Below are 283,761 nucleotides of genomic sequence, written 5' to 3'. Positions count from 1 at the left end.
TCCAGAAGGCTAAAAATTGTCCCAGTGCCACTTAGTAAATTGCTCATCTTTTTACCATAGGTTCATCATATATTAAATTCCCACATATATTGGGGTGCTTTTCTGGATTTCCTAGTATACTCCACTGGTCTGTCTGTGTCTTTATCATCAGTATCACATCACAGTTTTAATTATTGATGAAGTATATAATATAACTGAATGTCTGTTGGTGCTAATTCCGTCTCTTCATTCTTTTTCAAAATTTAACTGGCTGTTGTATATTTATTTTTCCATAAAACTTTAGCATCAACTTGTATTGATCTTAAAATGACCTACTGGTATTTTTATTATGATCATGTTATATTATAAAATGACTTAGGAAGAATTGACATCTTAATATGTTGAACGTTCCTATTCAAAGAATTTGATTTTCTGTAGTCTTCTCTTGTGTCCTTAGGTTTTTTTTATAAGTCTTATGCATTTCTTGTTAAATTTATTCCTCTGTGTTTTGTATTTTTAATGCTGTTGAAAACGGGAGTCCTTTATTTCATTATATTTCTTACCTGGTATTTTTTTTTTTGTGCACACACACACACACACACATATATATATATAAGTTAATGAGTTAATGATTTCTAATATGCATTTCATAATCTCCTACCCCCGTTAATACTCTTTTTGTTTGTGGTAATTTTACAGTTGATTCTCTATCATTTTCCAGGTATACAGTCATATCCACAAACAGTGGTAATTTCACCTCCTACTTTCTAGTTCTTTCTCCAGTTTCTTTCTCAAGTCTTATTGCATTGGCTAATGTCCCCAGAACAATGTTAAATAATATGTAGTGGGAATAGATGGCATCCTTGTTCTGTTGCTGACTTTACTGGGTAACTTCTATTAAATGCTAGGTTTGGGGCTAAAATAGATATATTTTTATCAGGAACAAACTTTTAATAGATTATAGATCAGACTCTGTGCCATAAAATGGAGATTAAAAAAATAAAATGACTATAACTATACCTGCCTTCAAAGAGTTTGTAGGAAAAGATAGGTACAAAAATTAGTGTGAAAGGTGTCACAGTAAAATTATGTATAGTTCACAACAGGGACACACAAAAAAGGCGATATTCAATCAGCTTGAATCCCATGTCAAGAGAAAATTCTAAAGAACAGTGTACTCAAAACATATTGGCTTAGTTTGCCTTTGAAATGTTTTCATTGAGTTAATTATAGAATGTCCTTGACTTTAAAGTCAGGATATAGGAAAGTCATGTAAATAACCTTTGTTATCCCTGCCCTGCAAATGGGTTCATTATTACCATTTTTCTAGATTTTATATATACATTAATATACAATATTTGTTTTTTTCTTTTTGACTTCACTCAGCATAACAGGCTCTAGATTAATCCACCTCACTAGAACTGACTCAAATTTGTTCCTTTTTATGGCTGAGTTGGAGAAGGCAATGGCACCCCAGTCCAGTACTCTTACCTGGAAACTCCCATGGATGGAGGAGCCTGGTGGGCTGCAGTCCATGGGGTCTCGAAGAGTCAGACACGACTGAGCGACTTCCCTTTCACTTTTCACTTTCATGCATTGGAGAAGGAAATGGCAACCCACTCCAGCGTTCTTGCCTGGAGAATCCCAGGGACAGAGGAGCCTGGTGGGCTGCCGTCTATGGGGTCGCACAGAGTCAGACACGACTGAAGCGACTTAGCAGCAGCAGCAGCAGCATGGCTGAGTAATATTCCATTGTATGTGTGCAGGGCAGTAATAAAGACATATAGATACAGCAGGGGATGGAAAGGGTGAGACAAATTGAGACAGTAACATTGAAACATATACATTATGGTATGTAAAGTAGCAGGAAGTTGCTATATACACAGGGAGCTCATGACAGCCTAGAAGGGTGGAATGAGGTGAGGGGTGGAAGGGAGGTTCAAGAGGGAGGGGATATATGTATACTTCTGGATGATTCACATCATTGTACAGCAGAAACCAACTCAACATTGTAAAGCAATTATCTTCCAATTAAAAGTAAATTAAAAATAAAAAAGAACCTTGTTAGTTCAGTAAGGACATTAGTGAAGATATTTATTGAATGTCTCAAACATTAAATCAGTGCTGGGCTTCCCTGGTGGCTCAGTTGGTAAAGAATCCATCTGCAATGCAGGAGACCCAGGTTCAATCCTTGGGTGGGGAAGATCCTCTGGAGAAGGAAATGGCTACCCACTCTAGTATTCTTGGCTGGAAAATCCCATGGGCAGAGGAGCCTGGCTGGCTATAGTCCATGGGTTGCAAAGAGTCAGACACAACTGAGCGACTGAACCACCACCACCACACACATAGACATGGTCTCTCCTCGTGTGATTATTACAGTGTAGCAGGGAAACACACATCCAAGCAGGCAAATAAAATGCATTCCAGCAGTTGCCATGGCATACATGTATACAATGCAGTGGGTCCTGGAAGAAATAGCAATTAGCATGAACCCAGGAAAGTCAAGGAAAGCTTCCCAAGTGATGCTGTGTTTGAGCTGACTCTGAAGGAAGAGTATGAGCTTCTCAGACTGAGAAGGGTAGTTTTAATTGTAGCATAGGAACAATATATAAAAAGCTTGGCAGCGTGAAGGGTATAGTGTACCTGGGAATGGCATAGATCTTAAGAGTGGGAGGTAGGTAGCTGGAAGGAGATGAGCATACAGAGATTGGCAGAAGTTGGGTCCCAAGGGGTATTAAATCCATTTGTAGAAATATGGACTTTATCAAGGAGGCAGGAAGGAGCACTAAAGAATGTTAAACAGGAGAATCTGGAAAGATCACATACTTCAGGACGGATTGAAGGGTAAAAGATAAAAGGCAAGGAGACCAGTTAGGAAGTTTATTGTATTGGTCCGAATATTCTCTATAATGACATTTAATGCCCTCAGAAGAATTCACATACAGATTCCTCCTAGAAGTTAGCACCAGAAAAATGCTCATTTCATAGTGGGCAAATGTTGCGAGCATTATATAAATTGTTTTTATTTCTCTGTTTTGTTTTGGTTTTTGCCTTGGATTACAGTACAAATGGTGCTCAGTGTAAACCTACAGAAACCATCTCATCTCCATGTAAAATTTCTAATTTCTATTGTAAAATATGTTTCATATATATGTATTTAAAACTACTTTAAAAAGGATGTATGATCATTTTGGAAAATATACACAAATGTAATGAAAAAATATAAATTCCTGACATCATCTATTGCCACAGCTCACCAGCTGTTTCCATCCTAAATCAATGACATTCTACCTCCATCTCAACTGCAAAAAGAACTCGTTACTTTGCAAGGGGGCAAATTCTGTGTTGAGCAGCTTAACCTGGTATTACTCAAAATAGTTTTTTGGTTTTTTTACCAAAACATTAAGATATACTACATTTTACATCTTGACCAGGACTTACCTGGTAACTCAGCTGGTAAAGAATCTGCCTACAATGCAGGACACCCTGGTTCAATTCCTGGGTCAGGAAGATCCCCTGGAGAAGGGATAGGCTACACACTCCAGTATTCTTGGGTTTCCCTGGTGGCTCAGATGGTAAAGAATTGGCCTGTAATGCAGAACACCTGGGTTTGATCCCTGGGTTGGGAAGATCCCCTGGAGGAGGGCATGGCAACTCACTCCAGTATTTTTGCCTGGAGAATCCCCATGGACAGAGGAGACTGGCAGGCTACAGTCCATGGGATCCCAAAGAGTTGTACACGATTGAGCGACTAAACACAGCACATCTTGACCTATACACACCTAGGATTCTGTATATTAATCTCTCTCTATCTGAAACAGAAAAATCAGGTAAGAATTCTTACTACTTGCAATAAGCTCTAATATTTTAAATTCTATTTTGTGTTCTTTAAAATCCTGCTTGTACCCACTAAATTGATTTCACAGCCCACTAATGGACCGAGATAAGCAGTAAAATAACCACCGACTTAAAACTTTCCAAACCTTAGTTTGCTTGCATATAAATATGAAGGCACTAGATCAAGACATCTGAGTTCAAAAAATCCCATCAAGTTCTCATTTTTAAGAAACTGTTCTTCATGTTGAGTTAACATCTGCTTCCTTTGAGTCCTATCCATTGGTCCATTTTGCTTTTCAGAACCACACTGAAACATTTATTCAACAAATATGACTGAGCACCTGTGTGCCAGACGTGCTCTGTGCTAGGGGTGCTGAACAGTCAGCCCTTGTGGAACTTAAGGTTCTAGTGATCAGTCCAGAGGACTCGTCTGCCGGAGCTGCTGGAAGAATAATTCTGCTTCCTCTTCCACGTAATTGTTCTTCAATATTGGAAGACAACTATCATGTTTCCTTTTAATCTTTTCTCCTAGTTTCTAAACTGACATAGTTTCTATTGACAACAGCTGTTGAGTCATAGTGATCAACTGAAACTTCCCATACTAAAGATGGACTTGCCAAGGTAACCTCTAATAGTGATATTGAAGCAAAGATTTGTTTAAAGTTGGGGAACAAGTTATGTGAAGATCTGGGTGAGGAGGGTTCCTGACACAGGGCCTATCAGGAGTGCATTGGCACGTTGGGAAACATCGAGACCATTGAGGCTGGAGCTAGGGGAGGTAGGGGATGGGAGGAAAGGTCTTGCAGTCCTTTTGGATGAGGGTAATGATTTTGGAATTCTTTCTGAAAGAAAACCTCTGGAGGTTTTGAGAAGAGGAATGAGATGACATGACTTGTATTTTAGCAGATCCCTCTGGTAAGAGCAGGGCCAGAAAGAAAGCCAAGGCATTAGTCTGTTTATTCGAGTGTTCTTTTATGATCCTCCTTATAGAGTTTTATCATATGCTTCTTAAACTTCCTGCATATTTCTTAAGATATTTAATTTTAACAATTTTGCGAGAACCTTTCATTGCATTGGATAGCTAGCTACTCATTTTTGTGTGTTCACTTTGTGTGTTTTATAACTGGATATCTTCATATATTCTCTTGTTTCTAGGAGTGTTTTGTTTTTTTTTTTTACTTTATTAAGGTATAATTTACATACAATAAGAGGTATGGTGTTTTAAGTGTACAAGTTCAATGGGTTTTGATATGTATTCATGTGTAACAATCACCAAAAATAAGATAGAACATTTCTATCACCCAGAATTTCCCTCTTATTTCCCCTTGCCCCCAATGCCTTTTATCAGTCTGCTTTCTGTCACTCTACATTAGTCTTGCCCATTTCCAGAATTTCATGTGACTGGAATCACACACTGTTGACTCTTTTGTATCTAGCTTTTTTTGTTGAGGCTAATGCTTTTGAGATTCATTCATGTCATTTTGTGTATCAGAGGTTTGTTCTTTTCTGTTGCTCACTGCTATTCTTTGGTATGGATGTACCACAATTTATCCATTCACCAGTTGATGGACATTTCTTTCTAGATGAGGATGAATGTGAATGAAGCAGCTCTAATTTCTTGTACAAACCTCTTTGTGGACATATATTTTCATTTCTCTAGGGTAAATACTTAGAAGTGGAATTCTTGGGTCCTGGAGTAGGTTTAACTTTACTGGAACTGCTAAACAGTTTTCCAAAGTAATTGTACCATTTTGCATTCCCACCAGTGGTGTGTGAGATCCAGTTTCTCCACATCCTTGTCAACACTTGGTACTGTCAGCCTTTTTAGTTTTAGCCATTACAGTGGGTGTGTAATGACGTTTCATTTTTCATTGTGTATTTCCCTAATGGTTAATGATATTGAACATTTTTTCATGAGCTAATTTGTGTGTCTTTTAGTGAAATATCAGTTCAAATCATTTGCCAATGAGTTGTTTGTCCTCTTAGTAAGTTTTTTGAAGTCTTTATCTATTCTAGATACAAGTCTTTAAAAATATTTATTTATTTATTTATGGCTGTGCTGGATCCTCGTTGCTGTGTGAGGACTTTCTCTAGTTGCGGAGAGTAGGGGCCACTCTCTAGTTGCAGTGCGTGGGCTTCTCATTGTGGTGGTTTCTCTTGTTGTGGAGCATGAGCTTTAGGGTGCGTGGGCTTCAGTAGCCGCTGCACATGGGCTCAGTAGTTGCAGCTCGCAGGCTCCAGAGCACAGGCTCACTAGTTGTGGCTCATGGGCTTAGTTGCCCTGAGGCATCTGGGATCTTCCTGGGCCAGAGATCAAACCCACATCCCATGCATTAACAGGCAGATTCTTAACCACTGGACCACCAGGGAAGTCCTGTCTTTCACTTTAGATTGGACTGATCCTGACATGTCCCAGATCATTTGACCTCTGAAAATGTCAATGAGGAGGCAAAACTCTCAGTTTTCACGGTATTTGTCTCCTACCTTCTAGCATACATTTTTCTTACTAAGGTATCTAAGATACTTGCTACTTTCTTCTTATTATGTTCAATCAGCATTATAATATCGATGTAGTGAACTGTTGTCCCTGATAGGTGAAAACAAACTGCTACTAATCCATATAGAGACAAAATATCTCTCAAGTCAATGGCTGTATTCCAAGGGCCTGGTACCATGTTGATTTGCTTCAATAGAAAGATCACATCTGGAACAACAGCTACAATCAGAATTACCCAGTGACTAAGCATAATGCTTAGTCACTGGGTAATTCTGATTGTACTAATCCCACTCCAGTACTCTTGCCTGGAAAATCCCATGGATGGAGGAGCCTGGTAGGCTGCAGTCCATGGGGTCGCTGAGGGTCGGACACGACTAAGCAACTTCACTTTCACTTTTCACTTTCATGCATTGGAAAAGGAAATGGCAACCCATTCCAGTGTTCTTGCCTGGAGAATCCCAGGGACAGGGGAGCCTGGTGGGCTGCCGTCTACAGGGTCACACAGAGTCAGACACTACTGAAGTGACTTAGCAGTAGCAGCAGTAAGCATACTAATGGAGACGGAAATGGCAACCCATTCTAGTATTCTTGCCCGGAAAATTCCATGGACAGAGGAGCCTGGTGGGCTACAGTTCATGAGGTCACAAAGAATCAGACATGACTGAATGACGAACAAGCATACTAAAATCTACAGTCAGTGCCCAAGACTTGTCCACCTTCTGCAGAGGCCAGAGAGGCAGATTAAATGCAGAAGTGATAGGAATCACTACCCTAACATCTTTGAAGCCTTTGATGGTGACTCTAATCTCTGTATATTTCCAAGGGATTTAGTGTTGGTTTTGGTTTATGCTGGTAGGAAAGGAAAGTTAAGAATTTCTATTTGTTCCAAAGTCTCCGAGTCGTGTCCAACTCTTTGCGACCCCAGGGACTGTAGCCCCCCAGGCTTCTCTGTCCATGGAATTCTCCAGGCAAGAATACTGGAGTGGGTAGCCATTCCCTTCTCAAGGAGATCTTCCCAACCCAGATATTGAACCCTGGTCTCCCACATTGCAAGCGGATTCTTTACTGTCTGAGCCACCAGGGAAACCCAAGAATACTGGAATGGGTAGACTATCCCTTCTCCAGTGGATCTTCCCAACCCAGGAGTCGAACTGGGATTTCCTGCATTGCAGGTGGATTCTTTACCAGCTGAGTTACCAGGGAAGCCCCTTATCATAATAGCTCCCATACCATGATCAGCAAGCTACAGTGGGGTTTTTGCCAGTTGCTAGGTAGGGTTTTTGGAAATGTATTTCAGAAATAGGAAAAATAACCATAGGGTGAGATAAACACAGGCCAGAACTCCATTAATATTGCCTACTTTGATTGGTGGATCACAATGGCGTTTTGGGTACCCTGGAATTAACACACGTTCAGAACCAGTATTTCTCAGTCCCTGAAAAATCTACATAGTTCCTTTCTCCTAGTGTCCAGTCATTCTAGTAAATGGCTTCACTTACGTTCATTTAGTAATGACCTACTAGGACATTATTTCAGGTCCCTTGAGGAAGACTCAGAGGAGATTTTTAATATGTACTTGTGGGAATGTAGTGTCCTTCTTCAATCAAATGTTCTATAAATCCAGTTCTGTAAAGCAGCTTAGGTCTGAGTTATCGATGGCAGGCTATCATACTCCAATATGACAAACCAAATCAGATTCCTAAAAAAAAATCCAAAATACAAATCAGATTCCTGCTCAGTAGACCTAGAGTTTCTGTTTGGTGGTTGGTTGGTTTCTTGTTATATAGACCAAGTTAATACTTTAGTAAGCTGTTTGTTTAGACAGTTCCCAGCAAGATCAGTTAGCCATCACCAAAGATCCATCCCTGCTGTTGTTGTTTAGTCACTAAGTCACGTCCGACTCTTTGTGACCCCATGGACTGCAGCATGCGAGGCTTCTCTGTCCTCCACTATCTCTCAGAGTTTGCTCAGATTTATGTCCATTGAGTCAGTGATACTATCTAACCATCTCATCCTCTTCCAGTCCCTTCTTCTTTTGCCTTCAGTCTTTCCCAGCAAGAAGGCCTTTGCATCAGGTAGCCAAAGTATTGGAGCTTCAGCTTTAGCACCAGTCCTTCCAATGAATATTCAGGGTTGATTTTCTTTAGGATTGACTGGTTTGATCTCCTTGCTGTCCAAGGAACTCTCAAGAGTCTTCTCCAGCACCACAGTTTGAAAGCATCAGTTCTGCAGTGCTCAGCTTTCTTTATGGTCCAACTCTCACATCCATGCATGACTACTGGAAAAACCATGGCTTTGATTATGTGGATCTTTATCAGCAGAGTGATGTCTCTGCTTTTTAATACGATGTTCTAGCTTTTCTTATCATAGCTTTCGTTCCAAGGAGCAAGCGTCTTTTAATTTCATGGCTGCAGTCACCATCCACAGTGATTTTGGAACCCAAGAAAATAAAATCTGCTACTATTTCCACTTTTTCCCTTTCTATTTGCCATGAAATGATGGGACTGGATGCCATGATCTTAGTTTTTTTTAATCTTGAGTTTCAAGCCAACTTTTTCATTCTCGTCTTTCATGCTCATCAAGAGTCTCTTTAGTTTCTCCTCAGTTTCTGCCTAGTATTCTTGCCAGGAGAATTCCTTGGACAGAGGAGGCTGGTGGGCCACAGTCCATGGGGTTGCGAAGAATCGGACATGACTGAGTGACTACACTTTCACTTTTTCAGTTTCTGCCATTAGAGTGATATCCTCTGCATATCTGAGGTTGTTGATATTTCTCCTGGCTTGACTCCAGGAGAGTCTTGACTCATCCAGCCTGGCATTTCACATAATGTACTCTGTATATAAGTTAAATAAGCCAGGGTGACAATATATAGCCTTGATGTATTCTTTTCACACACAAAGGCTATAGTGTAGTAGTGAAGCAAAAGTAGGTGTTTTTCTGGAACTCTTTTGCTTTCTCCATGATCCAATGAATGTTGGCAATTTGATCCCTGCTGTATACTATGGTAATCATATGCACATCGTCACCAGCATTTAACCACTGTCACCTGGCCTTTGCCACTCTGGGATCTTATCATCCCATTTCAGTGAGGACTTTTTCTCCTGTCATCCCCATCCTACAGATGATAACCTCCATATCTAAGTGAAGGAAGTGTCTTCTGGACATTTGGGTTTCTTCCTCTACATTCCAGAATTTTTGGCATCTCAACTTCATTGAATATAGTTCACTCTTGAGTTCAAGTTGTGGTCAGCCAGTGAAACATTTTTAGAGACATTCCTAAGTGCTTTAACTCACTAACAACTCTTCCTGCATGATAATTTTACATTATCCTCCCTGGGAAATACTGGGATCTGACTCTGGCCATGGTCTGGTGGTAGTGCGAAGTGGGGAGGTGTGTCTGGAGGAAAATTGGCATCTCCTTGCAAAGTAGTTGCCTCAGGTGAGTTTCTTCTGTCTTCAGGGAAAGGAAGGCTGGTCTCCTCAGACTAAGAAGGACAGGCAGCTTCCTTGGTGAGGGAGGCTCTTGGGAATTTAGAGGTTCAAGGTTCTCAGAATCTATTCAGATGTTCCCATTCCGCATCTTAGGGTCTCCCTCACCATCAGTGCCTGTCGCATCAGAGACTTGGTCAGGATGTTAAAAAAAACCTGTGTTGTTATTTTGCAACCTACACATTTGGGGTCTAATTTTCAGCTATATGAGCCATGTGATTTCACAGAGAGCTTCGTTTAGGGTCATCATCAAAGTTCTCTGATTCTCTGATGGTGACTTGAGTTTAAAGACTGGAACTTATCATTTCCTCTCTCTAAGTGCTCCAATACAGTCAGAAGCAGATGGTCTCCCAAGTCCTTGTAGTCATCATTACTATCATGATGATCAAATGCAGCAGCCACTTGGTCTCCCAAAGTATTGCCTTTGATAGGACTTCATCCTAAGCAAACATGAGTGATGAGGTAGGTAATCATAATGCCACTACATTTCCATTTTCCATTGACAGTAAGCCCATCACTCTGTTCAAGCTCAAACAGTCAGCAAACCAATCCCCAAACCCTATTTTGGAGGGTCTATTTCCTGGGACCTTTTCTGTTGTTAAGATTGTATGGTAAGAGTCCTATCCAGAAAACGGAAGTCATTCCAGATATTCCAAACAGAGATAATATACTACAGGAAATTGCAAGGGTGTGGGAATGTCTGGAAGAGCACAAATCAGGATGGGGACTGGAGGAACAAAAAAGAAGAAGGAGATGATACTCAGAGACCACAAGGGCTTGAGAGTTCACAAGCCCTTAAAGCGCAAGCCACAAGCGTGTGCTGCCTGCTGCCCTTCTGGAGACACAGTCAGTCTCGGATCTGCTGAAGAGTTGCCACCTCAATCAGAACTTGAATCACCAAAAAGATTCTGTATCTGCCTCAGCTGCTGTCCAGAATCATCTCATCGTGCTAATATTACAACTGTGAGAGCTAGAAGCTGGAAATTTCTCTCTTCCTCCGGTCTTCTGTTTCCATTCTGACCCATTTAGCATAGCTTACAGGAAATTAACTGATGAGAGATCCTGGGTCATGAGATTTCAGACTCTTGGCCCCAGACTCTACTTATCAGAACATAGCGGAATACAAAAGGGCAGTTGTTTGACTTAAATAGGTATGCAATAGGTAAAAATGATCACTTCAGTTCAGCTCAGTCCAGTCGCTCAGTCGTGTCTGACTCTTTGCGACCACATGAACCACAGCATGCCAGGCCTCCCCGTCCATCACCAACTCCCAGAGTCCACCCAAACCCATGTCCATTGAGTCGGTGATGCCATCCAACCATCTCATCCTCTGTCGTCCCCTTCTCCTCCTGCCTTCAATCTTTCCCAGCATCAGGGTCTTTTCAAATGAGTTAGCTCTTCGCAAGCAGGTGGCCAAAGTATTGGAGTTTCAGCTTCAACATCAGTCCTTCCAGTGAACACCCAGGACTGATCTCCTTTAGGATGGACTGGTTGGATCTCCTTGCAGTCCAAGGGACTCTCAAGAGTCTTCTCCAACACCACAGTTCAAAAACACCAATTCTTCAGTGCTCAGCTTTCTTTATGGTCCAACTCTCACATCCATACATGACCACTGGAAAAACCATAGCTTTGACTAGACGGACCTTTGTTGACAAAGTGATGTCTCTGCTTTTTAATATGTTGTCTAGGTTGGTCATAACTTTCCTTCCAAGGAGTAAGCATCTTTTAATTTCATGGCTGCAGTCACCATCTGCAGTGATTTTGGAGCCCAGAAAAATAAAGTCAGCCATTGTTTCCCCATCTATTTGCCATGAAGTGATGGGACTGGATGCCATGACCTTAGTTTACTGAATGTTGAGCTTTAAGCCAACTTTTTCACTCTCCTCTTTCACTTTCATCAAGAGGTTCTTTAGTTTTTCTTCATTTTCTGCCATAAGGGTGGTGTCATCTGCATATCTGAGGTTATTGATATTTCTCCCAGCAATCTTGATCTTTATTCCAGCTTGTGCTTCATCCAGCCCAGCGTTTCTCACGATGTACTCTGCATATAAGTTAAATAAGCAGGGTGAGAATATACAGCCTTGACATACTCCTTTTCCTATTTGGACCCAGTCTGTTGTTCCATGTCCAGTTCTAACTGTTGCTTCCCGACCTGCATATAGGTTTCTCAAGAGGCAGGTCAGGTGGTCTGGTATTCCCATCTCTTTCAGAGTTTTCCACAGTTTATTGTGATCCATACAGTCAAAGGCTTTGGCATAGTAGGTTCAAGCTGGTTTTAGAAAAGGCAGAGGAACCAGAGATCAAATTGCCAGCATCCACTGGATCATCGAAAAAATGATCAGTACAGAAACCAAAATCTGTTGCCTTAGTTACAAAAGCCTGGCAAGAGCAAAGAACAAACTTACTCAACCCTAGATGGGTAGGTTAAGGAAAAACAGCAATTTCTCCTGCTTGTCAGATGCTATAGTCTAGCAATGCAACAGTTTCACCAATACAAATCCAGTGAATATTTATTATCTACTATGGGTGAAGCTCAGTTTATCTTGTGATACTTTAATCTTGTGATTTGAGTGAAAAGTATAAATCAGAGTAGATTAAAAATCAGATAAACATTTTTATATTTAATGACTGTAATTCTACCATATTACCCCATCCTCATCATTTTCACAAATAGTGATATTTACTTAGAGACCAGAGGCATCCGTAATGAGCTCCCTTACTACTCCCTTCTCAGGGAGTACACTTGGTACACTTTGTCACTGTCTCTTCCTATTGCAAAGAGGGAATCCACTCCTCCCATCCCTCACTAATCCTTTCTAATAGTAACCATTTTAATGTGTTCTCAATCTCTTCCTGTTTCATTTGGAAGTTTATTTCTTCAGTTAATCTTTTTTTTTTCTTTACAAAATATTCAAATTCTTCAGCCTTGATCCCATTTTCCCTTACTATCACTTCCTCCCTTATTCTCTTTCCCTTTACAGCAAAACTCTGAAAAGAGTTGTGTGTGCTTCTTTCTCTCATCCTATTCTCCCTTAAACGCACCCTAACACACACATACACACACTCTCTACTGATAAATCCAGTGGTCAACCCTTCGTCCTCATCTTACCAAAACTAACACATTTGATCTACTCTTTCTTCCTTGAAATGCTTTCTTCCCCTCTAGGATATTTCTTTTTATCTTTCTGGCTTTCCTCTCAGGTATCTTTGCTTGGTCCTCTTCATCTCTGCGTTCTCTAAATGTTAAGAGTGCCAAGGACTTGTATCTGTTCTATGTAGTCTCCTCCTTTGTAATCACATCTAATCTCATGACTGTAAATACCATCTATATGCTGATGGTTCCCAATCTTATATCCCCAGCCTGGACCTATTTTCTTAACTCTACTCATGTGCCCAGCTGCCCACTCTTCATCTCTTGTTGGATGAATAACGGGACATGTTAAAGTTAACATGTCCAAAATTGAGCTCCAGGTCCCAGCCCCTACCACCTGGTTCTCACCTCGTCTTTCCCATTTCAACAAATGGCAAGTCCCTTTTGCCAGTACTCAGGCCGTAAAACTTGGAGTCATCCATGATCGTTCTCTCTCTCTTCCTTGCCGTATGTTTGTTACCTAGTTGTGTGTGTGTGAATTACCTCCTTCCTTTATCTATTGGAGTCTTTTCATTAAGCCCCTGGAACTCAGTCTCCATCCTGTCGTGAAAGTATACTTTTCTTTTCAGGACCGGAGTACATAGCTCTAGGAGTTCATCTGCCAACTTGAGGTATTTCACTTTAGGGAAGAGTCATGTGGCTGCCCTTTGACACAGTCTGTTGCTAAAATCATTCCCCAGTTCTCAGCCTTTTCAGAGGTCCTCTGTTCTTTCTTCTGCTTTTCGAAACAGTGTTCAAGTCTCTGCAGTCAGGAGAAGATAATTTTCCACTTTACTTTCACTGTTAACATCCTCCCACTCCCCATCAACTCTCAGTGAGGAGCCTGTTTAAATTTGTACACAGTGACTACTGTTTGCAACTCTTAACAATACTGATGCTCACTTTGAATGTCTACAAATTGCCTGCATAGCAAATTCTTGTTGAAACTTAGACTGAAAAAGAAAATCTGTTTCTCCCCCAAGGAATTAACTTTTATTAAATCTTTTAAAAATAGAATTAGTGTTTATGTAAGACATGTCTGAAAAAGAACTGGCAATGACTTGGTCATCAATTTATCTTTCCTCTGTGAAACTAACTTTGATTCCTTTCAGGATTAAGAATGGATTTTAAAGAATAGTTACACTAATAGTTAGATGAAAGTTAACAAAGAATTCAGAATCTTCAGATATAACATAAGTTGAGATTATTTGGTTACAAGTTAAAAGGAAAACCACCTCAGATTGCCTTAAGGAAAAGGACATTTATTGGCTCAAGTAACTTAAAAGTCCAAGGATCGATATAGCTTAAGGTATGACTGAGCCTAGGGCTGGGGTCAGCGAAAGGAGCCTGTGTCTGGTTTTGTTTGTTTGATTTGGGGCCACATTGCACAGCATGTGGGATCTTAGTTCCGGACCAGAGGTTGAACTGGAGCCCCCTGTGTTATAAATGTGGAGTCTTAACCACTGGACTGCAAAGGAAGTCCCCTGTCTGTGTCTGTTTTTGTAAATAAAGCTTTATTGGCACACAGCCATGCCCATTCCTTCTCATATTGTCTAGATCTTTTTATGCTCTGAGTTGAGCAACATAGTGGTGAAGCTGAATAGTTGTGAAAGAGATCTATGACCCACTATGATTTGTGGGTTTTTCCCCCAAACCTCAAGTCCCACAAGAGTGCCCCTATTTCAGATGCTAATCACAAGTCAGATTGCCCCTATTTCAGATGCTTATCACAAGTCAGATTGTTCCCTATGCTTCTGACCAACTGGCTATAAATCAGAGATTCCCAGGACCCCCTCCTTGCTTAATCTGCGAGAGTGGATCACAGAATTCAGAAAACTGGTTAACTTACCGGTTCATTACAAAGGGTATTAAGCGGTCATGAATCAACAACTGGATAAAGAGAGACATAGGACAAGGTGCTGAAACCAGGAGCTTCTGGCCTGTGGAGTTTGGAGCTGGCAAGTGGGTGAGTTCTGGCTCACTAGCCTGCAAGTTCAGAACCCCATCCTTCTTGGTTTTTATGGAGGCTTCATCACATAGGTGTGGTTGATTAAATCACTGGCCATTGGTAATTGATTGAACCTCCAGCCCCTCTCTCCTCTTCAGAGGTCATGAGGTGGGACTGTTAATCCACTAATTGTTCTCCCTGGCAATCTCCCATTCTTTAGGGGACTTCCAAAAGTTACTTTATTGGGACTTCCCTGGTGGTCTGGTGGTTAAGACCCAGCACTCCCAATGCAGGGGGCTCAAGTTTAATCTCTGGTCAGTGAAGTTGATCCCGAATGCTACAACTAAGATTCAGTGCAGCCAAATAAATAGTCAAAAAAATGTCACCGTATTAACATAAACTCAGTTATGGTTGAAAGGGACTTGTTATAAGTAACAAGATCCCCATTTCACCTTCATGGCTCTGATATGATTTCGAATAATATAACACAAGATGCTCCCATTGCTCTCACCGCTTAGAAAATTCCAGGGGTTTGGAGAACTGTGAGCCAGGAACCATGGACAAAGTCCAAAATACATATTTATTATAAATCACATTTTCACACCCACAAACCCTGAAATATTTCCCATCTGGCCCTTTACAGAAATGAATGACCAGCCTCTGGTCTAGAGAAAAATGATGTCAGTTAGATCTGGTCTGTTTCTCTGCTCTGCTTTCCCCAGTGTTGATCCCTTCTCATGTAGGTTCTCTTATGGTGGCAGAAAATCTGCATAGCTCCAGGCTCACATCCTCATAAGATTGGTCTTCTTTCCTAGTTGTCCAATAAAAAGTGCTAAGACTTGCTTTGATTGAACCTCCTTTTGTGGCCTTGTTTGATATGTCCATCCCCAAACCAATAACTGACCGTGGGAATGCAGTACTCTGATTTGCCAGGTTAAGGTCACAAATTGCCCTCTGGAGTGATGAGTCGAGTAAGTATCTTCCAGACCTGTAAGAACTGAAGGGTTGATCTTCTTAAGAAAAGTTGAGGAGCTATTTCCAGAAGAAGGTATTGTAGGGGGAGTAGTAGGAATAGCATAATGAGTAAACAGAAGGGAAATTACATAACAGGCCAGTAACCAAAAGTGCCCTTTGATACAGTTAGAATAGCAACTTTTAAATAGCTACAGCTTCTTCTGTTAATACGGAAACAAATACTTTCCCTTTTCACCAATTCATTTTTTTTTTTAATATTTATTTATTTGGCTGTGCTGGGTCTTAGTTGTGGCACACGAGATCTTCAGTCTCGGTTGCCACAGGCAGAATATTTAGTTGCAGCATGCAAACTCTTAGTTGCAACATGTGAGATCTAGTTCCCTGACCAAGGATCGAACTCGGGACCCCTGCACTGGGAGCATAGAGTCAACCATTGGACCACTAGGGAAGTCCCTCACTAATTCATTTTAAATCAAGATTTAGGTCAACTAAGTGAAATTACTGTTTTTATTTATTACAGTTTGATATTGGCAATTTCATGCAGTTTATATTAGCTTCCTAGTGTGGGCTACAACAAAGCACCACAAAGTGGGTGGATTAAAACAACTGAAATTTATTCTGTCAGTCTGGAGATTGGAAGTCAGAAACCAAAGTGTCAGCAGGGCCACACTCCCTCCAAAGGCTCCAGGGAGAATCCTTCCAGCTTCTGGTGGTTGCAGGTATTCCTTGACTTGTAGTTGAGTAAGTCCAGTCTCTACCTCTTCACGTGGCTTTCTTCCTTGCGTGTATTTATGCATCCTCTCTTCTTGGTGTAAGGACACCAGCCATTGGACTCAGGGCCCAACCTAATCCAGTACGGGCTTCCCAGGCAGTGCTAGTGGTAAAGAACCCGCCTGCCAATCCAGGAGACATAAGAGACACGGGTTTGATCCCTGGGTCAGGAAGATCCTCTGGAGGAAGGCATGGCAACCCACTCCATTATTCTTGCCTGGAGAATCCCATGGACAGAGGAGCCTGGAGAGCTACAGTCCATGGGGTCACAAAGAGTCGGACATGACTGAAGTGACTTAGAACACATGCTCTAATCCAGTATGAGTTCATCCTAATTATATCTGCAGAGACCTTCTTTCCAATAAGGTTACATCCTGAGGTTCCAGGTAGACATGGATTTTGAAGGGACAGTATTCAACCCACTACTTGGTTTATACATATATTATTGGAGAATTGAAAAAGCACAAGATTTATCTTTTCAGCCTCTAAATAAGTAGAAAAATAAAGACTGGGTTAGTGTGTATTCCGGGGATGCAAAGATGATTCAATATCCAAAAAATCCATTAGTGTAATATATCATTTTAATAGATTGTTAAGGGTTGAATTGTGTTCCTCCTAAAAAGATATATTGAAGTCCGAACCTACAGTACCCTCTTTGAAAATAGGGTTGTTACAGGTGTAATTAATTAAGATGAGGTCATACTGGAGTATGGCTCTTTCATTCAAAATGACTAGGGTCCTTATAAGGAGACATTGTAACTATACAGGAGAGATCTCCCTGTGGAGACACAGAGACACACAGGGAGAAGATAGCCCTGTGAAGATGGAGAAAAGGTTGAGGTTCTGCAGCCACAAGCTGGGGAACACTTGGGGCCACCAGAAGACAGGGAAAAGCAAAGGATTCCTCTCTTAAAGATTTCAGAGGGAGCCTGGCCCTGCTGGCTTTGATTTCAGATCTCTAGACTCCAGACTGTGAGACAGTATGTTTCTGTTGTTTTAAGTCACCCAGTTGATGGTATTTTGTTACAGCAGCCCTAGGGAAACCAATAGCCAGATAAAGAGAAAAAAGCATATAAATACAGAATAAGCATTCAATACAATTTAGCACTCATTTATGATACCAATTTTTAATTAATTAATTTGTTTGTTTACTTTTGGCTGTGCTGGGTCTTTGTTGCTGCTCGGGCTTTTCTGTGGTTGTGATGAGCGGGGGCTTCTCTCCACTGGCAGTGTACGGGCTTCTCACTGTGCTGGCTTCTCTTGTTGTGGAACATGGGATCTGGACTGACGGGCTTCAGGAGTTGCTGCACATGGGCTCAGTCGTTGCAATTCCTTGGCTCCCGAACACAGGCTCAATAGTTGTGCCCAGGCTTAGTTGCTCTATGGCACGTGGAATCCTCCCGGATCAAGGATAAAACCCCTGTCTCCTGTATTGGCAGGTGGATTCTTTTACCAGTGAACCACCAGAGAAGACCCTAAACATTCTTAATGGTAAGATTTTAGCAGCATTTCCACTCAGCCCATGAAGCCTACTAGCCCATTCACTATAGCAATAAAACCTATAAGCAACAGAAATAAATCTAACAAAAAACATTCAAGATCATAAAGAAAATAAGGAAACATTACTGAAGCATATGAAAGAAGACCTAAACGTGTGGTGAATTATACCATATTCATGGATAATAAGACAATATTAGAGGTATTTCCCTGGTGGCCCAGTGATGGACTCCGTGCTTCCATGGCAGGGGGCATAGGTTCAGTCTCTAGTTGGGGAAGTTCCACATGCTATGAAGTGTGGCCAAGAAAAAAAAAGGAATATTTTTAAAGAAAAAGACTCAGTATTGTAAAGATGTATGGTCTCACATAAATTAATCTCTAAATTCAATTCCAGAAATAATCCCTATAGGATATTTTAAAAGTGAAATATGATAAGCTTATCATAATTTTTATATAGAAGAACAAGAGACAATCATGTTTTTTAATGTTATTTGAAGGAGACTTAATGAGGGAGAGTTTTAGTTTTAGTTTTCTAAATTTAGTTTAAATTTGGAGTTTAAATTTAAACTCAATTTAGAGTTTTAGTAATTAAAGCTGTGCAGTATTGGGGGAGAGAAATAGATGAATTGAACCAAAAAAGGAGCTTAGAAATAGACCCATGAATTTATGGAAACTAGATGTATAACAGAAGTAGCATTACAAATTAGCAGGGAAAGGATTTTCTGTTCAATAAATAGTGCCAGAAAGATTGGTATCTTTATGAAATATATTAGAATACCAAATGCAAAATCAATAGTCGGTTAAAACCCTAAAAATGAGAAACAGAACTTTGTTAATTAAAAAAAGAAACTCTATGTCCTTGAGATAGGGATTTCTTAAACAAGATAGAGAAAGCACGTTAACAGACTGATACATTTGACCATATTAACACTAAAAGCTGCTGTTTAATGAAAACTCGACCATTAAGGGAGTTAAAAAGACAGACCACAGATGGGAGAAGATATCTGCAAGACTTATAACTGATAAAGGATTAGTTTGTTGGATATATAAAGGATACCTATAAATCAATAAAAAAAGATAACCCAGTTTAAAAAATAAGAAAGGATATTGTGTAGACAGCATTATTGGCCCCAGTTCATCACCCCCTACCAACATTCACACCCTTTGCTGTATGACTTTGCAGTTCTTCCCACTAACAGACCAGAAGATATTTCTTCTCCTCTGTACTTTAGATTTGGCCATGTGATTTGCTTTAGTCTGTTAGGACGTAGTACATGTAACCCAGTGGCAGCTACAAGCCTCAGCCTTAAGAGACCTCATGTAGTTCCCTTGGGTTTATGTCCTTTAGCCACTGTCGTGAGAAGAAATTGTCCAGGCTGGCCTCCTAGTCCCGGGAGGAAGATGTAAGACCATGTAGTAACAGCCACTTCAGACAAGCTGCCCCATCCAACCCACAAGTGCCTGAGCTAAATAAATACTCAATTATTGTATAACACTGTTTTGGTGGTTAGCTGTTACGCAGTTGTACTTAGCAACATTGTAATGAACAAGGAAATTCACTTAATCAAGGTCAACAAACATTAAAAGTTGTTCAGCCCATTCAAATAAAAACAATAGCATACGATGGTATGCCCATAAGATTGGCAGAACTTAAAAAGTCTGATGATATTAAGTGTTGGCAAAAACTGAGAAGTAGAAATTGATATATACCATTAGTGAAAGTGTGCACCTAAAGACTAGGTGACGTGATTCTAGTCATTGAGTTGCAAGTTCCCTGGAAGTGGCATCTGGAAAACCCTTCCCCCCGCCCCCAATAAAAAAGATAAAAATTGCCTGGTAACTGCCTTTTGTCTTTTCATCTTCTTCCTGCCAGGAATGTGGATGTGAAGCTGCAAATGGGGCACTCATCTTGCAGCATGAGGTGTTTTAATTTCATTACTTACATTTTTCACATGTTCATTTGATTCCTCTTCAAACCTGCCTTTTCTTTTTTCCCCCCATTCTTGTGGATAATAATAATAAAGTAAAAGGAAAATAGCTAGAGTAGTACTTCACCAAGAACTACATTTGTGAAGTACTTACTACATGCCAAACACTGTTTCAAGTGCTGTAGATATTGGGTTGGCCAAAAGGTTCGTTCGGATTTTTGCAGCCAGTGTTGCGGGAAAACCTGAAAGAATTTTTGGCTAACCCAGTCCATCAACTCATTCAATCCTCACAGTAATCCTATGAAATAAATGCTATTTTTGCTTCTGTTTTACAGATAAGGAAACAGCAATACAAAGGTTAAATATTAATACATTGCCCAGGTTCACATAGCTATTAAGTGAAAGAGCTAGAATTTCAGTCAAGCTACCTGGTTCTAGTGTCTGTGTTCACGACTATATGCTAGTGTACGTCACGTTTTATCTTTGATCATTTTAAACATGCTTATTTAATAGCCTATTAGATTTTTATTCTGTTTTACTCAAATTTGGGGGGGTTCTAATTCCCTGCTTGTCATGCCTGCTAATTCTTCTTTATAACGAACAATTTCCTTACATCTTTTAATATTTTGACTCTTTCATTCAACAGCATTGATTAAGCACCTGTTGTGTGCTCAAGTGCTGCACAGGGACCTGGGAATATGAGTAAACAAAACAGGCAAACCCTCTACTCTCGAGGACCTTAAGTTCTAGGAGAAAACAGAGAGTAATCAAATAAGAGGATAAAGAATAGGGGGAGGTGCATAGAATGATAAAGCCTCTCTGATAAGGTGACATTTGAGCAGAGATCAGAAAATGTGAGAATGGGAGCTATGTGTGTATCTGGGGGAAGAATTTCCAAGCAGAGGGAATAGTACCACAAGGCTTCATGGCAGGAACTTGCCTTAAATGTTTGGGAATGAGCTTTGGAGCTGGAATGCCGTGTGTGAGGGCTAGAACAGAGGAGATGCGGGCAGAGGGGTACTTCGAGGGACAGGGCGCAGGTGGGATAGGGCCTCGCAGGTCAAGAGAGGCACTTTGGGGTTGAATGGGGAACTTTGGAGGGTTTCATGCAGAGAAGTGACTTGATTTCATGTTGTAGAAAGGTTGCTCTGGCTGCTGTATTCAGATTAGACACTCCACACGTTCATTCTAGGAGAGAAAAGTGTTGTGTAAGATATGAAGTGCCATTTTAAAAATTGCATCTTAAATATAATTGTTATTTGGGTTGGTTTGTTTGTTTTGAACTTTTTCTTTTGTATTGGGGTATAGAGGATTAACAGTGTTGTGATGGTTTTAGGTGAACAGTGAAGGGATTCAGCCATACCTGTATCTGTGCTCGTGTGCAGGCTTAGTCGCTCAGTCGTGTCCAACTGTTTGCGACCTGATGGACTGTAGCCCGCCAGGCTCCATGGAATTTTCCAGGCAAGAATACTGGAGTGGGTTGCCATTTCCTACTCCAGGCGATCTTCCCAACCCAGCGATCTTCCCAACCCAGTCTCTTGTGTCTACTGCATTGGCAGCCGGATTCTTTACCACTTCACAACCTGGGAACCCTCCATGCTGTGCCATGATAAGTCGCTTCAGACTGTGTGACCCTAGGACTGTAGCCTGAAAGGCTCCTCTGTCCATGGGATTTGGGATTCTCCAGGCAAGAATACCGGAGCACTTTTCATGTCCTCCTCCAGGGGATCTTCCCAGCCCAGAAATTGAACCTGCATCTCCTAAGTCTCCTGCGTTGGCAGGCAGGTTCTTTACCTCCAGGTTCTTTACCTCCATACATGTATCCATTCTCCCCAAAACCCCCTCCCATCCAGGATGTCACATAACATTGAGTAGAGTTCCATGGGCTATACATTAGTAGATCCTGTTGGTTATCCATTTTAAATATAGCAGTATATACATGTCCTTCCCAAACTCCCTAACTGTCCTTTCCCCCCAGCAACCATAATTTCCTTCTATAAGTCTGTGAGTCTCTTTTCTGTTTTGTAAGTTCGTTTGTATCATTTCTTTCTAGATCCCACATATAAGGGATATCATACTGTATTTCTCTTTGTCTGACTGACTTCACTCAGTATGACACCCACTAGGTCCATCCGTGTTGCTGCAAATGGCATTATTTCTTGTTTTTAATAAAAAGAAGGCTGAGTAGTATTCCACTGTATATTTGTACCATATCTTCTTTATCCATTCCTCTGTCCATGGACATTTAGGTTGCTTCTATGTCTTGGCTATTGTAAACAGTGCTGCAATGAACATAGATGTGCGTGTATCCTTTTGGATCATGTTTATCTGTGGATATATGCCCAGGAGTTGGATTGCAGGGTCATTTGGTAGCTCTATTTTTAGTGTTTTTAGGAACCTCCATACTGTTCTCCATAGTGGCTGTACCAATTTACATTCCCACCAACAGTGTAGAAGGGTTCCCTTCTTTCCACAACCTCTCCAGCACTTACTGTTTATGAATTTTTTTATGATAGCCATTCTGAGTGGCTTAAAGAGATGTCTTGTAGTTTCTATTTCTTTAGTAATTAATGATGTTGAACATCTTTTCATGTGCCTATTGGCTATCTGTTTGTCTTCTTTAGCTCAGCTAGTAAAGAATTTGCCTGCAGTGCAAAAGTCCAGTTCAATTCCTGGGTCGGGAAGATCTGCTGGAGAAGGGATAGGTTACCCACTCCAGTATTCTTGGGCTTCCCTTGTGCTTAGCTGGTAAAGAATCCTCCTGCAATGCAGGAGACCTGGGTTCAATCCCTGGGTTGGGAAGATTCCCTGGAGAAGGGAACAGCTACCCACTCCATTATTCTGGCCTGGAGAATTCCATGGATTGTATATTCCATGGCATTGCAAAGAGTTGGACACAACTGAGTGACTTTCACTTTCAGGTCTTCTTTGGAGAAGAGATTATTTAGGTCTTTTACCCGTTTTTTTAAGTGGGCTTTTGTTTTGATGCTATTAAGTGTCGTAAACTGTATGTAAATTTTGGAGACTAATCCCATATCAGTCAAATCACTTGCAAATATTAATATTTTCTCCCAATTCGTCTGTTGTCTTCTCATTTTGTTTATTGTTTCCTTTACTATGCAAAAGGTTTTGAGTTTAAGTAGGTCCCACTTGTTTATTTTTGTTTTTATTTCCATTATTCTGGAAGACAGATCAAAAAAGATATTGCTGTGGTTTATGTCAAAGAGTGTTCTGCCTATGATTTCCTCTAGAAATTTTATATTAAAAGTGTCCAGTCTCACATTTAGGTCTTTAATCCATGGTAATTTTTTAACATGATAATTATGGCATAAGCATAATTTGAGCATTATGCAGCCTGGAGAAAATGTGCACTTTGTGAAGGATGATTCCATGACATCAAGGTTAACTATAAGGAGGACAAGAAGAAAGCAACTTCTTGAAGACAACACTCAACAAGAAAACCTTGAAGATGCTGGTACCCCAGGTCTTTTCAATGTCCAAATGAAGCTGCATGGTCAACAAATGCCTAAATTGGTATTTATGGCACCAGAATTTATATCAGGTTTTCCTTACCTAGCTTAGGAAAACTTCTTGTGCAAAGATGTCCCATGGTTTTTTAAGGATATCTTCATTTTTAAGATTTGGGGATTCTGATTCTTTAAGTAGTTCCTGTTACTAACAAATGACCAATATTTGTTAAATATTTCTTTGTATGTACCAAAAAGTATTTAAAATTCTGCCAATTTCACTTCAAATCAGTTACTTCTACCTATTACTCAGTCCTAACTTGACTACTTATTTATTCATTATTTCAACCAACACATCTTGACCACCTACCATATGCAGTTTGGAGGCTGTTGATAATAGGTGACGGACTGAAGCGGTATCTGCAGTAGTGGACAGAAGTGGTAGGATTTTGGATTTATTTTGAAGGTAAAGCTGACAACACAGAATCAAAGATGACTCTTAATGCTTTGTGTCTAAATAAGTGGGATGAAGTTACCATCTCCTGGGATGGATAAGACCATAGAAAAGGCAGGTTTAAGATGAGGATGAATGAAGAGTATGGTTTGGGATATGTTGAGCTCAGGATGCCTATTAAATATCTAAGTGGTGATGCACATAAATATAAGTCTGGAGCTCAGGGAAGAGGTCGGGGCTAGATGTGTAAATCTGTGAGTTATAAGCTCAAAGATGGTATTTAAAACCATGAGCCTGGATGAGATCACGTAGGGAATGATATAAGTAGAGGAAAGGTCTGAGCCTGAGGCCAAGGACATTCCAGCTATAGAGAAGAAAAAATTTTCCTTGACCTTCTTCCTCGCCTGTGTCTGAAAATTAAAGTGACACATTAAAAAAAAAATTAAAAAAAATAAAATAAAGTGACACATTAGCAGGAGAAATGTATACGAATTTACTCAAAGTTAGTTTTACATGACACAGTAGGCTTCAGAAGGAAATGAAGACCCAAAGAGACAGATCTGTGTGTTTTTTGCTAGGCTTGATGAAGAGTGGACAGTCGTGGGAAAGAATGTGGTAGATAAGGAGTAAGAGGTAAACTCAGTGAACTGGGGACGCTCAGTACAGCCTGTTTGTTCAGATTCTTCTCAGCATCCCTTCATTGCCTGAGATAAGGAGGCTCCTTTCCTCTGTGTCTAGGGAGGACACCTCTCACCTGGGTTTTGTGATCTGATGCAGCAGAGAAGGGAGGGGGTGTCAGAGTGACCTTCCTGCTTCTGCCTATTTACTCAGACTCCTTTGGTTAATAATATTCACTATCAAGTTGCCATATTTGGGGATAGCATGTCCTGCATCTCATAGCACTTAGAGATTAGACAGGAAGAATCAGGAGAGGAGACTGAGGAGTGGGCAATTGAAGAACCATGAAGGAGTGGTATCCTGGCAGCCAAGTAAGTGAAACAAGGGTTTCAGGTTGAAAAGAATGATCCACTGTGTCAGTGAAACGAGGACAAAGAAGTGAGCATTGGATTTGACAACATGGAAGTTACTAATGATGATCTTTCTGAAAAATGGGTTTTGATGGATGGGCATGAAAACCTGATGAGGATAGGAGAAGTGAAGCTAGCAAATGAAAAAAGCCAAGACAAAAACTCTTCCAATGAATTTTGTGTAAGGCAAGTAGAGAAATGGAGTAGAAATCTACTTAGAGTAGAAATCTATTTCTGGCTAGAAATAGATGTGAAATCAATGGGAGTTTATTATGTTTTTGTTATTTTTTTTATTTGGCTATACTGGGTCTTCAGTGCTTTACGTAAACTTTCTGTAGTAGCAACTAGTGGAGTCTACTCTGAGCCGTGCACAGGCTTCTCACTGTGGTGGCCTCTCATTGCGGAGCTCTAGAGCGCGGTGGCTCAGGAGTTGTGGTGCATGGGCTCAGTTGCTCCAAGGCATGTGGAATCTTCCTGGACCTGGGATCAAACCTGTGTCCCCTGCATTGGCAGGTGGATTCTTAACCACTGAACCATCAAGGGGAGTTTTTAAGGTAGGAGATATTAGGCATCATGGTGGTACAATATTGGAAATGAGCCAGCCACTATGTAGTGAAGAGAATGACTTTGAGTTCAGTTTAAGCAGAGCTTATTTTCCACCTGGTTCAGTATCCTTGCCTGGAGAATTCCATGGACAGAGGAACCTGGCAGGCTACAGTCCATGGGGTCCCAAAATCAGACATGACTGAGTGACTAACACTTTCACTTTTTTCGGGTTCTGAGAGCTTCCCTCCTAAGCAGTTTGGCATTTACTTCTGCAAGGTGTCCCCACAGACACCACCAGCCCAAGACTCATTCCCATATAAATTTTTCAGCTTAAGTTTTCCACACCAAACAAGGAAAATAAATCTGGACTCCAGAACTTCACAAAGCACAACCTTGGATTTGATATCTCACCTAGGGACTTTTTTTCCCTCAACCGAGGCCCTGCAAAGAAAAACTTTCTTTGCCTTTTCTCTGGACTTAGGGGCAAAGTTTACTATTCCATTTTCAATAAGGTTGAACCCTTAGGGGGTTCCAATTTCTGTTACTGATGAAAACCAGAGCCCATGTTGCTGCCCCAGCAACTCAGCCGTACCTTTAAAGTTTTGACTGAATTTTAGCCAGCATCTCTAGAGATTTGTGACCAGAAGTTTCAGTACTTTCTAGAGCACCATTTTGCTGGAGTCAGAAATCATCTCCCTTCATTCTTCACCTGGTTAATTCCTAATTGCCTTTGAGGTCTCAACTTAAATGTGACTTCTCAGAGAGGTATTCCCTAACACACTCCATCCCAATCTAAACTAGTTTATACTTTTATACCAAGAGCACCCTCCTTCTGTCTTGCTGCTGCTGCTGCTGCTAAGTCACTTCAGTTGTGTCCGACTCTGTGCGACCCCAGAGATGGCAGCTCACCAGGCTCCCCCGTCCCTGGGATTCTCCAGGCAAGAACACTGGAGTGGGTTGCCATTTCCTTCTCCAACACATGAAAGTGAAAAGTGAAAGTGAAGTCGCTCAGTGGTGTCTGACTCATAGCGACCCCATGGACTGCAGCCCACGAGGCTCCTCCGTCCGTGGGATTTTCCAGGCAAGAGTACTGGAGTGGGGTGCCATTGCCTTCTCTGCCTTCTGTCTTAGCACTTGTCATTTATAACTCCACATGAATGTTTGTTTAATGCTGATACTCCCTTTAGGTTAAAAACTACATAGAAGCAAGAAAGAAGCCTATTTAGTTTACCATATAGCAGAAGGCCTGATGCTCAAGCCAGGTTCTGTGACTGAACAAATAATTGTCTAAAAATCAAACAACTAAGAGTAGAATGAACTACCCTTCCCTGGTGGCTCAGCTGGTAAAGAATCTGCCTGCAATGAGGGAGACCTGGGTTCGATCCCTGGGTTGGGAAGATTCCCCTAGAGAAGAGAACGGCTATCCACTCCAGTATTCTGGCCTGAAGAATTCCATGGACTATATAGTCCATGGGATCGCAAAGAGTCAGAGGACTTTCCGGGTGGCTCAGTGGTAAAGAATCTGCTTGCTAATGCAAGAGATGCAGGAGATGCCAGTTCCATCCCTGGGTCAGGAAGATCCCCTGGAGAAGGAAATGGCAACCCGCTCCAGTATTCTTGCCTGGAAAATCCCATGGACACAGGAACCTGGTGGGCTTCAGTCCATGGAGTCTCAAAGAGTCAGACACGATTGAGCACTCACGCACAAGAGTAGAGTAGGGACTTCGCTGCCTGTCCAGTGGTTAAGACTCTACACTTCCACTGCCAGGGGCATGGCTTCGATCCCTGCTCAGGGAACTAAGTTTCTACATAAAGGAGTATTACATGGTATCCTAAAACCTATTATCTTCTGTGTCTGGGAGATGATATTCTCTAAGGAGAAAGTGTTTTTAATGGAAAGAGGACAGAGGTTTCTGTCATTTTACTTGGCTCATCTTAGAGAAGCAGTGTTACTCCAGTGTTGGTAACCACTGTGTCTTTTCCTCTCTAGAATGGAGATCTCCTCTCATCAGTCTCACCTCCTGCAGCAACTGAATGAGCAGCGCAGGCAGGATGTATTTTGTGACTGCAGTATTCTGGTTGAAGGGAAGGTCTTCAAAGCCCATCGAAATGTCTTATTTGCTAGTAGCGGCTACTTTAAAATGCTTCTTTCTCAGAACTCCAAGGAGACAAGTCAGCCAACCACAGCGACATTTCAGGCCTTCTCTCCTGACACTTTTACAGTTATCCTGGACTTTGTCTATTCCGGCAAGCTCTCTCTCACGGGTCAGAATGTCATAGAAGTGATGTCAGCTGCTAGCTTCCTTCAGATGACTGATGTCATCAGTGTATGTAAGACCTTTATTAAATCTTCGTTAGACATTAGTGAGAAAGAAAAGGATCGCTATTTCAGCCTCTCTGATAAAGATGCCAATTCTAATGGAATAGAACGCTCCTCTTTTTATAGCAGTGGCTGGCAAGATGAAAGCAGTTCTCCTCGTTCTCACCTAAGCCCAGATCAAGGAACAGGTATAATAAGTGGGAAATCTTGGAGTAAGTATAATTACCATCCAGCCTCCCAAAGGAATACTCAACAGCCTCTGACCAAGCATGAACAAAGGAAAGATTCCATTAAAAAGGCCAAACATTTGAGGTTGTCACAGCCTTCTGAAATGACTCATTATAAGTCAAGCAAGCGAGAAGCACGGACATCTGATTCTTCCAGCCACGCTTCCCAGTCTGAAGAACAGGCACAGATGAATGCGGAAATGGACTCTACTCCTGTTAGCTATCAGTATGGTCAAGGATCTGATGTCACGTCAAGAAGTTTTCCAGGTACCCAAATAGAGAATTAGTCCTCTCAATCAGGTTCCAAGACTCCAATGTAAATCAATCCTGTCTCAACATGCCCTTGGTTTTAGGGCAGTTGAACCAAGTATTTTTTTTTTTTTTCTTTTTAAAAGGTCATACTTCTCTAATGAAGAGAAGTACTTCTTCTATACATAAAAGGTAAATTTTTTAAATTAAAATATTGGGTAAATTTAGTAAGTCAAAACAATAGAGTTCTGAGGGTCAGAAACCCATGATTTTCCAGACCTGCTTCTCTGTAGATGATTAGATTACTGTTAGATGTTTAAAGCTCTTTTGTAAATGGCTCAATCCTTAAGAAACGTATTTTTAATTTATTTTTTAAATGGCTCAGTCCTTAAGAAACATATTTTCAATTTATTTTTTAAAGTTTTATATTGGAGTACAGGTGATTAACATAACAATGTTGTGTTAGTCTCAGATGTACAGCAAAGTGATTCAGTTATACATCACACTTTCACTTTAGTTTATTTTTTTTCTGAGTATTCACTCAGGAGGAGAATTTTTATATAGAAAAATTAAATAGAGCAATCATGCATATTGGCAAAGGTTCACAGCCCTAATACCTAAAAGAAATTAAATCTGATTTTATTAAGATATAAATGCATAATTTTAAAAAATATAACATTGGTACTGTAACTCTGTGTGCAACACCATGAGATATCTCATTTCTATGATAGTAAAATGCAGAGAGATTATGTAGGCTGACAGTGTCAAAGTAGAGAACGAGGATTAGAAATGCGTATCATCTAGTCCCCCCAATTAATCGTTAGCAGATTTGCTTAGTAGTTTGAAAATGAAAGTGAAAGTTCCTCAGTCGTGTCCCAGTCTTTGCGATCCTATGGACTATACAGTCCATGGAATTCTCCAGGCCAGAATACTGGAGTGGGTAGCCTTTTCCTTCTCCAGGGGGTCTTCCCAAGACCCTGGAATTGAACCGGGGTCTACTGCATTGCAGGCAGATTCTTTACCAAATGAGCTATTAGGGAAGCCATGCTTACTAGTTTATATGTGAATTTAAAGGAAATTGTGATAAAATTAAACTGCAGAGCATAAGATTTAGACTGTATATTTAAATTTTTTAATTTTAGGAAAGTTCCAAATATATATATATATATATGTACAGAGAATAGTGTAATTAACCCCATGCACCCATTATTACCCAGTCCCATTCATGACCAGTCTTGTACCTCTGCTCCTGACTCTTCCCCCTTTTTATTTTAATAATCTTTTATTGTACATAGGATATTCAGAATACAAACAATTTTTATGTACGTTATTTTAAAACAGCATCCACTGTATGTCTGCTCTGCTCTGTTCAGTCATGTCCAACTCTTTGTGACCCTTTGGACCCACCAAGCTCCTCTGTCCATGGGATTTTTCAGGCAAGAATACTGGAGTTGGTTGCCATTTCCTTCTCCAAGTCTTCCCCTTTTTAAGTAAATCTCAAACATCATATATCTTCATCTGTAAATATTTCAGAATGTGTCCCTAAAATATAAACTTAAAAAAACTACAATACCATTATTATCATATATAAATAAAATTAACAAGTCCTTAATATCACTAAAAGCCAGTCAATATTCACATTTCCCTGGTTGTGATATAAATTATTTCCAAGAAATAATCTTGTTGTAGATAACATATTTAAAGATAATATCCACCCCTATTGACTTTTACTAATCACATTTTCCTGTAGGATGCTAACATGAAAATACTTAAGATTGTATCATATTGCAAAACTTACTGAAAATCCTGAGGAGCTCTACCACTGACCAAGGCAGACAGAAATAACAGAGCAAATATGGGAAATCTTTGTTGTATTTTAAAACAGCAAAAAAGTTATCCTTTCTTGGGCTTTGCCCTTTTATAATTCTAGGTTATTTAAATCTGACTTCAATACGTTGGGGGACCTCCCTGGTGGTCCAGGTGTTCAGACCCTGCAGTTGCAGTGCAAAGAGCACGAGTCCAATCCCTGGCGGTGGAGCTAAGATCCCACGTGCCACACAGCATAGCCAAAAAATACAAAGTAGCAGTAAGAATAAGAAAATAATTTTTTAAAATAAATAATGACAGCTGAATTTAACTATTACTAAATTGATGATATTTGCCTCCAACTACAAGTCACATTTTGAATCCATATGAGTTTTAAAACTAAAGGTTAAAATATCCTTGAAACTTTTTCACCTTTGAAAGAAAAGCAGTACAACTGTATGAAAAGTAAGAGCAGGGGGGATAAATATGTGTAAATAAGTTACTTAAAAACATAAACAGTGAACACTTTAACTTTTGGAGTGTGTCTACAATTTTAAGATCGTAAAGAATCCACCTGCCAATGCAGGAGACACGGGTTCAACTGCTGGGGAGGGAAAAATCCCCTGAAGAAGGAAATGGCAACCCCACTCCAGTATTCTTGCCTGGAAAATCTTACGGACAGAGAAGCCTGGTGGGCTACAGTCCATGGGGTTGTAAAGAGTCGGACACAATTGAACGATTAAACACGCAGCTAACACTTTACTTTTCAGATCTAGCGACTCTAAGACATTAAATAAAAAGATAAGTGGGACAGTGTAAATTACCCAGACTTTGTAAATAAATCAGATCCTGAAGTTATAGCTCTGTACTTAGGATAACATCAACAATCCAGTCTTTGTAAAATGTCTTCCTTCTCCTTTTTGCCTACCTTTCTGAGATTGGACTCGCCAGCCCCTTTTGGATTCTTAATGTTATTAGAATTGCGATGACGAACTTTCTGGTGACTTAAACTGTCTCCTGACAGATGACCTGCCCAGGATGAGGTTCAAGTGCCCGTACTGCACACACGTGGTGAAGCGGAAGGCAGACCTCAAGCGCCACCTTCGTTGTCACACTGGAGAAAGACCCTACCCCTGTCAAGCTTGCGGGAAAAGATTTAGTCGGCTCGACCATCTAAGTAGCCATTTTCGAACAGTATGTATATGGTTTTTCATTGTTTCACTTTTAGGAAATACATGCATTTATCTGCCTTAGGATAATTTAGTTTAGTAGGAAAATCTTCTCATATAACTCTACAGTATCTTTTTAAATTTCTAATTTAATGTTTTTACTTTGCACATGACGCATTGTCTTATTTGTCGATTTTATTTTCTGGCTGCTCGAGATCTTTGTTGCTGCGTGAAGGCTCTCTCCAGTTGCGGCGATCAGGGGCTCCTCTCTAGCTGTGGTGTGCTGGCTGCTTACTGTTGTGGCTTCTCTTGTGGAACACGGGCTCTAGAGGACAGGCTTCAGTAGTTGTGGCTCACAGGCTTAGCTGCCCCCCAACGTGTGGGATCTTCTCGGACCAGGGATTGAAGCCCGTCACCTTTATTCTCAGGGGTGTTCTTAACCACTGGACCACCAGGGAAGTCCCTATATATTTTTAAAAACAGATTTTTTTAGTCTCCTTTGAAACCTTGAAGTAAGGGATGTTCTTTTTTTTAAAGCTGTTATTTATTTTCGGCTGCGCTGAATCTTCGTCGCTGCGAGCAGCCTTTGTCTGGGTGTGAGAGGGGCTACTTCTGTTACGGTGTGTGAGCCTCTCCTTGCGTGGCTTCTCTTGTTGCGGAGCAGGGGCTCTAGAGCACAGATTGGGTAGTTGTGCACAGGCCCAGTCACCCCGTGGCATGTGGAATCTTCCTGGACTAGGGACTGAGCCTGTGCCCTCTGCATTGGTAGGCAGACTCTGGACACTGGACCGCCAGCAAAGTCCAAGTGACATTCTTTTGAATATCCATCTCAATTCACTTAAAATCTAACGTGTTTTTATATCCCAGTCATTTCAGAGCCGAAGACAATGTAAGCTACACAAATGTCTAGGTCAGAATCACCACTACAGATACTCGGCACCCACTAGTGATTTTTGAATCCTTGTCTGGTAGCTGTCAGTCTGGTTCCGCTGTCCGACGTCTCCACACTACACCCTCTCCATCACGCCTCTCCAGTTTCTCTAGTCTCCTCAAGAAAGGGGATAAGAAGGGTTAGAGAGCGACTCTCAGTCAGGGAGTGGGCTGTCAACAGTCAGAAAGATCTCAGGGAATTTTCTGTTCAGTGTTCTGGTGGTTTAATAAGGTAGTGACATAGGATTTATTTCGCTGTTCATCTTGCAGCAAGAATTTTTTTCAAAATCTGTAAAGTATTACTCATACTTTTATTCCATTTATACAAACTCCTTTTAATTTTGAAGGGCATTGGGTCACTTGGTGCGTTACTTTATAGTTATTTATTCAACAAATATATATTGAGCATACTCTGAGCCAGACCCTTTTCTACACACTAGGTATACAGCAGTGAGCAAAACAAACTCTCTGCCTTCCTTAATTTCTAAAGCTAAATTTTTAAAAATTAAAAGAACCTTTTATTACAGAAGCAATAAATATGCATTATAAAAAGTAAGAAAATAAATAGAAGTAAGAATAAGAAAATTAAAATATCCTATTTACCACCTAGATCGTACCATTCTTAGCACTTTATCATGAGGCTTCCCTGGTGGTTCAGTGCCTGAGACACGGGTTTGATCCCTGGCCTGGGAAGATTACTGAGCCAGTTGTTTTACAAAATATCCTGCATCTGGGTTTCTCTGCTTGCTTCTACGTGGTGTCATTTAGCTTGTCTTTCTATCCCCCCTGCATTTTCCAAAAACTAGAAGTTTAGTCTAAAGGCTTGATGGATTCAAGTTGAATACTTTCATCAAGGAAAAAATTGTGTATTTCTTACTGTATCACCTGAGGAGGGGCTTCCCTGGTAGCGCACCTGGCAAAGAATCCACTTGCAATGCAGGAGACCCTGTTTTGATCCCTGGATTGGGAAGATCCCCTGGAGGAAGGCATTGCAACCCACTCCAGTATTCTTGCCTGGAGAAGCCCCATGGACAAGAGAAGCCTGGTGGGCTACAGTCCATGGGGTCGCTATGAGTCAGAAATGACTGAGCAGCTAAGCACGGCACAGCACATTAGGAGACACATAATATCTGGTGGACCCATCATTACATTATGATTGATCTCTGGATTAGGGTGATGATACCATTGTATTATAATTAGAAAAGAATCTCTGTGGAACTGCTTTGGTATTATATGACTATTTCCCCATCAATATTCATTTAATAATATTAATACCAATTGGTAATCTCTGTCTAGATGATTAATTTTACTTGGAGTTGTGAAATGATTTACTGATTTTATCCTTCCTTCTGTATTACTAGCTGGAATTCTATAAAGTAAAGCTTTCCTTCATCACCTGGGGCTACTTGGTTACTTTGACATAGGGTTTCTATAGGAAAAAGCATATAAATGTTTATTTCCCTTTAATTAGCAATTTTCAGAGTAAGGAGTTGATTTAATAGTAACCTCAAACGATGTATGAGTTTCTTCTGGCTTTATTTTTTTTTAATAACATACAGTCTCATGAATTTTCATTGATTCATTGTGTTTGGATCCATAACTGTTATTCTTTTTGATACTCAGATTTTCAAATTTGTGCAGTGGGAATCCTTGAAGCTGGCTCACAACCCATTACATTTTCAAAGTGTCTTAGTTTTCTGGCTCTAAAAGAGCCCTAGGCCCATCTTATACTTCCCCAGACACAAAACTGGAATCAGCCTTTTCTCAAAGGAGCTATAGTACATTTCAGTGGGGGATGAAATTAGAAACCAACATTTGAACACCCAGGGCGCTCACTGTTTTTAGGGCATTCTTTTTATATTCTTTCTGTGCTGGTGGTGGTTCAGTCACTAAGTCATGTCCGACTCTTACAACTCCATGAACTATAGCCCGCCAGGCTCCTGTCTGTGGGATTCTCTAGGCAAGAACACTAGAGTGGATTGCCATTTCCTTCTCCAGGGGATCTTCCCTACCCAGGAATCAAACCCAGGTCTCCTGCATTGCAGGCAGATTCTTTACCAACTGAGCTATGAGGAAAGCCCCTTTCTGAGCTAGAAATGCATATTTTTAAAATAATGAGTTCATGATAATATTTTCAAGTTTAACATTACAGTGTTTCACTTAATTTCTTTGTCTTCTTAATTGTGTTGGATTTGAAGGGGGATGAACATGAATCTGTGTCAGAACTTTGTAACAAGAATAATGCCTCATATGATAACCATAATACTGCTACTGTCTCAGGAAAAATAAAGATACACTTAAATTATGTACTTTCAGCATTTACTGAGTAATATGTCAGTGGTTAAGCAGAAGATAATAAGTGTACTGAGTGTTAGTCCCATACATACTCTTAGCTGTGTTACCAGACTGCATTAGTTTTCTTGGGTTTTTTGATTACTTGTATTTGGTGGTCTACTTCATAGCATTCCAACTTTATCTGAATGAATATGCCATAAACATTAATTTAGCATTATATAGTTAATATTATGTAATAATTTTTAGGTTAGAATCTATAATCTAATGACATTGAAACATGTAAAATATCATGTATGAAACGAGTTGCCAGTCCAGGTTCGGTGCTCGATACTGGATGCTTGGGGCTAGTGCACTGGGACCACCCAGAGGGATGGTATGGGGAGGGAGGAGGGAGGAGGGTTCAGGATGGGGAACACATGTATACCTGTGGCGGATTCATTTTGATATTTGGCAAAACTAATACAATTATGTAAAGTTTAAAAAAAAAAAAAAAGAATCTATAATCTACTACTCTGATAGTTATTGAACAAAGTTATTTATTACTAACTATAATATATAATTATTCATCAATTATAACCTCTTCCCAAAGCATTTCACACATATTAACTCATTTGGTCCACACAACCTGAAGTGTACCCCTATTGGTAATAAGGGAGCAGTTACGAATAATAATAGACCAATATGTAGCAGAACCAGCATCTTGGTTGTTTATAACTAGTATCCATTCTGGTCATCAGGCTTCTATTCTGTTTGCGTGGTACCCATACCTTACCAGTTGTTAAATACTTTGACAGTCATGCTGGAGGCAGGTTTCTGTTTTAAATGACTTGCTTCACTATACATGGTTAATAAATGACAAGATTAGAAAATGACAGAAGCAGAACTAGTTACCTAAGCCTTCCAGTTCCTAGACCAGTCTTCTTTCTACTACATCTTTCACTAATAAAAGTGGCAATAATCCTTACATCAAAAAATATTCTTTTATAAATTTAATTTGGACATTATTTTTTCTTCCTTAAGCAAAATAACAAAATAGTTTTTTCTCCTGAATTAAGATATGTAAAGTCCTTAGAATAGTATATGGTAGATATTAAGTGTTTGCAATTATTATTCTGGGAATATGTCCCATGTTACCTCAGATCTAAAAATACTATTGGATTAAGGGATATGTGAAATTATTAGGTATGTAATATTAACCATGAAAACATAATAGATATAATTTACAGAAAGCTAGTGTTTGATATTTCTGTGACATTACTTTATTACCAAAACCTGTGACCTTTTTCTAATAAACTAGATGTTAATTTAATATTAATGCTTGGCTTTGAACATGTTAAATTTATGAACTGGTTCTTAGAATATCAAACTATTCTGCTTTTGAAAAATGTTTTGTTTTTTTAATCGCTATTTAATTCTCTACACAGATTCACCAGGCATGCAAGCTTATCTGCAGAAAATGCAAGCGCCATGTGACTGACCTAACAGGTCAAGTGGTACAGGAAGGAACCAGGCGCTACAGACTCTGTAATGAGTGCCTCGCCGAAGTTGGCATAGACAGCCTCCCCATTGATCTGGAAGCTGAACAGCATCTTATGTCCCCATCAGATGGAGATAAGGATTCCAGATGGCACATGGGGGAAGATGAGAACAGATCGTACGTGGAGATAGTCGAGGATGGGTCTGCCGATCTGGTCATACAACAGGTGGATGATAGTGAAGAAGAAGAAGAAAAGGAAATAAAGCCCAACATCAGGTAGCTGGAGTGTGAACCAACAGAGCCTGTAGCTTACACTGACGTTCTTGTGTGACTCTCTTTCCACGCCCAGAGTCTAATCAACAAATTATCAGATCAGCTTAAAAGTAATGACCTGACACCACTTGCATGCTTTCTGAACAGGCCATTGTATCCATTCTGAACTTTACCGCCCTAAAATCTGTTGCTGCACTAGAAAGAAAGACCTAGCTTGAGTTGACACGCTGGATGAACAATTAATCCTCTTACTTTTATTGTGTTACAGAAATACCTTTTTTAAAAAAATATTGAAAAATCTACTTAGGGAACTTTTTTCAAAGAAAATATTTTCAATAAATTCACGACAACCAAACTTTATATAAAATAATTTCAAAGTGTTTCAAAAACATGTAAACTACCACTATTGAATTTTCACAGGGAACTAGGTCAGAGCACATTTAAGGGTCTGGAAACCTACCTGACTTAACTAACTAGACTTTCCATTAACTTTGGATCTAAAATGACCCATCATAATTCCAATATCCTAAGTGTTTTAGGATTATGGCAGAAGGCAAGTCTAAATGTTTGAAGTTGTTCATATTTGAAATTTTTGTCATTAAATTAGAAGTTACTCTTATGTAGTCAGTATTTAAAAAAAAAAAAAAAAAAGATGAAGAAGCTGACCAGAAATTATATATAGACATCATTTTCTTAAAGCAGGAACCTAATATTGTCAACGTAGTTTTTGAAGATCGGTCAATATAGCTATCTTCTTCTCTAAAGAAAAAAAAGAAAACAAAAACTGGAGGTTCTTACCAGTTCTTAAGAGTAATTTCCTACATTTATATACTGCTTTATTATTTATAAAGTGCTCTTTCTTGCATTTCCCCACCTAATCAGCAAGGTAGATAGCACTGTCTCCAATGTACAAATAAGGAAATTAAGGTCAGAAAGTGTAAGTGGTGGGACCAGAGATTGGACAGGTTTTGATTTTAAATAGTCCTCTTTCATCTGTCTCTCCTTGAATTGTCAAACCTCACCAATCTGCAATAATTATAAAAGAAGCCTATGAGAATGAGAACGTATGAAAGAAGAGGAATTTAATCATCTTCGACAATGTATAATACCTTGCACTAGAGCTATTCAAGAAGTGTCAAGCAATGTCCCTACAGTATCTATTGACATGTTTTTATGTTATTTATATGTAAAATTTATATATAAAACTATTTGAACAAGTTATTCTCCTAAGTTCTTTAAGCATCTTTGCTTGTTTATGTAATTTTTCAAAACAAACTTTTCTACCAGGATACAAAATGAAGTTTTAACACCTCCCCATATGAATTATAAAACATTCCAAAATTACAGTCAAAGTGAAGAAGCATTATTTTAGTTGTGAAGATTAAATACTAGAAGTAAAGAACTGTCCTTCATAAAAGTCTTGGCAAGTTATCCCAATTAAGCTTCTTTTAATTTAATTTTGATAGAGAGAGGCTCCATGTATCACTCTGTATTTTTAACTGCCATGACATACCTCAAGATAGTTTTTATGTTATTATTTTCTCTTATTCTTTAATTAACGATTGTCCTTAATACCAATTTGTGGGCTAAAGTGGTTAATTTCTTTCATTTTTTTTTATTAATAGGTGATAACCACTTTGTTTTATGGTACTTAATTCTGATATTTTTTTTCAAGATTCTCCTGATGGTAAATTTCCAGTTGCTTCAAGACTGGATAGTGTGCATTGCGTTTGTTGTCTCCCAGTATGACCATTGCTGAATCAGGAGTCTCAACAATTAAACTGTTACACGTGAGAGAGGGAACATAAGTATAATATGATTCTGAACCATTGGAGCCAATAAGAAAAATGACTGATTTGAGCTTTATTTGTAGAAATGAAGTCATGCTTGCATGTGTATACTTTAACGCACTTTAGTCTATGACCTAAATGTTCTTTAATGCTACTATATTCTGCATGCCAACATCAGCATGAATGTCAGCAAAGTCCACGGAACACGGTGCCACCAGCACTTGTAGAGCCTTATCAGAGATACGCTTTCTCATAATTGTTCATAACAAGCATTGAGCAGTCCCCACAAAACAGCTATCAGATTCACCAAATTAGATAGCACATCTGTTCTGTTATTTTAGTATATAAAAGAACATTTGTGACATGTTTGTAAGTTGTAAATAATAGCTACAGTATCATACCATATTTATCTAAGACTTTAGAGACCAATTCTTTTCTAGAGTGAAACTGTCGATTAATGGTTTCTAAGAAAACTGAATTCTTTGGCTCTTAAATGTGGGAAAATGTTACATAGGGGTATAATCTGTTAATATAAACTTTATTTATGCCAAGATTTTTTTTAACATTAGAAAAATAATGGAAGTTGGTTAGACCAAAGTTTGCTCTTACAAGAATGCTGTTTGTCAGCTTCTGAATACCCTTGTAAGTCTATGGTCCTCAAGAGTATCTGGTTGACGGGATGAAGTTTTGCAAAAATAAAGCACCACTGCAGTCATGTCTAGGGTCTGGAGGAAGCAAAATAGACTAAGTCGGTGGTTTAAAAAGGTTTTTTTTAAACTCACGAAACCCTTTCTTCAAATAAATTGTTTCATAGAGAAGTTCAGCATTTAAAGGAAACTAATAACAGAGCTGCTCTGGTTAAAGCTCCTTGCAAGCCTTTCCCCACACACTTCTGCAGAGCTCAGGAGTCCAACGGTGAAAACCCTGGGCTGGATCACTTTTTAAATTCCCTTTGAGCATTACACTCGCTTTATTACTCCTGCTCCTCCCGGCACTTCTAAGCTGGTAACCATAGCATCTCTTAGAGCAGCAAATCACATCTTTACAAGGTTTCTATAGTTACTACATCTTAAGACCTTTTTCAGAACAAATTTTTCAGTATTGTATGTTTGAGTGATGAAATCAAGCATGGTTACTTCTTTTATGTGACCAAGTTACCACTGAATGGATAAAAAGTTTAGTGTTTCAGCTACTTATGAGCTCAGAACTCAATTCATTGAAGTTATTTTGCCAAGTCTGGCTAAGATGTATTGAAATTTCCACTCATACTGGTTATATGTATTTGGAGTCCTAAACTTCATACTATGGAAAAAATCACTAAAAAAAAATATAGCATAAGATGTGTTTAACTGGGAAGCTTGATATTAGTAGGTACTGGAGGACCAAACTTTATAAATGGAAAGTTGTATGTTATTTTATATTAGAGTGGATCAGTATTACTATTTATCATTTATATAGCATTTTATATTTGCAAAGTATTTAATAATTTTTATGTTATTCTTTAAGTATCTATGAAATAGGATGTTTATCACATGAAAGGTAAAGAAATTAAGGCACAGAACAATAAAGCAACCTACCTAAGACAACGCAGTGAAACAATGCAGAAATTGGAATTAGAATGATCAGATTTTCTGAATCTTAGAATATCAGCTTAAATCACTGAGGTGTGTTGTGTATTACTCTATTTTATAAGATGAGTTTATACAAATAACCATTGTTTTAAAGCTGACGTCATTGTATGTGGATAATAAATCCTATACAGAATAAATATTATGTAAAGGATGTGACTTTGGTTACAAGAGTTTCAATGATAAAAGATTCAGATTGTTACGCCAGTGGCATTATTTAGCCAGCTGCTTTATATATTGTAAAGTATAATTAATATTTTATTTTGATACAGGAGTTTCTTAACTATTGACGCTAATTGTGCCATGAAGAGACCAGAAAAATGAAATCCACAGAGAATCTAAAAACTTCATTTTCTAACTTGTCAGCCTTCTCCATAAAGTATTAGTGCCAACAAAAAGTGAAATATATTAATAAGACAGACAGGAGAAGCCAAAGGACTAACTTCTAAAGGCAAATTTGTTGATTTCTTTTTTTTTTTTCCAGTGGAAAGTTTCTTTTACTATATTTTACTTTATTTCGGCCATACTGACCCGCATGCGGAATCTAAGCTCCCCATCCGTGCCCCCTGCAGTGGGAGCGCTGAGTCCTGACGACTGGACTGCCAGAGTGAAAGAAGGTGGAAGTGGTTCAGTCGTGTCCGGCTCTGTGACCCCATGGACACAGTCCATAGAATTCTCCAGGCCAGAATACTGGAGTGGGTAGCCTTTCCCTTCTCCAGGGAATCTTCCCAACCCAGGGATCAAACCCAGGTCTCCCACATTGCAGGTGGACTCTCTACCAACTCAGCTAGCAGGGAAACCCTGGACTGTCAAGGAATTCCCCAAAGGCAAAACATTTTGAAATGTACTTATTTAAAAGCATGATAAACACTTTTCCTCATCTCTTTTTGTTTTCTTCACACCAGCAAAAACCATTGCATATTTCATCACTGTTAGATAGGAAGCCAGTGACCAGGGTAATGCCAGTCATGTCTTTACCTTTGGGCTTGATTTGATTATTTGCAAACATTATTACATTAAAGACAGCTTGTCAAGTACGTCTGAGAACTAATTACACTTTACTTCACTCTTTCAGATTTCTAAATACACAGATCCATTATACAGTTTCTTGATTTGCTCATTGGGAAAATATTTTTAATTCCTTATTGATATTATTTACAACTGTTTAATTCTTTTATTAACTTATTCAGCCCATAAGGGAAAAAATGGAACATTTTTACTAGATCAGTAGTTCTCAACCTTGACTGCACTTTAGAATCACTCCTGGAGCTTTTAAAAATACAGTTGCCTAATTAAAGCAGAATCTCTGGCAGATGGGGCCTGCGTATGTTTTTTTTTTTTTTTTTTAATATTTCTAGTGGTTCTTTTATGTACAAAATAGGTCCCCTAGTCAAAGTTTCCCTTTGTCCTCCCTGATAGATGCTAAGGATGGGCAGTAGAACCATTTCACCTTCCAGTCCACTGGTTCTCAACCCTATAATTAAGGGGGAAGAATTTAAATATGGATGCTGAGTTCAAGAAAACATTTTTTGTGAAGTTTCAAGATACTGTGCATGTTCCCTCATCTAAAGTTTTTATTAGGATCAAATAATATGGACACTAAATTAGTGGGTAGTCTTAAAATAACCCATTTTTACTTTGGGATGTATTTGCATTTTTATTTGATTTTCAGTACCTATTGCAGCCTGGGAATTCACATAGTACTTCAGAGTAATAAAAGAACTATATTAGGAATATCTGACTGAAATACTGTGTCCTGGAATTTTGCAAGCTTTAATGTTTCTTCACTTTTTATAAAGAAACCAGAATACTCTCCAAGCACTGTGAAACTTAATTGTTACACATTTACATTCCATCAATGAATTGAATTAAATCAGTTTTTATTCAAGTTAAATCTCATACCAGAGAAATAGAACTCGAAAGCAAGATGTTTTATTTAAAGAAGGCTTCAGATTAATTTGGAAACAAAAATAAATGTCTCTGCTTTATTTACTTCAAGTATGGGCATTAAACTTTTTTTTTTAAATAACTTGAAACGATTTTTGCTTCGAGCATCATCCTCATTCTCACAGTTGAAGTTGTTTGCAATTCAAACGTGACGAGTGTATCTGTTCAGTAGCAGTGTGCATTGCAGACACCACTGTTTAATCTCTTACCAAAAGAAAAAATTAATCCAATAACAAAGTGGCACTTTCTTGCAGAATTCAAAAAGGTTAAACGCTGAAATAAAAGAGATGGCGTGCCTTTTATTGCATATTTGAGTTGATTTAAAACTTTTTTTTTCCTCTGGGGGGAAAAATTTGCAAGGAATACAGCAGTGGAAAACAGAGCCTATAAGCACTGGCACCAGATGCTTCAGTATTTGGGGGCCCTGTTAAAAAAATGAAAGCCCGTGTTTTTCCTTGACCACCAGCAATACTTATTCATGCTCAGATGGATGGTCATGTGGCTTCATATTCTTATTTTCAGAGAAGACTACACCAGTGGGTAGGATTGAAGAATAAGAATCTTTCTTTTCCTTTTCAGTCCTATTTCCCCTACAACTACTTTTCCTGGAAAGCTATCAGAGAGTCACAGTGAGACCCCCAAAGAGGGCCCCAACCTACTAGACACCCCTAGAGCTAGATTCTGGAAAGCAGGATGGGGAATAGAAAATGCTGTATTGTGCGTAGTGGGCGCCTGATAATGAGCCTCAGTTAGCTGGGTCTTTACTAGATCTAATGCCACTGAGCTAGGCACTTACTCCTCCCAGTTTAAAACAGGAGGAGACTGAAGCTTAAGAACTGACCACAAAGTCATCACAAGTCTAGCCCGCACAGTGGGTTGGCATAGTTCAGTTCAGTTCAGTCATTCTGTCGTGTTCTACTCTTTGCGACCCCATGGACTGCAGCACACCAGGCCTCCCTGTCCATCACCAACTCCCAGAGTTTACTTAAACTCAGGACCATAGAGTCAGTGACATCATCCAACCATCTCATCCTCCGTTGTCCCCTTCTCCTCCTCCCTTCAATCTTTCCCAGCATCAGAGTCTCTTCTAGTGAGTCAGTTCTTCCCACCAGGTGACCAAAGTATTGGAGTTTCAGCCTCAGCATCAGTCCTTCCAATGAATATGCAGGACTGATTTCATTTAGGATAAACTGCTTGGATCTCCTTGCAGTCCAAGGGACTCTCAAGAGTCTCCAACACCAAAAAAAGAAAAAAAGAGTCACCAACACCACAATTCAAAAGCATCAATTCTTTGGCGCTCAGCTTTCTTTATGGTCCAACTCTCACATCCATACATGACTACTGGAAAAACCATAGCTTTGACAAGATGGACCTTTGTCGGCAAAGTAATGTCTCTGCTTTTTAATATGCTGTCTAGGTTGATCATAGCTTTTCTTCCAAGGAGCAAGCATCTTTTAATTTCATGGCTGCAGTCACCATCTGCAGTGATTTTGGAGCCCCCAAAAATAAAGTCTGTCACTGTTTCCATTGTTTCCCCATCTATTTGCCATGAAGTGATGGGATGGATGCCATGATCCTAGTTTTCTGAATGTTGAGTTTTAAGCCAATTTTTTCACTCTCCTCTCACTTTCATTAAGAGGCTCTTTAGTTCTTCTTTGCTCTCTACCATAAGGGTGGTGTTATCTGCATATTTGAGGTTATTGATATTTCTCCCGGAAATCTTGATTCCAGCTTGTGCTTCATCCAGCCCAGCGTTTCTCATGATGTACTCTGCATAGAAGTTAAATAAGCAGGTTGACAACATGCAGCCTTGATATACTCCTTTCCTGATTTGGAACCATTCTGTTGTTCCATGTCCAGTTCTAACTGTTGCTTCTTGACCTGCATAAAGATTTCTCAGGAGGCAGGTCAGGTGGTCTGGTATTCCCATCTCTAGAAGAATTTTCCACAGTTTGTTGTGATCTACACAGTCAACGGCTTTGGCGTAGTCAGTGAAGCGGAAGTAGATATTTTTTTGGAATTCTCTCACTGTTTTGATGACCCAACAGACGCTGGCAATTTGATCTCTGATTCCTCTGCCTTTTCTAAATCCAGCTTGAACATCTGGTAGTTCACAGTTCACATACTGTTGAAGCCTGGCTTGGAGAATTTTGAGCATTACTTTGCTAGCATGTGAGATGAGTCAATTGTGCAATAGTTTGAACATTCTTTGGCATTGCCTTTCTTTGGGATTGAAATGAAAACTGACCTTTTCCAGTCCTATGGCCACTGCTGAGTTTTCCAAATTTGCTGACATATTAAGTGCAGCACTTTCACAGCATCATCTTTTAGGATTTGAAATAGCTCAGTTGGAATTCCATCACTTCCACTAGCTTTGCTTGTAGTGATGCTTCTTACGGCCCATTTGACTTCGAATTCCAGGATATCTGGCTCTTGGTGAGTGATCACACCATCATGGTTATCTAGGTCATGAAAATCTTTTTTGTACAGTTCTTCTGTGTATTCTTGTCACCTCTTAATATCTTCTGCTTCTGTTAGATCCATACCATTTTTGTCCTTTATTGTGCCCATCTTTGGGCACAGCTTCAACAGTATGTGAACTGTGAACTTCCAGATGTTCAAACTGGATTTAGAAAAGACAGAGGAACCAGAGATCAAATTGCCAACATCCACTGGATTATGGGAAAAGTGAGAGTGTTCCAGAAAAACATCTACTTGTACTTCATTGACTACACCAAAGCCTTTGACTGTGTGGATCACAACAAACTGTGGAAAATTCTTCAAGAGATGGGAATAGCAGACCACCTGACCTGCCTCCTGAGAAACCTGTATGCAGGTCAGGAAGCAACAGTTAGAACTGGACATGGAACAACGGACTGGTCCCAAATAGGAAAAGGAGTACGTCAAGGCTATATATTGTCACCCTGCTTATTTAAGTTATATGCAGTGTACATCATGAGAAATGCTGGGCTGGATGAAGCACAAGCTGGAATCAAGATTTCCGGGAGAAATATCAATAACCTCAGATATGCAGATGATACCACCCTTATGGCAGAAAGCGAAGAGGAACTAAAGAGCCTCTTGGTGAAAGTTAAAGAGGAAAATGAAAAAGTTGGCTTAAAACTCAACATTCAGAAAACTAGGATCATAGCATCCATCCCATCACTTCATGGCAAATAGATGGGGAAACAATGGAAACAGTGACCGACTTTATTTTGGGGGGCTCCAAAATCACTGCAGATGGTGACTGCAGCCATGAAATTAAAAGACGCTTGTTTCTTGGAAGAAAAGCTATGATCAATCTAGACAGCATATTAAAAAGGAGAGACATTACTTTGCTGACAAAGGTCCATCTTGTCAAAGCTATGGTTTTTCCAGTAGTCATGTATGGATGTGAGAGTTGGACCATAAAGAAAGCTGAGCACCAAAGAATTGATGCTTTTGAACTGTGGTGTTGGAGAAGACTCTTGAGAGTCCCTTGGACTGCAAGGAGATGCAACCAGTCTATCCTAAAGGACATCAGTCCTGCATATTCATTGGAAGGACTGATGTTGAAGCTGCAACTCCAATACTTTGGCCACCTGATGGGAAGAGCTGACTTATTTGAAAAGACCCTGATGCTCAGAAAGATTGAGGGCAGGAGGAGAAGGGTACAACAGAGGATGAGATGGTTGGAGGCATCACCGACTCGATGGACATAGGTTTGGGTGGGCTCCAGGAGTTGGTGATGGACAGGGAGACCTGGCGTGCTGCAGTCCGTGGGGGTCCCAAAGAATCGGACACTACCGAGTAACTGAACTGAACTGAACTTGCATGAAATGTTTCCTTGGTATCTCTAATTTTCTTGAAGCAATCTCTAGTCTTTCCCATTCTATTGTTTTCCTCTATTTCTTTGCACTGATCACTGGGGAAGGCTTTCTTACGTCTCCTTGCTATTCTTTGGAACTCTGCATTCAGATGGGTATATCTTTCTTTTTCTCCTTTGCCTTTTGCACTCTTCTTTTCTCAGCTATCTGTAAGGCCTCTTCAGACAACCATTTTGCCTTGTTATGTTTCTTTTTCTTGGGGATGGTCTTGATCATTGCCTCCTGTACAATGTCATGAACCTCCTCCCATAGTTCTTCAGGCACTCTGTCTATCAGATCTAATCCCTTGAATCTATTTGTCATTTCTACTGTATAATCGTAAGGGATTTGATTTAGGTCATACCTGAATGGTCTGGTGGTTTTCCCTACTTCCATTTAAGTCTGAGTTTGGCAATAAAGAGTTCATGATCTGAGCCACAGTCAGCTCCCAGTCTTGTTTTTGCTGACCATATAGAGCCATATAGAATATAATCAATCTGATTTTGGTATTGACCTTCTGGTGATGTCCATGTGTAGAGTCATCTCTTGTGTTGTTAAAAGAGGGTATTTGCTATGACCAGTGCATTCTCTTGGCAAAACTCTGTTAGTCTTTGCCCTGCTTCATTTTGTACTCCAAGGCTAATTTGCCTGTTAATCCAGGTATCTCTTGACTTTCTACTTTTACATTCCAGTCCCCTATAATGAAAAGGACATCTTTTTGAGTGGTAGTTCTAGAAGGTCTGTAGGTCTTCATAGTACCGTTCAACCTGAGCTTCTTCAGCATTACTGGCTGGGGATTACTGACTTGGATTACTGTGATATTGAATGGTTTCCCTTGGAAATCAACAGAGATCATTCAGTCGTGTTTAAGCTTAACAAAACGTCGTTTCTGTCGTTTTGGCCCAATACCGCCAGGGGGAGCTAGTGTGCTTTACCCCCACTTTCCGTTCCCTTAATGGGGTCTGTGGATCACAGCCCATCAGTGCCTTGGGCTCCCCTGCCCCTCGCGCGCCCCACCCCACCCCACCCCCACCCCTCCACCCTCCTCTCGCCGGTAGGGGACTGCGTGCTTGGCCTCCCCGCTGGGAGAGGTGGGATCATAACTCTTAAAGAGAAACACTGAGCAACAAATGTTTTAGCCTGACGGCCAGGTGAGGTAGGTTAATATGGTAGATGAAGAAACTGAGGCCTAGAGTGCTGAAAAGTCTTGGCCAAGTTTAGAAAGTTAGGATGTTTCAAGAAGGAAACTGGAAGCAGAGGCCTTGAGTCCTACCTTTAGGTAACTGTGTGTGTTTACTCGGTCACTCAGTCGTGTCTGACCCTTTGCCACCCCATGGACTATAGCCCACCAGGCTCCTCTGTCCATGGAATTTTCCAGGCAAGAATACTGGAGTGGGTTGCCATTTCTTTCTCCAGGAGATCTTCCTGACCCGGGGAACAAACCGGCTTCTCCTGCATTTGCAGGTGGATTCTTTACCACTGAGCTACCTGGGAAGCCATAGATATAAATATCCACATATTGGAAAATGAGGCATTTATAATGACTTTGGGAACCCCTGTCACATGCAAGGGAAAGTCCTGGAGTAACTTTACATTCCAGAGAGACATATATATATATATGGTCAATGATGGTGTGTGGTAGAAAGTGCCAAGTGCCAGAGGTACATCCATTTATTCAACCAATGTCTCAGTATCTGCCATCTGCTGTCTCTTCCAAGCTCTCAGATTCCTAGGTGGAATTCAGACAAAGAATTTAGGCAGGAAGAGTATCACATTTTTAAATTTTGTTTTTACTCAAAAACAAACATAGATAACAAAAATGGTCTTTAACGCCAACATGCAACACTACTTATATTTGAAAGAAAAAAAAAGATGACTTTGAAACTACACTTTAAATAGTGGAAAGAACATCCAATTAGGAAATACAAGGGAAGGACAAGAGAAATGACCTATAACTAAGGAAAACTAGCAAATAGCTGAGCACAGGGGATAGAAATCTAAGAGGAGTTCAAGTAAATGCCAATGTAAGCTGTGGGGGGATAAGGGTACTGCTGATAGAAACAAGAACTTGGAATTTGGATATAAAAACACACTAAAGATCTCTCCCTAAGAAGCATATCACCAACGGCTTTGGAATCAGGAAGAACTGAAAGCATCACTAACTGCTAAGTCACTTCAGTTGTGTCCGACTCTGTGCAACCCCATAGACGGCAGCCCACCAGGCTCCCCCGTCCCTGGGATTCTCCAGGCAAGAACAGTGGAGTGGGTTGCCATTTTCTTCTCCAATGCATGACAGTGAAAAGTGAAAGTGAAGTCGCTCAGTCGTGTCCGACTCTTTGCGACCCCATGGACTGCAGCCTACCAGGCTCCTCCGTCCATGGGATTTTCCAGGCAAGAGTACTGGAGTGGGGTGCCATTGCATCACTAAAACAGACCATTAAAAGCCGGAAGGTACAAAAAAACAGAAGCCAGTTCTCTTGCTCCTTAAGATGCTTGCAACATGAAAAGGGAGTTGACTACTACATATATTAACTGACTTAAGGAACTTTATGACGTTTGTATTCATAGTTTAAAATGTCTGAAGATTTCACTGGGCTTCCCTGGTAGCTCAGTTGGTGAAGAATCCACCCGCAATGCAGGAGACCCCGGTTTGATTCCTGGGTTGGGAAGATCTGTTGGGGAAGGGATAGACCACCCACTCCAGTATTCTTAGGCTTCCCTTGTGGATTAGTTTGTAAAGAATCTCCCACCAATGTGGGACAACTGGGTTGGGAAGATCTCCTGGAGAAGAGAGAGGCTACTCACTCCAGTATTCTGGCCTGGAGAATTCCATGAACTCATAGCCCATGAGGTCGCAAAGAGTCGGACACGACTGAGCCACTTTCACTTTCAGTATTTCACTGGAAATAAGAGGACTCAGAGAGTGGTGATCAAACAGGTGGGATGAGTCCAAATAGCTTCTAAGAGGTGAATTTCCAATTATATTAAAAAAAAAAAAAAAAGGACAAGATTGGTAGGTAAGAATCTGGGCAACAGGTTAGACGGATTTGCAGAACAGAAAGTAGATTACTTGGTGATTGCCTAGGACTGGGAGGGCTGATCTGGGGGGTTACTGCTTAAAAGGTAGCAACTTTCTTTTTAGGGGAAAATGTGCTAAAGTTGATCATGGTGATGGCTGCACAACTGTGACTATACTAAAAGCCACTGAATTGGGTTTAATGGATGAATTGTATGGTATGTGAATATCTTAAAAGTGTATAAAAACAAAGAGAAAAAGAATCTGGACAAGAGTTCAAAGGTAGGAACTGATGAGTTGTGTGGTATGAACTTTGGTGGATAGGCTGCACTGGTTCTGAGAACACTGGGCAGGCCCTTGGGAACATCCATAAAAAAGAAAAGGAAGATACCATGTAATCGATTCATCTTTCTTCTCATTGTGACACAGCCCTTGAAGGGTTAATACTGGAACCTGCAAGGAAATCGGGAAGGGACAATCAATGGAAGGGAGTCCTGTAGAAGGCACCTAGCTTGGCTTAAAGGGACAGGCACAGCTTTTGAAAACAGCTCAACTCAGATATGGAAGAAAGAAAACTAAAAAGCGGAAGAGAGAAGGCAGAAGGAAAGACAGAAGGGAGTGGCTTTGTTTTCCCTTCTGAATTAACAGACTCTGGAACGGCACTGGCTGCCAGAGTTGTCCTTAGGCTGGTCACACCCCCTAACCAAGCACTGTTTGTTTGTTTTTTTCTGTTCTGGACTTCTAAAAAAATTAAGGTGAAAAAGTAAGGGGGCTGTTAGCATTTAAGCTTGTCCCAGTAATAGTACTAGCCCTCACTTAGCATTACTGTGTCAGACACTGTCTTGAGCTTTGTATGTATCAGTTCAGTTCAGTTCAGTTGCTCAGTGGTGTCCGACTCTTTGCGACCCCATGAACCACAGCACGCCAGGCCTCCCTGTCCATCACCAACTCCCGGGGTTGACTCAAACTCATGTCCATTGAGTCGGTGATGCCATCCAACCATCTCATCCTCTGTCGTCCCCTTCTCCTCCCGCCTTCAATCTTTCCCAGCATCAGGGTCTCTTCAAAAAAGTCAGTTCTTCTTTATGTGTATACATTCATTTAATTCTCTCAACAACCCTTCACCAGTTACAGTTTGGAAATTAAAGCACACAGAGGTTCACCAACATGCCCCAAGTTAGACAGTGACCGGAGGAAACAGCACTTCCACCCCTGTGATTTGGCTCCAGTTTGTGCTGTTAACCACTGCACTCCCAAAATCCTCAAAATAAAAATGTTACCACAGCAGTGTTTAAATTCCAGAGCTCCAAGTATAATTCCAAAATGACTCCCCTTCTCTTCTTTTACAGAATAAGATTCTTTTTAAAAAATATTTATTTCTGGCTGTACTGGGTCTTCGCTGCTGAGCAGAATTTTCTCTGGTTGTGGTAAGGGGGGCTACTCTCTAGTTGCCGTTCGTGGGCTTCTCATTGCGGTGGCTTCTCTTGTGGAGCACAGGCTCTAGAGTGGTCAGGCTTCAGTAGCTGTGGCTCATGGGCATAGCTGGCCCACGGCATGTGAAATCTTCCCAGACCAGAGACTGAACCTGTGTCCCCTTCACTGGTAGGTGGATTCTTAACCACTGGACTACCAGCGAAGTCCACAAAACAGGATTCTTCACTATGGTAGCAAAGCTGAGGGCACCTGGCCCATGAGTGGTTACTATCTCCATTTCAGAGTTAAACTGAGCCTCGGAGAGGTTCGAGAAATTTCCCAAAGTCATACAGCTAGCAAGTGACAGGGTTAGGATGTGAACTCGTGACTCTAATGTTAAAGCTTGTATCTGGAGGTAGTTTAAAAAACACACATGCGTGCTAAGTCACTTCATTTGTGTCCAACTCTGCGACCCCACGGACTGTAACCCCACCAGGCTCCTCTGTCCATGGGACTCTCCAGACAAGAATACTGGAATGGGTTGCCATGCCCTTCTCCAGGGGATCTTCCCAAGCCAGAGATAGAACACACAGCGGTGTATTTATTTGGCAGTGTGAAAAAAAAATATAAATCCACTATTTTCTACTGACTTGTTCTGATATTAGATTTCTGTCAAAATATTTTTACTAAATAACATTGGTTTTTGAACTTTTAGAGTACGTGTCAAAGAAAATGAGATAGCCATGATCTATCATCTATTTTTGAGTTCTACCTTACAAGCACTGCCCAAGTGTGAAGTGTTTCCTTATATGTAAAATGTGAGAAGTAAAAGTTATTGTACTAACCTCACAGGGCTATCACCTGGATCACAAGCATAGAACATGAATGTGATTTGTTATATATTAAAGGATATTGTATAATGACAGTGCATAGTGTCTGAAGTCCCCAGTCTGCCTCTACTAGCCAGGGGGTTTAGGTGTCACTAATCTCCTTATTTGTCAAGTGTAGGGCAACTGTACTACACATAGAATTGTTGAAAGGACAAATGGGTAACATACTAAAAGCATCTGGAAAAATGTTTGTACAGAGGAGAACTGGATATGTATTTATGACAAAATAAATATGTTGGCCCTAAGAGGGCCAACAGAAAGTCCTAAGAGGACTTCCTTGCATGTCCAGAATTCAACATTAAGTATTTGTTCATTTCACAGGTAACAAAACACAGAGTGTATTATATGGGAAATATTAATAACTGATCAATTACTACAGTCACTAAGTGCTGAATAAGTTTATTCTGGAAGGAGCTTTCAGAGAGTATCTTTTCCAACTTCCTGATTTTTTAGATGAAGAAACTCAATTCTCAGTCTGTCTGGAATTTCCCAAACCTTCTGAAGCTCAGACTGCAGAAACGGGCAGAATTCTAGTCTCCAAGGGGCACTTCCCCAACTTCCAGGAGGGTATAAACTATTTTCCCACTTTTTCTTCTTGAACATCCTTTGCCAGAGCCCACATGGTAACAGCAAGGTGGAAAGAGAACTGACAGGAGTGGTTGTAGGCACATGCAACCACTTAGCCAAGGCATCAGTGAGAAAAAGTCATGACATCACTACCGTTGCTTTCCTCAAGTTGCTGCTGCCACGTTACACACCACTGTACCATGACAATGGCTGTCTGACTAGTAGCAGACCTAGATGGCGTGATTTGGACCTTTCAGGCAAACAACTGTTCCAGCCATTCCAGGTATCTTCTCTTCCTCAGCTCAGTTGTTTAAAATATATTACTAGATCACAGACATTTAAAACTGGAAAGAAACGGAGGAATCACTAATGCACACCTTTCATACATAGATGAGGACATGGGCTCACGGTCAAGCAGGAGAGCAAAGGCTAGGAATCGAAGCTTGTGACCTGCAGTTCTAGCGTTCTTATGGACGTGCTCAAGCAGCTCATCTTCGGTCTCTGCTAAAAGTGACGGCGCTCTAAGAGACTCAGTCCACTGACCACTGAGTCGTAACGTGTATTATGTGTCATCTAGACTAGTGAACATCAAACAAGTGAAACTGAATAAGCCTGCAAATCTTTCGTTGCTGTTGTTTAGTCGCTAAGTCGTGTCCGACTCTTTTGTGACCTCATTGACTGTAGCCCGCCAGACTCCTCTGGGATTTCCCAGGCAAGAATATTGGAGTGGGTTGCCATTTCCTTCTCCAGGGATCAAACCCAAATTTCCTGCTTCACCTGCAGTGGCAGGCAACTTTTTTTTTTTTAACCACTGAGCCAACTGGGAAGCCTAAATCTTTAAAGCTAAGTAGAGAGGCTTAAGTTCAAAGACCCCTGAACCTTGAGTAGTTAGGGAGGCAGTGTGGAAAAGTGACTTGAGCTAGAATGAACTAAGATCCTGAAAGCCGCTTGGTGACGCCAATCAATCAATAAACATACAAAATGTGCCTGAGACTAAGAAAGGTGAAGGAGTGCTACCTCAGTGATCCTTGAAAAGCTAACTATCCACACCATAGGCTCTCGACCTTGTCTTTGTGCTAAATCCCCGGAGAAAAACAAGGTGGTGCTCAGACAGAACACTTAGAAAGCTCACAGACCATCTTCTTTTAGATCAAGTTCAGCACACTGTAATGATATTTGACACCACCCAGTGGTAATCTTTTCTCACTAACATGTGAATAAATAGCAACTTTGCAAGGAAGAATACCTCAATCCATGAACAGAGAATGGAATAATATTGCAAGTCAAATGAAAGCAGTTTGATTTTTTCAAAGTTATCTACTTCAAAAAGTTCAGATCATTTTAAAGTTGTTTTCCTGGCCTCTTGTCTTCTTAGAAATGAAGAGCTTAGGGAATTTTTAAAAACCAAAGAAACTTTAAAAAATTCTTTTCTCTAACTGTATAAATATACTGGCTTTAATATAAAATTGTATGTTAGAAAGAAAGGCCCATTTGTATATGAATCAGGTTTTATCTTACGGGAAAAAGTGTCAGTATATCAGTGCTAAAAAAAAAAAAGTGAAAGTAAATCAGGACTGTTTCTAGAAAAGCCTTCCAATTGTTCAAATATAATTATTTCATCTAAGAAAACCAACTGGAGTACAGGATTGGGCTCTGTCCCATAGCAATCCAAAACACAACCTCTTTTAATGTACATATAGAAAATATATGTGTTAACCACTTTGGAAGAAAAGCAAAATACTGGCTGTAGGATTTCTCAAATTACGTTTTCTCCAAGGTGCAGTCAGTAAGAGTACAGGGGCTTCAGAGTCTCTCGGGCTGCTCTTATGTCAATGATCGTTCTTGGGACCAGGCTGGAGGACTTGCATTCCGTTGGAAAGGTGTAAAGCACCTGCTGCTACAAAGGGGAATCAACGAAGGAGGAGCCATGCTTGCCACTTAGAGACTTATTTAAAAGTTGACTGTTTGGGTAACAAAGACCAAGGCTGTACCTTGATTTTCCATTTCTGAAAGTCACACTTTAAGTCAAAAATTTCTGTTCTGCAAAACTCCATATATAAATTCTCCATGTAGAGTTTATATCATGGTATCTTGTCAAAAGGAAGAGAAAAAAACAGTTCTTCATAGGAATCTCTCTTTTTTTTTTTGGTATCTTAAATGTCAATGATCACAAAAACTTCTGGCTTCTCTTCATTATAGACTTGCATTGCTGAGTACGTTATTGCTTTGACTTCAGTTCCCTAAAGTTGGGGTTAAAGAAAAAAAAAGACACTGAAATCAGAACCATTAACTCTAGTAACAATTGGCAGAAAGTCAAACTTTTAATGTTATTCTGAAAAACTCATATGAAACAATCAGTTATCAAACGAGTCTAGTATTGCCCACTGAACCAGTACAAATGAGAGACAAATGTGCACAGGAGAAAGCACTGGCCTAGACTCAGGAGATGGAGCACACGATAGTCCTGGCTTGTTTGCACCTGGACCAGAGGCTGTCTCACCCCTCTGGGCACCAGCCTTTACGTTTACCAAATGGGTTGACTCTAAGAACACAAAGCTTTTTTATTGTTTGGGTCAGGGCTCCTTCTTAGGGCTTCCTCTTCTGTACTGTCTAGCCTGGGCCCTGGGAACTCAGCCTATTCCCTTCTCTGAATAGCAGCCATCCTACAGACAAATGCCTACTGTTATCCAATATCTCTATTTAGATATCTAATAGGCATCTTGGAGAAGGCAATGGCACCCCACTCCAGTACTCTTGCCTGGAAAATCCCATGGATGGAGGAGCCTGGTAGGCTGCAGTCCATGGGGTCGCTGGGAGTCGGACACGACTGAGCGACTTCACTTTCACTTTTCACTCTCATGCATTGGAGAAGGAAATGGCAACCCACTCCAGTGTTCTTGCCTGGAGAATCCCAGGGACGGGGGAGCCTGGTGGGCTGCCGTATATGGGGTCACACAGAGTCGGACACGACTGAAGCGACTTGCAGCAGCAGCAGCAGCAGGCATCTTAAACATAATATGTTCAAAAGAAAATGCTACTGTAATTTATATTATAAAAATAACTTGTTTTCAATCCACATGCTCCACCTCTACTGGTTTCTATTCTTCTTAAGTTTCTCTGCCCCGAGGCTCTCTCACGAAGCTTCATTTTATTACATTGAAGAAATGCTACTGCAGCTGCTGGAAGCTACTAAATGATTTCTCAGTCAACCCCAACAAATTTAAGTTTTCTTGGACTAAACACAGGGGTCAGCAAACTACAAATTAAAGGTCAAATTGGCCTCCCACCTATTTTTGTATAGCTCCACACATAAATGTAAGCCCCAATTGTAAGAACAGCTTTTACATTTCTAAATGGTAGTCAGGGGAGGGGAGTGAAAAAAAACACTTTACTGGAACACATTCACATTCATTCATTTAGGTGTTGTCCATGGCTGTTTAGTGCTATATATGAGTAAAGTAGTTGCTCTTCTATTGTTATCAGTCCACAAAGCAGAAAACAGGAAAAAAACAGCCTACCCCGATTCAAAGAGATTTGACTAGTACACAGTGAAGCCAAATACACTGGCAAATACTGAATCTGGAGAAGCACAAAAGAGAACTCCTTTTTCTCAGGCTTTCTAGTATCCAAAACATTGGATGTTTAGAGAACATCCAATCCAACATCTTCATTACAGGGAAAGACATGAAAGCTCAAAAAGGGAAAGGGACTCTTCAGCCCCAAAACACTCTGTAACAAACCTGACCCTATAGCCCGAGGCAGACTCCTAATCTTCCAAATCAGAAACTGCAGGGTTTTAACATAACATGTCCAGACAGGTCATATTAGTCTGGGAAAAATTTAGGAGTTTATACTGACTTATGAGAACTAGTAAGTTAACTGTAACATACACTGACTTTTTTATGGTAAAGGTCAAATAAAATATTTTTAAATGGCTGGATTTTAAAACATACCTGAGGGTGCTTAGACAATGAGAATTCTTCTCCCCACCTTGAGAAGAAGGAGTAAAACGTGATTAAGATTTCCAGGATTCAACATTTATTCTCTCTTTATACGTTTTAAGATAAGCCTTATAAATGTGGTTAAGATACAGACTTCCCGGGTGGCTCAGTGTTAAAGAAACCGGCTGCCGATGCAGGTGATGCAGGAGATGTGGATTCGATCCCTGGGTCAGGAAGATCCCTGGAGGACAAAGTGGCAACCCATCCCAGTAATTTTACATGGAAAATTCCATGGATAGAGGAGCCTGGCAGGCTGCGGACCATGGGATCACAAAGAATCGGGCACAACTGAGCACACACACATAAGATACTAGAAAGCACAAAGGGATGAGGGAGAAAGGAGCTATAAATTTCAGTTTGATGGTCAGCAGATATAGCTACTGAACTTGTACGATATCCCTTTCAACAAGGTTGATGTCATAGTACAGTGTACATAGGTAGATTCTCAATAACATTGTTTAATGAATACTGGTTCATAATAGAGGAGCATGTTCAAAATTTTCACTGTACTCAGGGCTATAGAACTGATTAAATAATATCTTCCATTGTAAAAAGCAGGTCTGAGCACCATAAAGGCAAAATACAAGATTTCATAATACGATCTGAACTTAAGTTTGTATTTTATGACTTCTCAAAAAATGGCCATGGTATGTACCTGGTAGGCCCTAGAAGGCTACTCACGCTCCTAGAACTTGAGATGAGTATCCTCTCTCCCTTCAACACTAAAGTAGCTGAAGTTCACAGTAGTAAAAGCAGTAGCAGTACCAGAAAGAGCACAGTTTTAAAACTCTGTTCAACTATTTATCAGCTAATTACCCTTGGACAACTCTGTTTTCTTACTCATTAAAAAAAAGGGGGGGAGTAGGAGATAATAAAAGATCTCACTTTACAAAAGAGATGTAAAAAATTCAACATAAAATGGAAAAGCTAAGTTTTATATAAAAGTAACCTAAAAGATATCATTAGATGACTGAAGAAACTTGGAAAACACGAAATCCAATCAAAGTGCCCTAATCAAGAGTTTGCAAACTCAGGAAGGAAAAGTATAACTTGTTAATGGAAGGAACTGGTTTGAATGGAGTCTAGGTGTGAGGATCTATAAGAAAGGCTACATCAGCATTTCTCATCACCAAGCTAGGTTGTACGCACATATCTGCGCCATCCATCAGTGATATATTTTTGTGTGTTAAAAATCACAAATTGGGAATTGTTTACCAATCCAAATCACCTGTGTTCTGACAAGTTTCTGGTCCTCCAAAGCTGAGGTGAACCCTTGCTCCTAGGTGGCTCACCAAGCTTAACCTGCAAAGCCCTATAGGGATGCAACTGGTCTCCTGATTTAATGTTTCTGTTTGTCTTCCTGCTCACTGAGTACACTGAAGACTGCAACTTAACATTTTACATGACCTGTGACTTAAAAGGTTTTCAAAACTTACCCAATTGACCGTATTTTGAAATTTCTTTGGTCGATATTAAGTACTTTGACTTCCTAAAGAAGAAAAAGTGTTTTTAATTTTAATAGACGTTCATAATAGACCATCTATTAAAACATGTCAAGGTTATCACTTTTCCAAGATAATAGCATATAACTTCTTTGAAGCAAAGAAAATTAAAATGTTAATAACAAACTATGTATTTTAAGAAAATAAGGCTTTTTCTTACCCATTCAAGGGAGGTATTATTGAAAATGTACAATTTAAAGTATAAGTCACGAGAATTTTTCTGTAAGATACGTAGTGGAGGATGACCTAGGATTTCAATCATTCTGGGGTTTTTTTCAGCTTTATGTATTTAGAGGTGATAAAACGCTCCGCCTATTTTTATATAATATTATAGGCTCTTGAACTCTGTAGGACAAATGACCCAGTTAGAAGAATATATGTAGTGGAGCTGGTAAGGGAGTGAATGGAGGAATTATGGAGCAAGGAAGGCCAGGTGTGTTAGAAACAATAAGGCTGGAGAGGTGTTCCCTTCTAGAGGCTGATGGCAAAAAGTAACCTCCATTAGGCTTTTCCCTTTCCACGTTAAGGAAACCAAAAGCACTATTTTATTCTTCTTCTGGCTGTACCGCACAGCTTGCAGAATCTCAGGGCCATCAGCAGTGAGAGTACAGAGTCCTAACTAGTGGACTGCCAGGGAATTCCCTAAAAGCACCAATGGCTCAGGGGTAAAGATTAGCCTGCAATGCAGGAGACAGGTTTGATCCCTGGGTCAGGAAGATCCCCTGAAAAAGGAAATGGCAACACACTCCAGTATTCTTGCCTGGGAAATCCCATGGACAGAAGAGCTGGCAGGTTACTTTTTCGAGAAAAAAGTCAGACACCACTGAACAACTAAATAACAATAATAACACAGCAGACCTGCTAAATATCAAATGGGACAAGAGGAACTTATGGACGAACATTTAAAAAGCTCAAACTTGAGAGACATAAAACATGCCGACAGAGAAGAGAGTATGTGCATTCTTCTGACTCAAGATACAGTGAGTGACCAGTGTATGAGATCTAAATACAAGACGCACATACATAGGCAAACTCAGGTTAACCAAGAAGAGCCTATGGTCACCATAATTTCTGCATGACATCATCTTACATATCTGAATTGTTTCATTTTACATCATATATTCTATTTTAAATAGAATGTTCTGTTTTAAACCACTAGTTTTACTCTAAAATATGGACTCAAAATGCATTTGTTCAGTAAAAAAGAAAAACTTGCTTACCCGGGGTATGAAGAATTCATCAGCACTGAATTTATAAAGCCACTCATCCAGAAAGTGAAACAGAAGAGATTGTAAGTCATCGCCTACCCAGGGTCAGAAAGAACCATAAAGAACGGTGTTTAATAATTCTCATCTCTGAAAACTTGTTGGAATTTTACAGTGCAATAAATTTCTTAGGCTCCTTGAAAGAACAAGCTCACAATCAACTTTTTGTACCTCCTTAAGTGTATACTGAAATTATATAGCATCTGCATCCTTGTATAACAATTTCTTCCTTGTGAACAAATTGATTACCTTGGGTTTCTACTTCTATTGTTTGCAGGGGCTCCACAGTCCCAGTATCTGTCATGTAACCAAACATAGCCATTGCACATTGTTCAAAAGCTTCCTCCAGAGTGTCTCCCCAAGCATGTAACCTAAAGAAATGCATTCGTGCCTTGTGTAATATGATTCACTGCAAGACAGAAAACTCGACAGCAAAGTAAAATCAACACTGTAAATGCAAAAGCAAAGGCCTCAATCAATTTAATGACACTGAAACCAGGTGCTTTTGAACCACCATTTTCATGTTCTAAAGAAACCAAAACAGAGGAGAAAAATTAAAACTAGGGACTGCAAGATTAAAAGATCAGTCTTCCTGTGTTAGGCACACGATTTCAAAGGCATAAACTCCAGCTCTACTCACTGGACATCGGCTGTATGATCCAAATCTGAGGGAGAGAGGAAAAAACAATAATAAGTAACTAGACTTGATTTGCAAATCACAAGAAAATGACTCTAGATTATTATTAAGAATATCATTCTTGAAGAACAAGAAAATGTAGGTTGACCATCCACCTTCCACCAATCATTTACACAAAAGTTGTCATTGTTAAGGTTTATTTTTAAAAATTTCTAAGCCTTTAGTTATTATTCAATTAATATTAAATGAACTAATATAATAGAATAGTTATATAACATTAGCATATTGATGATAAAGGGTTATTTCTTTTAAAGCCAGGATTTATATTTAAATGAATGATGAGAATTCCCTGGCAGTCCAGTAGTTATTAGGCCTCCACACACAGGTTCAATCTCTGGTTGAGGAACTAAGATCCCACATGCCCTGCAGTCTTCCAGGTGATCTAAAAAGTGCCCAGTCATGTTAGACTCTGCAATTCCATGGACTGTAGCCCACCAGGCTCCTATGTCCATGGAATTTTCCAGGCAAGAATACTGGAGTGGGTTGCCATTTCCTACTTCACTAATACCTCATAGTTTCTCAATAAACAAATGCCATTTCCTGTTATTAGTTACATTCCCCAACAAAACAAATCAATATCTTTCCTAATATCTACTTGTGTGTGTGTTAGTGCTCAGTCATGTCTGACTCTTTCAGTTCATTTCAGTCGCTCAGTCGTGTCCAATTCTTTGCCACCCCATGAACCGCAGCATGCCAGGCCTCCCTGTCTATCACCAACTCCTGGAGTGTACTCGAACCTGTGTCCATTGAGTCGGTGATACCATCCAATCATCTCATCCTCTGTCATCCCCTTCTCCTCCTGCCCTCAATCTTTCTCAGCATCAGGATCTTTTCAAATGAGTCAACTCTTCACATCAGGTGGCCAAAGTATTCAAGTTTCAGCTTCAGCATCAGTCCTTCCAATGAACACCCAGGACTGATCTCCTTTAGGATGGACTGGTTGGATCTCCTTGCAGTCCAAGGGACTCTCAAGAGTCTTCTCTAACACCACAGTTCAAAAGCATCAATTCTTCAGCACTCAGCTTTCTTCACAGTCCAACTCTCACATCCATATATGACTACTGGAAAAACCATAGCCTTGACTAGACAGACCTTTGTTGGCAAAGTAATGTCTCTGCTTTTTAATATGCTGTCTAGGTTGATCATAACTTTCCTTCCAAGGAGCAAGTGTCTTTTAATTTCATGGCTGCAATCACCATCTGCAGTGATTTTGGAGCCCAGAAAAATAAAGTCAGCCATTGTTTCCCCATCTATTTGCCATGAAATGATGGGACCGGATGCCATGATTTTAGTCTGACTCTTTGCAACCCCATAAACTGTAGCCTGCCAGGCTCCTCTGTTCATAAATGACCAAAATTCTAGAAACTACATCATCAAAGATATAAAATTCCAGATTTCCCAGTCTCACCTTTTCATGAACAGCTAGCCAAATCCCAGACAAAACAGGCTTTTATTTTTAACAAGAGTCAAGTTTTATATTTGTTACTTTCTTGCATTTGAAGGAATCCTCATGATATCCTTGGTCAGTAAAATAGTTTTGAAAAGTAAATTCCACAATATGTATTACAAGCTTTTTCCTGATAGTCTCACTGAATCTGTTATTTTAATATTTCAGAGTCTATTCTTCACTCTTAACCCTGACTTCCATCAATTCTTCCTACTTAGGATCATAGAATATTCAAGCTAGAATGAAACCTCAGAGACCATTTAACAGAAATCCTTCAATTAAAGAAGAAACCTGAAATCCTGAGAGATTGTATAACTTGTTCAGGACCATACTGCTGATTAGAGTTGGGACTAGAATTGAGATTTTCTGACTCCCAGTTTAGTGCCCTTTACATCATAACACATCTTCTTCTGGTAACACTCAGGGTTTAAGCTCACCTCTGATTTACTCAAAATACTACTGAGGCCTCAGTACATTTTAGACACTAATGGGCTCAATGACCAGCAGAGATGACAAACAAGTTAAAGGAAAGCAACACATTTTAATGCTAGAGAAATGAAAGCATGTGGCCACAAAAGGACATAGCAGAATGTTCACAGCAACTTTATTCCCCCAAATTAAAAACCCAATGTTCATGAAGAGAATGAATAAATAAACTGAGGATTACTATGCCACACTGCTCAGCAATAAAGCAGCATGAACTAGTGATATGTGCATTAACAAGAGTCTCAAAAACATCAAGTGAAAACTGCAGAACTCTCACACACTTATCTCCATCCAAACCCCTGCACTAAGAGACCTGATCAGCTTTAGTGTGGCTTCTAGCAGCTTAAGCCTGTGTACCTAGGATCATCGTGGCCCCACCGTTACAATGCCTGCCTGAGAAAGCTATACACTGTAGGAGAATTTATCGTTTGTCCCGAGACAACCCCGGACAATAGGTCCTTGTCCTCCCTTTCTCAGAGCATTCACTAAAAAGGGCTTACGACTGTGAATATTTATCTCTTACAACTCAGAAGTATCTTTCCCATTCCTCCGAAATGTAATCATCAGGAAGAACTCCCAGGCTCCGTGGGAGAGAATTCTAACTTGGTAACTGCCAGCTAGCAAACACTGCTACTCCAATGACATTTACACTGACCAAGCTTTTGTAATTTTTCATTTCTAGTCTCTACTGAAACCCCTGCTCTCCCCCATCTCTCATTCTTCTTTTAAAAAGTCCAATCTCCTCTGCACAAATCCAAAGGGATCTCAGCTCTTTCCCCTGCTGTCCATAATTACTGAATAAAGTCCACTCACCACTTTAATGTCTAACATTTATCAGTGATACTCAGTGAAGACACCAGATATAAAAGAATGTGTACTATGTGATTCCATTTATACAAAACTCTCAAACAAACAAAAGTAAACTATAGTGAATGATATCACAGGGTGTGAGGAAAGAGGCATACTCATACAATGCTAGTGAGAGTATAAATTGGTGAAACTTCAACAGACAGTGAGTTTGCAATAATTATTGAAGTTTAAAATGCAGGTATCAAAAAGACTGTATATATAACTGAATCACTTGACTGTGCAGCAGAAAGTAACCAACACTGTGAATCACCTAGGGGCTTTCCACCTGGCACACTGGTAAAGAACCCATCTACCAGTGCAGGAGACCCAAGAGATGTGGGTTTGATCCCTGGGTCAGGAAGGTCACGTGGAGGAGGAAATGGTAACCCACTCCAGTATTCTTGCCTGGAGAATCCCATGGACAGAGGAGCCTAGTGGGCTACATCCCATGGTGTTACAGAGTCAGACATGATTCAGCAACTGAGCAAAGCATCCACAGTACATCAACTATACTCCAATTTTTAAAAATACTGATAAAATGCAGATACCCTTTACCAAAGTAATGTAACTTTTGGAAATTTATTCTACAGATACACTTGCACATGTGCCAAACAATGGATGTACGGCTATATTCACTGCTGCATTATTTCTAATAGCTGCTGCTGCTGCTGCTGCTAAGTCGCTTCAGTCGTGTCCGACTCTGTGCGACCCCATAGATGGCACAAATGTAAATGTCCACCAACTAGAAATTGAGTAAATTAAAGTACATCTTTGCATGTACACATATAAAAATGTTATGACTGGCTGATCTAGAAAGCAAGACCAAGGGGCCTGGGATCAGAGCTGACTTTTCACCGCATACCTGTCATACTTTCTGAATTCTGAATCATAGGTAATTCTTAAAAAACTAAGAGAAAAATGATGGGAATACCAGACCACCTTACCAGCCTCCTGAAAAATCTGTATGCAGGTCAAGAAACAATGATTAGAATCAGACATGGAACAACAGACTGGTTCAAAATTGGGGGAGGAGTACTTCAAGGCTATACGCTGTCACCCTGCTTATTTAACTTATATGCAGAGTACATCATGAGAAATGCCAGTCTGGATGAAGCACAAGCTGGAATCAAGATTGCTGGGAGAAATATCAAAAACCTCAGACAGACACCACCCTATGGCAGAAAGAGAAGAGGAACTAAAGAGCCTCTTGATGAAAGTGAAAGAGTGAAAAAGTTGGCTTAAAACTTAACATTCAAAAAACAAAGATCACAGCACCCTATCCCATCTCTTCCTGGCAACTAGATGGGGAAACAATGGAAACGACAGACTTTATTTTCTTGGGCTCCAAAATTACTGCAGATGGTGACTGCAGCCATGAAATTAAAAGACACTTGCTCCTTGGAAGAAAAGCTATGACCAACCTAGACAGCATATTAAAAAGCAGAGACGTTACTTTGCCAACAAAGGTCCGTCTAGTCAAGGCTATGGTTTTTCTAGTAGTCATGTATGGATGTGAGAGTTGGACTGTGAAGAAAGCTGAGTGCTGAAGAATTGATGCTTTTGAACTGTGGTGTTGGAGAAGACTCTTGAGAGTCCCTTGGACTGCAAGGAGATCCAACCAGTCCATCCTAAAGGAAATCAGTCCTAAATGTTCATTGGAAGGGCTGAGCTGAAGCTGAAACTCGACTACCTGATGTGAAGAATTGAGTCATTTGAAAAGACCCTGATGCTAGGAAAGATTGAAGGCAGGAGGAGAAGGGGACAGAGGATGAGATGGTTGGATGGCATTACCAACTCGATTGACGAGTTTGAGCAAGTTCTGGGAGTTGGTGATGGACAAGGAAACCTGGTGTGCTGCAGTCCATGAGGCCGCAGAGTTGGAACTGAGTGAGTAACTGAATTGACTGAACAGAAAAATGAGCTACGGAGACACACAGGATCTAGAAAGTACAGAGCCTAGTATGCTATGATAAATAGTTGTACTCTACACAGAGGACCTTCCCAGGTGGCTCAGTGATAAGAGAATCTGCCTGCCAAGCAGGAGCCGGTTTTCCCAGACCCGGGCTGGGAAGATCCCCTGGAGAAGGAAATATCAACCCACTCCAGTATTTTTCCTTGGGAAACCCATGGACAAAGAAGCCTGGTGGGCTATAGTCCATGGGGTCACAAAGAGTTAGACAGGACTTAGCAACTAAACAGCAGCATACAGAGAACAATGTGAAATTAAAGAACTTCAGAGGGGAAATAAGAGCCAAATCTGTGCTCTCCAAACCACATCCACCTTTAGGGCTAACAATTTAACATTTATATAGACTAACTTTAGAGTCTGCACTATATTTTTACATTTATTATTATCTCATTTTGCCCTCACAGGAAGGAACAGAATGCAAAAAGAGGTTATGTGATTTGCCTAAAGTCACTAAGCTACAAATGGCAAAACCAGGTCCTTTTACTAACACAGGATACAAGTAAGACATTAGTAGTCCTCTACTTATAACTTTCTGAGTCCTCCACCCTAGCCACATTCTAACTACAGGATTGTTGAAGATAGGTGGGGATGGGGGTGGTTACATGAAACACTTGAAAACACAGCTATCTTCACAATGAACACACCAGTAAAACTCCCTCAAAGGTCTGTGTAGACAAAGCTATAGTTTCTCCAGCAGTCTTTTATGGATGTGGGGCTTCCCTGGTGGCTCAGAACCTGCCTGCAATGTGGGAGACCTGGGTTCGATCTGGGATGGGAAGATCCCCTGGAGGAGGGCATGGCAACCCACTCCAGAACTCTTGCCTGGAGAATCCCCATGGACAGAGGAACGTGGTGTACTACAGTCCATGGGGTTTTAAAGGGTCGACAAGACTGAGCGACTATGGACACACACGGACGGATGTGAGTGCTGGACCATAAAGGCTGAGCGCAGGAGAATTGATGCTTTTGAATTGTGGTGCTGGAGAAGGTCTTGGGAGTCCCTTGGCCTGCAAGGAGATCAAACCAGTCAATTCTAAACGACATTAACCCTGAATATTCATTGGAAGGACTATAGTTGAAGCTGAAGTTCCAATACTTTGGCCACTTGGTGCAAACAGCCAACTCACTGGAAACCACCCTGATGCTTCCTGCTGGTTCAGCTGGTAAAGCTGCATTGAGGGAGACCTGGGTTCCATCCTTGGGTTCTGAAGATTTCCTGGAGAAGTGAAAGGCTACCCACTCCAGTATTCTGGCCAGGAGAACTTCATGGACTGTATAATCCATGGGGTTACAAACAGTCCGACACGACTTAGCGACTTTCACTGATGATGGGAAAATTGAAGGCAAAAGGAAATCGGGGGGTGGGGGCAAAGGATTAGATTGTTCCATAGCATCACCGACTGAATGGACATAAATTTGAACAAATTCCAGGAGATGGGGGGAGGGGGGAAGGGAGCTCTGGACAGCAGCAGTCCTTGAGGTAGCAGAATTTGACAGGACTTAGCAACTAAACAACAAAAATTCCCATAAGATAAATGTGACTAGGCATATACAAGGAGAGTTCAAGATATTATATATGTGGGAGCCCAGGTTTCCCGACTCTCAGACCAGGCGTTTTTATTCTTCAGCGTTTCAGCTTTCCCGGGATTAGTTCAGAAGAGCATTCACACAGGGCGAAACGGGGTAATGCCTGAACCACCCTAAGGCGCAAAGTGGAAGAGGGAGCCAGAGCCCTCCCGCAAGGAGAGAAGTGAGCCACCTACTCACACTCGTACTTCCGACTGACTGGAGGATACTTGGCCTTGATCGCCTTCTGCTCCTCAGTCAAATTGTAATCTCTTACATCTTCCCCTTCCAGCGCCATGATTGCGGGTTTGGACCCAAGCTCAACTTCCGCCCTTCATCAGCCGGACTTCAGCCCGGACTTACAACATCCGCCCAAGACTCCGCCCCTAGACTGACACCCTTAAAGGGCTAGGACGCCGTCCTCGAGGACTTAATCCCCTAAACCTTAATCCCTTACGACTTCCGTTCTAGGTCTCGCCGTTTGGAGTTCTTTAAAAGTCCAAGGACCCATTTTCTGGACGTGCTTCATCAATAGTCCTAAGAAGTAAGGGAACAAATATATTGGAGGATCTAGGAATAGGACAACACTTGAATTAAGATACCTCGAGGTGTGATAAAGGCCTTTCTTGCCAGTTTACCCCTAGCGTGGCCAACTAGACCCGAAAACATCCTAGATTTCTCATTCAAAGCCCTACTTTCAAGGGGTAGCTAGCTGAACGCTCTTCAAGAAAATGGCTGCCCCCCCGGAGCTTGCGGCCTAAACCGCTCACGTGACCTCGGGCGGCTCACTCTCACCAACCCGCGCGCGCGCAAGCGAAGGAAGTCAGCTGGGGTCCGTGTGGGGGCAGGGGCGGAGCGCGCGCCTCGGCCCCGCGGCAAGAGACTCTACGCGTCTGGATAGGTTACGAATGCGACTTCCCCGCCCACTTCGCCGCTCGGCGCACTCCGATTGGCCGGTGTTGGCGCGAAGGTGCGCGAGTCATCCCTCACGCAGGGGCAGCAGGAAACAATAGAGGCCGCGCGCGCAGAGCGAGCGCCCGCAGGCTCCCCGCCCCTCCCGCAACGCTCAACCCCGGGATCCCCGCCGGCTTGCCTACCCGCCATGGCCGACAAGGAAGGTGAGGGTTCCGGGGCGGCCCCAGGAGAGTGGGGGGTGCCGGGGTTGCGTAGCGGCCTCGAAACGGCCTAACAGTGAGGACAGGCCAGACTCAGCTGAGTGTCGTCCCCGCCATCGCAGGCGTGAGGAGAATCGCTCCGCGGGGCGGGTTAACGGCGCTCCAGCTCCTCCAGAGCTGAGGCCCCGGCGCAGCGGCTTGAGGCAGGCATTTGGGTCCCCGGCGGGTGTTTGGTCCTTTTCCGCACGCCCTGTCGGTCTGCTCGCCTCTCTCCGGGTTCTCCCTGCAGTGCTTACTACCCGCAAGGGCCGGTACTCCGGCCTCCAGGCCGGTTCTGTGCTCCTCCCGACGCCGTCGCCCGAGCGGTTAACGGCATTTGGCAGCGATGAGCCCAGCAGTTAAAGCCCCGCGAGGCCGGAGAGCGGCGTTGGTGGCTGTGCCTCGGGGAGATTTAGACAGATCTCCATTTCAGAATCGGGATTTAGGAGTGCCGGTGGCTTTGGAAGTGTTTACTCGGTTTCCATTTGTGGTCGCTAACTTAATTTGTTTTTTATTTTTTAGCAGCCTTTGATGACGCAGTAGAGGAACGTGTGATCAACGAAGAATACAAAATATGGAAAAAGAACACCCCTTTTCTTTACGATTTGGTGATGACCCATGCTCTGGAGTGGCCTAGCCTAACTGCACAGTGGCTTCCAGATGTAACCAGGTGATAAGAATCCGTTGAATGTTATTTTGTTGTGTTCTCAGTGTAGATTTCTCACATTGATTATCCCTGTTTTCCTCTCTCCAGTCACCCGGAGCGGACACGTGATCAGAACCTATTGGGGACATTTTTTTTCTAGGCCAAAAAAGACAAAATGTGAAACTACTTTGCAGTTTACTTGATAAGAGAAAACATGTTGATGTCTTCTTTTTCTGATAACTGAATTGAATAGGCGTATTATAACTGTAGTTGACCAAACAATAATGTAAAATTTGTCAGCTTTCAAAAAGTGATTATGGTAAATGCAGTTCTTTCAACAAAAAAAATTTTGAATCTCACAGTCGTTTATACTATCTGGTTAATGCAGAGATGATTGTGACATGATAACCTGCCACTCAGAACAATCTTTAAAAATTACATGTGTACTGAGTAAGTACGTTTCTTCAAAATTCAGGACTTTTAGAAGTCAGGATATTTGTGAATTGTGGTTATTTGACTATGTTTTTGCTCAAAAACTAACTGACAATTTATGCAAATATTATTAATAACAATATGAGCCTACTATCCTCCGGTTGGCATTTAAAAGGGGGGGATCTGTCCTAAGGATTTTTTTTTTAATTAATTTATTTTTAATTGGAGGATAATTGCTTTACAGTATTATATTAGTTTCTGCCATACATTAGATGAAGTAGCAATAAGTATACTTATGTCCCCTCCCTTTTAAACCTCCCTCCTTGTCCTAAGTATGTTAATTAGGAGTTCCCATATTCAGTTGATTATCAGAATTATTTGAATTCAGGGTAAGAGGAGTTGTTTCTGTTAGTTGTCAGTAGTTCAGACCACTTAGGAACTTGTGGCAGGATACTTAAAAATAGTTTGAGCAGTAATTCTAGATTTACTATAGTCAGGTGGTAAATTGTATTGGACCAAAGGATCCCAAATATTGGCCACCCCGTCCTTACTAAATCATTCTGGAAAAGCTTTCCATGTAATGTGATTAACTAGGTTTGGAAAACACAAGCACTTGCTATGGCTCAGAGGTTAAAGCGTCTGCTTGGAATGCAGGAGACCCGGGTTCGATCCCTGGGTCTGGGAAGATCCCCTGGAGAAAGAAATGGCAACCCTCTCCAGTACTCTTGCCATGGAGAATCTCATGGAGGGAGGAGCCTGGTAGGCTACAGTCCATGGGGTTGCAAAAAGTTGGACACGACTGAGCGACTTCACTTTGACTTAAGACTGAATAACCCAAGGCTGAAATCTGTGTTCTTAGTAGCTTTCTTCTTTACAGATGTAGATGAATAAGCCTTTCTGCAGGATTAGACTTTGGTCCAAATACCCTTCCTTTATTTTGGTATTGTACTTGTATAACAGTGTTATTTATTTTTTTAGGATGGGATTACTTACAACAACTCTCCCTAATGTCTGTTTAATGTGTGTCTGTGTGTTTTGGTGTTTATTTATATTCTGTTTCTTAGAAAGAATGATACGGTTGTAGTTTTATAATACTCTTCTTCACTCCCGCACTTCCTTTAGTTGTTTAACTTTGTAAATACAAGTATCCCCAACTTTATGTTGGCAGCCCTCTTATATTTCCTCTTCTTTTTGCACATAGGATATCTGAAAGTGTGCAGAGGAATTTCTGCTGGTTATCTTTACACCCAGCTTCTGAGCTCTACCTGAATTTCCAGCTGCCTGTTATTATTGGTGTCTTCTCTAGAGTATCTTATTAGCTTTCCCTACATGATGTGGTCCAAACTAAGTGTATTTTTTCTATGGCGATACCAACCCAGCTTTCTTCTATTGTTTCTATTTCTCCTTATCATAGTTGACTTTGGTTTGACATTTCTTAGATCTGTTCCCCCCCTCCCCTCCCCTCAGCCCTTTCTTGACTTGGCAGTCTGTTTATAAGCCCTGATGAATTCTTGTGTAGCATCTTTCCCATCTAGACTGGGGTTCTCAAACTTTTAACAGGCATCATAATCAGCTGAAGGAATCGGAAAACTTTTTTTTTCTTTTTACACTGGCCATGCCCTGAAGCTGCAGAATCTTAGATCACCAACGAGGAATTAAGAAAGCATTGAGTCCTAACCACTGGACTGCCAGGAAATTCCCTGTAGAACAGACTGGTTTTTTTCTTTTTTTTTAAATATTTATTTATTTGGCTGCATAGAGTCTTAGTTGTGGTACGTGGGAACTAGTTCCCTGACCAGGGATGGAACCCAGCCCCCCTGCATCAGGAGCACAGAGTCTTAGCCACTGGACCACCGGGGAATTCCCAGAACAGACTGTTAAGCACTACAAATCACCCCCCCTAAGTTTCTCATTGAGTATGTCTATAGTGGATTTGAGAATTTGCATGTGGGAGTTCACAGATAATGTTGATGCTTTTGTTCCCCATACCACACTTGAAGAATCGCTGCTTTATGCTTTACACTGAATTAATCCTTCTGACATAACTCAAATTATGGTACATCCCTTATAAATTTTCCATGGTTCTTTGTTCCTTTTAGTAGAGAGTTCATATGTTAAGCAACCATTCAGTGCCCTAGGGTCTGATTTCAATCTGCCTTTTGACCTTCTCTCCCACTGTTTTCCCACATTCAAAGTCATTTAGATTCAGTCCTAGTTCTGTTACTTAGTTAATCTTAGGCCACCCCATGGGCTGTGGCCTGCCAGACTCCTCTGTCCATGGAATTCTCCAGGCAAGAATACTGGAGTGGGTAGCCATTCCCTTCTCCAGTTGATCTTCCTGACTCAGTGATTGAACCCAGGTCTCCTGCATTGCAGGCAGATTCTTAACTGTCTGAGCCACCAAGGAAGTCTGTTTTCGCAAACCATCTTTAAATTAGAATATTACTTCATAGTGTTGTAACCTTCATCTTTGCTTACCTCCCTTGGAATACTGTCTTTCAAAGCTCTTGTCCCCCTCTTCTGGGTTTTATCTCATTTTGAGACATTAGCTTACCTGATGTCAGTCCCTTTCCATTTTAATGAAGTAACCAGAAGTGTTCATATACCCAACAATTGGTTTTTTTCTCTCCAGCTACTTGTAAAGGATGAATAATTAATTTTTATTTTATTCTGTCAGACTTTTTCCTCAAAAGTAATTGTAAATATTTGGCCAAGTTAAGAAATAATTACGAAATTAAGTGGTATGTGGTACCTGCCCTCAGCTCTGTGGAAGATATGTTAAAAGTAAGGAAATACGGCTCTTAATGACTTCTTTCTCTCAAAACCTGTTTGTAATAATGCCTTGTATATACATGTATGTCACTGACTTTGTGGTCTCTCTTAGTTTACTAAATTGACTATTGACCATATGTTGCTATTACAGACCAGAAGGGAAAGATTTCAGTATTCATCGACTTGTCCTGGGGACACACACATCAGATGAGCAAAACCACCTTGTGATAGCCAGCGTGCAGCTCCCTAACGATGACGCTCAGTTTGATGCTTCACACTACGACAGTGAAAAAGGAGGTAGGAGTCTTAATTAAAGGTGAAGGGAGGAATGATACTTATTTTGGTTATATTTTTGTATCTCTGAATTATCATTAAAAAGTGTGTACAGTTTGATAAAGTAGCCTCTCAAGAACAAGATATTAAGCTTTGAAAAGCCTGATTTTCAGTATAGATATTAGATGTCAGAAGACATGTAACATGTACTTGGTTCTGTAATTTTTCTATAAACTTCCTTCAACTAAATTTGGTGGTAGGCAAATTTCAAGAAGTTAAAATCCACCATAGATTATTGCCATGCATGCTTGCATTCTCAACATGGAAGATACTGCCCCTGGGGAATTGAAAATTGATTCTCAGAGTGGGGCATGTGTGAAAACAGTCTTATTCTTTGAACTGTTTCAAGCACAGATATACATAGCATGCATAAACAATACACAGATTATCTGTGGTATTAGAATTTCATTAAGGTGTCAAAATATCTTATGGGGCAATAATGGGGGAAAAAAAAGATTGAAAAGCACTGGCTTTAAATTACCCTTTCCGGTGCCGGTGTTGTCTGCGCTCGCGGTGAGAGCGCTCGGTGCCGCGTTTCACGTTCTCCGTCCTACGCCGCTGCAGCCCGGGCCTTGCCTGACGCAGCCATTAAAAATAAATAAATAAATAAATAAATTACCCTTTCCAGGTTTAAATGGTAGAAAGGACTTAACTATGGTATTTGCTGTATAGTATATAAAAATTAAATGAGTGTTTAATTATATCCTATTTTTAGGTGATAACGTTAGGGCTTAACTATTCATGAATTATTTTTTTCCCTTTCAGAAGAGATAGAATTGAGTGGGTTTCCTTTATTATTGTCCTTGAACTCAAATTATTACCGAAGGTAGAAGATAGACTTTCAGTATTGAGATTTGTGGCCCCAAAAAATGAATGTGTAATGTTTCCTTATCTTAGATTTCTGCAGATTAATCGAATCCATTCCATTATTTAAGTTATTTTGGTTTCCAGTTATTTGCCAAGATTGTAATGTGCAGTTATTCTTTTGATCATTCCATATTTAGCTTAGCAGAATGCAAAATAAGTTCTTAGGATAAGGGCCAGCAAACATGATTTTGCTTCACTGACCTGTGTGTGTGAGCTGTAGGGTATGGTTACTGCAGAGATATTCTCTGGGTAGGCATTAGTAGTGATGAAGGGGTCTATGCTTAAACTGCAAGGGGCATAGGTTCAGTCCCTGGTTGGGGAACTAAGATCCCACATGCCGCACAGCCAAAAATAGCAAATTTTTTTGTTGTTAGAAAGAAAAAAAGAATCAGAAGACTAGGGCTTGGGACCCTGTTGTGCTGCTCACTAGCTGTGTAGTTTGAGGATAAATCTTTTAGCCTCCCTGAGCCTGTTTTCTTTTTACTAAGACAAACTGTCTTTAAATAGAATTTTTAGTTATTTCGGTATAAAGCAAATATTCTGATTGGTAATATAATAAATCATCTTTAAAAATTGAAGCAGGGCTTTCCCTGGTGGTCCAGTGGTTAGGACTTCCTGCTTTCAGTGGGTGGTGGGGGGTGGGGGGTGGGGGGCGGGTGCTGTTTGCTCCCTGGTCTGGGAAATAAGATCTCACAAGCCCATGTAGTGCAGACAAAAAAAAAAATTTGAAGCAACTATGTGAACCCCTCGCCACATAAATCTGTCGTTTATGGATCACTGTTAAATTGATAGTTTTCTAAATGATTTATCCCAATTATTGGATCACTCACTCAACAGATACATTAAGTACTAAGGATAGGTAGTTTTTCTTTGTACTGGGAATATAAGATAAAAAATACTTCGCAGCCTCATGTATCCCAGACATCTTTTTTGTTGAGCATATGGGCATGTGCCTCCTTTTGATGCCTGTATACTCTGCTGTGGTTACTCAATTAACATTTAAGTGGTTTCCAATCTTTTGACTTCAAAAATAGTCTTTGTGCATATATCTTGCATAGTTTTGCTGTAGAACAATTACCTAAATTGAATGTTGATTAATTTGCAAGAACATTTCCAAGTATATTGGTACTGCTAAGTTGCCCTCCAAATAAGACTCTCAATTTCACCAGTAGCAGATACATTGATGTCTGTTGCTGCATGCTTTTACCAGCATTGAATGCTGCGCTCTCATTTTACTTTGTTGTTGTTGGAGGGGTGTTTTCTTTCTTGGTTTTGGTTTTCATGTCATTTGGTTTTTAACGGCTGCTCCACGGGGCTTACAGAATCTTAGTTCCCCCACCAGGAATCGCATCAGCACCCTTGACAGCAAAAGTACAGAGTCTTGACCACTGGACCTCCAGGAATTCCCTAACTTGCTTTTTAAGTTATTTGTGATGTTGGACTTACTTTAAAATATTTATCTTTTGTCAGTCTCTTGAACTGCCTATTTATGTGTTTTTCTCATTTTTTCTTTTGAGTTAACTATATATGTAATGTAAGTTATCCCTAATAGGTTATAGATAATTTTTCCCCTGTTTATTTTATAATCTTGAATCCTATTTATTTAAATTTATTTATGACTGTGCTGGATCCTTGCTGCTGGGCAGGCTTTTCTCTAGTTACAGCAAGGAGGGCTTCCTTGTGGTGCAGTGGCTTCTCTCATCGCAGTGGGTTCTCTTGTTGCAGAGCACAGGCTCAATAGTTGTGGCACATGGGCCTAGTTGCTTCGCAGCATGTGGGATCTTCTCAGATCAAGGCTGGAACCCATGTCTCCTGCATTGGCAGGTGGATTCTTGACCACTGAGCCACAGCTATTTAGTTGTGTTCTTTACCACTGAGTTCCCTATTTACTTTAGAAGCTGTGAATTTTTAATTACCCACCTTTCCTTTGGTATCCTTCAGATTTTGTCATTCTTTGAAAGGCCTTTCAAATCACTCCAAGGTTTTAAAATAGTTATCTGTTTTCTGGTACTTCTCTCTTTTGACCATTAAAATTTTAAATAGTTGATTTACAGTGTTGTGTTTCAGATGTTCAACATGATGATTCATTGGGTGTTTTGTTTTTGTTTTTCCCATATTTCATTAAGGCTACCACAGCATTGGGTATAATTCCTTATGTTGTTGTTTAATCGATAAGTCTGCCCCACTCTTTGCATGCCTGTGGACTGCAGCGAACCAGGCTTCCCTGTCCTTCACTATCTCCCGGAGTTTGCTCAAACTCATGTCCATTGAGTCAGTGATGCTCTCTACCCATCTCATCCTCTGCAGCCCCCTTCTCCGTTTGCCTTCAGTCTTTCCCAGCATCTTCATATCTGAAGTTGATGATATTTCTCCCGAAATCTTGATTCCAGCTTGTGATTCATCTAGCTAGGCATTTCACATAATGAACTCTGCATATGAGTTGAATAAGAAAGGTGACCATATACAGCCTTGACGTACTTCTTCCTCAATTTGGAGTCAGTCCACTGTTCCATATCTGGTTCTTTTTTTTTTTTACCGCATACATCCTACTTTAAAAGCTTTTCTTTTATTTACCAGCACTGGAGACAGATTTGATGCCCATTGGTTTAAGGGAAAAAAGCTAGAAATACAGCCACGAGGCCTGTGTCTCCCAAGGAAAATAAAATGTGAGAATTTACCAGAAAATTCTAGACACTGAATTGAAAAAAAATAAAGGAGTTATGCATTCTGATCCTCACTGATCTTCAAAAGCCCAAGTGATTTCCCAAGTGTGATTTAAATTTATGATAATTAAAATGTATTTCTATGCTTTGTATGGACTTTGCCGCTGCTAAGTTGCTTCAGTCATGTCTGACTCTGTGCGACCCCATAGACAGCAGCCCACCAGGATCCCCCGTCCCTGGGATTCTCCAGGCAAGAACACTAGAGTGGGTTGCCATTTCCTTCTCCCATATCTGGTTCTAACTGTTGCTTCTTGACCTGCATACAGGTTTCTCAGACAGATAAGGTGGTCTGGTATTCCCATTTCTTTAAGAATTTTCCACAGTTTGTTGTGCCACACAGTCAAAGGCTTTAGTGTAGTCAGTGAAGCAGAGAATTAAATGGTTTCCTGAAATTCTCTTGCTTTCTCTATGATCCAGCAAATGTTGCCAATTTGATCTCTGGTTCCTCTACCTTTTCTAAACCTAGCTTGTACATCTGGAAGTTCTAAATCCTTGTTGATTATCTATTTTGTTTTTTGAGTGGCATCAAACCAATTTGCTTTTGCTGACTTGCTTTTCTGATGATACCTTTATCCCCCTAATACTTAACACTATAGAAACTATGAAAATAAAAGTAATGTATATGACATGATTGTATGACTGCAATACATCTCCCTATTTAATCCTCACAAGAAAACTGGGTAACTTCCCTAAGGTTACATACCTTCCTTTTCTCTTCCTTTTCCATCTCCTCCTTCCTTCAAATCACTCAGATGGCTGGACAAGCTTGGTGCTTAAAGGAAAGCAGGTGCTCTCTCCATATGGTCTCAACAATGGTGGAAGTAGATACATACCAATGTCTCTTAAAGCTTCTTAAGTGGTTGTTACACATATAGATTCCTAGTCCCTCCTTGCTCTTAGATGAAGTGTCCTAAAGTCTGAGATCGAGCTATTAAAATTGATTACCATCTGCTTAGCTGCATTTGATCTGAGGTACTTGGTGACAGCTTCAAAAGATCATTGAACTTTCAAGATGAAAGAACAAAAAATTGGCTTAGGCTTGTTTTGACATTTAAAAAGAATTTATGTATTTGTATTACATTCAGCCCAGCTATGGTCATATTTGAAGCCCTGAAAATAGGTTTGAAATTTTACTTCAGATTCTGTTACCAAGATCTTGAAATATCGAGTTTATTTTTAGCAACTTATTGGGGAATTGGTTTTGAGGGGGAGTGTTTGTTTTTGAGTTACCTTTAGTCTTCTACTTCAGTTATATGTAATAAACTAGTATTAAGTCATGATGAAGTAATTGGAATATTTGACTCAAGATGTTGCAACTTATTCTTAGTTTCAAAATGTTTATGGACTAAAAAAATGGCAAAGTGGTAGAAATTAGAATGCTGGTTATCTAGTTTGTCCAGCAGTATTAGTTGGGAGGGATACAGAAGTGCCTTCGGGGAGGATGAGAGTGCTAGAGATGTTCCATGTTTTATCGGGTAGTAACTCCCCTGATGTACGCATGTGTAAAAATTCATCAGGCTACACAGTTTAAGCATATTATTATATTTCAGTCTTTTTAAATAGTATTTTACGAGGGAAGCAAACAAAATAGGAGTGTAGTTAGACCTTGATAGTCATTCACTGTATTGTACATTGATACCTCAGTCTTTGTTCCCTACATTAGATTTGGTGTTTTTGCTCTCACGTTAAATTTGAGCAGTCCCTGATTATTTGTTAAATAGATGAATCCTCATCTTCATAAATCTCAGTTGTGAATCCTCTAAGCTGATTTTTTTTTTTAACACATAAACACTGATATAGTTACTCGTTTGTTTATTTCTGGCTGCACTTGTTCTTTATTGCTGCATGCGGGCTTTGTCAGTTGCAGAGAGTGGGGCTGCTTTCTCGTTTGAGAGCACGGGCTCTAGGCGCATGGGCTTTAGTTGCACCACAGGGGCTCATTAGTTGTAGCGTGCAGGCCCTAGAGCGTGCAGGCTTCAGTAGTTGTTGCTCTGTGGCGTGTGGAATCTTCCTGGACCAGGGATTGAATCCAAGTTCTATTGTACTTTAACCGCAGGTAGTGGGGGAGAGGGTGCCTCTGATTAGTAGTATGTTGTTGTTTAGTTGCTAAGTCTTATCTTGACTCTTTTGCAAGCCCATGCACTGTAGCCCACCAGTATCCTCCATCCATGGGATTTCCCTGGCAAGAATACTGGAGTGGGTTTCCATTTTCTTCTTTGGGGGATCTTCCCTATGCAGGGATCGAACCTATGTCTCCTGCATTGGCAGGCAGATTCTTTACCACTGAGGCACCGGGAAAGCCCTAGTAGTAGTATATAGCTGATAAATTGTGTGCTTATCTCCTTGTGTTTGGAATAAAAGTTCTTTGAGATCACATATCCTAATCATGCATTCTTCTTGCATTATAGAAATTTGTGGTCTAGAATTCTGGAGGGAGATTTGTTCAATGTTTTTCTTTGCCCCCTCTTTGAGAATCTGTTTTGAACTGTTTTTAGGCTGTTAGCTTGTTTGAACCACTGCTTTGCAGTGTATAAAATTATTTTGAGGTTGAATGTTATCTGCTAATCATATTACCCAACTTATCAAACCTGTGTCTCCTGCATTGGCAGGTGGATTCTTTACCATTGAGCCACCAGGGAAACCCTTGCCAAGATTTATATAATGACAAATTATATTCTTAAACATTTTATAATGATACTTGGGAGAACTCTGTAAGTGCATACAGTAGTCAAATGTGAATAAAATATGTTTTTGTCTAGTCCTTGCCTACCTGGTTTATTTCAGCCAAGGACTCTGGTTGGCAAGTATAAGTGGGGGGTCAGGAAAATTGAACCAGCTGTTGTGGCTCTGTTTTTCCTCACTAATACGAAGAAAGGTGTCAGTATTTCAGGAAGGTTACCCCAAACTAGAGATTGAAAGGGACTAGAGAGAGTCCCTCAAGAGGAGGGACTCTTTAGTACCTAGCACACTGTGTATGTATTTGAGATTTATTAGGTATATAATTACCAAAATCATTTTAGGCATAGCTGAAAGAGTATCATAGCCGAAAGGGATCAGAAAAATGGGCATTCGTTTTAGGTTCTGCTGTAGTCACGTCACCATGAGCAAATTAATACAGGTCCTCTCAGCTCCTCTTTTTCTCATGTGAAATATTTGGAGATAATTCTTCCCTACTCTGTACAGTTATGGTAAGAAATAATTGAAATAAGGAGTGTGCACTTTATATTGCTAATAAATATTGATACTGCTTCTAGTATTATACCAGTTCATTTATTAAAAGCCTTGCCTGTGTCAAACTTTGAGTAACATAGAGTACTTCTTGCTTTGTCCTCATTTGCAATTAACATCTTATTTACAGAATTTGGAGGTTTTGGCTCGGTTAGTGGAAAAATTGAAATAGAAATCAAGATCAACCATGAAGGAGAGGTAAACAGGGCACGCTATATGCCCCAGAACCCTTGCATCATTGCAACCAAGACTCCATCCAGTGATGTTCTTGTTTTTGACTATACAAAACATCCTTCTAAACCAGGTATCTTCTCTCTTCTATTCAAATACAAATGATGTATCACTACAGGAATACATTGCTTCTCTCAGTTTTAATTGCTAACTTATTCATTGTGTATCTTAACATCTTGTGAATTATGTTGATATGTGTGGGTACTACTCCTTCAACCTTCTTGCCTACATCTGGAAAAAGAAATTGCTTTTTTACATAGAACAGAATGTGCCGCTTTTAAATGTTATCTATTTGGTCATAGTCTGTATTTCTCATAAAAAATAAGAGCTTTAGACCTCTTGATAAAAATTCCATTATGCTAAGTAGGTCCAGCGAGGCAGTGGACTGGATAGTCTTGATGTGTCTGTTACTTTGTAGACCCTTCTGGAGAGTGCAACCCAGACTTGCGTCTCCGTGGACATCAGAAGGAAGGCTATGGGCTTTCTTGGAACCCAAATCTCAGTGGGCACTTACTGAGTGCTTCAGATGACCACGTGCGTATCCTTCCCAGTGTGAAGCACATCTGGGCTAGTTGTATCAGCGTTTTCCTCTGGGGTATATGAGGAAGTGAGACTCTTTCTTTTATATAATAGCTCATTTTTCTCATTTAAGACCATCTGCCTGTGGGACATAAGTGCTGTTCCAAAGGAAGGGAAAGTTGTGGATGCGAAGACCATCTTCACAGGGCACACGGCAGTAGTGGAGGATGTCTCCTGGCATCTGCTCCATGAGTCCCTCTTTGGGTCGGTTGCTGATGATCAGAAACTCATGATGTGAGTTGAATCCATCTTTTTCTCAATATATTATCTAAGTTGTATAATATTTGATTATCCATTTTAAGCTTCTTTTTCCCCCCGGTTTTTTTTCTTTCACTGAAGCTGGGATACTCGTTCAAACAATACTTCCAAACCAAGCCACTCAGTTGATGCTCACACTGCTGAAGTGAACTGCCTTTCTTTCAATCCTTATAGTGAGTTCATTCTTGCCACAGGATCAGCTGACAAGGTTAGTGTGATTTATCTTTACAAAAAGACAAAGGGTGGATTTCTCTGACTTCTTTTGAATGCACGGAGATCTTTTAGTTGTGAATTTTCTTTTTCTCATTAAAAAAATTTTATTGATTACTCTGGCTTTCCTTTTTGTACATAGACTGTTGCCCTGTGGGATCTGAGAAATCTGAAACTTAAGTTGCATTCCTTTGAATCACATAAGGATGAAATATTCCAGGTAGGAGAAACTAATGCTTCTAGTGTTTTTAATCAACTTTATGCCTGACGTGTGTCTCTTCTCTTATTTCCATTTCTTGGTAACTTGCCATATCTATCATAATTTCACAGTTCAGTCCTAAAGTACTGACTCCCAAGTTTTCTGCCTAATCAATTTAATTAAGCTCCTTTCTTAATATGCAGAGCCCTCTGACTCAGTTCAAGAAATATTTGTTACATTATGTTCAAAACTGAATGCAAAGGCACTGTGTGTAATACTGAAAGTACTTGGGTAGATTGTGTGGATGAGCTGTACTTTAGTTTTTAGGTCAGTGTTGGATGACATTTGGCATTTATCTGTTTGTTTTGGCTGCGTCAGGTCGTCACTGCAGGGATCTTTTGTTGCATTGCACAGGCTTCTCTAGGTGTGGCTTGTGGGTTTTTGTTGCCCTGCGGTATTTGGGATCTTAGTTCCTTGATCAGGGATCAAACATTTTTCCCCTACATTGTAGGGTGGATTTTTAAGCAGTGGACCACCAGGAAATTCCCCTCTCCTCAGTTTTCTAATTGATGGAATTTTTTTCTTACATATAGGTTCAGTGGTCGCCTCACAATGAGACTATTTTGGCTTCCAGTGGTACTGATCGTAGACTGAATGTCTGGGATTTAAGGTATGTCTTGTTAAATTAGTTTTTGTGAAGTTCTTTTCTTACACTTTCCAGAATACTCAAGGTAAATTTAACTTAAAAACTTTTTTGTGCTAGTAAAATTGGAGAGGAACAATCCCCAGAAGATGCAGAAGATGGGCCACCAGAGTTGTTGGTATGTTACAGATATTGAGCACAACTGAAATAGTTCATGATTTATTGTCCTCTGTCTGCTTTTCATCTCTGTTTTCCTCCCTCTTTCAGTTTATTCATGGTGGTCACACTGCCAAGATATCTGATTTCTCCTGGAATCCCAACGAACCTTGGGTGATTTGTTCTGTATCAGAAGACAATATCATGCAAGTGTGGCAAATGGTAAGTGTTTAGATAAATGAATCCTAGTATTATTCTGTTTATGTATACTTCAGTACAGCTGGCAGCTCTGTTAGTTTACTCCCACCATGTGACTTACCTGTCCATTGTCAATGTCTACTCTTATCTGGTTGTCCCAGTGTCACAGCATCAGAGAGTACTGTTTCTCCAGGAAACTTGCCTCGATTTCAAAAACATTACCTGCCTTTTTATGCCCTGGTTGAAGGTGATGGCCCTGCTTTGAGTTTTCAGAGCACTTGGGATTTAATAAAAATAATTAACAATGTCTCATGTTGCAATCCAAGAAATGATTGCCTTCTGGACATGGATGGTGGTGATACTTGCACACACAGTATGGATGGACTTAATGCCACTGAACTGTACAGTTAAAAATGGTTACGATGATAAACTGTGTCTTTTACTACAGTTTAAAAAACAATTGCATGACTTTTAAATGACAGTGGCTGAATAAATGAAAATTATTCTAAATAAACCTTTATTATCTCAGAGTAGATCTAGAACCAGGAAGAAGTGCCAGAGGTGAGATTTTGGCTTAGCATGAGGGAAAAACATTTTGATACTCAGAACTTTGATATGGAATAATGCTATTAATCAAAAATAAGTAAGATGGGAATATTTGTGTTTTATGAGATTAACACATGTTCTGCATCCATACTTTGGAATATTACGTATCAAAAAGAAGTACACTAGTTTTGTAAGCTATTCATGATACATTGATAAGCTGGGAAAAAGCAGATTGTAGAATAGCGTGATAGAATTTCCTCATATTAAAATTTGGGTTTCTAGTCTTATGTTTAATTATATGTAACTATTTGATAGAAGGCTATTTGCCAAAATGTGGTTGGTATGTTTAGGGAATGCTTATACTCTTGAGATTTCCTGAGTAGTAGGAGTCTCTCTTGCTATTTATAAGTAGCCCCTTGTGCCCAAACCGGGCCAGAGGGTGGGGGACAAGGTTGTGAGAAAATTTACAGCCAAGTGGGACAAAAGTGCTTGGGTAGCCTGAGCTATCAGGGCTTGACACTGGCCTCTGAAGTCTTGTGGGTGTGAGCCCTTGGTCACAGATTTGCCTCCAGGTGGTCAGCATCAGGATTGAACTGAATTGTTGGACACCCCATTGGTGTCAGGGGAAAAGATACCACACAACTGTTGTCAGACTGCTCACGCAGTTGTATACATTCTTGGTCCCTGTAGTCAGGTTATAAGTTATGTCTATCCCATCCTCTACAGCATCTGTCCTAGTGGTTTGTGCATAGTTCACACTAAGAACAAGAAAGTAGTACATGTAGAGTTTACCTTATGCAAGAACGGTTTCTCTTTTAAAAATATTTATAAATTGAGATTTGATTTTGAAACATGGTTTTGTTGAGGCCTGGGGATTCTTTTTTCCTCCATGTACAATTCAGCAAATTTTAGTATAGTCACAGAATTGTGCAACCATCACTACCGTTAGTTACCCCAGAAACCAACCCCATACCCAGTAGTCATTCCTCCTGTTCACCTCTAGTCCACCCAGTACTAGGCAGCCATCACTCTACTTTTATTTATCCATTCATCAGTTGATGGACATTTGTGTTGTTTTTACTTATTATGATTAGTGTCTGGTTAAAAGATTCAAGGTTAAAAAAAAGATTCAAGGTTGATTATCAAGACAAACAGTAACCATACTTCAGTTTTGGGGGAATATCTTAATGGGGAGGCGGTTGGCATATGGCCAACTGCCTGTTTTTATTAGCCCACAACGATACCCATCCATTTGCAGGTGACTATGTCTGCTTTTAGCAAACTGCTGCAGAGTTGAATAGTTAAAACAGACTATATACCCCACTGTATGTCTTCCTGGCCTCATCTATTTTCAGCCTTAACTTCAAGAAGTAACTTTCCTGTTTACTCAATACCGTTTTCTCTTTGTTTTTGGCAGGCTGAGAACATTTATAATGATGAAGACCCTGAAGGAAGCGTGGATCCAGAAGGACAAGGATCTTAGATCATGTCTGCACTTGTGATTTTTAGACTCCCCTTTTCTTCCTCTCAACTCTGAGATTGATTTAACACTGGTTTTGAGACACAGACTTTGTTTGGTTATCTCTCTATAATAAGTTCTAGCAACAATGTTATTAGTCCAAACAGAAGGTGTTTTCTAAATATTAACTGGGGGCTTCTTGATTCAGCAAAGCCACAGACTTATATTTAAATTTTCTTTAGGAATTTTCTAGTAACAGAGGTCTAAAAGTAGCCACAAAAAGGGGAATATTGTGTGTGGTTATTTTTCTTCTTATGCTATATCCCCAAGTTTTTCAGACTCATTTAAGTAAAGGCTAGAGTGAGTAAGAAATAGAGCTAAGTGAGGTAGGTGTCTGAGCCATGAAGTATAAATACTACAAGATGTTGTTTTTATTCAGGAAATAGGGGAGATTCAAGTCATACAAATTCCTACACGCTGAACTTTCCAGGATGCACATTTCCTTACATAGACCAGTCTCCTCTCAGTTTCTTCAGTTAAGTCAAAACAATGTGTTCCTCCTTCCCCATATATTTTTGCTTGTTAGTGTATTTCTTGAGCTGTTTTCATATTATTTCTTTCCTTTCTGTGAAATGGTTTTTTAAAAAAACTTGGGACCACCAAGTTGTAAAGATGTATGTTTTTACCTGACAGTTATACCACAGGTAGACTGTCCAGTTAAGTTGAGAAGAGTGAACCAATAGCTTGTATTTGTTTTTAAAATTAAATTAATCCTGGATAAGAGTTGCTTTTTTTTTTTTAAGGAGTTAGTCCTTGACCACTAGTTTGATACCATCTCTATTTTGGGTGACCTGTTTCACCAGCAGGCCTGTTACTCTCCTTGACTAACTGTGTTAAGTGCTTATAATGGAATAAATTGCTTTTCTACATAATCCCATGCTGATGGGTTTTATTTAGTGCATAACATTCATCAAACACCAGTCTCTGGCTTCTAGAAAAGTTGTTCAGATGACAGTTATTTTCTGTGGTCTTTGACTACCAACAGCAGAATTAAATATAGTAGACCCAGAGGTATAGAAAAGAGCTTACTCCTTCCCAGGGGAAGTGAAAGACATAAAACCCTGAATCAGGTGTACAGATTAGGCTTTGGTAAAATAACATCTTTTTGAAGTCTTATCTCTAGAGAACCACATGAACTTTTAAGAATGTTAGAGGCAGTGTGGCAGAGAGAATTTAAGGCAAAATTTAAATTCTGAAAAGGTGTTTGACCTTTTCTCATAGAGGTTGAATCTCCCCAGTGTATTTCACTGGGGCCTGTACTTAGAGGTTAAAAAAGTAGGCTCTTGAAAGCCAAGTACCATAACCAGATAAAATGCTTGGTTCTTTGCCAAACACCCAGTCTAACTGAAGAGATCACTCTGACCCAAAATCATTTTCATAAGGTAAGATATTTTGGGAAATCTGGATTGTTTCTTGTTTGTTTGTTTGTTTTTAAGTGAGTAGTTCTTTTAGAGTAAACCTACGTGAATCATCATAGACTTAAAAACTTTGTAAAGGAATTCAATTAAGGTATAACACTCATGGCACAAAAGGATCCAGATTGTAAACCATATACAGTTTACCCTTGAACAACATGGATTTGAAGTGCACAGGTCCACTTACACAGATATTCTTCAATAGTAAATAACAGAATCCACAGAGGTGAAGGAATCTTTGATACCAAGGGCCAACTAAGTTATGTGCAGATTAAGCCCCACATTGTTCAAGGGTCAACTGTAATGATAATAGGGTGCCTTTTTTACTTCACCTGTGTTCCTGAAAAACTTTGTTTTGGGTCAACACAAGGCAAGGTACATTTTTCACTAGAGTGTGTCCATACATTCATCCTTTACTCAGTGTGCCTGTGGAAGGTTGCTGATGGCTGACAGGAGACTCATTTTTCCGTTCCTCAGTGCACTGAGATCAGTACCAGTAACGTATGAAATAGAATACAGCTAAGAGTGGACTGATAGTGTTCTGCCTCCAGCCAGCCCTAGAATCTTTTTAAACAGGTCAGCCAGTATTTGTAACTTTCCCAGAGAGAACTGCTTGCCAAATCCATGACACTCCCTTCTCTGTTTAGAAAAAAGTATGTCCAAAGGGTACTTAGTGATCCTTTGCTAAGAAGTTTTTTTTTGTTTCTTGGTTACAGATTCGGCCGTATGTTTCTAAACAGCCCCTGTAAGGTTGAGAGAAAAAAGGATAAGTTGAAATTTTGCAACTTAAAATAATACAATATATAATACAATTTTTGTGGGTGTTTTTTTTTTTTGTTTTTTTTTTTTGGCTGTGCTGTGTGGCTTGCAATTAAGCCACACAGTTCCCTGACCAAGGATTGACCAGGCCCCAAAGCATTGAGTCCTAACCACTGGACCACGATGGGAATTCCCATTATAAGGTTTTTAACAATGAATTTCTGAAGCTTAGTGCAGATATGTTAGGGAGAGCTTGCTAGAGCGATTGGCATCTAATCAGGGATGACTTTGGTAGGGGCTCACTAAAAATTTCATCTGCCCACGTTAACTTTACAGAGGTATAACAAGGTCTGAAATTCTGTAGTTTTGATTTCTTTGGATTAATCATTGTCTTCTCCCAGTTGTACTTTTCATCTGATCCACACAAAGGTGTTTAGCAGCTCATTTTCTTCAATTACAGCGTTCTAGTGATCTCTCAAACAATAAGCATGGTCTGTTATGCCTAGATAAAACACAGTAGAAGACAATTATAGGATGGGAGTTCCCTGGTGGTCTAGTGGTTAAGATTTGGTGCTTTCACTGCTATGGCAGGGGTTCAATCTCTAGTCGGGGAACTCCTGCAAACTGCGGAGGAGCCAAAAAAAAAAAAACCTAGTAATTCAGGAAAAGCATCAGTTACAATAGTTACTTATGAATTTGTATCCAAGATGTAGGGTTAACTAGGAAATTAATAAAGATTTATAGACTTAATCTAATACCCAATTTCATCTTTTTAAATCCTTAGTGTCTATCCAAGAGAATCTAGGATTTTATAAAGAATGAGAACATTGGAATGTAAAGAAATCACTGGATAGATAGATGTGTTGCTTGTTTCACAAATTAAGCAATAATCAATGTCCTTTGGTCTATAAACAACACCCTCTTCAGCTTTTTAAGTGACTGTTAACAGGTTACTTTAGCCTTCTTGGCCTCCTTAGTCATAGTCTGAATTAGATGTCCTAACTGCCCTCTCTGCTATTCTAAGGAAACTGTTTATGAATAGCAGATAGGGTCAGGTAGGGTGAGGAAAGTAAGAATGCAGAGAGCCTAGATGTTTTATCCTGTTCCAGATTTCCTGGTGACAATCAGGGCGTGTTTTAAGTCCTACTAGAAACTGAAACATTGCAAAGGACGCCTGAATACTTGAACCAGGCAGCTTGGAGGTATGTGTCATCCTGTTAACTCCTAAATGATGTAATTTGTTATTAGACACACAGGTTTTTTTTGAGGCATTAGTCCTGTTAGGAAAGCGGCAACAAGGCAGACACCACTCTTGTAACCGTAAGTATCACCTTGAGACGGTGTCTCGATTCCACCTGCCTCAGAAGTGGGAGCGTTAGCCTGTTCCAGGCTCTTAGGTAGCATAGCCCTTTAAAAAAAAAAAACAAAAACCATTTGCCTTCTGTTCATGGATGAGCACAATTTGAGAGTTTCCCCCCAATTTTTTTTGTCTGCTTTTCACTGTTGAGAAATTTCTCATGAGCAACCATCTGCCCTCCCCACCATCCCCTCAGCCAGAGTTGGTTGAGATTTGGGGAACAGCAAAAACTGACTTGTAAGTTGCGAGCTCTTCGGCAAGGCTGACTCTTAGCTGCTCCATCTCTTTGTTCTTCTGTTGCTGGAGTTGCACCCCGCTTCTTAGCTGCCTCTGTCGTTCTTCCATTTCCTCCAGCTGTTCCTGCATGAGGGCCAAGCACATCTCTAATGAGCCAAACAATAAAAACCTGACGTCTTATTATTATAAACCATTTCTTTACACATTGTTTTATTTCCATAGCAGTGTTGAGATTGAGAAGATGAGATTCAGAGAACGTGTTTTGACAGGGATGTTTTTGAAAATGGTGACCCAAAAGCAGTCTTGCCTGAAGTATTGGGGAGGATTTTGATCACTTAGTTGGTGAACTAAGAATTTTTATAGACCCTTAATGAGCAAGTTTGTTTCCATTAAGATAATCAGTTTTTATACTACCCTATAACTTAACTGAAGTTGAAAGAAACCAAGTCTTTATGTAAGCAGGTATATTTGAATAACTGTATTTGAAGCTCCTTGAAGTCAGACATAGCTTTACTTAGTACTTACCACAACATGACATACAAGCAGATGCTTAATTAATGAGGGTATCATAGTTGTTAATTTCCTATATCCTTCACTTATTATATCAGGGCAATTTGTTCTAAAGTGCTAATTTGGAAAATGAAGGTGCTATGCCCTGGAGGCCCTTGCATCTCAGATAACTTTCCCATTGTGCCAAAACCAGGTAGGATCATTCTACAGATTTTCTCTGTGGATTAATGTTTGTGGAATGATGTAAGAAAGATGTCAGCAAGTCAGTCTGTGGCTTGGCTGCTAGCTGGCATGGATCCTCAGCATGGGGGAGTTGGGAAGGAAAGGGAGTGCTGAAATTGGAAGGCATATTTTTAAGGGGCAACGACTATCTCAGATTTTGAATAATAAACTTGGAATCCAGTTCGGGTGCATACTCTGGATGGTGGTTGCTCAGTTGTGTCCGACTGTTTGCAGTCCCATGGGCTCTAAGCGCACCAGGCTTCTCTGTCCATGGGATTTTCCAGGCAAGAATACTGGAGTGTTGCCATTTCCTTCTCCAAGGGATCTTCCCCATCCAGGTTGAACCTGGGTCTCCTGCATTCCAGGGGGTTTCTTTACCAACTGAGCCAACAGGGAAGCATGTTCTAAATAGAATGATCTAAATAATTTGTTCTCTGAGTCATCCTTGGTATACCTGAGGCATGTCAGTTTGCAGTGTTTGATATTGTAGCTGAATCTCAGCTTTCATCATACATTGTCAAAAGGTCATTTTTTAGTGCCTAGTCAGGTGGCACAGTGGTGAAGAATCCACCTGCCTGTGCAGAAGACTCAGAAACTTGGGTTTGATCCCTGGGTTGGGAAGATCTGGAGTAGGAAATAGCAACTCACTCCAGTATTCTTGCCTGGGAAATCCCATGGACAGAGGAGCTTGGCGGGCTATAGTTCATGGGGTCACTAAGAGTCGAATATGCCTGAGCAACATCAAACACATAACCATGCTTTGACACCATGCAGAAATGTGGCCTTACCATCTAAGAGTGTGTTATCTAAAAGCGTCTGCATACCTCTGTGCCCCAGTTTCCCAAGCCTTGCTATCTAGTAAACCTGTCATTTGCTGGGTATACAAAAGAACATGCTTGTGAAGACAATCTGTACTGATAAGCTCTTGACAGGGAGAAGCTGTCACAGAATGAAGTATTAATACAGTGACAGAAATGAAGGACAATCTCCATTCTTTATCCTATGTAGCATCACTGGGTTAACATTTTAAAAACTGCTTTATCAGGATTTCCCTGGTGGTCTAGTGGTTAAGACTGTGCTTCTACTGCAGCAGGGCACGAGTTTAATCCTTGGTCAGGAAACTAACATCCCACATGGTGCAGCCATGAAAACGTGTTTTATCATTCAGTCTTTGATAGGCTTTCCACTTTGTTTAGTCTGGCATTTAGACTCCTGCTAGTTTGACCCTCCGGAAAAGGCAATGGCACCCCATTCCACTACTCTTGCCTGGAAAATCCATGGACAGAGGAGCCTGGTAGGCTGCAGTCCATGGGGTCGCTAAGAGTCGGGCTCGACTGAGCAACTTCACTTTGACTTTTCACTTTAACGCATTGGAGAAGGAAATGGCAACCCACTCCAGTGTTCTTGCCTGGAGAATCCCAGGGACAGCCTGGTGGGCTGCTGTCTCTGGGGTCGCACAGAGTCGGACACGACTGAAGCAACTTAGCAGCAGCAGCAGTTTGACCCTCACTTCTAACTAGGACCTCCATTACTCCTTTAGTCTACACTGTCCAATATGGAAGTCACTAGCTACATGTGGCTTTTTTGTTCTTGTGGCCACGCGTAGGTTCTTGGATCTTAGTATGTCTGGCACCCTACACATAAAATGCTTATTGATGTGAAGCATGCAGATAGTAAGCATATTCCATCTTTTGGCACTAGAAGTCTTCCAATTTGAAGGTAAAAGCTTGATCATTCTCAGCAAACTCACCCCACCCACTGCAACCAGTCCCCAAATTCTGCTCATTTTCCTTCACATCTCTCTCCTCCCACTAAATGGTCTTTCCAGGTTCTTTCAATCTAGCCTCTACACTGCCACTTAGAGTGCATACTTATGTGCCAGGCACATTATAAGTGCTTTACAGATACTATTAAGAAGTATATTCCTTGCAGCAGACCCATTAATCCCATTTTACATGTGAAGGAGCTGAACCACAGGTTAAGTAAGTTGTCCAAGGTTTCACAGTTAGTGGTAGACCCAGGATTTGCCATTACCTTAGAGCTTATACTCTAACAAATTGCTTTACTGCCTTCACATAAATAGATATAAAAGTAGAGATAACACAGATGCATGGGTGCTAAGTTGCTTCAATAGTGTGCGACCCTATGGATTGTAGCCTGCCAGGTTCCTCTGTCCATGGGATTCTTTTTTTTTTTGTCCATGGGATTCTCCATGCAAGAATACTGGAGTGGGTTGCCAAGCCCTCCTCCAGGGGATTTTCCTGACCCAGGGATTGAACCCATATCTCTTAACATCTACACTGCTAGGCAAATTCTTTACCACTAGCTCCATCTGGGAAGCCCAGATACATATAGATAGGCAGACTTAAATGGTCTTCAAACTGTTTTCCATGAAACCCCAGGAGGAGGCCATGGCTGGAGTGTGCTTTTAAGACTTGGCTCAAAACCTTGTAGCGTGGACCTGAACTGGATTTCCCAGGGTTACATCCCGCCTCACCCCTCCTAGCTGTGTTACCGTGGACAAATGACTTCTCTGACTCACCTGTTTACTTGTTTCTCAAATGGTGACAATAGTTATACCTATCTCAGAGGTAAGAATTAAATGAATTATTACATGTAAAGAACTTCAAGTACACCTGAGCTATTTTTAATCCTTTATGAAATTTCCCCCTTATTTCCCCAAGGGTAATTATACCTGCTTCATCAGTACAATGTTTTATTCCTACAACTATTACATTGTCTATCACATTGAAGCATGTTATTTCATTGATTCTAAAACCACACTTTACATACTTAGACACAGATGTCTTCGATTTTAGGAAGTTTTATCTTGTATCCTTCCTGTACTATAAACTTTTATCATTAATTTTTTTCTTTCTGATTTTTCTGTTTTTTAATTTCTTTTTGTTTATTATTTTTTAATTGAAGTATAAACTTTTTGAGGACAGTGACTGTCCGCCACCCCTACCCCTCACCACAAGTTCTCATCTCTTGCCACCACATAGCTCATTGCCTGGCACAAAAAAAGTAGGCTAAATATTTGTTGAATGAATGGGTGATGGTGATGAAAGCAAATTTAAAGTCACCAGGGTGATGTGTACCCTTGAAAAGTAATCAGATGCCATACATGGCCTTTGGCAAACAGTTTAGGAGAAGTCATTTCAGAAAGAATTCTCTCTTTCAGACCTTTTTTCCTACTTTAATTGTGGTATAGAAATAGACTTTCATCAGGGTTGTTTCTCATAGAGTGATCTTTGGAAAGCTGCACAGATAATCAAATCTGAAACAAATCCAGTATAGTGATGCAAATCACTGGGGAAACAGTTCTAGAATTCTAACACTATATAAGGAAATTCTAATCCCAAGGATTCCCTACTTAGTGCATCACCGTCTGAGTTAGCCTTGTCTGAAATCTTAGCATCCTGACTTCTCACCTCTGCCCCACTCATTCTGTAGTCAAAATTCTTCTACGTTTGTTCTTGCTTCCCTTCCTTTTATTTTGCTACCGTTGTTTCCTCTTACCTGTAGTAGCTTCCTAATCAGTCTGGCTTGCCTCTCGGTCTCTAGCCCATTTTACACACTGCCACCAATAATGTTTCTAAAAGGAGAGCAAGGGGGACTTCTGGTGGTCAAGTAGTTAGGAATCTGCCTGCCGTTGCCCAGGAAGATTCCACATTCTGGGAGTGACTGTCCTCATGGCCACAACTACTGAGCCCCCTGCTCTGGAGCCCAAGAGCCGTGACTACGGAAGCCCTTGTGCCTAGAGCCTGTGCTCCCCAAGGAGAAGCCACCACCAGAATCTAGTGCACTGCAATTTAGAGTAGCCCCTGCTCACTACAACTAGAGAAAGCCTAAGTGCAGCCAAAATACTGCAGCCAAAGACCCAGTGTAGCCAAAAATACATTTTTTAACTGAAAAAAGAGCGAGGATCATGTTAATCCCTCTATTAAATATCTTTAAAGAGCCAACTGACCACTGAATAAAGTCCAAACTCCCTAGGCTGGATTTAAAGTCTAATGGGATCCGCCCTGACCTACCTTCACAGTTCAACTCACCTCAGTTTTTCACCTGCAGCCAAGTTACTAATTATATTTTTATATCTATTGGATTAAATAATATGTTAAGATTACCTTCACCTATTTCTCATAAGTGGCTATTAGAAAATTTAAAATGATATTTGAGGCTTGCATTATATTTTTGTTGGACAGCACTGGTCTAGATCTTGCCTATACTTCAGTACTTAAATAACTCTTCTGTTACAGGTTCTCTGATTTAATCCATGGCTAAAAATAATCTCATTATCCCATAGCACTCTTATATGTACCTCTCTTAAATCACATGTTACTTCCTACCCTGGGTTCCAGTTATTAAAGTAACATCTGATTGAGTATCAGGTGTTAAGAAGTTATTTGTTTATGCAAAAATAATTAGCACCCTTTAAGTAGATTATGACCCAATAAAAAAATAGTGCAGTGGAGGTGGGGGGCAGTGTTGGTGAGTAAATATGTATAGTTTGAAGGCATTCAATACCATGACCCCGAAACCCTATTCTTTTCGTAATATAAGCTATAGAAAGTTTGACAAAATCTTCAGTGAAGTGAATGCAGCCATTTTCAACAGAGGACATCTTCCTTATGGGTAAGTCAAAATCTGGGATTTTTAAGTTCATCCAAAAAATGTGTGTTTCAAAAGACAAAAATACTGCTCTGAAAAGCACCACAGTGTGGGCTTCTCATGGCGCCCAGCAGCACAGAAGTCAGCACTTAACTGATGCAGACTCTGAGCCTGGTGGCAGAGATAAGTAAAACATACTCCCTACCTTCTGAAAGCTCAGTCTGTGGGGGAGAGAGAACTGTTTATGCACTTAGTGTTTAGATCCCATTTTGTTCTAAAAGGGATTAGGACTGGCTCACAATCAGAAATAGCTTGAATACGGTTGAAATGGTGACAAATGCACAAAAAAGGAAAAGGAGGGATAGAGGTTTATAGATTTCATCCCAGCTTTTTAAGACTGGAAAACTTCAAAGCAGAGATCAGATAGGTGGGACATGAGAGTGAATACCGGGGAGGGGAAAGAATGTATTCTATCTGGCCTCATTCCCTCCTGTTCTATCTAAACCCAAGGGCGATTCACTCAGAGTTGGAAAACGGTGCTGTGGAAAGAGCACTGAAATATTTGGGGTTGGTCAGACTAGAATTCAAATTACTCCGACTCACTGGGCCTCAGCTTCCTCATCTAAGAAAAATGATAATAGTTGACTTGGAGGATTAATGGAAGATCACTGGTGTAAAAGTGTCGTGGAAACTAAGAGTGCAGGTTAACTTTCAGCCCTAGCAGGCCTGAATGAATGAAATGGAAAATGGCTTAAAGAAGTGAGTGACTGGCCCATGAAACAAATTGCTTTTCCTACCTATGCTAGCCTGGTGGCTCAGGTGGTAAAGCATCTGCCTGCAACGTGGGAGACAGGTTCGATCCCTGGGTCAGGAAGATCCCTTGGAGAAGGAAATGGCAACCCACTCCAGTACTCTTGCCTGGTGAAGTCCATGGACAGAGGAGCCTTGTAGGCTACAGTCCATGGGGTCGCAAAGAGTCAGACACGACTGAGCAACTTCACTTCACTTCACATATGCTAGCATTCTTCAGTCCAAAGACATTTGGCCAGGTCCCCTTTTCCTCTCTAGACTAAAAGACTGTCCTTCCTCCCACGCCCAGTGGGCCTACCCGGTACTGCTGCACCTCCTCATCCCGCTTTTGCCTCACAAGGGTGATCTGGTCCTCCAGGTTCCTGTTTTGCAGGTGGAGCTTCTGGGCTTCTGCCTGCAGTGGTCTCAGGGCCTCCTTCATCTCCTGGATCTCGGCCTGGGTTTTCTGCAGAGCTTTGGCCGCAGCTTCTTTCCTCTCTAGGAGCCGCAGCAGCTGAGGCTCGTACTCCTCCTCCAGGCCCTGGCGGCTCTCTGCCATGAGGCTCTCGAACTGGGCAGAGAGCCGCCGGCTCTCCTGGAGAAAATGCCCATCCCTCTGACTCTGAGGTGCTTCGAGCTGTTGCCGTAACTGCTCCTTCTGCTTCTGATAGGCCTCCCGGAGCTGGGTTAGTTCCTCTGAGAGCTGGGCCGCCCGGGTGGTCAGCGCTTCCCGGAAATCGGCGAACTGGGCCACGTCCTGCCGGCGGCACTCCAGCTGGTACTGGTAGGCCACGCACTCCTTGGTCACCTTGAACAGCTTCTGCTTGACCAGCCGGATCTCCTCCCTCAGCCCATCCCTCTCGAGCTCTGCCTGGGCGTGCTGTTTGTAGGCAGCCAGGATATCCCGGTGGACCTGCTGCACCTCCTGCAGGGCAGGCTCCCGGAGCAACACAAGCTCATGGATGAGTTGATCCCTCTCCTCTTCCAGCTGGGCCACGGCTTCAATGCACTGCTGGAAACGCCCCTCCAGCAATTCCAGGTCCTCTATGCTCAGGCTCCCCTCTGTGCTGGGACTCGGCCCGGCTTGGAGGCTCTCCTTGGGTTTAGACTTCGCCTCACTCAGGACCCTGTCTCCCCCATGAACTATCTGCTCTGGGCTTGCGGTCTTCACGGGCTCTTCCACATATAACACCCCCTCCAGCTTCACCGGCTCTTCCACATATAAAGCCGCCTCCGGCCTCACTGGCTCCTCCAGGTACAGGGCTTCATCTGGCATCCTGGTTTCCTCAATGTGCAGCGTCTCCTCTGGCGGTTCAGTTTCTTCCACGTACAGAGCCTCATCAAGGTCACCTGTGTCCCCCAGGTAGAGAATGTCCTCTAAGTTCAAGGTCCCCTCCAAAGACAGAGTAACTTCTGGGTTCCAGGTCCCCAGCTCATACAGGGATGCAGAGTTCTCCTCTTGAAGAGGAGAAATGACCTCTGGCCTTGTTGCCCTGCAAGAGAAATGACAAGGTGAGAGGGTGGTCACAGTCCTGGGAGGGTTTGTGACTGCAGCTGCCAGGACACAACCCTAGCCAATAGCAAATTCTCACATCTCGGAGGGCAGTCGTCCGCCCCCTCCCTTCATTAATCACCACAACACAGCCTATGGCTTAGCTCTGACACCATCCCCAGGAGGTAAGTGTTGAGTCTGCTTCCGTACCATCAAAGGACAGGAACCCACACCTGAGCCACTCTGTGTTCCATCATAAGAAAGTTCTAGTGTTGAGGTAAGACCTTCCCCACAGTTTTCACCTGGACTTGATTCTTCTTTCTAGAATCAGATACTCTAATTTCTTTTCCATGTCAGTTCTTTGAACACTTAAAGAGAGCTGATTTAGCCCTACCGTATAGCACAGGGAACTATATTCAATATTCTGTGATAAACTATAGTGGAAAAGAATATGAAAAAATATATATATATGTATAACTGAATCACTTGGCTGTGCAGTAGAAATTAACACAACAATGCAAATCAACTACTCTTCAATAAAACATTTAAAAAACAAAGGGACTACAACCACTGGTGGTCCAGTGGTTAAGAATCCATCTGCCGACGCAGGGGACGACGTGGGTTCAATCCCTGGTCCTAGAACATTCCACATGCCGTGCCACAACTACTGAAACCTGCTGCAAGGAGAAACCCACACACCTCAACTGGAGAGTAGCCCCCGCTTGCCGCAACTAGAGAAAGCCTACACACAGCAGCAAACACCCAGCACAGCCACAAATGAATAAAGAGAACTGATTTATCCTTAACTATTCCATGCCCGCCAAGGTTTCCAGTACCCTCCTCATTTGGGTTACTTCTTACAGGTTCCAAGTTGATTCATTATCTCTTGGGGATACGTATAGGAAGCAGAATCCAGGTGTACTCTGAGCAGTGAATCTCTGGACCCTATATTCCTACTGATGTAGTCAAGATGCCCTTAACATAAAGGGCAGCTCTATCATATTCTTTTTTTGACCACACCATGCAGCATGTGGCATCTTAGTTCCCTGGCCAGGGATCAGACCTGTGCCTCCTGCATTGGAAGTGCAGAATCTTAACCAATGGTCACCAGGGAAGTCCCTCTTATTCTTCATAAATGCTGAGTTTGAGTAAAATCCTTAAGACTGTTTCACAGCAAATGCTTTAAAACCATATCTCTCGTTCCTGTAAAACCTCATCTTAGAACTGGCCCATCCTTCTAGCCTGTCAGATGCTCTTGAATTCAGACTCTGTGCTTCTAACACATGAGCCCCTTAACCCAGCTTCAGCTGCCTGCTAGCTTTCTTGGTTCCTGTTGAGGAATGCGCTGCTGCTGCTTTGGCTCTCAAGTGGCTTTAGGCTTTTCGGTTTCAGTTGGATCTCTGAGCAATTCTTTGAAAATATAAAATACTCTGGAAATAATAATAAATTACACTTTTAAAGGTCCTGTTATATGTGCCAGGCCCTGTTCTAAATGCTTTACATATATTGATTCATTTAATCTTCATAACAATTCTATGAGGTGGTTACATTTATTATTAACATTTTACAGATCAGGAAATGGAGGTTAAAGAGATTAAGTAATTTGTTCAAGGAAACAGATACTCAGAGAGTGCCAGTTATAAAACAGACTAAATTTGAATAAAAAACTTTTTTGGATAGAACGTGTAAATGAAAAGCCTCACATATCAAACAAAGAATTTGATTTGTATTGGAAAGGTTTACTTGTGTCCAGGTTTTAAGCTCTATTTCTTAGCTCCAGGTTCCCAATAAAGACTATTTTTATTCTAAATCATTGTGTCCTCAGTCCTCTCTACACCCCAGGAATCCCTGGCTTCCCCTTTGTAACCCCTGATGGCTCTCGGGAAACCACAAAAGTGTGGCTTCACCAGGCCCCAGACATCACTGGCCTCATTCAACCCCAGTACCTCTGCCAACACCTAAAGCTTGAAGACAACAATCACCTAGTCCATTCACTTCCCTTTACCAGACATGGAGTGTTTTTTTTTTTTTTTTTTCACCTAAAGTGCCAAGCATCAGGTGCCAAGTAACACAGTTACTTGACTCAACTGCCAACAAATTATCCTTCTCTCTGAGCTTGTTACACCTGTATTCTCCAGCTCAGAGAAATATATCACTGTATATCAGGCTGTATATCAGTGTTGTTTTTTTTTTATTGGATATAGTTGATTTACAGTGTTGTGTTACTTTCTGCTGTACAGCACAATGACTCAGTTATACATCTATTTACGTATATACACACATACATATATATATATCCACTTGATTCTTTTCTCATACAGGCCATTACATGCCGGGAGCCAGCATATTGCATATTGAGTGCATATTGCATATTGCATATTGAGTGCAGCACTTTCCACAGCATCATCTTTTAGGATCTGGAATAGCTCAACTGGAATTCTATCACTGCCGGGAGCCAGCGTGAGGAGCTCCACCCATGACAAAGGTCATGAGGAAGGAGGCTCGGCATACGCAAAATCGGGATCGAGCCTCAGGAGTCCCCCTGGAAATTCTCGAGCATTTACACCCAAAACCAGAGTCTGCCTACTTTCTGCTTTGTGCTTTCACCTACACCTCTGACTTTACGGGGGGCTGTCCCCCACTACCTCTCTGAAAAAAGAGATAGCTTACAGCTCCAGTTAATAATTCCTGGGTGTGACAGTGTTTAACCTACAAACTCCTTTGGAAATCCTCTAGCCTGCCTGAATAGGTTTCTCCAGCCACATGTGATTGTTCAGAGCCTCCCAACTGTGAGAGGCAGGAGATGTTCTAAACTGTCTAAACACAGATTCTTTTGAGTAGTTAAAAGATTGATTAGAAATTGTATTGGTGAAGGGTTTTTCACTTACTGGGCCAATGTTTGCTGCTAAGTCTCCATACTCCTTACCTACTGTGTCCTTGGCAGTGTATTGATTGATATAATGGGTGTATAGAAATGTAAGTAGTAGCCTCAATGTTTGTAACCTTGGACCCTTGAGTTAATTCTTTTCTTGATTGAGCCCACCTCACCTTTGCCCTATAGGAATGCAGCTTTGTCCAATGCTTTTTTGGAGGCTGGTGCTTGACTTTGGAATAATCAAAGTTTCTTAAAATGTTAACAGGCCTCCTGGCCAGAAGATGATGTAAATCACCTGAACTTTTGCACATGGAGTTTGAAAGCCTGGCTTCGATTAGGACCAGGAACTGCTGTCCTTGCATGACTCCACCCCTTCCCCCATTATCCTCTATGCATAACTTAAGGTATAAAAACTACTTTGGAAAATAAAGTGCGGGCCTTGTTCACCAAAACTTGGTCTCCCCATGTCGCTCTCTCTCCCAAATTCTGGCTGAGTCTCCATCTGGAGCGCGGAACCCGCCATGCTTGCTAATTATGCCTGGGCTTCTAAGATCCGACCGGAGAGGCCTCAGTGTCTCCTCTCCTTCGGGAGAACGGAAGGACGCCTGCGGCCTACATAAGTGGTGCAAACTTCTTGTCTTGAAGTTTTATTGGTTCCCGCGTAAACCAAGCTACTCAGCCTCTTTTCTTCACTGAATTTTCCTACTGAGCTATCCTTATTTCAGCCGCTTTTCTCCACTGAATTTCCTCACTGAGCTATCCTCATCCTATTACTCTTTATATCTTTGATAAAATATTTAAATAAATAGGTTGCCTATGCCGTCTCTCCTTCAAATACCCTGGATCAGCCGGGGCTGGACCCTGACAATTACAGAGTAGAGTTCCCTGTGCTATACAGTAGGTCCTTCATCAATCCCAATCTTCAATTTATCCCTCCTCTTTCCCTCCCACCGTAACCATAAGTTTGTTTTTTACATCTGTGATTCTATTTCTATTTTGTAAATAAGTTCATTTGTACCATTCTTTTAAGATCCACATATAAGAGATATCATATGATACTTGTCTTTCTCTGTCTGACTTACTTCACTCAGAATGACAACTTCTAGGTCCGTCCATGTTGCTGCAAATGGCGTTGTTTCGTTCTTTTTTAAGGCTGAGTAATATTCCATTGTATAAATGTATCACATCTTCTTTATCCATTCTTCTGTCAATAGACCAGTGGTCTTTAAACAGCCTCCTCACTAAAAACTGATATTTCTATCTCAGAAAGTCTCCAGTCTCCATCCTCCTCTTCAGCCCACTGCCAGGACCCTCATCCAAGTCATCATCCCTCACCTGCACTCTTGTACCAGCCTTCCCATAAGCCTTCTTCTTTCCCATCCCAGTCTAGTTTTGACAGTGGTGCCACTTGCTCTAATATAAAACAAACCATCACGCTCCACTTCACCCATAGATAGTGAACTACTTTGCACAGGTTCCAGGCCCTTCAAGATGTGGCCCCAACATATCTTTTCAGCCTCATCTTTAATTACTCCCTGCCGCCCACCCAATGCTTGACATTCTGGAACACACATTAACTTTATCTATTTATATTTATTTTTATTTATTTGACTACGCTGGGTCTTAGTTGTGTACACAGGGCCTTTTAGTTGTGGCATGTGAACTCTTAGTTACTGCATGTGGGATCTAGTTTCCCGACCAGGGATTGAACCCCAGGGCCCCTGCATTGGGAGTCTTAGCCACTGAACCGCCAGGGAAGTCCCTCAGAACATGTGTTAACTTAAATCTCCCACTCCTATCCCGCAGTGTCTAAAGGGTCCAGCTGGGAACATATAGTTCATTGTATACTGCCTGTCTAGAGATCAGTCCTACACTGCCTGGAGCTCCTCGCACCAAGAAGGATGCACTGCTCAGCCAGCCAGACCCACCCAGATCCTCAACAGAGTCCCTGCTTTGCCAGCAGACCGCCCTCACATCATGTTCCAGCTGAGTCCTCCACCCTAGAATGACGTAATTGCGTTCAAGGCAGTATTCTAAGCATTCTCCATAAATACTCATTTATACAACGCTCACTTGTGTGTGTTAGTCACTTAGTCGTGTCCGACTCTTTGTGACCCCATGGACTGTAGTCCGCCAGGCTCCTCTGTCCTTGGAATTCTCTAGGCAAGAATACTGGAGTGGATTGCCATTTCCTTCTCCAGGGGATCTTCCAGACCCAGGGATCGAACCCCCGGTCTCCTGCATTGCAGGTAGATTCTTTACCATCTGAGCTATAGGGTTTATCCCCAATTTATAGATGAAGAAACCAAAAAGCACCAAGTAAAGAACTCACTCAGAGTTCTACAATTTATACGTGGCAGAGCCTGCTGAAGGCTGGCAGTCTGGCTCTAGAGCCAGGGCTCCTTTTTACCACTCTCGTCTTAGATAGAATAGGTGTTGGGTCTAAAAGACCTAACAGATACAGCAGGTATAACAGAGCTCGGCCCTAGCATTCAAAATATATTTATATCTATTTACTTAACAAATGTCTGCTCATCTTTCAAATCCTGCTGGAACCCCACCTCCTCTGTGAAGCCTGTCCCAGCCAACTCCCATTCTTGTGTTCTCAAGGCACTCTATATGCAGCTCATCTTTGCACTAAGTGCTTTGCGTTCCAGAAGTGCATCTGTCGGTCTCCCCTGATAGTCCGTTTCCAGACGACAAGCACAGTTATTCTTTGTATCCCGGGGTGGGGCTCTGTGGATGTAGGCAGCGGCAACTGGCTGAGCTCCAAGGAGGAAACTTGCCCAAGGTCAAGTGGCAGGACTGGACATGGAGTCCAGTCTCCTGACTTGCAGGCAGTGCTGTTCCCACACACCGTGTTGCCTCTGTCACCTCACGCGCAGTGCCAGGCCTCTGCTAGGTGCTGCCCGCACTCAACTGCCTCTCTCTAAAGAGCTGGGGAAAAGTAGCTTATGGGAGACCTGCCTGGTGGTCTGGTGGTTAAGCGTCTGCCTTGCAATGTTGGGGACCAGGGTTTGATCCCTGGTTGGGGGACTTTGTTGCTGTTTAGTTGCTAAGTTGTGTCCAACTCTTTTGATACCCCATGAACTGTAGCCCGCCGGGCTTCCTGGCCCTTGGGATTTCCCAGGCAAGAATACTGAAGTGGGTTTGACATTTCCTTCTCCAGGGGATCTTCCCGACCCAGAGATTGAGGCCATATCTCCTGCATTGTCACCACTGAGCCAACTGGAAGCCCTGGCTGGGGACTATAGCTCCCCTAATGAAACATGCCATAGAGCACTAAGCCCATGTGCCACAACTAGAGAGCTCCACAACTACGGAGCCCTCATGACACAATGAAGATCCCACACGCTGCGACTAAGACCCAAGGCAGCCCAATAAGTAAATAAATGTGCTTTTTTAAAGTAGCCTACAGGAAGTCTAGGGGCAAGGCAGCCAGCTCGGCTGGGGCCCCTGACCTCAGGCCTCCTTGGGCTCCAAGCAGCCTGCCTCTGCTACTCTGTCCCTGTCCCTATAGGATCCCAGCAGCTCCCAACCCCGGCCATCAGGGCTGCACCTGGGCATGTTTGTGATACCATGCAGCCCTGGGTTGGCGTGTGGCTGGCTCTGTGTGTACAACAGTACAGGTGAGTGCATGTGTAAAACTAGGCTCAGCTTCGTGCGGTGGTGACAGGGAAGAGGTGACAGGTGTGTGTGTGACTGCACTTCTACCTCTTGGTACAAGAGGAAGTCCAGGGCTACAGGCTGACCTGGGGCAGAAGTGCTCCCTACTCGCCCCAAATCCATCAGCCACAGGTCCCTTCCCCCTCCAGGGGGCAAGCTGATAGTGTGGGTGATGGAGAGGGCTTCCCCTCCAAGGCTCCGGACAGCCAAGGCCCTCCTGCTGGTCTGGGATTGGGGACCCTCCCCCCACGCCCTCTTAGGCCCCAGACCAGAGAGAATGAGCTGCCTGAACAGACTCAACTCCAAGCTGGCAGCCGCCCAACCTTGCACCAAGTCTCTTCCACACGGCAAATTCAGCGACTTGGAGGGTTCCATGTCCAGCTGCATTTGGGGTGAGGAAGGAAAGAAAATGGGGAGGGTCTTTTGCCACTATGGGCCATCCGGCATCTGATGGTTGATGCCGGCTAGTGTGAAGCGGTTAATCCTCACATCACCCGTGGGAGGGGGAGGGGGAATTATGAAAAGCCCCCAGACCAGCGGAGGTGTCGGAACCCCGGGCCCCCCCAACCCCCGCCTCGCCCCGGGCCAGACTCCCCTATCACCCTTGGCGGGTGGCTCCACCCTGTGCCCCACCCCCGCCTGGACCACCGCCCCCGTCTGGCGAAAGGCGCTCTTGGGGAGAAGGGATCCGCCTAGCACCCACTCCCCAGGAGGGGGTGGTGACCCGGGCCTGAGAAGGTCCTTTCCTACCTCGCGGCCTGGGCGGAGCCGTTCCCGCCGCGCCGGGGCTCCGGGCTGGCCATGGCTGCGCGACCCGGGCTGGGCGGCCGCGGTATTAATAGTCGGCCCCGCGGGCCGCCCGCGCCCGCCAGCCGCACTGCCAGCTGCAGCCGACACCGGATCCGCCGACCCGGGGCCGGGCGCGCCCACTTGGCCCGGGCTCCGCGGGAGGAGGGAGCGGGCCTCGCGGCCCGGGGGCGGGGAGTGGCCGCCCCTCCCGGGACCAGCGCTGGGGGTGGGGGTGGGTGGATTGTGTGGGAGGGGAGGTCGGCGTCTCTAAAACGCCACCTCGGGGTCTTCCCGAGTCTTCTTTCTCCCCATCCTTCCCTTTCGAGTGTCCCCAGTTGCAGGGCCCGGGGAGGAAGGTGGCTCTGCCTTAGGAGGGCGCTCTTCCTGCCCGGCCGGCCCGGGATGGGGACAGGGTGGGTTGAGGACCTCGGGGCAGTGGGCACCCTGCGCGCCGCCCGCAAGGAGGCCTGGGGTGTCCGCCGCCGCCTGGCGCCCTGCGATAACCCCCTCGCCTGAGCGCTGTGCCCCCGCAGCTGTCGCCCAGGGCTGGGGGGAGGAGGGGGGACAACGCCACACCCCGTGCGTTTGGGGACAGTCCGGAGCCTGGGGCAGGGCGGTGCGAGGACCACGTGGGAGGGTTGAGTCCATATGTAACCCCGCTTCCTGTCCCCCCCTCCCACGCCGCGAGGGTTAAGGGGTCTCTCCGCTTGTTCCACCTGTCATCAACCGCCCCCCTCCCCGCACCCCGCTTCTGTCCACTCCTAGGCGTGACCCCTCCCCCAGGTCCTTAGCCCCTCCAGGGTCAAGCTCAAACTCCACACTAAAGGCTGTCTGGGTCCCTGAGCGGGAAGTGGCCAGGCCCCTTCCCAGACCTGGGCCTCTGGCATGCTCCCTCCTGATGCCTTTTTTTTCCACTTAGCCCCTCTGTCTGGGGAGGTCTTTGACTCAATCGCAGAAGAATGCCAGGCACTATAACAAGCCGAGGGGCTGGATGTGTTTAATCAGAGAGGCCTTGAGCAAGGGTGGGGGTGGGGCAGCCCTGTGGAACCACTTGTGGGGCAGTGTGTTGTGATCTGTGGGCCTGCTGGCTGTGTGCACCCAACATGGTTGTGTGTGCACTGTGTGGAGAGGGAGACTGTAGAACTGTTGTGTCCACATGTGACTCTGATGACTGTGGGGTGCAGTCTGTGAGGGGATATGTGGGTAGGTGACTGTGATCAGGGGGAGGGATTATGCGAGTGGTGATGGTGCTGGTTGTGGAGTGTCTGCGAGGCTGGCTGTCGTGACTGTGTGGTGGGACATCTATATAGTTGTGTGTGTGATTGTATGCCTGCGAGAGACTGGGGGCTGAAGTATGTGGGTGTGGGCGGGGGTGCTCACAGCAGCTGTATGGCGTGTCTTCTGAGTGTGACTAGGGCCCCCGAGTATATGGTCATTAATCCATGTTTCTGAGCGTGCTGCCTGGTGTGGTATATTTATATCTCTGTCTAGTGCAAGGGGGTGGGGGATTAACACCCAGGGCAGCCAAATATACCCTTGTAAGGTATGCACAAGAAAAAGTCAGGTTTTGGAGGCTGCTGGTCATTTTCTGACTTACCTCAAAAATATTCCAGGGGAGGAGGTTGGCAAGGCCTCTGGGGCTGGTCGTTTGACAGCCACTGCCAGTCCGAGGGGAGCTGAGGGAGCCCGGGGAAGGCCTGCCAGCAGCAGTGTTTAGCGTGGTGCTAGGCAACAGGCAGAAAGGGTGGCGCTGAGGGCTGTCCCTTCCCCTCCAGCCCCCGCCCAGGACCTGGCCCCAGGCAGCCCCCGGTACTGATTCCTTAACCTCTCTCAACGCCCCTCTAAGCCCTTCTTCAGACTGAAACACTGAATTCCCTGGGGTCCCAGAAACACCTCTAGCTCTTTGTTTTTGCTGTTCCCTGTGCCTGGAATACCCTTCCAGCTCTTCACATTCACTCATCGTCAGGTCTCAGCTTACATGTCATCGCCTCAGAAAGGCCTTCTCTGATGTGTCCATCCCCCACAGAAATGTCCGTCCACATACCGTGTGTCCCGTCACCCTGTTTATTTTCTAAACACGTGCTGCAGGCTTTAATAACATTGTTCATTTTCCATTCCTGCCTTTTCTGCTTCCCCCACTAGGATGGAAGGCAGGAAGAACACTTCTGTGTCCCCAGGGCCAGCACAGGGCCTGGTATGCATAAAATCTCAAAAACGTATTGAATGAATGAAGGAAAGAAGGATAATCCTCCCTAGGCCAGTTCAGGCAACATTTGATACCTGTTGTGTGCCAGGTCTGGGCCACTCGCCACCAAAGAGTCCCTTTGAACTCAAGGAAACAGATATACACATGTGCCCAGGCTGTGTACACCAAGGCAGAGGGAGGTGGGTGAGGCCGCAGGACTCCATTCACTCAGCAAACATCGGCACTTGTCCTGGGCTGGGCCCTGTGTCAGAGCAAATGGCCTTCTTTGGCCCAGGGCCCTGCCTGCAAAGAGCTCACAGTGAAGAGGATGCTAGAACTGTCCCCTGGGGAGACAAACCCCTACAGAGAATAATGCCAAATCACTAAGCTGAATGATGGGCTAGGCACTGGGAACTGAGGAAACCAGGGATGGGAGAGATTTACTCCAGGCCTGGGAACAGCCTCCTGGTCGAAGTAACTTGGGCCTGGAAGAGGAGAAGGCGTGTTACGGTGTCAGGCTGCTTGGAAAGACAAGCACAGCCCTCTGCCTCTCAGCCCCTCCACAAAGCTGAGTTCACAAAGACAGGAGAAACCTCCTGGCTGCCTACTCTTTGCCTACCCTGAATTCTCTGTGCTTTTGCCCTGTGTCCAGGGGCTGACTCTTGCTGACCTTGGCCTTCTTGCCTTATGGTTTCAGGTGAAGTTTGGCCAGTAGGAGACGTTGCCGGGGGATCAGAGGGAAGGAGGAGAGTGAGACCAGGATATTTATAATACTGTGATTTTTTTTGTTGTTCAATTGCTAAGTTGTGTCCAACACATTGCAACCCCATGGACTGCAGCAGTCCAGGCTTCCCTGTCCTTCACTGTCTCCCGGAGTTTGCTCATGTCCATTGAGTCAGTGATGATATGATTTTGGCAGGTACTATGTTCCTTCAGTAAAAGTCACAGCTCCTGCTGGGTGGCCAGCGACCATGGATATGAGTCCAGCCAGGCTCGTTAGCAAGGCTCCCTCCCTTACCTCTTCAGGCCCTGAGACGTGACTCTGTTCCACTGTTGTGAGCCGCAGGGTGCCTCACTGTTTGTGCGCACACCTCTGTAAATAGTTCCTTCATTAAACCTTCTTCTAAACAACAAAATTCTGTAAAGCAACTATCCTTCAAAAAAAATTAATTAAAAAGAAAACCTTCTTCTGGCAAATGCTTTGAGTGGTCCTCGGCTTCCTGCTGAGACCACTAACGTAAGAACTAAACCTGGGGAAGATAAGTCCTTGGCAGAGAATTTGGGGAGACATTCCTTCTTTCTTAATTTTCTTGGCTGTGCCACATGGCATGTGGGATCCTAGTTCCCCGATCAGTGACCAAACCCAAGCCAGGGAAGTCCTGAGGAGACCCTCTTTTTAAATCACAACTCAAAACTGCAATCAGAAGATGTGGTGAACTATTACAAAGCCACAGTCACCAAAACAGCATGGTACTGGCATAAAAACAGAGACGTAGGTTAATAGAACAGTATAGAGAGCCTAGACATAAACCTACACATTTATAGTCAATTAACGTATAACAAAGGAGGCAAGGGTATACAATGGAAGAAAGAAATCTCTTCAGTAAATAGGAAATAGGAAAAACTGAACAGTTACATGTAAAAGAATGAAATTAGAATATTTTCTCATATCATATGCAAAAATAAACTCAAAATGGATTAAAGACCTAAATGTAAGACTGGAAGCCAGAAAACTCCTTGAAGAAAACATAGGCAGAACACTGTTTGACATAAATCATAGCAATATTATTGTCATTCTGTCTCCTAAAGCAAAGGAAATAAAGGCAGAAATAAACAAATGGAACCTAGTTAGACATAAAAGCTTTTACACAGCAAAGGAAACTATCAACAAAACAGAAAGGCAATCAGCTGAATCAGAGGAAATATTTGCTAATGATATTATCAATAAGAAGTTAATATCCAAAATATATAAATAACCCATACAACTCAACATAAAAAAAAATTGAAAATGGGCAGAAGACCTAAATAGACATTTTTCCAGGGAAGACCTACAGATGGCCAACAAGCATGTGAAAAAGATGCTAAACATCATTAATAACTGGAGAAATGCAAATTAAAACCACAATGAGATATCACTTCACAGCTGTCAGAACAACTACCATCAAAAAGACCACAAGTAGCTCTTTCACGTCTTGAAAGATGGCAGGTGAAAAAGCTGAGAAGCCGATACGAAGGAGGGAAAAGCTGAGACAAAGAAGGCTGATTCTGGTGGCAAAGTTAAAAAGGTTAAGAAGTGCCGCTGAAATCCTGTCCTGGTCAGAGGAGTTGGCAGATACTCCCAACCGGCTATGTATTCCAGAAAGGCCTTGTACAAAAGGAAGTATTCAGCAGCGAAATCCAAGCTGAAAAGAAAAAGAAGCTGAAGGTTCTTGCTACTGTCACAAAACCAGTTGGTGGTGACAAGAATGTGTGTGCATGCTAAATTGCTTCAGGCCTGTCTGCCTCTTTGCGACCCTATGGACTGGGGCCCACCAGGCTCCTCTGTCCATAGGATTCTCCAGGCAAGAATACTGGAATGGGTTGCCATCCCCTTCTCTAGGGGATCTTCCTGCCCCAGGGATTGAACCCACATCTCCTGCATTGCAAGCAGATTCTTTACCATCTGAGACACCAGGGAAGCCCAAGAATGGTGTTTCCCAAGTGATTAAACTTCGCAAAATGCCTAGGTATTATCTTACTGAAGATGGGCCTCGAAAGCTGTTGTCTTGGCAAAAACCCTTCAGTAGCATGTGAGAAAACTGCACACTAGCCTCTCTCCTGGGCCCATTCCGAGTATCCTCACTGAATGCCGCCAAGGTGAGAGGTTGTTTCCCTAAAGCAGGTGAGCACTGGCTTGCTACTTGTGACTCGGTCTTTCCCCTCAATCGAGTTCCTGGGTATAAAACAAAATTTGTCATTGCCACCTCCACCAAAACGGATATCAGGGGTGTGAAGGCCCCAGAACATCTCACTGATGTTTACTTCGAGAAGAAAGGGACTTCCCTGGCTATCTGGTGGTTAGGACTCCACACATCCCCTGCAGGGGGCACTGGTTTGATCCATGGTCAGGAAAGTAAGATCCTGCAAGCCCAGTGGCGTGGCCAAAAAAAAAAAACTACATAAGCCAGGCACCGGGAAGGTGAGATCTTTGATGGGGAGAGAAAGAAGTAAAAAATTACAGAGCAGTGCCAGGGTGATCAGAAAGCTGTGGACTCACGGATTCTGCAAAGAGTCAAAGCTGTTCCTCAGCTCCAGGGCTACCTCCACTCTGTGTCTGCTCTCACAAATAGAATTCATCCTCGCAAAATAGTGTTCTAAACTTCTTTTGAAGAACCTAATTAAATAACTGGTCCGTTAAAAAAAAAAAAAAAGACCGTAAGTAACAAATGTTGGTGAGGATGTAGAAAGAAGGGAACTCTCAGGGAATTCCCTTGGTGGTCCAGTGGTTAGGGCTCCACGCTCTCACTGCCAACAACTCAGTTTTTATCCCTGATCAGGGAACTAAGATCCCACAAGCCACACAGTGTGGCCAAAAAAAAAAAAAAATTAATTAAAAAGAAGGGAATCCTCATATACTGTGAGTGGAAATGTAAATTGGTGCAGCCACTGAGGAAAACAGTGTGGAGGTGTCTTAAAACTCTAAAAATAGAACTGCCATCAGTTCAGTTCAGTCGCTCAGTTGTGTCCGACTCTTTGCAACCCCATGGACTGCAGCACGCCAGGCTTCCCTGTCCATCACCAACTTCCTGAGCTTACTCAAACTCATGTCCATTCAGCTGGTGATGCCATCCAACCATCTCATCCTCTGTCATCCCCTTCTCCTGCTGCCTTCAATCTTTCCCAGCATCAAAGTATTTTCCAATGAGTCAGTTCTTCACATCAGGTGGCCAAACTATTGGAATTTCAGCTTGAGCATCAGTCCTTCCAATGAATATTCAGAACTGATTTCTTCTAGGATGGACTGGTTGGATCTTCCTGCTGTTCAAGGGACTCTCAAGAGTCCTCTCCAATATCATAGTTCAAAAGCATCAATTCTTCAGTGCTCAGCTTTCTTTATAGTCCAACTCTCACATCCATACGTGACTACTGGAAAAGCCAAAGCTTTGACTAGACGGACCTTTGTTGGCAAAATAATGTCTTTGCTTTTTAATATGCTGTCTAGGTTGGTCATAACTTTTCTTCCAAGGAATAAGTGTCTTTAATTCTATGGCTTTAGCCACCATCTGCAGTGATCTTGGAGCCCCCCAAAATAAAGTCTGTCACTATTTCCATTGTTTCCCCATCTATTTACCATGAAGTAATGGGACCAGATGCCATGATCTTCGTTTTCTGAATGTTGAGCTTTAAGCCAACTGTTTCACTCTCCTCTTTCACTTTCATCAAGAGGCTTTTTAGTTCCTCTTCACTTTCTGCCATAAGGGTGGTATCATTTGTATATCTGAGGTTATTGATATTTCTCCCAGCAATCTTGATTCCATCTTGTGCTTCATCCAGCCCAGCATTTCTCATGATGTACTCTGCAGAGAAGTTAAATACACAGGGTGACAATATACAGCCTTGACATACCCCTTTCCCTATTTGGAGCCAGTCTGTTGTTCCATGTCCAGTTCTAACTATTGCTTCCTGACCTGCATACAGATTTCTCAGGAGGCAGGTCAGGTGGTCTGGTATTCCCATCTCTTGAAGAATTTTCCACAGTTTGTTGTGATCCATACACTCAAAGGCTTTGGCATAGTCAATAAAGCAGAAATAGATGTTTTTCTGGCACTCTCTCACTTTTTTGATGGCCCAGTGGATGCTGGCTATTTGATCTCGGTTCCTCTGCCTTTTCTAAATCCAGCTTGAACATCTGGAAGTTCACTGTTCATGTACTGTTGAAGCCTGGCTTGGAGAATTTTGAGCATTACTTTGCTAGCATGTGAGATGAGTGCAATTATGTGGTAGTTTGAGCATTCTTTAGCATTGCCTTTTGAGATTCTTTGGTATTGCTGTGGTGGCTGCGTGGTGATGGAGCAACTTTGAGGAGATACTCCATGTCCAAGGGCAAAGGAGAGGGGCAAAATCACGTTTAGAATCAAACCCATACCCGCCAGAGATGCTCAGAGGGCTCAAACAAACCTGATGTGCACCAGGACCCAGAGACCCCACAGAGACTGAGCCAGAACTGTGTCTGAGTATCTCTTGAGGAGGTACAGATCAGCAGTGGACTGCTGCAGGGGCAGGGGCTCTGGGTGCAGCAGACCTGGGTATGGCATAAGCCCTCTTGGAAGAGGTCACCATTAACACACCATAGAGCCACCAGAACTTACACAGGACTGGGAAACAGACTCTTGGATGGCACAAACAAAACTTTATGTGCACCAGGACCCAGGAGAAAGGAGCAGTGACCCCACAAAGACTGACCCAGGCTTGCCCATGAGTGTTCAGGAGTCTCCGGTGGAGGCGTGGGTTGGCGGTGGCCTGCTGCAAGGTTGGGGGCACTGTGTGCAGCAGTGCGTGCATGGGACCTTTTGAAGGAGGTCGCCATCATCATTACCTCCACCATAGTTTGGCCTCAGGTCAAACAATAGGGAGGGAACACAGCCCTGCCCATCAACAGAAAATTGGATTACAGATTTACTGAGCATGGCCCTGCCCATCAGAACAAGACCCAGTTTCCCCCTCAGTCAGTCTCTCCCATCAGAAAGCTTCCATAAGCCTCTTATCCTTCTCCATCAGAGGGCAGACAGAATGAAAACCACAACCACAATCACAGAACACTAACCAATCTGATCACATGGACCACAGCCTTGTCTAACTCAATGAAACTAAGCCATGCCCTGTGGGGCCACCCAAGACAGGTGGGTCATGGTGGAGAGTTCTGACAAAACGTGGTCCACTGGAGAAGGGAATGGCAAAGCACTTCAGTATTCTTGCCTTGAAAACCCCATGAACAGTATGAAAAGGCAAAAAGATAGGATACTGAAAGATGAACTCCCCAGGTTGGTAGGTGCCCAATATGCTACTGAAGAAGAGTGGAGAAATAGCTCCAGAAAGAATGTTGAGATGGAGCCAAAGCAAAAACAACACCCATTTGTAGATGTGATTGGTGATGGAAGTAAAGTCCAATGCTTTAAAGAGCAATATTGAATACGAACCTGGAATGTCAGGTCCATGAATCAAGGCAAATTGGAAGTGATCAAACAGGAGATGGCAAGAGTGAACATCGATAGTTTAGGAATCAGCGAACTAAAATGGACTGGAATAGGTGAATTTAACTCAGATGACCATTATATCTACTACTGTGGCAAGAATCCCTTAGAAGAAATGGAGTAGCCGTCATAGTCAATAAGAGAGCCCAATATGCAGTACTTGGATGCAATCTCAAAAACGACAGAATGATCTCTGTTCGTTTCCAATGCAAACCATTCAATAGCACAGTAATCCAAGTCTATGCCCCAGCCAGTAATGCTGAAGAAGTTGAAGTTGAATGATTCTATGAAGATCTACAAGACCTTCTAGAACTAACACCCAAAAAAGATATCCTTTTCATTATAGGGGACTGGAATGCAAAAGTAGGAAGTCAAGAAATACCTGGAGTAACAGGCAAGTTTGGCGTACAGAATGAAGCAGGGCAAAGGCTAATAGATTTTTGCCAAGAGAACACACTGGTCATAGCAAACACCCTCTTCCAACAACACAAGAGATGACTCTACACATGGACATCACCAGATGGTCAATACCTAAATCAGATTGATTATATTCTTTGCAGCCAAAGATGGGGAAGCTCTATACAGTTAGCAAAAACAAGACTGGGAGCTGACTGTGGCTCAGATCATGAACTCCTTATTGCCAAATTCAGACTTAAATTGAAGAAAGCAGGGGAAACCACTAGACCATTCAGGTATGACCTAAATCAAACCCTTTATGATTATACAGTGGAAGGGACAAATAGATTCAAGGGATTGGATCTGATAGACAGAGTGCCTGAAGAACTATGCGCGGAGGTTCATGACATTGTACAGGAGGCAGGATGATTGTACAGGATTGTACAGGATGATCAAGACCATCCCCAAGAAAAAGAAATGCAAAAAGGCAAAATGGTTGTCTGAGGAGAACTTACGTTTAAAATAGCTGAGAAAAGAAGAGAAGCAAAAGACAAAGGAGAAAAGGAAAGATATACCCATTTGCATGCAGAGTTCCAAAGAATAGCATGGAGAGATAAGAAAGTCTTCCTCAGTAATCAATGCAAAGAAATAGAGGAAAACAATAGAATGGGAAAGACTAGAGATGTCTTCAAGAAAATTAGAGATAACAAGGGAACATTTCATGCAAAGATGGGCACAATAAAGGACAGAATTGGGAACTTCCCTGGTGGCTCAGACATGCAATCTACCTGCAATAAGGGAGACCTGGGTTCAATCCCTGGGTCAGGAAGATCCCCTGGAGAAGGCAATGGCAGCCCACTCCAGTACTCTTGCCTGGAAAATCCCATGGATGAAGGAGCCTGGTAGGCTACAGTCCATGGGGTCACAAAGAGTCGGACATGACTGAGCAGCTTCACTTTTTTCACTAACAGAAGCAGAAGATATTAAGAAAAGGTGGCAAGAATACACAGAAGAACTATACAAAAAAGGTCTTCACGACCCAGATAATCATGATGGTGTGATCACTCACCTAGAGCCAGACATCCTGGAATGTGAAGTCAAGTGGGCCTTAGGAAGCATCACTACAAACAAAGCTAGTGGAGGTGATGGAATTCCAGTTGAGCTATTTCAAATCCTAAAAGATAATGCTGTGAAAGTGCTGCACTCAATATGCCAGCAAATTTGGAAAACTCAGCAGTGATCACAGGACTGGAAAAGGTCAGTTTTCATTCCAATCTCAAAGAACTACCATATGATGCAACAATTCCACTCCTGGTTATATATCCAAAACATACACACACAAAACTGAAAGCACTAATTCAAAAAGATACATGCACCCCAATGTTCATAGCAGCATTATTTATGATTGCCAAGATATGGAAGTAATCTAAGTGTTCATCACCAGGTGAATGGATGAAGATGTGGTAAATATATACAATGGAGCTTCCCTGCTGGCTCAGATGGTAAAGAATCTGCCTGCAATGTGGGAGACCTGGGTTTGATCCCTGGGTTGGAAAGATCCCCTGGAGAACTCCTTATTGGAGTGGCATGGCTACCCACTCCAGTATTCTTGCCTGGAGAATTCCATGGACAAAGGAGCCTGGTTGGCTATAGTCCATGGGATTGCAAAGAGTCAGACACGACTGAGTGACTAACACACACACACACACACACATACAATGGGATACTACTCATCCATAAAAAAGAATTAAATTCTGTCATTTGCAACAACATGGATGGACTTGGAGGGCATTAGGCTAAGTGAAATAATTAGACAGATAGACATATGGTGGTGGTGGTGATTTAGTCGCTAAGTCGTGTCTGACTCTTGCAAACACATGGACTGTAGCCCGCTAGGCTCCTCTGTCCATGGGATTTCCCAGACAAGAACGCTGGAGTGGGTTGCCATTTCCTTCTCCAGGGGATCTTCCCCACTCAGGAATCAAATCCACGTTTTGTTTCCTGCATTGCAAGTGGATTTTTCACCACTGAGCCACCAGGGAAGCCCGAAGACATATGATATATATGATACTATGTGTGGAATCTAAAAATTAAAACAAACTAGTGACTATAACCTGGAGGAGGGTATGGCAACCTCCTCCAGTATTCTTACCTGGAGAATCCCCATGGACAGAGGAGCCTGGCGAGCTATGGTCCATGGGGTCGCAAAGAGTGGGACACGACTGAGCAACTAAGCATAGCACACAGCACAGTTACTGTAACAAAATGGAAAGAAACTCACAGGGGCAGAGAACAGAATAATGTCAGTGGGAAGAAGGAATGGGGGCGAGGCAAGAGATGGGTAGGGGATTCAGAGATACAAACTGCTATGTATAAAATAAATGAGCTACAAGGATATATTGTACAACACGGGGAATATAGCCAGCATATTAGAATAACTATAAAAGAAGTGTAAGCTTTAAAACTGAATCGATAGGTTGTACACTAGTAACTTACATGATATTGTACATCAACTATATCTCAATTCTAAAAAGATTAAAAAAAACAAACCATTTTCTACTCAGAAAAAAAAAAAGCTGTGAACTGATTAGAATCCCATCCTAGGTGAACAGTGACGTCCTGGCCACCACTCTGAGCAAAGTCCCAATCCAAAAGGTCCATCTTAACTCATCTGACTGGGCTTATGAGAATGGGTCAGGGAGAGGCCAAAAGTGTGTGTGTGTTGGGGGGTGACTGGCAGAGGGATGAGATGGGAAGAGAGGCTCCGGGGAGAGGCAGCAGGGAGGGGCGTGTTGGCAGCAGTCTCCACCCCAGAAGGCAAGCCTGAACCTCAATTCCCTGTCAGTGAAATAGGCGACCAATACCCTCTTTGCAGGATTGTGAAAAGTAAACATGAGGCTCGGCACAGGAGTGACTGGAAGTGAATTTGCTTCTTGGAAGCTCAAAGTAGTACATTTCCCATTATTACTGGTGCTGAGTTTTGATATGCCAAGAGCTCCAGCAAGCCAACTAGACCTGGGAGGAGGATGGTTAGAGATGCCCTAGTAGGTCCCTCCAGCCCACTGTTTCACGGGAGCCAGGTACAAACCCAAGCTTTGGAGGCAGCAGACCCGAGCCTAAAACCTGTTGTTGTTGTTCAGTCACTCGGTTGTGTCCAACTCTTGAGACTCTTGGACTGCAGCATGCCAGGCTTCCCTGTCCATCACCAACTCCTGGAGTTTTCTCAAATTCATGTCCATCGAGTCGGTGATGCCATCCAACCATCTCATCCTTTGTCATCCTCTTCTCCTCCTGCCTTCAATCTTTCCCAGCATCGGGGTCTTTCCCAATGAGTCAGTTCTTCACATCAGGTGGCCAAAGTATTGGAGCTTGAGCTTTAGCATCAGTCCTTCCAATGAATATTCAGGACTGATTTCCTTTAGGATGGACTGGTTTGATCTCCTTGCAGTTCAAGGGACTCTCAAGAGTCTTCTCCAACACCACAGTACAAAAGCATCAATTTTTTGGCACTTAGCTTTCTTTATAGTCCAACTCTCACATCCATACATGACTACTGGAAAACCCATAGCTTTGACTGTATGGACCTTTGTCAGCAAAGTGAGGTCTCTGCTTTTTAATATGCAGTCTTGGTTTGTCATAGCTTTTCTTCCAAGGAGCAAGCATCTTTTAATCTCATGGCTCCAGTCATTGTCCACAGTGATTTTGGAGCCCAAGAAAATGAAATCTGTCACTGTTTTCATTTTTTCCCCATCTATTTGCCATGAAGTGATGGGACCAGATGCTGTGATCTTAGTTTTTTGAATGTTGAGTTCTAAGCCAGCTGTTTCACTCTCCTCTTTCACCTTCATCAAGAGGCTCTTTAGTTTCTCTTAGTTTTCTGCCATTAGGGTGGTGTCATCTGCATATCTGAGGTTATTGGTATTTCTCCCAGAAATCTTGATTCCAGCTTGTGCTTCATCCAGCTTGGCATTTTGCATGATGTGCTCTGCACAGAAGTTAAATAAGGAGGGTGATAGTATACAGCCTTGATGTACTCCTTTCCCAATTTGGAACCAGTCCATTGTTCCATGTCTGGTTCTAACTGTTGCTTGTTGGTCTGCATACAGTTTATCAAGAAACAGGTAAGGTGGTCTGGTATTTCCATCTCTTTAAGAATACTCCACAGTTTGTTGGGATCCACACAAGGCTTTAACGCAATCAATGAAGCAGAAGTAGATGTTTTTCTGGAATTCCCTTGCTTTTTCAGGCATCCCTGGTGACCCAGACAGTAAGGAATCTGCCTGCAATGCAGGAGACGCTGGGTCAATCACTGGGTTGGGAAGATCCCCTGGAGATGGACATGGCTACCCACTCTAGTATTCTTGCCTGGAGAATTCCATCGACAAAGGAGCCTGATGGGCTACAGTCCATGGGATCGCAAAGAGTTGAACATGACTGAGTGGCTAATACACATTTGCTTCTTCTATCATCCAGTGGATATTGGAAATTTGACCTCTGGTTCCTCTGCCTTTTCTAAACCCGGCTTGTACTGGAAGTTCTCAGTTCACGTACTGTTGAAGCCTAGTTTGGAGAATTTTGACCAACACTTAGCTAGCGTGTGAGATGAGTAGAATTGTGTGGTAGTTTGAACATTCTTTGGCATTGCCTTTCTTTGGGATTAGAATGAAAACTGACCTTTTCCAGTCCTGTGACCACTGCTGAGTTTTCCAAATTTGCTGGCATGTTGAGTGCAGCACTTTCAAAGCATCATCTTTTAGGATTTGAAATAGCTCAACTGGAATTCCATCTCCTCCACTAGCTTTGTTTGTAGTGATGCTTCCTAAAGCTCACTTAACTTCGCATTCCAGGATGTCTGGCTCTAGGTGAGTGATCACACCATCGTGGTTATCCAGGTTATTAAGAGCTTTTTTGTACAGTTCTTCTGTGTATTCTTGCTACCTCTTCTTAATATCTTCTGCTTCTGTTAGGTCCATACCGTTTCTGTCCTTTATTGTGCCCATTCTTGCATGAAATGGTCCTTTGATGCCTCTAATTTTCTTGAAGAGATCTCTAGTCTTTCCCATTCTATTGTTTTCCTCTATTTCTTTGCACTGATCACTGAGGAAAGCTTTCTTATCTCTCCTTGCTGTTCTTTGGAACACTGCATTCAGATGGACATATCTTTCCTTTTCTCCTTTGACTTTCACTTTTTTTCTTTTCCCTACTATTTGTAAGCCTTCCTCAGACAACCATTTTGCATTTCTTTTTCTTGAAGACGGTTTTGATCATCACCTTTTGTACAAAGTTATTAACTTCTGTCCGTAGTTCTTCAGGCACTCTCTCTATCAGATCTAATCCTTTTAATCTATTTGTCACTTCCACTGTATAATCATAAGGGATTTGAATTAGGTCATATCTGAATAGCCTAGTGGTTTTCCCTACTTTCGATTTAAGTCTGAATTTTGCATTAAGGAGTTCATTTTATGAGCCACAGTCAACTCCCGGTCTTGTTTTTGCTGACTGTATACAACTTCTCCATCTTTGGCTGCAAAGAATATAATCAATCTGATTTCGGTGTTGACCATCTGGTGATGTCCATGTGTAGAGTCATCTCTTGTGTTGTTGGAAGAGGGTGTTTGCTATGACCAGTGTGTTCTCTTAGCACAACTCTATTAGCCTTTGCCCTGCTTCATTTTGTACTCCAAGGCCAAACTTGCCTGTTACTCCAGGTATTTCTTGACTTCTTACTTTTGCCTTCCAGTCCTCTATGATGAAAAGGACATCTTTTTTGTGTATTAGTTCCAGAAGATCTTGTAGGTCTTCATAGAACTGTTCAGCTTCCTCAGCATTAATGGTTGGACATAGATTACTGTGATGCTGAATGGTTTGCCTTGGAAATAAACTGAGATCATTCTGTCGTTTTGAGATGGCACCCAAGTACTGCATTTCAGACTCTTTTGTTGACTGTGATGGCTATTCCGTTTCTTCTAAGGGATTCTTGCCCATAGTAGTGGATATAATGGTCATCTGAATTGAATTCACCTATTCCCTTCCATTTTAGTTCGCTGATTCCTAAAATGTTGATGTTCATTCTTGCCATCTCCTGTTTGACCACTTCCAATTTGCCTTGATTCATGGCCTAACATTCCAGGTTCCTATGCAATATTGCTCTTTACAGGATCGGACTTAACTTCCATCTCCAGTCACATCCACAACTGGATGTGGATTCTGTCCTTTATTATGCTCAAAACCTGCCTCTGAGCTTACTCATTGGGTTACCTTAGGAAAATCGTTCTTAACTCACAGAGATTATTTTCTTCTTCTCTGTAAAATCAGATGTTACTTTTGATCTCATGAGTTTGCTGTGAGGATGAACTGAGAATACAAAAAGCAAGCATTTAGTCAAGTACCTGACAGTGTAAATGTTCAAGAAATAGCGACAATTATTTAAAAATTTTTTTCTCCCTCTTACTCTTCCTGAAACTGCAACTAAGGACTGACTGACTGCAGTATGTCCATTCCTTCATTCACTCTTTTAATATTTCATTCATTCATTTCAACATTTATTAAGCCAGACAATGTGCTACAGCCTAAGAACACAAGACTAGGAAATCATTAAAACAAGAAAAATACATGTATTTCTCCTTTACTGTATCCCTAGCTGTTAGGCTTTGAATAAATAATGGCCATATGAACAAATAGTATTATCTATTTTCTTGAGCACATGTTACATGCCAGGTGCGAAGGTGTGTTTTTTTTTTTTTTTTTTTTGCCAGTTCCATGATGTTTGAGGGAATCTCAGTTCCCACACCAGGGACTGAACCCAGGGCCTCTGCAGTAAAAGCTTATAATCCTAACCACTGGACTGCCAGGGAATTCCTAAGCTAAGCATTTTGTCTGCATTAGTGCAATGTATCCTCAGAAGAATCCTAGAGCATAAGACCTGTAAAAATCTCATTTGCTGATGTTTATGTAAAACTGAGGCTCAGAGTGGTTAAGCAGTTTAGTTGACCAGAGTCACAAAGGCAGGAAATGGAGACCCTCTAATCAGTATCAGTTTAGTTCAGTCTCTCAGTCGTGTCCAACTCTTTGTGACCCCATGGACTGCAGCACACCAGGCTTCCCTGTCCATCACCAACTCCAAAAGCTTGCTCAAACTCATGTCCATCGAGTTGGTGATGCCATCCGACCATCTCATCCTCTGTCCTCCCCCTCTCCTCCTTCCTTCAATCTTTCCCAGCATCAGGGTCTTTTCCAAAGAGTCAGTTCTTCGCTTCAGGTGGCCAAAGTATTGGAGCTTCAGCTTCCGCATCAATCTTTCCAATGAATATTCAGGGTTGATTTCCTTTAGGATTGACTGGTTTGATCTCCTTGCAGTCCAAGGGACTCTCAAGAGTCTTCTCCTAATGACTGAATTATTTTTTTTTATTATCATTGCTATCATTATACCTGATTTCCAGGGGCTTATACTGAAGGTCAGATGGCCTTTTCCTGCCCGGACTTACCCTATACGGGCTGCTGCTATGGCTACACACTTGGGCAGATTTGGGTTCAATTCCAGTTCATCGCTGGCGAGTTACCTGCCTTCCCAGAACCTCAGCTTCCAGTTCCACTCCTGAGAAATGAGATTGAGTAGGGGTTAAATTTGCCTGGAGTAATGGCAAATTTGGCCTTGGAGTACAGAATGAAACAGGCCAAAGCCTAATAGAGTTTTGCCGAGAGAACACTCTGGTCATAGCAAACACCCTCTTCCAACAACACAAGAGAAGACTCTACACACGGATATCACCAGATGGTCAACACTGAAATCAGATTGATTATATTCTTTGCATCCAAAGATGGAGAATCTCTATATAGTCAGCAAAAACAAGACTGGGAGCTGACTGTGGCTCAGATCAGGAACTCCTTATTGCCAAATTCAGATTTAAATTGAAGAAAGTAGGGAAATCCACTAGGCCATTCAGGTAAGGTATCAAACCCCTTACGATTATACAGTGGAAGGGACAAAGAGATTCAAAGGATTAGATCTGGTAGTGTCTGAAGAACTATGGACGAAGATTCAAGGTTCGTGACATTGTACAGGAGACAGGAATCAAAACCATCCCCAAGAAAAAAGAAATGCAAAAAGGAAAATGGGTGTCTGAAGAGGCCTTACAAATAGCTGTGAAAAAAAGAGAATTGAAAGGCAAAGGAGAAAAGGAAAGATATCCATTTGAATGCAAAGTTCCAAAGAATAGCAAGGAGAGATAAAGCCTTCCTCAGTGATCAGTGCAAAGAAATAGAGGAAAACAATAGAATGGGAAAGACTAGAGATCTCTTCAAGAAAATTAGAGGCATCAAAGGACCATTTCATGCAAGAATGGGCACAATAAAGGACAGAAACGGTATGGACCTAACAGAAGCAGAAGATATTAAAAAGAGGTAGCAAGAATATACAGAAGAACTATACAGAACTATACAAAAAAGATCTTCACGATCCAGATAATCACGATGGTGTGATCGCTCACCTAGAACCAGACATCCTGGAATGCAAAGTCAAGTGGCCTTAGGAAGCAGCACTATGAAAAAAGCTAGTGGAGGAGATGGAATTCCAGTTGAGTTATTTCAAATCCTAAAAGATGATGCTGTGAAAGTGCTGCAGTCAATATGCCAGCAAATTTGGAAAACTCAGCAGTGGTCACAGGACTGGAAAAAGTCAATTTTCATTCCAATCCCAAAGAAAGGCAATGCCAAAGATTGCTCAAACTACTTCATGATTGCACTCATCTCACACACTAGTAAAGTAATGCTCAAAATTCTCCAAGCCAGGCTTTGACAGTATGTGAACTGAGAACTTCCACATGTACTGGAAGCTGGTTTTAGAAAAGGCAGAGGAACCAGAGATCAAATTGCCAACATCTGCTGGATCATCGAAAAAGCAAGAGAGTTCCAGAAAAACATCTACTTCTGCTTAATTGACTACACCAAAGCCTTTGACTGTGTGGATCACAACAAACTGTGGACAATTCTTCAAGAGATGGGAATACCAGACCACCTGACCTGCCTCCTGAGAAATCTGTATGCAGGTCAGGAAGCAACAGTTAGAACTGGACATGGAACAACAGACTGGTTCCAAATAGGGAAAGGGGTATGTCAAGGCTGTATATTGTCACCCTGCTTATTTAACTTATATGCAGGGTACAAACATGCTGGGCTGGATGAAGCTGGAATCAAGATTGCTGGGAGAAATATCAATAACCTCAGATATGCAGATGACACTACGCTTATGGCAGAAAGCAAAGAACTAAAGAGCCTCTTGATGCAAGTGAAAGAGGAGAGTGAAAAAGTTGGCTTAAAACTCAACATTCAGAAAACTAAGATCATGGCATCTGGTCCCATCACTTCATGGCAAATAGATGGGGAAACAGTGAGAGACTTCATTTTGGGGGGGGTTCCAAAATCACTGCTGATGGTGGCTGCAGCCATGAAATTAAAAGACGCTTACTCCTTGGAAGAAAAGTTAAGACCAACCTAGACAGCATATTAAAAAGCATACAGAGACATTACTTTGCCAACTAAGGTCCGTCTAGTCAAAGCTATGGTTTTTCCAGTAGCCATGTATGGATGTGAGAGTTGGACTATAAAGAAAGCTGAGCGCCAAAGAACTGATGGTTTTGAACTGTGGTGTTGGAGAAGACTCTTGAGAGTTCCTTGAACTGCAAGGAGATCCAACTAGTCCATCCTAAAGGAGATCAGTCCTGGGTGTTCATTGGAAGGACTGATGCTGAAGCTGAAACTCCAATACTTTGGCCACATGATGCAAAGAACTGATTCATTGGAAAAGACCCTGATGCTGGGAAAGATTGAAGGCAGGAGGAGAAGGGGACCACAGAGGAAGAGATGGTTGGATGGCATCACCGACTCAATGGATATGAGTTTGAGTAAACTCTGGGAGTTGGTGATGGACAGGGAGGCCTCGTGGGCTGCAGTCCATGGGGTCACAAAGAATCAGACACGACTGAGCGACTGAACTGATAGAGGGGTAAAATGAGAAAATGCCCAGCACCTTGCCCAGTGTACCAGAGTCGCTTGATAAGTGTTATTCCCTTTCTTTCCTCCTTCCTTCCAGCCCTCCAGGACCACTGTCGGTCTGCACACTACGAAGGGTGCAGAGGACGCCGCACTCTTCCGTCGGACTCTGGCGCAATACCGAGCACTGCCTCCAGGGGGTGCCATCACACCGACACCCCCTCCAGGACCCCTCGCCCCAGGGATTGTTGTTCCCACCGTGGCCGCGCGGGGTCGCCTGGGCCTAGAGTTTTCAGGGACCGAGGGAGCGCGGGAGGCGGGGAAGGTGGAGCCCGCGATGATGAATGAAGTTGGTTCTTCGGGTATTACAGTGATAATAATAAACCATAATAATAGTAACAGCACCGGATCCAGCAGTAACCAGCTGTTACCGATTTAAAAGGCGCATTCGCGTGCTGAGAGGCGGTGGGACTCAAGGGAAGGAGCCAGGCTGAGTCTAATCCAGACCGCTCATTCTCGCGTTCCGGGCGCTCTGTAGCCTTGAGCCTCTCTGAGCCTGCTTCATCAGCATTAAAATGGAAACCAAATAATACGGTTCTTGAGAGGAATGCTAAAGCTGAAACTCCAGTACTTTGGCCACCTCAAGCGAAGGGTTGACTCATTGGAAAAGACTGATGCTGGGAGGGATTGGGGGCAGGAGGAGAAGGGGACAACAGAGGATGATGGCATCACCGACTCGATGGACGTGAGTTTGAGTGAACTCCGGGAGTTGGTGATGAACAGGGAGGCCTGGCGTGCTGCGATTCATGGGGTCGCAAAGAGTCGGACACGAATGAGCGACTGAACTGAACTGAGAGGAATAAATGGCGCTCTTGCAGAGCTCAGCGGAAAGCGACTTGAGTAAGTGCATTTACTGTATTGATAGTTCTACCCTCTGCCCTGTGAGGGAGCTATTATTCAATTCCCTTTACTGCTAAGGATACTTGGGAGGCCTTCCCCAGGCTCCCTGGGCTGGGTCTCTCTCCTAGGAGAGCCCAGAGGCTAGTCGAGGAGCTCACCCCCTAAACCCACCGCTCAGCAGCTGTCTCCTCTCTCTGGAAGTGCAGGTTCCCCTTCAGACCCTCAGGTTCCTCTGTATACTGCCTTTCCACCCCTAGGTACAGTACGGCTTCCCTGTTACCTCAGGGGGTAAAGAATCCACCTGCAATGCAAGAGACACGGGTTCGATCCCTGGGTCATGAAAATCAGATCCACTGGAGGAGGGCATGGCAACCCACTCCAGTATTCTTGCCTGAAAGATCCCATGGACAGAGTGGCCTGGTGGGCTACAGTCCAAAGGGTCACAAAGGGTCTGGAGTGACTGACAGGCTCAGGCCAGCCAACTTCCTCTGGCTAGTCTATACCACACCCTCCACCCACTAAACTGAAGCTATGCCTTCTCCTTGTCTACCTGCTGCTGCTGCTGCTAAGTCACTTCAGTCGTGTCCGACTCTGTGCGACCCCATAGACGGCAGCCCACCAGGCTCCCTCGTCCCTGGGATTCTCCAGGCAAGAACACTGGAGTGGGTTGCCATTTCCTTCTCCAATGCATGAAAGTAAAAAGTGAAAGTGAAGTTGCTCAGTCGTGTCCGACTCCCAGCGACCCCATGGACTGCAGCCTACCAGGCTCCTCCCTCCATGGGATTTGCCAGGCAAGAGTACTGGGGTGGGGTGCCATTACCTTCTCTGCTTGTCTACCTACTTATTCCAAAATCTCACCCAGTCACTTCCTCCAGAAAAACCTTTTCTGGGCTCTCTTCCCAGGTCCACACGGCCTTTGCACATGCTGTTCCCTCTAGTTGTTGTTGGGTTTTTTTTTGGTGGGTTTTTTTTTTGTTGTTGTTGTTGTCAGTACCACAGGGCATGTGAGATCTTAGTTTCTGGATCAGGGATTGAACCCATGCCCCCTGGAGTGGAAGCACAGATTCTTAACCACTGGACTGCCAGGGAAGTCCTGTTCCCTCTAATTAGAACAGCCTTTCCCTCAGCTATAAACCCTGATAGGGCACAGCTTAAATATCACCTCTTCCAGGAAGTCCACCTTCCCTATGCACCTGCCGCCCCCTGTGCTTCTAAACAGATGGCAGCACAGGAGATTGCTTTTTCAGTGCTTCATCCACCGCTTTTTTGTAGTGATGCCTCTGAAAGCGGAAACTGCACCTCTTGAAGGCTGCATAGCATCCCTGGGCGGGGCCCAGCAACTGGGACTGGTGAATGTTCAGTGAATGTTCAGTGAATGCATGGCCTTTGAAGAGTGACTAGACACAACTGGGTCCACTCACTGAATGGAAGCACGGCCTCAACTCAGAGGCACATGCCTAATCTCAGAATCAGAGGCAACAGTCACATACGGAGTCACACGCACGCACAGAGTCACAGTCATATGCAAGAGGCACGTGCACAGAGCCGCATTCATCTGTGCTCACTTCTGCTTCTCAGTGTCTGAGGTACCTTTGTGTCCGAGGTATGCAGGCTCTCTCTTCTGTTGTGACTTAAGGTCCTTGAGAACAGTTGTGTCTCCTTTCCCAGCCTGGGAACCCCTAGAGAGGGTGAATTGTCCCCATCAGACTGGGACTCCCAGGGGAAGTGTATGTCTCCCCAAGTAGTTTGCGGGGCTGGGCCAGGGAGTGTCTTCCCTAGCCACCGGAGTGCTCTTGGATTAGGCTGTTTCCCACATCAGACTTGGAACCCTTGGGGCAGGGCCATATCTCCCCCACTAGCTAGTCTTGGCCTCAGGACAGACTGGGTCTGATTAAACAGGAGCAGAGCTGAGCTGGATCTTCCCCATCAGACTGGTGGCTCCCACGGGCATGGCTGTGCCCCCTTGACCCCTCTCCACAACTGTCACCTGCCACCTGCCCACCAGCTGGGCCTTCCTCTCACCATGGTAGTGATCAGGGGCTTTGGAAGCAGCAGCAAAACTAACAGGAAATCTGGGAGTAGCTGGTCCTGTAGGATCCCCCAAGAGGTGACGAGATCAGAGAGGCTTCAGCAGGGGAGACATGGCCCAGCTCTGTGTATCCAACAAGTCCTTCATGTGTCTTCCCTTCATTCACCAAGCCTGTCCTGAGTCCCTGGGCATGACCCTGAAGCCTCCACCTTTATTGTTTAATTCGCTCACCAATCCAATCCTGGGAGGTAGGTGTGACCATCACCCCATTTCTACATGAGGAAACTGAGGCTCAGAGGAGAGCAGTGGCCTGCCTTAAGTCACAGAGCTGGGAAGTAGCAGAGCTGGGATTCCCACGGCACAGGTTGTCTCCTTCCAGCCTAGGTTTGAGGGAAACTGGGAAGGTTGGGTCAACAGGTTGCAGTGACTGTGTGTGTGTTTCTGGCTCGGGCCTGTGCAGCTGGCTAGGAGACAGGACTGCCAGGGGATGGGAGTGCCTGGCAGGGTGATGGGGAACAGTGAGGAGAAGCAGGTTCCGCAGGCAGCCGGCCAGGACCGGTGGAGGTGGGCTGAGCCTGGAACCCAGTCTTCCTGTTCCCAGCACCAGCGTCCCCTCGCCAGCCGGCTCCTAGCACTGGAGTCCTGGTTGCCAGTCCCATTCATCGTCTGAACCATCGCTAGACCTCGCTTTTTGCATCAGAGAAACAAGGGCAGAGACCTGGGTTTGGGGGGGTTGGTTTATAGCCCCGGGGGATTCCTGCTCCTTTAAGCTTTTCTCCATGGAGAGGGTGCGGCCAGCCGCAGGTGAGTGGAGTTGCCACATCAGCAGGGCAAACCCCGCCCCATCCCCTCCCCCAGCTCCGGAGGGAGGCCCCCGAGGCCCCAGAGGATGGTGGGAAGTGGGTGGAGAGAGAGTTCAGCCCGGTTGGCTGGAGGGGGTGGTGGTGGCTGCACCGGTGGGTTGGGGAGACTGTGTGAGTGTACCTGGCCGTGCTATACCTGACCGAACATCCGTGAATGTTCCAGAGTCCTACAGGCGTGTGCATACAAGTGTGTGGCTTTGACTGTGAGAACGTACTCAAATGTGCAAGAATGTGTGTCACTGAGGGTGTCTTGGTGTGCCCCCGTGCACAGTGCACAGATACCTCTCAGTGTGCCAGAGTATCCCTGGGCCTGAGTGCGTTCCTTTTTGTGTCTCTGTGAGTGCACTTGAGTGTGCAAGTGTGTGCCTTTGTGTTTGCCCTTGTACATGTGGATGTTGTCGACAGGAGCTTGTATGAAGGTGTCTGAAGGTGTGGATATAGTTACGCATGGATGAGTGTGTGAATGTCTCTGAGTGTGTGCTTGTGTCTGGGGGTGACTCCGTGAGTGTCCTGAGCATACAGGAGTGTGTGGATGTCCCTGAGCGTGTGCTTGTGTCTGGGGGTGACTCCGTGAATGTCCTGAGCGTACAGGAGTGTGTGAGTGTCCCTGAGTGTGTGCTTGTGTCTGGGGGTGACTCCGTGAATGTCCTGAGCTACAGGAGTGTGTGAATGTCTCTGAGTGTGTTTCCAGTGTGCATTGGTGGGACCAGGTGGACAAGGGCTTGTGTAACTGTGTTGCTAGCAGTCTTCTGAGATCAGGTTTGAACGTTTGTGAGTCCACATTGAGCCACCTCTACCCACTGACCCCTGAGCCTTCAAAAACCCCAGCCTCTGTGTCCCCCTCCCTTCCTGGTGACTCACCTCCCTGCCATCCCTGCCCCTCCCCCACCAGCCTCCTGTCTTGAAGGGCAGTCCCCTCTGTGCAGTTTGCCTTCTTTCCACCCAAACGGAGTCTCTGTCACTTCCTCCAGGTAGCCTTCTGTGATCAGAGAAGGAGCCCTAACATTAGCTCAGCAGTTGTACCTCCAATTGACAAATGAGAATGTGGGCTCAAAGTACCGCAGTGACCACAGCAGTTCCCATGGTAGGCACGTGCATTTGATCCCATGACTTCTACCACTCAGGGTAAGACCCCTGGCCTCCTCCCCATCAGTGGTCCCAGTCCAGGGCTCAGGAAAGGAGGAAGGGCTTGGCTATTCCTGTGTTGTCATTTCATTCACTCCAGTCTTGCTCAGAGGTGAGACAGCTTGCCCAGGTCACAGTCGGGGAGTAGCTGAGGCAGGATTTGAACACCAGTCTCTTGAGCTCCGGAGCTCATGCTTATAGGGGCTGGGTTGAGGGGTGGGGGGTTAGTCTGGGGCTGACTGGCCACTGGTCCCAGAGAAAAAGGCATAAAGGTGATGAGGTAAGAGTAGAAATGAGGAAAGGTGGCTCAAGGCAGTTCCCATGGGGCGTCATACCCAGAACGGAGGTGATACAGACTCACGTGTGCCCCAGGGCCTGGCAGACTTGCTGTTCTAACCGAAGCCCGGCTTCCTTTCTGGGGGCCCCCTCCCATGGACTGAGGCACTGGGTTGAGGGAAAATGTGACTAAGGAGCCACATGGAGCAATCTGTGTGCTAGCTGGTCACAAGTTTTTTGTTTGTTTTAATTTTTATTCTCTCTCTCTATTTTTAAATTTATTTTTTATTGAAGGATAATTTCTTTACATATTCTATATTAAAGTATAGTTGATTAACAATTTTGTGTTAGTTTCAAGTGTACAGAAAAATGATTCAATTATACATATACATGTATCTTTTTTTTTTCAAATTCTTTTCCCTGTAAGGTTATTACAGAATATTGAGCAGAGTTCTCTGTGCTATGCGGTCCCAAGTTTTGAAATTCCACCGTTCCACCGTTCGTCTGACCTATGTCCCCTGGAGGCCTCCTTTTTTAGATCAGAACCCTAGACTCTGGGGGAAGTGTCTGGAGCCGCCTCCCAGCCTAAGGGAGTCTGACTGGAGTGAGGGTCTCATATTGATGGAAGTCCTGGATGCCTTTCTGGTACAGGGATGGGAAAAATGAAACAGGACCAAGAGCCAGAAGGAGCATGGACGGCGGACCCCCAGGGAGAGGCTGGAACAAGCTCTTCACTGCAATCTCATTTCACTCTCCCAACAGCCCCCAGGGCAGGCCTTACTCCCCGTATTTCTAAGGAGAATACTGAGATGCTGAGAGCCAGATACCTGGCAAAACAGGACTCGAATCTCATCTTGGACTTCAGGTCCAGGACTCTTACTACCCTTTGTGGCCCCCTCTGGATGGGCTGGGAAGAGCCAGAGAGGCAGGAGCGGAGAAGCGGTGTCCCTTTGTCTCCTTCAGATGAGGACCGTGGAAACACTCACCCTGGGCTTCAGGTGCTGTGCTTAGTCACTCGGTCTAAGAGCGACTCAGTCTTTGCGACCCTATGGACTGTAGCCCGCCAGGCTCCTCTGTCCACGGGGATTCTCCAGGCAAGAATACTGGAGTGGGTTGTCATGCCGTTCTCCAGGGGAATCTTCCCAACCCAAGGATCGAACCCAGGTCTCCTGAATTGCAGGTGGATTCTTGACCATCTGAGCCACCAGGAAAGCCCCTGGGCTTCAGGAGATGGGGCTTAAGGAAGACAGGGAGGTGACCCTCATCTCCAGGCCTCCCAGGTCACCAGAGGTGTTCAGGAAGCAAACAGCTCCCCTGACCTGGAGCCTTGTGTTGGTCACAGCTGCAGGCTCCCAAGTCTGACCTTTAGTGTCACAGAGGCTCGGTCATTCTGAACCTTCACTTCTGTCCTTCCTGCACGTCCTGCATGCCTAGACTCCTTGCTCAGCTTGGCTCCTATGATCTCGTGACCCTGTCCATGCTTCTTTCTGGGCTGCTCCCTTATTCTCCAAGAGATGATCTGCTTTGTTCAGTGAATCTGACTCCTGGAGGGCAATTTATGGCCAGCTGAGTGAGATCCAGACTCACCTCTGGTCCAGTTAGTGGCAGGGCAATTGGGCAACTTGGTTCAGATTATGTTGTTGTCGTTCAGTCGCTAAGTTGTGTCTGACTCTTTATGACCCCATGAACTGCAGCATGCCAGGCTCCCCGTCCTTCACTAGCTCCTGGAGTTTGCTCCAAGTCATGCCCATTGAGTCAGTGATGCCATCCAACCATCTCATCCTCTGTTGCTCCCTTCTCTTCCTGCCCTCAATCTTTCCCAGCATCAGGGTCTTTTCCAGTGAGTCGGCTCTTCACATCAGGTGGCCAAAGTATTAGCACATCAGCTTCAGCATCAATCCTTTCAATAAATATTTAGGGTTGATTTCCTTTAGGAATGACTGGTTGGGTCTCCCTGTAGTCCAAGGGACTCTCAAGAGTCTTCTGCGGCACCACAGTTCGAAAGCATCATTCTTTGGTGCTCAACCTTCTTTATGGTCCAGCTCTCACATCTGTATGACTACTGGAAAAACCATAGCTTTGACTATACAGACATTTGTTGGCAAAGTGATGTCTCTGCCTTTTAATATGCTGTCTAGGTTTGTCATAGTTTTTCTTTCAAGAAGCAAGCGTCTTTTAATTTCATGGCTGTGGTTACTGTCCATGTGATTTTGCAGCCCAGGAAAAAAATCTGTCACTGTTTCCATTTTTCCCCCATCTATTTGCCATGAAGCGATGGGACCAGATGCCATTTTTTGAATATTGGGTTTTACACCAGATTTTTAACTCTCCTCTTTCACCTTCATCAAGAGGCTCCCCTTGGCTTTCTGCCATAAAATGGTATCATCTGCGTATCTGAGGTTGTTGTTTCTCCTGGCACTTTTGATTCCAGCTTGTGATTCATCCAACCTGGCGTTTCTCATGATGTACTCTGCATAGAAGTTAAATAAGCAGGGTGACAATATACAGCCTTGATGTACTCCTTTTCCAATTTGGAACCAGTCCATTGTTCAATGTCTGCTTCTAACTGTTGCTTCTTGGCTTGCATACAGGTTTCTCAGGAGACGGGTAAGGTGGTCTGGCACTCTCATTTCTTTAAGAATTGTCCAGTTTTTTGTGATTTACACAGTCAAAGGCTTTAGCCTAGTCAATGAAGCAGAAGTGTTTTTTTTTTTTTTTATTCTTTTGCTTTTTTCTTATGCTTATTCTTTTTCTTTTTCCAATGGATGTTGGCAATTTGATCTCTGGTTCCTCTGCCTTTTCTAAACCCAGCTTGTACTGGAAGTTCTCCGTTTATGTCCTGTTGAAGCCTAGCTTGAAAGATTTTGAGCATTATGTTGCTAGGATGTGAAATGAGTGCAATTGTGCGGTAGTTTGAGCATTCTTTGGCATTGCCTTTCTTTGGGATTGGAATGAAAACTGACCTTTTCCAGTCCTGTGGCCACTGCTGAGTTTTCCAAATTTGTTGACATATTGAGTGCAGCACTTTCACAGCATCATCTTTTAGGATTTGAAATAGCTCAGCTGGAATTCCATCACCTCCACTAGCTTTCCTCATAGTAAAGCTTCCTAACTCCCAGGACTGTGGGTGAACCAGGCATCTAGAGCATATACAACTCCCTTGAATCCAGACCCTGATTTCAGCTGCTTCAATGAAGCTGGGGACAGTGCCCCACACAGGGCTGGCAGGGCTGAGCTGTGGTGGCTCTTCTGAGACCGAAGTAAGTGAAGTCAGCCACGGAGCCTTGGGGCTCTGTCCAAAGGTGGGCTGTGCCGTGGGGCTTGTGACCCTCGTGCCCCTGTCCAGGGCACTAAGGATCACCATCGGCTCCCACCTCCCTGACTTGGGTCTCCCTACTGTGGGTTTGCTTCTCTGTGTCCTGGAGATGCCTGGAACACCCCGTGGCCATCCCACCACTCCAGACTTGGGAGTGTGAGCCACAGTCTCTCTGCCTGCAGGTCTGACTCTGTGTCCCTGACCCTGCAGCTCACAGCCTTTTTCCCTTGCTGCCTGGGTGTCCTGTTTCCGGCCTTCCTGTGTGGCCCTGACCAACCCTGGGCGGGCCTGAGGGGAGCGGTGGAGGGGATGGGAAGGATGTGCACAGCGCAGCGCTTGTTCAGGGGATCAGGGTGGGACTGATGCCTGCTCTTGTGTTGCAGCCCCTGGCTTGAATCTTGGCAAGCTGTGGGTGAGCGGGTGAGGGCTGCCTCTCTGCCTGCAGTGTCATCCCAACATCCATCTCACTGGCAGAGCGGGCCCAGAGCCATCATGGAACCTGACCAAGAAGGCCCTTAGCTGGGCTCTCCTTCCAGGCTATTATTGATCCCTTTGCCTCTGGCTCCTCTGTCTCATGGCCTGTGCCCTGGACCATGACAAAGACAAGGACATGCTGAAATGGGTGAACCAGACTGGGGATGCAGCATTGGTCTCAGGGTGGAAGGTTCCATTAGGGAGATATGGAATCAGTGAGAGGATGGGCTCAGTGAAGGGGGTTGGAGGCTCAGCGAAGGGAATGGGGGCTCAGTGATGGGGGTGGGGCCCAGTGTGGGGGAGTGGGGGCTCAGGCAGGCAACACCAAACAGTCCTCAGCAGCAAACTGTGAGGTCTTAGGGGCTCAGGAGTCAGGGCTGAGAGCAAGGCCCTGGAAGCCAGTGAGAGGGTAGTCTGGCCTGGGGTCACTGTGGACTTGAGAGTCTCTCCAGGTTTTCTCATTTCCTGGGTGTTTCCTTTCACCTCGGAGGTCCAGAAAGGCAATTTGGAACCCTGGGATGGCCCTAGCCAGGGATCTCAGGGACCACCTCGCTTACCCCTCAGGTTATAGCCCTTGGCAGGCCTCCAGGACTGGGAGAGGGAGAAGGGATGGGCAGTGGGACCATGCCTCAGATTCTTGAGATTTATTCCCCCTTCCTCAGCAGCCCCCTCACCACTGAGTCCTTCCTCTTTTACAGAGGGCCTCCCCCTTGATTGAGGTCACCCCTGTCCCTTGAAAGTCCCCAGCTCTCTTTGATCTCCGTCCCCTTACTGAGCTCAGATCCCCTTCACAGAGCCCTCATGCCAGAACAGAAGCTGGTAAATCTTTCAGTGGAGTCCTTTAGGCCCTGTTCTTTCTCACCTGCCGGGAGGGTTATCTGGACCCTAGACCCATCCACTCAGGTTGGACTGAAAGCCCTACTGCCCAAAGAATTGCAGGGGCAAGGAGAAAAGAGGTGCTCATTTGTATTCATTTGCACGGAGTTATTTAATATTCAAATGTCCGAGCTTGGGCTGGTGAGGAATGGCTGCTAGCAGACTTGCAGTTTGCATGTTTCATTTTTAGTGAAGGAAACACCCAAATCCTCCTCCCTCTCCAGTTCCCCCATTTGGAGCCTGACTTGGCGAGAGCCTTAAGTTGGCCTCTGCAGAGAAGGTACAACTTGGAGAATGTTAAGTAGGAGCTATTTTGGGTACCAGACCCCAGAAGCTTGCTGAAGACAGGTGTGAAGTGGGAGAAGAAGCAAGGATTCCCTCCCCATTTCCCAGAGGAAGCCAGGATCTAAAACTGGGAGTATTAATAGAATGAAAAGGGGGAAAGGTTTTTAGAGTATTAAAAACTGAAGGGGTTCTTAGGGATTTCTTAGGCTCTTCTCTGGCTACTCAGGGTACGTGTATACACCACTGCTCCATTCTGCAGCTGCTGCATCCATGGCAGACATGATTAATTGATCACGGCACTCTGAACCCAGAGCCATTTGAGGCAGCAGTTTGTATAGGAAATTAAATCTATTTATCTTCCCTGATTACTTCAACCCTTTCCTTTCCAGACGGGGAAGCTGAGGCCCAGAGAGGATTCAGAAAATGCAGACCATATCCACCCCCAACACTACCTGCCCAGCCGGGAAGCACAGGGGTCATTCTCTTGGAGGGTGAGAGAGGGCAACTCCATTCTGGGTAAGAAAGTCATCACAAGAAGGTGCGTCTGGGTGGAATTACAGGTGAGTTTGATTTACAACATAGGGCTTTTCTGCATTTCTCAGATTCTCTTTGAGCCTGAATTCAGTCTGTAATCAGATATCCCCCAATAATACTAAGTGTATTTTTGTTACCTGCTTTAGGCATTATCTAAATCAACTCTGACAACCACTCTGGTAGGGAGTTGTTACCATTGCTATTCCTGTTTTAAAGAGGAAGAAAGAGGAGTCTAGACATTTGCCCAAGGTCATACAGCAAGTGGCACAGCTGTGACTCTACCCACATTAAATGCAATTGAATCAATCAAAAGTTAATATCAGGGATGGTCCGGGTCTATGGGAGAATGCTGATTTGCTTGCTCCTCTGTGACTTGCCCAATGGCACTCTGGATGTTGTGTGGACAAACAGCCTGGGCCCCAGAGAAAGCTGCTGAGCGGCCCCTGGAGACAGGAGAAGCCTGGCATGATCCCCCACCCCTTGCCAGGACCTGGACACCTCTCGCTGCTCAAGACAATGGGAACACTGTGCCCTGGCAGAGTGCAGGATGGCAGGCATGGCCTGCCAAGGCCCCTGCTATTCCTCTCAGCGTGGCAAAGTGCAGAGAGGATGGGAGATGCTGAGGAATGAGGTAGGGGGTGGCTCCGAGCTGAGCCAACAACAGCAAAGGGTGGAGCAAGGAGTGGAGGAAGGAGGGTCTGCCCTCCGCTGGGACTGGAGGAGAGGCCATTTTGGCAGGAGCAGGAGCCCAGTGCCTCCCGCCACCCAGCTTCCGCAGGCATCACCCACTGGCATGTCTGAGCCCCTCACACCTTGGTCCACTGTCTCCAAACACCACTCCATTCTGTGTTCCCCGGAATACCGAATGAGGACGCCAGCGGGCCAGCCTTCCAATCTGTGTGACCTTGCCCAAGCCCCTGTGTCTCTCTGAACTTCCTCACTGGTGAAATGAAGGTGACGGCCAGACCCTACTTTTTCAAGGCGAGCAGAGCAGCAAAGGACCCCAGCCGGAGGGGGTGAAGCAGCAAATGGTGGTTGCTAACGTGACAACGGGGCTCCTCTCCCAACCTGGCAAAGTGAGGACAGGCCAGGAGAGCTTGTGGGGGGCGGAGCCCTCTTCCTTCCTGCCCCTTTCATCTGGGTATCGAGATGAGATCTGAGACCAGATGCGTGGCCGAGTGACTCAGCCCTTTCCTGCCTGGACACTCCTCCCCGCCTGCCTCACCAGGCTGGGCCAGGCGGTGAGACAGCAGACTGGACGTGGGGGTGGCTGGTCCTGAACAACCTCTGGGGAGTGGTGGGGGAGGGAGAGGGGAGGATGAATGAGGCTAATGTGGCCTGGCCTGAGAGATGGGGATGGCTTGGAGGAGGAGGGGCCATCAGGGAAGAGAGTGAGGGTGTCCTTGAGTCTAGTCGCTGAGGCTGACTCAACCTAAAATGCTCAAATGCTCACTGCCCCCTCCTCCCACCAGCCGAGCATCCCTTCCCCAGTATTTCCGGGCCAGCCCAAACCTGTTTGCCCCGCCCTCCTAGGCCCACATACCCACAGGGTGCTCTCTTCCTTCCGTGCTCTCTCCTTTTCTTTCTAGCCAACCGCCTCCACTTTCTCACCTCCCACTCAGCAGGTCCTATTACGGACTCCCCGAAGCAGCACGTGGAAGCAGCTCTCTGGAAGGTTGCCTTAACTTAGTTGCTAAATCCCTTACCCCACCCTGATCTCTCAGGGACGGTAAGCACTGCCGACCTGGCCCTTCTTGGAGCTCTTTTCTTGGCCTCAGATACCACCCTGATGGTTTTCCTTCTATCTCTTGAATGGTTCCCTCTCTGAGCTCACCTTCCGACCGTGCCCCTTAAAGGTATGTGTTCTATAAACTTCCATAGTCTACCATATGGAGGAGTAATTAAGTGTCTGGACTTTGGCATCGAATGGACCTGGTTCAAATCCTGCCTCTGCCTTTTACTAGCCATGTAACTTTGGATAAATTACTTCTCTGAGCCTTAACTTCCTCCTCCATCAAATGGGTTGATATTACCTATCTTCTGGGGATCAAATGGGATAGTAGTAGCAGTGTTAATCGCTCAATCATGTCTTGACTCTTTGCAACCCCTTGGACTGTACCCTACCAGGCTCCTCTGTCCATGGGATTCTCCAGGAAAGAATACTGGAGTGGATTGCCATTCCCTTCTCCAGAGGATCTTCTCGACCCAGGGACTGAACCTGAGTCTCTTGCATTGCAGGCAGATTCTTTACTGTCTGAACTATATGGGATAATATACATAAAGCATGGGATAATGCACGTAAAGCCTTCAGCACTGGGTCTGACATATAGCCAGCAGTCAGTTCCTGGCAGTTGCTGTTAGTATCTTTTCTTCCTGGTAAGTTTTCCTCCCCACCCCACTCCCAACTCCTACCTGCTTGGCACATACAGCTGGATGTCCTAGCGACACTTCAGACTCAAAATGTCCAAAAGAAAAATCCCAGCCCTTCTCCCCACCCCAAATACTAGTTTCTCTTCTTGACATCCCTATATCTTGAATTTTTAATTTTTTTCTTCTTTGTTTTTTTTTTTGCCCCATGTGAGATCTTAGCTCCCTGACCAGGGATTGAACCCACACCATCTGCGTTGGAAGGCGAAGTCCTAACCACTGAACCACTAGGGAAGTTCCCCCCACACCCACACTCTTGTGCCTTTTCTTTTAAGGCCTCATCATCTTCCACTGGGCCCAACCTTCAGAATGTCATCCATTAATTCAACAAGTTCTTACTGAGAATGCAAAGCTATGTGCAGGGAAGACAGACTTGAAAAATCATTGTCTTTGCCCTTAAGGAGCTCACAGTCTGAGGATGGAGACAAGCAATTTAATATAATAAGATAATTGTTCTCTTAGAGGTTTGTATGGAGAAAGCCAGTCTAGGAAATCTTTCGAGAGAAGGGGCATTTGAGTTGGCACTTGTAGGCTGAGAGGGAGCTTGAAAGGTGACTGAATCAGGGAGTGCTGAGGCACGAGCCACAGGCAAAGGCACGGCCATGTGCCGTATGAGAGCAGAGACTGGCCAGGCCCGTAGCGGTGGAGGCTCATGGTTGGGGTTATTTATTTACTTTAAACATTTAATCGCATTAATTAATTAATTAATTTTACTTTCGGCTGCGTCAGGTGGCTTGTGGGATCTTAGTTTCCTGACCAGGGATTGAACCCAGGTGCTCAGCAGTGAAAGAGCTGAGGCCTAACCACTAGAAGGCCAGGGAATTCCCCATGGTTGGGTTTAGGGAGCTCTCTTGGGGCAGCATGGAGGACTGCTGGGAGGAGGCAGAAGTGAAGGCAGCAGGGAAATGCAGGAGAAGGATGAGGGTCTGCAGTCGCTGTACAACCTTGGGAAAGTCACTTGACCTCATGGAGCCTCCATCCCTCATCTGTCAAATGGAGGTACTAATAGGCACCCGAGGGGATGTTAGGGAGGGCTGGATGAGCTAATGGAAGGGAAAGTGCTGGATAAATGCAAGCTGTTGTTGTCAGATATCCGCCAGGGCAGGCTGTATTCCAGCCACAGACCCACCTCAAAAATGGCCTCCTTGAGTCTCCTCTGAGTCAGCCCACATCCTCCCTGGCTCTGGGGTGGGTGGTAAGATGCAGGGGAATCGAGGAGCACACACCTGACTCTGGATCTTGGCTCACTGGCTGCGTGACTTGGAACCAGTTTCTTCCCCTCTCTGAGCCTCATTTCCCTGGCTGCAAAAACAGGGCTGAGGATCCAACTGCAGGGCTGTTGAGAGGATTCCATGGCACGTAGTAGGTGGTCATTAACTGTGTATGTCCCTGTCTCCTGCTCTCTGGTCCGTCCCCTCCTCCAGCGCCTGGGACCAAGCCAAGCAGAGTGGGAAACAGTAAATATTTAATAACAGATAGGCTGAGAGCTTCCTGATGGGAGGGACATGTGGAGGAGCCAGAGGACACCTACTCTCCCAACAGGGTCTACACAGATATCCCCAGGCTCTAGGGGCACCCACATCCTGATTCGAGGGAACTCTTGCTTTCAACGACTTCCTGGGGGAATCCCATCCAGCAGGGACATTCCCAGGGTGCCCAAGTCCCCCAAATGTCTCCTCTCCTATCCTCTCTTATTCTGTCACTCGGGGGGATGGATGGAGTGCTCATTCAACAACCATTCACTGAGCCCCTCGCCTCTGTCCAGTGCCGGCACCAGAGATTCAGAGATGAAAGAGCTGAGTCCTTGTCCTCCGGGGCTTCTAGTCTAGCTGGGAGGGCAAGGGAAACATGTTTGCAATAACGTGGTGGTACATGATATGGCCAGGGACTGACTTTTGAGAAAATCAGACCTTAAAGAAGGGACTTAAATTCTCTGTGACTCCATTTAACCATCTGCAAAATGGGGACAAGACTTTTTATCTCTTTAGGGCTGTTGTAAAGATTAAGGGAGGCAATTATATAATTGGGGCTTCCCTGGTGGCTTGGCGGTAAAGAATCCACCTGCAATGCAGGAGACATGGGTTCAATCCCTGGGTCGGGAAGATCCCCTGGAGAAGGAAATGGTAACCCACTCTGGTATTCTTGCCTGGAGAATCCCATGGACAGAGGAGCCTGGCGGGCTATAGTCCATGGGGTCGCAAAAGAATCGGACATGACTTAGCGACTAAACCACAACAACAGTTATATAATACACATAGGGCAGGCCCTGGAAGCTGGTCAGTCCATCAGCAGAGACGCCATGATGGTGATGATTGTAAGTCACGGTGGGTGTCTGTGAGCACACTATGCGGCAGGGTAGGGGGTGAAACAGAGGGCATTTTGCACAGAAGAGTCAGGGAAGACTCAACAAAAGGAGCATTTGAGCTGCTCCTGAAGGACAAGTGCTTTACCAAAAGGAAAAATGGGGAGAGGCAGGTGAGCCAGAGAGCGAAAGACTCCATGTGTCCAAGAGGCTGGAATTTATGCTGGAGTCAACAGGAAGGGATTTAAGCAGCGAGAGGGACAAGGTCCAGAGTTAGCCTTAGAAAAGGTCCCTTTAGGGCATGTGAAGAGATTGAGAGGTTAGGAGACAGGGAAGCTAGAGTTGGAGCCATGCCTGCATCACTTAGTCACCTGCCTGGTTCTCACCCGGGGTCAATGATTCAAAGGTTCCCGTCCCAGGAATATATCTGCCCCTTAACAGGAATTTACAGGGACAACGCCTTTAGTCAGAGGAACCACCCAAGGGACCCAGAGCAATCAGAAAAAAGCCTGTTGGGCCAGCCCCGAGGTGCCACCCCTCCCCCTGCCCTGGGCCTCCCCTTTGTGAATCTGTGTCTCTGTGGTTGTCTGTGGGCTGAGGCAGCAGAAACAGTATTTTGGAGTGAGCCAGAGCTAAATCCAAACCCTGATTCTGCTAACTGGCTCTATGACCTTGGTCACATTTCTTAACCACTCTGAGTTGGTTTCCTGGAAAATGTTCAAACTTGTATTTTTATTATTTTTTAGACTTTCCAGTTTATGATCTCTCTCTCTGTCTCTCTCTGTCTGTTTTTTTGGACCACAAGGTAGGTGGGATCCTAGTTCCCCAACCAGAGAGTGAAGCCATGCCCCCTGCATTAGCAGCACAGTCTTCACCACTAGACCACCTGGGAAGCCCCCTAAATTTGTAGTATTTTTAAATGCTTGTATGTAAATGCATAGAAAAATATATGCATACTGCCCACTAACATGAACAGTGGTGTGGAGTGGGTGGGGAATGTGTGTGAAGAGGCATTTTCACATTTTACCCTATTTATTTCTGCATTGTTTGGGCCTTTTATAAGCACATATATCCTACATTTCGCATCTGTAAAAAGCGGGGATAACACTGCCAACTTCACAGATTGTCGGAAGGATTTTAAAAAGATCCTACAGATATAACTCCTTTCATGCTGGCTGTGCAGAATGGACCCCCACCAAGTATTAATTCCTCTCTCTTCCTCTTGCCTGCATCTGTGTTGGGTTTTGTGTATCGATGTTGCCCCTTGTAACCGTTTGTTTATATTTATGTAACAAGGCCTTCTGTATACCTCTCTCTGATTTATGGGCCAGTGGGTATCTGTGTGTGTTGTTTTTGTACAGTGGGTGTCTGTATGAGTGTGCATCTGGGAGTGTGAGCATTTGTATATCTATGTGTGTGTGTGTGTCAGCATGTCTGTGTAATTTGGTACATTTCTGTATCTGTGTGTCTGTGTGTTTAGACATCAGGCTATCTTAGTGTACCTGGGTGTTTATGGGTACCCAGAATTGTCTGTGTGTATCTGGGTTTGTGTTTTGGTGTATCTGTGTATTTGGGTATGCCAGTGTGAACTGATGTGCATGTGGGTCTGTCATCCTATCTTTGTGTCTTGGTGTGTTTGTGTAGGCCCCTGTATGGATGGTGGGCTTCCCCGGTGGCTCAGATGGTAAAGACTCTGTCTGCAGTGCGGGAGACCCAGGTTCGATCCCTGGGTCAGGAGGATCCCCTGAAAAAGGAAATGGCAACTCACTTCAGTATTCTTGCCTGGAAAATCCCATGGATGGAGGAGTCTGGCAGGCTACACTCCATGGGTCACAAAGAGTCAGACACAACTGAGCGACTTCACTTTCTTTTGTTCTGTGAGGATGCTGGGGGGTGGAGGGTGCTGCTGAGAATCCACACCCAGATGTTTCTTTCTGATCATGGGCAGGGAGCTCTGCCCACACATCTTGACTCCTCCCCCAGCTTCCAGAAGGCCCTGAATGTGGGCACTTGCCTCCTAGCCCTGCCCTTGGGCACAGGGCCAGCCTCCCTGCCTAGGACTGGTGGAGTGGGTGTCTGCAAACACCTGGAGGCCCCACCCAGCAGCTCCCTACAGGAAGCCTTATCAGCTGGCAGCCCAAGCTGGTCATGCCCCTGATTTGGGGGTGAGAACTGAGAACTGACAGCTCTCCTTGGAGAGCAGTGAGCCCTGTGGATCTTGGGGTCAGGAAATCCTGGTTCTCCCCGCCTAGGTCAGTGTCCATCTGGCTGGCTTTCTGCTTGTCAGATGCAGTCAGACAGTTAGGAAACAAAGCATGTCTCCATGGCAACTCGCCTCTGCCTTTGAACTTGGGCAGTTCAGTGGTTTTGTGGCCCCTTCTTTAGGCTCAGCACTGGATGGGCATGGGTGGTGAGGATGAGTAATGAAGCTTCCGTATATGCTCCATGCATCACCCCACACGCCCCAACCCACTCCAGTACCTCTACACACCCTCCTTTTCTAGATGAAATCAGATGTTCCATTGGGGAAACTGGTACCCAGAGAGGACATGTGTCTTATCCAAAGACATTCAGCAAGTTAGTGGCAGGACTGAGATGAGAAACAGACTAGGCTAACTTTTCCATTTTTAAAACTTTTTGCCCATACCGTATGGCATGTGGGATTTTAGTTCCTGGACCTGGGATTGAACTCATGCCCCTGCAGTGGAAGCACGAAGTCTTAACCAGTGGACTGCAGGGAAGTTCCTAACCTAATTTTTTTTAAGTGACATGTTACTTTTAATGTTTTTGTTGTTCATTCAGTCATGTCCAACCCTTTGAGACCCCATGGACTGCAGCACGCCAGGCTTCCCTGTCCTTCACCATCTCCTGGAGCTTGCTCAAACTCATGTCCATGGAGTTGGTGATGCCATCAACCATCTTGTCCTCTGTCGTTCTCTTCTCCTCCTGCCTTCAATCTTTATTTCCTTATTTTTGGCTGTGCTGGGTCTTCACTGCTGCTCGGTTTTCTCTAGTCGTGGTGAGAGGGGGCTACTCTCTAGTCGCAGTGCGTGAGCTTCTCGTTGCCATGACTTCTCCTATTGTACAGCACAGGCTTTGGGGCACGTGGGCTTCAGTAGTTGTGGCTTCTGAGCTCTAGACAACAGGCTCAGTAGTTGTGGCTCACGGGCCTGGTTGCTTTGCAGCACGTGGGAATCTTCCCAGATTAGGGATTGAACCCGTATCTCCAGCACTGGCAAGCAGATTCATTACCACTGAGCTATCAGGGAAGCCCAGGAAGTCCCTAACTTTTAACAAGCCATTGTAGCAATAATAAAATCACCATAGGCAGAAAACCAAAGCAAACAAACCAAAAACAAGCCATTAGGCTGGGCTGGTTGAATAACTCTTTTTTTTTTTTCTTTTTGGCCGCAGCATGCAGAACTTTTTTTTCCTTCACATCATGTACAACTTTTTTCTTTTCCTTTTCTCTGCAGCATGCAAAACTTCCCTAACCAGGGATCGAACCTATGCCCTCTGCAGTGGAAGCATGGAATCTTAACCACTGGATTTCCAGGGAAGTCCTGCATAACTTATTTCTGTGCAGACCTCAGAATAAAGCTTCTCCTGACACTTCTACCAAGATGTTAAAACACTTACCATTTGCCTCTGCATGTCTATGAAGTGCAGTATTTTCTAATTACTGACTAAAAGAAACTGCTGCAGAAATAAATTGAATGCTGGCTCTCAGTTAAAACCATAACCATCACCTGTAATTCAGGGTTTCAAATTTTTAGTCCATCAAAATGTCGGCATTGTTCCCACGGAATTATTTTGTGGTAAGTAAAGGTTATACATTTTGATTGACAAAAATAAATTCATATGTAAAAGCACTGACTTTTATTTGTCAGGTAAAATTCTGCGGGCTTTTGTTTGAAAGGAAAAATAAAAGTTCCACTCCTAAAAGAAAAAGATTGAAACCCACTTGTCTATACTGTGGACAGCTCAGAATGATGATCTGATCATAGAATAATAACAGGTCAATCTGGAGGCCTGGAGCACAGAGCCGGTGCTCAGGAGATAGTGGCTGAAAGAATGTGAGGAATCAGAGTTCATTCCACAGTGGAGACTGGGCAGTGGCTGCAGCAACCTCTTCTTTCTCTCGGTGCCCCCCACCTTCTCTCTCTTCCTTTCCCTTCCCTTCCCTACCTTAACCTCCCAGGAGCTGGCAGCAACTTGGAGCTGGGAGGGAGCCCACAAAACTCCATTTCCTTTCCACACACGCCACTAACACCTTGGACCTCTCAACCCAGCAGGGAAAATGGGTGGAATTAGGCTTTGGGCCTGATTCTAAGAGATGCTGGGAGTATCAAAGAAGAACTCAGCAGGGAGGTTGTTGGAAACGTTGACACACTGCCATAGATGCCAGGAGCCACAGGGTAGGGGCACAGGAGTGCCTACGGTGGGGATGAGACCTGCAGGGTCCCCCAACTCCTAGGTTAGGGAGGGAAGAGGTGGAGGACATCAAACACAATGAGCCTCTTTCTATCTTCTCCCACTGAAAAGGATCAAAGGTTAGAGAGTCTGCTAAAGCCGTGGACCCATTCTTTCCCAAGAAAAGATGCATACAGGTGCATCTGAAGTTAAGCAGAACATTTCTGGAAGTTCCTAGAGGCCCAGATGTGGCCCCAGAATAAATACTTTGCTTTCCCAACCTTTGAAAGCAGCAGGGGTGAGGCAGGAGCACAAAGCTAGTGATCAATTAGAAAATACACACACAGGAACACAAAGCAGTTTTAAATTTCACCTCTGCCCAGAGGGAGCTGTGTGTCTTTTGGCAAGTCATTCCACCTCTCTTTAGGCTTTCTTATCCATGGAATAGGACTGTTAATCTCTCAAAATCATCAACTTTGCGGAACTGCTCCACCCTCCAATTGGTCTAAGAACGGAGGGAAGCCACAGGTGCTCCCACCAGGGGCTGCTTGATTTACAGACCCTTCCTGGTGTTCTCTGTAAAATGAGGGTGGCTCAGCCACACCTTGGCCTGGCTGCCCAGTCTGAATAAAGTCCATGGGCCAGACCTAGCAGAGGACAAAGCTGGATCCTATGAAAGGCAGGTCTCCCGAGGGTCGGAGGATCAGGGAATGTTGGATTGGTGTGAGGCCCACCTGGGGTGGTCCTGAGTTTTCCACAAACAGAGGAAACAGAGAATTCCCTGTTGGCACAGTGATTAGGACTCTGAACTTTTATTGTTGAGGGTCTGGGTTTGATCCCTGGTAGGGGAGCTAAAATGCTGCAAGCCATGGGGCACAGTCAGAGAGCAACAACATAACAAACAATAACAGAGGGAGAAAAGCTGGATGACCTCAGGGGCTACAGCCCTAAGCTTGGTTATGGCTCCTTCCTCCCTGGGGACAGGCTGGCAGCTTCCTTCCTGGTCAGGTGACAGCCTGGCTCTAGGATGGACTTTGGGCTCTGCCGACAGGGGCTGCTGGGAAGTCAGTTTCCTTAGCTGCCCAGAGGGACGGCAAAGAAATGTAGCTGAGCTGAGAATCGTGAATCCAGAGAGCAGTGTTGCAGGCTAGCCTGTTCCAGCTAGCCCTGAGGGGCTCAGAATCAGGCCTATCAGGCCAGGGGACAAATAGGAAAGCCGGGCTGCCGGATTAAGGGTGGCTGGAGATGGGAGGTGAGAGCGTCTGGGTGTTGGAGTTAGAAGCAGTGAAGGGAATACAGCCCTGACCTCTCCCTACTCCCTTTTCTCTCCCCACCTCCAAATCAGGGGACCTAATCTGTGAGTTGACTCCTGGGGATTGTGGTTTGAGGGGAAGGCTTCGCTGAGGATATGAGCCACTGGCAGGATCAACTTCATGCGCATAGTCCACTTGGCCCTGCTCTCTGAAAGGCCCCATGCTTGATCATGCTCTGCTGTTACTTTCTTGAAATTTGTAATAAATGTTGAACAGGGGCCCTGCATTTTCATTTTGTACTGGGCTCTGAAACTGTGTAACCAGTCTGGCCACCAGGAAAAAGAGGTGCTGAAAGGGTGGGTGGGGGGCAAGGCTGCCCAACTATTCCTCTCCTGATCACCCCTTCCAAAAGCCAGAGTATGTTTGCCTTCTCTCTCCTCTCTAGTCCATCCATATTATCTAACAGGCTGAGGTTCTATGCATTGCTCTTAAAGCATCAGTCCCTCCGGTATCACTTTTCCTCTGATACGCACCTAGTGCTGAAGGGGGCAGAGAGCACCATGAGGACAAGCCCAGTGTGATCCCTGTGCATGGCCCAGTGATGCACACTGATCCAGAATGGGTGCTCTGGGATTATGGGCTGAAAGCAAATGAGTGACGACGGTTAGATGGGAAACTGGGGCCCAGTAAGTACAGTGATCTGCCCCAGGCCCACCACGTGTGTGTGTGTGTGGGAGGGGAGTTGTCACCGATGGCCCAGGTTTGCCACAGCTGAGCCCCTACTCAGGGAGCTAAGGCAAGTTCAAAAGGTCACACTGCTCACTCTAATCCTTCTACAATATCATAGTGAGTGTTGTTGACGCTACACCAGGGCTGACTAGGCTGAGTAAGGACAAGGAGAAGGCTGTTTTACCAAGGTCAGGCTGGATGATGAAGACAAATTTTAACCGGTGGGGTGATCATGATGCCCTTCTGAGTCAAAAGGGAGTCCAAGATCTCACAGCTGGTCCCTAGGGCAATTTCTAGCTCCTGGGAACCAGGCAGAGACAAGACTTACATTGTCAATCTTAATTCCTCTGCTGATGACCCCCTCCATGCTCCTGGGCAATCTGTCTTCTTCTGGCCTCAGTTTCTCTTCTGTACTATGGGTATCACTCCCTGGCCTGCCTCCCTCAGAGCCTCTTGTAGGATCAGATCATACAAAAGGGCTCCCTCAGCTACAATAAAGAGCCAGAGGCCTGGAGGAAACAAAGCATAGCATTTTTGTGATTCTTAAAGGCTTCCTTTCTCTACCGGCTTCCTCGGTCACACCTGTCACCTGCAGAGGATCTCAAAGCATCTTATAAAGCTGTGAGTTCAAGTCCAAGATCAGTTCTGATCAGTACTGAGCATCTCAGTGGAAAATCCAGACCCAGACACTAGTGCTCTGGGGACTCACAACCTGGCCCAAGGGTAAACTGAGGCACGGCTCTCCTCATCCTGTCACCTGCCACCCAAGGGGGAAGCAGGAACCCAGGAAGCATGGGTCCCAGCTCCACACTGAGGATTGATGGGGGCTGGGGGAAGGTGTGGTGAGGAAGGGGAAAGGAGGGAAAGGAGACTCCGAGTTGCCAGACTGCAGAAGAAAGCTCCAGGTCTCAGGTGGGTCTGAAGTCTGTCTCTAGAGCAAAACCTCCAATAGCACCCAGATCCTGGAAAGCATTCTCAGAAACCCCTTACTCCAGAAAGAGGATTCCAGAATCCCCCATCTCTTTCTGGACCGAACTCAGGACACGAAGTTCTCTTCGGATCCAACCCCAGCATTTTTCTCCCCGCTTTCTCTGAGCACCCCCACCCCAGCGCCAGTACTTCTCCGTCGGAACCTTGCTCTCTTCAATGGCCCCGCCGGGACTGAACCTCGGTACCGCCCCCTCCACGCCCACCCCGCGACCCCGCCCTCTCGGCCCGGGCCCCCGCCGCGGCTCGGGGGCGCGGTGACCACCCTCCCTCGGGACCGGACCTCTCCCTCCGCTAGCCCCCGAGCTCCGGGACCCCGGCCGGCGGGCCGGAGGAGGCGGGAGGGGCCGCAGGCAGCGCCGCCCCCGCCCCGTGGCCGCTCCCTCCCGGCCCCGTCCCTCCCGGCCGGCCTCCGCGCCCCGCCCGCCGCCCCGCGGCCCCTCCTGCGCCGCTCCCGCCGCCCGCCCGCTCCTCGCCCGCTCTGCCTCCGCCGCCCAAACTTTTCTCCGGGCGCGTCTCGGCGCGGCGGCCGCCTGCCCGCCCGCCCGCTCGCCCCCGGCCCATGGGCGCCCCGCCTCAGGGGGCCTGACCCCCGCCGCCAGGTCTGCCCGCCGCGCTATGGCGGCCCGCGCGTCCCCCGCCGCACCTGCGGCCGACGAGCCGGGGGGCCCCGGCGGCCCCCCGCGCAGGAAGAAGTCTCGCTCGGGCGCGTCCGGCCTCCGCCGCGCCTTCAGCTGGCTGCGGGGCAAGCGGCGCAAGAAGAAGGCGGCGGGGGCCGAGGGCGCCGAGCCGGCCGCCCCCCGGGCCAAGAAGGCGGACGACAAGGCCAGGAAGGCCAAGGGTAAGGGCCGAGGTAAGGCGGCCGGGCACCTGGGGAGGCGCGGGGCGGTGCCCGGGGTGCGGCCCGAGTGGCTCCGTTTGGGGTCCGCGGCGTGTCCGGAGGGTGCTGACTTCCTAGGCGTTGGTGCTGGGGGAGCGAAGAGCCGGGACTCGGTCCGAGCACCCCGACTCTGCGCCACCCCGCTCCTGATGTCCCAGACTCAACCCAGCCCCGCTCTAGGGGTGGGGGGACCCCCGACTGGGGCAGGGATCCCCCGGCTTAGTCTGGAAGTGCTGGCCGCCCGGCTCTTGGGACGGTGAGGCAGTACCCCCCTCCCCCAGGCTCACCCAGGTTCTGCCCTCTGCTGCTGAGTCAGGGGGTCAGAGACTTGACTCTGGATTGGGGCCAATGGGAGAGGCAAGTGGCCTTGCATGTCTGGTGGGGGTTCCTCTGGGTCTGGAAAGTCAACTGCACTCAGAAGGTGTGTCAGCTGTGGAGGGGGATCTGGGTTGCCAGCCCCACACTGGACCCGCACGGAGCAGTGACATGCTTTACGTTATTAGCAGTGTTAGCTTTTCCTACCTGGCCCCCCCTTACCACTCACCTGGGCCAAACGCAAACATCCACCTCCTGGGGTGGTGAGCTCGGGATTTGAGCCAACAGCCCCTCCCACCACTCCTTCCCCCAGCCCAACGTTGTTCCTGTGTTGGAAGTGTGCTTGCAGAGGGGGGAAACTGAGGCCCAAGTTAATGGAGAAGCTGTATCTGTGACAGCGGTGGGTACCTGAACTACCACAGCTAGTTCTCTGCCTGTAGGCTCCCTCTGGCCTGGTGGTTGGGCAGCTTGAGGGCAGGAGTGGCTGACCTGACCCATGCCTACCGGGGTCACTTTTCTTTTGGCCACTTGCACTTGCTTGGTTCTCCCCTCATCTTCCCCTCTGTTTGTGTCTCCTGATTGAGGGGGAGGGCATGAGTCTCTGCCAGAGGGTGGGGCTCCCTTGGGGCTGCCATCCTAGGAAGTCTACTTTTCCTGCTGGCAGTGTTAGTGCCAGAGGTGAGGAAATGGCGGTGTGTGCAGGCCCATCCCATTCCGCTGTGTTTACCCTCCCAGTGTCCTTTAACCACCTCCTCTGGAGGAGAATTAGAAAGAACACTTCCTGGGGTCAGGAAGAGGGTGAAAAGCCTCTTGTGTGATTGCATCCGGCCTGATCTTCCTTTTGGAAATGGGCCCTGCATCCCCGCAGCCCAGCCTCAAATGGAGGTTGGGTGCTGGGGCTCAGGTCACTGGGCCAGGCCCTGAGGGAAGGTTTGCAAGGAGGATGTTTCCAAGGGCAGCTCCCACAATACATGAAACCTGTCCCAGGGCTGTGCCACCAGGATTCAGCCTGAAGTCATCCCCATCTCATTCACAGAGTCCTGGGGCAGAACTGGACAAGATGGGTTGTGGTCCCACTGTCAGGGTTAGAGAATGAAGGCTAATGGTGTGGCCTAGGCCAGTGGACCTGGGCTAGGAGGTCCACTGGGAGACCAGCCTAGGGTGGGGGTGGGGTGGTGGTGGTGAAGGGGAGACAGGAAAACTGACTCTGTAGGTCCCTGCTCTGACAGCCTGGTTAGAGGTCATTGGGTCAGTGGCAGACGTCCCCCGGCCTTATGTTTGGTATTGGGTAGCACTGGGCTTTCTGGGCAGCAGGTTGGCCTGATTTGGGCCCACGTGCGTGGGCCAAACCTCCCTGCCACTGGCTGTTGTTTCCCCAGGTCTGGGGGTGGCCCCAGGTATGTCTGGAGGAAGTCCTGTTTCCTTTTGCTCCAACCTCCTATTATTCCAATTGTTTCTTTGTCACCTGCCTGGCCAAACTTCTTTTCTGTTTATTAAGAGAAATAAATCCGATCTCTCTAATCTCCACTGGCACCGCTGGTCCGGAAGGGGAAGCCCAAAGAACGCTTAACTCTTTCTGGGGAAAATGTTTAGAATGAAGATTTGGGGAGAGGGGGAAGAGGCACACACACAAAATTCCTAGGAGGTCCCCCCTCCCAGGTGCTGAACCAAAGATCCACAGATGCAGGTCTTGTTTTCCCTAATCTGAGTCCCCTACTGTACATGGGAAAATACCAGTAAATCTATACTGAGCTTGGTATAGATTCTGAGCCTGTATCTTCCCTGCTCCCCTCACTGCCCTGCCACACACTTAAAAAGCAAAGAGAGGAAGTCTGACATTTATTTATTATTCTGAATGTGCCAGAAGCCACGTATCCATGATCTCATTTATACCCATTTGCAGATGAAAAAACTGAGTCTCAGGAACAGTGAGTGACTGATTTACCCACCTGGGATTTTAACTCAAGTCATCTGACTCCAGAACTGGTCCTGCTTTCTTCATTTACCCAAAGACACAGACCAGGGGGTAAGGCTTAAAAATCCCCTCATCCAACCCATTCTACAGATGGGAAGAGGCCCAGAGAAAAGTGAGGGAACTTGGTAGAGTAGGCATAGTATCAGAGGCAGGCAAATGGATGAGAGTTCACATTCTGGCCCAGCAGTTAGCAAGCTTGGTGTCACCAGGCAGGCAACTTCTCTGTGGTCTCATCGTTTCCATTACCCTCTTTCGAATAGAGAGGACCCTCTCACTGGGGTATCTGTCCAGGTAGACCTATATCCTTGATGGGTCTGTGAGCTTTCTCTCCAAGATTCTCACAAAAGAGGATGTGAAAATTACATGCAAGGGAAGTCACCATAGAAATGTAAGGGGTCGCTGTTATTGTGTTTGTGAATTTGTTCGCCTGAGTTTTAAGGACCCAGTCTGGAAGGAATGGGCTCTGAGGTTGATAGGACAACTCTGGCCTGAGCCGTGATCTGCTGCTCTCTTGGGCCATGTAATACCAGCAGGTTAGTAACCCCTCCAAGCCTCAGTTTCCTTATCTGTAAAATAGAGATGATAAATTCTGGCTTTACAGGGGTGTTTCAAAGATCAAATCAGATAACAGACATGCAAGTGCCTTGTGAACTGTGGAGTGTGGTGCAGACGGCAGGAAATTGTTGCTGTTGTGATGCTGAGGACTTGAGTGTTGGCTGAGTTTATTCTTACTTGTGTTTGGAAAACAATTCATTGCTTACATAGAAGGTGGAGTCTTTAAAAAAAAAAAGATGGAGTCTTACCTTTGTTCAGTGGAGGACACAGGCACAGAAAACATAAAAACAAAACAAAACAAGCAGGAATCCATATTTTTCAGAAATATCACCTGGACTCTAGACAAGTATGTGGGGAGGAAGTGTTTCTGGGACAGAGGCCGGGACTGGAGCCCGGGAGATAATCGGGGGAGGCTTCCTGGAGGAGGTAAGCAGGGTGTGGAAGGAAGGCAGGGTGTTGGCTAGTTTGAAGGGGAACATGAAGGCCGCTGTGTGCCAGACCCTGGCCAAGCATTTTCATGAATGTTTTCCCTGTTGTCCTCAACAACCTGGGAAGTAGTTTATAGGTGAGAAAATAGACTCAGAGGGTAAAAGTAAGTTGGTCAAGGTCATTCAGCCTCATTCATTTGAGAAAGACATGTGCTCAGTCACTCAGTCATGTCCAACTCTTTGCACAACCCTATGGACTGTAGCCTGCTTGTCTTTCTGTCTATGGGACTCTCCAGGCAAGAATACTGCAGTGGGTTACCATTTCCTCCTCCAGGGTGAAAGAGACATATTCCTTACCATATAGTGTCAGGCACTGGTCTGCTGCTGCTGCTAAGTCGCTTGTTGTGTCCAACTCTGTGCGACCTCATAGACGGCAGCCCACCAGGCTCCCCCGTCCCTGGGATTCTCCAGGCAAGAACCCTGGAGTGGGTTGCCACTTCCTTCTCCAATGCATGAGAGTGAAAAGTGAAAAGTCAGGCTAAGGCAAATACTTGAGACAAGACAGGCATGGTTGTCACTTGCATGGGAGTGATGAACACAGCGTGGCAGTAACAGTTGGCCTCCCGAGGCCTCACTGCCCACACAAGGTAATATGAGGTTGGAAGTGTTTCTTACTCTGGTGGGGAGTAACTGTAGAGCTTGGGACCACCTTTGGGGAGAGATGTATGCCAGCTCTCCTGAAGGTTTCTCTCAGGCAGAGGGCAGTGGCTAGGGGTGGGGGTACTGATAGAATTTAGGAGGTACTCTGCCAGGTTCAGCCGATTTGACCCCATGAACTCTGGCCCTCATTCATGGCGAACTGTCCTTGGCATGGGGTTATGGAGAGACTCCTGAGTGTGAGTTCTGCTTTGCCAAGTCCTGCCCCACTCTTGGCAAAGACACTCTCTTAGTAAAGATGGGGTTTAATGGCCTCCACTGTTAGTGGCCCTTTCTCATTCTAGAATTCTGTGGGTTTGAGAATGGGCTGGAGGAGCAAGCTGGAAGGGAGGCTGGGGGTGGGAGCTGTGTTAAGGGAAAAAGAGCCTATCTCTGGTCAGTCGGGTGGACGTGACATCAGGACCCAGTGGCCTGGATATCATAGGAAGGTGGGTGGGAAGAATGTGGGGTGAATGGTGCCGAGTCTTCCTGCTGAGGAAGGGGCCTGTGTGGCTCTAAAGCAAACTGAGGACCCAAAGGCACTTTGGTTAGTGGTCACTTTGCCCCTCTGAGGTCTGCGTGATATCTGTTTGCCTGTCGATAAACACAGTTCACGCAGTTCCACATTTGGTGCCACTGCATGCACTGATCTCACCGAGGATGTGTTCCCTCCTCTTTTCCATCCAGAACGCCTATTCATCCTCAAGACCTCGTCCAGTGTCATCTACTCTGTGATACTCCCGGGGAAATCACTGCCCCGGACTCCAGAGCAGGGTGCTCAAACGATTTGGAGTTGGACAGGATGTGCTTTTCTGGCACCTTCTTCGTGGGGAGGGGCATCTCAGCGTCCTCAGCCTGGGGCCTGGACTAATGTCATATGGGCTGGGATGCGTCCATGGGGGTGTGGCTTCCCCAGAGGAGTCTGGGTCTGCCTCCTCCAGACCCGTCTGAAGGGATGAACATTGTCCACCCTGGGTCCAGATGGGAGACGGTGCTTGCTAATTTATTTCACAAATACTTCTTAAGTTTTTAATACTAGGTACTAAGTACCTACTGTGGGTTAGATTCTGTCCTGGGGATGAAAGACAAGGTCCCAGTCCTCATGAACTTCTCGATTTGAGGGGGTTGGTAGACACTGAGCAAGTAATTAAGGGTCAAGAAGGGTAACTAAGGAAGGGACAGAGAGATCCCGGGGGAATCAAAGACGGCTTCCCCAGGTAATAGGAACTATAATGGAAGGATGAGGGGAAGCTGGGGTTGAGGCATTTGCAGAGCTGGAATCAGGCAAGGCTCCTGCAAGGGTTTGGGGCCAGCTGGCTGTCCGGTTCCATGAGCACAGGCATCACCAGACATCACTGTTCTGAACACCCTGAGGGCAGGAGCTGGGCTGACTTGTCTTTTTCCTCTGCCCTGCCCAGCACAGGGCCTGGCCCTAAAAATTGGCTTCAGGTGATAAGCGGGTGGTCTGATACGGGGCATGGGCATCTCCAGATCCTAGGTGCTCAGAGCTGATGGCCTGAGATGTCATGGGGAGCCCGTATGGCACATACAGATGGGCATCTGAGGCCCAGAGGAGGAAGTGGCTTGCTGAAGGTCATACCGCCAGTCAGTCTTGGAGGCAGAACAGGAGCCCACACCTGCCAGGCTGACCTCAGCTTCCCCACTCCTTTGTTTTGATTTCAGATGGAAAATCCCGTCGCAGAGAGGGGCCTCTACCGGGGTGGGATGAGAGGAGCAGAAAGCGAGGCCAAGAAGGCCTCATTCATCCCCTTCCTTAGCTCTGACACCTTCAGGGGCTGTTTCAACTGCCTCTCCTCCCTCCTCACGGAGGCCCCCTTCCCCACCCACCCCCGTGGCACAGGGCCCAGGTTCTCCTGGAAATCCCCCTCAGGCTGGGCCTGCCCCCCCACCCTACAACTTTCTGCCCCTGAGGCAGGGCTGCCAGTGAGATCTGCTGCTCTGGGGCGGCTACACCCTGTGGCCAGAAAAATCTCTTAATCTGTTGTCTGCAGAGGGCAGAGGGGGAGCCTCCCTCCACCCACCTGCCCCTTGGAAATTCCCCTCTCCCCAAACCTTCAAAGCTGTCTCAGCTGCTCCTGGCCTGTCACATGCTGAAGAAAACTAATGAGAGGAGGCATTGTATATTGTTGAGGCTGCAGTGAATGTGCTGGGGTGGGGAGAGCAGGTACACCCCTCTGCCCCATCCGAAGACCCCACCTCCAGCCCTGTGGCTGACTTGGGGAAGGAAGTGGGTGGAAGCAGCTTCCTTGTCCACCTCCCCCCATTACTACACTCCCCAGGACTCTGGGCTTCATCCACTGTCCTGGGGGCCTTCATTAATCAAGCAGGGTCACTCAGCAGGGTGTTCTGTGCTGGCATGGAAGGACAGACTGAGACAGCTCAGCCTGCCAAGGGCTCAAACCCTGAATCTTCTGGCAAAGTGCATGCTTCCCAGGAGGCTGCTGGTGGGGCCTCTTCTAAGTCGGATCTCCTGCCTGCTTACAGACACCCTCTCCTCCAGGTCCCTAGCCAGGCGAGGGTCAAGAGACATTCAAGCCCTGTCTTGTGGTTCCAGGAGTTCTGGTCCATTTGTCTTCCATATCACCTACTTCTTCCCACCAGTCATACCCTAGGCTCTCCTGGGCACTTGGCTCATTGGTGGTACTCTTCCCCGCCGCACCCAGGAGCAAAGCACAGCCTTTGCAGTGGAAGGATATAAGACTGGGGAAGTGCCTTAGCCTTTTCCGCCTATGCCTCTTTACCTCCACCAGCACTTAAGGTGCCATCACCACCACCTCCGCCAGTTTCTGTTCAGCATGTGGGGCACACCTACTGTGTGCCAGACACAATCTGAGCCTGGGGCTACTAAGAGGAATGAGAGGATCACTGTCTTGGAGAAACTTGTTTTCTGGTTGTTGCTTTGAAACGAGTGCTGGTATGGGTGTGATCAGTACTGTATCAGTAGAGGGGAGCCCCGAGAACTGGGCTGAGGAAGGAGGTGGGCAAAGAAGACATGGAGAAGAACACTGGCTAGCAGGGCCCTGGAGACAGGCAGAGGTGGAAGAGGAAGGAGCATGTGTGAGGCCTGGAGGTGTGCAGTGGGGAGCCACAAGCAGTTCTGTGTCCTGGGGCCCTGAGAATGAGAGGGGTGTGGTCAGAGATGAGGCTGAACTGGTGGGCGGGACTAGCTCCTGCAAGGTCTGTGAAGGCCATGGCATTGTCTAAGCTCTCTGCGTGCCCGTCCTCACTCCATTCATGCCACGGGGTTTGGATTTTACCCTTGTGTTTTCTCTCTGCTCTCTCCCGTACCACCTTTTCCCTTCATGGGCTTCAGGTTCCCCACCTGTAAATTAAGGGAATTGGGCCAGCAGATCTCTGAGGTCTCATCTAGCTCTGACACTGGGACCCTTTTCTCTGTGCAAAGCAAGGAGTCTGGTGCACACAGCGTGGTATACAGTGTGTGCTCAGTAAGTATCTTCTGGGTGGATGAATAAAATACCAGCCCCCAGGGACTGCACTGTTGTCAACCTCAGTCTCTTAGCAAGAGAGGGGCCTCAGGGAGGGTGTGGATCAGCTTTAATTCTCCCATCTTGCAGGGCAGGAACAGGGTGTCTTAGAGCCACTGGGCATAAGAAGCAGTATGGTGTAGTGGAGGGGCTTGCCCAGGTGGCAGAAAGAGGAGCCATAAAGGGATTAGAACTGAGGACTGTGGACTCCCAGCCCAGCGGATGCTCTCTCTATACCAGGCTGCCCTCGGTTGGAGAGATGGTAGAGTGATCATAAAGGATAGTCACTGCTCAGTATGCAGGGCCCTGGGCAGGTCCCTGGACACAGGGTACTTGTGAGAACATGAGAAGTAAATGCCTTAGGCAACCTGGAAGGCTTTAAGAGAACGTAAAGCTTGGCCTGGGCTTTGAAAAACAGACTTGTATAAGGGAGATGAGAGAGGGCGATAGATGCATAGACATGTATTGTTTCATGTATGTTTACCCATGTGCTCCATTACTTATACATACACCCCCCCGAATGTGGATATGGGTATATGTGTGCATGCTAAGTCGCTTCAGTCGTGTCTACCTCTTTGTGACCCTATGGACTGTACACCAGGCTCCTCTGTCCATGGGATTCTCCAGGCAAAAATACTGCAGTGGATTGCCATGCCCTTCTCCAGGGGATCTTCCCGAGCCAGGGGTCAAACCTGCATCTCTTATGTCTCCTGAATTGGCAAGAGGGTTCTTTACCACTAGCACCATCTGGGAAGCCCAGATATGGGTGTATCAAATAGACAGTTGCACAGTCATACTGATCCACAAAAGCACATGCAAATTCTACAGTCTTAGAGACAAACCTTTTCACTTACATGCACAGAAGCAGACTGTTACACACTCAAATACATAAAAATCAGTGATATTCCACCAGCTTGAGAGTCAGAATTACACAGGCAAATACGCAAAAGCACAAATCCAAACCAGTGTAAACAGACTCAATTATATGGACACAGGCATGCGGTCACACTCAGATGACTACACAAAGAGGAACCCACATGTTCAGGGTTACAGATACACAGGTACACAGCCACATTCAAGCACACAAATACAAATATCCAAGTATATGTCCTTCAAGGTCATGGAGAGGCACAGATAAAGTGGAGGGGTAGGTAGCTTGAAGCAGTGGGTACTGGTCTCAGTCTGGGTTTGAGTACTGGCTCTGTAGCTTAATGCTGTTTGACTTTGGACTCATCAGTTAACTTCATGGAACCTCAGTTTTTCTATCTGTAAAATGGAGATGATAAAAAGTATACTTACCTTAATAGAATTGTGGATGAAATGAAGTAATGCATGAAAGCAGTTATCACAGTGCCTGGCACAATAAGTGCTATATAAAAGTGTTTTGTTATTATTTTGAAAACAGTTACTACGGAACTATAGTCAGATAAATATATTTGTACAAACAAGCAGAGACAAGAGATACGCAGACACGTGACACTCACGGGGTAGTGGTTGATTGTCCCTAGCAGCAGCAAGGTTCCGGACCCCGCCTATCTGGAGCCTGGGCCCCTAGTTCTCTTGGTTCCACTGCAATCCTCAGAGGCAGTCCCTGGCTTGGGAAAGCGAGCGACCCGCCGGCCCCACCTGGACAGGCCCGGCCGTTCCCAGAGCAACTGGGCGGGGCGGCTCAGCAGGTCTCCCAGGTTCTCGGAGAGGTGGAGCCTGACGGAGCAGCGCCAGGCCCCGCCCCTCAACCGGCCCCGCCCCTCCCCGGTCATTGGCCGCAGAGCCTGGGGGCGTGGCCGAGCCGGGGCTGGGGGCGCCTGCGGTGGCCGCCCGCGCTTCTCTCTGCCTCCCTCCTGTGGCTGCGGGCCCGGCGGCCGGGCTGGTTGGGCTGCGCTAGGGTTCCCGCGCCGGCTCCCGCGCCCACCATGGGCAACTCACACCACAAGAGGAAGGCCCCCAGCGGCCCCCGGGCCCGCAGCTTCTGGCGGTTCGGGCGGTCGGCGAAGCGGCCGGCAGGTAGGGGCTGGGGGTGGGGGCGGGGCAGGCGGGGAGGAGGGTCTGCCTGCCGCAGCCGCCGCCGCCGCTGCTGCCCTCTCCCGGGGCTTGTCGGGTGTGAGTTTGGGGGGGCCGGGAATCCCCCGCACAGACCCCACCCCTCACATGCAGACAGACACATGTACGCACGAATACCCGCGGGCGGGCACACGTACATGTTCACAATCCACACGGTCACATACACAACACCCACTGAGACGTACGGCCATGCAGACACAAAATCACATACATACGTTCACACCCACACCATCGTGGGACCCACAGATCCTGAGTGGGACACCTACCTATGTATACGGCTTATACAGCCACACAAACACCACCACACGCACAGATTCAGGCACAATCATTCATGTAGGTAGAGTTGCCCAACATCTTAGGCACACATATGTACACACAGGTTCAAAACTGCACAACCATCCAGGCCCTAAAGCACTTATACACACACAGACACATTCACGCACGCACATTTGGTCCCCAGGCTTTAGCCCCCACAGGCTGAAAGTTTGCAGGAGGGAGGGGGAGACAAAGGTGAAGGGGAGAAGCAGGAAACCAGGGGCTGGAGACGCGGCCGCCTCCATCTGGCGTGATCGGGAGTCGGACTGGTTCTCTGGGTTCCCTCCCCACCCCCATCCGCACCGCCGCTGCCTCTATCTGTCCCCCTTCCCCTCCTACCCGCGGTCCCCGTGGTCGCTGCCGCATCTCCCCCTTTCAGTGCAGCCACCGAGCTGGAACGCAGCCCTTCCCGGCGTGCTGCGGGATCCCTCCGCGTGTCACATTCCATCCTCCAAGTCGGGGGGAGGGGGCAGAATTGGAAGGGCCTCCAGCTCTAGGGCTGGGAGCCGGAATTCCTGGTTTCTCCCAGCGGGTGTGGCGGTTCAGGGTATCCCCGCGTCCCAAGGGGTGTTGTGGAGGAGGGGCTGTCGAGAGTGCCTAGTTCCCTCACCTGGTGAATCCAGACATGGGGTAGGGGCAGGACAGTGAGCCACCCCCTACCCTACAAGATAAGGGGTCTCCAACAGTATGGTGTCTGCTGCTCTTTGGGAATGAGAGACTCCCAGAGAAGATGGCTTAGGGAGGCCTCCCTGTTGTGGTGGGAGAATACACTCATGTCTTCCCAGGTTCCACATTCCTAGAGGTTCTGAATTGAGCCTGATGATCTCATCCCTCCAGGCAGGGGGCGACAGAAAGGACCAAGCCTGGGAATTAGGGGGTCTGGGTTCTCCAGCTGTCTCTGGTATGGGCTCAGTGACCTTGAGCAAATTGCTTTCACTTTTTTGGACGTCCCTGGCTCCTAGAGGAGGCCTGTCTGTCAAATTAGGGCAGCGTAGCTTAGGTGACTTCTTGGGATCCTTGCAGTTTCTAGCTGGTTATTTCATGGTGAAAGGTACTGAGGTCTAGAGAAGGTAGACTTATCCAAGTTCACTGCCTGCAGTGGTCTGAAGAATAATCATGGTTATTAGGAAGAAGGTTAGTTAAATTCTGGTATGCTCTCTGAGGTTCCTCAGAAGCTGGGTTGATGAGAGACTCCTGAACCTTCCAGGCTCCCTGTCCCAGTAATCCTGAAATCTGGCCTGTGCCCACCTGTCTCTCCTCTTGGAATCTGCACCGAGTGGGTGGGGCTGGGGCTGGGGATCTTCATCTGCCCTCAGATGGCCACTCTAATCTGATGGTTTCCTGAGAACCAACTGTGGGTCCAGACTTGTGACCGTTTGTGGTGGGGGAGAGAGATTAAGAGGGCTGTGTTTACAGTCTTCTGCCCTCCACCTCTTAAGGAAGAGGCCTGGGGCTTCTAGTAGCCCTTGTGTTCTTTCAGTTCCTGCTACAACTCAAGGGTCAACCAGGCTTTGAAGATGTTCCTAAAAACCCAGAAAGCGATGTCAAAGCAACACAGAAGTAAGTGTGGGGACTAGGGAATATTCTAGGCTATATTAAAAGGCTTTTGGGTTGGGGTCTGTTAGAAAACTGGGGAGCTGGTATTAAAGAAGTTAACTGTTGGGACTTCTCTGGCAGCCCAGTGGTTAAGACTCTGTGATTCCACTGCAGGGGCCTAGGTTCAACTGCTGGTCAGGGAACTAAGATCCCACATGCCCATGTGGAATGGCAAAAAAAAAAGAAAAAAGTTAACTGTATTGTTAACTGTTGATTAGATGAGAGAACCTGGCCAAGGTTGCACTTCAGCTGTGGGTATGGTCACGAACAAAGGCTTTGACATTGAATATGGAGGTTGGAAAGAAACATAGTTGAGGCTTCTTCCTTGTGCCTGGGAGGAGAAAAAGTGAATGTAAACTTCAGTCTTTAATTTTACTTCTGCTGAGGATTCTGAGGCTTCCCTGGCCTCAGCCTCTGCTGACACAGGCCTAGGTATGGGACTGAGGCTTCAGTACTTATTGGATTGGTCTGTGAAAGGATGGGGGAAAGAATGCCAGGCAAACAGAGAGGGCTGCAGTCTACAGGCCACAGGGAGCCAATGAAGGTGTTTGAGCAAGAGAGGAGCCTATGAAAGGGGTGTGTTAGGAGGATGGCAGGTGCCGGCAGGACAGGTTGGGGGGTGGGGTGGTGAGAGTAGAGACTCATAGAACAGTCTGGAGGCTGTTGCAGTAATCCAGGGGAGAGGTGGTGAAGTGAGGGCTGGGGCAGGGTGAGGGCTGTGGGAGTGGAAAAGGAGTGGCAGCTGCAGAGACACTGGGAGGAGATGGCAGAAAAGATCGGACCCAGGATTAATCAGATGTTGAGCTGTATGGGCCAGAGAGGGCTGTGAAGGCTCTGTGCCTGAGGCTGCTTGACTGGGGGATGGTAGCAGAGATAATGCAGAGATAAAAAAGAAAGTGAAGTCGCTTAGTCATGTCCAACTCTTTGGGACCCCATGGACTGTAGCCTACCAGGTTCCTCCATCCATGGGATTTTCCAGGCAAGAATACTGGAGTGGGTTGCCATTTCCTCCTCCAAGAGATCTTCTGACCCAGGGATCAAACCCGGGTCCCCAGCATTGTAGGCAGACGCTTTACGGTCTGAGCCACCAGGGAAGTCCTATGCAGAGATAAACCTTTATGCTAAACCCTTTACATCAATTAATTCATGTGTCCTCCAGCCGTTTTACAAGCCAGAAGCTATTGTTCTCCCCATTTTACAGATGAGAAAGCTGGAGCTCAGAGAAGTTAAGTCACTTGTCCAAGGCTACTCAGCAAGGAGGTTGCTGAATGGGGATTCACACCCAAGCCTGTCAGATTCCAAAGACTGCGCTGTTAATTATTTTAGGTATAGATTTCCTCCTATGATGGAGGGGCCTGCAGGTCCTCTGATGAAGAAAGCCTGAGGCCCTCTGTGGGGAGCAAAGTGGAGGAAACACTATGGAGGAAGGGCAGGGGTTGAGGACTAAGCATTGAACACTCCAAGGGCTCGGCGAGGGAGCTGGTGGGCAGTGGGAAGGGAAACTGAGTTTTAAGCAAGGGTCGGCCCCGTGTTGCAAATGTCCTTGAACCATAGAGAAAGGTGAGCATGGATGGGGAGAGGCCTCCTCATTGCTGGAAAGACGTTGGAACCCGCTAGGATTGTTTGACCTTGGTTCTCAGGAATCCAACTCAATTCTCCCAGCCCCAGGCCAGCTGGGCAGTTAGTCCTGGAAAGTTTGGGGGACTGGTGGAGGATGTGAACCGGGAGCTCGAGCAGTACCCCCAGCACCCTGCCCGCCTCCTGTCCCCACATGCATTATGCTGTCAGGTTTATACACATGGCCCCCCTCCTGGTAGGGTTTATTTTTCCCACGTTGCAGATGGAGAAACTGAGGGACAGGACCAAGTCATTGGTGGAGTCAGACTCCCCCTGCCTCTGGACCTGGAGCCCCAGGGCCACAGCTGGGAGAAGGGGTGCTCCTGTTACCTCCCCTGCCCCCTTCCCTCTACATCTCCTTCATTTGACTAGGGTGGGACGACCTGTGATCAACTGTAAGTCTAGACTTGCTTGTTGGAGCCCTGGGCTTCCAGATAAAGGGCTGGGCCAGCCCTCTCTGGTCTGAGGGATCTGAGATAAGCTGAACCCCCTTGCTGCCCCAGGCCCTGACCCAAAGTGAGGGACCACTACCCTCTTTCTAGGGGCAGAGTCATGCATGCCAAGGGCTCTTTAGAACTTGTCTCCCCAGCCCTCCCATCTTATAGAGACTGAGGCCCAGAAGAAGGCAGTGCCTGGTTCAGGATCGGACTGCAGTGGAGGAGCAGTGAGAGCTCTGGCCTAGGACCTCTGACTCCCAGGGCAGTGGGATATCTGGTGTGGGATCCGAACTCCCTTTCCTCCCAAACGGGGGTTAGGGCTACCAGATGGGGCTAGGTCACTGAGGAGCTGATAGGAAGCTGATGTTAAGTGTCCCTTATCAGACTTTATCTTAAAAATGGTTCTTAACGCCACTTGAGATTTGAAGAGCACTCTGCAAGTGGGTGGGAGAGGAGGCCTCTGGTGGCATGGAAGAGCAGCGGCCAGTCTGAGCTGGCCTCACATCCTGACTCTGCCGTTATTAGCTGTGTGACCTTGGACAGGTCACTAACCCTAGGGGAGTGCCTTTGTATGATGAGGGGCATTTAGTGAGACCATGTGTGTCTCAGTCATCAGTCAGTGCTAGCTTATTTATTGTTGTAAGTAAAAAGTCCCCACGGGGCTTCTTGGGTGGCTCAGTATGTAAAGAATCCACCTGCAATGCAGGAGACACTCCTAGGAGACATGGGTTCGATCCTTGGGTCGGGAAGATTCCCTGGGGTAGGGCATGGCTATCCACTCCAGTATTCTTGCTTGGAGAATTCCACGGACAGAGGAGCCTGGCAGGCTGCAGTCTTTGGGGTTGCAAAGAGTCGGACATGACTGAGCGACTGTGCACACATACACACAAAACAAAGGCCCCACACCTGGAGAGGCAGAGGGTCCCTCTGATGATAACACTTTGCCTTTATACTTGGTTGCGTGGCTTTAACTTTCCCAGGCACTCTATGAGTGGGGATTAGTCCCACCTTGCAGTTACCCTGAGAGGCTGATTCGTTTGTTCAAGGCCTGGAATCCAGACCTTCTGACTCCCGGCCTTTTTCTCTCCTGGCTTCATGGTGACTGCCTCTCTGGCATCTATAATGAGGATAATCATGCCTCGAAGGAACAAAGGAAAGGGTTTGGGAAAGTAAGAATCGCACCCTGGCCGAAAGAGATTATTATGTCATTGTCAGCAACAGATGCTGACCCGGAAACTCATTATGACATTTACTAATATTATGGTAGCTAATTCCTCCCTGTGTTACTGTCTGTTCCCCCAGGCGCCTGTGGGATGGGATCCTCCTCTCCCTGTCCCTGGCACTCCCTGCCCCCAATATTTACCTTAGAACTGGCCTGTCAGCTCTGCCCAGGCTGGGGTGGAGCTTCGCACTGAGAAAATGAAGGGAGATTCCCATTGTGCAGAAGTGGGGTGCAGAGTTCCCCTACTTTGGGCCATGAATGAAGCTACTGCCCCCTTCCCCCTCTCTGACCCCTTAACTGGCATTTGGAGTGAGACCTGGGTTCTGGGCTCAGCCACTTCCTGGTTGGGTGACCTTGAGGAAGTCACTTTCCCACAGGCCTCCTTGCACTCATCTGTAAGAGGGGAGCTCACACCTTCCTTTCAGGTTTCTTGTTCTTCAAGTTCTTCGAGACAGTAGAAGAGAAAGTGTGTCGAGAACTGTAAAGCACCTCCACCTGAGAATTACATTTACTTCCCTTTGTCTTGCCTCGCCTCTAAGAGAATAAAATCTACCCGTGCTTTGGATGCTGCTCCCATAGGAAGGCCGTGGTGGCCTCTGGGCCTTGGGTGGCCCACCAGTACAGCTGTGGAGGGGTTGAGACGCAGGGGCCTCCAAACACCCTGGATCCTGGCTCCAGAGCAAGGCCACCTGGGCAGCTGTGCCCTCCCCCTTCATTCCTCTCCCCTGAGTCAGGCCAGCCTGGCTGTGGGTGCGCCACAGCCCCCGCCCCTTGCTCTGGAATGGGGCAGGTTGAGGCCTCACCCCATGAGGATGTTGCCAAGGCAGTGTGTGCGCCTGCGCACAGGTGCACGTGGCCTTGGAGGGGCGGGGGCTCCCTGCCCCATTCCTCCCTGTCCCCAGGCTCAGGAGGGCCCCAGAGCCATGGATACGTGTACCTGCCTTCGTGTACAAGCAGCCACCTAGCAGGGCCCTGCGCGAATCTGTGCAGTGGTGCTCACATGGCGTAAGGAGGCGTGGGTGTGCTTTGTGGATGTGTTTGTGAGGGGCCCGCCTGTGGGGGTGGCCCCAGTGAGACATTTTGGAGGTGCGAGCTGCACACCTCTGCTGGTGGACAGTATCTGCAGGTGTGTTTCCTGATGTGCCCTGCATCTTGGGAGGTGTGCCCGGGATCAAGGTGTCTTCTCAGATCCGGGAAGCCTCCTCCCCCGGGCAGGTAGGTGGAGGAGGCAGCGCGGTGTGCCTCAGCCCGGCTGCACCTCTGAACTCTGCCGGGGCAGAAGGTCCTGGAACACGGACTCCAAGTGTGGCCTTTGCCAAGGTCCTTCAATCTTCTGGGCCTCAGTTTCTTGGCGAGGTGCATGCTCTCCACCCAAGACTCAGCTTACTGAGCCTCTTACCAGAGGAGCTACAGGTGTGTCGACCTGTGCCTGAAGTGGCTCAGAGTGGCTTCGGCCCTGGCCAAGCCACAGTTGGTTGGGGGCAGGGTGTTGCTGGGGGAACCAGATGTTATCAAGTGTGAGAGCCTTGGATCAGACTGGGGAATTTGCAGCTGTGGCCCTGACCGCAGGCTGCAGGCCTGGGGCCTTGATGCTCCCCCCGCCCCTGACTTAGCAGAGCTCAGCCCTTAGTTTCCCTGGTTGGGGGAAGCTGAGCATGACCCTGCAGGGTTGAAGGCTCCAGTTTGGGGGCCAGCCAGAGCTTGGGCAGTCTCCTGGCTCTCTGAGCCTCACAGGTCAGTTACCAGGAGAGTACCTTTGAGTACCTACCTCAAAGGACTGTTGTCAGATCTGAGAGGGCAGAGACTGCCTTCTGCCAGCGTCTGGCATGGTGCCTAGCATGAATTAATCACCCTACAAGTGTCAGTCTACTGCTCTTTTCTGTTTGAGTGGGACATAAGAGGGGTGGATGGGTCTGGCCTAAGAGGGAGGGAAGAGTGGACGATGTAGCCAAGAAACCTCCCATCTGTGGGGGTGATCTCGGCTTCAGAGGGAAGATCAGGTTTGTAGCTGGCACAGCAGGCAGAACATGGCTTTTGGATTCAGGTGGTCTTGAGTGCCAATGCTGCCCTGTCATTTACCAGCTTTATTATAATGCTTCCCCTCTTTGGTGTCCATTATCCTCATCTGTAAAATGGAGATAAACGTGCCTGCTTCTTGGGAATTCCCTGGTGGTCCAGAGGTTAGGATTCTGGGCTTTCACTGCTGGGGCCCGAGTTCAACTCCTGGTCAGGGAATGAAGATCCTGCAAGCTATGCAGTGCAGCCAAAGGGGAAAAAAAGCCCATTTCTTAAAAGTGTTGTTTAGATTTCAGTGATCTGTGGATATATACTCTGTAGCCCCACAGAATTTTGTTCTCTCGAGAGTGAAGGCTCAGCTGTCTGCGTGAGTCGTCCATAAGAAGTGGCACAGCAAGTGAAGGACCAGAGACGGATCTTATGGCATGGGAGCCACTGTGAAGTCTTAGATCTCTAGGGACTCAGAGAGAGAGAAGGGTGCTGTGAGAGAGGGGTGTCCTCAGGTGAGTTTGGGGGACTGCACTTTATGGTTCACAGACCTGCTCTTCCACAGTCTCAGCTACTCTTTTTTTGGCTGAACCGCCTGGCATGGCATCCAGGATCTTAGTTCCCTAAGCAGGAATTGAACCTGTGCCTCTTGCAGTGGAAGCACAGAGTCTTAACCACTGGACCTCCAGGGAAGTCCCTCAGCTAGCTACTCTTTCTGGAGTTGCCAGGGGCAATCTGTTTTAACACCATCAATCCTCAGCTTAACCTTCAGTACTGACCTCTTGGGGTTCTTTGAATAAAATCCAGACTCTGCCAGTGCCAACGGGGCCCTCCCTGACCTGGCTCCTGCCTCTTCTCACCTGCTCTCTCCCTTGCTCACTGTATTCCAGCCACACTGGCCTCTGCTCTGTTCTGGGAAACCCACCCCACCACTCCTGCCTCAAGGCTGTAGGCTTGCTGTTGCCTCTTTCTAGAAGTTTCTGTGCCCAGCACTTGGCCTGGCCGGCTCCTTCTCATTCTTTAGGTCTTGCTTCCAACGGCTTTCCTTTGATGCCCCCTCAAGTTACACACTTCCTGTCACAGCTCCTCAGCCTTCACTATCTGAAAGTATTCTACTAGTTCACCTCATTCATGTATTCATCAAATATTTATTGAACTCATTGTATGTGCCAGACACTAGGGATATACTGGTGAACAAGGTAAAAATTCTCCATTAGCTATAACCCCTGCTGCTACTGCTACTGCTAAGTCGCTTCAGTCGTGTCCGACTCTGTGCGACCCCATAGACGGCAGCCCATCAGGCTCCCCCATCCCTGGGATTCTCCAGGCAAGAACACTGGAGTGGGTTGCCACTTCCTTCTCCAGCTATAACCCCTAGTACTAGTTTAATAAATATTTGCTGATTAAACAAATGTATTACAAAGAGTAGTTATTGGCCTTGTTTCCATAAGGGGTCATTACTTGGATGTGATGGAGCTGGATTTGAACCTGGACCTGAGTTCCGGGCAAGTGCCTTCCTGCCCCCACTCGTATTGACCTCATCTATGAGCTGTTTCTTGGCTAATTCTGTTCTCCTTGCCTGGTGACCCAGCAGAGTCACTGAGTCAACAGAGTGAGGCCAGCAGGAAGGATCCTGGGCAGGAGGAGCAAGAAGTCTGTGTGGAAGGCCTGCCTCTGCCGTGTGGCCTTGCAGAGTTCACAGTGCTTCCTTCTGGGGTTGCTGATGTCACGTCACCCAAGTGGGAAGACAGTCCTTTGGAAAACCTGGGGCTGAACACACACGAGGGGCTGTTAGCACCTGCTACCGTGATGGGTGTCTCCCTGGCTTCCCAGCATGTGTCCTGGGCTGGCTCCCACTCCTCCAGAACCTCTGCCAGTGGCTTTGCCATCCCCACAGGCAGTCCTGAGCCTCTGCCTGGCTGCTGCCTGTTCTGAGATCCTTCCCCAGGGAAGCACTCTCACCAGCCAGGAGGACTTGGGGCTGGGCATCGTGCCAAGTCTAGTCTAGTGGCTCTTCCACCTCCCATCTGGCAGCTGGGACCCTTTCCTTAGCTCTGGCTCCTGACTGTTTAGAAAAAGACTTGGGAAGTGGCGAGTGGGGGGTGGGGGGTGGGCATTGGGCGGCCCCTGGAGTTGACTGTCTGACCCTCCTAGTCATCCTCTCTACAAGAGCGGGGTATTCAGAGACTCTGGGCCTCAGTTTCCCTGTCGGAGCGTGGGAGGGTTCCTATCCCAGCCCCGCACTCGGGGGCGGTGTCGGTGGTGGGCGGGATCAGTGGCGAAGGTGGGAGGAGGACCTGGGGAGCAGCCCCTCCCCCTCTGGCTGGAGCCGGCGCTCTGCAGCTGGGCTCTGGCAGACTGGTCCCCTCAGCGCTGGGTTCTGGCGAAGAAGGCGTCGCTGGGCGTTCTGGAGACGTCAGCGTAGGGGACGGCCCCAGTGGCGCCTGCAGTCATGGTGGTGTTCCTGGGCCGCCACCTCCCGGCGCTCCTCGGACTCTTTAAGAAGAAGGGTGAGTGGGTGTGGCTGGGGGGCTTAGATGAGGGATCCCCGACACCCCCATTTGCCAGACCCTTCTGTAGGTTGGGGGATCGAGGCCGGGGAAGGTCATGGGATGGGGCCTGGGGGCTGGTAATGAGGCCAGACTGCCCTGTCGGCCGCGATGCCTTTGTCCACTGCTCTTGCACTGCCTTTGTCTGCTCTCCGCTTGTTCCGAGGGCGGCTCTAGGTGTCTCTGACCTTGAAGCCTGCAGCCCTCGGGCAGGATTGCCTTCCTCCAGGGGTGCTCATACTTTACTGGGTACATCCCAGTACTTCAGTTCCAAGAGGCAGGGCACCCCCTCCCAGGTGGGCTCAGGTGTGTGGGAGGATGGCAGGTGGGGAGCAGAGTGGAGAGGAAAGTAGTGACCCTGGAAGTTGGGGAGCAGGTCAGGGAAATCCTGTTTGAAGGCCTGGGGGTTTGTTTTGAGGGGAGGGGCCTCTCCCCACTTTCTTCTAGGATATGGGCTTTCAGGCCTGGATTAAGATGTAGGGGCCAGAGCTTATTAGACTTTCTGGGGGCGCCAAAGTGTGGCGTGTGATTCCGGAGGCCCCTCTGGGAACCTGTAGTTTAGTCTTGGCTCTGACTGCAGTTTGCTGGGTGACCTTAGGCAAGACCTTTCCTCTTGGGGCTTGTTTATGGACTTGTAAACTCAGGAGATTAGGGAGAGGATTGCTGAGAGACACCCCCAGCTCTGACCTTGTGGGTTTCCTGAGGATTCCCTGGGCAGGAGCTTAGCTGTTGAGGACTGGGCTGAGGAAGGAGGAAGGGACAGGTCAGATGTCTGAACTGAAGACCCTGATCTTGGGGCATGGCCCTTTAAAGGGCTTGTTTTGTTCCTGTTGCTCCACAAGGTGCTGCCAAGGTCACGTGACCCACACCGAGCTTTTGCTTATGTTGTGGGTTCCATTTAAAGGGGAGCTGGGGCTGCACACTGCTGACACAGCCCCCTATTCCCAGGATTAGATGACCAGCTCCTCCCTGGGCGGGGCCTGTAACAAGATCCTTTGTAATGGATCCCTGGGTCCTTGGCATCAGGGCCTGGGCCCTGAGGAGAGGGGGATACCTGGGACTGATCCCCAAGAGAGGCTGGAGCTGCCTCATCTGGGAGTGGAGGGGCCGGGGTCCGTCTTCTCCCCTCCCCTGCCTATCCTTTCACTAAGGGACAGCTGCATGGGTGAGTTGGGGACCCAGGAGGCCATATCCTTGGTTTAGCCCACACCCCAGGACTTCTGGGAATCCAGTTATGACCCGTGTTAGTGCTCACCCATTCCTAGTGTCCCGTGTGCCTTTTTTTTGGATCTGGGCCAAGGAGGTGTACAGAAAGGTGGTTTGTCTTTCTGTAAAGTGGAGCTCAGAATCTGGAGACAAGAGAAATGAATTTGCTCTGGCCTGTGTGTACACTGGAGTGTCTTACATGGGGCTCTGAGTGACAGTTGTATGTATATATGGTACTGTTTCCGTAGATACAGAATGGGGACTGTGGGATTCGTGTGCTGGGTGTGCTGGGACTGGGGGCTGGGTGTGCTGTGGTGTGGGCACGCAGATGTTGTTATACTTGGATGCTATTTGTTTGTATACACACTAAATGAAGCCTGTGGGTGTTATGTGCATATATAATGGGCATATATGCCCCTATATGGGGCCCTTTGTGTCTTGTGGGTACTCAGATATATGTACACTTGGATACAGCTTGAGTATGTATCGTGTTGGCTAAAAAGTTCATTTGGGGGGTTTCCATAAGATGTTATGGAAAAACCAGAATGAACTTTTTGGCCAACCCAATTCTGGGGGTTTTTTTGTATGGAGTATATACCCGGGGGACTGTGGGTTGTGAGTACAGACTAGAAGTCTGTACCGGGCAGGTGCTGGTACAGAAGGGTGCCAGGCAGGTGCCCTGTGCACCCTGGGGATGGTGGGTGCCCTTGCTGCAGTGTCTGTGCATTCGCAGGACCCAGATGCCTTTGGGCCTCACTTTCCTTCCTCCTCATCCCACCAGGCTCTGCCAAGGCTGAGAGCGACAAACGACTGAGTGTGGGGCCTGGCCAGGGGCCAGGGTCTGTAGTGGACGACCACCAGGACAATGTCTTCTTCCCCACTGGGCGACCGCCTCACCTGGAAGAGTTACACACGCAGGCCCAGGAGGGGCTCCGTTCCCTCCAGCAGCAAGGTAATTGCCTCCCTCCCCATCTAGCGATGCTTTCAGCTCACAGAGTCAGGGGCCTGGCTCAGCATGCCTCTCTGATATCTTTCAGAAAAACAGAAACTGAACAAGAGTGCCTGGGACCATGGAGACACCCAGAGCTTACAGGTGCACCCCGCCCCCAGCTCAGTCCTGACTCTTCCTCCCTCCCTGCTTTGACTGACCTCTGCCAAGTATGTCTTTAACCTTTCTGGATTTGTTTCCTTTCTGTATTGTGAAAACTAGACTAGTTGCCCGTTGAGGGCTGGTGCAGGGTAGCTCTGGTTGATGCCTGCTCAGTGCTAGGTGATGCTGGGGCAGGCTAGGAGGGGTGAATCTGAGAAGTTCAAAAGGGGGAGCCTGCAGAGGCAAGGGTCATCCCCACTCATGCCTCTGGGCTGATCCTTCTTCTCCCAACAGTCTTCCCGCACTGGGCCAGATGATGATAGCATCTCCTTCTGCAGCCAGACCACGTCCTACACAGCTGAGAGCTCCACGGCAGAGGACGCGCTCTCCATCCGCTCTGAGATGATCCAGCGCAAAGGTGTCTGCTCACCAGCCGGGGATTCTTGGGCAAGGGAGGGGGAGTGGTGGGCACCCAGCACCTGCAGCTTTCCCTTTTCCTCCTAATCTAGTGTTTCCCAAGACTCTGTGACTCAGTGAATTCAGGAAACATAGTACCCTATGTCCTCTTGGAGATTCATGATGAACATTAACTGAAATGCAGGATAGTTCAGAGTTGAGAAACCTGGATTTGAGCCTTGTGTTGATACAGCTGTGTGATCTTGGGCCAACCCTTTACCTCTCTGTGTTTCTGTTTGATGTTCTATAAAAAGGAGACAAGAATACTTACCTTATGGGAACAAATGCCAAGTGTTTAGAACACATAGTAAATGTTCACTAAATGGAAATTATCCTTATTGACCTAGTAGAACCTTGCGGAAGAACATCTAGCTTTAACCCAGTTTTGCCCATGTCTACTTGACGGTGGAAATCTTTTTTCACAGAGCTGTTGTTAATAGTCTGTAAAAGTCGTGCTTGGCGGAATGTGCCCCAAGACCTGCTCTAACAGTTTCTCTCCCCTGGACTGGCCCCCAGGCTCCACCTTCCGGCCCCACGACTCGTTTCCCAAACCATCTGGAAAGTCGGGGCGCCGGCGGCGGGAGCGGCGGAGCACGGTGCTGGGACTGCCGCAGCACGTGCAAAAGGAACTCGGTGAGCACCCTACTGGGGAGGCTGTGGGTGGGAGCCCTGGCCCTCCGCTGACTCCCGCCCACATCTCCACTGACTCCCACGTCCTCCTTGGTCCATTCCAGGCCTGCGGAATGAACGTGAGCCACCAGGTACGCCTCGGCCTCCGGGTCCACGGGACGCTGTACGCATTCCCACAGTGGATGGCCGTCCGGCAGGCCCGGCCGCGGGGCCGGGGGCCAGGGTGTCCCTGCAGGCGCTGGAGGCAGAGGCCGAAGCTGGGGCCGAGGCCCTGCTGCAGCGCCACATCGACCGCATCTACCGCGATGACACGCTCTTCGGCCGGTCCACGGGGGCGCGGCCCCCGCCGCTAATCCGGCCCATGTCCCTCGCAGTGCCCGGACTGACGGGAGGGGCCGGGCCTCCAGAACCCCTGAGCCCGGCCATGTCCATCTCGCCCCAGGCCACCTACTTGTCGAAGCTGATCCCACACGCCGTGCTGCCACCCACCGTGGACGTGGTGGCCCTGGGCCGCTGCAGCTTGCGCACCCTGAGCCGCTGCAGCCTGCTCTCAGCCAGCCCAGCCTCCGTCCGCTCTCTGGGCCGCTTCTCCTCGGTCTCCAGCCCGCGACCCCGAAGCCGCCACCCTTCCTCCTCCAGCGACACCTGGAGCCATTCTCAGTCCTCCGAGACCATTGTGTCTGATGGCTCCACCCTCTCCTCTAAGGGTGGCTCTGAGGGCCGGCCAGAGGGCTCCGTGGCCAACAGTAGCGTGGCGCCCCCTCCGCAGGGAGGCAGCGGGCGGGGCTCTCCCAGCGGGGGCAGCACCGCTGAAGCCTCGGACACTGTCAGCATTCGGAGCGGGGGCCAGTTGTCAGGCCGGAGCGTGTCCCTACGTAAGCTGAAGCGGCCCCCTCCGCCTCCCCGCCGGACCCACTCGCTCCATCAGCGCAGCTCGGCGGTCCCTGATGGGCCTTTGGGGCTGCCTCCCAAGCCAGAGCGGAAGCAGCAGCTGCAGCCGCCCCGGCCGCCCACCACTGGAGGGTCGGAAGGGATGGCGGCCCCGCACTGTCCACCCAGCTCGGCAGGCGGCTGGGTGTCTGGCTTGTCTCCGGGTGGCTCCCGGCGCCCCCCACGTTCCCCGGAACGGACACTCTCACCCTCCAGTGGATACTCAAGCCAAAGTGGTACCCCTACCCTCCCCCCCAAGGGTCTAGCAGGGGCCCCTGCTTCCCCAGGCAAGGCCCAGCCCCCCAAACCAGAACGTGTCACTTCCCTTCGATCTCCCGGGGCCTCCGTCTCCTCCTCCCTCACTTCTCTGTGTTCCTCTTCCTCTGATCCAGCACCTTCAGACCGCTCTGGTCCTCACATGTCGACTGCCCTGGGCGACAGGTTTGTCATACCTCCTCACCCCAAGGTGGCTGCCCCCTTCTCCCCACCTCCCTCTAAGCCCAAGAGTCCAAACCAAGCTGCCCTTGCTCCTGCTGTAGTCCCTGGGCCTGTCTCTACCACTGCTGCCAGTCCTGAGTCCCCACCCACTCCCCAGACATCCCTGACCCCACCTCAGGCATCTCCTGCTGCCTCCAAAGACCAGTCACCCCCTCCGTCCCCACCCCCATCATATCACCCACCCCCACCCCCCACTAAGAAGCCAGAGGTGGTTGAGGGGGCCCTGTCTGCCCCAGAGACCGCTGAGGAGCTCCTCCAAGATCCCAACTGGCCCCCTCCCCCGCCTCCTACCCCAGAGGAGCAGGACCTGTCCATGGCCGACTTCCCACCACCCGAGGAAGCCTTTTTCTCTGTGGCTAGCCCTGAGCCCGCAGGCCCTTCACCCCTCCCAGAGGCCTCCTTACCTGCTGTTTCCTTCCAGAACCAGCCCTCTGGTACCCCAGACCCTCCTCCCGCCCCGCCCGCCCCACCTGCTGCCGGCTCTGTCGCAGGGCTTCTGGCCAAGGCCCCTCGGAAGGAGCCAGTGGGCTGCAGCAAGGGTGGGGGCCTTCCCCGGGAGGATGCCAGTGCGCCCCTGGTCACACCCTCACTCCTGCAGACGGTTCGGCTGCGCTCTGTGGGCGCTCCCACAGTGACTCCAAATCCAGCATCGGGGCCATCACCCCCCCAGAAGCCACTCCGAAGGGCCCTGTCAGGGCGGGCTAGTCCTGCGTCTGCCGCCTCCTCAGGGCTCCATGCAGCTGTTCGGCTCAAGGCCTCTAACCTGGTTGTCAGCACAGGCCCTCTGGGTGCCCAGCCCAATGGACCACCTGAGGCAGAGCCACGGTCCCCTGCCTCTACGGCCAGCTTCATCTTCTCCAAGGGCACTAAGAAGCTGCAGCTGGAGCGGCCTGTGTCCCCGGAGACCCAGGCTGACCTCCAGCGGAACCTGGTAGCTGAACTAAGGAGCATCTCAGAGCAACGGCCACCCCAGGCCCCAAAGAAGACACCTAAGGCCCCCCCGCCTGTGGCTCGCAAGCCTTCTGGGGGCATTCCCCTTCCCACCTCCCCCAGCTTCCCTCGAGCTGAGCCCCTTACTGCGCCTCCCACCAACGGGCTCCCCCATGCCGAGGACAGGACTAAGGAGGAGCTGGCAGAGAATGGAAGTGTCTTGCAGCTGGTGGGCCCGGACGAGCAGAAGCTGGGCCCGCCTAGTACAGGTACAGTGGGCTGGGAAGGGTGGGGTGTGGAATCCAGCACTGGTCACGGGACACAGGTATCAGAAGTTTTGCCCTTAGGGACTTGCTCTTGATCTTGAAGGTTTTTCTGGTCTTGGGTGTCTGGGGAGGTGACCTGTCACCTCCGATGAGCTCCACTGAAGGAATTTGGTATGAGGGTCTCTGGAGTCAGACCTACTGAGTTTGAATTCCAGCTCTGCCATTTTATCCACCCATCCTGGCCTCGAGTTCCTCACTGTGAAGTGTGAGGAGTGATACTTTATAGAGGCAGAGGGAGCATTTGTAAAATGTTGAGCCCTGTGCTGTTGGCATGGTCAGTAAAGCAAAGGGGTGAGAATGTGCCTTGGGCTCTTAGTGGCCAGAACCAAACTCGGGAGCCCCTGGCTGAGTGTCCCTTCTTTGCCCTCTGCAGACGCATAGAAAGAGCTGGTCTGACCACCAGACACCTCGCTGGTACTGCTGACCCATCCCAGGAATACATTCTCAGGGACCTGAGCGGCTCCGAGGATGAGAGGATACGGCAGACACTTAACCTAATGGGGGGACGCCTGCAGCCTTAACCTCCACGGCCTTCGGTATTTATGCAAGCCTGTGTGGATCCTGTCCTCCAAGTCACCCAGCTCTCATGCCTTTTCCTGAATGGACTCACCTCTGGCAGCTGCTGCTTCAGTCTTGGCCTTAGCCTCATCTTGGAGGAGGTAGCTGGTGGGAGTGGATGTCAGCGCCCCCTGCTGGCCTCAAGGCCACAAAGATGGAGGACCACAGCACCTCTTTTTCTTTTTGTTCATATCCAAATCATGCACATGCTGTAGTCCAGAATCAAAGCACTTTTGAAAAGTGGCTGCATGTCCATTCCCCAGGGCCCGTGAAGCCACATTCCAAGGGCCTGTTTACATGGCAGCAGCATCAGTCCCCAGCAGCCAGCCCTTGGCTGGGACTAACCTGTCCCCCTCTCCTCTGATCCAGTTTGCTCCTTTTCTTAGTTCTTGGAGGTAGGCAAGTCGTATTCCCACAGGCTTCTCCAGGCTGGAGGCAGGCTTGGGGCTGTGGCATTCCAAAGCACAAAAGGTGCAGCGGGGGTTAGTCCCCCTGTGCCTCAACTTACCACCAACCAGCTTCCTGCCTTCTAGTTCTGCCAGGTGCTTCATGCAGGGGACAGGAAGTGGGAGCCTGTCAAGGTCCAAATGGGTGGTGGAGAACACCAGAGGGGAGGTTCACAGGCTCACCCTGCCCTCCGAGAACAGAGCAGGGAGTCATGTCATGGGTCACTTGGCCCCATTTCACTTGACCAGGTTGGGGTGCGCGAGCATGACTCTTTAGAGGCAGGAGCCCATGGGCCATGGCAGAGCTGGGTCCCTTTCAGCTTGGCAGGAAGTACTGAGGACGTGGATGAAAGGGTGGGGCTGGGGCTGGCAGGGAAGAGCTTCTTTGGGCAGTGGGCTGGGACCTGGCCCTGTGGATTTCATCCTGACCTTCCTTTGCTCTGTGCATGTCCTTTCTGCAGCTGCCTGTTAGTGCAGGTGGTTCCACTGGGGGAGGGTGCTGACGCTGAGTGACAGGATGGGAAGCCAAGGGTGCATTCTATTCCAGACTTTTCCCTAGTCAAAGAGGGGGCACTTGATGCTCCTAGGGGCAGGCTGGGTGGTTCCCCCCCGCCGTAGATGTCAGTCTCTTGCTACTGATCTCTCCAGGAATCTTAGCGATTTTTCCATTTTCAACCAGTGCCACCTATGTTGGTAAGCTAGTTTCCTCCAAGGTTCCATGGGGGTGACCCTAGTGCTTCCTCCCGCTGCAGGGTGGCTGTCACCAGGGTCACCCCTTCTGTATTGATCTTCTTTCTTCAACAGTGACTCAGGCTTGAGCTGGACAAGGAACCTTTTTAGCTGCTTCTCCTCCACCCAGGAGACAGGTTGACCCTCTCCCAGAACAAGAGCTGGGAACACAGGGGATGTCGTTGGAGAGCCCAGGTTCCTCTGGCCTTCTCCACCATCTTCTCTTCAGCTATAAACCAGTGTTCTTCCGTGCCCGCTGGGTATGTGTTGTCCCTGCCCGGTAAGATGGGGAAGACAGTCGGTAAACCAGCTCTGCTCAGAGCTCTTGACCAATCTCCTGGGAATGGGGGACTAGGACCAGGCCAAAGCTTCCATGACATCAAGCCTAGGCAGCAGCCACAGAGCTGCTGGAGCTGAGAGGGAGCCCACCTTCTGTCTCTTTGCCTCCCCTCTCTCTGTTACTCCTTATCTTCAGTTAGTCCTCTGAGCTTGTTTCCCCACTGGGTGGGACAGAGTTGAAAGGAGAAGGGAGGATCTCCCAAGAGGCAATCCTTCTTTGTCCTCTGGGGTAAATGAACTTGACCTAGTGCACATGGAGACCAAAAGCCTCTGATTTTTAATTTCCATAAAAATGTTAGAGAGAGAAGTATATATATATATATATATATTTCTTTAAATTTTTGAGTCTTTGATATGTCTATACAATCTGTTCCCTCTGCCCTGAAGCCGGAGTGAGACACATGGAAAAACTCTGTGTGGATTTCATTCGAAGGTGTTAATTAAATGATTAAAACTTGGCTGTGGCTGCTGCTTCTTAATGGGGAGGGTCAGGGTGGTGGTCTGCACCCCACATTTAGAAAGGAAAATGTTCTGGACCCCAAAGTGAGCTTTTTCTGCTCAACACAGCTGAAGGGAAAGTCAAGGTATCTGCAGTCCAGCCCAGTCCACCCATGGCCCCATTACAGGTTCAAAAGTCCAAGATACATGCAGCCCTAGGCAGGGTGAGGAGCCCAGAAGCTGCTGTACACTGTGTTCTCTCCTGAGTTAGTCCAGCTCACAGACAGGTCCCATCCACACACCCTTGTTCAGATATTTTATTTGAATTTATGACAGCGACATTTAGTGGTTCTGAGATGGCTTATGGAGAAGTACCCCACCCTCCCCGAAGAAAAAACCAGTCTGTGCCATCCAACAACACACAGCTGGTTCAGGGATTGTCCCCACCTAGCATGATCAAAGGACATTCCAGGAGCCCCGGGGCAGGCCCTGCCCCCAGCGCCAAGCCTCAGAGTTGGCATGCTGGGGGAAAGCTGCCAGCCACTTGGTAGACCACTAGGTTCTCTGTTTTCCCTTCCCTCCACTTTTCAAATCCCACAGTTTCCTGTTGGGGAGAGGCTGTAATTAGCCCGGTTCAGGCACCAGATCCCAGCCAGAGACATGACTGCCGTGATAACTCTAGGAAAACTGGAAACCAATATTTTTCCAATTAGAAGGATTATGGCATAAACTTTTTCTGAGTTATGTTATATTGAAACCAGATTTGTCAGATCAGCTGCCAAGGGAAGAAGGTAGGGCTGGACTCCCTGTGCTGCCCTGCCCTCATCACTCCCCAGGTCAGCCTCTCCCTGCAGACAGGGTGCTCCTGGATCCTAGGGAGGCTGAGCTGCCCCTCACCAAGTCTTGTGTCTAAGAGAGTCCTGAACGTCCTGCTTCAGTGTCCTGGGAGATGGATAAGCAGGTGATGGACGGAGCAAATTAAGGAGAGAGCAGATGACTGAGGATGATGAGAGAAGGGAGGAAGCCGCCAGGTTGGCTAGCTGATGTTCCCCCCTTTCAGCGATTTACAGGAGACGGACCCCAGCTTGGTCATGAAGTTGGTTTGCTTCCACTGTGCAATGTACTCGTCAGAAATTTTAAAGTCAGCCTGGGCAAGAAAAATAACAAAAAAAAGTGATTACAGTGATGGTGGCAGGAATGCAAGAAAACAGACTCTTATACTACTAGAGTGTAAGGTGACTCAACTTCTCTAAGAGAGCAGTTTGTGAAAACTTCCATCTCCTATCATTCGCCCAAGGTAAGGTCACTTTAGGAATTTAGATTAAGAAAACAATCATGAGTAAGTACAAACAACTGGTATAATACATCTACTGTAGCATTCCAAGTGAAAATCTGAGAACAACCTCAATGTCCAAATAAGGTTTTGGAAATGATCATTATGATACTATACTATATATATATATATGATTCTCACTCCTCAGTATTTAAGAAGATGGGTAAATTTTTGAGGCATAAAGTTAAAAAAAAATGAATTAAAATATGGTATGACTCAAACTACCAATATAAACATTATCACTATACATAAAAGAAGTCCAGAAGGAAACCAATCACTAATGACATTTTTCAGAAGCGGTAGGCAGCAGAATTATAGATGTTAGTTTTGTTCCCCCTACATTTGAGACATTTCTACAATGAAAATTTATTTTATAGCCAGAAAAAAATAAGTTGATTCAAAAAACCAGCCTGGGAAACTAGGAAAGGAGGGAGTGGACAAAGCCAGTTGTCACTTGCAGGAGCACGGAGAGGTAGAAACCACTCTAAAAGCCCTCCAGAAACACTTGTCTGTTGAGGAAACCAAGTATTAACTAGATAAAGCCACACATGCAGTGACTTAGCTGCATAAGGAGAGTGAATCTCTGCTGCTTTATGCAGTGATGTAACCCCAGCACCTAGAACAGTGCCAGACATACATGTTAGGGACTCAATAGGTGCTGAATGAATGAATGAATTCCAGGCAGGTGATGCGAGTCAGTGCTCTGAGAATCAGTGCTCTCACACCAGGCTGGGCAGGAAGGACTCCAGGAGGGCTCTGATCCTGGCTCTATCACTTCCGGTGACCCTGTGTGGCCATGCCAGATAAACTGGGGATCATCTCCCATCACAGACTGAAAGTCTACCGAGGAAACAGCTGCAGTCCCTCACATGCTGCCTCTAACAGCCTGTCAGCGCGCAGTGCCTGTGAGGGCCCGTGGGCTCTCAGGCACCTCATTTGAGAGGCTGGGATGAAGGAAGAGAGGGGCTTACATGCAGGAAGGCCCAGCTGGGGAAAGTGCAGCGTGTTACCTGCAATTTCTCAAAGACTTTCTTCTTGGGCTTCAGCTCTTCGTCTGGTTGGCCCTTCTCATAGCCCTTCACAAACACTCGCTCACCAGGAGCAGAGCCTGCAGGAGGGTCTAGAGGCTCAACCTTGCGGTTTACCCCTTCTCTGGAAGGACACAGAGCACAGTGAGACAGTGAGGCCATGGATGGCCTCCGGCCGCCGTGGAGGCCAAAGCACTGGGGCCTTTACCTCAGGGGCTCTAATAGGATTTAGGGTACCCTCAATGCCAGAGCCCCAGGAGCTCCTCACTGCTGGACCACATCTCTGGACATTACCAGCACTGGGTCAACCAGGGCTCAATGAAATCTTATGTCAGGAGAGTTTCCAAAATTTGGGCTTTTAAGGGATATGACGTAACAGCCAATGAACTGGGTTTGAATCCTGGCTTCACCCATTACTAGTAGACAGACTCGAGCATGCACATAGCTCTGAATCTTCGATTTCCATTTTAATATAGTTAACTTCAAGTAAAGTGCTTCATCCACGGTTCCTGTACAATAAGTAATTCCTCTTTTGGGGAGTGTTCTCAGGGCCTCCACCTGGCATGTGGAAGGGCAGCATGTGGGCCACCCCCCTCTTCCTGGCCTCCCAAGGCCCTCTAGCCCCCCAGTTCTCACTCACACAGAAGCACACAGGAGCATGCCTTGGGACTCGACTCCTCTCATCTTCTGGGGTTTCAGATTGCACAGCACCACCACCAGCCTGTCCTGCAGTTCCTCCTTGGGCACAAACTGCACCAGGCCACTCACCACAGTCCGTGGCTCAGCTTCCCCCACATCAATCTTCTCCACATACAGGCTGTCTGCATCTGGGTGCTGCCACAAGAGATGTCAAGTCTTGGAGAGTATCCCAGTGGAACAGATCATGGGGCTTGGCGAGTCCTCTGGCTCCAGAAAGGGGCATCCACTCCCTACAGGGGCCCCAAGAGGAACCCTCTAGAGCTAACTCTCCAGGTCTCAGATAGCAGACATGAGAAGGGGCCCCAAAGAGCCAGATTTGAGTAACATGAGGCTAATTACGTGTGTTAGAGGTGAAAGGAGTCTCTAACAGAGATTAAAATGGCCTGGAGTGGCTGGGTGACCATCCTTATGGCCAAATGTGCACTGGAAATCAACCCCAATCCTGGGGGGGACTGGAAGATGGGGGACAGCTACCGGCTTCACCATCTGAAACAAGAGCATCAGCAGCTCTTTGAAGATAGTTTTGGTGGTTGGTCTATATGGTGAAAAGCAAATATATACTGGGAGAAAAAAATACCCAGACCACTGGTCCTAGGCCACTGGCTACAAAGCTTTCTGCCTCTGGGAAAGAGGAAGTCCTTCTTTCTCCCTTCACCATTTTCTGGGGTGGGGACAGGGAAGGACAAAGTAGCTGATCAATGATAAGGCCTGCAACTAGTGCAGACAAGCTGGGAGACACCAGGTGAGTCCATCAGACTGGATGTGATAGATAAACAAGTTCCTTCTGACTAACATCCGCTCTTTACTGAGTTCCTGGCTGTGTTTGGTTGCATAAGGTCCAGAGATGGCCAGGGGAAAAGCCTGACGCCTGGAACTAGATGCTTAGGCGCTGACTTGCAGTATGACCTAAGGGATGTTGCTCTCCCTCCCAGGCCAGGTTTCCTCCAGATGGAAGCAGACAAACCTGACCTGTGTCTGCCTCTCCAGGACGTGGTGGAAAATGAGTACCTTGTCCACACTAATGACTTTCCCCACACGGATATCCAGCCGGGATGGGATGACCTCCTCTGGCTCCGAATTCTTGGCAGGGCCTTTGACAGCTGGCTCTGGAGATGAGAAGAACCCAAGGCTCAGAGCTCTCCTCCTTCCCACGACAGGTCAGCTGCTGATGCCCTCAAATGAGGACACGGGCAGGACTTAGTGCAGAATCCCCAGAATCCACCCACTGAATTGAAACAGAGGCGGCCGCTGCTGAGAAGAGAAGTACCAGATTTTACCACTCTCCCCCTCAGGTATTAAGCTGGAGGGAAGAGGAGGGGTTGGTGTAGCTTTGCCGCCATTCCCATGTTCCATATGTAAGTACCGAGCCCTTTCTGGGAGGAAAGTGTTATCAATGTTAACACTGTTGTTAACATCTCAGCTTCGTGGCTACATGGCTGGTTGACTAAGAGCCAGTCAGGGAAACGTAGAAGGGAACTGGGCGAATCTAGAGATCGGCTTCCCTAAGGAGCTGTGCAGGCCCTGCCTGAGCAGCTACGTCAGCCTCAGGGTCTAATGCAGCCTCTTTCCCTAACTGAAGACGTGGGTTTCGTCAAAGGACCAGGGCATGCGTCTCACAGCAGCACTGCCAGCAGGGTGTAACCGCTTCAGGCGGCTCAGCGGTGCACCCACTGCCAATGCAGGCGACGCGGGTTTGATCCCTGAGTCGGGACGATCCCCTGGAGGAGGGAATGGCATCCCCCTCCAGGATTCTTGCCTGGGAAATCCCGTGGACAGAGGAGTCTGGTGGGGCTACAGTCCATGGTGTCCCAAAAGAGTCAGTCATGACTTAGGGATTAAAACAACAGCAAAATTGCTTCGTGGTACCGACCAAACCAAAGTCAAGATGACTGGAGTTTTCCATTCCAGCAGTCAATGGGGCATGACATTCCTGCATTTCAGACCCTCCTGGCTTCTTGGGCCTGAACTGAAGACAAACCCTTTTCTGAGGCACTGACAGGCTCTCTACATGTCTCTCATGCTCTCTCATGTAGGCAGCCCCCATAGACCCCCCTTCCCGGGCCCCTCCCCAGCTGGCCTTACTCTGCTTTGAGGGATCTGGGTAGGCAGCGCTGGACAGTTTCTTCAGAGCAGGGGTATTAAACTTCTCCCGGATGGGATCCAGCAACTTGTTCAGGGCAACTTCAACAGAATTCTTGAGGTCTCCAGGGTGGACAACCTGCAAGTGTGCAAGGCCGGGTGAGAAGGCGCACAGGACACCTGGATCTACTAAGAAAAATGTGCGGATGGAATGCACGGTGTTTTCCCAGCAGTCTTATTTGAACCTTAGAACAACCTTGTGAAGCCGGAAGAGCAGAGACGGGGACACAGGTTCACAAGGTTATCTAGTTTGTCAGAGACCTAGGTCTTCTGACACTGAATTCCATACTAACTTGAGAGTTTGTAGAGGCTAAATGTTTCTAATTAGTCAAATTTCACTGTGCGTGCTAAGTCGCTCAGCTATGTCCAATTCTCTGCAACCCCATGGACTGTAGCCCGCCAGGCTCCTCTGTCCATGGGATTCTCTAGGTAAGAATACTGCAGTGGGTTTTTGTCCCCTTCTCCAGGGGATCTTCCTGAGCCAGGGATTGAACTCAAGACTTTGAGTCTCCTGCATTGGCAGGTGGGTTCTTTACCACTAGCGCCACCTGGGATGACTCAGATTCCTCCAATATGCTGAGTAGTGGCATAAAGCAGGTATTATTTATATGCAGGGAAAACATTCACACAGGGAACCCGGGGGCTACAGACAGCCTGGGGGGTGGGGGGAGATGAGTGAGCGAGAAGGAAGAACAAAGACTCTGTAGATAAATCACCTGGGGTGAGAGTCCCAGCTAGCTGGGTGACCTCAAACCAGGCACTTAACCGCTCTGAGCTTTGGATTCTTCACTTTAAAAAATAAATGAAAATAATAATACTTGTATCTTCCAGCGTCGGAATGAGGATGAAATCACTTAACGTGGGTGAAAATGATGTGTAGTGCTAGTACATGGGAGGAGCTTAGTAATTCCATTTTTTTTCTCGAGTCCCATGACTAGAACCTTTACATCCTAAATCTGGCCCGAAAGGATCTTCTAAGGTATTCTGACAGAGGCCCCTCAGGTATGAATACATGTAATAAAACACCTATGTTTTTGTTTCTGATGTTACTCCTTCATTTTCTCGGGAATGGTGTTTTTGTTGCTGTTGGCCACACCGTGTAGCATGTGGGATCTAGTTCCCGATGAGGGGTTGAACCTGGTTCTAGAACCAAGTCCTAACCACTGGACCACCAGGGAAGTCCTTCCTTTTTAACAAAAGAAAAGCTTTAGACCTGCACTGTCCAATACGGTGGCCACAAGCCGCATGCAGATATTTAAATCTAAGTTAGAATTCAGTTCCTCTGTTGTACTGGTCACACGTGGCCAGGGGCAACTGTGTCAGTGCAGGTAAGAACATGTCCACTGTCATAGGAAGTGCTGCTGGTTATGTTGTCAGGCTCTTTCTCAGAAACACTTCTTCCATTACTTCTTAGTGAACAAAATGAAAGTGTTAGTCAGTCGTGTCTGACTCTGCGACCCCGTGGACTGCAGCCTGCCAGGCTCCTCTGTCCATGGGGCTCTCCAGGCAAGAAGACTGCAATGTGTAGCCATTCCCTTCTCCAGGGGATCTTCCCGACCCAGGGATTGAACCTGGGTCTCCTGCTTTGTAGACAGATTCTTTACCATCTGAGCCGCCAGGGAAGCCTTCTTATCATTCCCACAAAGGACTGCTCATGAGATTGAAGAGTTGAGTGTGGGTTCTGTGGCCTGACTCAGGCTGCAGACAGAGGGTTTCAGAGCAACAGCTGCCAAATATCCCAAAAATAGGCCTGAAGGAACCTCAGAACTCAGAGGTCACTAAGTCTTTTCTTCCACTGGATGCTCAAACTCTCATATGACATTGCTTCCAGTGGTCCTCTGGCCTTTGCCTGAACACCTCAGCGATGGGGAATGTAAGGTCAGGCAAGACAGTCCTGTCCATCACCACACAACTGGGGTCATTACAAAGTTCTTCAAGCTTAAGCAAGCCTCCCTGCAGTCTGCATCTGCAGTCCTGGTTCAGCCTTCTGTTGCCACAGGAAGAAAACTCACCCCTAACTCAGGAGAGTCCTTGGGTTTGAGGACAGGTGAACACATCCTTGCATCCCAGTTCAACATGCCTGGTTCTTCCAGCTTGTGCTTTATGACCTGGTTTGCAACCTGTTCCCTATCATGGCATCCTTCCTCTCCCCATCAATACACTCCAGATTGTCAAATGAACATTACAGAATTTATTTTTGTGAGGTTTATTTGACAAAAAACCTCACAAAAAGTCCAACACAACCAAAATGGCCAGTGGCAACTGTGTTAGTGCAGATGAGCACATGCATCTTACCAAAGGTACTCAGAACATCAGAGAACTGGATGATCAACCCCCCGGTCTGAACTCTGCATTTCTGACGATGAGGCCAAGACCTCATGAACATTTCTGACAGCCCTGTCATACTGCCGATTCGGCCCATGTTCGGAGCCAGTCAAGACCCCCATTTCATCCACTATATACAGTCATTACTCCTTTCCTTTATCATCTGGCCCTGTCTTCCTCTCCCACAGTGGCCCCTCGCCTTGCAGACTCCAGTCAGACTCTAAACCACTTGTGAGTCTCTAGATACCACACTGCTTCCTCTTAGCATGTCTCACACAATGAATTCCCTCATGGGTTTCCTGAAGAACCCCTAATGAGTGAGATGGTGTGTGAACATTATCCCCTCCACAAAGCTTTCCCTGACAGCCAGTTAGTCACTTCCTCACGTTCTATTACTGGACCATGCATACATGGTACAGTAAGCAGTAAATGACATTTATTTACACGTCATCCTCACCTATGGACTATGAGCTTCACGAAGATTTAATCCTCTTTGTAATGTCAGCCCCTAGCATGGTGCCAAACACATGGGCACCTAGTAGGTCTTTTGTTAAACTGTCAAAATGAACAGTATTCTCTCTTCTGTTCTTTTATAGTCGTGTCTCTTTTCTGAACCTTGATTTGGTACCTGAAATGCTTCATCTTGTCGGGTTTGGTCCTTCATTCCAGGTTAAGTCCTTTGCAGAGTGATTAAGACACCAACATACTAGCTTTCTGCCATTTGTTAATCTACTCCACGAGCCATCTGAATCCTCATCTGAGCCATTAACATAATATACAGCCTCAAGATCATCCTGACAGAGCCCTATGGCAGACAGAAACTTGGTGAGGCCACACGGAGGGGTTTGTCAGAATGAGTTCAGTGGGGATTATCCTCCTCTCGTATTACCTCATCAGCAAAGTCCTTTTCCAGGTCCAAGTAAGCTGTGTAGGTTTTGTTTCCACCCCATTTTTCATCTCGAAGGATCACAAACTCTGTAAGAAAAACAATCCATGCCAACAAACTCACAGACAATGGCGAGTCAGCATCCCTGGCCCAAACATGTATTTGTAGTTCCTGCCATGTATTTTAAACTTAATTGTACAGTATTTTATTGTTTTTTAAACTGGATGAGTGGGAGTGTTGTATACCCAGCTAGCATCCAAGCTCAGGGGAAACAATTGTGTCTTACATCTCTTTTGTATTTCTCTACTCCCCATGCCTGCCCCCTTCATTTCTACCACTCATGCCCACCATGACACCCCACTTAGAAGGTACTCTGGTAACAAACACACAGACATCTCAATGATATCCCCACTTCAATCACACATTAACATATGAGAAATCAGAGCAGAGAATCAGAGAAGCCAGTCTCCGGAGGAAGACTCTGACAAGCCACAGGGATGACCCAGCACCGGTTTTCCTATTTCAGCCTAAACTCTGAGAAGAAAACAGGGAGTATCTTACCAGACTTGAGAGGAAAGAGGACATGTCTGATGAAGGCCAGAACGCCGTTGTTCTCCACATTCCCTGGCTCACAGAAGGCCTTCTTCAGTTTTTTCTTTACATCCTCTTTCCGATCAAGCAGATCAATCTTGGACTCCTAGAAGCCAGGGAGGAGAGGAGGACCTCTTGTGGTTGAAAATGAGAATACGCTCAACTCATCTGTATTTTAATTTTTTGGACAAAGATGTAAACATTAAATGACTTCAATAAGAGCAGAATTAACTGGAGTCAAGGACCACTCACTATAATACATAAAAATATTTTAATTTTTCTCTGTTCTTCCCAGGCCTTGTTTGTAGTATACGGAATCGTCGCAAATTTGTATCTGGAGAATAAATGTCCTTGGGACTATATCATAAGTACTTCTGAGTGGCTACCTAGTTTTCAATTGCAGATTTTATTTTGTATTATATTCCTAATTTTTAGTGACAATATAATTTATTTAGCAGTTTCTAAACTGTCAGATTTGCTCTCATCTTTACAAACTACAATGCTACAACGAACCTCTTTGCAGAGGTCCTCTTGCCTTCTCTAGGATTACTTCCTTAAGGTACCAAACACTGCTGGGCCCTAAACTGTTTTCCGACAGGCATACACCAAGTGACATTGCCATCCGCCATGTGTGAGGAGACGTTTCCCGGCAGTCACCAACACCAGGTATTATTTAAAGCCTTTGTCCTTTATAGGGCAATAGGCTTTGTTTCCTATTTTGGAGTGAGTGAGCTCATGCTCTTTTGTGTCCAGTGGTTACCAAGCTCAATCAACATAGGACTGGATGTGAATCACCTGGGGTGCTTAAAATAACATAAACTACTGGGCCCCACCCAAAGCTAATAAATCAAAACTTCTTGGGGGTTCACCCAGGCATTTGCATTTTTAAAAGCTCTCCATGTGGTTCTGATGCAGTCACGTTTTGGAACTGATGCTGGTGCTATTTCTAGGATGAAGACATGGTTGCTATTGCTAATTGCTAAGTCACTTCAGTCATGTCCGACTCTGTGTGACCCCACAGACGGCAGCCCACCAGGCTTCCCCATCCCTGGGATTCTCCAGGCAAGAACACTGGAGTGGGTTGCCATTTCCTTCTCCAATGCATGAAAGTGAAAAGTGAAAGTGAGGTCGCTCAGTCATGTTTGACCCTCAGCGACCCCATGGACTGCATGCAGCCTTCCAGGCTCCTCCATCCATGGGATATTCCAGGCAAGAGTACTGGAGTGGGGTGCCAATAGGATAATCCAGAAATCAGACTTGAAGAACTAGATGAATGTCCAAAAATGACTTCAATTTGAATCAACTAGTAGGCTGTGAAAGAAAATAAGATTCCTTGAGTTGTTCCCCAGAACCACTTTATCAGTGCGCCCAATGCAGGGCGGGGCTGGATTCAATCCCTGGTCAGGGAACTGGATCCCACATGCTGCAACTGAGAGTTCACAAGCTGTAACAAAGATCAAAGATCCCGTGTGCGGCAACTAAGACCTGGCACTGCCAAATAGATAAATAAATATTAAAAAAAAAAAGAATCTCTAAGGACAGGGCCTTACTCTACACATACTCTCTTTTATAAAAGTTCCCTAGGTGATTCTAAAGATCAGCCATGTTTGTGAACCCAGAACCCAAACTTCCACATCTTTGGGTTCTACCAATTCTTCTACTCTGTGCCCTTAGTGATCAGAACAAAAGTGTACCTTCCCCAAGCAGAACTTTTAAATGTTAAGACACCATATTTATCAAAACCATCATATTAAATATCACCGTAAGAATCAAAGTGCTAACTGGTATGAACAAGGACCTACTGCATAGCACAGGCAACTCTTCCCAATATTCTGTAATAACTTACGAGGGAAAAAAATCTGAAAAAGAATGGATATATATATATAACTAAATCACTTTGCTGTATACCTGAAACACAACACTGTGAATCAATTATACTCTAAAATAAATTAAAAACTAAATAAAAAAATATGTTACTGGGTGAAATGCAACTGTAGCCTTCTCATTAATAAGGCTGTACTCTGTCATAGTTGTATGGCTGAAGAAACTACTTTTGCTTGTACTTCTTATTAGTAGCAGTAAAACTTAAAATTATAATTGGATCCCATCAGGACTGCTTCAATACTCAAGAATCAGTGGAATTAACTGGATAACTTAAGATTTCTTATAGCTTAAATATTTGTGTGTTTTAGTTAGCCAGGTTACTTTTCTTTCTAGTCCTCAATTTCTTCATCTTTTGCTAAAGATTTCTCAACTCAGGTCAGAGCTCGTAACCTACCTCTTCTGAAGAGCTCATTTTGCTGCCAGTTAATCCTGGAACCATAGGATTCATCAGATGGATTCGTTTTGAGTAACCAAGTGCAGGGAGGTACTAAGGAGTTAGAAAGAAACACACAAAAGCAGATGTTAGTATAAATTCCTCCTCAGTGCTCCAATCTCATCTAACCTGGCCTTTCACTTAACAGTTTGATATATGCCTTCCAATCTTTTTTTCTACTGAATATATAACTTTTCAATGGTGATCATAATATGAACAAAGCTTTTTTTCCCTATTGTCTATTAATATTACATCATGAACATACTGGACTTGCTCTACCCACCATAAACAACTCTATTAGATAGCAACCAGTGTGGGGCTACAAATGGGGAGAGTAGGGAAGCGAGGCGAGCCCATACCCATCCTGGCTTTCTCCTTGAGGGCATTTTTGTTTTCAAACAGTGCTGAGAAAGAGACCAAGCAGAGAGCAGCAGTCTTGACTAAGCAGAGGAGACAGAGGATGTAAGGAGGCTAAGGATTTGGAAAGGGTTCCAGAGTGAAGGGGGAAGGCAATGGCACCCCACTCCAGTACTCTTGCCTGGAAAATCCCATGGGCGGAGGAGCCTGGTAGGCTGCAGTCCATGGGGTTGTTAAGAGTCGGACACGACTGAACAACTTCATTTTCACTTTTCACTTTCATGCATTGGAGAAGGAAATGGCAACCCGCTCCAGTGTTCTTGCCTGGAGAATCCCAGGGATGGAGGAGCCTGGTAGGCTGCCGTCTATGGGGTCGCACAGAGTTGGACACGACTGAAGCGACTTAGCAGCAGCCAGAGTGAAGAGGCCCTCCAAAAATCCCAAAGTGCTCCAATGCTTTCTTTAAAAAATTTTTTTATTTATTTATTTTTGACTGTAGTGGGTCTTTGTTGCTGCATGCAGGCCTTCTCTAGTTGCAACACATGGGGGCTCCTTTTTGTTGCGATGCAAGGGGTTCTCATTGTGGTGGCTTCTCTTGCTGTGGAGCACAAGCTCTAGGTACATGGGCATCAGTAGTTGCAGTGCATGGGCTCAGGGGTCGTGGCACACAGACTTAGTTGCTCCATGGCACGTGGAACCTTCCCGGACCAGGGATCAAACCAGTGTCCCTTGCGTTGCAAGACAGATTCTTAACCACTGGACCACCAGGGAAGCCCCTCCATTGCTTTCTTAATTGAATCACAACTGTGCCAGAATTCAGAGAGACATAGGGAAGCCCAGCAGAGAACAGGCTCTGGGAGGTTGGAGACTTGAGCAAATTTTAGGGGCTGTACAGTGCTGGGGAGGCAGAAGTTGAAGTTTAGGTTCAATCAAACCACAGAGGGCTTTGTGAACACCCTGAGGTTTCATTTTAGTTTGAGACCCCAGAAAGACCACATCCTAAGATAAGGTTTACCTCACAGGAGTAAGAGCAAACTGAAATAGACCTATTCTACAAAGCCTAAAATCCACCCTTGACAGGATCAAAGTGATGAGTCAGTAATTTAATAGCCTACAGAAAACACAGCACTGAGAGCAACCATAGCATATTTATGGTGTCCCTGATACAATAAAAAATTACAAGAAATGGGAAGCAGAAAAAAAGTGACTGACAGACAAGAGGAAAGAGTCAATAAAACCAGACACAGGAACAATCCAGATACTAGAACAAGCAGATCAGGATGTCAGAATAACTATAATTGGTGTGTTAAAAGAAATAAAGGAAAAGATGAATGAAATGGATAAAAGATGGAGGAATATAAAAGAGAACTGGCATCTATTTAAAAAAAACACCAAACAAATGCAAGTTCTAAAATGGCACAGTACAATACTGGATGGATTCAACAAAAGACAGGATTATTGAACACAAAGAAAAGTCAACAGATAATATCCAACTAAAACATAGAGGAACAAAAACGGGGATACAAGTTCAGAGTTAGATCTCTGGATGGAAAACCAATGTCCTGCCCACCTGCCACAACAAAGATCCACATGTTTAAACTAAGACCCAATGTGCGTGTGTGCGTGCTTAGTCACTTCAGTCATGTTCAACTCTTTGCAACCCTGTGGACTATAGCCTGCCAGGCTCCTCCCTCAGTCCATGGGATTCTCCAGGCAAGAGTACTGAAGTGGGCTGCCACGAGCTCCTCCAGGGAAACTTCCTGACCCAGGGATCGAACCTGCGTGTTCTGCATTACAGGCAGATTCTTTACTGCTGAACCACCAGGGAAGCCATTAAGACCCAATACAGCCAAATAAATAAATATTCTTTAAAAACCTACCAAACAAACAAAATAAGACAGTAAAAAAAAAACAAAAAACAAACAAACATGTTCTCAGATAGAAAGCTGTAAGAACTCCTTACTGAGAGACCTGCATTGCAGACACAAAATACAAAGGAGTCTTCAGGCTGAAGGAAACTGATCTCGGATGGAAGCACAAAACCGAAAGAAGGAATCAACAGTATCAGAAAGGGTGGTTGTTGTTGTTTAGTCGCTAAGTCATGTCTGACTTTCAAGACCCCAAGGACTGTAGCCCATCACAGCTCCTCTGTTCATGGGACTTCCCAGGCAAGAATACTGAAGAGGGTTGCCATTTCCTTCTCCAGGGGATCTTCCTGACCCAGGGATCGAACCAGTGTCTCCTGCATTAGCAGGTGGGTTCTTTACCTGGCTAAGCCACCAGGGAAGCCCATCAGGAAGGGTAAGTGGTGGTAAATATACGTGAAAACTGACTGTTTAGAAAACCATTATAAACAGGTCTTTGGGATTTAAAATATACATAAAACTAACATAGATGACAATAGCACAAAGGGCAGCAGGGCACTGAATAAGGTAAAGCTGTTGGGAAGTTCCAACTGTTCCCAACTGCATTGTTGGGAAGTGGTAAAAACATCTAACTATAATGAATCACAAGGACATGTAATCTCTAGGACAGGGCTGGGCAAAACTTTACTGTAAAAGGTCAGACAGTAAATATTTTAGGGTTGCTGGGTGATATATAGTCTCTATTGCTTATCTTTTTTCATTTTTTTTACAACCCTTAAAAAAAATACAAAAACCATTCTTAGAGCTTCTAAGTCATATAAAAATGGGCCATCAGCTGTATCTCTGTGGGAATAATAAAAGGTTTGATTAAAAAGTAAGCCAACTATACTTCATAAAATATATATTAAGAAAAAAAAGTCGAGAAGAAAAAAATATTCTTAGAGAAAATATATTTGAAAATATATATATATACACACACATATATCTATTTTTTACATGGCTGACTTCTAACAATATGCTAATTTATTTTGTATGTGTGTGTATATATATGCATGCTATGCTGTGCTAAGTCGCTTCAGTCGTGTCCAACTCTGTGACTCCATCTGTAGCCTGCCAGACTCATCTGTCCATGGGATTCTCCAGGCAAGAATATTGGAGTGGGCTGCCATGCCCTCCTCCAGGGGACCGTCTATACATATATATAGAATTTCTTTACATGGATAAGACTTCTTGCTGTTTCTATGCTAAGTGCCTTGCATACTTCTTACATGTACTAGTTGCTATAACACTGCTTTGTTTTGTATTTTGCTACAATTAAAACCCTTTTTTCTTCTTTAAAAAAAATTTAACAGATAAAATGGAATAGAAAATACTTCAATAATAGTAAAAACCTTACATTGTAAACATTTCCCCATTTATTAAATATATCCAAAAACCATTAAAAAATGGTATATAGGGACTTCTTTGATGGTCCAGCGGCTGAGACAGTGCACTTCCAATTCAGGAGACCCAGGTTCAATCCCTAGTCAGGGAACTAGACCCTACATGCTGTACTTAGACCCAGCGCAGTCAAATAAATAAATAAATAAAATATTTTTTAAAATGTTTTATCCCACTGGAGGGTTATCTTAACATATTCAACTAATCCCTTGCCACTGAATACTAATTTATTTCTAAGTTGTGCTCTAAATTGTGGTGTGTGTGCTCAGTCATGTCTGACTCTTTCCAACCTCATGGACTGTACCCCACCAAGCTCCTCTGTCCATGGAATTGTCCAGGCAAGAATACTAGAGTGGGCTTTAAATTGATAACATGATAAATACTTCCATACAGAACTCAAGTTTCACTTTTATTTTTTTAATTAAAAAAATTTTTTACTTTAAAAAATTTTAGGATTCTGGCCACTCAGCATGGCTTGCACGATCTCAGTTCCCCACCCAAGGATTAAACCTGGGCCCCAGCAGTGGAAGTGCCAAATCCTAACCACCAGGGAACTCCCAAGCTACACACTCCCCCTGTCCCCACTCCAACCAAGTTGCACTTTAAAAATTATTTCCTGAGGACCCATTTGTATAATTATTATTAGGACAAAGTGTAGAAACACTTTAGAGGCATCAAATCACCCATCAGGAATTTACATTTTCACTGGCAGTATTTTCTCTACTCCCTTGCCAACATGAGGTTTTGAGAAGCTTTCAAAAATACCAACCACTTCTCAAAAGCCCTTTTCAACTTATTCAAGTTATTTCCCAGAAAAGAACTATTAGGGGTTTGTGCTGATTTCCTCTTCTAAACCCTGTTAAACCTCATTTCAGAGACAAATGGTTTATGTAAGATTCAGAGAAATATGGACCAAATGCTCTGGGAAAGAACAGTAGTTCTATCTGGTGGTGCCTTTCCCTGGAAACTGAGCTATTAGGCAAGAAGAAAAAAAAAAGCGGGGGTGGGAAATAACAGAAGAAGAAAATCCAACAGGTCTGAGGGCAGCTTCTTGGTGGCAGCAAGAGTACAGGCTTTTTAGTTAGACAGACGTGAATGCTAGTTCCTGCTCAGTCACTAACTGTGTGATACTGGACATCTTTTTTATTTTCTACACTCAGTTTTCTTATCTGCAAAATAAGGAGAATAATACCTACCATATCATATGATTGCTGGGACTGGCACATTCAAGAAACTCTAATGTGGACTTCTCTGGTGTTCCAGTGGTTAAGAATTTGCCTTCCAATGCGGCAGATGTGAGTTTGATCCCTAATTGGGGAACCAAGATCCCACATGCTGCAGGGCAAATAAGCCTGTGAGATGCAACCACTGAGCCCATGTGCCACTGGAGAGCCCACGTGCTCTGGAGCCTGCACACTGCAACGAAGATCCCACAAGCTACAACTAAGACCCGACCCAGATAAAACATAAAACAAAGTAAAGAGAAACAAAGAAAGAAACTCTAACATATACCTCTGCAACTCAAGAGAAAAAAGACAAGAAAGAGGACACTAACCTTCTCTGCAAAGGTGAAAATCTTTCTCTGATCAACACCTCCAAACTGGGCATCCACTTTCAAGTATTCTTCATCCAAGGCCTGTGGAAAGAAATACACGAGCATAAACTCCTACTGTATTTCTTCGACATGGGTCTAAGAAATCAGAAACTTTTGAAAACCATTAGAATTTTCAAAAAGTAAACCAGGAAGCAAATAAGCAGCACTCAGTCTTCCTGCTGGCTTCAAGAGCTGGACACACATTTGCTGAGTGCCTGCTGTGAACTCCACTCCATGTGGATACTATAGGGTTAAAAAATTAGAAGAGTCTCTGCTCTCAGGAAGCTCATGATCCTGTAGGGAAAGGAAGGAAAGGAAAAAGACAAAACTATACTCACATCAAAGGTACCCAATTAATGAGGCAGCCTGGGACAAGTGTCAAATAACTGGCATTAAGAAGCAAGTGCTGTGAGAGCTCAGAAAAAAGGGGCAAGACTGAATTAGTAAATAAACAGTTACTATCACTTATTATATGCCAGGCCTAGTGCCAACCCTGTGGATGTGAGTCAGACCCAGACCCATACTCTGCCTTCATAAAGTCAATTAACTAGCTGGGGAGAATGCTGGGAGCCACCACGGGAGATCCCACCCATGACAAAGGTCATGTGGAGAAGACCTGACAGGCAAAGGCGGATCAGGACTCAAGGGATTCCCTGGACCTGCTAGAGCATCTACCCTGAAACCAAAATCTGTCTGTCTACTGTTTACTAAGTAATTATGCCTTTCAACCACTCTTCTGATATTAGCAGGGGGCTATCCCCGACCACCTTTCTCTGGAGAAAATCAACTTATGGCTCTAAGTTGATAAGTCTCCTGGACATGAAAGGAATATTTCTATTCTAACCCCTCTGTTGGCATTCTAGCTTGCTTGACAGGTTTTTCCTTACTCTTACAACTAACACACAAGATTGTTCACAACTTCCCAACCATGAAAGGCACGGGAAGCCTAAGCATTCTAAAAGTCCTAATGGGCATAGAGCCCTTTGAGGGGTGAAAAATTATTAGAATAGTACTGGCAAAGGGCTTCATTACTGGGCCAATGCTTGCTGCCAAGTTCCCATATCTCTTATCCATTGTGCACCTGGGAGTGCATTAGTTAATGTAGTTGGAATGTAAGAGAAACAAGTAGTAGCCTTGGTATTAACCACATCAGACCTTTGAGCTAATAAGTTCTTTCTTTGTTGTGACCCATTGCACCTTTGCTCTGTGAGAATGTAACTCTGTTTAGTACTTTCTGAGGCTGACACAGATTAGAAATATAAAGAAAAAACACTTCAAGGGAAAACAAGTTTTCTGGTTGATCAACCTTTATCAAAAAAGGGTCATAAAATGTCAACAGGCCTCCAGGCCAGAAGATAATGTACATAGCATAAGACCCTTGTTTATGGAAAGGCATACAGAAAAAAATCCTGGTTTCAATAAGGGCAAAACTGCTGGAGTGTTTGGGCTGACTCTGCATGACCTTGCATCTTTCATTTCCATCTATGTACAAATTAGGGTATAAAAGCTCCTTTTGAAAATAAAGTTACGGGCCTCGCTCACCAAAGCTTGGCCTCCTCGTGTCATTCATTCGCTGACACCATCCATCCTGAGGGTACCCTTGGATCCTGCTAGGGCTGGACCCCGGCAGGAGAAAGACACATAAACAGGTCATTTCAATACAGCATGACAAGGGCTAACTTACATGTTCATTTAAGGAACATGCTAACACAAAGAAATGATTATCTCTATCTGTTCAGCCTGGTGGTGGTGAAGGCTTCCTAGAATCAGACTGTGGGCTGAGATTGGTTCTGATGAACATATAGATGTTTTTCACCAAGGAGAGGAAACAGAATGTGAGAAGGCACAGGGGTGTGAAATATTTAAGGAAACTATGACTGAGTCAGTCTGAAAAAGCATAAACTCCAAGGGATGTGGGAAGTGGTGAGTGATGAGGTTAGAAAAGTTGGTCAGGACACTGAATGTCATGTGAGGCTACCAAGCATCATACTGGCCACTGAATGATTTTTAAGGAAGGAAGAACCACAATTCACGTACTGCAGAAAATCACACCAGTGAGACGGCAGAGTGCAGAGTTGTGGCCTGAGGGCTGGAGACAAAGACAAAAGCTAGAAAGCTGCTATGAGTGTCCAGGTAAGAAATAACAATGAACGAAGTTGGTGAGGGGGCTTCCCTTGTGGCTCAGCTGGTAAAGAATCCGCCTGCAACGCAGGAGACCTGGGTTCGATCCCTGGGTTGGGAAGATCCCCTGGAGAAGGGAAAGGCTATCTACTTCAGTATTCTGGCCTGGAGAATTCCACGGACTGTATAGTCCACAGAGTTGCAAAGAGTCAGACACGACGGAGCGACTTTCATTTTCAAGTTGGTGGTGATATAGAGCAACAATGAATTCAAGAGATTTTTAAGAAGTAGGATTAATAAAATTTAGTTTCTGATTGGATGTGGGGGGAAGAGGAAGGAGAGGAAGAGAAAGGTAAGCAAACAGGACGCAGAACAGCACTGTCTAATAGAACTTTTGGTGAGGGTGAATCTGTTCCACACTTGTGCTGTCCAACAGGTTAGCCTCTTGTGGCTTGTGAGCAACCTAAAATATAGCCAGTAGGACTGGAAAACTAAAATTTTAATTACTTCAGTAGCCACGTATGACTATGACAAGAGGCTACCATAATGGACAGTACAGATCTAGAGTTCCTGACCAAGAGAAGACTTTTCTTTTCTTTCAAGTTTAAAAAAAAAATTATTTATTTTTAAAATTTTAATGTATTTCATTAAAGTTCAGTTGATTTACAATATAGTTTCTGACATACAGCAAAGTGATTCAGTTTTACGCATATATACATATATTCTTTCTCAGATTCTTTTCTATTATAGGTTATTCTAGATATTGAATATAGTTCCCTGGGCTATAGAGAAGGACCTTGTTTATTTTATATACAGTAGTTTGTATGACTTGATATCAAACATTAGAGAAATATACAAGGGAAGAGAAAAGTATCAACATTTTCACCCCATCTTCCTGAGCTAATAACCAGTATCAATAGCTGGTTTGAATTTTTCCATGCTTTCTCCATGCTCATACAAAAATGCACACACATGAAATATGATGTGTTTGTTTTGCTTAATGGGAAATAGGATTATGCCTAAATTTATTTTCACTCATCACTCTGAAATTAATGTTCTTCAATTAAGGGATCATGGTTACTGTAAGAAGTTATGTGAGATGAGAAGCGTTTTAAAGGACAGAGAGGTAGGGGAAGAAGTCAAAGAGTGGCCCAGAAGTCTGGGGGAGGGGCTATCGGGGGAAGGAAGGCCTCCGGCAAGCTAAAGGAACAGCTAGGACATTGGTCTAACTGGGGCTGAAAGAGAGGTTTGTCACTAGTAGTTACAATCAGAGCAGAAAAGGTCATAGGTGACTCCACCCCTCCCACATACCTGCAGCCCGGGGTACAGCAGGCCACTCAGCAGAGGGTGCTCCACCTGCTTTACCACCTCAGCTCCAGCTTTTTTGGCATCGTGCTGTGTGACCACAGAAGAGAGGCGGTAGACATCCAGCGTGTACTCTCTGAGAGGAGACAAGAGGAGACAACGCTAAGATGGGGCCTAGGTCTCAATGCAACCCTAAAAGTGTGTTGTTAATTCACTCTCCTGATCTTAAGACATTCAGAAATAATCAGTTCAGTTCAGTCGCTCAGTTGTGTCTGACTCTTTGCGACCCTGTGGACTGCAGCACGCCAGGCTTCCCTGTCCTTCAACAACTCCTGAAGCTTGCTCAAACTCAAGTCCATCGAGTCAGTGATGCGATCCGACCATCTCTGCCTGCTAGTTTCTAAATGTAAACAGTCCATCCTCTCCTGAAAATACGACTTAATTTTTATATTTTTCCTTTTTAAAAATGGATTTAAATTAATCTTTAATCTTTCTCTTTGCTTAACTCCTAAAAAAGGGCTTCTCTGCCATTCCCCTCTACTCTCTTCTTCTGGATGCCTATTAAATAAACACCAGAATTTCTCAGTCTATCGTCATATCTTTTTTTTTAACTTAAATACATGTAAGGAATAATGAACAATATTATGACTACACTGCCCATCACTCAGTTTAAGAAAAGGGACCTAGGGAATTCCTTGGTGGTCCAGTGGTTAAGACCCCACACTTCCACTGCAGAGGGTTTGGGTTCGGTCCCTGGTTGAAGAACTTAGATCCCGCATGTATAGTCAAAAAAAAAAAAAAGATTTAATTACTTCTAAGGCTCCTGTGCACTCCTCCACAATCCTACTTCTTCCTTCTCCAGAGTAACCATTAGCCTGAACTTTTGTATTTCTGTCCTGTTTTATAGTATGTTTGTATCTCTAAACAATGTGCTATAAATATTCTTATACATGTATCCTGGTACATATGTGCAGTTCCTTTATATATGCTTAGGAGTAGAATTTCTGTGTGATAAGTGATTTGCATCTTGAACTTCAGTTCAAGATAATGTCAAACTATTTTCCAAAGTGGCTTTTAATCAATTTTATTACTTAATATTCTCATTATTTAAAGTTTTGCCATTAAAATATTATTCATTTATATTAAAAAATTACTTATTTCTGGTTGCACTGGGTCTTCGTTGCTGCTTGTGGGCTTTCTCTAGTGGAGCGTGGGCTGCTCACTGCAGTGGTTTTTCTTGTTGCAGCTTGAGGGCTCTAGGGTGCTTGGGTTTCAGTACTCGTGGCTCAAGGGCCCTAGAGTGTGCAGGCTCAGTAGTTATGGTGCATAGGCTTAGATGCCCCGAGGCATGTGGAATCTTCCTGGACGAGGGATCAAGCTCATGTCCCTTGCATTGGCAGCTAGACACGTAACCACTGGAGTACAAGGGAAGCCCAATTTTTGACAACTGGTTTTGCCGTTTTTGACATATAATACTCCTTTGCCACTTAAATTGTTATAAATATCTTCTCCTAGTGGGTGGCTTGTCTTTTTATCTTACTTTTGATGTAGTGAAGGCTTCGATTGTAGTAAAGGTGAATCCATTAATCTTTTCCTGTGATTTGTGTTTTTGGTATGTCTTGTTTAATTCTCCCTAAACCACAATCATAGGACAGTCTTATTATATGTTGTCTTTTAAATGTTTTATAGTTTGGCCTTAACAGTTAAATCCTTAATCCACTTGGAATGAAGGGATCGTTTTTCCCCCCAATATGGATAGCTAAATATCTCTGCATCATTTTTTTCTTAAAAAGTTTATTCTTGCTCTGCTGACCTGCACTGCCAGCTCTGTCACATATCAAGTTTCGATATTTGTGGGGACCTATTTCTCAACTCTGCTTCAGTTGTTTACGTTTATTCTGTTCCAGTTGTTTATCCTATCTCCATGCTATATAAATGACAAAGGACCTGGCATCTAGAAAACACAAGGAACTTTATTAAAAAAAGTGAAAAAAAAATGGGCCAAGACACTTGCATAGACACTTGATTGATAGAAAAGGAAATACAAATGGCAAACAAAAACTTGAAAATAATTTTTTTCAATAAATATTTTCAGGTATTTTGCCTTTACACTTGAATGGTGGTTTGTGTAGGTACAGATTTTTAGGTTGGAAATTCCTTTCCCTCAGAATTTTAATGGCTCTGTTTCATCCCCTTTTAGTTTTCAGGGTCCCTTTGGAGAAGCGCAGAACCATTATGATTGCTATTATTTTGTATGTGACTTTTGTCCCTTTGCATATACTTTTTTGTTCCCAGTGCTTTAAAATTTCAAAATAATGCACTTCAGTGTAGGTTTATTTTCATTCACTGTATTAGGCACTCAATGAGCCCTTTCAGTCTGGAAATTGATGTCCTTTAATTGTCCTTACATCGTTTCATTGATGACTTCCTTCCCTCTGAGTCTGTTTTTCGTTTTTCTGGAACACTTACTAACTCAAATATTGTGCCTCTTGGCCTAGTACTCTAGTTTTACCTTTTCCTTTTTTCCCACTGTGGTCTGTGAGGCCATGAAAACTACAGTTCAAGTACATACAATTCAAGGAGTTTCCTCAAGGTACGTGTAGTCTTCAGTGTTCCTCTTATCATCTTTTATAGATTTTAAGACATATTTATTTAAACATTTAGCATCTCTGAAACCTAGATGACTATTAAAAATTCAGGCACATTAGATTAATCAGCAGCATTTAAAAAAACATCTTAGATTAACTGAAATACAAACCTCTTTGTGCTCCCACCTTCACTTGGTTCCTGGCCACTGAGTATTCTTGACCAATTTGTCAATCGATTTATTTGAACACTTGTGTTCATTGCTCAGCCGTGTCTGACTCTTTGCGACCCCATGGACTGACTGAATACCGGAGTTGGGGCTTCCCAGGTGGCGCTAGTGGTAAAGAACTTGCCTGCTAAAGCAGGAGACCTGGGTTTGATCCCTGGGTTGGGAAGATCCCCTGGAGAAGGAAATGGCAACCCGCTCCAGTACTCTTGCCTGGAGAATCCCATGGATGGAGGAGCCAGGCAGGCTACAGTCCATGGGGCTGCAAACAGTTGAACATGACTGAAGTGACTTTGCACACACACATGCATGCATGCACGCCTATTGTTACCAGATTAAATTGTGATTTAAAAAAAAAGAATACTGGGTAGCCATTCCCTTTTCCAGGGGATCTTCCCAACCCAGGGACTGAATCCGGGTCTCCTGCCTTGCAGGCAGATTCTTTACTGTCTGAGCCACTAGGGAAGCCCATATTTGAGCATTTAGAAGGCTTAAAAAATATATTATCCAGCATTTAAAAAAACACTTTTCAGCAGGAAGGTTGATCAGAGTACCTAGTCTGTCAGATTGCTGGAAACAAAAGTTCTTATTCATAACTTAATCATGCTTAAAGCTTTTTTGTCCATTTCTGAGCTGCATTCTAGGTGAATTTTCTAGTACAGGCAGACCTCATTTTATTGCACTTCACTTTATTGTGCCTCAGATACTGTTTGTTAAAAATTGAAGGGTTTCTTCTGTGGCAACTTTTCGGCACATGAAGCAAGTCTACTGGTGCCATTTTTCCAACAGTGTTTGTTCCTTTCATGTCTGTGTCACATTTTGGTTAACTCTTGCAATATTTCAAATTTCTTCACTATTGTCATACGTGATCTTTCATGTTACAAGCATACCTTGGGAATACTGTGGGTTCAGTTCCAGATGACCACAAGGAAATGAATATTGCAATAAAGTAAGTCATATAAAGTTTTGGTTCCCTAGTGCATATTCAAGTTATGTTTATACTATGCTGCATTCTATTAAGTGTGCAATAGCATTATGCCTAAAAACTGTACATACCTGAAAACTAAAACGTACATGCCTTAGTAAATACATGCTAAAAAATGCTAACCATCATCTAAGCCTTCATCAAACTATAATTTTTTTGCGATAGTAACATCAATAGGGGTTTTGTTAACTTCAGACTTCATGAGGTTTAAGAGAAAAGAAGCCATAACATTAAAGTGCAAGGTGAAGAAGCAGGTGCTGATACAGAAGCTGCAGCAAGTCATCTAGAAGATCTAGATAAGAAAATTAGCGAAGGTGGCTCCATCAAACAACAGGTTTTCAGTGCAGACGAAACACCTTATATTGGAAGAAGATGCCATCTAGGACTTCCATAGCTAGAGAAAAGTCAGTGCCAGACTGCAAAGCGTCAAGGACAGGGTGACTGTCTTGTTAGGGGGAATACAGTTAACAACTTTACGTTGAAGCTAATGCTCAGTCATCATTTCAAAAATCCAAGGCCCTTAAGAGTTATGTTAAATCTATTTTGCCTGTCCTCTATAAATGGAACAACAAAACCTGGATGAAAGCACATCTGTTTACAGCATGGTTTACTGAATATTTTAAGCCCATACCATCCTTATGGCAGAAAGTGAAGAGGAACTAAAGAGCTTCTTGATGAAGGTGAAAGAGGAGAGTGAAAAAGCTGGCTTAAAACTCAACATTCAAAAAACCAAGATCATGGCATCCAATCCCACCATTTCATGGCAAATGGGGAAACAATGACGGACTTTATTCTTTTGGGCTCCAAAAACACTGCAGATGGTGACTGCAGCCACGAAATTAAAAGACGCTTGTTCCTTGGAAGAAAAGCTATGGCAAACCTAGGCAGCATATTAAAAAGCACAGACATTATTTTGTAGACAAAGGTCTGCATGGTCAAAGCCATGGTTTTTCCAATAGTCACGTATGGATGTGAGAGCTGGACCATAAAGAAGGCTGAGCTCTGAAGAATTGAGCCTTGTGAACCGTGGTGTTGGAGAAGACTCTTGAGAGTCCCTTGGACTGCAAGAAGATCAAACCAGTCAAGCCTAAAGGAAATCAGTCCTGAATACTCACTGGAAGGACTGATGCTGAAGCTGAAGCTCCATTCTTTGGCCACCTGATGTGAAGAACTGACTCACTGGAAAAGACCCTGACACTAGGAGAGACTGAGGCAGGAGGAGAAGGGGACGACAGAAGACGAGATGCTTGGATGGTAGGATGGTGTCACCGATTCAATGGACATGAGTTTGAGCGAGCTCTGGGAGATGGTGAAGGACAGGGAAGCCTGGCATGCTGCAGTCTGTGGGATCACAAAGAGTGGGATACAACTGAGCAACTGAACAACAAAAACTCAGAAAAAGATTCTTTTCAAAACATTACTGCTCATTGACAATGCATCTGGTCATCCAAGAGCTCTGATTGAGGTGTACAATGAGATTGGCATTATTTTCATGCCTGCTAACACAATATCCATTCTGCAGCCTGTGGCTCAAACAGCAATTTCAACATTAAAGTCTCATAATTTTAGAAATGCAACAAAACTTGTCATTCATGGGAAGTGGGCAAAATATCAACATTACAAGGATTTGGAAGAAATTGCTTCCAATTTTCACAGGTGGAAGTGAAGGGTTCAAAACTTCAGTGAAGGAAGTAACTGTAGATATAATGGAAAGAGCAAGAGAACTAGAATTAGAAGTGGAACCCAAACTGCTGCAATCTCATGATAAAACTTAAATGGATGAGAAGTTGCTTCTTATGGATGAGCAGAGAAAGTGGATTCTTGAGATAGAAACTACTCCTGGTGGAGATGCAACGGAGACTGTTGAAAAGACAACCAAAGATTTAGAATATTGTATCAACTTAGTTGATGAAGCAGTGGCAGGGTTTGAGGGGACTAATTGCAACTTTGAAAGAAGTTCTGCTGTGGGTAAAATGCTATCACAAGGCATCACAAATTACAGAGAAATTGTTTGTGAAAGACTTAATTGATGTGACAAACTCCATTGTTGTCTTAAGAAACTGCCATAGTCATCGCAACCTTTGGCGACCACCACCCTGATCGGTTGCCATTCATCAACACTGAGGAGAGACCCTCCACCAGCTAAAAAATTATGACTCACCAAGGGCTCAGATGATGGTTAGCATTTTTTAACAACACAGTATTTTTGAATTAAGGCACACACACTACTTTTTTAGACATAATGCTATTGCACACTTAACAGACTATAGTACTGCATAAACATAACTTTTATTTATTATTTTTGTCCACATGTAGTTGCAGCATGCAGAACTTCCCTGACCAGGGATTGAACCCATGCCCCCTGTAGTGGAAGCAGGGAGTATTAACCACTGGACCACCAGGGAAGTCCAACACATATTTTCATATATTTTTATATGCACTAGGAAATTAAAATATTCATGTGACTCACTTTATTGTGACATTCCCTTTACTGAGGTGGTCTAGAACCAAACCTGCAATATCTCTGAGGTATACGCTTTATTTAAAACTCTACATGTCCAACAGTGGGGAATATAAAGAAAATTACGTTAGATGAAATAAAAATCAACTTGTAAGCAAGAGATCTGAGTTCACATCATGGCCTTTACACTTACTAGCTGCATGAACTTGGGAAAGTTAAATCTGAATCCCTTTCCGTATCTGTGAAATAGGATAGAACAATGCTTACCTTTTAAAAAGTTGGTCTAAGGGTTTAAATGTAAAAGTGACCATTATAGAGATACATGGCTTATTTGAAAGATTAAAAAAATAATGTGGAGGCTATGAGGCAGTGGGCAGGGAGGATTACTTAGGAAACTGGAAGCTAAAAAATTAGGGCACAGGGACTTTCCTGGCGGTCCAGTGGCTGAGACTCCGTAATCCCAATGGAGGGACCTGGCTTCGATTTCTGATCGGGGAAATAAATCCGGCATGCCACAACTAAAGATCCTGCATGCTGCAACTAAGACCTGGCAGAGCCTAATAAATAATTTTTTAAAAATTAGAGCAAAAAATTATATGAATGCTGATGTTACAAATGTGATTTTTTTTCACATTTCTTTTATTACTATTTGCTGAGTCTGGAAGGAGAAAGGGAGGCTGCCACTTTCCCATATGCTGTGAGGTCTACAAGGCCAAAGACTTTGTTGTGGTGACTTTTATATTCCCAGCAAATAGTATGGTACCTAGGCATTTACTAGTCAGTAGATTTTTGATAGATGAATTAAAAGGACAAAGTGTATACAATTTTTAATGGTTCTTAACAAGGAGAGCCCAGCACCTTCGAATCCAAATTTAGAGTGCCTTGACTCCCCAGGCGGTAACTAGAAGCACCAGACCCGCGAGGAGGGTGGAGCACTTACTTGCTGAGCTGGTAATCAGTGCCTTTGATGAACCTGAGCTTCTCTAAGGGCACCCCAATGCTCTCCAGCATTGCCTTGATCACATTCTCATAATAGCTGGTTCGAAGTTCTAGAAGCTCCCACGGAGCCTTCATGTTATCCAGGTATGCGTGCAGGTCCGCAAACAGAATCGTTACCTGGACAGAAAAGATAAAAGGGGTCACCAAAATGTGAATTTGTTCAAGTACCTCCAAACAAGCGAGTAAGTCTCTCTTTTGGCCGTTGCTCAAGGGCAACTGCTCGGTTTATAATATTAGTTCTTACCTCACATCCTGCTTTCAGGAAGTCTGCGATCTTAGACATGGGCACAAAGTAAGCCACATGTGGCTTGCCTGTAGTTGCTGTCCCCCAGTAAACTTTAAGTTCTCGCTCCTTCAGTATCTCCTTCAGCTTCTCTTCCCCGAGAACCTCCTGTAGTGGAAGCAGAAGAGCTGCTTTAATGGCAGTGTCCCACCTCACTCAACCCAATAACCTCAGATATGCGGATTATACCACCCTAACGGCAGAAGGCAAAGAGGAACTAAAGAACTTCTTGATGAAGGTGAAAGAAGAGTAAAAAAGTTGGCTTAAAACCCAATATTCAAAAAACGAAGATCATGGCATCCGGTCCCACTGCTGCTGCTGCTGCTAAGTCGCTTCAGTTGTCCAGTCCCACTACTTCAAGGCAAATAGATGGAGGAAAAAAATGGAAACAGTGACAGACTCTGTTTCCTTGGGCTCCAAAATCACTGCAGTGATCACTCCAAAGTGACTGCAGCCATGAAATTAAAAGATGCTCCTTGGAAGAAAAGTTATGACAAACCTAGACTGCGTATTAAAAAGCAGAGACATCACTTTGCTGACATAGTCAAGGCTATGGCTTTTCCAGCAGTCATATACAAACATGAGAGTCAGACCGTAAAGAAGGCTGAGTGCCGAAGAACTGAGGCTTTCAAACTGTGGTGCTAAAGACTCTTCAGAGTCCCTTGTACAGCAATGAGATCCAGTCAATCCTAAAGGAAATCAATCCTGAGTATTCATTGGAAGGACTGATACTGAAACTCCAATCAATCCTTTGCCACCTGATTCGAAGAGCCAATTCCTGGAAAAGACCCTGATGCTAGGAAAGATTGAGGGCAGGAGGAGAAGGGGGCGACAGAGGAGGAGATAGTTGGATGGCATCACCGACTCAAAGGACATGACTTTGAGCAAATTCTGGGAGATAGTGAAGACAGGGAAGCCTGGCATGCTGCAGTCTATGGGGTCCCAAAGAGTCAGCCACAACTGAGTAACCAAACAACACCTGCTCATCCTTTACCCTGTGACAAGGAAAACAAAGGTACGTTTCACTGAGTCCAGACTCAGAGTTAGCAGGGAGGTCTAGCCAGGCTCTCAGCGCTGAGTGAGAACCAAAGGAAGCTGGTGCTGGTGCTAGTACCACTCTGGTGTAATGACAGTGACTTTAGGGAAACGGAGACTGTCCCTAACCGTATCTTCCCCTCCAACTACCTTCAGCTCATGCTCCTTCCTTTCACAGCCAGTTTCTTGAAAGGTGTCTCTTCTGCTCTCCATTCCTTATCTCCCATTCCAGTCTGAATTCCACACAGCATCACACAACTGAAAATGCTCTTGGTAAGATCATAGATGGCCTCCAAGTTGCTAAATTGAATGAATACTTTTTAGTCCTCACTTCATGGAAATCTCTTTGGGTTTCCTCTATTTTACTCTTAGTTTTCCTCCTACTTCTCTGGCTTCTGTCTTTCAGATTTCTTTGCAGCTATTTGTCTTCCTCATTATTTAAATGTTAGCAATCCTTGGGGCCTATCTCTTTTTACTCTACATTCTCCGTAACTGATCCTCTTCAGTTGCTTCAATTACTACTTATGAGCTGTGCTGTGTGCTGTGCTTAGTTGCTCAGTGTCCGAGTCTTCGCGACCCCATGGACTGTAGCCCGCCAAGCTCCTCTGTCCATGGGGATTCTCCAGGCAAGAATACTGGAATGGGTTGCCATGCCCTCCTCCAGGGGAATCTTCCCAACTCAGGGATTGAACCCAGGTCTCCCCAGTAACTACCAAATCTTCTGCTCACACCTATATAGAACATGTACTTGTTATCAACCCAGTTAATTCAATCACATGTTCAAAATTAAACTCACGCTTTCACCTTTCTCCTTCACTCCCCAGGCATCTTTTTGACTTACAGTTTCACCCCTAGTGCAGTAAATGGTACTGAGTTGCAAAAGTTACTCTCAAACAGCTCTTAAGTCCTCCTACTTCTTTCCACCTTTACACAACCAATGAAGTCTTGGCCATCATTAGATCACACCAAGGTAACTGTAATAGCTTAACAGGTCCCCCAAATCTATTCGTTTTCTTCAATCCACACCGCAAAAGGAAGCCAGAGAGGTCTTCAGAACAAAATTCGATTAACTCATTTGCCTATTTAAATGGTTTATTTAATAATTTCCTTTGCCCTAAGACAATATTAGAAAAATCCTAATAGGCTACTGAAAGTGAAAGTTCGCTCAGTCGTGTCCGACTCTTTGAGACCCCATGGACTATACAGTCCATGGAATTCTCCAGGCCGGAATACTGGAGTGGTTAGCCTTTCCCTTCTCCAGGGGATATTCCCAACCCAGGGACTGAACCCAGGTCTCCTGCATTGCAGGCAGATTCTTCACTGCTGAGCCACCAGGGAAGCCCAATAGGCTAGTATGCTGTGACAAGAGATTTTAGTGTTTCTTCAGGTGATGGTTTGGGGAAACTATTGGAAGTCATGAAAGACAAAAATTGTTTTGCTGGTTTAATATCTATTAGCAGGACTTGTTAAAATCGTATGTTCCAAGCCAGTTGCGAGGCTGATCCTGCATCCTTCAAGCCCCTGACTATGCAGACACTTGGAGTTTTTACTACTCAAAAAAGGTCGTATCACTTAATCTTTAAAACCTGAGTAAATCAATGCTACTAGCTTTGTGTGTTGTTTCTCCCTAACCTCTCCTTATGGAGAGAGGCTAGGAAACAAAGAATCTGGCTAAGGTGAAGCATGCAAGAATCTCTGGTTAAGATGAAGTTATGAGAATGGGACTTCTCTGGTTCAGTGGTTAAGACCCCGTGCTTCCACTGCAAGGGACGTGGGTTCAATATCTGGTTGGAAAAAAATCCCACATGCTGTGTGGTGTGGACAAAAAAAAAAGATCAAGTTATGAGTGAAAATAACTCAAAGGTCCATAAACTGACAAACGGAGAAATAAAATGTAGTATATTCATATAAAAGTAGTATTAGTTGCTCAATTGTGTCCAACTCTTTGTGACCCCATGGACTGTAGCTTGCCAGGCACCTCTGTCCATGGAATTCTCCAGGCAAGAATACTGGAGTGGGTTGCCATACCCTTCTCCAGGGGATCTTTCCGATCCAGGAATCCAATATATAATGGGATATTATTCAGCTGTAATAAGGAACAGAGTTCTGGTAAGTGTAACAACATGGATGAAACATGGAAACATTAAGCCTAGTGAAAGAAGCTAGACATAAAAGTCCACATACTGTGATTCCATTTATATGAAATGCCTAGAATAGGCAAATTAGAGACAGAAAGCAGATCAGTGGTTCCATAGGACTGGGGAGAGGCGAAGACTGAACAGTGATTAGTAATAAGTACAGGCTATTTTTGATGAAGAAAATGCTCTGGAATTAAATAATGATGGTAATTGAACACCATGTGACTACATCAAAACTCACTGACCCACACACTTTAAAAGGGTGGATTTTATGGTATGTGAATTGTATCTTATAAAAAGAGAAAAACTGCCTTCAGAATAAACCCCACTGTCAAACATCGCCAACACCACCCTCATGACCTGGTCTTTGCCTGCTCCTCCTAAACAAACTAGAAAAATGTACCATATTGTCAGATTGTAATCAGTTCTATGGAGAAATAACAAAAAAAGGTAGAGTAAATATCTAGACAATAAAGTTGGAGAAGGCAATGGCAACCCACTCCAGTACTCTTGCCTGGAAAATCCCATGGACGGAGGGGCCTGGTAGGCTGCAGTCCATGAGGTCACTAGGAGTCAGACACGACTGAGCAACTTCACTTTCACTTTTCACTTTCATGCACTGGAGAAGGAAATGGCAACCCACTCCAGTGTTCTTGCCTGGAGAATCCCAGGGACAGAGAGCCTGGTGGGCTGCCGTCTATGGGGTCGCACAGAGTCGGATACGACTGAAGCGACTTAGCAGCAGCAGCAGCAAGGGATAAGGCAGTTTTGGTGGCAGGGGTTTGTTATTTAAATAAAGGCCACAGATGATGTGACAACAGAGGCCTGAGAGAGTCAAGAGAATGAGCAATGTAAATATTTTCTAAGTGCTTGATCTGCACTTTGCTTCCTTTACTCCAACTTAGCCTTCTCTCAGAACCACAGAGTTCTTTCTCCCCTCTGGCTCTTGACCTGGGTTCCCTCTATTCTACCTGATGCGTTTTTAACCCCCATTATCCTGGTTAACTTTTACTACTGCAGTTTCTGGAACCAGCAAAACATAGGTAAAGTGAAGAGGTGATCCGTATCCCTCAGGGCAGTTTAGAGGTTATTTCTCAGCCTTCCCTGAACACTCTCCGCAGCCTTCCTCCTAACTTCCTTTTAATAAAGATCTCCGCGTAAAGCACCTTTCAGCACTAGTTTCGACTTAATTAAATGTCTGGATCCTGGGTCCTTGCAAACGTCTGATTTCCTCCAGACATGCTCTGGGAGGGTAGGGTCCTGACGTACCCCCCAGCACCTTAGCACCGCGCCTGGCACATAATAGGGTGGGTGGCGTGGATTCAAAGCCTGGCTCAACACAAGTAATGGCACTCAGGAGGTGTGACTACTGTGATTTCTGTAGTGATGGATTGACTGACCGACCGGCAGCAGGGACTGCAATCTCTCTCCGAGCTGCCTCGGCGCGGAATCCCGGGTCCCCACCTCTTACTTAGGACCCCGTAAGAGGTGCTAAGGATCACTTGGACCTCCGGCCCCCAGTCCCCCAACCGCGCACTTTCAACCCCGAAGCCCGACCTGCAGGTTCCGGGTGATAAGGCTTAGCTTCTCTTCAGGGCTCAGAGAGTCCCCCATGGCTCTGTCGCTGCAGTCTCCAGCGGTTAGCCCGGCACCCAGGCCCCTTTCTCGGTCGCAGCCGCCGCCGCTGCCGCGTGCCGGAAACTGTCACGCGGGTCCAGGTTAGGTTGCATCAGCTCAACTCGTCGCTCGGCTTGATCCGCCTGCACCCTTCTCCTCCTACCAGTAGCCAGTAACAGCCAAGTGTCGAGCGGGTCGATGAAACGAAAAGGGATGGAGCCCGTAGGCGGGGGTAGGCGGTGTGGAGGGCGGGGTTTCGGCGCCTGCGCCGGGCGCAACCCTCTGAGAGGCGGGGCGGTTTCCTGCCAATCATTGCCTGTTTGCCCTCCCCCTGGCGCTGGCCCGGCACCCTCGGGGTGGGGGAGGTCGGGGAGGGGGCGATAAGATGGCGCAGGGGGCGGAGTGATGCGCAGTCGTTCGCCTAGGCTTTGGCCCGGCTTCCGGAGGTGAACAGCTGAGGGAGGAGCGGTGGTCGGCGAGCCTCGGCTGGGAGGGGGAGGGGGGCGCCTGTTGCATCTCCAGAGGGCCGCGCATGCCGTCCGCCCCGTTGAGGGGTTGAGGCCTTCACCCTGCTGGGAGAAGGGCTCGTTTTCGTTTCTGAGGTGATGGCGGCGGGAGGGGGGAGTGTCTGTGCCCCCCCCCATTCACGTCGGCGGACGGTAGATGCCCCTCACCCTGCCCAGGCAAAGGGTGCCGTCTGGTTACCCGAGAGGGGCGAACGACGTCCGTTTTCTGTGCCCGGTGGGGGTGGGGAGGTGGCGGTGGGGGTTGCCTCTGTCCCCTGCCCCGAGGCGGGGAGGGTGTTGCTAGGCAAAAAATTGCTGTCTTTCCGGCCGCGCCTTGCGGGCGGGTAGGCAGCGGAGAGAGGGTGGCCCGCCCCAGGGGAGAGTGGAGGTGTGGGACGGGCAGCCATCCGCAGGATGAGGGTGTACCGCGCCGCTCTGCTGAGGGGCTGCTTTGGCTCCTGCTGGGGGAATGGGAAGCAAGCCCCGAGCTGCTCCCGCCTTCCGTGGAGAGGCGGGAATTCTTGGTCTTTGGGGGAGGAGGGGAGTGCGAAGGCCCTGCCCGCAGGGCAGTGCAGTACGGCGCCTATAGAGCTTCTTAGGAAGAGCTGGGGGCGGCCAAGCCGTATCCTGCGTTGGGCGAACTGCGATCAAGCACTCGAGGATCGGAGGTGCCACCAGTTCCTTCCAGGGCAGGAGAGCGGGCACTTGGCACCGCCTGGTGGGCTCGGGAGAGGAAGTAATTGAATTGCCCATCTGCTGCCCCAACCTAATTTCCAGTTTGATGGGTTTGTTAGAGGCTTCAAGCTTTAGCAATCCTGTCTAAATCATTTAAAAAACATTTTCTTTTTAAAAAGAAACCTGTTGCTCCGGCTGAGTAGTATTTGGTTTCTGTGGGAGGAAAGTCCTGGCACCCTTATCTAAGTGAGCCGTTACCTAAAGCAGAGATTTGCAGCCCGAGTTGTTTTTCTTTCCTGCAGTGTCTGCAGAATTCTTACAGATAATTGCAGTTCAGTTTAATTTCGCTTAAACTTTATGCCCGTTTCATGGAGTGATAAAGGCTACCGAGTGTCTTTAATGCTGTATGTCTCACACGTATTGCACATAGGAAAGGTTGGAAATCAAAGCTCAAAGATCAATGGGTCTTTTGGAAATAATCCTTGCCCTTGGCCAAACCTGTCAGATCCAGCTTGGTAATGGTTTTAGAGCCTTGAAAGGGGTATGAGGTTGTGTTTGGTGTTGCAGTTTTAGTGGCCTGAATAATATAAGGCTTTGTGTTTTAAGGCAATAGGTTTTCTTAGGTACGATAAAAATAGAAAGGGAGCTAGTTTCTGAGGTTGCAACCAGGTTAGAGAACAGAGCGAGGGGGTGGTAAACTGAAGTGTGAAGAAGGGGGTGGACAGATGAGAGAGACATGGAAGGACAGAATAGGGTCACAGAGAATTAAGAGAGAAACGGGAGATGGGAAATATATTTTTCCTTTAAAAATACGATTTTCATATTTTATTAAAATTTTTTTTTTTTGGTGGTGGCATGTGGGATCTTAGTTTCCTAACCAGGGTTTGAACCCCGAGCCCCCTGCTTTGGGAGCATGGAGTCTTAACCACTGGATTGCTAAGGAAGTCCCAGGATCTTCGTATTTAAGATTACTACAAAGCAAGTGCCAGGAAAGGCAGGTGATGGTAGAATGGCAGACAGGCAAATACTAAGGCCGTCTTTGTGGAACTTCACTTTATTATCTTTTACATTGTGCCTGTAGTATGCTAAGTGCTTTTGTATTCATAATCTCATTTATAATTCTTACAACAACCTTATGAGGTAGGTACTATGATGGTCCCTATTTTACTTGAGAGGACATTTGAAACTTCAAAATGTAATCATTGTTTCCCCACTGGCTTCTTAATTTTAAAATGGTTTTATTAGTAAATATTTCAAGCATATAAAAGTTACAGTTACACCATATAACATAATAATGAGTACTATTAAACCCCCACTCAGCTTTATTGTTTTAGGTCTTTTCCTGTTAGTGATTTTTAAAGAAATAAAACATTACAAAAAGAATTGAAGCTACTCACGCCCCCTTACCATTCCTCTTCCCTCCTCACCACCAGAAGTAATCACTATCTTGAAATGGCATGTTTTTATAATTTTATAATATATCCATGTTTGTATCCATACACAGTTTACGTTATTGTTTCTTTAGCAAATTGCTAGAAAAAAAAGATGGGAATCTGTAGATTAAAATACAAGATTTATCAGCTGACTTTAATGTATGGACCTTACTTGGATACTGTTTTTGTTTTTTTTTTTAATTTGACATTTTAAAAATAGCTGGAAATATGAACTGGATATTTTATGATAAGGAATTTTTGTTATTTACAGATGAAATGATGTGATGCCTGGGATTTGCTTCAAAATAATCTGGTAAAGGGGAAAGTGGATGGGGCAAGATTAGCAACGGGTTGATAGTTGTTGGGGCTGGGCGATGGGTATGTGGGTATTCATTATTACGTTGTTTTTGCATATGTTTTCAATTATTATAAAAAAATTTTAATGAGGTAATAAAATTGTGAAGAGAATGATTTGTGCAAGTTAAATATATGTTTATGATATTGTTTTGCATGCTAAGAGCATACAAATTTATTTATTTATTTATTTTTTTAAGAGCATACAAATTTAGAGCAAAGTTAGACCTATTGGAGCATTCTGTGAGGAAAGCTCAGAAGAGCTGGCTCTGTGCCTCTGGATGTCATGTGGCAAAGGAATTGAGGCTTTCGGTGGCTATGGAGACTGTTGGTCCTGTGTGTGCACAGTAAAGTTAGCAAGCAATGATTTTTTTTCCCATTGAGGTTTGACCACATTCACAGGTCATTCCTACATTCTTCCATTCCACTTGGGAAATCAAGCAGAGCCTGTGCGTAATACAGTGGCTTAAATCATTTTTGCCAAGGGACTACAAGCCCTCTGATGTCTGCATCCTTCATAGTATATTAGAGTTACTGAATGTAGAAGATTGCCATTTGCTGACTGACTCCAGGCAAGTCTATCACAAGGATGGTAGAAAAAGCAAGAAAAAACATTGCCTTTGAAGTTAGACTTGGGTTTGGATCCTTGTTCTAGCATATTAGTTCTGTGTACTCGGTACCTTAAATGCCTCTGAACTTTAGTTTCCCAAGAGTGAAAATGTATCGAATTCTTCATTTGGTTAAGCAAGTGCTTGGACTAGACCCTTTGTTTTTTGGTTTTTTTGGCTGCATTGCACAATGTGTGGGATCCCATGCTCCCTCCAGTGGAAGCCGTCTGCAGTGGAAGCCCCCTGCAGTGGAAGCGCAGAATCCTTACCTGACTGGACTGCCTGGGAACTCCCAGAACTAGACTTTTGGAAGGAGTAGGACGGTGGTAGTGACTTCTCAGAAAATGGCTACTTAACCCCAGTGTCTGTCATACTTGTGCTTGATAAGCACAAACTTTATTAAGTAAAGGAAACATTTTTCAAAAGTAAACCTTTTTTCTATTGCTGCCTGAAGAAATAACTTTACTCTATAACCCAGTCACTGGGCAGAAAAATTACTTTTTTCTTCATAGAGACACCTGCTTCAGTGCCTAGAGTGTGTGTTCAGTCACTCAACTGTGTCCAGCTGTTTGTGGCCCCATGGTCTATAGCCCGCCAGGCTCCTTTCTTCATAAGATTTCCCAGTCAAGAATACTGGAGTGGGTTCCCATTTCCTACTCCAGGGGATTTTCCTGACTCAGGGATCCAACCAGCATCTCTCTCTCGCATCTCCTGCATAGGCAGGCAGATTCTTTACCCCTAGGGCCACCTGGGAAGGCTGGTGCCTAGAACTCTTCCACGATTGCTAAAAAATTGGTAAAATAAGATAAAAAGTCATAGCAATTCTTAAGTTTAACTATAACAGTTTAGTTTCTTTGATAAGACCTGTGTTACAGAGTTAACATGAGTTAGAGTTGTAAAATGTGTCTCTCGGTGCGTAGTTTATAGTATGGGTGCTTAATAGTTTTTCCCTTTTTGTCCCATTTATCTAATTTCTAAGATGAGCAAGGCTTTTTTTTTTTTAAATTTTCCCCTATTTTATTGAGATATAATTCCCATATAACAATGTATTAGTTTGGGGCTTCCCTGGTGGATCAGTCAGTAAAGAATCTGCCTGTAATGCAGGAGACCCAGGTTCGATCCCTGGTTTGGAAAGATCCCCTGGAGAAGGAAATGGAAACCCACTCCAGTATTCTTGCCTGGAGAATCCCATGGACAGAGGAGCCTGGTGGGCTACAATCCATGGAGTTGCAAAGAGTCGTTGCAAAGAGTTGGACACGACTGACTAACATTGTATTGGTTTAAGGTTTACAACATGACTTGACATACGCCTATAATGCAAGATGATTGCAACAATGAGTTTAGTTAACATACATTACTTCAGGTAGTTCTCTAGTGCTTTATTGCCCAAACCATTTTGTGTTTTCTCATATTGGTGCATAACTTGAGTGTTGTCTCTATTAGAAGATTATACATTCCTTGAGGGTGGAATCCATATCTTTATTTATTAGAAGTCATGTAGAGACGTACTATCTAGCTCAGTCATGTGTGTTGATAGTAGCTCAGAAAATGTTTTCTGAAAGAATGCATGAGCCAAAACTAAAATTTAGAGAGGGAAGTGGAGTGGGGAAGAATTTACAGTTAAAAGGCTATAAGAATTTTCCAAATTTTCTATCACTTTTGCCATGTAGAAAATAATGAGAGATCAGGTCCGTCATTAGCTACTTAAGACCTAATTTTTAATTACACAAGTATATATAAATATCAAGTAAAATAGTGAAGTCTCCCCTTGTCCCTCTCTTGATGCCCCTGCAGGTTATTATAATCATCAATTTTGTGTTGTGTTTTTCTAGACCTGTTCTTTGTGTTTATGTATGTATTGAAAATGAGGTTTTTGTATGTATGGTCATGACTACAACTTTTGGATCTTGGTGGAATCTTAGACATCACCTAATCCCAGTTCTCTGTCCCTTCTATATTTTTTAAATGAGGAAACAAGTCCCTGGTTAAATGGTTTGCCCAAATTATCACAACTAGTTAGTGACAGAACCAGGACTGTAGCCTAGGTCTTTAGACTCTCAAGACCATGCTCATCCTACTAGAGTGAATGATATTAAGAAAGTATAAATTGTTGGGAGGAAGAAAACTAGTTCCTTAAGTTGCATAATTTTTCCTCTAAAGATTTTTCTTTGATGTTCTTGACTCAGAATCCAACTTTGTGGTATTTTAAAAAATATCAAGATCGAAATTAATAGATGGAGCGCCTTAAAGCATAATGCAGTTGACTTTGTAATTAGCAGAGTTGAAAGTGATGAGAAGATCCTCTAATTTTCTTTGTGCCTGCAGGAAGGTGGGAGTCAATCATTTTGACAAGTCTCCTGAAAGGAACAGCTAGCAGGAGCTGAACCCTTTTTCCATTTGGTCTCGTGGCAAAGGCAGAGATCACACCAGCAGCTCCACACAGTATGAAAGACAATTTTTTTTCTTCTTGTATGCATACAGTTGTTTCTTTTTAAATTTCAAAAGTAATACGTGTGTGTTTTCTAAAAAGTATACACTGTGAAAATCCAAACATTTTATATGTATGTATTTGTTTTGTTGTATGTTATAAATATTATTCCAGTGATAGTACATACAGATCCACTTCATTGTTTTTAAATAATTGTAAAGTATTCCATAAGATGAATGCACCATGATTTTAGTGAACAGTCTGGGGATGGACATCTAGCTTGTTTCCAATATTTGGATGTTCTGAATAATGCTGCTTTGAACACCTTTGTAACTGTATCTGTGTGTCTTTGTACAGGTATTTCTGCAAGGTAAATTTCCAGAAGTGAAATTGCTGAGTCAGATGCTATGGCCAAATTACTCTCTACAAAATATTGTACTGACTTACACTCTCACTGATAGTATGTGAGAATCCTTATTTCTCACATTCTCACCAAAATAGATTATCTTGTCATTTTAATTTTTGCCACTTTGATAGGAAAAAAAAATCTCATTGTTCTGATACCTATTTCCATGATTCTGGTAAAGTTAAATATCTTAAAACTTTCTCATGTTACAAATCATAGTGCAAAGAATTTGAAATACTAAGACACCATAACTCTCTAAAGCAGATTGGAGTTGATAAAAGGGTATTTCCTGTTCTCAGTGAAACTGCCTCTTATTTCTCCAGATATGATGTGCTCACTAGTGCCCTCTGAACAGTCTTCTGGTACCTCTCTCTTGCCTAAAGACAATGCTCCTTTTTCTTGGAGTTCCTTGGATGAGGATGAATTGGATGACTCCTTGCTGGAGCTATCTGATGGAGAAGATGATGGCCATTTCAGTTTCACAGAGGAACAGATTCAGGAACTCTTGAAGGATGATGACCTATCAAATGAGCACTTTCCTTGGGGAGGAGGGTTGCCTAGTGATGACAGCAGGAATGTTGAGAAGGGAGAGAAAGGGAGTCAAATTCCACTTGACACTCCCCAAGAGAAAGATTCACCGTACAACATGGGACCAGAAGCTGAGACCCCTGACACATTCAAACTACCTCAACTAACTACATCAGTTGGTCATGGACCAACTCCTGCTAAATCGTTGAACAGACGCTTTGCACTAGAAAAGAATCTTATAAAAGTTACAGTTGCACCATTTGATCCAACAGTTTGTGATGTTGCACTTGATAAGGACAAGACTTACGTGTCCGAAGTTACATCCAGAGTTACTGAAAAACCCTCCTCCCTTGGGGAAGAGATGAGAGAAGATGATCTTAGCCCAAACGAGAGCACACTTTGCACAGAATCTGAAGGGATCAGCCCCGATAACTCTGCCTCTGATGGGCCCCCACTCCCTTCTTCAAACAGTAATTTTCAGCATACTGTCTCTGATAAAAATATGTCCGACAGTAAGAAAGCTACGCCTGTATTCTCTCAGATCTTGGACCATTCAGAGACTCCTAATACAGGGTCATCCCGGAGAAATGGATCATATAAATCAAGTTTTGAAATGAAGTTACCAGTTTCCAGTTCATCCAGCAAGGTAAGTATGTTTTTCAAGGTGAAGAGAGGAATGAAACTATGTAATAGAGCTTTGTATTCAGATAAATTGGGGTTTGAAGCCTAACTAGCACTGTGTCCTTGGGCAAATTATTTAGCTTCTCTGTTTCCTCACAATTTCTTATCTGTAAATTGGATTAAGTAGTACTTTATAGTATATTGAAAATTAATAAAATAATCATAGTAACATATAAAATTAACCATTTATTGAATAAGATGATTTTACTATTCTACTTTTTTCTTGAGATTACTATCATTATCTCATTTAAAGCACCTGTGTTGGTACCTGGTACAGTAAAGTTCACAAGTATGCTTGTATAACCTTTAGTTCAAGAATATTTCCCTAAGTACTATTTTCAGTTATTTTCTTATAACTAAGGCCATCTTTCCTTGCTCTGAAAAAAGCAGGATGTTCTTGACAAGGATTCTGGGAAGCTAAAGGTCCATGAAAAAAGACTAGGCAAAGTCATTCCTGTTCTGCAAGCCAAAACGAGGTAAGGACATAGTGAAATATTCTGTTTTTTGTTGGTTCAATTCAGTTGCTTTCTTCTTCTCCTGAGTTTCTCCTTAGTGTGGGAAAAAAGCCCTGCACCTTGAGTAAGAATACTTGAAGTTCTGGAACTACCAATAACTATGTGACCTTGGACAAATCAAATGGCTTCAGTTTTTTGGTCAGTAAAATGAGGCTAATGATGCCTTCTCTGCTGCCTCATAGGGTTATTTTTAAGAAAGAAAAAGACTTTAGTGAAAGCACTGTATAAATGTAAGATTTCTTTTCGTATGTGTGGGGAAGCCTGGTCACAGGCATAGGAAGTTAGAATAATTTTAACAAAAATGTTAAGATACATCTATAGAAAGTCATTTAAACATTTCTCCCAACTTGCATATATCTGTCCTTGGTGAAAAAATTTTATAGAGGTTGCAGATTTGGGTTACCTTTTCAGTCTATTCTCTTGTTGCCAGGAGATGGCAGTATCTTTCCATGGGCCTTTTCAATTAGCAAAGCTATTTTTTTAGGTTGTGTCATATGTGCTTCCTTACAGTGAGATTTTTTTTAAAAATTTGATTACAGATATTAAATGTTTTCAGTAGTACAGATAAGGCTAAAATTGACTATAACCCCCTAATCCCAGTTTTCTGGTTTTTTTCTCTTTGTTTTGTTTGGGTTACTTCGAGGAGCTTTGTGAATTGCATACAATGAAAATTATACCAAGGTACACAAGTCAGGCTACTTGGAGCAATAATAAATTCACGATCTCATCCACAGACACTCAGTACAGTGTGATCAGCATGAGCAAAGATTGCCAGATCTAGCTGATTCTTTTTGGTCTTTAGCTTACTCAGTTTTTGTGTGGCTCTATGAAGTTAGTTATTTCCTTACTAACCTTGAATTTCTCGAAATGCTTTCTCTCTCTGTGGAGTAGGTAGTCTTCACTTTGCTATACCTTGCTAACAGGAGGTTGTATCTTTTTTCCTCAGCTCTATGCTTGATTGCAGCTTTGCATTACGTGACTAACACTGTCTTTTGTCATTGCATCTTAGTGTTTTGAGAGTTAGTTGTTCTAATCCATCGCTTCCTTGGTGGCTCAGATGGTAAAGAATCCACATGCAATGCGGAGGCCTGGGTTTGATCCCTGGTTTGGGAAGATCCCCTAGAGGTGGGCATGGCAACCCACTCCAGTATTCTTGCCTCAAGAATCCCCATGGACAAAGGAGCCTGGTGGGCTACAGTCCATGGCGTTGCAGAGTTGGATACAGCGGAGCAACTAAGCACACACAACCCATCAACAGTATATGACTTCTCTGTACAAAGCACTATATTCATGGTTCTAACCAATTGTTTTTCCTCCTGGTTTGCTTTGTTAAAGGACTAATGTTCCGACATTTTCACCGTCAGACCTGGAAAAGCAGAAGCAAAGTTATCTCAGGAATGTCATTGCTCATATAGAAGACCCAGTGGATTCAAACCAAGGTAACATGGTAACCAAAGAATGGCCTGTAAAAAATATGATGAGACTTTTTTATTCCAGTGTGATATAGCTTAAACTGGGAGATCATCTTGAATTTTTGTAAGTTGGTGAGAAAGGTAATTTCCTTATCCAAAGGTTTTCACTTTAAGGGATTGCCTAACCAGATAATCCTCAAACTTGTTTGGCTAACTGGTATTAGAGAGGCATCCAAGGCAACTCATACCAGTACATGAAAAGAGTCTCCCTCATGGTTGAGGTCTATAACCAGACATTTTTTGTCTGGGATTTTTTTTGCTTCGGATTTTTTTGGTCTGAAAGATAGTAGAAATGACAACAACGAGGCACTGCTTAGTAATCATTGGGGTTTTTTGTTTGTTTGTTTTTTGAAATTTTTATCCTTGTTGCCTTCAGCCTTTAAAAGTAAAAAACAGGTATTTTGGATACCATCTTGCATCTTGGCATCTGAATAAAAGCTCTTGGAAGGGTTGACTACCGTTCAGAATCTTCAGTCTGAGTTTTTCCTAGTTGATTAAAAGCTGTTGTAAACCAAAATGGCTAGATTCTTTCTCCAGGCCTCATGTTCATGTTTTTGTTCATCCTAAACTATTAGTTCCTAAAGGGAAGCTTGTAAATTATACTGAAGGTATGGAGGTTAGAAAATACTGATGAAAGAATTGCTTCTCAGAAAGATCAGTTCATATTCTATCATCTTAGCTTCTTTCTCTGTTCATTCAGCACAGTTTTCTCAGGTACTTTCAGTAGTGCTCAGTTTGAAGGTAAGGGATTGAAAATGTAAAGAGTAAGGTGGGTCTTGGACACTGGAAATTGATAGTCCAAAGAAAGAAAACATAATTATCCTGCAATATTGATTAGTGTTCTAATAGAACTATGAATGAAGTGCAGTAGGAACAGGGAAGGAGTTTGTGTTTGGTAAAGAAGGATGTTCTAAGCAGCCTCCATTCAGAAGATAATTTAGTTCAGTTACTCTAAGATGTATTGTAAATCAGTAGGGAGGATTTTAGAAGGATTTTTGGCCAAAGATCCAAGGAGAACTCTCCTTTCTTGGACAAATCTTGAATTACTTGGTAGTTTTTTCTTTTTTGTTTTATAAGGCTATGAGCTAAAGGTTGAGAACTCTGAGATATCAGCCAGAAGAATTTTTACTCCAGGTTTTTATGTTTTTCCTCAGATTTCATTAAGCAATTAAGTACACTTGTACTGATTGCTTGGCCCTCTACTTGTGAGATCCCTTTGCTTGAACTAAAAGGATGTGTGAAACTAAAGACATCCCCACCGCCACCCCCATCACCCCACCCCTGCTGTCATTAAAGGGGCAGATTAAAAGTAGTTCATGTATATTCAACCTTTGTGGAAGAGACTTGATCATTGCTCCCCTCTCTAAGGTGACTTACTTTCTTTTATATCTTAGGTAGTTGACAATGATCATATCCAGTCACATTTTCCTTTCTCATTTGGGGCATTTAAAAAGAAAATTTCATGGGAAGAGCAGTGAGTAGCTGCTCATATTACTGTATCTTTCCCAATCTCTTCCTCATTCAGCAATCCCTCTTCCATTTTATCACAACAATCTATATCCCATAAGGAACAACTAGAATAACTAAGAGAAAAGTCAGTTGCTTTAATGGTTGGGAGAACAAAGTCTGGTCTAGAGTTAACATCTGGTTTCATACCCTAGCACCACTGCTTTACTGACTTTGTGACCTTGAGCCAGTAAAAACTCCGTTTTCTCATTTATAAGATGAAGATAACAGTGAAGCCTAACTGACATGAAAATTATATGTGTAAGTGGTGGTATAATACATAGAACAGTACATTGCCATAGCAAGTTTATTGAATATTTAGTATTATTAGCAAGAAATTGTGTCTTTTCATACTGAAATTTTTATAGGTAAAATAATGTGATGTCAGGTATTTGTTTTTAAATCTAAAAACAAAACAATATAAAAAAACAATCTGAAAAATTAGAGAAAACAGCTTTACAAAAATGTTGATAAATGAAGCTCAATGACTGAGTCATTGAGGGTGAGGGTGCTTATTATATGCTATTCTCTACTTTTGTGTATATTTGAAATTTTCCATGATAAAAGGTGTTTGTTTTTTTAAGTGCATCTTTTAGGGAATTTCTTTTTTGACATCTAAGAATTTTCAACATTACCAGCTACTCTAAAATCTTCATAGGCCTCAAGTGTTTTCTTCTGCCTTCCAGAAACCCAGTGTGATTCTAAATTCTGTGTCACTTTCCACATCTCAAGAATTTAAAGATTTTATATATCATATTGCAGGGGGGATATGGGCATATTCTTTCTCTCCTTTCTTTATATATGAATTTCTGGGCAGCCGGAAGCAAACAGAAGGAGCAGAGCACCCCTTGTCCTTTTTGAGATGTTTAGTGCTGTTTACCTTGGAAGAGCTTAACTCTGCAGGCTCTTTATTAGACACAGAAAAATAATAGGGGGCAGATTCAAAATTAGTTCCTATCAATTCAATTTGAACCCTCTGCATTAAGTTAAATCATCTTTCTCAGTTTATCAGTAATTTGTATATTACTGATACAGAATATAATAATTAAATCATCCTTCAACTCCATTATTATAGGTATAATCTCTGTTTAGTTTAGTGCCACATGGGTCATTAATAGCATTTACAGAGAAATACCTACCACTTCCTTTCTGTCATCCCCGCTAACAGATAACTTTATATTGGATTATAAATTCTTAGAGTTGGAAAGTACCATTAAGATCTTCTCCTTAATCTCCTACCATGTAAATCTATGCCATATATCTTTGCCAAAAAAGATTATTAAGCCTTTGCTTAGCGTCTAATAGTGCAGAACCCGTTACCTCATGAAGCAGGCCATTTATTGCTTGGAAAATTCTTTTTTATTTAATGTGATATACAATGTTGTATTAGTTTCAGGTGTACAGCAAAGTGATTTAGTTACACATGTGCATATATTCATTCTTTTTCAGATGCTTTTCAGAAAATTCTAATTGTTAGAAATTAGTCCTTACATTGACCAACTTGTGCTTCCTTATAATTTCCAGTGGTAGTTCCTAGTTCTGCCCTCTAGGATCACAAAAAATAACTACTCTCTTCCATTTACTTAATATATTTAAGGGCCTTTCCATATTAAATATCTCAAAGTGTTTTTAATGATTAAAAGAATCATATAATTATTATTCCATCTTGATAAATTAGGTTATGTCCATTTTCATTAGTAATGCTGCAGTGAACATTCTGGTTCATAAATGTTTATGTACAACTCTTATTTCTATAGGATGAATGCCTAGAAGTGGAATTGCTGGGTAAAGTATATAAACATTTTTAAAACTTTTGTTAAATGTTACCAGATTGTCCTGCCCCAAAAACTAGTATTAATTTTTGCCACCAATTTAAGAGTAAATTTTAACATTTTGTTCTAATAATTAGTAAGATTAAACACTTTCACATGTTTTTTGGTAATTTATATTTAATCATAATTCCTTAAAATTATCTAATATCTAGTCTGTATTCCATCCAGTTTTCCCAAAAATGTCTTGTAAAGTGTTCAAACAGAATCTAATCAAGGATCATGTGTTTGGTTATCATCTCCTTAGTCTCTCATAATCTAGGTCACTTGTTTTGTAGATTGTCCCTCCTTCTGAATTGTGTCTGATTGTTTCCTTGTGGTGTTGTTTAACTTGTTCCTCCATCCACTGTATTTCCTGTAAACTGGAAGTTGGGCCTAGAGGAGGGATTAGATTCAGATTAAGCATTTAAAATAAGCTGGAATAATTCATAGATACCGTTGTGTATACATCCTGTATCAAGTAAGGAGGCACCATCTAATGACAGATTGGTCCACTGATAGAGATGCTAAGTTTGATCACTTTGTTAAATGTTCACTGCTACATCTTTCCATTTGAAGGTACATTTTCCCCTTTGTAATTAGTAAATTATCTGGGGGTGATGCTTTGGTACCATTTGAAAATCCTTGCACAACTGTTATTCATCTAATGGTTTGAACATTCATTGGTGATCTCTGTCTGAATTAGCTACTACACAGAGAGTTGTGTAGGAAATGTTTGTTTCCTAAATACATCATTTCTTCTAGAATTACTAGTTGTTAATTCTTGTATAAAGAATTTAATGTTTTTTTAGTATCACTATTATGGTTTTTTAAAAAAATCAGTATCTTCTAATCAGTTATAGTCATGACCCTTTTTGTTGCTTCATTTGTTCCGGTTTTGACTAATGAGAAATCCTTTAAGTGAGCTCTTATGTCTTCTGACATGACCCCGTAAGTCTTTTTTTTTAATTGTGATTTTTAAAAAGTAACATAAAAGTAGAACATGGCTTAGTGACTGAACAACAACAAAACATGAAATTTATCTTTAGCCATTTTTAAGTGTACAGTTTAGTAGTGTTGTTTATTCACGTTGTTGTGAAACAAATCTCTAAAACATTTCTGTCTTGCAAATCTTAAACTCTGTACCCATTAAAAAATAACTAACTTCCCCCAACACTCCTCCAAAGCCCCTAGTAACCATTTTGTTTCTATGAATTTTAATTCTTTATAGAATCATACCATACTGGACTTTTTGTGACTGGTTTATTTGACTTATTATAATGTCCTCAAGGTTCATCTGTGGTATAGCATGTTCCAGAATTTCCTTCCTTATGGATGAATAATATTCCATTGTGTGTATAAAATATACCACATTTTGTTTATCCATTCCCCCTTTTGTGGACATTTGGATTGCTTCCACCTCTTGGCTATTGTGAATAGTGCTGCTTATGGACATGGGTGTGCATACCTCTTTGAGACCCTGCTTTCAGTTCTTTGGATATGTCCCCAGAAGTGGGGTTGCTGGGTCATATGGTAGTTCTGTTTCTAATTTTTTACTTCCATAGTGTTTAACACAGTGATTGTACCATAGTATTTTGGAATCTCACCAACAATGCACATGAGTTCCAGCTTTTCTACATCCCCACCAATGCTTGTTATTTTCTGTTTTCTGTGGTAGCTTTCCTAATGAGTCTTAAATCAGTATTCATTATTTGTATTACAACTAAGTAAATACTGTATACTGCAAAGCCAAGTGGTATAGTACTATGGCTTCATTTTTTTTTCTTGAATTTATTTGTTTTTCTCGAGTTGTTAATTAGCTCACTTTTTAAAAATTACAAATGAGTTTATTTTTTTTACAAGTACAACTTACATTATTAGTATTTCCCCTTCCCCTTAGAGAAGGAAATGGCAATCCATTCCAGTACTCTTGTCTGGAGAATTCCATGGACAGAGGAGCCTGGCAGACTACAGTGCATGGGGTCGCAAAGAGTCAGACACGACTGAGCGACTGTTGTTCACACTTACTCACTTCTTCCCCTGGAAATGCTCAGATATACCCAATAATTATCAATTCATTTTTAATTATTTTTTGGAGACTTTCTTCCTCGAGCCTTCTGTTCTCCTGCTCTAATCTGTACTGCTTGTTCTCTAGGCCTGCTGCAGAGCTGTCATCTTAGTATTTTCCTTTACTGCCCTTTTGGGTTAAATCCTGTTTTCTAAATTCCATTTCTTCCTCTTTCTTGATCTTTGTCTTAGTGAAGCACATTTGAGAATTTCTTTTTTCTTTTTTGAGAATTTCTAAGTAAGGGCATATAGGAAATAAATTTGTGGGGCTCCTTCATATCTGAAAATGTCTTTGTCCTCATATTTGATTGATGGTTTGATAGAGAATTCTAAATTGAAAAGTCATTTTTGCTTAGAAATTTGAAGGCATACATCCAGTGTTGCTGTTAAGAAATCTGGTTTCAGTTTAATTTTTAAAAAATATTCATTTATTTGTTTTTGGCTACACTAGGTCTTAGTTTTAGCTTGCGGGATCTTTCGTTGTGGGCGTGGGCTTCTCTCTAGTTGTGGCCTGCAGGCTCTAGAGCTTGGGGGCTCAGTAACCCTGGGCATGTGGGATCTTAGTTCCTGAACCAGGGATCGAACCCTCATCCCCTGCATTGAAAGGCAGATTTCCAACCACTGGACCACCAGGGAAGTCCCTCAGTTTAATTTTTATTTCTTTGTATGTGACCTGTTTTTTCTCTCTGAAAATTTTTAGTCTTTTCTATCCACTGTATCTGATAATTTATACTGATTATTGAGATATCTTGGTGCAGTTTTTTTTAACATTTTTTTTTTAAGTATTTATTTATTTGGTTGTGTCAGGTCTTAGTTGTGGCATGCAGGATCTTTGTTGTGGCTTGTGGGATCTTTCTAGTTGCAGCATGTGGGATTCTTTAGTTGGGGCATGGGAATTCTTAGCTGTAGCATGTGGGATCTGGTTCCCTGACCAGGATCGAACCCCAGGCCTCCTAAATTGGGAGCACGGAGTCTTAGCCCACTGGACCACCAGGGAAGTCCATGTAGCTATTTTTCTTCTTTCTTCCATTCTTTGTACTTTATAGACACTAAGTGGGCCTTTTTAATTTGGATATGTATTTCTCAATTCTGAGAAGTTCTTATATTTCTTTGATAATTGTTTCTTCTTTGTATAATCTGTTCTCTAAGAAATTCCTAATAGTTAGATATTGAATTTCCAGGAACTGATTCTATGTCTCTTATCTTTTCTTTCCTTTTTTCTACCTGTCTCTTTTTCTGTTAATATTTTCTGGGATATTTCCTATTCTTGTATTGACTTCTTTATTTTTACATTCACATTTGTGATTTCCAAGAATTCTTTCCTGTTTTTCTTTCCTTTTTTCTTAGAATATTCTTATTTTATGAATTAATTTATTTATCTCCAGATATTTTTTTCTCTTTTGAGTTATAATTGATGAAATACAATAAACTGTACAAATTTAAATACAATTTGTTAAATTTTGACATATGTAAACACCCTGAAACTAACTGCAACCAAAATAAAACTACTGTAACACCCCAAAATTTCTTTGTGCCCCTTTGTAATTCTTCCCTTTCTGTCTTTTCTTGTTCCCTCCACTCCCCAGGCCATCACTGGTTTGCTGTCATTTTATGCACTTCTTTGAGCATAGCTTCTTTCTTAAAAAGTAATTATTTTGAAATTCATCATATTCTTGGTAGTTTACTCCTTTTTATTGCTGAGTAGTATTCCCTGAATAGCTATACCACAGTTTGTGTATCCATCCATTCCTCTGTTGATGGGCATTTGGATTGTTTCCAGTTTTTGGCTATTTAATAAAGCTGTTACAAACTTTCATGTACAAATCTTTGTATGGATATACTGTCAATGACAGGGTCATATGGTAGATATGGTAGATATGACTTAGCAGCAGCAGCAGTATATGGAAATTCAATTTATTTTTGTACATTGATCTTATATTCTACAACCTTGCTGCTGCTAAGTCGCTTCAGTCGTGTCTGACTCTGTGCAACCCCATAGACGGCAGCCCACCAGGCTCCCCCGTCCCTGGGATTCTCCAGTCAAGAACACTGGAGCGGGTTGCCATTTCCTTCTCCAATGCATGAGAGTGGAAAGTGAAAGGGAAGTCGCTCAGTCGTGTCCGACTCTTCGAGACCCCATGGACTGCAGCCTACCAGGCTCCTCCGTCCATAGGATTTTCTAGGCAAGAGTACTGGAGTGGGGTGCCATTGCCTTCTCCGACAACCTTGCTAAATCAATTTATTAGTTTTGGTACCTATTTTGTAGATTCCATCAGCTTCTACATATGTAATCATGTCATTAGCAAATAAATACATTTTACTTGTTCATTTCCAATTTGGATGCCGTTTATTTTTCTTGGACTTATTAGGCTGGCTAGAACCTCCAGTACAGTGCTGAATACAAGTAATACAAGTAATTTGCTGCTGCTCTTAAGAGGAAAACGTTTAGTATTTCACCATTAACTATTATGTTAGCTTTATGTTTCTTTTAATACCCTTTATCAACTTGAGAATGTTCCCTCATATTTAAGATCTCTTGAGAGGTCTTATTAGAAATGGGTGTTGGGTTTTATTAAATCCTTCTTGCATCTATTGAGATAATCATACAGTGTTAGAGAATTATATTCTTTGATTTTCCATTGTTAAACCAATCATGCATTCCTGGTCTTATGCATTCTGTACTTGGTCTTAAAGTATTATCTTTATAATAATAGCATTGGGTTGATTTGCTAAAATTTTGTCATGAATTTTGTTATGAGTCTATCTTCACAAGGGATGTGGTCTGCACTTTCCTTGTAATCTCTTTGTGTGGTCTTGGTAGCAAAGTAATGTTGGCCTAACAGAATGAATTGAGAATTCTCTGGAAGAATTTGTATAGAAAAACTGGTACCCCTTTTGGGGTGAACTTGGGTAATCTTTCAAGGAATTTATTTCATTTAAGTTGTTAAATTCATTGGCTCACAGTTAATAATATTCCCTTATAAGCCTTTTATATATTATCTAGTGATATCTTTCCCATTTTTAGTATTGATCATTTGTGTTTTCTGTCTTCTAATCAGTCTGGTTTAAAACTTTATAAACAGTATTATTCTCTTTTTTTTTTCTTTTTTAAAAACAGCCTTTTCATTGATTTTTTTTCTATTTTTTGTTTTACTAATTTCTATTCTGATAGATATTTATTGCTTCCTTTTTTCTGATTACTTTGAGTTTCATTTGCTTTTCTTTTTCTAGTTTTCTTTAGATGGTTGCTAAGATCATTGATTTCAGACCTTTCATTTCTAATTTAGTGAAGGATGTTAGGGGCAAGAGGAGATAAACTCATGCCAACCTGGTATGTTTATCTGGAAATAAGCCTTATCTTTTTCTTTTTTTAAATCAACTTTATTATAGTATGTTTTAATGCAATAAAATGAGCCCCTTTTAAGTGTACACTTTGGTGAGTTTTGACAGTTTTATGTACTTGTGAGATCATCATAGCAATCACAATTGATAAAAGATTCCCATCACCCTAAAAATTTCCCTTGTGCTCCATCCCAGTCAGTCTGTCCCTGCCCCAACTCCAGCTTTGGGAAAGCACTGATTTGTTTTTGGTCACTGTAGATTAGATTTGTCTTTTCTAGGATTTCATATCGGAGAAGGCAATGGCAACCCGCTCCAGTACTCTTGCCTGGAAAATCCCATGGACGGAGGAGCCTGGTAGGCTGCAGTCCATGGGGTCGCTAGGAGTCAGACACGACTGAGCGACTTCACTTTTCACTTTCGTGCATTGGAGAAGGAAATGGCAACCCACTCCAGTGTTCTTACCTGGAGAATCCCAGGGACGGGGGAGCCTAGTGGGCTTCCGTCTATGGGGCTGCACAGAGTCGGACACGACTGAAGCGACTTAGCAGCAGCAGCAGCAGGATTTCATATAAATGGAATCATGCAATATGTGCTCTTGTGTTTGGTTTTTTACTTGAAATAGTTTTTTTAAAACAACAACAAATGACTCCATATTGTTGTCTATATCAGTAGTTTTTCACTGCTGAATTTTTCCTTGTATAAATATACCACAGTTTAGTCATTTGTTGATAGACATTTCTGTTTCTAGTTTTTTGTTATTATGAATAAAGCATCTATGAACATACATATATGGGATTTTTGTGTTAATGTGTTCATTTCTCTAAGGTAAATAATTAGTGGAATTACTGAGTCATTTAATATCTGTCTTTTTTTAACTCTATAAGAAACTTCCAAACTGTTTTCCAAAGTGATTATACTATTTTATGGCTTTTGTAAGGCAAAGTCTTAGGCTTTTTGTTGTGATTGTTTTGTTTTTAAATATGAGTATCTAGTTCTAACATTAAAAAGATTATATTTTCCATGGATTTATTTCTGAATTGTCTGTTCCATTGGTACATGAATCTTTTCTTATGTCAATATTACTATAACTTTATAGTAAGTCTTAAAATTGTTTGGTCCTTTGAATTTCCATAATTTTAAAAAATCAGTTTTAGCATGTCAATTTGTTTAAAAAAAAATACCTGTTGGGTATTTCATTGGGATTGTGTTGCATCTGTAGAGCAGTTTGGGGAAAGTTGATATTATAATGATTTTGAGGCTTCCAATGCATGATGAGGATCATGGATGAGGATATATCTCCATTTATTTCTGTGTTTAATTTCTTAGCAGTTTTTTGTGCAGGTCTTGTACATACTTTGTTAAATTAATTCATAAGCATTTATGCTTTTTATGATATTGTAACTGATAAAATTTCAATTTCTAGCTGGTCATTGCTAGCATATACAGACTATATATATATATATATATATATATATATTTAGTATTTATTTATTTGTCTTTTCTGGGAGAAGGGGATGACAGAGGATGAGATGGTTGTGTTGGGTTTTTTTACAATTGATTTTTTATGTTGAACTTAACATCCTACAACCATGCTAAATTTTTCTGTTAACTTCTAGTAACTTTTTAATAGACTCCTTAGACTATGTTAACATGACCTTATCTGCAAATAAGGACAGTTTACTCCTTCCTTTCTGATCTGTAAGCTTTTTATTTCTTGCCTGATAGCACCTTTATCATACATTAGTACATTATTAGGACCTCTAGGACCTCTAGTACATTAAGTATGATACATTAGATATAGCTTTATCATAGATGCTCTTTATCAGGTAAGGAAGTTCCCTTTTTATTAGTAGTTTTGTGGGAGTTTTTATCATGAATAAGTGAACTTTGTCGAATGAACTTTACTTGAGTCGTGGTGTTTCTCCTTTTTTTCTGTAATGTGTATTACATTTATTGACCTTTTTTTGTCTGTTAGACCAACGTGCATTCCTGGGATAATCTCACTAGGTCTTGATGAATTATCTTTAGTCAATATGCTAGTCTTTTTAGGTTTTTTTTTTGTCTTGTTCATAACGAATATTGGTCTTTAATTTTTCTTGTATGTATTGTCCTCTTCTGGTTCAAGTATCATGGTGATGCTGGCTTCATAAAATTAGTTGGGAATTGTTTTCTTCTCAGTTTCTCAGTTTGTTGCAGGATTGGTATTGTTTCTTCCTTTATATGTTTGGTAGAATTTACTCATAAAGCCTGGACTTTTCTTACTGGCAGGGTTTCTAACTACAGATGTATTAATAGTGGGTATAGGGCTTTTCAGAATTTCTTTATCGTCTTGAGTCCATTTTAGTAATTTCTCTTACAAGGAATTTGTCCATTTTATCTAAGTTGATTACTTTATTGGCATAAAATTATTCTTAATATTTCCTTATTATTTCTTTACTGTAGGATCTGTAGTGATGTTCACTGTTTCATTTCTAATATTGGTAATTTGTCATTTTTTTTCTTAAATCTAGTTAAAGCTTTATTAATTTTATTTTTTCCTAAAAAGTAAGTCTTTAGTTTCATATTTCTATATTATTTTTGGCTATTTTCTTTTCTTCACTTTATTATTTCTTTTCCATTTACTTTGGGTTTAATTTGCTCTTGTTCTGTAGCTTTTATTGTGGAAACTTAGAGCACTGGTTTGAGACCTTCTAACTCCTGTAAGCATTTAAAGTCTCAGATTTCCCTCTTAAGTGCTACTTAGGTGCATCTCACAAATTTGATGTGTGTTCATTTTCATTTCTTTCAAAGCAATTTCTAATTTCCTTTGTGATTTCTTGAAGTGTGTTGCTTTATTTCCAAATATTTAGGAATTTTCAGCTATCTTCCTATTATATCTAGTTTAATTCTCTTACGGTTAGAGAATATACTTGGTGTGATTTCAGTCCTTTTAAATAAACTGTGGCTTACTTTATAGGCCAGCATATGGTCTATCTTGGTGAATGTTCCATGTGTACTTGAAAATGTATATTCTGATTTTGGTAAAGTGTTCTATAAATTTCAATGAGGTTTTGGTGGTTGATAGTGGTGTTCAATTCTATATCCTTACAGATTTTTTTATTAAAAAAGAAGTGTTCATATCTCTAACCCTAGTTGAAGATGTTTTTATTTCTCTTTTCGGTTCTGTCATTTTTGCCTCATGTATTTTGAAACTCTGCAATTTGATGCGTAATATGTTTAGGAATATTATGTCCTTGTGACATAATATTGACATAAAATTGATTCCTTGATCATTATGAACTCTCTATACTCTTAGTAATATTTCTTGTTTTGGAGTCTTATTTGTCTAATATTAATATTGCCATTTGAGCTTTCTTTTGACTAGTGTTTGCATGGTATGTTTTTTTTCATCCTTTTAACCTAGCTATATCTTTGTGTTTAAAATGGATGTCTTATAGACAACATATAGTTAGGTCTTGCTTTTTTCCCCTAGTGTCTCACAGTCTGTCTTTTAATTCAGGTGTTATTTCGGTTATATTTAATATAATTATCAGCATGGTTGGATTTAAATCTAACATTTATCACTTGTTTTCTGTTTGTCTACCAGTTGTTTCTTCTTTCATCTTTTCCTGCTTTTTTTGAGTATTTTTAAGTATTTTCTCTTATCTCCATGCTTGACTTACTACCTATACCTCTTTGTTTTATTTTCAGTGGTGGTTCTAGGATAGTAGTTTTCAAAGTTTTTGGTCTCAGGACTCATTTGCAGTTTTACAGATTATTCATACTCTTAAAAATTGAGAGTCCCAAAGTGTGTGTTTGTGTGCATTGTATCTATCTTTATGCAACCAGATAACTGGTAAATTATTAAAATGTTTATTCATATATTTTAAGGTAACAAATTCATTGCATGTTAACATAGTGTTTTTATTAGAAATAACTGTAATTTTCAAAACAAAGCCAAAATTTTGGGACTTTCCTGGTGGTCCAGTGACTAAAAAGACTCCATGCTCCCAACGCAGGGGGCCTGGGTTCAGTCCCTGGTCAGGGAACTAAGATCCCATATGCCATAACTAAGACCTGGTACAGCCAAATAAATTCATTAAATAAATAAAAAGAATTTTAAAAAAATTTTAGGGAGAAGAATGCAATGATTACATTTAATATCTGGCTTAATAGAAAACTACCAGATTCTCATATGTGGTTCTGGGTTCCATATCATGTCATGTAGCCTCTTGAAAACTCCCCAGTACACTGGTAAGTTACAAGTAGTAAAAGCAAATAACATTTTAGTATTGTTATGAAAATAGTTTTGATCTTGTGAAGGCTTTGAAGAGAACTGAGAACTCCAGGGGACCATAGGACATACTTTGAGAACTGTTGCTCTATAGATTACAGTACACATCTTTAATCACTCTACCTTCAGATAGTTACCACTTATACTGTTAAGCTTCCCTAGTGGCTCAGATGGTAAAGAATATGCCTGCCATGCAGGAGACCTGAGTTCCATCCCTGGGTCGGGAAGATCCTCTGAAGAAGGGAATGGCAACTTACAAGAGTATTCTTGCCTGGAGAATTCCATGAACAGAGGAGCCTGGCAGCCTACAGTCCATGGGTCTCAAAGAGCTGGACAGGACTGAATGACTAACACTTTAACATATACTGGAAGGCCCTGACAGCAGTACCCTTCCAAATCTGCACTTTTTTGCTATTGATTTCATATATACATATATTATAAACTCTTCAATATATTATTGCTTTTAATGTAAGTAGTTATTTTTTTTAATTTCTTGGCCATGCTGCATGACATGCAGAATCTTTGTTCCCTAAGCAGGGATCAAACCCACACCTTCTGCATGGGAAGTGAGAAGTCTTAACCATTGGACCTCCAGGAAAGTCCCAAGACAGATATCTTTTTAAAATGTTTTTTAAATGAGAAAAGGATTTTTATATTTACTCACATATTTCCATTTCCAGTGCTCTTGATTTGTTTCCGTCTCACATTTTCTTTTTTCCTGGTGAACTCCTTTTAGTTTCCCATGGTGCAGATCTGCTGGTGATGAAGTCTCTTTGCTTTTGTTTACTTATTTTATGTTTGTTGGGCCTTCATTTAAAAAACAGTATTTTAATTTTAAAAAATTATAAGCTCCTAGACTCATAGGAAATTTCGAGTCTCATCTCACTTGTTTCCCTTCCTTTCATTTCAGTTCAGTCGCTCAGTTGTGTCCGACTCTTTGCGACCCCATGGACCAAAGCACGCCAGGCTTCCCTGTCCATCACCAACTCCCGGAGCTTGCTCAAACTCATGTCCATCGAGTCGGTGATGCCATCCAACCATCTCATCCTCTGTAGTCCCCTTCTCCTCCTGCCTTCAATCTTTCCCAGCGTCAGGGTGTTTCCCAATGAGTCAGTTCTTTGCATCAGGTGACCAAAGTATTGGCGCTTCAGCATCAGTCCTTCCAATGAATATTCAGGACTGATTTCCTTTAAGACTAAAGGAATCTGTTACCTTCCCTTACAGATCACAATTCTGAGCAGTCTGAAAACAGTTGTTTCATACATTTTGCCTAGTCTCTAGTTGCTTGCAGTAGAGATATGCCCATTCGTTATGATTAGAAGTCTCTGCTTTGATTTTTGCTGAAGATCATAAGCAGCAGTGGTTATGTAAATTCTGTTTCTGTATTTGCCAGTACTGTTAAGGGCATTCATACATCATTCAGTATCCCCTATATAATACATCACTGCAGAAGTGAATTATGTAACTTCTATTTTTTTCGCTTTTTGCCTTGTGTGCATGGAAAACCAGTCAAGATTTGTACTAAATCATCATAGGGGTTTTTTTTTGTTTGTTTGCTGGTTTTTTGGCCATACTTCATGGTATGTGGGATGTTAGTTCTGAGCGCAGGGACTGAACCTGTGTCTCCTGCATTAGGAGCATGGAGTCTTAACCACTGGACTGCAAGTAAAATCCCTTATCATAGTTCCATTGACCCGGAGGTGACATGTTTGCATTCTTGCTTTCCGGTTAATCTTTTTTTTTTCTTTTTTCTGTTTTGATGGTACCACATGACTTGTGGGATGTGGGATCTTAATTCCCCTACCAGGGATTGAACCCAGGGCCCTCAGCAGTGAGAGCTCAGAGTCCTAACCATTGGACTGCCAGGGAATTCCCTACTCCTATTTAATTAATCTCTTTGTAAAAGAGTCCCTTGGACAGCAAGAAGATCAACCAGTCAATCCTAAAGGAAATCAATCCTGAATATTCATTAGAAGGACTGATGCTGAAGCTGAAGCTCCAATACTTTGGCCACCTGATGTAAAGAACTGATTCATTGGAAAAGATCCTGATGCTGGGAAAGATTGAAGGCGGGAGGGGAAAGGGACGACAGAGGATGAGATGGTTGGATGGCATCACCAACTCAATGGACATGAGTTTGAGCGAGCTCCAGGAGTTGGTGATGGACAGGGAAGCCTGGCGTATTGCAGGCCATGGGGTCACAAAGAGTCAGACACGACTGAGCAAATGAACTGAAAAGCAGTAGCCTGTAACCCTGTAGCACAGTTTTTTTTCCTTTCCTTTTTCATTCCCTCCCCTGTACTAGGTATTTTTTTATTACATTAAATAGAGACATTGTGATTGCCTTTAAGTAACTGAATTTAAGGATTTATAGGAAAAGAGGAAGATTAGAGGCTCAACAATGTAGCTCTGTCTCATACTAAAGAAGAATCAGCCATAGAGCCAGGCCCCTTCAAAACAAGTGCCTTTTGTTTCCTATATAATAGGTTTTCCCTGCTGAGTTATTGATCCTGATCCTTCTAATCTGTCTCCATAACTAGTGCTTCTGCTGCTCTTTACTAGCTATCTCAAGTGTCCATCCTGTCCTAGAGCCCTGCCTGTGTGTGCTGTTCTCTGTCTTCTTATTATTTAGGCTCTTGTTCACATTCCAAGGGAGAGTATCTGATTGATTCACTTAATGATCTGCTGGTGCTAGGCCAGCTCTTAGATCATTAGCCAGCAGAGAGAGTCTTTGTTCTTGGTCACATGGTACAAAGTATGGTGATGTGTAAGACCTGTCAGAAGGGCCATTGGCATAGCAAGCATTCAACATTATCAATTATATTACAATAATTGATTTACTTTTAACCTATTAAGGATAATTACTAGACTGGATTTTCCCTCCAATCAGTCAGCTGCATATTTATAGATTAAGGTTTCAGTGAACTGCTGATCCCATGTTTGAAATGTTGAGGTTTTTTCCTCCTAATTTCATTCTTAGATGAATTTCATTCTTAGCCACAAAACAAAGGACGGTCTTCACCACCTTTTAGCCACGACTTAAAATAAAACCGTGGTCCTGATTATTGGTCCAAGAAAGCCCATCTGTTAAAAACTATGAAGAGAAGAGAAAAGTAAAGTGTTTCCATTCTTGTTAGCATCTCTAAATTTGTAGGAAGAAGAGACTGAAGCTATGAGCTGAAATAAGGTTTTTGGATTAATAGCTCCATATGGGTTTGAATGCTGGCTTTCCCATTTACTTGATGATAGTTGAGTATCAGGCTTCCCCAGTGGCTCAACAGGAAAGAATCCACCTGCAACACAGGAGCTGGAGGAGATGGAGGTTCAATCCCTGGGTTGGGAAGATCTCCTGGAGTAGGAAATGGCAACACACTCCAGTATTCTTGCCTGGAGAATCCCATGGACAGAGGAGCCTGGCAGGCTACAGTCTATAGGGATGCAAAGAGTCAGGCACAAACGAAGCAACTTAGCATGCACACACAGATGAGTATCTTTTCTAAGTTTCAGTTTATTCATGAATAAAATGGAGATTATGTAATTTGCCTCATGTAGGTGTTGGGATTAAATGATAGGATATATACACCGACTCGTTGGACATGAGTTTGAGCAAGCTCCGATAGATGATGAAGGACAGGGAATCTTGGTGTGCTGTAGTCCATGGAGTTGCGAAGTCGGACATGACTGAGTGACTGAACAACAGCAAGAATGCAAAGCAGTTAGCCGAGTGCTTGGTACATAATACATACTTGAAAAATATTAGTTCCCAGTATCTCTAGATCATTGTCTTACTAATAATAAAGCTTACCCTGGTACATCAATAAGTTCATAGTGCTAATGAAAACTAACATTTCTTGATGCATAAGCTAATTTTTGGGCCTTTGTTTATTCAGTGCTGTGTTAGGTACCAACTGGATATACAAGACATTTTGCAATATATGATTCTTGTTTTCTAATCCCCACAGTGAAATGTCAGTCCTAGAAAATGTTTAAGGAAACTCAACCCTGTGATGGTATTATTTTGTTGGAATTCGGACTCTGTAACTAGCTGTTTGAATTTCCTCTCTGTGCCTCAGTTTCTTCATTTGTAAATTGGAGGAAATACCTTATAAGATTGTTGTAAGGAATAAATGAGCTAATATATGTAAAGCACGTAGAATACTGCCTGATACATGGTAAATGCTAGCAGTTGAATACTTGGAATACTTGGGCCTAATCAATCAGCCATTTTCTTTTCTTAAAGTGAATGAGTTTCTTTGTTGGAGGTTTATGGTGTATCTTTAGTCTCCATCATCAGGACAGTTGAGTCTAGGTGGAAGAGTTGAGTGAGCTGAAGGACATGGTTTGAAGATTATCATGTTCCATTTTGAGATTGGACACTAGACTTTTCATATCTTGCCAGCCCTCCTTTGATGATGCTTTGTCAGAAAAAAATGTATCTTGAAATTCTTACAAACCTGATTTCCTCGCCAAAGAACATTGAAATGTTCTTTTTGTGGGGGGTAGAAGAAGGGGGCCGCTAATGATGTGAAAGTATGATAAAGGAAAGGCAATTTGAATAGAAAACTTTGATTTTAGCTTAACAAATCAAATTGGCCAAGGATTTTCTAATCAAAAGCTACCTCTCTCTTAAAGGGAAAACTCATTTCTGATTTGTATTTCCTTCTCAAGAAGTGAGATTAATATGTTTTATTTTTATATTAATGAAATTGAACATCTTTTTGTTGTGTTTATTGATTGAAAAAGACCCTGATGTTGGGAGAGACTGAGGGCATGAGGAGAAGGACATGGTTGGATGGCATCATCTACTCATGGATGAGTTTGAGCAAGCTCTGGGATAGTGAAGGACAGGGAAGCCTGGTGTGCTGCAGTTCACTGGGTCACAAAGCACTGGACATGATTTAGCAGCTGAACAACAACCTTGATTACTATATTACATTCGTGAATTACCTATTCATGTCCTTGATCTCTTTTGTTTGTTTCATGAGGAGACTGATCTTTATAGAATAAGGACAGTAAACCCTTGCAAATACATTTCAAGTATACTTTTCATCTTGTCAGTTACCTTCTTTTTCCCTTGGTTGTGCTTTTTTAAACTGCATAGAAATTTTTAATGTAATGAATCTTAAATTTTTCCTGAAAAGTATCGTCTCATTATGGTTAGAGAATTTCAGCTGAGTGTTGTAAAACGTCATAGTTTATATGTAGACTGATGCATATAATAGGCATTTTTCCATGTAAATAGGTGATTGACTATCATAGGAAGAGTCTTTGCAAACTAACAGTCCTGAGGCTGTAACATAATGATAATAGCTACCACTTACTGCACGCTGCCTGTGTGCCAGGAAGTATGCTAGATCTTTTATGTACTATATCTCTAATATTCAACTTCAAGCAAAATATTACTACTGTCCACATTTCATAGGTAAGTGAAATGATTTGCCCAGGGTCACCGAGCTAGTTAGTGGCTGGATTGGAATTTTAACTCAAGTATGCGTAATTCCAAAGTATATACTTTTTCTACAGAGTTGGGCTTTTTGAGGCTTCAAATAAATTAAATGGGTTGTAAAAGTTGAGTAAATATCTTTCACCAGAACTTGAAAAGATGATCTGTAGCCTAGTTGGACAGCTCTTGGTTTCTGAGAGCAGAGTAGGAAAGGTAATGAGAAATATGTAAAGCCGCTGGAAGAAAGGTTTCCACTGTCTAGGACAGTGGTTCTCAAAGTGTGATATCCAGACCAGCAGCAGCACATCACTTGGGCCTTTGTTAGAAAAGCAAATTCTCCTGTCACACTCCAAACCTACAGAAGCTAGGGGTGGGGCCCAGCACCTGCTTTATATTTGCAGCTGATTTTGATGCGTGTTAAAATTTGAGAGCCACTGGTCAAGGGGAATTATTTTATTCTAACCATAAGTTTTGCTTTTGTGAGCTTCAGCCTAAGTCTTAGCCCTTAAGTGCAAAATAAGTGTTATCAAAGTGACAAAAGCATAGAACCTAACAGGAGCCGGTTTTGAGTCCAGTTTAATAATCATTTAAGGCAGGTTCACCTCCCTGAGCCACAGTTTCCCATCTCTCAAATGATGTTTATAAAATCTATCTCCATTCAAGGTATTTTTTCAGAATTAGTAAGATAATATCTAAAGTGCCTAGGACCTTGCCTGGATCCTAGGTGTTTGAGAAATTGCCTCCAGTGATTTTTCTTGTTAAGCAGAAAGCCCCCACCCACCTTCTATTCTCAACTTCTCTTGTTTCTTGAATGTTTCACTGTCTTGTGTCTCTGGGCCTTTATATTAGCTATTTCTATTGGCTACTCCTACCTCCCACCCCTTTACCTCATTAACTTCTATACATCCTTTAGATCCCTGCTTATAATTTACTTCCCCTGGACGGGACTTTTTTAAACCCCCATTCTCCAGTCTTTGTGTTCATATAGCATCACGTATTCCTCCTGACACTACACTTAGCACAGCTTTGGAATTGCCTGTCTCCTGTATAAACATCATTGGATAGGTCCAGTGTCTCGTCTGCACCATATTCTGGGGCCCAGTAAAGATTCTCACATATTATAGGAGCTAATAAATGTTGAATGAACGAATGGTGGCTGTCATTATTGCTGCTTCATCTTCATATCATCCAAGAGCAAGGTTTCCTCTCTGGCTTGTAGTTTTTGTGCTTGTGATAATCATAAATAGTTTTAGAACCAGTGCCTATTTTCTCTTTTCCTAAAAGCACATATTTTGACCTAGGCTGACATGGTAGTTCCCTGAGCTGCTTCCTCACCACTGATCTCTCTGTGTCACAGGTACCTTGGGGGAGCTGTGTGCCTTGATGGATCAAGTTCATCACATGCACAACCAGAAATGGCAGCACCCTTCAGACCTCACCAGGCGGTAAGTGGGTATTTAGAAGAAGCAAGAAAAGGGTAGAATTTTGCTGCGGGAGAATTGTGGTAGGGCATGGGGCTGTAATTGTTGTTTAACTACAGAGGTAGAAAAGAAGTGAGATAGTATAATGGAATAAGAATTGGACTACAATTCAGGAAACTTGGGATTTGATCCTAGCTTTGCACTTTTTAACTAGCTACATGATTGTGATCCAGTTACTTCATTTCTCTGGTCCTATCAACAGTAAAATAAGATATTAGACTAATTGACCTCAAAGGGTCTTTCTAGTCTTGAAATCTTCTGGTTTCTTGATGCATTGTTGTTTTACAGTTCTATTCGGTTACTTGATCCAATTACTCAGAAACCTTGGAGTCACCTGTAAGTCCTTACTCCATAGTCGGTGCATCAGCAGATCCTATAAGCTCTTATGTATATTATCCAGAACTTGACCATTTCTCAATCATTTTCACTTGGGTTGTTGCAAGTCTCCTAAATGATCTTCCTACTTCTGCCCTTGCCTGTGTACTGTTCTCAACTTGAGCAGCCAAAGAGATTGTCGGCCATAAGCATAAGTCAGATTCTCTTTGCTCAGAATTTTCCAGTGGCTTCCCATCTCCATGATCCCCTGCAAGTGCCTATCTGCATGGTCTAACCTGGCTTGGTTAGCTCATCAACGCCCTCTCCTCTACTGTTCACTTTGCTCAAGTCTGCTCTGGTCACACTGGCTTCCCCGCTATTTTCCAAGTATATCAGATGTGCTCCCACATCCGGCCTTTACACTCAGCATTTCCTCTATAGTAACCAAAATGACAGCGGTTCTTAGAACAGCAGTGTTGTGTAATAGTTATTAAATTATGCAGTCAGATATGAATTCAAATCTAGGCCCTTCTACTTACTCAACTATATAACCTTAGGGAAGTTACTTTATCTGAGGCTCAGTTTCCTAAATCTGTACAAGGAGTTTAAATTGGAGTAACTTTGCTGGTAGGATTGTCATTAGGATTAAATGAGGTGACATGTTTAAAGAATTCAGCAAGTATTTGCATATAGGGCTAGATAAATGCTAAGTGCTGCTAAAATTACTTTCAACTTTGGCTCTTCCACAAAATTACCTATGGAGATACCTAGAAATACAGATGTCCAGGGACTCTTAAGTTATTAAGTCTAAAGGTGGAGAGAGGGGCCAAGAATCTGTATCTTGAAAAAGAAAAAAATAAAAAGCTCCCCAGGTGTTTATTAGGAACAGCTGAGTTGAGAATGGGATGAAATTAACTCAGAGGGTCCTGCTCCAAGCCCTAGCCCAGTATAAGACTAAAGGAGGCTCTCAGTCTTTGAGTCTGTTCAGTCTCCTAACTTACAATGTGATACTCATGTGATGCCTTACCTTCTCTGGGAATTTTATTCTAATTTTAACTGCTGTGTCCTGAGCAACCTTGAGCTGTGTCAGACAGTGAGGTCCTATTGGAGGTACGGATCTGATGCAAGCAACAAAGTATAAATCCTGTCTTGAATGTTTCCCGAGGAAAGAAATGGTTTTTTCCCACTTAAACATTACTATATACTACACACTGGTTTTTCTTAGAACATTCATGTATGTGGACCATGTTACCATAATACTTATATGGGAATTAGGTGGCTTTGGAAATTGAAGGGAAATGCTTACAGAATGACTTTCATATCAGGAAGATAATACAAATTTCTAAAATTGTGAGAATCAAAATATGAATATCCAATTTTCTAAAATAACAATATTCTTTAAATAGTTATCTTGGCCTTTTTTTGTGTATAAATAGCCATTCCAGCCGAAACCCTCATCTGTCCTCTTTTTATTTTCCCCCTTTCCTGATAGAAACTACGCCCGGTTCCGACAGAAATCTCTGCAAAGATACAGTCTGACCCAGTGGGTTGACCGGAATAAGCGAAGCCACCATCGGTTCCAGCGTCTACCAGATTTCCCATACGGTCCATTTGTCTCCTCCCATCAGCAGTGAAGGGCCCTACCCAGGGTCCTGTCCAGAGCAGCATCTCATCTTCTGCTGTTCCATGCTTTGTAGATTTCGAATTTTATTTTTCACAATATTTTTATTTAAAGAACTTGTCACCTTTTGGAAATGCATATTGCTGACTTGAAATTTTTTGTATAAGGTCCTTTGTTTTTGTGTGTGTGTGCATTTAAGCAGTGTTGAGTTGGCATAGTTTTAATTTTTTAATTTAAATTAAAGGTGGCTGCCTCCTGAAAGCCAGCATTAAGTCAGAACATCCCGGCTCAAGCAAAGAGCCACCTCTGTGCAGAGGTGCAGTCTACTTCTGGTGCCCAAAAGAAATCATTCTTTAATCTCTTGAAGGAAGAGGTTCTTTATCAGGCTGCAAACCAGTTTTAATTATTGCTGATGACTTATAAATGGATACAAGTCACTTTTAACAACCCTTCTACTTTTTTTATTTGCATCTCTGAATACCTGTCAGTATTTTAAAGTTGGTAATCCAGGACATCTGAAGTAGTTGAAAGGACAAATTAAAAGTGTAAATCTTCTCTTCTTTTTGTACCTACTGGCTGCCTTTTTTGGCTTTTTTTTTTTTTCCATTCTTCATTAAATTTATTTTGCACAGTAGTGTTTCTAAGTCTTAGATAGCTTAACTCTTAACAGAAGACTGGTGACTAACAACCTCTTTTGATTTGTGGTATTGTGACTGATTGCCTTCTCTGTCTTTCTTCAAGGATTTTCCTTCCTTCCTTGTTTCCCCAGTGATCTTAGGGCTCTACTGGCATATTCCTGTATCCTGTTTGACATAGAGATGCCTCTTAAGAACAGCCTCATTGCACTCTTTACTGAAGAGCTGCCCACCCAGAGTCTTGACTCTAGGACAGGCCAGAAGGCAGTGCTATTGAGAGGTGTCAGTTGGTCTTCAGTCTCATCTGCTGAACCCAGCTTTGAGTATGAGTTGGCGAGTTAGTGAGCCTCCATCCTATGGAAGAGACTTTGGGAAGCTGTCCTTTGTCTCCGTTATTAGTTAATAAGAGGTGCCTTTTGATCCAGATGTTACCACCTCCTCACTTGGTCAGAGGATGTACAGTTTTACAAAACTACTAAAGTGGATTTAAAATAGTTTTGATGAAGCCGGTGCACAAAGCATTACCTGATCTTAAGGAATAGTACTCTAAGCTAAGTTGACGAGCTTTGTGCAGCTACCTTAATGTCTTTGGAGTTTGTTATTCTCTTTACAGACAGCTCTAGACATCTCTTGGGAGATTTTGCAGTTTGGCATCTGTGCTCTTGTTCACTCTCTGTGAAGGTAGTACCTAGTTGCTATGGCACAGCCTGTGATACTGGGCTCGCTGCCTGTCAGGTTTTGTTGCTCCATCAGCCCCATCTTTGTCTGCAAGTAATCTAACATAAACATCCTACTCTGCTTTAGAAACTGACTTGGGAGAAACTTAGTCATTGTTATCAGTAAATTTAGATGGATGTCCCTAAGTGTTTACCATTTCTGTCCAGTCAAGGAGTCTCTTTTCTTGGAAATTTGGTTGCGAGTCTGGGGCCAAAATGCAAAGGAGAAGTTCTGTTCAAAGGCAAGAGTCAAAATCTGTTATTTCAGTTGGCATTTACAACGTCAGTCACTTCTCCAAGTTTGCGTAAATCAGCTTGATGGAGTGGGACAGACGAACATCCAACTTTGAAACTATAGCATAGTTAGAACTAAGTATTGCTGGAATATCTAGCCTTGTAGTGTCTTATTGCCCACCGATCACCAGGGAGTAAAGGGATGGCCGTTGGCTTGGGCAGAAGTCTGAAGTCTCACGCTCTTGCCTCCCTGGTGCAGGAAGGTCTAAGACTGACATGTCACGGGAGCATCGCCTTTGCCAAATCTAATGAGTGATGGGTTATCTTGAAAATGTGACAATCACATTTCCTCTTTGCTCAAATAATTCTATTTTTCCAAAGCTTTAGCAGCTTAATTAAATCTCTTGGACTGGGGGAGGAGAGAACTGTTCCCTAGCGGTTAACATGGTATTCTTTAAGAAGAAAAACAAAGCCAAAGAAAACTCATTATCAGGCATGTTCGCCTTAAAGATGGTAGTGCTTAGAATCTGGCGTTTGAATTTGTTTTTAAACGCTACGTATCTCATATTTGGTGTTGGCCTCTTAAATCTAATTTTTGTGTAGAATTCTTGCCATATTGTTTTATTTGAGTAAGGGCTCTGTGCACTGAACTGCCTACCAAGCTTTCTTCATCTGTGATGACATTCTCACCACAGGGGTCTTAACAGTGCAGAGTAGACTTGTGCTGTTTACATAGTTCACTTGTAACTAAAAGAGCCTGAAATAACCTGTAGTTTTGCATCTAATTCGACCCCAGTTTACTTCGGTTGTTGTCAGGATCAATTATGAAACTGAAGTTTGGTGCCTCCTGTGTATCATGTTTTTCCCCTGTAGCAGTTGTGTTTAATGTCATTAAGAAGAAATAAAAGTTCTTGTCAGTGGCTTATGTACTATGGCCTTCTGTTGCGGCCTCTAAGGGAGGGTTCCTTCCTTCTCTACGTAGGTAGGTTGGTGGGGCGTGGGAGGGGGTGGCAGTTAGTAGAACGTGGCATTGGGGAGGCGAGGGTGTGTGCTCCCAATTCTTCTGAGGGTAAATTACAGTGTTGAGAAAGGCGTTCCAGCAGTTAAGAAATGTTGAGATTGATTGGGATTTGCAGCTACATATAGTGCACGTCAGGAGCCTGACACAGAGCGAGCCTGAAATATCCCTGTGCTGCTGTTTCTGCAGAGTGGGGGGAGGGCTCGGCCCGTCACACAGGCGTTGCCGTGATTCCTTCCTGTGGCTGGACAGCTGCCCCCTGTGGCTCTGCCCCCAGTGCCAGCACTGACTGAGGAAGAAGCCGAGCTACCTGGGGCCGTCTTCCTTTGAAAGGGATGTGAGAAACCAGAACTGATAGTTGTTCTTAACCCAGCCTCTCCAGAAATCCGCTCCTAGAACCTGGGGCGAAGGTCAGATAAGTGTGGGTAGGTGCGGGAGACACAGCGTTTCTTGCTTAGATCCCTTTTGTGAACCTAAGCTTCTTAGACTCACCTCAGGAGCAGGATGAAGGGGAAGGCAGAAGCTGTCACTGCATTTGCCCCTGCGTTCACCGTCTCAGCTTGTGCTGAGGAAATAAGGAGCAACGTGTTTGGACAGGTTCTCTGTCCTGCTGTGCCGTAAGTTTTGTCTAACATGTATTCTATAGTGCAGGCGAAAGGCTCAATATTAATTTGCTAAATACCCAGCTATTTGATAGTCTTGTCTGAACCCAAGGGTTTCTTGACTCGCATATATACACATACCCATTTTGTCCTTGCAGGCGTAGGTGTTCCTTTGTCCAGTAACCGCTTATTTCCTTTTTAACAGTGTGTTACTGTAGGCATCAAAGGTTTCAGAGACCAGGCGGGGTTCTCCGAGCTGGTGATGTCCCTTACCCTCAGTTTATGTTGTGGAGAAGTAAGGAGGAGGAGAAGTGGACCTTCTCTAAAAGCTCATTTTCTAACCAGCCTCTTGTGAGCTTGTACAGGAAGAAAAAATCCCAACCATCTAAAACTAGAAAGCAGAGTCCCCTGCTTTTCTTAGTGCTGTCCTGCTTTTCTAAGAGAAGGCAATTATTCCTAAGCTGATTCTAGGGTATGCCTGCTTTGTAGGCCAGAGCACCTGTCAGGAAAAAAATGTCCATTTGTCACAGGAAGTATCAGCTGGCTAACAGTGGAATTCCTTAACTAAAAGCTCCCGCCTTGTCAATCCTCCCCACCTGTCCTCACCCTGTGACAACTGGAACGTGCCACAGACAGAAAATCTGACCATCCGAGCACCTGTTGGGAAGCAGTGGAATGTCATCTTTTGGATAATCTTTAAAGCCATCTAGTCCTGAAATGCTGAATCATTAAGGAATTATTTGTATACAAAGATCTTCAAATAACAAGGGTTTGGGCATATTATACCCATGGAGCTTGGGAGCGAGGGTTGTCCTGTTTACAGAAGCATTTTGTTCTTGGAGGCCACTTTTTAAAAGCAAAATCCAAAATCTGTCAAATAGATTTAAAGAGGATGAGAAAGTAGAGGTCTGAAACATCACATGACTGGAGGGGTGAGATCCCACATATTTCTGTAAAGGACTGAACTAGACATCTTTAAAGTGGATTTGAGAGGAGCTGTTGCTCAGTTGCTAAGTCATGTCTGACTCTGCAAGCCCACAGACTGCAGCATGCCAGGTTCCTCTGTCCTCCACTGTCTCCCAGAGTTAGCTCAAATTCATGTCCTTTGAGTTGGTGATTCTATCCAACCATCTAATCCTCTGCTGCCCCCTTCTCCTTTTGCTCTAAATCTTTCCCAGCGTCAGGGGAGGCCCACACTGAAAAGCTGGGGTCTGGAGCTTTGGGAGGGGACTGGACTGGAGAAAGGAAAGCCTCCTGCCCCGTGGAGATTCACCAGTCCTTCTTCCTCTCCTCAGACCCTGGGGTCTCCCCGCTGTTCTCAGAGGGAAGTGCTTTGGCTCCTACTCTAGCGGGGGTGAGGTCTGGGAATCCTCTGTTCTTACCCTCTTGTTTTTGACAGAGGAGACCAGGACCCCCTCAGAGAAGTAACTGGCCTGAAGGTCTCCGGCCTCAGTCCAGCAATCCGCCTGCAGGCCTGCTGTGGTCTTGCAGGGCAGGGGTCTCAGTCTCAGGAGGCTTGCCTGGGCCCTTCCCAAGCTGTGGGGAATCTGTAGATCGAAGTGAGGGCTGAAGAAAGGGGACAGCCCAAGTCACAGTGGTCGGGTTCCACTGCGCAACTCCAGTTAACTGGAGACCAGCTCAATTGTTGGGGAACTTGGGAGTTTAGGGAGATGACTACAGGGAATGGAACTGAGTTAGGAGTGTGGTTTGCGCCACTCCCCTCAAGCCCTAAGATGACGTGCTTCAGGCACTGACAAGGTGAAGACTGCAAGCGGCACTCCCAGGACCCCACGGATAGCCGTCTATACCGGATGCCAGCCTGGACATTCTCCATCCTCTGGCGCTGGACAGGCTCAGAGGGCCTGGGAAGTACCTCTTTGAGGTCTGGCTTGGAGTTCTGTGTGCTAATCAATTTCCCACTTTCTTACCCAGACTCCAAGACCTGCTTCCCTCTGCTCTCAAAACCTTCCAGAATAGCCTACTCTAAGCCCCACTCACTTGATGTTTTCTAAGCTCCTCCCTGCTCTAGACAGAAATGTTCAAGGTGCCCCATTTACTGGTCTGCTCATTGGCTAATGGCATCATTACTCTACCTTCCAGCCTGCTGTGGGATCAGAATGATGTTCCTTTAACAGCCTTAACAGCATGCTGTGAATTCTGAGCTGCAGCAGCCAGCAGCTCCTGCAGTTCTTCCTGACTTCCCCCTCATGCTGGGAGAAGCAGGGCTGTGTGCATTCCTTTGGCCAGGGAAAGCACCAACCCCATCCAGAGGGGAAAACCCTTTGTTTTAAAAACTGAGCTCCAGCCTGCATACCTATGTGATGAGGCAGCCCAACCTCGGTTGGGGTGGTGGGGGGAGGGGCTCAGTCATAGGATAGAGCAGCTATTTTCTCCTCCTACACGTGCACCCCCATCTGTTAGAGATTTCCCTTCCAACTCCAGCTTGGCTGGCAGGCTTGTCCCTAAAGAAGCTGCAGGCCAAAACGGAGAACTGCCTCCCTCCTCCACACATCCTGACTTGCTGCCAACTGCCAGAAAAAGAGGGCAACATTTGGGCATTTACCAGAAGACGAGGATGTGCCTTTTCATTTGTCTTTTTATTTTACATTTAAAAAGTGGTTATTGCTCTAACTGGATCAGAGGTAAGGACCTCTGCCCTAAGGAGCCTTGGCCTTGCAGCCCCATTCAGCAGGGATGGAAGTCACAAGACAATGAGTAGAGCCTCATGCCCTCCCATGAGGAAGCCCTTAGTGTTGTCGACATCTGCCTTTTACCCTGTGTCTCCTCCCTCCCTGTGCTCCACACTTGGGCAAAGCAGAGGGGCGGCTGCCCCAGCCATGAGAGCTCTTGTAGACCGGAAGGAAGGGGTGGTCAGGGGTAATGGCTTTCAGCTCTCTAGCTTGGGGGCCATTGCTCTTATCGTTCAGTTCCACAGGTATGCACTGGGCGCCTATGGTGTGCCAGGCTTGTGCCAAGCGTGGTCTCCCACACGCTCGTCCTCAGTCACCGATGGAAGACGCAGAGGTCCGTCTCTTCCCACGCAGGCACTCCGCAGCCGTAACTTGTCAGTCCCAGGGAAGGCTCTGCCCTCCCTTAGCAAGCACCATTTGTGTTTTAAACCAGAAAGAGGCAGTGGAGGGAGGGACCCATCACCTCACACCACTCAGGCTCTAGGGAAGGACATGAGGACCCTGGGGAGCTTTCACAGAACCCTGGATGAGATGGCAAGATATGGAGACCCCAGAGGCTGGGACTGCTGACTGTCCATGATGAATGGCTTGGGCCTGCCTTCCAGCAGAGTCCAACCCGGAGGGGGTGATGAGCAGCCCCCAGGGTATCCCATGTGGACGTATCTTTTCAGTTGTGCAAGCCAGCACTGTTGCAACTCCAAGAGATTTTTTTTCTAAAGAAATGGAGCCCATACCTTCAAAGGTCTTCTTCAGACCCCAGACTGATGATCTTACAGTCAAAAACAAGGGTCAAAGAAGGTAGAAGATACAGGCCACTAGTCGGGGAATCCCTCTGCCCTCTGGAGTGAAGCCCTTCAATTGTGTTTTCCAAAAGAAACAGAACAGAAAACATCTTACACACTCGCAAAGTTGTGCATCGCACCACAAACAAGTCCTTGATGGCTGGATCCAGCGAAGGCTTGATGGCAGCCAGGACTCTGCCCGGCAGGCAGCCCCACAGCTTCCCTGAAAGACACAGCTTCTGTCAGTCCAGGTGCGTGTCAGCTCCCAGGAGCTTTGTGCATTTTCTCAGAGAGGATGCCAGTCCAGGAGAGGCGAGGAGGCAGAAAGAAGGCTGTGTCTCATGCAGCTTTGCCTTTTCCAGAATGGGGCCAGGCCTTTTAGTTTGGTGGCTTGTTTTATTTTTTGCAGAGTTGGGGTCTGTAGTTTAGCCTTCGTCATCAGACCAGGATGGGAGTCCAGAGGGAGACTGCAGCTAGCGGGGCCTCCCCATCTCCCACCTCGGCAGCCCCCTCTCTCCCTGAGCCCATGGACCCAGGGACCAGCAGAGAAGAAAAATAAAATCATTCTTCCTGCAGACAGGCAGTCACGCTTCGATGATGTTCACCGAGGGCTTGTTTGGAAACTGGGAGGGAAGAAATGAGAGAAGCGGCCAGGGCTGAATTGAACAGAGTTCTTGCAAGGTTTGGAAACAGGGAGAAGACGCCAGAAGGAAGGGAGCAGCAGGGTTGCAGCCTAAAAGCCAGGCTCTTGTCTCAGGTGGAAGGCAAGCAGGAGCCCCGCCTGGGTGCCTGGTCTCTGCCTTCTCACGCCCAGCCTCCGGCCTCACTGAGCTGAATGGCCAGGACGGGCCCCAGCAGAGCCGCCCCGCCGGCCGGTTCTCTCACCTCCTGCAGATCTGCCTCTTGAGCATAGCCTCAGCCACTGACATTGCTGAGGTGCCTCTGGAGATGGGGGTTAGTAAGAGGCTTCAGGAAAGTGCCAGATAGAAGCCGAGAGAGAGGACAGGAAGCCAGAGGGTGTAAGGAGACGGAGAGGGGAGGAAATGTGGAGAGGGCCAGATGTTTGTTGGACAACCATCGTCAGAACCATGAGATTCTCTCCCATTCTCTACGTCTTCCTTCTGAGCTGCCCAGAGCAAGCACTGAAAGGGTTTTCATATCTGTTTTACAGGAGAGGAAACGAAGGTACAAAGAGGTGAAGCACCTGCCCAAGGTCACACAGCAGAGCAGGAGCAGAAGGAGCCCAGAACCCCGACTCTCGTCATCCCGCGTCAACCAGGAACTCTGCCCCCCCTATTTGCTGCACTCTGGTTAAACCCCTCCTGGCCCCTGGCACTCTGCAAAAGGAGAGGGTCCAAAATCAATCTGCAGCTTGCCCTGGGTCACACGGGCAGCGGCCAAGCTGGGCTCTGTCCTGCGGCAGCCACGCCAGGCCCCAAGCTGACGCCTCGGTAGCCCAGGGACTACCAGGGAGCCAGCCCCAGGGTTCAGACCTTGCCCTCACCTTGCTACGGAGAAGCCCCCCGCCTTGGTGCTCTGGTGTGCTGGTTTCTGACGCACTCTTGGTTTTTTCCTTGTTGTTGTTGGGTTCGTTGTCCTTGATGATGTCATACTGGCGGCAGAAGAGGGCGATGACACCTGCAGGGGACAAGGGGGAGGAGTCAGAGGCCAGAGCCCCAGTCCCTGCCCCTCCGCCTCATTCCCCCTAGACCCGGCTGAGCTCTCCTGCGGTGGCCTCTCACCCGCTCCGTTGCAGGAGGCTGCCTCTGGCTCCCATGTCCACCTGTCCCTAGCCCCGAAACCCCTTCACCTCACCGGCCTTCCCACAACACCCTTCTGACGCTGTCTCCTCCCTTCCCTTTTCTAAACCTCAGAGGGCTCCCCTTTCCTTTAGAGCAAAGAGCAATGAGAGCATCCATCTAGCACGTGCCAGGGCCTGACAGTCCACCTCGCTGAGCCCTCACAGCTCTCAGGGGGCACCAGTTATTACCCTCCCCAGGTTACCAAGGAGGACCTGAGGCAGAGCTCAGATAACTCACTCACCGTCACAGGGTCCAGCTGGGGGGTGCACTCCGGGGCCTGCACTCTCCTAAATGTTTAACGCTGTTAAACTAATACTTTTTTAGTTTTTGAAAGGCCATTAGTGTAATATTAAGGCAACCACTTCCAACTCTCATAGAGGCCTTCCCTATTTTCACCTCTATACTTGATTTACAGTGCTTTTTATTTTTCTCTTTTGGCATGGCTTGCGGGATCTTAGTTCCTTGACCAGGGACTGAACCCAGGTCACAGCAGTGAAAGCTCAGAATCCTAACCATTAGGCAACCAGGGAACTCTAATAGAGTGCTACTTCTTGGTCTGTTTGAGAGATTATCTGTTGATGTCCCCTCCATGGGAGACAAAGCCCACCAACCCCCCTCAACTTCCTTCCCCATCATTCTAGCAGAATTACACCACAATTTGGGGTTAATTCACTATTTTATATTGTTTCAATTATGTGAATACTATCTGTGCCAAGTCTAATAGCACGCCACATAAGCAAAGCTCCCCTTTTGTACAATCCTTTGCTTTTCCTTTCTCTTTCAAGCGTCTGCTTCTCTTTGCATCTATAGGACATATTTTTCCATATGCCTCAACGACCACGGATGCCCTCTCAACCATGGATGTTAATATAACTTTGACATGGTATTTAATTCCTTCAAAAAGACTTCAGTCCACAGCCTCACCATCCTTTCCTTCTCACTCTCTACCTTTTCTCTAGGGTCACAGCTGCACTGAGCCAGACTGAGCTTAATTCATTTCTTACACACGCTATGCCCCAAACACCGTTTCTTTTTTGGCTGCTTGGTGAACTCCTACTCATCCTTCAAAACACAATCCCCATTTACCTCCTCTCTGGGTTTTTCTTGATTTCTACTCCAAGCCCCAGAATGAAGTCCCTGTCCTCTGCTCCCATGCCTGATGCTCTGACCGCACTCATCACGTCAAGTTATAGTTAAATATCGGCCTGGCATCGCCCAGGCTGAGATCCTTACAAGCACCTGACTCTTCTTGGTCCCAGCTGTAGCACTTCTCTCTGGAATGGAGTGGCTGTTCAGTAAATTCTGGTTAGGTTGAGGGGTCTCTGTCCTCAGGGAGCTCACAGACAAGTGGGAAAAGAGAGAGGGAGGAGCCCAACTAACTTAGCTAGGAAGAGCTACATTCAGAGAGGAGCACCACAGTGTGCCATGGGAGCCTGGAAGCAGGAGAAACATTCTAATGCACGGATTGGGAGGCTTCATGCAGGCGGTCTCAGAGCTGTGTCTAGACAGATGAGTGGGATAAGAGGGGGCCCAAGCCTGAGGTGCTCGGACGGAGAGGCTGCTGTAGCCATGGCTGCTTTGAGGGCGAGGGAGGACAAGCACTCACAGAATCCTATTGGGTTGGCCAAAAAGTTCGTTCGGGGTTTTCTATATAACGTTCTGGGAAAAACCAAATGAACCTTTTGGCCGACCCCACCCAGGCAGCTACTGAATTGTTTTTTTTTTTTTTTTGGTGAGGGGTGAGTTACAGAAAGGATCAGATCTGGCCCACCAGAGCAGAACTTAGGTTCCTAAATCCTCCTCTCTCACTGTCTCTAAGCCCCTCGTCCTTCATTTCCATGAGAAAAGGGTCTGGTCAGGGTCCCCCATTTCCCCCTCCCACCAGGTGAAGTGAAGGGGAGCTCGGGGCCCGACTCACCGGCCCACATGAACAGGACCACGACGATGATCAGCACCTCGCCCGTCCGCAGCTGTTGGTTCCTCCCCATCTCCTTCATGGTCACCTCATCTGCGTGGATAGAGATGCTAGGTCACTAGGTCTGGGACTCCCTGCCCCTCCAACAGCCACCCATCGAGGGCCAAGCCCCAATTTAAGTGCTATTTCTCAGTTCAGTCGCTCAGTCGTGTCTGATTCTTTGCAACTCCATGGACTGCAGCACACCAGGCTCCCTGTCCATCACCAACTCCCCAGAGTTTACTCAAACTCATGCCATTGAGTCGGTGATGCCATCCAACCACCTCATCCTCTGTTGTCCCCTTCTCCTCCTGCCTTCAATCTCTCCCGGCATCAGGGCTTATTTCTACTTGTGCCCAAAAAGAGATTCGAGAACATACTGATGGCTACTTAGGGGGCAGTAACTGGACTTAAAGCTGCGAGTTTGAGTCCCATTGTTTGGGGGACCTGAGTGGACCTCCCTCTCTCAGGGGGCCGTCTGACTAGGTGGCAGGGCCCTGAGGAGGGATGGGGGGCGGGTTTTGTGCTTTCTGTCAGCCATGCACCCTTCCAGTCTGGACCACCCCTCCCCACACCCCATCCCGTGCTGATGGTGGCCTGGGCCTGCCTTTGTTCTTCGAGGCCATCTTCTCAGCCTCGCGCGGCGTCTTGAAGAGCACGGGCTCGCTGGCGGGACTCTGACCCTGGATGGATATGGCCTGCACGTGCACGATGTACTCCGTGTCCTCCTCCAGGTCCCAGAGCGCGCACGAGCGGGTGGTGGTGTTCACCTCCTGGATGAAGCGCAGCATCCGCACGTCCTTCTTCTGCCGAGAGCAAAGCCGGGCCCCAGGTTTCAGTGCCCAGGCCACCATGCCACATCTGCCCACCTCTCCAGCAGTGATGAGGCTTCACCCTGGCTACCATGCTAAACCCCCTACAGCCACAATCTGACTCAAGCATCCCATCACCTCTGCAGGTAGGTATCCACCTCTCCATTTTACAGGCCAGGAGATAGGCTCAGAGAGGTTTCAGAAGCTGTCCAAGGACATATATCTTGAGAGAACTGGTGGTGGTGGTTGTTTTGTTTAGTTACTAAATCATGCCCGGCTCTTTGTGACCCCATGGACTGTGGCCCGCCAGGCTCCTCTGTCCATGGGATTTCCCAGACAAGAATACTGGAGTGGGTTGCCATTTCCTTCTCCAGGGGTTCTCCTGACCCAGGGATGGAACCTGAGTCGCCTGCACTGGCAGGTGGATTGTTTACCACTCAGCCACGAGGGAAACCCAAGAGAACTGGTGTGTTAGTTGCTCAGTCGTGTCCAACTCTTTGCGACCCCATGGACTGGAACCAGGTCCTAAACTCACGTCTGTTTACGATCAAAATCCTGCCCCTAATTCCTAGGTTCCAACCATAGATTTCCCTTCTGGGGCCTCTTTTCCCAGCCCCCTATGCAGCTTTCTGCCCATCTCTCTTGCTCCTTGTTCCTCTGTCTTTCTGCTTCCCTCCTCTCCCAACCATCACTTGTATCTGGATGTGTTCTTCCCTCCCAGGGCCCCTTGAGGGTTACCTGCTGAGAGATGGCAAATCCGATGACAACCTCGTCCTCCAAGACATCCCAGCTTACCACCGCAGAGTTGGCCTTGAGGTGCCTGACGGTGACGTTCACTGGGGCCGAGGGGCTGTCTGGGGGTGGGGAGGCATCTGAGTCTGAGCACCCCTGCTGTGAGGTGCAGATCCACCGTCTCATAAGTATGAAAGGCGAACCTGAGGTGGCTATGTGGTGACAAGGAAGAAATCCAGGCCTCTGGTGGGACTGGCACCCGGGGTGGTCTCAGTTTCTTAGGGGCTGAAGAGCCAGGCCTGAGAAGCCCCAGGCTCCTTGAATCCAGGGCAGAGGCCCGTGCTGGCCACAACTGGCCCCACTAGAGTCCAACTAAAATTGATGAGCCTGGGCCAGGGCCAGGGCTCATGGAGGGTCAGTGGGAGGTGGGGAGTGGGGTGGAGGACAGGCACGGAGGACACATAGGTGGCCGGGGTTGCAGGAGCTGAAGGTGAGTCTGGTGAAAGCGGTTAGAAGGCCTCCCAGTCCAGGGCTTTTACTACAAACAGCACTGTCAAGTGAGTGACCTTGAGGGAAGGAGAAAGACCCAGAGGTCGAGAAGAGTCTAGCTGGGCGAGCCCTGGGATGGGACTGAGGCTTGAGAGAGGAAGCCCCAGGATTGTGGAGGGCCAGGCAGGAGAAGCCCAGGGAAGGGCCTTCTCCAGACCCTGCCAACCCCAGGAAGCAGGTGGGGAGGCAGCAGAGGAAGACGGGGTCACTGAGAGCAGAGCCCCTACAGGAGAGTCAAGGGAACAGGGTAGGGCCTTTTGGAAGTGGGGACAGAACAAAGAGGACCAGAGGAAATGAGAGTGAGGGGGATGGTGGGGGTTAGAGAAGCAAGAACCTTCCAAGAGAGGGGCAGCAGAATCACTGAAGCTTCTGTATCCCCCAGGGGCAGGCGCTGAAAGGGGAAGAAAACCTAAGCCTAGAGCCGCCCCCCTTGCCCCGTAGGCATGGGGCCTGGGGACACAAAGCCAGACGTGGAGTCCAAGAGAGACAGAGATACACAGACAGGGGCAGCAGACACTGCACCCAAGAAGAGGCAAGGGGGGACGGGGGACAGACACAGGGCAGGAGCAGGGAGACAGCACTGGGCCAGGGAGGGGGGCAGGAAGGGATACTAGCAAGGCGGCAGCAGCCAGAAGGGACTGGCACAGGGCATCAGGAGAGGCAGAGTGCCCGGGAGGCCAGGCCCCAGGGGGCAACCAGCCTCCAGGCTCGGGGTCCACCCCCCCACCTCCCGGTGCCCTAGGGTGCCAATCCTCTCCCCACTCTCCCCCGCAGGACCCAGGCCACTCCGACCTGCAGAGTTGGCCTGCAAGGCTTTGGGGACAGGGAGAGAGGCCTGAGGTGCGGGGACCGTGTCCTCAGCTGCTCCCTGGGCCACAGAAAGGAGCCAGGGCTCCTGAAGGAAAGGCCTGGGGTCAGGGCAACAGAGGAGGGGGCTGGGGATCCCAAGACCCTAGATCCCAGGGCCAGGGGTGGCGGGAGGGGGTTTGAGAGCTGGAGGTCGGGTCGGGGGTCAAGTAGGCAGGAAAGGGGCTGGAGGTGCGGCAAAGGGGGATCAGTGAGCGGGCCAGACACGGGGTCCCCAGGGAGCCCGGAAGGGACCGGAGGACGCCCACCCGCGCCCCCGCCCGGGGCCCCCTTACCCGCCTGCACCAGCGCGAGGCAGACGCAGCCCAGCCACAGGCGGAGCGCGGCGCGGGGCGGGCCGGGGTGCATGGCGGCGGCTCCGGCCGGCCGGCCCGGGGCGGCGCAGGCGGACGCGGCTCCGGCGCCCGGCGGCCGCTCGCGCTGGCGCTCCGGCCCGCCGCCCGCCCGGTCCGGCCGCCCCGCGCCGCCCCGCGCCGCCTGCATGTCGGCTTCGCGGACAGCGACTCCCGCACGGCGGCGGCGGCGGCGGCGGCGGCGGCGACCGCGTCCACGTCGGGCGCCCAGGGGGGCGGGGCGCCCCCGCTGCGGGGAGAGGCGCGGGGGCGGGGTGAGGGCCGGAGGGCGCCCCCCAGCCACCCCCACCCCGAGGGCCCCGACCCGGCCCGCGCGGCTGCGCCAGCTGGCGCTCCCACCCTCTCGCCTGTGCCCGAGCCCGAGCCGGGCTCTAGGCGCCCCGCCGTGCTGAGTGAGCCCCGGCCTCGCAGCGCCTGTGCCCGCCGCGCGCAGCCCTGACCCGGCCGCCACCGCTGCCCTTTGTCGGCGGGGAGAGGGAGGGCGAGTGCCACGGAGACTCTCCTCTGTGCCCCCTCGCCTGGGGGTCCCCACCCTCAGTCTGCCCCTGCCCCAGAACAAGCAGGCTTTGCAGACTGGGGCAGGAGGGAGCAGCGGGGAGCAATCCCAGTAGGGATGTGGGTGACTCTATAGAGTGCTCAGTAGGTGCTAGGGTGCTCAGTGTTTACCCTGAGGCTGGGAAGAGGGAGAGTGAGGGCCAGGGCCTGAGACCCCAGGCCAGTCCTTCCCCTTCTTGGGCCTCCGTTTTTCTCTCCACAGTGAGCATCCCCGAGGTGCCAGATGCACGAGAGGGCCTGCGGCCCTGTCAGGGCCCGCTCTGCTATCCCCATTTTGCACAGGAGCCAGCAGCTTGGACTTGCCCAAGGATCCACAGCAGAGCCAGGATGGGAATACAGGCCCATCTGACTCCCCATCCTGTGCCTGACTGGACTGTCTCCCCACTTGGGATCCCTGAGATCCTAGAACTGCCTGCGCCAGCTTCTCCCCAGAGAGAGAACAATCTGGAACAATCTCTTCTCAACAGCAGGGATGAGGGAGGAGTTGTTCCAGCAACCCCCGACCCCCGCCCTTCAGGCCCTGGTTGAATGCAGTGAATGAGCTAATGACTCTAAAGGGCAGCCACAGTTCAGAAAGGGCTTGAGTACCCCTCCATCATCACCCTGGGGACATCCATATGCCTACCACTGCCTGCCTCGGCCCACACATCCTTCGGTCTCATCCACTCTTCTGATCTTGGAGTGGCAGAGAAACGCCCTCACGCTGCACCCACCACCCTCTCCCTAATAATGAGAGCATCTCTGGAGCACCAGACTCCTGGGAAAGCCCCCCCACCCCCCACCCTGTGTCACTCTTCACGCTGAGTCCCAGTCAGAGAAACAAGGCTGAGTAGCGAAGAACAGACCAGGGCCTTAGGGCCCCTGACAGGGAGGGACCACCCTTCTCTCTCAATGAGCCCCCTCCCCCATTGTTTGAAATCCCACCATGAGCATCCCTTTGGGTCTTAAAAGCCTTCTGGTCTTCAGAAGCCCCTGGAAGACCTAATTCTTTTTGAAAAGGGGACACCTTGCAAAGTTATCCCACAACACATTCAGGATTCCCCCTGCCTCTGTCTCTCTGAACCTGAGGTTCAGAGAGGAGAAGAGCTTGGTGCAGATTCACAGAGCCAAGTCCAGAGCAGCAATAGAGCCCTCATCTCCTAATGCCCATCCTACAACTCCCTGTACTGCCCCCAAGTCTCTATTTGGTCACCTTGGAAGGGCTGAGATGGGAGGGAGCTCAAGGGTTCTGGCTGAGCACCAGCCCCTCAGTACCCCCAGGCCTGCTCTGCTTGGCTAGCTGACACCCCCGCCCCTCTGTTTACTCAACTACATACCTTATCCTGGGGTGAGCTTCAGCTGGGATCTCCACCTGTTTGGGATAGGAGCCGGGAACCAGAGCGCCTCGCCCTTCCTCTCCTTTCCCTCTTCTCTCTCTTTTTTCTCTCTCTCCCCTTTCTTCTTTCTCTTTCTCTCTCCCTGGCAGCTGCTTTCAGCCCAACCCCGCCCAGCCCCGCCCCACCAGCTGCAGCTTGGCCCCTTAGGGACCCTCCTCACCCACCAGGCAGGAAAAGAAAACCCGGGGCCTGCAGGAGCAACTGGAGTCTCCTCAGGCCTCATCGCAGGAGCCAGCAGGAAGGAGAGGGGTCAGTTAGAGGTCACAGAGTCCACGCCTGTCCCTGCTGGGGACAAGAGGAGGGAGGGACGGGGTCCTGGTGGGGTCCGGAGTCCAGTCCAGCGAAGGGGAAAAGGGAGTCTCCGCGCCACCTGCTGGCCGCGTCGGGTATAACCCCAGGTAGATGTAGGGCATTGGGAGGCGGGAGATGGCTGTGTTTGAGGGTTTGAGAAGACGGGGAAGCGTGGCTGGAGGATGGACCGGGCATGAAAGACAGGATTTGAAGAATTGTGGCTGCGGGCATGCTGCCTTCCCGGGTTCCATGATGCGTGGGGTGCTTGGGCATTACCTCAGTTCTGGGGAAAGTCCTGATGCCTGAAGCGTGGCAACCAGTGGAAGCTGGGTCTGGGGTGGGAAGAGCTGGGAGGATTTAGAAGCCCCCTGGGTGATCTTGGGAGAGAGCTGTCAGGGCTAGTTCCTTTATGTGCACCATACACTATCTCTTAGCACAGGGCTAAGAGCATCAGACAATCAATAAGGGTGTGTTGCATGTAAAAACTTGTTCTTCTATCATTTATTTATTGAGACTTATGTCCCAGGCTCTGTGCAACATTCTGGAAATACAGCAGTGGAAGAATGAATGAATGCATGAATGGGGATGTGGGTGGGAGGGGGAGAGGGGTGTACCTCTGTCCCCCAAAACTGCACAGATCTCCATTTGGAGGAGGACTCCACAGAAACCTCCTGGGGGGCTGACTGATCACTTACACATTGGCACACCTGGTGAGGTCATGAGCACTTGGATCTTCCTGAGTGTCGAGTTCTCCAGCGTTCCAGTGCCTAACCCAGGCTGCAGACGTTTAGGATGGAAAGTCTCCTCTTTGCCACCTAGAATGGTCATGGCCCTGTCTAAGGTGCCTCATGGGTACACACACTTCAAATCACAGGAAGAATTAGGAGAAGGACAGGAGATTGCTTTGAGGGTAATCAAGCACCTACCCAGAACTTGGCTTTTTGTCCATCTTATTTATTTATTTTGGTTCCTGAGTTTTATTCAAGAACCCATACAAAATATTCCAGATAACTGAGTTTGGAGGGCTTTAAAATTGTATCTATTTATTTATGGCTGTGCTGGGTCTTTGTTGCTGCGTGGGCTTTTCTCTAGATGTGGTGCGTGGGGGCTACTCTCTGGTTGCTGCGTGGACTTCTCATTGAGGTGCCTTCTTTTGTTGCATGGGCTGCTTTTGGAGCATGGGCTCTAGGTGCATGGGCTTCAGTAGTTGCTCCGAGGCATGTGAGACCTTCTGGGACCAGGGGTTGAACTCATATCCCCTGCATTGGAAGGTGGATTCTTTACCACTGAGCCACCAAGAAAGCCCCTCCCCCCAAGATAACTGAGTTTTCATCCTCCTCTTCCTCCTTTTCTTCATCTTGGTTAATCTGGAAGTAGTTCAATTGGTAACTTTCTTTGCTGTTAGCAACTCCATGCAACCAATCACATGGATTATTCTTCTACAAATATTTTTTTGGTGAGATATTTCAAATACCTTTGGAAAAAGGCACCACAGAAGTTGCAGTAATTTTGCTTACTCTTCTTTTGATTGTCACTGCCCCTTCCCCAAGATTCCCAGTTTTTCCTTTCACTTTGTCTCTTGAAGTAACTGCTCAAAACTGGCAGCATCCATGAGTCCGTCTTCTCAGGATGGGTACAGTCAAGAGGAAACTTCAGGACCTGCTTCTTTTTTTCTTGCCCACCTTCACCACAAGCTTTTTCACAGGCACCATGGTGGCCGCAGAGGCAGAAAGGCTGTCCATGTTACTTTGAGTCTTAGACTGATAAGTGTTATTAGCTGCTGTTCCAGATCAGGAAATTGAGGCTCAGAGAGGTGTGAGGACTCACTCTGGGTTGCACAGCCAGTAAATTATGGAGCCATGGCTCAAATTCAGTGATATGGCTTCCAGTTCAGGGCTTGATCTGGTCTGCCTATATCCTTCCTTCAGCTCTGGGGGCTCCTCAAGGGTCCTGGGCCCAGGTCCCACCAGCGAATATACATTTTCATTCCCTAGAGGGCTTGGGGAGGCTGGTTGCTCACAGAGGCAGTTGCTAAGCTAAGTATGCCAAGACCATACTGGGAAAGGGACCCCCCACTGACCCAACAGTTTCTATGTGCCGGTGCATTACACACACTCTAGAAGCTTCTCCTGAGTCCTCACCACCCTGAGACGTTGGGAATGTTATACTCATTTACGGATGTAGAAACTGAGTCTTAAAGAGAGGAGGTAGCTTGCCATGGGTCATACAGCTGGGAGACAATGGTCTGGCCTGTCTAATTACCCAAAGTCCCCATCGCAGCAATGATGAGGCCAACCCAGCTTAATGTTTCTTGAATGTTTGCACCAGGACAGCCTGGGGCTGGGTGCCAAAGACATCGTGATGAACCAGATTGGTCCAAGTTCTTGAGGAACTCCTTAAAGAGACAGACACTCTTAAAAGCCAAAGGACTGCCTTCTGGGCCAAGAGGGACCACAGATCTATAGGAGCCAGGAGAGAGTACTAACGTAAAAGGATGGGATTCCCTGGTGGTCCAGTGGTTAGGACTCAGTGCTTCCATCACAAGAGGTATGGGTTCGATCCCCGGTTGGGAAACTAAGATCCCACAGCCTCACAGCAAAGCCAAAAACAAATAAAACTTAAAAGGAAAGCAGGGAGGGCATCTTAATTAGTACTGACAGTCAGGTGGGAATTAGTCAAATGAGGGGAAAGAGGCAGAGGGGAAAAAGGAAACATTGGCCCTGAGGCCATAGCGTCTACGTGGAGGGGAAACACGGAGGCAGAGTAGGGCAGCAGGGAGGGGTCGCTATAAGCTCTGGGCTGTGACAGTGGGAGCAGGAAAAACAGGATTGGTGTGAAAGACTGCTCTGAGCTTGCAAGAGAAGTCGGGGCTGGGGAGGGCTTTCTGCATTCAACAAGCATATATTGTGCACCTATTAAGTGCCAGGTTCCTTGCTAGGTCCTGAGGACATAGCTGTGAAGGGGATGACAACGTCCCTGCCCCCATGAATCTCATGTTCCAGTGGGAGAGACAGGCAATAAACAAGTGAGATAATGACTTAAGAGTCCTTTAGACTCTCAGCAAGGAGATCAAACCAGTCAATCCTTAAGAAAATCAACCCTGAATATTCATTGGAAGGACTGATACTGAAGCTGAAGCTCCAATACTTTGACCATCTGATTGACAAACCGACTCAATGGAAAAGACCCTGATGCTGGGAAAGATTGAAGGCAGGAAGGGGACAACAGAGGATGAGATGGTTGGATGGCATCACCAACTCGATGGTCATGAGTTTGAGCAAGCTCCAGGAGTTGATGATGGACAGGGAAGCCTGGCGTGCTGCAGTCCTTGGGGTCGCAGAGAGTCGGACACGACTTGGCGACTGAACGACAATACCAGTGACTAACTAAAATACCTTCAGAGACTCACACGGCTGTAGCAAAAATGGGGGAACATGATTTAGAGTGGGAAAATGGGTGGGGAAATGTTGCAAAGTGTGGTCTGAGACTGTGACATCTGAGCTAAGAAGGAAAAAGCAGGCAGGTACAACAGACATGACAGGTTTGGCACCATCAGAAAACTCACAGAAGCCAACGGGACTGGGGCTTCGTGAGGAGGAAGGGGGACATGCAGGTGGCTAGAAGCAGTAGCACAGGGACCAGGGGTGTGGAACAGAGCTTAGATTTATCCTGCCTGCAGTGGAAAGCTTCTAGAAGAAATGTGATGTGATCTGATTGACATTTTTAAAGTGTTACTTTCTCATGTGACGCACAGGTCCTCGCCCTGCTGAACATTCAGGTCTCTGCCTGACAGACGGTGCGAGGACCAAATCACCGTGGGATGGTGATTTTTAAATCGTCTGGTACTGCTTTGCCTTAGATTTGGATGAGGCCATGTAGTGGTTGGACTTCCCTGATGGCTCAGCGGGTAAAGAATTCCCCTGCAATGTAGGAGACACAGGAGACGCGAGTCTGATCCCTGAGTCAGGAAGATCCCCTGGAGGAGGGCATGGCAACCCACTCTAGCATGATTGCCTGGGAAATCCCACAGATAGAGGAGCCTGGCAGACAACAGTCCAAAAGTTCGTAAAGAATCAGACATAGTGACTAAGCGTGTGCGCACACGCGCGCACGCGCACACACACACACACACACACATGCAGTAGTGGGTACGGCAGCAAGCTTTGATGTTGGAGCTCTGAGTCTTCATCCTGGCTGGGCCCCTGGCTAACTCTGTAGCTTTCAGGGGGTATTTAAGGGGGTATTTAACCTGAGCCTGTCCTTTAAGATAGGAGAGTGGTGCTTCCCTCCGGGTCCCTGCATGAGGAAGGCACGAGGCATGCCGACAGCAGGCATAGCAGGGCTTGTCTCTGGTTGGGTTGTAAATCCTAGAAGGCAGGACCAAGACAGTGTTCCTCATGGTCACGCTGGGATGGAGCAGAAGCTCATGTGTGCGTCTGAAACCACCTTCCTCGGTGGCCCCCGGGAGGTTTACCTTAATTATCATTGTTCTTTCAGCTGTGGGTCCTGCTCATGGCTCCGGAGAGGTAGGTCCCGGGGCTTCCACCAATCACCCACTCCTGGGAGTTCTTCATAAGCCCCACTTACTGCTTTTAAAATTGTGTGACCAGCTCACCCACGTAGGAAATGATCCTGAAGTCCACCATCATACAGTCACTGCCCTGTGAGGAAGCAGGGAAGCTGTTGCAGTCGCCAAGCCATCATGATGGGTCTCAGATGGGTCTTGGCAAGGGACAAGGAGAGGAGCTGATGGAGGATTTGGGGACACTCCTTGTAGGAGAAGCTGATGGATGCGATCTGATGAGTGAGGAGAGAGGAGATGGAGAGGGAACGGGACAGGGGGCAGCTTGTCAAAGTCTGGATTCTAAGCCGAAACATCTGGCTGGGTGTTGCTGGGCCAGTTACTCTGCCGCTCTGAGCCTCAAATGCCTCCTCTTGAAAAGAAAGGTAATATCCACACCGCAGAACAGTGGAAGAGATAGTGGGGGGTGGGGAGAAGAGATAAAGAAGAGGGAAGACCGGGTTGAGCGGGGAGGGACAAGGGGGAAAAGGGAGGAGTTGGAGGAGAAGTCTGAGTGAAGGCCTTCGAATTGGGTAAAAGAGACCTCTTCTTTTAAAAAGATTTCTTCAGTTCTTCAGAGTCCACAAAGGAACTGACTCCCATCTGACAGTGCTCAGAGAGGTTGAGAATCTTGCCCAGCGTCACACAGCCAGTCAGTATCATCTTCGTGCCTTAAATTACCTCAAACCCTGGATCCCAGATTTGCCTTTGGAGACAGATTCTCAGCTTACAAGCCACAGTCACTGAAATCCCCGAGGACTAGTGGGGCTGGAGGCTCTGTTTTAGGGGTTCCAGATGTGGCAGGGGGTGGGAAGCAAAGGCTGCAGGAATAAAACTCCTTCCCCGTCAGGGAGGGGTGGAAGGGTGAGAGCCTGAGAATAAGATAGCTCTCAGCCCCCTGACTGGCTGGGTGACCTCAGGTATCACCATCTAAAGTGAGGATCTAGGTTCAAGAGCCCACTCACCTCCCACATCTCAGGGTCTCCCTCAGCCTGGAAAAAAAAAAAAAAAAAGCGACTCTGCAGAAGTAGGGCATGGCCAGCAGAGGGTGCCAGCCAGGGCCACAGGGAAGCCAGTGCTGGCCCAGAATAGGAATAGCTCTGGGGACCCAGAGCCCCAGCTGGGAAGGCCGCCCTGCCTCCTGCTTTGCTCCTCTGCCCGGGTGCCAAGAGGCCAGCTCGCAGACTCCAGCCAAGCAGAACCTGAACCTTGCTGTCGTACCTCTCTGAGGAACCTCAGTTTCCTCCTTTGTAAATGGGCCTAATAATAGTGCCTGCCTCACAGGATTCAGTGATGATCAACCACATAAGGGCTGAATACACAGGAGCTGCTATTTTTATTAACAGTGGTGGCAGTCTTACTGTACCTTAAAGTGACTGACACAAAGGGTATCCAGTCATTGGTGCTATGACGACAGTGACGATGAGAATGATGCTGTCCCTGAATTTCCTAACCAGGGAGCATCCGGTGCCTATCAACCTGGGATGCCTCCAGTGACAGGGAGCTCACTCCCTCCCCAGCAGCCTGTTCTCACGGTCACATCATCGTTTTGCTGAAAGCTGCCTCCTGGAAGACAGCTCACCTGCCAGCTCCCTATCAGGATGACCCGGCTGGCTTAGCCTCTGGCCTCAGGCCCCCTTGTTTCCCCAAGTTCTGCCTGAGAGGCTCAAGAGGTTGGGGAACCAGGACGCTGGCAGCTGGATTCTTGCCTCCTCAGGAAGGGCAGGGAGCCGACAAGTGAACCCAGGTGGCTTTGCCAGCAGGAGATTCCCGGTGGGTCTTGCTCCGGCTGTTCAGTATTCTTTTCTACTGACTGGGAGAAATCAGTAGAAGGCAAATCCTTGCCATCCTTTGGGCCTCCCTTCACTCCATGGCTGGAGGCTGGAATGGGAATTCAGAGCTGTAAGTTCAGGAAGCCTGGCATCCCAGGTGGGAGGCCTCAGCTCCGGTCCCACCTGCTGCCAGGCACCCCATCTGTGTTTGTGGGTCCCAGTGTGAGTGCTCTTGGGTCTGGCACCAAGGGATCTGGTGGTGAGAGCAGGAGCCAAATAGTCCTGGGCTAAATCTTGGCTACTGTGTGACCTCAGGCAAATCACTTTCCTGTTCTGAGCCTGTTTTCTCACCAGGCACCTCTCAGAGTGGTGCTGTGGGGAGTATAGGAGCTGTTACATGTGAAAAGGAAAACGCAGTACTGGGCGCATAGTAAATAGTGTAAGTGAGTGAAAGTTGCTCAGTCATGCCTGACTCTTTGCAGCCCCATGGACTGTAGCCTGCCAGGCTCCGCTGTCCATGGAATTCTCCAGGCAAGATTACTAGAGTGGGTTGCCATTTCCTGATCCAAGGGATCTTCCCGAAATATCATTACAAAGTGGAAATGCTTCATTTCTCCAAGTCCCTCCCTGAGCCTGAGTGGGTCAGGGTGGCCGTGAGAGTGGATCATGTCTGGCAGGGTGGTGTCCTGACCCACTTCTCGGCTAGCGGGCACATGGTTCGTGTAACTTAATGTGCAGGGGGTGTGGGCATGCACACACGTGCACTGGGTGTGCAAGCATATGCAAGGATGTGCATGGGTATGCGTGCATGTGCATCAGGCTCTCCATCCCAGGGGTTCCCAGGGCACATGCGTACCTGCGGGCACCCGTACAGTACCCCTGCACTGATTCGGGAGGCCCCTCTGTGAGCTGTTACCATGGAAACAAAGAGGCAATCCCCAGCCTCGGGAAGAGCCTAAGATACCAGAAATGAGAGCTGACCCTGTCTTCCCAGAAAGACAGAGCCAAAGCATGATGCCCTTGGGATTTGGCAACCTCAGCCTCCGGGGGCTGGTTGGCTTCTGGGACTCTGCATTCTTTTGAACCCTCTAGAAGCTCTCACTTCTCCACAGCATTCCAGTCCCCCACAGCATCCCAGCCTTCTGGAAAGAGCTCAGGAAACAGAGCTGAGTCCCATCCTGGATGTGGCTCTACCCCTGTGCCCAGGCTCAGGCAGGGAACGTGGTCTCTTTGTTTCCTCTTCCATAAAATAGGAATAATCACACATGCCAGCAGAAGCCTTGAGCTGGGATGTTACCTTTTCTCTTGCTGGGGGCCCTGGGCTGTATGAATGTACACCGCAGAGCCCTGGATGCCACAGAGCAGCCTCCTTCATGTATACAACCCTCCCAGGGTCTCGTGGGCTCCTCCCAGCAACTCTGGGATGGAGGCTGTTCCCAGAAGTGGAACTGGGGCTCCAGGAAGACACCGCTGGCCAGGGGTGGGGTCAGGTCTGCTGTCCCCATGACCCCCAGAAGGAGAGTCACTGGCCATGAGTATTGGGTGCAGCTTTCAGCTTGGGCAACCCCTGGGGCAGAGCTGGGCTGCCAGAAGGCTTCTGGAAGGCAGGTCCCAGTGGAAGAACCATCTTTTAAAAATCTTGACTCTAATTTTAACTCAAATCTCAAGTGTCCTATCTGCAGGTTTTAATACATCCAGGCAGAATTGCTTCTGAAGTCACAAGTGGACACTCAGCCTCCTGCCCTTCGTTCCACTTTCAAGAGTGACATTCCATTTGCTGTGAACCCAGGAACAATTTTCAGATAGTCAGAGATGGACCGGGAGGGGCAAACCTGCCAGAAATGAAAATGCCTGAGAAAGATCTGAGTGCTTCTCTGTCAGGAAAGCTGTTGCAGAAGGGGTCACTTATGACTTGGGGAGGGGACAAAAGGGTGCACCTGGAGAGGTGACCTCGGGTAAGGCACCGTCCCTCCTTGGCAGAGCTGGAAGGCTTTCCACCTAAGAGGTGCTTACACCAGCAGAGGGATTATTGTGCAGGCAAGTGTTGGCTGGGGCCTGACCCCAAGGTCACTGCTTCACCTCTAACCCCACCTCTAACTAGGTTAAACTCACATGCAGGATATGGGGGTCAGGGAGCCCCTTTTCCCCTGCCTTGGCTCTAGATCCCTTTTCTAGGTGTTAGGGCGATCCTGACCGTCTGGTAGAGGAGGAGCTGGCTGGTGGGGAGCTGTAAAAGGAAGGTGAAGAAGAAGAGCCAAGACAGGGGTCTCGGCCTGAAATGTCCACCTACTCTGGTGGGCGGTGGGAAGCCATGGAAGATTATTAAACAGAGAGGAAGGGGATTAGATTTAGAGAAACCGAAGGCACGAAGTGTAAGAGAGCCAGAGCCAGCGTACAGGGCCAATCTGACGAGGGTGTTGGGCAGAGGAGGTGGCAAGGAGAGAGGAGGGCAGGTCTGAGAGATGTCCCTAGTAGACAGGCTGACTTGGGAAGGAATCAGGTGTGGGAGTTAAGAGCAGGAAGGGGTCCTGGTGTGGTGATGGAGGGGGACCCAGGCACAGGGCAGGCTGGGGTGGGAGGTGATGAACTGGATACTGGCTGGCTTGAGTCTGAGGTGTGTCTGTGGGTTTCTGGGAGCAAGTCCAGAAAGCAGCTGGAAATGCAGGTTTTACAAAAAAGGAGCCAGAGGGTCAGAAGAGTTGTTTTTGTTCAACTTATCAAGGCTGGGAAGGGGCCACTTCAAGATCTGAGCCTGGGTCTATTGCCCTCCTTCATAGTTAGGGTATGTCCCTTGTATGTCCCTTCATAGTGAGGGCCCAGCAGACACGCAGCCCCTTCCCTTTCCCTGGGGGTCCTGGATTTTGGGCTTGGTAGAGAGATCAGCCTTATCCATGAGGAGCCTCTGTTTCAGAGGCCGGCAGCCTCAGGGGCTCTGCCTGCTGCTCTGGGGAGGGACCGTCTACAACCAGCCCCAGCCTTCCTGATCATCTGTCAGTGGGGAGGCCCTGTTAGCAGCCTGGAGGCCGCCTGTGTCAGGCTCAGTGCCCTGAACTTTACAGGCTCCGTCTCATTCAATCCTCATAGGCCCCTTCCAGGGAAGGGCTAATATTATTGTTTCCATCTTACAGATGAAGAAACCCGTCAGACCCGTGGCAGATTCATGTGATGTATGGCAAAACCCACAGTATTGTAAAGTAATTATCCTCCAATTAAAATAAATTAATTAATTAAAAAAAATCTGCCAGAGGTGAAGGGCCTTGCCCCGCTCCACCGTGGGGGTGGGTGGTGGGATAAGGTTTGGCCCTGCTCCATGGGAACTGAGCCCTACCTGTAAAGTGAGGCTGGCTCAAGAGCCTCCTGCCCCGCCACAATCCCCTACGCCCACCACTGACTTCAGGTCTGCGTTGCAGGACTTCCCCATCACCCCCACCCTCTCTGCTTTCTGTTCCTCTCAGCCCAGCTCGCCCAGCTCCCTGGGAACAGCCAGGCCACCCCATCCCCCTCCCGGGCTGTGCTCCTGGCAGCTCTGCCACCCTGGGCTCTGGTCCGGGGGTGGTCCCCGGCAGTGAGGCGGGCAGGCAGAAGCTGAGATCAGATGGGCTAAGATGCAAGGTATCCAGAGACCACCTGCCCCCCCAGGCTCCCACCTTGAGGTCTACCGTGCTCCAGACTGGGGTGGGCAGGGCCCTTTGGAAAGGGGTGGCTTGAGGTTTTAATCACTTTATCAATGTTTGTTTGTGTAATTCAGCCCTTGAGATGCTTTTCCCTCCATCTGTCCCCACCATCTGCTCCCATCAGGATTTTCCAAACCATTTGGGACCCAAGAGGAGAGGGTGGGGGCTGTGCCTCTGAGGGGGGCTAGGGAGGGGCTCCCTCCACCTGCCTCACTAAGAGGTTCCAGAGAGGGACCTGGGCCCCTGAATCACGTGGAACTGGGTTCAAACTCTGGCTTTGTCACTTTCTTGCTCTTTTACCTCAGGCGGGTGACTTCACTTGTCCTAGCCTCAGTCTTCACATCTGTAAAATGGCAGTCACATTACTGACTCCTCAGCGTTAATTTGGATCAATGTTAGCCACTCAGTCATGTCCAACTCTTTGTGATCCCAGGGACTGTTAGCCCACCGGGCTCTTCTGTCCATAGAATTCTCCAGACAAGGATACTGGGGTGGGTAGCCATTCCCTTCTCCAGGGGATCTTCCTGACCCAGGGATTGAACCGCTGTCTCCTGCATTGCAGGCAGATTCTTTACCATCTGAGCCGCCAGGGAAACCCATTTGGATCAAAGGAGGTGACATATGCAAAGCACTCTGCATACAGTAGGTGCTCAAGAGATATGAGGTCCCCTTTTCATTCATCCCTCACTTAATTCTCTCAATGACTCCCTCCTGCATTGTCCGCTCTTCTGGATGCCTCAGTCTGGGATAGAAGGGGGCTGAGTATCATCAGCAAGGACACCCCTCACCTCCACCCCTGCCAAAGGCTTTCGTGGAACCCTTCCAATCCACAGGGTTCCAGGGTTTCTGGAGCCTCATCTGTGTTAAGCTCATGTCCAGAATCACCCACCCCCAACCCCCAGGAGCCAGTGAGGCAATAAGTGAAGCCGGTCTTGTTTGTACTCTGGTTAGGGTTTTTGATAGATGTCAACGTACGCAGGTCACTTCACCTTTCTGCTCACAAAGGGGAAGAGACTTGCTCCACGGCATCCGAAGTGAGGGACCCAGGCCTTCTGAAAGCTGCCCCTCTGCCCTCCTTTTCCAGACTATATCTTGGGGCACTCGGTCCTGGGCCAGTGGCCTTGGTGGACAGTGTGGGGAATCCCAAGTCTTCCCTTTGGCTCAGGCATCTCCCAGTACTTCTCAGGACTCCAGGAGGGGAGAGGTGGCTAATGGGAAGCAATCAGCAGAGCCTACTAGAGCTCAAACTGCCCTCTCCCCCTACCATCCACCCTACTCATTTGAGGTACTGGAAAGTCAGAGGGATGTGGGGTACCTGAGGTGAGGAAAAGACATAGCCTTGTCTTCAGAAGCCCCATCTATTCGGGAGTCAGGCTGCAGACTGGAGGTCCTGAGGGCAGGACGTCAGAGTCAACTGCACAGATAAGAAAAACAGTGGGTGGGGGAAGTAGGCTCCCAAGAGGCTGAACCGAAAAGTCAGCCCACAGGAGGTGAAGCTGGGGTGGGGGAGTGGGAGGAAGCAGAGTGGCAGGGCAGCCGCTGGTGAGGGAAAACTGAGACCCCACTGGAAAGGAGGATCCAGACCTGGCTGGGAAGATTCTCAGGGTTCAGGCAGGGGAGAGGGGAAAGAGGAGGAAAGAGAGGAGGAGCCAAGGGCAGGTTCCTCTCCCAGCCCAAAGCAGAGCCAGGATTCCAGACCGGGTGGGGAGAGGGGTGGGAGCTTGTCACTCAAGGATCCTGAGTGGCAAGCCTCTCCCCACCCCCACGTCCTCATGCAGGAGGCATCTGGGAACCACCCACGCATGTCTGGCACCTCCATGGGGGTCCCAACACCAGAGCCAAGGCACACAGAGGAGGAGCTGATGTTTTGAAGGGCCCAGCTGCCCCCAACCCCCACAGCCTGGCTCCCCAGCTCCTCCAGTTGAGAGGTTGAGACTCTGTTCATTCATCCTCCAGGAGACACCACGGCTAGACTTGGATGACCCGAGAGGCTTGGTCTGAGCCCTGGGGAGCCAGAAAGGTCCCAGCTGCTGCCACAGAGGTCAGATGACAAATGACGTCAGCTCACCTTCAAAGCAGGTCCAGAGAGCAGACCCATCTCTGCCACCCTGTTCATCTTTCACCTTGAGAGGGCCTGCTGATCCCACCCCACTCCTCAAAGTCAGTTGAGGACAGACTGCCTGAGTAAGCTCAAACCCTCTCAATCTGCTCAAAACCCCAAGTTTCCCATCTCACCTAAAGTCCTTGCACTGCCACTATCCCAACCTCTACACACTGATCTCAACTTTCCCCAAAACATTTATCTAATACACTATAGAATTGACTTGTATATTATATCCATGCCTTACCGTCCCCTCCTGTGACCCCACTGCCTAGAACAGTGCTCGGCATAGAACTAATGCTTGATAAATATTGGTGCAATGAATGGATGAGGGCACATGGATTCAAGTCCAAGCCCACTCGTTCGCTGTCAGACACTGGAAAATATCATTTAACCTCTGTGAACCTCAGTTTTCTCATCTGTGAAGTGGGACAATAAGGATCACCACCCCTTCCCTGGAAATACTGAAAAAGCAAAATTTGAGCCCAAGATGTTGGACTGTTGCTCAGGCTGGGGGAAGGAGGATGCAGCCACCGTTTTGGCAGGAGAAGCTTTGATAAGGGTTAGCGACTCTGGAAAGGGGCTTTCCTGTCTTCAGGCAGGGGGCTTACACACCTCAGAATTCCCCAGGCTGGAGACGCTCCCTAGCCTTCACTTACTGTAATCCAGTGCAGGCACTGGCTGGGGAGGGAGGGAGAGGATTTCTTGATTGGAGTCGGGGGGAAATGGGAGGGGCAATTTAGGTCGTTGTTAGGAGGTGGGATTCATTCTGAATGGGGTCCTGGGCAGGAGATCGGGTGTGGCAGGCAGGAAATGGGGGCGGTGCTCTCTAAGGCAGAGGTGAGGTAGGGGGCGTGTCTGCTCCCCCCTCCCCACCCCAGACCTCAAAGACTGGAGGAGTGGGCGCTGCCCCTTCTCTGAAGAGCTCCGTTAGTTCTGGAGTTGAGGATTAGGGGCAGGGAGAGTGCCTAACGAACCGCCCAGGATCCAAATTCCGCCCTCGAAGGGACGCCAGGTAGGGACAGGGAAGGCAAGGGGCGGGGCTGTCGGGGCTTGTTCTCGGCTTAAGAAAAAGGTCTCTGGGCACTGACCGCCCGCCCCCCCCCCACCCCAATTCCCCGCAATCCCCACCCTATTCAGGCTACCTGAGTCCAGATGCTGAGATGGAGACCTCTTGTCTTCGTCCCCCGGCCGGGTGCTGCCTCGAGAGGGCGCCCCCTTCCCTCTCCCCCGCAGGGCGGGGGCGGAGCCTAGACCAATGCTGCCCGCGCTCACAGGGCTGGAGGGAAAGGGGAGGAACGGGGACCCCCCCAGGGGAGGGGCCCGGGGCGAACGCTGCGGGGCGTCTCCCTCGCAGGCCCGCCCCCCGCCCCCCGCCCGCCCCTCAGGCCGCCTCTGCCGCCGCGCGCCGCAGCAGCGCCGCCTTCCCTGCGCAGTCGGTGTCTCCGTGTCGCTGGGTGAGTGGGGGCCGCTCGGCCGGGGCTAGAGGGTGCGAGGAGGGGGCATCCCGGAGGCGGGGGGGCCACGTCCTGGACTCCCCAATCCTGCCGCTCCCGGACCTCCCAGGTATTTTCCCTTCGGGGACCCAGGGAGTGGGGCTGCCCCAGGAAAACGCGCGGCGCTCTCCAGGGTCCTGACCGCCGAGTGGCCAGCCTGGGAGCGGCGTTTGGGCCGCCTCGGGACGTCCCCTCTAGGAGGGGCCACGCGCCCGGCGCTCTCCCAGAGCTGAAAGGATTGAGGCGAGGGCCAGGGCGAGAACTGAGGAGAGGTTTGGAGAGGGTCTCCGAGGCGGGTTTCTTAGACTCAGCTTAGGTCCTTCCCATTTTGGGGACTGGGGGTCTTCGCGGAGACCGCAGAACCTTCTGCCACCCTCGTTTCCAAGTCTTCCAACTGGGAGGGGGGCAACTCTGAGGATGGCAGGGAGGAGGGGGGCACTGGAAGATCTCTCCTGCCCAGCGCATCTCTCTGCCCCCGCCCAGATGACCCAGTTCCTTGGACCTTGAGGAGGGGACCAAGGGACACACTCGGCCGCCCTGGCCCCTGGCATTTCCTCAGTGTCCTCCCACACACTTGTTCAGTGGGTCCACAGCCTGGGGCAGGAAAGGCTGATTTAGAAAAGAGGGCCACCAACTTACAGAAACATGCGTGTGACACACTGCTTAGGACACACAGAGGTCCTCCAAATGGCCACACAGGCACATCCTCCTGACACTGTGATGGTGCACACCTAGTCACATGCACATATATGCACATGCACAGATATGAATTGAAACATGCAGGGAGACAAATGCAATGCAGAAGCCAGGGACAGACATGCATGCATGAGCACATGCACTCACACACGCTCATACATAAGTGCACATGCACACACAAGGAATCCCCCTCCCCTCTGCTCTATCTCACAGCCCCAGGCTGGGGGGGGGGCGAGATTCACCTGCATACACCCCTGCATCCCTGCCCAGAACTGCTTGGCTGCCTCCTCTCCAACACCTTCCCCTTAGCCCTCCACAGTCTAACCTCTTGCACTGAGGGAGCCTTTCTGAACTAGATGAAAGGTTAAGTGTTGGGGGATGGTTGATGGCTAGGGGTCTCCCTGGACGAGGGGACCTTCACAGGTCTGAGAAGGGTTGCAGCTCCCTCTCCTGGCACCTGGCACCCTGGGTAAAGAAAGATGGCAAGGGTGTCTGAGGGTCCCACGTGCAGCTGGCCATGTGAGAGGTGTCGGCATGGGAGCTGGCTTATGATGCATTCATGAGACATGTGGGGTCGTGGGCTGGTGTGTCTTGATGCACAGGGTATGGGAGTTGTGTGTGTGTGGTGCTGTGTCAGTACGTATGAGCTGTGGAGCAGAGGGAATGTTGCTGTGTGTGGAGGCATGGTGACCCTGGGTGTGTGTGTGCTGGGTGCTGGCATGTGAGTGGCAGGGGAATCTGTGTGTGGATTTGGTGAGCTGTTTGGCTTAATAGACATCAGTATGTATTCATTTGTTTACTGTTGGCATCTGGATACCTGTAAATCTCTTTTATTTATTTAACACTTAGGTAGCACTATATATGCAGGCATCTAAGTTCTTCATATGTATTAACTAATTTAATCCTCACAACAATAATGAGGTAGGTACTATTACTCCCACTTCACAGACAAGGCAGAGTTTAAGGAACTTGCTCAAGGTTACATAGGTGGTAAGAAGCAGAGCTGGAATTCAAATTCACGTGGTCCGGCTCTGGAGCTCAGGCTAATACCTATCTTGTTCTGCCTCTTGTCAAGCACACATGTGTGGGAGGGAGAACAGGTCAGTGTTTGGGTTGCAGGTGTATTTTATGTGAGCAGGTGTATATGATGCCATAGGGGGGCAGTGGGCAGCAGGGAGGAAGATCAGAGGGCCTTTTTGAACCTGGCTGGAAACTCTGGGAGTTAGCACTGTGTCTCCATGGCTGTGTGACCTGATCCAGCTCACCTCATTTCCTTGAGCCTACCTTTTCATCTGTAAAATGGGCTAATCGCTAGGCTTCACTTGTGTGAGGGTGAAGTGGTGTTCTCCTGGGAAGGCTTGGTAGCTGGCACTGAGAAGGGCTTCAGAAAGGTGAGCCCCTTCTCTTCCTCTCTCTCCAGATCTGTTCCCTGCAGAAGTAGAAGGTCTGGGGAAATGGTGTGGGGCTGACAAAGTGGCAGGGTGCTTGGCAGGCTGTGCGATCTTGGGCCAGCTCCTCTGTCTCTCACTGGGTCAAAGGAGAGCCTGGGGTGGCTTGGGACTTTCTTGGAGTGTTGTCAAAGGGCCAGGAGGGCCTGACTTCTCCTCTTTGTCCTTTGACCCCCCTGGGGGACCCAGGTGGGACTTGGCTCGTGGCCATGGGCAAGCAAAACAGCAAGCTGCGGCCGGAGATGCTGCAGGACCTGCGGGAGAACACAGAGTTCTCCGAGTTGGAGCTGCAGGAGTGGTACAAGGGCTTCCTCAAGGACTGCCCCACCGGCATTCTCAACGTGGATGAGTTCAAGAAGATCTATGCCAACTTCTTCCCCTATGGTGACGCCTCCAAGTTCGCGGAGCATGTCTTCCGCACCTTCGACACCAACAGCGACGGCACCATCGACTTCCGGGAGTTCATCATTGCGCTGAGCGTGACCTCGCGGGGCCGCCTGGAGCAGAAGCTCATGTGGGCCTTCAGCATGTACGACTTGGACGGCAACGGCTACATCAGCCGCGAGGAGATGTTGGAGATCGTGCAGGTGGGCCCCTGGACCCCTCAGAATGCCAGGCGCAGGTCCCAGCAGCTTGCACCCGCCAGCCCTCTTTACCCTCCCAACAGTCCTTGTGGGTAGGCGAGTGGCAGGTGCTCTTCTTATAGCCTATTTTTAAAAGTCTTTAATATGAAGTAATTTCTGATTTAAAGAAAAGTTGAGAAAACTTCCATGTACCCCTTACCCAACTTCACCAATGAACATTTTTATCACATTTGCTTTATCATTATGTGTGTGTATATGTGTGTGTGTGTGTGTGTATGTGTGAGATGTTCTGTTGTTCTAAACATGACCCTCTACCCCTGAATACATCAGGATAGATTTCCTAAGAACAAGGACATTCTCTTATATAACCCATAATATGATTATCAAAAGTCAGGACGTTTAACATAGAAACAATGTTATTATCTAACTTACAGACCACATTGAATTCTGCCAGCTATCTCAATAATGTTCTTTATAGCATTTTTTTCCTCTGCCCCAAGATCACACATTGCATTTAGTCATCCCATCTCTTTAGGCCACTTTAATCTGTAACAGTTCCTCAGCCTTCCTTTGTCTTTCAAGACTTGACATTTCTGCAGAGTACAGGCCAGTTGTGTTTCATTGATCCCAACTTACTCAGGAGGAAACAGATGCTCAGAGAGGTAAAGACATTTGCTTGAGATCACACAGACTGTGAATGGGCCACCTGGCTCTGTCGCCCACATTCCATCTGGATCCCCAGCCATCTTCCAACTAATTGATTGAGAGCCCACTAAGAGCCTAGTACTGAGTGAAATCCTTACACCCATAAGCTCAGTACATCCTTACAACAACCCCATGAGGCTCAGAGAGGTGAAGTGGCTTGCCTAACGTCACACAGCACATAAGTGGAGTCAGGTTCAAGTTGGCCAACACTCAGAGCTGCCTCTTTAAAGGAGTCTGACTTCCAATTCTGGAGTTGGCTTCAACTCTTACATAGCTCATCTGTAAAATGGGGATGGTGAGGCATATCTCACAGGGCGACTTAAGGACCTGTTAGGAATGTCCTTTCTTAGTACAAATTTAAGTATAGCATGTTAGCTTTATGTCAAAAATCTTCTAGGGTGCCCATCTCCTCAGCACGTTGAGGTCCATCAGAGATCTGGTTCTATTTTACCTAGTCAATTCCTTGTTCACTTTTTTCCTGAGCCTCTGTTTCTTCACCTGTAAAATGAGGGTGTTAACCCCTACTCCCCAGGCTATTGTGGGTATAAAGCAAGATGGGAAAGCTAGCAGAGGGCCTGGCAGATATCTGGTTCTCGGTAAACGTTAGTAATTGTCAGTTGTTGTTTTCTCTTCTGCACATTCTCCACTCCAGCTGGAATGGCCTTTCCAACATCCTCAGAATGTGCTACTTTGTACACGCTCTTGTTCCTTTTCCTTCTGTCTCTCTGAATCCCTTCCCTTCTGGTCCCTCAGCATTGCTGACTGCCCCCCTCCCAACTCATCCAGTCTCTATTGGACTTTTGACTTTGGCTTCTGGGTCTGCTCTCTCCAGCTAGAATAGGATGGGCTACCTTGGGATGTGGTGTCTTCCCTATGTCTATTACTAGGGAAAAGGCTTAATGAGTGTCAGTAACTCCCCTGGGCCAGGCAATAACTCACTAGTTGATGGATAGTGGGGAGTTCTCAGGGTCCTGGTGGAAGGGTTGGGGTAGCCAGGGTGGTGGACAATCTCTCAGGGATTGGGCAGCAGGTCAATACCAGCCAATCCACATGAATGTCCATGTTTTACCACATAGTGTGGTTGCACTGGTGTACACTGGTAAATCTCAGCCTTGCTGGAAGCTCCAAGCCCAGGGCATTGGTCAAGCCAGCACCATTCTCTGGACATCCTCAGGATCCCTTCCAGACTGGCCTCTGCTATTTAGACAGACCCTGGTTTTTTTTACAGCAGCCCAGGGAACCCAGACAGCCAGTGCAGACAGAACTCTGCAAACCCTAGTGACTGATTAATTACAAGTTGGCTCCAGTGAAACAATGAATGAGCAGTAATTCCAGACAATTAATTAGGAAGCCCAGGAGAAGGCCAGTCACCGGGGAGCAGTCACTCTCTAAGTCACTCACTCAGTCCTTCTCAGGACCCAGCCCTGAGCCAGGTGGTGGGCATACTAGAAGGGAAGAGATCTTGCCTCAGTCTCTTGGAGCCCCCATTCTGCTGGGAGAGACAACTGTGCAGGCCACACAGACCAGCTCAGGACAGGGGTACAAAGGTGATTTGAGAGTCCAGGGAAGTAAAGGGCAGGGAAGACCTGAGGATGTGGTGAGTGAGTAATGATTATAGTATAAGCTGCTGTTTACTGACCACTGACTGCAGCCAACTACGTACATTATCTCATTTAATACTCTGGATGGTACAAATGAGGGAGATATGATTACTCCCTGTTTTACAGATGAGGAAACTGAGGTTATATACTTGTCCAAGGCTACAGAGCAAGTGATTAGTGGAACCAAGATGCTATTCCTGGTCAACCTTACTTCAAAGACCCTGTTTTGAGGGGTCGTTAGCACTCCAAAATCATCTATCCAATGACTAAGAGGGAGAGGGTTCTAATCTGGTCTCTGCCATCAGTTTCCTTTCTGAGTCTCAATTTCTTTTCTGGAAAATGGGGATCTCAGTACCTGCTTTTCAGGGCTATTGCAAGGGTGAGAATAAAGTATGTAAAAGTACCTTGCACATAGTGGGTGTCTGTAAATGGTAGCTAGTATTATTGTTCCAGGCAGAGGCTATAAAACCTGAAAGGTGGAGGGGTATCTGGATATGGCAAAATCATCTACTAGGGGAAGCCTGATGGTGGAGAGCAGGGACCAGAGTGTGAAGTGCCTTGAATGCCAAGGGACTAATGTTTGGACTTGGTAACAGGGCAGTGGGAAGTGCCAGTGGCTTTTAAAGAGGGGAGTCCCTGCCAGATGCCAGGCATCCTGCTAAATTCTGCAGGTCTGGGTACTTTGTTCTTATCTGTATGCTGGGGGTAAGGAGCAAAGGCAAAGAAGTACTTCTGGAGAGGGGTCCCCAATGGAGGCGCTAGGGCAGCATATGGGCCCTGACCCAGCATGCATCAGAGAAGGCCTCCCTAAGAAAGCACCATGTAAGCTGAGTCCCAAGGAGGAGTGGGAGGCAGCAGAAGGAGCGTGGGGCAGCATCCAGAAGGAGCTGGGTGCACGGCAGGCCTGGAGGGAGGCCTGTGTATCACGGGAACGTGGGGGCGGCCCTGGGCTGGGGACGTGGCAGTGGAGATCTGTGTTTGGAAAGAGTTTTCAGAGGTGGCCCTGGGAACAGACCCGAGAGAGGCCGGAAGAGACCACTGCGGAGACCAAAGCTGGATCTGAAGCTAGGGAAGTTTATGGTCTGGGAGAAGAAGGAAGGCTTCTCGGAGGAGGTGTCAGTAGCAAAAAGCTGGCAGACTGAGGCGACCAATCTGGGTCCCTGAGCTCCGGGACTGCGGGACCCAGCCCACAGGCCAAGTCCTACGTGCTCTGTGTACATTTAGCGCAAAACCCCTCCTTCGAGTCGCCTCCGTAGCTCCTGTACCTGGCGGCTGCGGTCCTCCGCCCAGCCACAGCCCAGGCTGTCCCCGCCCCCGACTGATGGTCCGTGCGTTTATTTGCATAACATGCCCCGCCCCCTGTGGACCTAGTCGCCTCCCGCCCTCCAGCCCTTAGGGCGGCCCTGCGCCCCCTGCCAGCCACAGTCGCATCGCAGTCCAGTGCCACCCGCTCCTGCCCAGCGCTCCCTGTCGACCATCGAGGGCGGGCCACCCGGAGCCCCGAAGTTTCTGAGAAGCGGCTCTTCTAACCTGGTGCTTAACTGGGAACCTTCGGCGTCTGGCACAAACTCCTTAGCTGGGAGTCCCGGACCCTTCGCCATCTGGGCCCCGATGTCCTCCAACATCTCTCCTGACCCCCTGCTTTCAGCCAGCCCCTGTGCCCACTCAGAGCTGCCCTCTGCGAGGCCTTTGTGCATGAAAATTCCTCTGCCAGCAATTCGTTTCCCACCGAACGCTCCAGAGGAACTTGGTCAGGGACCGACCGCTCCCATAGCCCCCTCTTCCGGGAAGCCTTCCCGGTCACTCCTTCCAGAACCCCCCAGCTCCCCACGCCTCCGCCGGTCCCTCTCCGCCTCACCTCGTTGGGAGCGGTGATCGTCAGCGCACCTGCGGGCGTTTTTGGACATAGTTGGGGGTGGAGAGCTCAGGCAGGCTCCCCTTACGCTTTGCCTTCCCCACCCGCCCCCCAGGCCATTTACAAGATGGTTTCGTCCGTGATGAAGATGCCGGAGGACGAGTCGACCCCGGAAAAGAGGACCGAGAAAATCTTCCGCCAAATGGACACAAACAACGACGGTGAGGAGGCAGGGGCGGGCGCGGCGGGCACCACTCCCACTTCCTATGCCGCAGCTCTGCTCGGCCACCCCTAGCTGCTGTTGCCTTCTCCCCCCTTCATTGCTCCCCGCCTCGCCCCGCAGGCAAGCTGTCCCTGGAGGAGTTCATCCGCGGGGCCAAAAGCGACCCGTCCATCGTGCGTCTGCTGCAGTGCGACCCCAGCAGCGCCTCCCAGTTCTGAGCGAGAGGAGCCAGGTTTCCCCTCCCTGCCTTCACTGACCCTCTCCCGGCTCTCAGCTTCCTCGCCCTTGTGTCTATCCAGGCTGGGGGGCAGATGGCCACCCCCAGGGTCTGCACTCTGGTGGGGAGCCTATGGGGAATGGAACCCTGCTGTCCGCCCCCCCTCCCCGAGGCCCAAGCCAGCAAGTGGTTAGCACCCTCGCCCCAACCCATCACCCTATCCATCCAAGAGGCAATATCAGCCTTCCGCAATGATCGAGACAAGGGTTCTGGCCTGGTCTGCCCCTCAGAGTCAGCCTTCCCTTACCTAGATATCAGGACTTAAGCCACTCTCCCCTCCCCTGTATCCCCCACCCCCCAGCCATGAGGCCAGACTTCCCTCGCCCAACCATGGGGCAGGCTCCCCCACCTCCACCCCGACCCTTGTAGATCTCAGCCTTGGTGGAGCTGGGAATCGCACCCAGGTAAGGAGCTTGTCTTTTTATTTGGAGGGGAGAGAAGGATTCCAGAGGCCTAGAGGCTTGAGGAGAAACCATCTTTGAGCCATCCTTCCTGGCAGGAGGGCCTTAACTCCGCCTGCTCCTGCCCTTGCTGGCCTGGAGGCCCTGATGCAAGAGGGAAACCTCCTGTTTCCGGCCCCCAAGCTGTGAGGCCCAGGATCCTACGCCTACGTTTTGGCATTCTGATGAACACAGACCCATGGACCCCTCTTTGTATCTCTCAGATACACACACAGACCTACAGACAGACAGGCAGACACAATTGGAAACCCCCCACCTCAACCCCAAAGCGTCCTGTATGGAAAAGAAGAACAGACCCCCCTGGCCGCACCCCTCCCCCGCTGCATGCGCCCACGTGGAGCATCTCTGTTCTTTTTAATGACTTCAGAATAAAGTCTCCTTTCAGTGCAGCGGGCTGGGTGGCCGGAGGAGAGGGGTGAAAACCTCACCCGGGTCCTGGAGTAGTGGCCATTGAGCCCTCTTGGCTGGTTCCAGGAATACTGGCCTGATCGCAGTGTGGACTTGGTTGCAGGGCCCCAGCGGCCACGGGGCCTGGATGAGGCATCAGCTGTCAGAGAGTCATGGGCCCGGAGCTAGTGCGGCTTGGCAGGTCAGGGTCCTCCACGGGCTCTGGACTCTCCTGCATCTGTGGAGACACCAGAGGCTGCCAGGCTGGCTGGGGCTGGGTTTGGATGTCAGGACATCCAGGAAGTGGGAGGAGGGGAGGCCTGAGAGGATCTTTGGGGTGAAAGGATACCATTACTCTCTACTATGCAAGAGCGAGGCCATATGCCTGCAGTGCGCCCAGTTCCTGTCCAGACACCTCTCCCCCTGCTCAAGACTCATCCTGGGGCTCAGGAGAGCCAAGTGTCAGCTGTGTGACTTACCTGGGAGAGCTGAGTTCTCTGAGCCTCTGTGTTCTCCCTTTTGTCCTGGGGGAGAAGACTGTTGCCCCAGTTTTCAAGGTGGGGGCCCTTTACAGAGGGGTGGGGGCAGATCAGCCTAAGCCCCCCAGCAGGGGCTCCCAGGGGATATGGGGGAGTTTTTAGGGCTGGAGGGGAGGGTGCTGGATAGCATGCCTTACCATGCGATGGCTGCTTTTCCCCAACCAGGGCCTCAGTTCCAGCACCTGGTAGGCGAGCTGGGCGCTGCGGACAGCAAACACACTCTCTGCCACACAGAACAGTAACGAGATGCCCCAGAGACACAGGCTGGAGCTCTGCAGGGTGGGGAAAGGGGCAGAGATGGTCACCTGGGGTTGGGGAGTGAAGGGCGGGACTCCAAGAACCCTTCCCACCTCTGATGAGCCCCTGGTTGCCCCCCTCCCTTCCCCCAGCCCAGGCCTAAGCACTTACGTAAATGCGTGTAGGGTCGAAGGGACAGTCGGGTGCCAGTGCCAGGCGTTCGGGGCCCCCAAAAGTGCAGGCGGCCAGCAGTGCCCGGCCCTGGGTGGCAAAGGTCATGGCGATCGAAGCCAAGAGGCCGAGAGCACAGGTCAGAGAGAGAAGGGCACAGGCCACACTCGAGCTAAACACTGTCCAGCGCTAGATGGAGAAGACCACTGGTCATTGGACATCAGGCCTGGCCCCCTGGGCAGCTCTAGCCCCCGTGGGGTTACGCCCTCCAAGCAGGCCAGACCCTTGGCGGTAGCTGCTGTCCCAACCCCCGCAGACCCGTCCCAGGAGGTACCACGTACCAGGGGGATGCTGGGGAGGTAGCGTGACAACACGATGACTGAAATGCCTGAGGTGATGACCTGTGGGGGAGACTCAAGTCAGCTCTGCCCCCTCCCCTCCTGGGGGAGAATGGGCAGGGGGGCCGGCCGCTCTCCAGTAAAGAGTCCATCATCGCCAACTCTAGCCCTTCAAACCCCTACCCCCTGCTTAGCTTTGATCTCACTTCCTCCATCTGTTTAGGGGCGCTGTCTCTTCATGGTCCAGCCCCGAAGTGACGCTTCTAAAACACTGTCACCCCCTGCCTACAACCTTCCCTGACTCCCCACTGCCTACAGCTATATTTCTCAAACCTCTGTATCTCAACGGTCATAGAGGCACGTCACAAGATATACATGACATGTCTCCCTGGAGTGGAAAAGGTTTTGGAAGAAACTAAGTAACTTGACTGGCAAGGAAGTAAAAAAACAACATTGTTATTTTAAAATAGACTAGTACTTTTGCCTGGAGAATCCCATGGACTGAGGAGCCTGGTAGGCTGCAGTCCATGGGGTCACTAGAGTCAGACACGACTGAGCGACTTCACTTTCACTCATTGGAGAAGGAAATGGCAACCCACTCCAGTGTTCTTGCCTGGAGAATCCCAGGGACGGCGGAGCCTGGTGGGCTGCCATCTATGGGGTCGCACAGAGTCGGACATGACTGAAGCAACGCAGCAGCAGCAGCAGGACACTTTATGGAGTAGAATTCCAAATCCCTAGGAGAAGGCAATGGCAACCCACTCCAGTACTCTTGCCTGGAAAATCCCATGGGCGGAGGAGCCTGGTGGGCTGCAGTCCATGGGGTCACTAGAGTCAGACACGACTGAAGCAACTTAGTGGCAGCAAGAATATGTTAAACTCTCCCAGGCTCTCAGTTACCTGGCCCTGTCCCACCAGTTTCTCAACTCCACCCTGGGCCAGGCTCTTCCCTCATCACCCTGGATGTGGACACCCACGCAGGGCCTGGCCTTCTCAGGAACACCCTTCCGGCTCCTCTTCACCTGCTTGGGTTCTTCCTCCTGCAGGCCTCCCTAAACAGCCCTGGTCCCAATAGGTGGGGCGACTCCACTATTAAGCCCACCAGCTGCCTTCTGGATCTTTTGGGTTCCACTCAGCCAGACTCCTTCCTTCAGTCCCCTCACTTTATCAGGCCTGGGCTGGACCCACAGGAGGCAGCTTAGACTCTGGAGGGCCCAGTAATGCCTATAATTTGCTGTGCAGACACAAGAAAGTGCCTCAGACTCTCTGGGCAAACTAAGTCTGCTCAGCAGAATGAGCTCATTTGACAGTCAGAATGACACTGACTTTGGTGTAGGTCACATTGTTTCACATCTAGGGTGGCTTCTTTGTATCAGCAGGAGGTTGAGTGAATCCCTGAGTCTCAGTTTCCTCATCTGTAAAGTGAGGATAAGAGCGGCCCCGTGTTGCAGGGAGCTGTGGGGATTACTTGAGGAAATAAGAGCACAGCTGAAGTGGTCCACCCCAGAGCCCATCTCTGGTGGACCTTCAACCCTGGGCTCACTGCCTTTCTCACAAGGCTGGTCAGAGGAACAAAGTACAATAACACACTACACGTATCTGCACGGCCTAGCTCTATCCCACTGACAGAGGCTCTTCTACTTGCTGGGGCTTCTGATCCTCACTTATCCAAGGCTTGGGGCAGCAAGCTGTCTAAGCGTCACTTTGCAGGGGAGGGAGCAGGCTTAGAGGGAGAAAGAAGTCCCTCAGCCAGGAGGTGGCAGGGATGGAACTCGGACACTGATGTGACAATGTTCCCCAAAGGCTGCTGACAGCTGGGAAAGGGTTTTGTGAACTTGAGAATACCAGACCCCTTCATTCTTATATTCATCGACCAGGTACTGACATCCGGTCATAACCACGGCTTCTGTTTATTGAGCCCGTATTATAGTCCGGGGCTTCCCTGATGGCTATGCCTGCAGAATCTGTCTGCAGTTCCGGAGACCTGGGTTCAATCCCTGGGTCGGGAAGATCCCCTGGAGAAGGGAATGGCAACCCACTCCATAATGCTTGCCTGGAGAATCCCATGGACAGAAGGCCTGTCAGGCTACAATCCACAGGGTCACAAAGAGTCGGCCACTACTGAGCGAGACTAACACTTTCATTTTCACTTCATTATGAAGGAGTGGGTAGCTATTCTCTTCTTCAGGGTATTTTCCCAATCCAGGGATCAAACTCAGGTCTCCTGCATTGCAGGCAGATTTACTGTCTCAGCCACCAGGGAAGCCCATTTTATGATAGTCCGGGCCTAATGCTAAAGCTCCTGCCAAATTGGCTTTTTCAGTGTCTCCAGAAGAGACCATATCCATTCCCACCTCTACACCTTTGCATCTGCCATCCTCTATACTTGAAATGCCATCCCAGTTTCCTTTCCTACCTGCTGGCCCCAGCAGGCTTCCTATCCGGGTTATGGTAACTGTAGCATATCATCTTTGAATTCCTATTCATCCATTAAGACCCACCTCGGGGGCCTCCACCTCTGTGAATACTCCCAAGCTGAGCTGATGCTCCTTCCCTCTGTCCAACAGTGCCTTGACTATTTCCCTATTGCAGTAATAATCCTTGCTCGCAGTAGTGAGTGCTAACTATGTACCAGGCACTGTGCTCAGCACTTTATGTGGATGATCGCCTTCAGTACTCATCAGGACCCTCTCAGATGGACAGTGTTACCATCCCCATTTTATAGATGAGGAAGCTAAGGCAAAGAGAGCTTGAGTGACTGGTCTGGTTGGTAGTGGTGGAATAGGGGTGAGTGCTCAGGGCTCTCTGCCTGCACACTCCAGGCTGTGGGTGGGGACTCATCAAAGACCCTGCCAGCCCCTGCCAGCCCCCTCCTGCCAGTCATCCTCCCAGCCTGGCCATACCACGATGGCAGAAGTGACAGAAAGGATGTCGACCACGCAGTACTGCAGAGCCACAGCGTCATTGGGGGCAGCCACGTAGCGCAGCACGGTGCCGTGGAGGAGAGCGGCTGCGATGAAGCTCACGTGGCCCAGCACGACCAGCACCAGCCCGGTCTTCATCAGTACCTTCCGGAAGTCACCCACGCTCAGGCCACCTGGGAGGGACAGCCACATCAGGGCCATGGGTGGGACTCATTCCGCTGGGCAGAGGAGGAAACTGAGGCCCTGGCAGGAGTGATGGACATTAGGTTCTAAATCTATTTCTGGATGATTCGGGGCCAGTCTTCTCTGAGTCTCAGTTTCCTTATCAGGGAAAGGGGTTCACATTACTTTCATGGGAATCCTTGGATCTCTAAGGTTGGAAAAGCATACAGGTGGTACTTAATAATAAGGAGTAATAGTCTTTGTTAGTGTTCAGGGTCATGAGTGGCACAGTCAGGATTTGAACCCAGGTCTCTAGCTCTAGACCCATAATCCTCTAAGCTTTGCATCCCCTGATTTTTTTCATCCATACATTTGTTACATCAGTGTTCACTGAATGCCTGTTCCATGCCAGGCCCTGAGGCACCATAGAGAGCTTGATGGTCGCTGGTCTAAACGCCAGGGAGCCCCCAGTTCACTGGTCAGGGATCAGGTACTATGCAGGACTCAGTTTGGTGGATAGGACCTGGCGCATAGTAGGGACTCAGCTCACAACTGCTGAACAGACTCAGGGTAAGAAACTCAAGCTTCTGAGTCTCCATTTCCCCATCTACAAAATGGGAAGAATAACCCTTGCTTCCCAGTGGGGAAAGAGGGTCCCCATGAGAAGATAGACGGGAAAGGAGGGCATACCCTGGGTGCAAGGGCACTGGGCAGGGACACAGCAAGGTAGGGAGGCTGGGGTCAAAAGAATGTCGTATGCAAATCCTATCTGAGCGCCCACAGGTGGCTGCTCAGCTCCCATCTGCACCCCCCCCAGGACCAGGGAGTCCTCCTCGCAGCTGTTCCAGATAGCTGGAATGTACCCTGTGGTGCCTGGCTCTGCATATGATGGCCCCTGGACCCACCAGCCCCTTCACTCTAGCCAGCTCTGTGAGACCGAAAGACTGGCCTGGCCCCTAGAACTAAACAAGCCCCCCCTTCTTCCTTTAGCTGCTCCTTGTGGAGCCTCTGAGTCCCTTTCCAGATCTCGATGTCCCCATCGGTGGCAGAAGGGCGGATTGGGTCATATTTCATATATGGGGGTTTTGCAGAAAGAAAGGAAAAAAGGGAGTGTGAGGTAGGAAGGAAGGAATCCCTGGATTGGATGTTCTTGGGGGCCCTATGCCAAGAGGAGGCCCCCAGGGAGCAGGGAGGGCTGGAGCTCCTCAGTCACAGCCCCTCTTTGACCCCCCACCAGCCTCTCTCCTTTCTGGGCCCCAGTTTCTTTCCCCAGAGGTAGAATGGGAAGGGGTTGGCCTAGCCGGTTTCTGAGACCCCTGCAGCCTGCAGGATGCTCTGGAACTATACCAGATCTAGGAGGAGAGGGCAGACGAAGGGCGGGACAGCCACCGCGGGACTGGATGGCGTCATGAAGATTAAGTGCTGGTCAAACAGGAAGGGGCATGGCAGCCTTGTCCCAGGAGCCTGACCCACTTCACTCGGTCCACCCACCTCCCTGGCCACCCAGACACACCAACTGGGCTCATGAGCAGCAGCATCCCAGGACCAAGACTTGGTCAAATCGGAGGTACAGCGCCAGCATGGGGCTGTGCTTGGAGCACTGGACAGAGTCTCGGGGCAGTCCTGCTCAGGAAGGTCCTAGGAGGGGTTGCTACCCTCAGCACTTTACAGATGAGGAAACCGAGGCTCGAAAGTTCTCTCGGTTAGAGAGTAGGGATTCCCCAGATCTGTCCTGTGACGGCGAACAGCATCACTGTGTCCAGGGAGTGAGGGGAGGGGACCCGTCTGTCTCATTCCTCTGTATGGATCTGGGGAGCAGAGGGTAGGGAAACCGGAGCCCTTTGCGAGGCTAAGGGAGCCAAGGGCAGGCAGCCTCAGGCTCAGAACTCCCTGGGCTCTGGATACCCCTCCCTCCGCTCTGGCTTCTGGGGAGCGGGCGCTGCTTTCCTCCCATCTGGGGGAAGGGGTCCCTCCTCCGCAAGAAAGGAAAGTGCAAGCGGGCAAGGTGCGACTCCACCTCGGGAAGATACCAGCAGCCCGCCTCTCGCCGGCTCAGTGCGGGGAAACTGAGGCCCAGAGCACAAAGTGACCAGCAGAGAAGGTGGCCTGGACCGCGGGGGTTTCCAGGCGCCCACTACAGTGCTCCGCCCCTGCGGGAGGACTTGGGGCGGCGTCGGGCCTCCCGAGCCGTCCCCCGATCCCTACCCCTACCCCCACCCCCGGCGCTCACCCAGGCGGAGACACATCTTGGCTCCGGCGCCGCGTCTCCGCGGCGGCTTCAGCGGGGCTCCATCCCGGGCCGCAGCCGCCGCGCGCCCTGCAGAGCCCGCGCCGCGCCCACTTCCCGCCGGGAGCCCTGAGCTCCCGGCGCCCGGCCGGCCTCCCTTCCCGTCACTCCCCGGACGACCCGGCCCCGGGAGAGCCCTAGCGCCTCATTTACATCCTGGGCCGGTCCGACCGGCTGGACAACCCCTCCAAGGCCCGCCCGGCTGATTCACAGCGCTGGCCCCACCCACCTGCGCCGGCCTCGGATGCCGGCCAGCTCCCGGCCACCGACTCCTCCAGCCCACCCCATTCCAGGGATGCCCATTTAACAGATGGAAACAGGCTCAGAGGAGCTGCGATCGTCCTGGCTAGGGAGTGAGACGGGGGCCTGGTGCTTGGTTGTCCTGACGGGTGGGCACATGACAGGAAAGCCCCTGGGTGAAGGCTGGGAATCCACTTCTTTCTATAGGGTGGGGAAATGCCACGGTGAGTGATGAAAGAGAGCTACCTAGAGAATTGGGGACTGACCTCGACCTGCTGCATGACCGCAGGTAAATCACATTTCCTGCTGCCCCGGCCCAGGATCCTTCTGTGCCCCACACTGAACAAGCCACTTTACTTGTGGGGTGTGGTTGGAGACGGTCTCTGTTCTCTCAGAAAATCCAGGATAATAATTCTTGTCCCCTAAGGAGATCAGCCCTGGGATTTCTTTGGAAGGAATGATGCTAAAGCTGAAACTCCAGTACTTTGGCCACCTCATGCGAAGAGTTGACTCATTGGAAAAGACTCTGATGCTGGGAGGGATTGGGGGCAAGAGGAGAAGGGGACAACAGAGGATGAGATGGCTGGATGGCATCACTGACTTGATGGACGTGAGTCTCAGCGAACTCCGCGAGTTGGTGATAGACAGGGAGGCCTGGTGTGCTGCGATTCATAGGGTCACAAAGAGTCGGACACGACTGAGCGACTGATCTGATCTGAAAGTCGTGAAAGTCGCTCAGTAATGTCCCACTCTTTGTGACCTGATGGAGTGCAGCCGGCCAGGCTCCTCTGTCCATGGAATTTTCCAGGCAAGAGTACTGGAGTGGGTAGCCATTTCTTTCTTCAGGGGATCTTCCCTACCCAGGGATCAAACTTGGGTCTCCTGCACTGCAGGCAGATTCTTTACCATGGGAGCCACCAGGGAAGCCCCGAGTTGTGGTGAAGTACAAAAAAGGGATGAGAAAGCACTTTGCAAACCCTCCAGAGTATGTTTACAGACAAAGTGCAGAGCTAGCAGGAGCACATAATAGGAGCTGTACTATTCCTGGCTGCTGGTTACTGTGCCTCTTCAATGTACCAGCATGACCTGAGTCCTCCTTTGTTTCATCCTCAACATGTAGAAATGGATGCAAGCAAGAGTGTCCAGGGGAAGTGGTGGAGTAGAGGGTCTCTGTGCTCACATTCTCTAATGTGGCAGGGCTGTGGCTGCCTGCCTGTGCTCTTGGCCCTCGGGCAGGCCTCTGGGAAGCACTTTTATGGTCTCCAGGCAGCATCAGTTCACAGTCTGCACCCCGCACCCCCCTGGTCAGTGGCCTTGAGGGCAGGAGCTGGCTTGATGCATCTAACACCAGCTATCCACTGATGCCTGTGCCTTGTGTGCAGGGCACACAAGTTACAGATGACCAAGTCCATCTCTCAGGGGCTGCCCTGGAGAGTGCGTGTGGTCACTGCAAAGCCAATGTCAGATCTCACTCGTGTGCATGTATGTGGCTTCCCTATCCGTGTCAGGCAGTCCCCTTGACACTGAGCACATTTGGGGCACTCTGGAATGGGGCTGGAGACCCAGACGTTTTAAATGTCATTGCTTACAAACGAATAAAAGAGAGTTCTCTCTTTCTAACCTTAGACCAATACTGAGAGTTAAATATTATTACTCCATTTTACAGATGAGAAAATTGAGGCCTAGAAAGGTAAAGTGGCTTTTCAAATAGCATTCAGTGGGTATCAATGGTAGAACTGAGACTTGAATCCAGATCTATGTAACTCTGAAAGCTGCTTCTGAGTGAGGTGGGGGGACGAGAGGTCGTAGTCTCCAGGGAGTAGGCCTGCTCTCTGGGACCTCTGAGGAGGGAACCACCCACCTTTTACTCCTCTGACCCAGTTTCCTGGCCGCGGCCCAGCCTTAGCCGCCTGAAGTTATCACCACTTCTCTTCCTTATTGCCAAGTGGCCAAAGTCCATTCATCTGAGTTGCCCAGTGTCCCCTGCCTGTGCCCCACCCTTCTGCACACTGGCCTAGGTTTCTGGGGTTCTGGGAAGAAGCCTAGACTAGAGAACTAGCCCCCTGTGCTCCACCAACTCACTATGACACTCTGGGAGCTCACTGTCCTTCTCTAAGCCTCAGTTTTCCTATCTGTCAAATGGAGATAGTGATAGCCTTCTCAGATTTCTGAGGGATAAAATGACTTGAGAGATATGAGAGTGGGTTGAAACCTAGCCAGAGAAATACAAATAGACATTCTCTCTCTTCCTAGAGCGTTTAACAACCAGGTGTGGCCTAGTACACTCAAATTGGACTCTGGGTCCTCCCCATAGGGCTGCTCAGCTGGGAAGGGGTTCAGGCTTCCAGTCCCTGAGTGAGTCCTCTTCACCTTAGGAAGGCTTTTCCCTCCCTGATTATTAGAACAGTTCTGCCTGTAAGTAGAACGATCACACACACACCCTACCATATTCAGTTTTGTGCGTGTGTATATACACACACACACAAAACAAAAAGCCAAGTGATCAAGCTTGTCTGAGAGGAGGAGGTGGTTGAAGGGGACTGAGGCTTGTTTACAATGCCCAAGTCTCCATGGTGTGAATGAGGAATTAGTTATTCTTTGTATTTTTTCCACCGTTTACCTTTCTATTTATTTTATTTATGTATTCTTTTATTTTTAGACCATCCCGAGTTTGTGTGGGATCTTAATTCCCCAATCAGGGATCAAACATCACCCCCCAAGCCCACCCTCCCCACACTGGATGTGTGGAGTCCTAACCACTGGAGATTTTTTAAAAAGCTTATTGTAGAAAACTTAGAGGAAAAACAGGAAAGTATAAAGAAAAAAATTGGAGCTACTCATAACCTTCTCTGCCCCACAGATAACCATGGCTCACATTTTGGAGGATGTTTTCCTAAGTGCCTATGTAATTTTCTGCTTCTCTGTGACTCCTGCCACCCCTCCTCTGCCACCCGTTCTCATCGCCTTGGTCTGTTGCCCGCCGTGTCACCGACTTCTATCTATCAAGGACTTGGGTTTCCAGATCTAGATCTGGCAGTCATTCCTCATGTTCTGCTCATCCATGTGAAGGACCCTCTAATACCCTCCCTTGACCTTCATCATGACCTCAGTTATTCCCTCCGGGTTTAGGTTTTGAATGGTCCCTTTTGAAATCTCAGCCTCGAGCATCCCACAAAAGCCTCTCTTGCAGCGTATCTGTCTTTTGACTCCCATGGCCTTGTACTCTGACCTCCCAGAGGACACTGGCCTATTCTGCTTTCTTCTGTTCAGCTTACCCCCTCCTGGCCTCTTCACACCAAACTTACATCACAAGGTTGAGCATCTGGTGAGAAGTATAGGAGACTTGGACTTGGGCCAGGATGGTGGCTGTGAAGATGGAGAGAAGAGGGGAGAAGTAAGACTTATGATTCGGATGCATGTTACAATTTGAAAAGCCCTGTTCTGAATCCACTCGCCTCATTCCTGCTCTCAGTCACTCCTCCAGCTCCACACGGACCACACTTCATCTCTCATCCTCTTCATTTCTGCCAAGTCTTTCCCATCAGCCAATAAACATACCCAAGTCTCTTCTATTCTAAAAAAACACACGTTCCCTTGGCTCCCTTTACGTTTCTAGTTACTGCTTTTTAACTTTCTCTCCCTTCCTCGCCAAACTTCTGGAATGAATTATCTTTACATGCTGTTTCCATCTTCTCGACTCCCATCTCCTCCCCAGTCCACAGCTGTGCGATTCGGCCCTCCGCTGGAAGAGCCCTCATCTAGGTCACCAGCGACTGCCGACCACGCTGAAGCCACATTTCAGTCCCTAACTTACTCTCCACACTCTTGTTACGCACCTCCTTTCTGGATTTCCTCCTACCTCTGGTTATTCCTTCTCAGTCTCCATTTTGGACTTTTTGTCATCAGCTCAACTCTTGAATGTTGGTATTCTTTTGTATCCTTTCTGCTTCCTCTATGGGTCCCATTGGTTATTTCATGCAGTCTCATGGCTCCCCTTTTATTTAATGATTCTCCCAGACTAGAGAGCTTCCTTGAGGATCAGACATAAATATCCAGTGATTTTGCCTCTCCGCCTGGGTGTCCAGTCACCTCATGCTGAACATGTACCAACTTTCCCCCAAACTGCTTCTTGTGTTTTCCATTTGAGTCGGTGGCATCACAATGTACGCAAGCCAAAAACCTGGGAGTCATTCTCTACTCCTTCCTCTCTTTCTATATAAGTCAATTGTCAAGTCCCGCCGGTTTACATCATAGATATTTCTGTAACTAGTGCTTCCTCCTTGTCTCTGCTACTACTGTCCTCGTTCATGCAGCATTTCTTCCCCCCAGCTGGTTTTTCATACTACTGAGTAAT

General features: G+C 45.8%; 10 protein-coding genes, 1 long non-coding RNA gene and 2 pseudogenes across 35 annotated transcripts in view; 7 read left to right on the top strand and 6 right to left on the bottom strand.

Moving 5' to 3' along the window:
- The window catches only part of ZBTB8A (zinc finger and BTB domain containing 8A), a 66,218-nt gene extending 24,254 nt beyond the window's left edge, over nt 1-41,964 (top strand). The window contains exons 3-5 of one of the 2 annotated variants that reach the window (XM_059876303.1): nt 27,537-28,360; nt 31,173-31,342; nt 35,967-41,964. In XM_059876303.1, the coding sequence (XP_059732286.1) occupies nt 27,538-28,360; nt 31,173-31,342; nt 35,967-36,299 (1,326 nt within the window). In that variant the 5' untranslated portion in view covers nt 27,537 and the 3' untranslated portion in view covers nt 36,300-41,964. 2 annotated transcript variants of the gene reach the window in all.
- A 9,240-nt stretch (nt 41,965-51,204) lies between these two features.
- ZBTB8OS (zinc finger and BTB domain containing 8 opposite strand) lies at nt 51,205-65,963 on the bottom strand. Of its 4 annotated transcripts, none has more exons than XM_059876474.1 (8): nt 65,773-65,963; nt 58,797-58,821; nt 58,406-58,527; nt 58,112-58,194; nt 56,826-56,878; nt 55,342-55,378; nt 54,290-54,393; nt 51,205-53,628 (listed from the first exon to the last, which is right to left on the bottom strand). In XM_059876474.1, exons 1-8 carry the CDS (start codon nt 65,837-65,839, stop codon nt 53,607-53,609), a joined length of 513 nt encoding a protein of 170 aa, XP_059732457.1. In that variant the 5' UTR covers nt 65,840-65,963; the 3' UTR covers nt 51,205-53,606. The 4 variants fall into 4 exon arrangements, with proteins under 4 accessions (XP_059732457.1, XP_005203057.1, XP_005203056.1 ...); NM_001076288.2 differs by having other exon boundaries at nt 53,525-53,628; nt 65,372-65,903; XM_005203000.5 differs by lacking the exon at nt 54,290-54,393 and having other exon boundaries at nt 65,773-65,954.
- Nucleotides 65,964-66,166: 203 nt separating this feature from the next.
- On the top strand, nt 66,167-82,741 carry RBBP4 (RB binding protein 4, chromatin remodeling factor). 2 transcript variants are annotated; one of them, XM_024978303.2, is made up of 12 exons: nt 66,167-66,288; nt 66,850-66,994; nt 70,326-70,471; nt 77,456-77,629; nt 77,975-78,090; nt 78,209-78,369; nt 78,475-78,601; nt 78,746-78,823; nt 79,396-79,472; nt 79,566-79,623; nt 79,713-79,823; nt 81,763-82,741. In XM_024978303.2, exons 1-12 carry the CDS (start codon nt 66,273-66,275, stop codon nt 81,826-81,828), a joined length of 1,275 nt encoding a protein of 424 aa, XP_024834071.1. In that variant the 5' UTR covers nt 66,167-66,272; the 3' UTR covers nt 81,829-82,741.
- On the bottom strand, nt 82,212-100,707 carry SYNC (syncoilin, intermediate filament protein). 3 transcript variants are annotated; one of them, NM_001109803.2, is made up of 5 exons: nt 100,551-100,707; nt 92,087-93,260; nt 85,631-85,755; nt 85,370-85,446; nt 82,739-84,022 (listed from the first exon to the last, which is right to left on the bottom strand). In NM_001109803.2, exons 1-5 carry the CDS (start codon nt 100,601-100,603, stop codon nt 84,012-84,014), a joined length of 1,440 nt encoding a protein of 479 aa, NP_001103273.1. In that variant the 5' UTR covers nt 100,604-100,707; the 3' UTR covers nt 82,739-84,011. The 3 variants fall into 3 exon arrangements, with proteins under 3 accessions (XP_059733004.1, XP_005203066.1, NP_001103273.1); XM_059877021.1 differs by having other exon boundaries at nt 82,212-85,446; nt 100,551-100,704; XM_005203009.5 differs by lacking the exon at nt 85,370-85,446 and having other exon boundaries at nt 82,212-84,022; nt 100,551-100,704.
- A 4,266-nt stretch (nt 100,708-104,973) lies between these two features.
- LOC100138077 (large ribosomal subunit protein eL6-like) lies at nt 104,974-106,131 on the top strand (annotated as a pseudogene).
- A 16,173-nt stretch (nt 106,132-122,304) lies between these two features.
- Nucleotides 122,305-138,732, top strand: LOC101907639 (uncharacterized). The gene is made up of 3 exons (XR_233741.5): nt 122,305-123,120; nt 129,921-130,091; nt 138,271-138,732. It is a non-coding gene; the product is annotated as an uncharacterized lncRNA (long non-coding RNA).
- Nucleotides 138,733-142,672: 3,940 nt separating this feature from the next.
- KIAA1522 lies at nt 142,673-170,928 on the top strand. Of its 5 annotated transcripts, XR_805118.4 has the most exons (8): nt 142,673-143,029; nt 164,320-164,490; nt 164,576-164,631; nt 164,923-165,046; nt 165,601-165,717; nt 165,819-168,341; nt 168,772-168,934; nt 170,207-170,928. XR_805118.4 is itself a non-coding variant. In XM_005203050.5 (7 exons), the coding sequence occupies exons 1-7, from the start codon at nt 142,795-142,797 to the stop codon at nt 168,777-168,779; spliced, it is 3,222 nt and encodes a 1,073-aa protein (XP_005203107.2). In that variant the 5' UTR covers nt 142,673-142,794; the 3' UTR covers nt 168,780-170,928. The 5 variants fall into 5 exon arrangements, 4 of the variants coding, with proteins under 4 accessions (XP_005203107.2, XP_002685655.2, XP_059735370.1 ...); XM_005203050.5 differs by having other exon boundaries at nt 142,673-143,017; nt 168,772-170,928; XM_002685609.7 differs by having other exon boundaries at nt 168,772-170,928.
- Nucleotides 170,929-171,281: 353 nt separating this feature from the next.
- Nucleotides 171,282-203,303, bottom strand: YARS1 (tyrosyl-tRNA synthetase 1; the record flags this gene model as incomplete). Its single annotated transcript, NM_174220.2, is given in 13 exon segments — nt 171,282-172,055; nt 173,252-173,393; nt 173,910-174,103; nt 174,977-175,074; nt 176,051-176,186; nt 179,322-179,407; nt 179,880-180,015; nt 182,188-182,280; nt 187,444-187,524; nt 190,915-191,044; nt 198,107-198,282; nt 198,410-198,556; nt 203,179-203,303. Coding segments are annotated over 13 exon segments (1,587 nt in total). The 3' UTR covers nt 171,282-171,944.
- S100PBP (S100P binding protein) lies at nt 203,026-237,205 on the top strand. Of its 11 annotated transcripts, none has more exons than XM_059876097.1 (9): nt 203,452-203,470; nt 206,124-206,165; nt 209,140-209,256; nt 209,600-209,702; nt 209,972-210,822; nt 211,245-211,333; nt 212,708-212,811; nt 232,641-232,728; nt 234,572-237,205. In XM_059876097.1, the coding sequence occupies exons 4-9, from the start codon at nt 209,645-209,647 to the stop codon at nt 234,711-234,713; spliced, it is 1,332 nt and encodes a 443-aa protein (XP_059732080.1). In that variant the 5' UTR covers nt 203,452-203,470; nt 206,124-206,165; nt 209,140-209,256; nt 209,600-209,644; the 3' UTR covers nt 234,714-237,205. The 11 variants fall into 11 exon arrangements, with proteins under 11 accessions (XP_059732084.1, XP_059732080.1, XP_059732087.1 ...); XM_059876104.1 differs by lacking the exon at nt 203,452-203,470 and adding an exon at nt 203,608-203,684 and having other exon boundaries at nt 211,248-211,333; XM_059876077.1 differs by lacking the exon at nt 203,452-203,470 and adding an exon at nt 203,608-203,684.
- Nucleotides 237,206-244,894: 7,689 nt separating this feature from the next.
- FNDC5 (fibronectin type III domain containing 5) lies at nt 244,895-247,202 on the bottom strand. The gene is made up of 2 exons (NM_001105421.1): nt 246,684-247,202; nt 244,895-245,939 (listed from the first exon to the last, which is right to left on the bottom strand). The coding sequence occupies exons 1-2, from the start codon at nt 246,861-246,863 to the stop codon at nt 245,667-245,669; spliced, it is 453 nt and encodes a 150-aa protein (NP_001098891.1). The 5' UTR covers nt 246,864-247,202; the 3' UTR covers nt 244,895-245,666.
- Nucleotides 247,203-251,231: 4,029 nt separating this feature from the next.
- LOC132343402 (large ribosomal subunit protein eL22-like) lies at nt 251,232-262,393 on the bottom strand (annotated as a pseudogene).
- A 1,340-nt stretch (nt 262,394-263,733) lies between these two features.
- HPCA (hippocalcin) lies at nt 263,734-272,511 on the top strand. Of its 4 annotated transcripts, none has more exons than XM_005202920.4 (4): nt 263,734-263,791; nt 266,606-267,003; nt 271,277-271,382; nt 271,505-272,511. In XM_005202920.4, the coding sequence occupies exons 2-4, from the start codon at nt 266,626-266,628 to the stop codon at nt 271,600-271,602; spliced, it is 582 nt and encodes a 193-aa protein (XP_005202977.1). In that variant the 5' UTR covers nt 263,734-263,791; nt 266,606-266,625; the 3' UTR covers nt 271,603-272,511. The 4 variants fall into 4 exon arrangements, with proteins under 4 accessions (XP_005202977.1, XP_005202975.1, XP_005202976.1 ...); XM_005202918.4 differs by lacking the exon at nt 263,734-263,791 and adding an exon at nt 264,065-264,233; XM_005202919.4 differs by lacking the exon at nt 263,734-263,791 and adding an exon at nt 264,255-264,342.
- TMEM54 (transmembrane protein 54) lies at nt 272,067-279,270 on the bottom strand. Its single transcript, NM_001034364.2, has 6 exons — nt 279,111-279,270; nt 276,698-276,891; nt 273,798-273,857; nt 273,457-273,645; nt 273,186-273,320; nt 272,067-272,747 (listed from the first exon to the last, which is right to left on the bottom strand). The coding sequence occupies exons 1-6, from the start codon at nt 279,124-279,126 to the stop codon at nt 272,673-272,675; spliced, it is 669 nt and encodes a 222-aa protein (NP_001029536.1). The 5' UTR covers nt 279,127-279,270; the 3' UTR covers nt 272,067-272,672.
- Between the last annotated feature and the right edge of the window lie 4,491 nt (nt 279,271-283,761).

This window comes from Bos taurus, chromosome 2 (genome assembly GCF_002263795.3).
Source record: "Bos taurus isolate L1 Dominette 01449 registration number 42190680 breed Hereford chromosome 2, ARS-UCD2.0, whole genome shotgun sequence".
In the NCBI taxonomy this organism is placed as follows: domain Eukaryota; kingdom Metazoa; phylum Chordata; class Mammalia; order Artiodactyla; family Bovidae; genus Bos; species Bos taurus.
This window is presented reverse-complemented; position numbering and strand designations above follow the sequence as displayed.

Bases quoted from the DNA above. Each gene is read 5' to 3' on its own strand.
- FNDC5 (NM_001105421.1), bottom strand. From the start codon at position 246,863: ATGAGACGGTGGATCTGCACCTCACAGCAGGGGTGCTCAGACTCAGAT. The intron at 245,940-246,683 runs GTAACCCTCAAG...TGCTCTCGGCAG, and splicing joins GATTTGCCATCTCTCAGCAG to AAGAAGGACGTGCGGATGCT.
- KIAA1522 (XM_002685609.7), top strand. From the start codon at position 142,795: ATGGCGGCCCGCGCGTCCCCCGCCGCACCTGCGGCCGACGAGCCGGGG. The intron at 143,030-164,319 runs GTAAGGCGGCCG...TCATCCCACCAG, and splicing joins GGCCAAGGGTAAGGGCCGAG to GCTCTGCCAAGGCTGAGAGC. The intron at 165,718-165,818 runs GTGAGCACCCTA...GGTCCATTCCAG, and splicing joins GCACGTGCAAAAGGAACTCG to GCCTGCGGAATGAACGTGAG.
- ZBTB8OS (NM_001076288.2), bottom strand. From the start codon at position 65,468: ATGGCGCTGGAAGGGGAAGATGTAAGAGATTACAATTTGACTGAGGAG. The intron at 58,528-58,796 runs GTGAGTAGAGCT...GCATTTCTTTAG, and splicing joins GATCATACAGCCGATGTCCA to GTTACATGCTTGGGGAGACA. The intron at 54,394-55,341 runs GTATGTTTTAAA...ATTATGTTTAAG, and splicing joins CATTGTCTAAGCACCCTCAG to ATGCCTGCTGCTGCTGCTGC.
- RBBP4 (XM_024978303.2), top strand. The intron at 78,824-79,395 runs GTAGGAGAAACT...TCTTACATATAG, and splicing joins ATAAGGATGAAATATTCCAG to GTTCAGTGGTCGCCTCACAA. The intron at 79,824-81,762 runs GTAAGTGTTTAG...TGTTTTTGGCAG, and splicing joins TCATGCAAGTGTGGCAAATG to GCTGAGAACATTTATAATGA.
- SYNC (XM_059877021.1), bottom strand. From the start codon at position 100,603: ATGGCCAGCCCGGAGCCCCGGCGCGGCGGGAACGGCTCCGCCCAGGCC. The intron at 93,261-100,550 runs GTAGGAAAGGAC...TTTCTCTTGCAG, and splicing joins GGCTCCGCCCAGGCCGCGAG to GGCAACAAGGCCAGAGGTCA. The intron at 85,447-85,630 runs GTCAGTTTTTGC...TTTTTTTTAAAG, and splicing joins GAAGAGCTCGCAACTTACAA to GGCTATGCTACCTAAGAGCC.
- S100PBP (XM_059876101.1), top strand. From the start codon at position 209,645: ATGCTATGGCCAAATTACTCTCTACAAAATATTGTACTGACTTACACT. The intron at 209,703-209,971 runs GTATGTGAGAAT...TTATTTCTCCAG, and splicing joins GACTTACACTCTCACTGATA to ATATGATGTGCTCACTAGTG. The intron at 211,334-212,707 runs GTAAGGACATAG...GCTTTGTTAAAG, and splicing joins GTTCTGCAAGCCAAAACGAG to GACTAATGTTCCGACATTTT.
- TMEM54 (NM_001034364.2), bottom strand. The intron at 273,646-273,797 runs GTACGTGGTACC...TTCTCCATCTAG, and splicing joins ACCTCCCCAGCATCCCCCTG to CGCTGGACAGTGTTTAGCTC. The intron at 273,321-273,456 runs GTAAGTGCTTAG...CCCACCCTGCAG, and splicing joins TCGACCCTACACGCATTTAC to AGCTCCAGCCTGTGTCTCTG.
- HPCA (XM_005202920.4), top strand. From the start codon at position 266,626: ATGGGCAAGCAAAACAGCAAGCTGCGGCCGGAGATGCTGCAGGACCTG. The intron at 267,004-271,276 runs GTGGGCCCCTGG...CCCGCCCCCCAG, and splicing joins AGATGTTGGAGATCGTGCAG to GCCATTTACAAGATGGTTTC. The intron at 271,383-271,504 runs GTGAGGAGGCAG...CTCGCCCCGCAG, and splicing joins AATGGACACAAACAACGACG to GCAAGCTGTCCCTGGAGGAG.